This window comes from Haliotis rubra, unplaced genomic scaffold (genome assembly GCF_003918875.1).
Source record: "Haliotis rubra isolate DU_JTF1 unplaced genomic scaffold, ASM391887v1 Scf285, whole genome shotgun sequence".
Taxonomy (NCBI): Eukaryota; Metazoa; Mollusca; class Gastropoda; order Lepetellida; family Haliotidae; genus Haliotis; species Haliotis rubra.
Window position 1 is genome coordinate 112,501 of NW_025766947.1, and position 205,000 is coordinate 317,500.

The following is a 205,000-nucleotide window of genomic DNA, read 5'->3' on the forward strand; positions in this document are numbered from 1 at the left end:
CTGTATCCCTTCGTTATGATCAAACAAGTCGTTATTTTGTTGTTGCAAAAAACATTAACATATACTTGTTTGACTGCTTTGAACAAACATATGCGACAGTGTATTTGGTCAGTTTGTAAGAAGGAAATAGCCCGACAATCTCCTCGCCTATATAGAGCGGCGTCCTGTTCCTATCGTTAATGTGACCCCATAAGCAGCATTCAAGTTCAACTTGTTCCACGTTCTTCAGTCGCAATGAGTGAAATAGAGGAGATAACAGTAATGTTCTTCATGCAGGATCAATTATGATTTTTGGGGTTTTTATTACTGAAATACGTGACGCTTGTTGCCGAAATGATTCAGCGTTCATACGTTAATCTCGTGACACAAATCGTGATGTGTTTATATCTAGATGTCCCACTTAACGCAGACTGGGAGTTCGTTGACCTTGCAGGGACAACTTAACAGCTGGGTATACCTATTTCAATATCTGGCGAATATAAACACACATACGTCCCTGTCACAGCTGACATGCTTATGGTATACTGATTGCTGCGATATGTAATACAGGAGATTCTGGATGATGGCGTGTCAGAGGCTGCGTGGTACATCAAATAACAAGCTGCTTGTTATGAAGTCGCACTGTTTCATGTGTAGTCATATTTGTTACTTAACTGTTAATACCGCGATTAAACTTACACAATACAGTTAAATCCCTGCCCCGTGTTTCGAGGACGTGAACTGTCAACTGTCAACTGTCAACTGTCAAAGCAGAACAGGTAAAACCCCGTCGGTGCGCACCCCTTACATTACGGACATTCCGCACCCCTTACATTGCGGACAGTCCGGAACCTTTACATTGCGGGCAGTCCGGAACCCTTACATTGCGGACAGTGTGCATGCATACACAACTACTAATCAGTGTTCCGAGCCACATGTCCTAGTTTGCCCTACATTACTGCCAGGTTACGCCGACAGGGAATCAAAGGGTTCTCAGTGACAACCGTCCTCCTGGCTTGGTGTCTACAACGTACGTGCTACTACTACAGTATACTACACGGCGAGGGGCCTTCTTGCACCTGAACCAACAACCGTTGCAGGATACCTCCCCCTCCTTGGCCCGTCTCCCAGCATCAGCCAGAGGTTAGCAGCTCCAATACGATTATAGATGAATACTGGAGGCAAATATTTGTAAAGGCAGACTAAGTCATGCAATCAGCATAAGTACCTAGCTTGTGTCAGTATCACCACCCAGAACCTAGCTTGTCAGTATCACCACCCAGAGAGGTAGTAATTCCTTGGGCAGGGGAACACATCACGTGGAATAGGAAATTCTGGGGTGGGTTTGTTCAGATAGCTGCTGCCCCTGCATTACACCATACAGTAATGTCTTCTGACATTATCACATGGTCACGGGTACGTGTTATGACAAGGGACATCAGAGTGTATTTTTCGTGATAGAGATACAAATAATACTTTCTTATATCTGTTTATTATAAACATATCATGCATGCCACGGGAACAGTAAAAAAGGTGGAGAGACGGGGCACAGTGAATGTATGCAGGTAGAGATCTAGAGATGGGGCACAGTGAATGTATGCAGGTAGAGAGATGGGGCACAGTGAATGTATGCAGGTAGAGAGATGGGGCACAGTGAACGTATGCAGGTAGAGATACGGGGCACAGTGAATGTATGCAGGTAGAGAGATGGGGCACAGTGAATGTATGCAGGTAGAGAGATGGGGCACAGTATATATATGCAGGTGGAGAGATGGGGCACAGTGAACGTATGCAGGTAGAGAGACGGGGCACAGTGAATGTATGCAGGTAGAGAGATGGGGCACAGTGAATGTATGCAGGTGGAGAGACGGGGCACAGTGAATGTATGCAGGTGGAGAGATGGGGCACAGTGAATGTATGCAGGTAGAGAGATGGGGAGCAGTGAATGTATGCAGGTAGAGAGACTGGGCACAGTGAATGTATGCAGGTGGCGAGACGGGATGTAGTGAATGTATGCAGGTAGAGAGATGGGGCACAGTGAATGTATGAAGGTGGAGAGACGGGGCGCAGTGAATGTATGCAGGTAGAGAGACGGGGCACAGTGAATGTATGCAGGTGGAGAGACGGGGCACAGTGAATGTATGCAGGTAGAGATGGGGCACAGTGAATGTATGCAGGTGGAGAGATGGGGCACAGTGAATGTATGCAGGTGGAGAGATGGGGCACAGTGAATGTATGCAGGTGGAGAGATGGGGCACAGTGAATGTATGCAGGTGAGCGAGATGGGGCTGCAGTGAATGTATGCAGGTAGAGATGGGGCACAGTGAATGTATGCGAAGGTGGAGAGATGGGGCACAGTGAATGTATGCAGGTAGTGAGATGGGGCACAGTGAATGTATGCAGGTGGAGAGATGGGGCACAATGAATGTATGCAGGTGGAGAGATGGGGCTGATGAAGATGTATGCAGGTGAGAGAGACTGGGCGCAGTGAATGTATGCAGGTAGAGAGATGGGGGCACAGTGAATGTATGCAGGTAGAGATTGGGGCACAGTGAATGTATGCAGGTAGAGAGATGGGGCACAATGAATGTATGCAGGTGGAGAGATGGGGCACAGTGAATGTATGCAGGTGGAGAGATGGGGCACAGTGAATGTATGCAGGTGGAGAGATGGGGCACAGTGAATGTATGCAGGTAGAGATGGGGCACAGTGAATGTATGCAGGTGGAGAGATGGGGCACAGTGAATGTATGCAGGTGGAGAGACAGGGCACAGTGAATGTATGCAGGTGGAGAGACGGGGCGCAGTGAATGTATGCAGGTGGCGAGACGGGGCACAGTGAATGTATGCAGGTAGAGAGATGGGGCACAGTGAATGTATGCAGGTGGAGAGATGGGACACAGTGAATGTATGCAGGTGGAGAGATGGGGCACAGTGAATGTATGCAGGTAGAGAGATGGGGCACAGTGAATGTATGCAGGTGGAGAGACGGGGCACAGTGAATGTATGCAGGTAGAGAGATGGGGCACAGTGAATGTATGCAGGTGGAGAGACGGGGCACAGTGAATGTATGCAGGTAGTGAGATGGGGCGCAGTGAATGTATGCAAGGTGGCGAGACGGGGCACAGTAAATGTATGCAGGTAGAGACAGGGGCACAGTGAATGTATGCAGGTAGAGACGGGGGGGCACAGTGAATGTATGCAGGTAGAGACAGGGCACAGTGAATGTATGCAGGTGGAGAGACAGGCACAGTGAATGTATGCAGGTAGAGACGGGGCGCAGTGAATGTATGCAGGTGGAGACAGGGCACAGTGAATGTCTGGAGGTAGAGACAGGGGCACAGTGAATGTATGCAGGTGGAGAGACAGGGGCACAGTGAATGTATGCAGGTGGAGACAGGGCACAGTGAATGTATGCAGGTGGAGAGACAGGGCGCAGTGAATGTATGCAGTGGCGAGACGGGGCACAGTGAATATATGCAGGTAGAGACAGGGCACAGTGAATGTATGCAGGTGGAGAGACAGGGGCAGTGAATGTGAGTGAATGTATGCAGGTGGGCAGAGATAGGGCACAGTGAATATATGCAGGTGGCAGAGACGGGGGCACAGTGAATGTATGCAGGTAGAGATGGGGCACAGTGAATGTATGCAGGTAGAGAGATGGGGCACACAGTGAATGTATGCAGGTGGCAGAGATGGGGCACAGTGAATGTATGCAGTGGAGAGATGGGGGCACAGTGAATGTAGGCAGGTAGAGAGATGGGACACAATGAATGTATGCAGGTGGAGAGATGGGGCACAGTGAATGTATGCAGGTGGAGAGATGGGGTGCAGTGAATGTATGCAGGTGGAGAGATGGGGCACAGTGAATGTATGCAGGTAGAGAGATGGGGCACAGTGAATGTAGGCAGGTGGTAGAGAGATGGGGCACAATGAATGTATGCAGGTGGAGAGATGAGGCACAGAGAATGTATGCAGGTGGCGAGACAGGGCACAGTGAATGTATGCAGGTAGAGAGACGGGGCGCAGTGAATGTATGTAGGTAGAGAGATGGGGCACATTGAATGTATGCAGGTGGAGAGACGGTGCACAGTGAATGTATGCAGGTGGAGAGACGGTGCGCAGTGAATGTATGCAGGTGGCGAGACGGGGCACAGTGAATGTATGCAGGTGGCGAGACGGGGCGCAGTGAATGTATGCAGGTGGCGAGACGGGACACAGTGAAAGTATGCAGGTGGAGAGATGGGGCACTGTGAATGTATGCAGGTGGCGAGACGGGGCGCAGTGAATGTATGCAGGTGGCGAGACAGGGGCACAGTGAATGTATGCAGGTAGAGATGGGGCACAGTGAATGTATGCAGGTAGAGAGATGGGCACAGTGAATGTATGCAGGTGGAGAGACAGTGCACAGTGAATGTATGCAGGTGGCGAGACAGGGCGCAGTGAATGTATGCAGGGCAGAGAGAGAGGGGCACAGTGAATGTATGCAGGTGGAGAGATGGGGCACAGTGAATGTATGCAGGTGGAGAGACGGGGCACAGTGAATGTATGCAGGTGGCGAGACGGGGCACAGTGAATGTATGCAGGTAGAGATGGGGCACAGTGAATGTATGCAGGTAGAGATGGGGACAGTGAATGTATGCAGGTAGAGATGGGGCGCAGTGAATGTATGCAGGTGGCGAGATGGGGCACAGTGAATGTATGCAGGTGGAGAGATGGGGCACAGTGAATGTAGGCAGGTAGAGAGATGGGACACAATGAATGTATGCAGGTGGAGAGCGGGGAGCCAGTGAATATATGCAGGTGGAGAGATGGGGTGCAGTGAATGTATGCAGGTAGAGAGATGGGGCACAGTGAATGTATGCAGGTAGAGAGATGGGGCACAGTGAATGTGGGCAGGTGGTAGAGATGGGGCACAATGAATGTATGCAGGTGGAGAGATGAGGCACAGAGAATGTATGCAGGTGGCGAGACAGGGCACAGTGAATGTATGCAGGTAGAGAGACGGGGCGCAGTGAATGTATGTAGGTAGAGAGATGGGGCACAGTGAATGTATGCAGGTGGAGAGACGGTGCACAGTGAATGTATGCAGGTGGAGAGACGGGGCACAGTGAATGTATGCAGGTGGCGAGACGGGGCACAGTGAATGTATGCAGGTGGCGAGACGGGGCGCAGTGAATGTATGCAGGTGGCGAGACGGGACACAGTGAAAGTATGCAGGTGGACAGATGGGGCACTGTGAATGTATGCAGGTGGCGAGACGGGGCGCAGTGAATGTATGCAGGTGGCGAGACGGGGCACAATGAATGTATGCAGGTAGAGACGGGGCACAGTGAATGTATGCAGGTAGAGAGACGGGGCACAGTGAATGTATGCAGGTGGAGAGACGGTGCGCAGTGAATGTATGCAGGTGGCGAGACAGTGCACAGTGAATGTATGCAGGTGGCGAGACGGGGCGCAGTGAATGTATGCAGGTAGAGAGACGGGGCACAGTGAAAGTATGCAAGGTGGAGAGATGGGGCACTGTGAATATATGCAGGTGGCGAGGCGGGGCACAGTGAATGTATGCAGGTGGCGAGACGGGGCACAGTGAATGTATGCAGGTAGAGAGACGGGGCACAGTGAATGTATGCAGGTAGAGAGATGGGGCACAGTGAATGTATGCAGGTGGAGAGATGGGGCGCAGTGAATGTATGCAGGTGGCGAGAGATGGGACACAGTGAATGTATGCAGGTGGAGAGATGGGGCACAGTGAATGTAGGCAGGTAGAGATGGGGTGCAGTGAATGTATGCAGGTAGAGATGGGGCACAGTGAATGTATGCAGGTGGAGAGATGAGGCACAGTGAATGTATGCAGGTAGGAGAGGATGGAGCACAGTGAATGTATGCAGGTGGAGAGATGGGGTGCAGTGAATGTATGCAGGTAGAGAGATGGGGCACAATGAATGTATGCAGGTGGAGAGATGAGGCACAGAGAATGTATGCAGGTGGCGAGACAGGGCACAGTGAATGTATGCAGGTAGAGAGACGGGGCGCAGTGAATGTATGCAGGTGGAGAGACGGGGGCACAGTGAATGTATGCAGGTGGAGAGACGGTGCACAGTGAATGTATGCAGGTGGAGAGACGGTGCGCAGTGAATATATGCAGGTGGCGAGACGGGGCGCAGTGAATGTATGCAGGTGGCGAGACGGGGCGCAGTGAATGTATGCAGGTGGAGAGATGGGACACAGTGAATGTATGCAGGTGGAGAGATGGGGCACAGTGAATGTATGCAGGTGGAGAAACGGGTCACAGTGAATGTATGCAGGTAGAGACTGGGCACAGTGAATGTATGCAGGTAAAGAGAGACGGGACACAGTCAATGTATGCAGGTAGAGACGGGGCACAGTGAATGTATGCAGGTGGCGAGATGGGGCGCAGTGAATGTATGCAGGTGGCGAGACGGGGCGCAGTGAATGTATGCAGGTAGAGAGACGGGTCACAGTGAATGTATGCAGGTAGAGAGCCGGGGCACAGTGAATGTATGCAGGTAAAGAGACGGGACACAGTGAATGTATGCAGGTAGAGAGACGGAGCACAGTGAATGTATGCAGGTGGCGAGACGGGACGCAGTGAATGTATGCAGGTGGCGAGACGGTGCGCAGTGAATGTATGCAGGTGGCGAGACGGGGCACAGTGAATGTATGCAGGTAGAGAAATGGGGCACAGTGAATGTAGGCAGGTAGAGAGATGGGGCACAATGAATGTATGCAGGTGGAGAGATGGGGCACAGTGAATGTATGCAGGTGGCGAGATGGGGCACAGTGAATGTATGCAGGTGGCGACATGGGGCACAGTGAATGTATGCAGGTAGAGAGATGGGGCACAGTGAATGTAGGCAGGTAGAGAGTTGGGGCGCAGTGAATGTATGCAGGTAGAGAGATGGGGCGCAGCTAATGTATGCAGGTGGCGAGATGGGGCACAGTGAATGTATGCAGGTGGAGAGACGGGGCACAGTGAATGTAGGCAGGTAGAGAGATGGGACACATTGAATGTATGCAGGTGGAGAGATGGGGCACAGTGAATGTATGCAGGTGGAGAGATGGGGGTGCAGTGAATGTATGCAGGTAGAGATGGGGCACAGTGAATGTATGCAGGTGGAGAGATGGGGCACAGTGAATGTATGCAGGTAGAGATGGGACGGTGCACAGTGAATGTATGCAGGTGGCGAGACGGGGCACAGTGAATGTATGCAGGTAGAGACGGGTCACAGTGAATGTATGCAGGTAGAGAGAGGGGCACAGTGAATGTATGCAGTGCAAAGAGACGGGGAGACAGTCAATGTATGCAGGTAGCGAGACAGGTGCACAGTGAATGTATGCAGGTTGAGAAATGGGCCACAGTGAATGTATGCAGGTAGAGAGATGGGGCACAATGAATGTATGCAGGTGGAGAGATGGGGCACAGTGAATGTATGCAGGTGGAGAGATGGGGCACAGTGAATGTATGCAGGTGGCGAGATGGGGCACAGTGAATGTATGCAGGTGGAGAGATGGGGCACAGTGAATGTATGCAGGTAGAGAGATGGGGCACAGTGAATGTATGCAGGTGGAGAGATGGGGCACAGTGAATGTATGCAGGTGGCGAGATGGGGACAGTGAATGTATGCAGGTGGAGAGATGGGGCACAGTGAATGTAGGCAGGTAGAGAGATGGGACACAATGAATGTATGCAGGTGGAGAGATGGGGCACAGTGAATGTATGCAGGTGGAGAGATGGGGTGCAGTGAATGTATGCAGGTAGAGAGATGGGGCACAGTGAATGTATGCAGGTAGAGAGATGGGGCACAGTGAATGTGGGCAGGTGGTAGAGAGATGGGGCACAATGAATGTATGCAGGTGGAGAGATGAGGCACAGAGAATGTATGCAGGTGGCGAGACAGGGCACAGTGAATGTATGCAGGTAGAGAGCCGGGGCGCAGTGAATGTATGCAGGTAGAGAGATGGGGCACATTGAATGTATGCAGGTGGAGAGACGGTGCGCAGTGAATGTATGCAGGTGGAGAGACGGTGCGCAGTGAATGTATGCAGGTGGCGAGACGGGGCACAGTGAATGTATGCAGGTGGCGAGACGGACGCAGTGAATGTATGCAGGTGGCGAGACGGGACACGGTGAAAGTATGCAGGTGGACAGATGGGGCACTGTGAATGTATGCAGGTGGCGAGACGGGGCGCAGTGAATGTATGCAGGTGGCGAGACGGGGCACAATGAATGTATGCAGGTAGAGAGACGGGGCACAGTGAATGTATGCAGGTAGAGAGACGGGGCACAGTGAATGTATGCAGGTGGAGAGACGGTGCGCAGTGAATGTATGCAGGTGGCGAGACAGGTGCACAGTGAATGTATGCAGGTGGCGAGACGGGGCGCAGTGAATGTATGCAGGTAGAGAGACGGGGCACAGTGAAAGTATGCAGGTGGAGAGATGGGGCACTGTGAATGTATGCAGGTAGAGAGACGGGGCACAGTGAATGTATGCAGGTAGAGAGACGGGGCACAGTGAATGTATGCAGGTAGAGAGACGGGGCACAGTGAATGTATGCAGGTGGAGAGACGGGACACAGTGAATGTATGCAGGTAGAGAGACGGGGCACAGTGAATGTATGCAGGTAGAGAGACGGGGCACAGTGAATGTATGCAGGTAAAGAGACGGGACACAGTGAATGTATGCAGGTAGAGAGATGGGGCACAGTGAATGTATGCAGGTAGAGACGGGGCACAGTGAATGTATGCAGGTGGCGAGACGGGACGCAGTGAATGTATGCAGGTGGCGAGACGGTGCGCAGTGAATGTATGCAGGTAGAGAGTCGGGGCACAGTGAATGTATGCAGGTAGAGAGACGGGGCACAGTGAATGTATGCAGGTAGAGACGGGAGCACAGTGAATGTATGCCGGTGGAGAGACGGGACACATTGAATGTATGCAGGTGGCGAGACGGGGCGCAGTGAGTGTCTGCAGGTAGAGACGGGGCACAGTGAATGTATGCAGATGGAGAGACGGTGCGCAGTGAATGTATGCAGAGTAGAGACGGGGCGCAGTGAATGTATGCAGGTGGAGAATCAGGGTGCGCAGTGAATGTATGCAGGTGGCGAGACAGGGCGCAGTGAATGTATGCAGGTAGAGATGGGGCACACTGAAAGTATGCAGGTAGAGATGGGGCACAGTGAATGTATGCAGGTGGCGAGACGGGACGCAATGAATGTATGCAGGTGGCGATACGGGGGCACAGTGAATGTATGCAGGTAGAGATGGGGCACAGTGAATGTATGCAGGTAGAGAGACGGGGCACAGTGAATGTATGCAGTAGAAAGATTGGGCACAGTGAATGTATGCAGGTAGAGAGATGGGAGCACAGTGAATGTATGCAGGTGGCGAGACGGGGGCGCAGTGAATGTATGCAGGTGGAGACGGTGCGCAGTGAATGTATGCAGGTGGCGAGACGGTGCACAGTGAATGTATGCAGGTAGAGATGGGGGCACAGTGAATGTATGCAGGTAGAAAGACGGGGGCACAGTGAATGTATGCAGGTAGAAAGACGGGGCACAGTGAATGTATGCAGCTGGAGATATGCGACACTGTGAGCGTATGCAGGTGGAGAGACAGGGGCGCAGTGAATGTATGCAGGTAGAGAGATGGGGGCACAGTGAATGTATGCAGGTAGAAAGACGGGGGCACAGTGAATGTATGCAGGTGGAGACGGGACACAGTGAATGTATGCAGGTAGAGATGGGGCACAGTGAATGTATGCAGGTATGGTAGAGACGGGGCACAGTGAATGTATGCAGGTAGAGAGACGGGACACAGTGAATGTATGCAGGTAGAGATGGGGCACACTGAATGTATGCAGGTAGAGACGGAGCACAGTGAATGTATGCAGGTGGCGAGACAGGGCACAGTGAATGTATGCAGGTAGAGACAGGGCACAGTGTGGATGTATGCAGGTAGAGACAGGGCACAGTGAATGTATGCAGGTGGAGAGACAGGGAGCACAGTGAATGTATGCAGGTGGAGACGGTGCGCAGTGAATGTATGCAGGTGGCGAGCATTGCACAGTGGTGAATGTATGCAGGTGGTAGAGACGGGGCACAGTGAATGTATGCAGGTAGAGACGGGGCACAGTGGTATGCAGGTAGAGAGATGGGGCACTATGAATGGTATGCAGGTGCATGATGCGAGGCAGGGGCACAGTGAATGTATGCAGGTGGCAGAGACTGGGCACAGTGAATGTATGCAGGTAGAGAGACAGTGCACAGTGAATGTATGCAGGTAGAGACGGGGCACAGTGAATGTATGCAGGTGTGAGAGACGGTGCACAGTGAATGTATGCAGGTGGCGAGACAGTGCACAGTGAATGTATGCAGGTGGCGAGACGGGGCGCAGTGAATGTATGCAGGTAGAGACGGGGGCACAGTGAAAGTATGCAGGTGGAGAGATGGGGCACTATGAATATATGCAGGTGGCGAGGCCGGGGCACAGTGAATGTATGCAGGTGGCGAGACTGGGGCACAGTGAATGTATGCAGGTAGAGAGACGGTGCACAGTGAATGTATGCAGGTAGAGATACGGGGCACAGTGAATGTATGCAGGTAGAGATGGGGCACAGTGAATGTATGCAGGTAGAAAGACGGGGCACAGTGAATGTATGCAGGTAGAGACGGGGCACGGCTGTGAATGTATGCAGGTGGAGAGATGCGACACAGTGAATGTATGCAGGTGCCGCGAGACGGGGCACAGTGAATGTATGCAGGTAGAGACGGGGCACAGTGAATGTATGCAAGGTAGAGACGGGGCACAGTGAATGTATGCAGGTAGAGACGGGACACAGTGAATGTATGCAGGTAGAGATGGGGGCACAGTGAATGTATGCAGGTAGAGACGGAGCACAGTGAATGTATGCAGGTGGCGAGACAGGGCGCAGTGAATGTATGCAGGTGGCGAGACTGGTGCACAGTGAATGTATGCAGGTGGTGAGACAGGGCGCAGTGAATGTATGCAGGTGGCAGAGACAGGGCACAGTGAATGTATGCAGGTGGAGAGACGGGGCACAGTGAATGTATGCAGGTAGAGAGACGGGGCACAGTGAATGTATGCAGGTAGAGAGACGGGGCACAGTGAATGTATGCAGGTAGAGAGACTGGGCACAGTGAATGTATGCAGGTGGAGAGACGGTCGCGCAGTGAATGTATGCAGGTGGAGAGACGGGGCGCTGGTGAATGTATGCAGGTGGAGAGACGGTGCGCAGTGAATGTATGCAGGTGGCGAGACGGGGCGCAGTGAATGTATGCAGGTAGAGATGGGGGCACAGTGAATGTATGCAGGTAGAGACAGGGCACAGTGAATGTATGCAGGTGGCGAGATGGGGCGCAATGAATGTATGCAGGTGGCGATACGGGGCACAGTGAATGTATGCAGGTAGAGACAGGGCGCGTGAATGTATGCAGGTAGAGACGGGGCACAGTGAATGTATGCAGGTAGAGAGATGGGGCACAGTGAATGTATGCAGGTAGAGAGATGGGGCACAGTGAATGTATGCAGGTGGCGAGACGGGGCGCAGTGAATGTATGCAGGTGGAGAGACGGTGCACAGTGAATGTATGCAGGTGGAGAGACGGGGCGCAGTGAATGTATGCAGGTAGAGAGTCGGGGCACAGTGAATGTATGCAGGTAGAGAGACGGGGCACAGTGAATGTATGCAGGTGGAGAGATGCGACACATTGAATGTATGCAGGTGGCGAGACGGGGCGCAGTGAATGTATGCAGGTAGAGAGACGGGGCACAGTGAATGTATGCAGGTAGAGAGACGGGGCACAGTGAATGTATGCAGGTAGAGAGACGGGACACAGTGAATGTATGTAGGTAGAGAGATGGGGCACAGTGAATGTATGCAGGTGGAGACACAGGCACAGTGAATGTATGGAGGTGGGTGAGACAGGGCGCAGTGAATGTATGCAGGTGGAGAGACGGGGCGCAGTATGAATGTATGCAGGTAGAGATGGGCACAGTGAAGATGTATGCAGGTAGAAAGACGGGGCACAGTGAATGTATGCAGGTAGAGATGGGGCACAGTGACAGTGAATGTATGCAGGTGGAGAGACTGGACGCAGTGAATGTATGCAGGTGGCGAGACGGGGCGCAGTGAATGTATGCAGGTGGCGAGACGGGGCGCAGTGAATGTATGCAGGTAGAGAGACGGGGCACAGTGAATGTATGCAGTTAGAGAGACGGGCCACAGTGAATGTATGTAGGTAGAGAGACGGGGCACAGTGAATGTATGCAGGTGGAGAGATGGGGCACAGTGAATGTATGCAGGTGGAGAGACGGTGCGCAGTGAATGTATGCAGGTAGAGAGACGGGGCGCAGTGAATGTATGCAGGTGGAGAGACGGTGCGCAGTGAATGTATGCAGGTGGCGAGACGGGGCGCAGTGAATGTATGCAGGTAGAGAGATGGGGCACACTGAAAGTATGCAGGTAGAGAGATGGGGCACAGTGAATGTATGCAGGTGGAGAGACGGGGCGCAATGAATGTATGCAGGTGGCGATACGGGGCACAGTGAATGTATGCAGGTAGAGAGACGGGGCACAGTGAATGTATGCAGGTAGAGAGACGGGGCACAGTGAATGTATGCAGGTAGAAAGATTGGGCACAGTGAATGTATGCAGGTAGAGAGACGGAGCACAGTGAATGTATGCAGGTGGCGAGACGGGGCGCAGTGAATGTATGCAGGTGGAGAGACGGTGCGCAGTGAATGTATGCAGGTGGCGAGACGGGGCGCAGTGAATGTATTCAGGTAGAGAGTCGGGGCACAGTGAAAGTATGTAGGTGGAGAGACGAGGCACAATGTATGCAGGTAGAGAGAAAGGGCACAGTGAATGTATGCAGGTGGCGAGACGGGGCGCAGTGAAAGTATGTAGGTGGAGAGACGGGCTACAATGTACGCGGGTGTTCTGGAGATCTCATGAAGTGAAAAATGTTAAAGCTTACTCTAGCTTCCTTTCAATGTCGCAATATAACAATGTGTTAACCAGGTACGACTGGCCTCCAACAGGTACCCTACAGGTTTGAATAATGCATATTTAATGTCTTATCGGGTTGACTGATGTCAAGTGTGTTCAAAATCCTATCGAACAGACACACAATTCTTTTTAAGGGTGTTAACATCCTGCCGGGTGTACTGATGGCAAGGGTGTTCAACACCCTAACGGGTGTACTGATGGCAAGGTTGTTCAACACCCTAACGGGTGTACTGATAAGAGGGTGTCACACAAACGGTGACAGGGGTGTACAGTGGTGTTGAATATCCTAACGGTTGGACTGACAAAATGGGTATTTAACACACTATCGGGTGGACTGATGAGAAGTAAATGTGAATGTGAAACCCTATCGTTTGTACTTTTGATGAGGCTCTATTGTGGACTGATGACATGAGTGTAGTGTGGTCTGTTTCATGCGTTTACCAGAAGCGTCTGATAGTTTCACCCCGTTTACCCAGTCTTGGTCTTCTGACATTATCACATGGCCACGGGTACGTGTTATGACAAGGGACATCAGAGTGTATTGTTCGTGATAGAGATACAAATGATCTGTTTATTGTACAAACATCATGCCACGGGAACAGTAAAATATAGCTTTGAGCAAGTCATATGTATCTATGTCTATGAAGCAGCGTAAAATATCACTCACTCACTCACGTTTAGGCGACTGCGTGATAAATGAATGCTGGTCTGTGCAATACGTATCCATTACCTTAATACGGTATGGCGATATTATCATCCTACATGCTACCTCTTTTGTCTCAGTCCGTTAGAGTAGGCTGAAATACGATACCCGCGGCCTATATAGGTGGATAACTTGGCACTTGATTTTAATCCTTTGACATAATGACCTTGTTTATCGAGGTCAAGAGAGGCCTAGGTCCTGACCTTTGTGTACTTACGCGGAAATGGTTCGTCGTGACGAGGTTGTGGTTTTTAGATTATATACTCGCATGTCGTAAACTCCAGATATGATGAATGCCTGAAGAGAGTTGGATTACACGGGACTGACAATGTGTGTTTGACAATCTTCATATATGCAGCCATCTTAGCAGCACCTCAGTGATCTCACGTCTGCGGAACTCGAGGATTAACCGCCATTGACCGGACGACCGGAAAATACAACGCAACAGTAGAATATTATATAGACACCTATATACCCTATACATTATAGATATCAAAGTGTTTATAATGAACATTAAACATACCACCTGAAACATACACTGAAAAGAACACCTGTAACATAAAGGTGATTGAAATACACCCCCAATCTTCTGAACAGGGATCACGGTAGGTAGGGATACACCACCAATCTTCTGGTCAGAGATCTCGGTAGAGATGTACTCACAAACTTTCTGGTAAGGGATCTCGGTAGAGATGCACTCACAAATCTTCTGGTCAGGGATCTCGGTAGAGATTCACTCACAAAACTTCTGGTCAGGGATCTCGGTAGAGATCCCCTCACAAACCTTCCGGACAGGGATCTCGGTAGAGATCCACTCACAAACATTCTGGACAGGGATCTCGGTAGAGATGCATTCAAAAACCTTCTGGACAGGGATCTCGGTAGATATGCACTCAAAAACCTTCTCGTCAGAGATCACGGTAGATATGCACTAAAAAAACCTTCTGGACAGGGATCTCGGTAGATATGCACTCAAAAACCTTCTGGTCAGAGATCTCGGTAGAGATGCACTCACAAACCTTCTGGACAGGGGTCTTGGTAGATATGCACTCACAAACCTTCTGGTCAGGGATCCCGGTAGCGATCCACTTACAAACCATCAAGTCAGGGATCTCAGTAGAGATCCACTCACAAACCTTCTGGTCAGGGATCTCGGTAGAGATCCATTCACAAACCTTCTGGTCAAGGATCTCGATAGAGATCCACTCACAAACCATCTCGTCAGGGATCTTGGTAGAGATGCACTCACAAACCTTCTGGACAGGGATCTCGGTAGAGATCCACTCACAAACCTTCCGGACAGGGATGTCGGTAGAGATCCACTCACAAACATTCTGGTCAGGGATCTCGGTAGAGATGCACTCAAAAACCTTCTGGAAAGGGATCTCTGTAGCGATGCACTCACAAACCTTCTGGTCAGGGATCTCGGTAGATATGCACTCAAAAACCTTCTGGACAGGGATCTCGGTAGATATGCACTAACGAACCTTCTGGTCAGAGATCTCTGTAGCGATGCACTCACAAACCTTCTGGGCAGGGATCTCGATAGATATGCACTCAAAAACCTTCTGGACAGGGATCTTGGTAGATATGCAATCACAAACCATCTGGTCAGAGATCTCGATAGAGATCCACTCACAAACCTTCTGGACAGGGATCTTGGTAGAGATGCACTCACAAACCTTCTGGTCAAGGATCTAGGTAGAGATCCACTCATAAACTTTCTGGTCAGGGATCATGGTAGAGATCCACTCTCAAATTTTCTGGTCAAGGATCTCAGTAGAGATCCCCTCACAAACCTTCAGGACAGGGATGTCGGTAAAGATCCACTCACAAACTTTCAGGGATCTCGGTAGAGATGCACTCACAAACCCTCTGGTCAGGGATCTCGGTAGAGATCCACTCACAAACCATCTGGTCAGGGATCTCGGTAGAGATGCACTCACAAACCTTCTGGTCAGGGATTTTTGGTAGAGATGCACTCACAAACCTTCTGGTCAAGGATCTCGGTAGAGATCCACTCACAAACTTTCTGGTCAGCGAACTTGGTAGAGATGCACTCACAAACCTTCTGGACAGGGATCTCGGTAGATATGCACTCAAAAACCCTCTGCACAGGGATCCCGGTAGCGATCCACTCACAAACCTTCTGGATAGAGATCTCGATAGAGATCCACTCACAAACCATCTCGTCAGGGATCTCGGTAGAGATGCACTCATAAACCTTCTGGACAGGGATCTCGGTAGAGATCCACTCACAAACCTTCCGGACAGGGATTTTGGTAGAGATCCACTCACAAACTTTCTGGTCAGGGATCTCGGTAGAGATCCTCTCAAGCCATCTGGTCAGGAATCTTGGTAGAGATCCACTCACAAACCTTCTGGTCAGGGATCTCCGTAGCAATGCACTGACAAACCTTCTGGTCAGGGATCTCGGTAGATATGCACTCAAAAACCCTCTGCACAGGGATCCCGGTAGCGATCCACTCACAAACTTTCTGGTCAGAGATCTCGGTAGAGATGCACTCACAAACCTTCTGGTCAGGGATCTCGGTAGAGATGCACTCACAAACCTTCTGGTCAGGGATCTCGGTAGAGATGCACTCACAAACCTTCTGGTCAGGGATCTCGGTAGAGATGCACTCACAAACCTTCTGGTCAGGGATCTCGGTAGAGATCCCCTCACAAACTTTCTGGTCAGGGATCTCGGTAGAGATCCCCTCACAAACAAACAAACTTTTGGTCAGGGATCTTGGTAGAGATGCACTCACAAACCTTCTGATCAGGGATTTTTGGTAGAGATGCCCTCACAAACCTTCTGGTCAGGGATCTCGGTAGAGATCCACTCACAAACCTTCTGGTCAGGGATCTCGGTAGAGATCCCCTCTCATACTTTCTGGTCAGGGATCTCGGTAGAGATGCACTCACAAACCTTCTGGTCAGGGATCTTGGTAGAGATGCACTCACAAACATTCTGGTCAGGGATCTTGGTAGAGATCCCCTCACAAACCATCTGGTCAGGGATCTTGGTAGAGATCCACTCACAAACCTTCTGGTCAGGGATCTTGGTAGAGATCCACTCACAAACCATCTGGTCAGGGATCTCTGTAGAGATGCACTCTCAAACCATCTGGTCAGGGATCTTTGTGGAATATGAGCAATTAACGAACTTAATTAGATTACGAGAAGAGACATAAACAGTTCATTAAATACCAATAAAGAGTTTATACAAGGAGCTTCGCAATTCAGGATACTGTCGTGTTATAATATTCCTTTCGAAGCCAGATATGTGACCGTGACCTTGATTAGTAACCGGAACATATCACGTGATTTTCTTACATGAATAAACCATGCCTCTTGAACGCCTGGAAGTGCTCCTGACATAATCTCTGGTTGCACACACGCATTAATATGATATCCGGTATCGTATTAACTTAAGAAAACAAAGATAAGATCTAAGTGTCACTACTTTCCCTGGGAAGATAGTGTACCTTGAAAATGTGTCTGCATGTAGTTTGCATAGTCTGTGAATGGTGTATGGGTTAGAATCACGTTGAAGAAAGTTGATTGGACTTCGGTTGGATAAGGTTCACGAACAGCTTACACGTGGCACTGTTACCCAATAGCTGAATGAGATGGCGCCAACTACAGGGACAGGTTCGGGCGTTGGCGCAGCTTTCTTTGTCTGGCAGCCACATGGACACTATCGCCTGACACTTTACAGCCACATGGACACTGCCGCCTGACACTGTAAAGCCACATGGACACTGCAGCCTGACACTGTACAGCCATATGGACACTGTCACCTGGCACTGTGCAGCCACATGGACAATGTTGCCGGACACTGTACAGCCACATGGACACTGTTGCCGAACACTGGACAGCCATATGGACACCGGCAACGGACATTGTACAGCCACATGGACACTGTTGCCGGACACTGTACAGCTACGTGAACACTGTCACCTGGCACTGGACAGTCATGTGGACACTGTCACCTGACACTGGACAGCAATATGGACACTGTCGCCTGACACTGGACAGCCATGTGGACACTGTCGCCTGACACTGGACAGCCATATGGACACTGTCGCCAGGCACTGGACAGCCATGTGGACACTGTCGCCGGACACTGGACAGCCATATGGACACTGTCGCCTGGCACTGGACAGCCATATGGACACTGTCGCCAGGCACTGGACAACTTTATGGACACTGTCTCCGGACATTGGACAGCCATATGAACACTGCCGCCTGACACTGTACAGCCATATGGACACTGTCGACTGGCACTGGACAGCAACATGGACACTGTCACCTGACACTGCATGGACAGCCATATGGACACTGTCGCCTGACACTGCATGGACAGCCATATGGACACTGTCGCCTGGCACTGGACAGCCATATGGACTCTGTCGCCGGACACTGGACAGCCATATGAACACTGTCGCCTGACACTGAAGAGACATAATTATGGACACTTTCGCCTGGCACTGAACAGCTATATGGACACTGCCCCCTGCATACTGGACATCCACATGGTCACTGTCGCCTGCAAACTGGTATCAGTGTTCTTGTTTCCCATATTTATTAAGAAATGTTTCCATTTAACCTATTCTTTCTAATTATGCATCTCTATTACAGTTCCTTAAAGTGGGGCAAAGCCCAAGGTAAATTTGAAACTGATTATCCCTAAAACATCAATATATAGATAAAGCACACTCCATCTGCCTACCACCATTCTTCGTCCGCCTATCAGCCTACTACACATGCAGCCTATCAGACTACTGCACACAACTACTACCCTTCTACAACGCCTATCAGCCTACTACACTGGCTTTATCGTAAGGCTGGCTACTACGAAGACCGTACTACTACACCACAGAAAGTAAGCATTGAAAGCATGCTCCTTTTACCAAGTCCCCGCTCGTATATATATACCATGCATGGTATGCAAGCCGGCGAAATTTGGGTCACTCATGTTTGCCATGCAGCCTGGATCCCTGGATCCCAGGATCCCAAATCTTCATTTGTTTGCAGTAATAAATTCATTGTTTGTCCCAAACCTCTTTGGGTCCATCACAATGCTATAAACATTCAGGTGAACCAAGGATATTGGCAATTACCAGTATCCAATTTATCACTAATTGTAGCCCACGGCGAACACTTTCCAAAAACAAAGAATGAAACAAAACCTTGAAATAATCAATTATTTCAATTTGTTCAGAAAAATCCCAGATCTCTTGGGAAAATGATCTCCAATGACACTGATGTATTCCAGTGATAGTAATCTGAGATACCCTTGGTAGGGAGGATTCCTTGTCGTCCAACAGGCTGCAATTACACGCTGTGAAAGACATGAATCGCTGACTGTCTGTCTCGGCCTGGAGGGTCAACCTGGCACGATACATATTTCAGGATATAAGTAATAAATCTTAAGGTAATAAGGTACGGTCATGTGATCTCAACACGATGATACGTGAACACCAGCTTTCAACGTTACCCCATGGGATCTCGTATCAAAGAAACACATGAATTTTACATGTCCTTCCAGTGTGAGAGAGAGAGCTTTATTCAGCATTTTCTCAGGTGTACAAAAATATCAAATCATTAGTCCTTCCAGTATTGCTTTCCATTGTCATATCCTCCCAGTTTTGCTTCACATTTCGATGTCATCCCAGTATTGCTTCAGAACGTCATGTCCCCCCAGTATCGCTTCACATTGTCATGTCCTCCCAGTATTGCTTCACATTTCGATGTCCTCTCAGTATTGCTTCACATTGTCATGTCCCTCCAGTGTTGCTTCACATTTCGATGTTTTCCCATGCAGTATTGCTTCACATTGTCATGTACTCCCAGTATTGCTTCACATTTCGATGTCATCCCAGTAATGCTTCAGAATGTCATGTCCTCCCAGTATTGCTTCAGAATGTCATGTCCCCCCGTATTGCTTCACATTTCGATGTCATCCCAGTATTGCTTCAGAATGTCATGTCCTCCCAGTATTGCTTCACATTGTCATGTCCCCCCAGTATTGCTTCACATTTCGATGTCATCCCAGTAATGCTTCAGATTGTCATGTCCTCCCAGTATTGCTTCAGAATGTCATGTCCCCCCAGTATTGCTTCACATTTCGATGTCATCCCAGTATTGCTTCAGAATGTCATGTCCTCCCAGTATTACTTCAGAATGTCATGTCCCCACGTATTGCTTCACAAATTTGATGTCATCCCAGTATTGCTTCAGAATGTCATGTCCTCCCAGTATTGCTTCACATTGTCATGTCCTCCCAGTATTGCTTCACATTTCGATGTCATCCCAGTAATGCTTCAGAATGTCATGTCCTCCCAGTATTGCTTCAGAATGCCATGTCCCCCCGTATTGCTTCACATTTCGATGTCATCCCAGTATTGCTTCAGAATGTCATGTCCTCCCAGTATTCAGAATGTCATGTCCCCATTATTGCTTCAGAATGTCATGTCCCCAGTATTGCTTCACATTTCGATGTCATCCCAGTATTGCTTCAGAATGTCATGTCCTCCCAGTATTGCTTCAGAATGTCATGTCCCCCCAGTATTGCTTCACATTTCGATGTCATCCCAGTATTGCTTCAGAATGTCATGTCCTCTCAGTATTGCTTCAGAATGTCATGTCCCCCAGTATTGCTTCACATTTCGATGTCATCCCAGTATTGCTTCAGAATGTCATGTCCTCTCAGTATTGCTTCAGAATGTCATGCCCTCCAGTGTTGCTTCACATTTCGATGTTTTCTCATATCAGTATTGCTTCACATTGTCATGTCCTCCCAGTATTGCTTCACATTGTCATGTCCTCCCAGTATTGCTTCACATTTCGATGTCCTCTCAGTATTGCTTCACATTGTCATGTCCCTCCAGTGTTGCTTCACATTTCGATGTTTTCCCATGCAGTATTGCTTCACATTGTCATGTCCTTCCAGTATTGCTTCACATTGTCATGTCCTCCAAGTATTGCTTCACATTTCGATGTCATCCCAGTATTTCTTCAGAATGTCATGTCCTCTCAGTATTGCTTCAGAATGTCATGTCCCTCCAGTGTTGCTTCACATTTCGATGTTTTCCCATGCAGTATTGCTTCACATTGTCATGTCCTCCCAGTATTGCTTCACATTGTCATGTCCTCCAGTATTGCTTCAGAATGTCATGCAGTATCCTTCACATTGTCATGCTTCAGTATTGCTTCAGAATGTCATGTCCCTCCAGTGTTGCTTCACATTTCGATGTTTTCCCATGCAGTATTTCTTCACATTGTCATGTCATCACAGTATTGCTTCAGAATGTCATGTCCTCCCAGTAATGCTTCAGAATATCATGTCCTCCCAGTATTGCTTCAGACTGAAATATTTTTTAAGCAGCATTTCTGACTGCTATGCCGAACAGACTTCAAAATGAGGGGTTATTTCACTGATGATTAAGAAATTTATGTCAACGTTCCAGTTTCCAAACTAAGGTATGATCGCTTCAAGGCGTCAGAACATGTCCTTATTTCGGGCCAAAACTACGGGAACATCCAACAAATGATTGAACATATTCCAGGCACAAAGTGACGCATTATCTCAACAATGCATCTGAAAGTCATATATCGTTCAAGTTTAAAGTAAGATTTCATAGTATTACCAACAATGTATGAGAATTATGTTGTGTCTACCAGCTACAACATGAAGAATGATCCCAACAATGGTTTAGGATCTTTATACCAGATTCAAACGACGTATGATTACCTCAGTGGTTAGGAACTTATCGCCAATACCCAACATGAACTTACGTCCCTCATGTCTTTCAGGCTTATGCGTTGTTCTCGCAGTGATAACCCGTAAAGGTCCGGGTTAGAATGAACCTTCAGTAACCCATGCTTGTCGTAAGAGGCGACTAACGGGATCGGGTGGTCAGGCTCGCTGACTTGGTTGACACATGTCATCGGTTCCCACTTGCGCAGATCGATGATCATGCTGTTGATCGCTGGATTGTGTGGTCCAGACTCGATTATTTACAGACCGCCGCCATATAGCTGGAATATTGCTGACTGCGGCGTAAAACTAAACTCACTCACTCATTCTCGCAGTGATACGGAATGTCAGATGTTTGTAGGTTTAATTAACGCAATATTAACAAGTTCCTTCTCCAGCCATTTAGTTGTCTTGTACCGGAACCTGTCATCCACACACATCGGTACAGTGTGTGTGGTTGCTGTCAAGGTCAGGGAGTATCTCACCAGTTTGGACGTTTGAGTCAGCAAACATAACACCTTCACTTTCCATACATCGAGAAGCAAATGTTGGAGCACCGTGCCTTCACCGCCACCTGAACATTGTGTCCTGCAACATCCAGACCCTAGTCACAGACAGATTTGTGTTCTCCAGTATCATATCCAGAATATGCTTCATGCAACCCACCCGTATACAGAAGTGCTGCAGACACCCGCAATCAGTGAATGTAAACTGTGACAGCGCCTAGCTCCACGCTCAACAACCACAGCCTGTTGCCGGTCTGCAGGTGGCCTTGTGTGTCGGTAGACCTCACGTCTACGTAACTGTTACGCCGTGCTCCAGATATCGATTCATCCACTCAGAGTGGATAATGGCATAGCTGTTAAACTTGACTGAAATTCGAGTTTCCTTTGAAAGAACGCAGTGTAAATATGTTATGTGGTGAAATGTAGGGCAATATCTGAACACATCCGAGACTGGGTATTTGAAAAAATGATAAAAATATTTCGATTTGTACAAATTTGGAAGCAACTAGACTAATGCTTAGTCTCTGAATATATATAATTTTGATAGTAACAAACAAGCCCATTTAAATTGAAAAGGAGCCCTAGGGAGACAAGAGATTCAGAACCCGGGGAAATCTAGACTTGCTTCGTTTAGGGCTTTAGCACTACAGGGAAAGCTAGGCTGTAGGGAAAATAATGTGGTTCAGGGACTGTGAGACAGACTAGGAAGCAACGTGCGGTTACTTTTACGCCATACAAACAACATGAAATGTACTGACTCGACAGAGTATCGAATAGGAAAGAGAACAATCGACTTCCTTGTTGTAGCTTCCCCTACAATATGACTACAACCGGGCCCAGACGGGTCTATTGAATATGTACACAACTCTAGTTGATCACACAAAAAGGGATGACGGGCAGCACAGATAATATGTAACACTATGTACGTTACCCCATTGTTGAGTGCAGACTGGCACACAATCACGTACATACCATGTTCAATCCTTTATTTAAAGTAGAAAACAATAAGACTGTTTATTTGGATTTTGTCATTTAGATCATAAATCATGTTTGTTTGAAGGTTTGTATATATCATAATGTCCCCAATAACATACACCGCGACATGCCGACATGTTCACCTCTCGGTGTGTGCTTCAGCCAAATACATTACGAGATGTCCAACAATATTTCGGGGAGACCAGTGATAGGCGTGACGTCCACTGAATCCGGCATGTTCTCGCCTCTGTCCGCAACTGTTGTGTACATATATACTCCAGAAGGAAGTGTTTCGTATACAGCGGTTTCCCTGGGTCCGCATGTGGTTTGTACACTGTCCGCTCTCAACTGTCAAGGGCTGGGAAAATCAATTCAGATGTATATGCTGGAGACGTCAATCAAACCGACTGCGCGCATACTGTCATTTGATTGGCTGTGAGATGCGTTACGTCGATTCGTGTGTTACTATGTAGCGTATCTTGGCTTAGAGTAATCCCGCAGACCATGTGTAGAAGCGGCCGGTGTTTTCACCGGAGATCTCTGGGAACACTTTGTACGGTGTTTGACTTGTGTGTGTCAGAGGACGGAACTACCATCTAACACTCTTGCTGACCACAGCATACACTGGATAATTTCTATAGAAGCCAATGTAAGAAGCCAGATGGAGGGGTCAGGAATTTTGTCCGAGAGGGCAGGTCCCACTTCCCCACCCTCGGGCTTGGATATGAGCACCCCAGCGACGGATACCAAGGCTGTTTTCGATGGTGAAACTTTACAGATTGCTTCAGGGATGAATAATTCGGATATTTTACAGATGGAAGAAAACACAATCAGCGATAATAACAATAACAGTCAGTCTATAGCAGCAGACGACACATCCTCGGCAGCAGACGGTATCCGGACCAGCGATGGGCGCTCTCTCAGGGCTCGCTCAAGAAGGTAAGCAAATTTGAAGAGCTTTTAAATAACAAACAGCCCGACTGTTTTGTAGTGACATCGCATCAGGAGTGATCCATTAGGTACATGAGTGTCTTTGTTAAGTTCAGGGCGCACTTCAAAGTGTCACAAGCAGACCGATCCACGACAACCAGCTGATCAAATATCAACCTGACGATTGTTTATGGATTACTGTTCTATAACAAAGTAGGACAATTGATACCAATTTATATCATTATCAATAAGATCATGTAATATCTGACTGACCGACGGAGGGGACAGGTATCTTCATACTACCACAAACTAAAGCTGAGATGAAATCAGCTGCTCGTCTCACTCTCGTGAATATGAACATGAACGTACTACGTATATATATATATACATTGAATTACTTTACATCTGTCATGATGAGTTCGTCAATTCCAACAGAGATCATACCGTCCCCCTGTGCGCTGTACCTCAAGTGCCGTCTGAACGTTAACAAAGGAACACTATGACGCGCCGATCAGCTGATCGTCGGCGGGCACCCGCGCTGTGACCACGGCTGTGAGTCGCTTACCGCAGCCCTGTAAATGTAATAAGGCTGGCTATTCCAATATCATTTGCTTATATTTAACGGTGAAGAATATTTTATGCAGAAATAGGTAATACCCTTCAGCGTTCCATTGTGCCTTATCTTTGATTAAAGGTTGTCAGTTGGTTTCTGAGTAGACCTTTGTGTTGTGTGCATGTTTAGATTAAAATTATGCGCATTTTTGAAAGAAAGGACAAAAGTTTGAGGGAGTGACATGATGTTGGTGGTGGGTGTGGTCATCTAACCTGGACTGCTATGTCACATGTGTCATGTAACATCTAAGTCAGCAGTTGACACATACATTCTTGTATATGTCACAGAACCGTTATGGCTTTCATGATAAGCGAGCAAATACAACGCTGTTGTCAGCCTGCTTGTGAATCATTCGACATTGATCGTCGGCAATGTCGCCCTGTTGACGTAAGCTTAAGTCATGATTCTTTCCTGCACAGAACACAGCCGGAACACATCGTGTTCATGTTCTGTAAATATGACAGGAAAGAAATAACAAAATATTTTTTGCTTTGATTTGAACTTGAAACTTGGCAACTTTCCCACAGCAAAATCGTGTCTTTGTGTAGTGGTGGAGAGACCCCAGCTATCTGCCACGACAGTCATCCTACCATATCAAGTTATATGCTGTTTAACAGTGCTCAACAATGCTTCACTTACTACATACTCTGTTAAAAGCATTTCATTTACCTGACCGACAATATGAAGTTGCCAGTATTGCTTGCCCGTGTGCTCACAATTACAACACCAGTTACGAGAGTGTGTGTTGCCTTGTCAACCTATACTGACAATGTCAGCACATATTCAGTGTTGACAGGATTCACATGGTGACGGGCGTGAGAAAACCGTCGCTTGCTACTTCCACTCATATCGTCATGTATGTGCGTTGCCAGCCGTGACATCGTACAACTATGTCGACATTTATGTCTGTTTACAGAGCAATGGAACATGTGCAACAGAATAAAGTCAGGTTGATAAGCTAACAGTTTGCAGGGACGCTGGGAACTACGGACATGTAGTATATGTCCCATGAGCAGTGTGCATGGTTGTATTCGTATTGAAGAAAGTAATCTTCGTATGCGTCAGGTGACAGCTAGGATTCATTAATCAAAATTACTCAAGTAATGAGGCCACAGAAACCTTCGAGTCCGCAGTATTTTGCTCAATCATCAATGACTGCAGGGTGAGTGAACGACCTCCACCTAAACCGTCTTCCTTGTCACTTCCCATCTGGAACTAAACCCTCTCCTGTAACACCTCCCATCCGGAATTAAACCCTCTCCAGTAACACCTCTCATCCGGAATGAAACCCTCTCCAGTAACACCTCCCATCCGGAATGAAACCCTCTCCAGTAACACCTCTCATCCGGAATGAAACCCTCTCCAGTAACACCTCCCATCCGTAATGAAACCCTCTCCAGTAACACCTCTCATCCGGAATTAAACCCTCTCCTGTAACACCTCCCATCCGGAATTAAACCTCTCATCCAGTCTCCAGTAACACCTCCCATCCGGAATGAAACCCTCTCCAGTAACACCTCCCATCCGAATGAAATGAAACCCTCTCTCCAGTAACACCTCTCATCCGGAATGAAACCCTCTCCAGTAACACCTCTCATCCGTAATGAAACCCTCTCCAGTAACACCTCCCATCCGGAATTAAACCCTCTCCAGTAACACCTCTCATCCGGAATTAAACCCTCTCCTGTAACACCTCCCATCCGGAATTAAACCCTCGCCTGTAACACCTCCCATCCGGAATTAAACCCTCGCCTGTAACACCTCCCATCCGGAATTAAACCCTCGCCTGTAACACCTCCCATCCGGAATTAAACCCTTCCGGAATTAAACCCTCGCCTGTAACACCTCCCATCCGGAATTAAACCCTCGCCTGTAACACCTCCATCCGGAATTAAACCCTCGCCTGTAACACCTCCCATCCGGAATTTAACCCTCTTCTTTACATTTGTCCCATCCAGAATTAAACCATCCCCTTTACACACCTCCAATCCGGAATTAAACCCTCTCCTTTGCACACCTCAAATCCAAACTTAAACGCTCTCCTTTATAACCTCCCATCGAGAATTAAACCTTCTCCTTTACACACCTCCATCGATAATTAAACCCTCTCCTTTACACACCTCAATCCAGAATTAAACCCTCTCCTTTATACACCTCCCATCTTGAATCATATATGGTATTCTGTACATGTGTCGTGCATGAAATGAAATGTACTACATATTACAGCGATCCAGCTGCCTGCCCCACTGACTTCTACATCCACCTTGACTGTCCTTCATGAAATGAAACAGTTTGATTGAATAGTTGTTCATGGACAAATGAATGTCCAACCACGAATCAATATTTAAATCATACTGAGGAAACATCCCATCCTTTTTAATCAAGCAAGCAAATGTAATGTCCAACATGATCAATGACTATAACAATGTCAAAAGCAATGAATTACTTCATTATTACCTATTACAATCACGAGATCCATACCGATATTAAATGAGCCGTTTATTCTGGTCCAAGTAGGTTTTGATCTGTTCATGGCCCTTGCTTCATCGATCCGCTCCCTGAGCCGTCAGAGAGATAGACACATTCAGGCAGGAGCATTGTACTGTGAAGCAGATAGTGGAGCTTAATTCACTGTACTCGGAATGTAGTTGTCACAACGTGTCCATTTCTTTGTAGAGACAATGGATCGCTGTATGGCGAAGAATATATACATCGTTTACATCATTTGGAAAATACACCCCACGGCTGAATCAGCGTGGATGATGTGTCGCTGGGTGAGATTGTGTTGTTGTATGATGTATGTATGATGTGGATGTATGGAGTCAAGCTGTAGACCGTATACACAGAAAGTAGTAATTAGTTGTGGCCAGTAGTTAATGTACCAGCCTGCCGTGTCCCCGCACTCGTGCCACAGCTGCCTGGATGTACATGTACAGTGAAGTGGGTCTTCCTCAAGAATCAACTTCAGTTTTATGACAGATGTACTATATACACAACCACGAATGTCACTACAGACTAACACTAACACACTGATGATTCAAGCAGCTGTTTACACAAAGCAGACGGTTCTTGCCTTGTACTATCCCATGGGCTATTTGGGGTTCGATCTCGCTTGCAAGTGCTTCACTCAAAGTGAACCTAAGTAATGATGTTGACGAAGGTGTTCACTAAGTATATGATGTGGCGTTCTCTGATCCATGTGTACCTGGCAATGGTTTTGACTGTGTCTCCAGCTAGAGTGCTGTTCACTGGGTGTAAGTTATGGCGTTCATCTCTAATTCCCTGTGTACCTGGCAATGGTTTTGACTATGTCTCCAGCTAGAGTGTTGTTCACTGGGTGTAAGTTATGGCGTTCATCTCTAATTCCCTGTGTACATGGCAATGGTTTTGACTATGTCTCCAGCTAGAGTGTTGTTCACTGGGTGTAAGTTATGGCGTTCATCTCTAATTCCCTGTGTACCTGGCAATAGTTTTGACTATGTCTCCAGCTAGAGTGTTGTTCATTGGGTGTAAGTTATGGCGTTCATCTCTAATTCCCTGCATACATGGCAATGGTTTTGACTATGTCTCCAGCTAGAGCGTTTTTCACTGGGTGTAAGTTATGGCGTCCATCTCTAATTCCCTGCATACATGGCAATGGTTTTGACTATGTCTCCAGCTAGAGCGTTGTTAACTGGTTTTAAGTGCAGGTGTCGTGGTTAAGTGTAAACTATACTAGGTGTTGTTTAAAGCGATTATTATGGCCGTTGTCATGTTTCGTGTGCTGTTTCCGGTGTTCAGTCGGCGACTATAACGGTAATTTAGATTGCATGTGTCATTTTAGTGTGGTGTTCGCGAGGGTTTAGGTTTTGTGGCCAGTCCTTGACTGCGTTGTAATGAATGATTATGATTGAACCTGTTTAGTACTAGCGATGTCAGATGGTGTTCACCTGTTCAGGATTCAGAAGGTGAGAGCAGCGTGTAGATGTAGTACAGACGAGCGTACGCTGGAAAGGAGACTGTCATGAATGCGCAGTTCTCAGTAATCAGGAGTATGAAAAGGGGTTTGGGGTCGGGAGTGTTCGTCCTATAGTTTAACGATCATTAAGTGCCCTGTTCGGGGCTTGGCCTTGCGAGGGGCAGAAAGGGAGAGCTGGGGTAAGTCATGGTTATCTGAGACGTGTTACGAGGCGACCCTCACTTGAAGGTTCTGTACTTATGCTCATGGTATGACATGAGGATGGTATTCTAATACGGCACCACCTTTCATATATCTCTATAATTAATATCCGATATTGAACGTTACAATGTCGCCCAGACTGGTACAGGGAAGACGAAAAGGGCAGGGGTAAGAAGCCATTCTTGTCAAATGCTGTCAAAGTCTGTGAGAGGCTGCTCGTGTAAAGGTTCGCCGGAAGGGATGTGACTGCAGCATACTTGACGAGGCACCACTCCGAGCTGGCTGGGAGATATGGTACAGGTATAAAAACGTTATATCATGACATTTCAAACTGAACACGCTAATTGGACAAAACGGAGTTTTGCGGATACCTTTGAATTACAAGCAATTTGCTGAAGAGATTTAAATTCCGCCTTGTCAGCAGCACTCATGCAGGGTGGTGCATAGGAGAGAGTGCACGGAGGAGAGTTGCGTAGCACGGCGGTTCATTGGTAGCCTTGCTCCAAGGCTGTACTAAATGCAGAGCCCTTGGATGTATATAATTCTATACTCCAGAGAGGCACCAGTCTGTTTATCTATATTTTCTGGAAATTATCATTTAAACTATTGATTACTACCTTAGAGACTTGTACAAGTCGAGCTCATTGGTGAACATCATAAAATGATAATGTTGATGATGAAGATGTATGTTTGTACGCCGCACCTGGGATCGCCAGTTTCACAGTATACATGTATCAGTGATGGTACAGAAGCATTGTGTATGACTGATAATACACATCAGGTCAACACTTTGTATTACTGTACATGTCAAGGCCACTAGTTTGTATCGGTGATGGTATACGTCCGGTGAATATGGCGTACATATCACTATGTTTGAATGATGGCACATGGATGAAGGAAGATTGTACCACAGGGTGAACGTGGATGCCAGTGGTGTTCCAGCAACAAGCCCGCCACCGTCGCCTATGTTCAAGGCGTACAATGGGCCAGAGGTCATGCAAAGGTCAGCATCACTACACTAATGTCAACCTGTTAAAGGTCTTGGTGGGATTTGTTTAGCACTGACACCTGTAATTGTAAAACAAGATTCCGTGTGCGACTAGCTCGCCAGGAAGTCAACCTCCAGTTTGTCCCTCTCCACACAGCTGAGACAAACACTCGACTTGCACTGTCCCTAGTACAGCCGGAGGGGTTGAATTATCCAGTCTTTGTAGTAACACACAGGACCCTGTATTACTTACACAGGCTCGCTGTATTATATACACAGGCTCCCTGTATTACATACACAGGCTCCGTGTATTGTATTACATACACAGGCTCCCTGTATTACATACACAGGCTCCCTGTATTACATACACAGGCTCCCTGTATTACATACACAGGCTCCCTGTATGACACACACATGCTCCCTGTATTACTTACACAGGCTCCTTGTATGACACACACATGCTCCCTGTATTACATACACAGGCTCCTTGTATGATACACTCAGGCTCCCTGTATTACATACACAGGCTCCTTGTATGACACACACAGGCTCCCTGTATTACTTACACCATCCCCATGCAGGATACAACAAGCTATCTCTTTGTATAGAGCATACACCGTTTAATCTCTGTATATATGATATATTGTTTTTGAATAACTAGTAACGTTTAGTCTATGCATAGTGCCCGCAGTACGTACACACACACACACACACACACACACACACACACACACACACATATATATATATATATGACATAATTACTATTAATGTGCATGTTTACCAAACGGTTGCCTCCAGGACACTTGTGAACCTTGGTCATGCAATGCACGCTGTAAGTGAGATGGTAAGAAACATTTTGTGTGGCCTGTATATCTCCTGGATCTGTCACAGCTGAGTTTACTCAAGGACAATATTCATAAGGTCTGTTTATCTCAGCATCATACAACATCATACATGACACTTGTTGGGGACCATGTACGTACTTTTGATAGTAACAAACAAACCCTTTTAAATTGAAAAGGAGCCCGAGGGAGACCGGAGAAATATACACTTGCTTCATTTAGGGCTTAAGCATTGCAGAGAGGGCTTGGAAGTAGGCAAAATAATGTGGTCGAGGGGCTGTGAGACAGACTAATGGGGGACAAACAAACATATTCTGTGTGCGCACACCACCATCACCACCACAATCAACACCACCGACACAATACGACATTGCTACTGCACCCTAAATTGCCTTTAACCCTAACGTAATGGAGGCCCCGGGGAAATCTATAGCACCAGTGGAGATCCACCCCGATGTATTACCAATGACAACTGGTCATACATACATATATTGCTATCTATAGGTATACATACATATATTGCTATCTACAGGTATACATACAATTATTGCTATCTACAGGCATACATACATTTATTGCTATCTACAGGTATACATACAGTTATTGCTATCTACAGGTATACATACAGTTATTGCTATCTACAGGCATACATACAGTTATTGCTATCTACAGGTATACATACAGTTATTGCTATCTACAGGCATACATACAGTTATTGCTATCTACAGGTATACATATACAGTTATTGCTATCTACAGGCATACATACAGTTATTGCTATCTACAGGTATACATACAGTTATTGCTATCTACAGGCATACATACAGTTATTGCTATCTACAGGTATACATATACAGTTATTGCTATCTACAGGCATACATACAGTTATTGCTATCTACAGGTATACATACAGTTATTGCTATCTACAGGCATACATACAGTTATTGCTATCTACAGGTATACATATACAGTTATTGCTATCTACAGGTATACATACAGTTATTGCTATCTACAGGTATACATACAGTTATTGCTACCTACAGCTGCACATATCACTAGACCTGTGTTTGATACTTACACAACACTAGACCTGTGTTTGATACTAACACAACACTAGACCTGTGTTTGATACTTACACAACACTAGACCTGTGTTTGATACTTACTCAACACTAGACCTGTGTTTGATACTAACACAACACTAGACCTGTGTTTGATACTTACACAACACTAGACCTGTGTTTGATACTTACTCAACACTAGACCTGTGTTTGATACTTACACAACACTAGACCTGTGTTTGAATACTTACACAACACTAGACCTGTGTTTGATACTTACTCAACACTAGACCTGTGTTTGATACTTACACAACACTAGACCTGTGTTTGAATACTTACACAACACTAGACCTGTGTTTGATACTTACACAACACTAGACCTGTGTTTGATACTAACACAACACTAGACCTGTGTTTGATACTTATACAACACTAGACCAGTGTTTGATACTTACTCAACACTAGACCTGTGTTTGATACTTACACAACACTAGACCTGTGTTTGATACTTACACAACACTAGACCTGTGCTTGAATACTTACACAACACTAGACCTGTGCTTGAATACTTACACAACACTAGACCTGTGTTTGATACTTACACAACACTAGACCTGTGTTTGATACTTACTCAACACTAGACCTATGTTTCATACTTACACAACACTAGACCTGTGTTTGAATACTTACACAACACTAGACCTGTGTTTGATACTTACACAACACTAGACCTGTGTTTGATACTTACACAACACTAGACCTGTGTTTGATACTTACTCAACACTAGACCTGTGTTTGATACTAACACAACACTAGACCTGTGTTTGATACTAACACAACACTAGACCTGTGTTTGATACTTACACAACACTAGACCTGTGTTTGATACTTACTCAACACTAGACCTGTGTTTGATACTTACACAACACTAGACCTGTGTTTGATACTTACTCAACACTAGACCTGTGTTTGATACTTACACAACACTAGACCTGTGTTTGAATACTTACACAACACTAGACCTGTGTTTGATACTTACACAACACTAGACCTGTGTTTGATACTTACCCAACACTAGACCTGTGTTTGATACTTACACAACACTAGACCTGTGTTTGATACTTACACAACACTAGACCTGTGTTTGATACTTATACAACACTAGACCTGTGTTTGATACTTACACAACACTAGACCTGTGTTTGATACTTACCCAACACTAGACCTGTGTTTGATACTTACACAACACTAGACCTGTGTTTGATACTTACACAACACTAGACCTGTGTTTGATACTTACACAACACTAGACCTGTGTTTGATACTTACACAACACTAGACCTGTGTTTGATACTTACACAACACTAGACCAGCGTTTGATACTAGCCGTGTTCAGGCAGATCCAACTTACTGATGACTAACTCTCGTTGGTTACTCTCTAGACAGGTGTAATTGTTCGCATCTGCTTATATTAATGTCATTCTAAATTACCTCTCCAGCTATTTTGAGTGTGAATCGTGTATTCAGCATTAGCTGTTGCCACATGTATATGTATATATGCGTCTCTTGCTGAACACTATCAAGACTGTTGGCTGTACAGAATGCACGACAGCGCCGACATTGTCCAAGTTCATCCATACGGATATACACACACATTTTCTCTGTACTTCTAGTGGTGACAATATTGTTTTCTTTTTATGCAAAACACATGTTCTGACAGAAACCTATTGCATGAAATATGCAAACAGTTATTTACGGATACAGATATATCATGGACAGCACTGTGTAATGTATGTAAAAACGGCCAACACAAGAGGGAGAATATCGTATCTCGATTATCTCCCAAGCAGATACCAAACTGCGTTAAAGGAATAGATGACTATAGTAAGAATTACCTTGCTGTCATGTTTATTATACTATCAGTACTAAAACAGCAGCAAAAACTAGAGGTTTGATTTTACAACATTAATGTTGGCCCTGCATGGATATATAACTGGATATATTTCGCGGTCACAATTACTCGGCAGCATACATATGTTTGGCTGCCCATTCCCAATAAGTGTAACTGTACTCCACAATGTTTGGCTGCCCATTCCAAATAAGTGTTACTGTCCTCGACAATGTTTGGCTGCCCATTCCCAATAAGTGTTACTGTACCCGACAATGTTTGGCTGCCAATTCCCAATAAGTGTTACTGTCCTCGACAATGTTTGGCTGCCCATTCCCAATAAGTGTTACTGTACTCGACAATGTTTGGCTGCCCATTCCCAATAAGTGTTACTGTACCCGACAATGTTTGGCTGCCCATTCCCAATAAGTGTTACTGTACTCGACAATGTTTGGCTGCCCATTCCCAATAAGTGTTACTGTACCCGACAATGTTTGGCTGCCAATTCCCAATAAGTGTTACTGTCCTCGACAATGTTTGGCTGCCCATTCCCAATAAGTGTTACTGTACTCGACAATGTTTGGCTGCCCATTCCCAATAAGTGTTACTGTACTGGATGTGACTGTACTGGACAATGTTTGGATGCTTTCAGACGTTAGTGTTGTTTGTGTAGTCTTTGACCTGTCTACAACTCGTTCCCAGAGAACACCCGGTGGCTGGGTACAGGTAACCAAGGAGGAGCATGCAATACATATACACCGATGTTTCACAAGACGACACCGACGTTGTGCACGCCATGGTGTTAGATAAATACTCTCACTGTTTCACAGAGACAACAGTAGACGAAGGAGGCATACTGAAGCTGTAATAGTCTCGGGTAATCCTGTGGCAGTTGACAATAATGAGAAAACCGTGGACTAGCTATTATCTACAGTCGGCAGCAGGAAACAGTTTCCATCAAGCTGCTACTCGTGTTTATCGATTGCAGTGGTTATTTCAATTGACATCAAACGTTTTAATCAAGTTGTATGTGATAGGCGTTGCCTGTTTGTGCGATCTCGTTGCGTCGTAATGCAATAGCCCTGTTTAATTCAGAACCCTACCATAAAGACGTTTAGCGGTCGTTGTATTGTGGAGTTACGCCCCTTTGAAGCCACCTGTTTTACGTTACGCCAACATGGACTGTTTATGTGACATTTTGAGCTATTTGTGCAATCTGGAACTCAGAAAAAATCGTTTTCCTGAATTAACAAACCTGACGGACATGGGGTAAATATTTGACATGTGTTTTCATTGGTACAAAACCAAGTAGGAGGCGAATAGTTGCATGGATGAGTGAATTGGGTTTAATGCCGCTTTGAACAGTAATTTAGTCATTTCAAGGCACTTCAGTTTGCGGTGCATGGAAAGGCTGGATTGTTGTCGGTCTCGCACGTTAACTGTTTGGGTGAAGTTGACGAACTGGGTTGCTGACAAACCCCGATGCATGCGGCCAGCTTTTTGATCACAGGTTTCTCTTGCCAAGCTCTACAACCGTGTAAAATCAGTCGTAAGGCAGCTGAACAGAATATATAAATAATATGTAACCCCTTTGAACTCCTTGATTTCACATGGAACAACACGTAAACCAACCCAGAGCACTCTCTTGTAATCGTCCCGGTGAATTCCCTGATGACTGTAAGATGATACATGTTACAACTTGGAATCAATAACACAGAAGCACTGAGTGATTATACAAACCCATTTTATGTTTTATTCGTTTTATACGTCTTGGGTCCCTGTATACTCCACAGGGTCTTGCGCTCGTTAATTGGAAACTATTCTCTTCAGAACAGAGTTTCAATATTGATGGTTGTGTAAACGCTTGGATGGTGAAAGCAACGGATGTGTAATTAATGTGAGTCAGTAATAGCGGCTGGTCAGCAGTTTACACATGATGTGAGCTACGGGGACATTGTCACACAGGAGTTATAAGGCTGGGGAAATTGTAGTCGGTAATGGAATAGCACAAGGACCACCTCAGAAAAATGAAGGCTGAGGTTGATGATCACTGTGCGTTGGGCAAATGAATAGTCTGACGGTAGGAGAATAAGCAGGAGATAGGTCGTCAAACTAAGATCTGAGGGTGCCCGATGTTCATATAGACTCCATGATATGATCGGAGAGTTGTCGGGCTTCATGATAGATTAAGGGCCGTATTACATGATCTGTAGTTTACGTGGACCAGTTTAGACCATGATGTAGCTGACGTCTACTGTACGTGTCGACTGTAGTGCAAAGTCTGATGAGTCTGATGTGGACGTAAGGCTCCTTTATATGAGCTGGTCTTATTCGCTTCGAATATTGAGCCTATTGCATGAGTGAAGGATTACTTGTGTTGATAATGACAATGCTTTTACCTCCTGGTTACTTGGCGTAGGTGAAAAAAACAGCATAACCGCTGTGCTACGCCACTGGTGAACTCGCTGGACTTACTGTACTCTGATGATTCTCGGCAAGGTTGATTTGTAACCCATTACATTGAGGTTAACCCTAGAGGAGATGAGATGTTCAAGCGACCGCCACGGGGTTAGATCCTGACACTGTACAAACACCGTGGAGAGGCCTGCTGTGTTGCTTCCCACGTCTGATACATAGGTCACGTACTTGTGTCAACATGTGCTTCAGATGTCAACTGCTCATATGATGCTGCAAAACAAAGCAGTTGACAGCAGCATGCAAATACGAAGGTCTTACTGTTATGTATGAGTGGCCGCCTTGTCCAGTTATACGCCCCTCTGTGATGGAAGGACAAGCAGTGTTGTGTGGTCTGCATGTCTGAGAGTGCGAGGAAACTTCCTGCAAGCGGAAAACTGTACGAGATGTGGAAGCAGAGGACACTCCAGAAGCTCTGAATCTAGCTATCGACATTACAGTTCAGTTACCAATAGCAACATAGTAGACGTTAGTGCAGGGAAAGCAGTTACCAATAGCAACATAGTAGACGTTAGTGAAGGGAAAGCAGTTACCAATGGCAACATAGTGGACGTTAGAGCAGGGAAAGCAGTTACCAATAGCAACATAGTGGACGTAAGTGCAGGGAAAGCAGTTACCAATAGCAACATAGAGGATGTTAGAGCAGAGAGGGCAGTAACCAATAGCAACATAGTGGACGTTGAAGCAACGAAAGCAGTTACCAATAGCAACATAGCGGACGTTAGAGCAGGGAAAGCAGTTACCAATAGCAACATAGTGGACGTTAGAGCAGGGAAGGCAGTTACCAATAGAAACATAGTGGACGTAAGTGCAGGGAAGGCAGTTATCAATAGTAACATTGCGGACGTTAGAGCAGGGAAAGCAGTTACCAATAGCAACATAGCGGACGTTAGAGCAGGGAAAGCAGTTACCAATAGCAACATAGCGGACGTTAGAGCAAGGAATGCAGTTATCAATAGCAACATAGTGGATGTTGGAGCAAGGAAGCGTAGTTACCAATAGCAACTTAGTGGATGTTGGAGCGAGGAAGGTAGTTACCAATAGCAACATAGTGGATGTTAGAGCAAGGAAGGTAGTTACCAATAGCAACTTAGTGGATGTTGGAGCAAGGAAGGTAGTTACCAATAGCAACATAGCGGACGTTAAAGCAAGGAATGCAGTTACCAAAAGCAACATAGTGGATGTTGGAGCGAGGAAGGTAGTTACCAATAGCAACATAGTGGATGTTGGAGCAAGGAAGGGTAGTTACCAATAGAGACGAGGTGGATGTTGGAGCGAGGAAGGTAGTTACCAATAGCAACATAGTGGATGTTGGAGCAAGGAAGGTAGTTACCAATAGCAACATAGCGGACGTTAAAGCAAGGAATGCAGTTACCAAAAGCAACATAGTGGATGTTGGAGCGAGGAAGGTAGTTACCAATAGCAACATAGTGGATATTGGAGCGAGGAAGGTAGTTACCAATAGCAACATAGTGGATATTGGAGCAAGGAAGGTAGTTACCAATAGAGACGAGGTGGATGTTACAGAATGATGTTATACAACAGACACCTCCCCTCTCCGCTGCTATGGCATGTCCTCGGTGTTACAGTATAATGTTCACAAAACTACAATCCCCGGGAATGTTTTACATGCATGTTGTTGCACCTTGGTGATGTGTGTCCTATCAGATGGATATCTTCAACAGTGCAACCTTACCCTTAAAACGCGTTTTGACCAGTTGTATGTTGCATGTTGACCAGTTGTATGTTTATCGCTCGTTTTTGCCGTTCCCGAATTTCAGTGAACACAAGTGTATCACGTAGTGGTGCTGATTATCAATTGAGATTTGGCCTATCCTTGGACCGTTTCCGCCGGCGTATCTGCTAGCGAAGTATTTGTCTTCCTCGCTGGCAAGTGGTTGGAGTGGATTCTATTTTTCTTCCAGGCGGTAGCTGGTTACATACGTGGATATGATGTATACAAATAGAATATTTCGTTTGTGAGGTTCTGATGTGTGCGTACTCCGTGTAGACATTTCCATTACCGGGATCAGAAATACTTTTTAGGAAATGGGTTATGACGTAAATGTTTGGAGGAGCTTGGAGTGTTGCGATTGTGTTGATGTTACTGTGCACGATAAGCCTGCATCCTTCTCACACATGTCTAGCCGTCAAATACGTCTGTCACGCTGACACTTTAAGTGGAGCTCAAATTGTCTCTCATACATTTACGTTTTCTCACTCCTATCCATCTGCGTGCTGCGGGCCACTTGAATAGACATCTCCAGACAGTATTAACTGGTGGAGATCACCTCGTGTTCAACAGCTTCATGGTTTTTTTAAAAATAAAAGCGAAATTCAACTGTTACTTTCGGCCCTATGACGAGGGTGTAGAGAGACCAGCGGTTCATCGGTCATTGCGAGCGTCCGGATTCGATCCCCGAATTTGGTACAAATAACAAAAATAACATTTTATATTTGGACGGACTCGGGAGGCAGTTCGCTGTGCCTCCAAGTGGGGCGTCATGCAAACTCCTTTCTTTCTTCTCACACCTAACTGACAAACATGAAATCATCCTCTAAACTCACTCAAGATTTTCTCATGCAGCTACCTATCTCAGTCAATGCAGATGATACTCAACATAGCTCTGACACACTGAGCGGAGATGCTGGCGGAGTTTACATGTTAATAACTCACATCATTATGTACCAACTTCACTCTCTGACAAACCAAAACAGGGATTGGACCAACATCAGACGATTTATGGACAGCGATTGTCATCATATGGCGATCAATTCTGTACCTTTTTAGCCATCGCCGGTCGGGGTCAGTCCAGTCTTTGATGGAGCAGACATTGTAGGATAGCATCTCCCTCAATTAGCCACGTGGAAGGAAGATACATGAGCACTGTCCGTGCTACATAGACGTAGTTAGAAGCGCTGTGGCCATGCGTCATAAACATAGATGACAAGACGTACATAATGATTACCTTTCCCTCTGTCATTCTCCAGCCTACTGCAACAGAGAGGTCCACGTGCTCGTTCCAGTTTCCTTACCCTTTTTGCACCAAGTCCCATTAGCCAAATAACTATAGGGTACTTCTTGGTGAAGGGGCATTCGTCATGCGTGTACATCAAGCTAATAGAAGAGAAGCTTCTCCCATCTATTAGAAAGACGTAGCCAGGACCTTCTTTGATGTTGCCCTCAAGAAGCAACAGTTTCGGTACGCCTCGATACAATTCCAATGTGTTTAATTTGAACCGAGATAGCTGCAGTGCAGATAGAAAATCTGGTGCAGACATGTAAATAAATATATACCACAATCCACACTTGTTGAAGTTACCCATTGGACCAGGTAGTAAGTTATTTCGAAACAATCAATCTCGACCTTGTGAATGTGTTGAATGGTGTATGGGTGGAGGAGGGTGGTTGGTTGACTGTTTGCTGCATGCATTCAGAGATAGGTTCAAACTGTGATCCGGGGCGAGGCGCTGTTGCACAGTACAGTGGAGCATCTTGCAGCAGCTTCACCTCATCAACATATCTGCACCAGCTCTACCGCGTATGCCACATTTCATTGCTTGTTTTATGAGGCTCATGACATGACGCTTATTAGAACACCGGTGGCTTTAAACTTCCAGTGAGGCCAAGATACTGCTGACTCGACAGAATCGTCGTAATCAGTACATGGGGTAACTACTTGTTGAACGCCACTTACACGTGTTGCAGTGCCTGGCCGACATGTTGTTGGAGATAAAGCACGGTCTTACACTGGACTGCCAACCTATTACCGATACACTCTCCTCTGTAACTGTCAATCAGCTGCCATAGGCATTAGCCACTGACACCGTTATCGCCACCTTATCGTCATATCAAGTGACCTCGTGTTGTAAGGTCAAGGACGCGGTAACAAGGAGGTGGCGCTATTTGAGGCAAGGGACGTAAGTCATACCGCGGGTGTTTCGCAACACAGATAAAGGGCACTGACATCGGAAGGACTATGTTTATTGGGGAACGGCTAAATATGTTTTTGTTGTAACCATATATTGCCACTGTTGCAATGAATAAGATGTACATATGAACTGGGCTGTGGACTGGTTTAGCTTTGTCTAGCTTAGTGATGTTTCCTCGAAGACTAGGGTTCGATTACTAAATGGTCACTATTGAAGAAAGTTCACCCACTTACACTGCATCTACCCTATATGACTTATTTAGTTTGTGTATAAACAACTATTTGTTTAATATATACAGAGTCAACGCAATGCTAAATTAACCATTAGCACACATTAACAAACAATAAGATTTCTACATAATCCAATGGAATGACGTGAACAGAAAGAAGCCAGCGTTCAGTGTTGCATAATCAACAATATCAGCGCACAGTAGAAGCCAATTGTTGACAAGGTCTTGCTTCAGCGAACCTGAGTCACAGTTCCTTCCTGCAAGTATGTTTCCCTTGGAAAGATGACGCTACTACGGTCCCTGTCGGTGGCTGAACACGCCAGACCTCCAACATTGTATCCTGTAGATGTTGCCCTCCCACTGGGAATGAGATTAAGTAAAGTCATAAACGGAGGTAATCAAAAGCTAGTTTATAGTGGTTAGATGTTTATGTAAGTGCACATGGAGAGGTTTGATGGACTGTACATGCATGGGTTGTTGATATTTCATAAAAGAATTAATTGCCTTGGGTTTCTTCATAGCATGCACCATTGATCATCCCAATTATGTGAGCAGCTTAATTGCACGTGGTAGATTGATGTGCGGAAGATGTTAGATAAAATAATCATAATAACTCAAGCAAGTTGTTTGTTGAAATTTCAAATGATATTTTACTCAAAAGGTTTATCACAATGACTTCAGAACATCATTTTCTATTTGTTTCAATGATTCTTTTTCTGTGAATTTTCTTTTGTCGTCTGCAGCTTGAAATACACATACCAGACTGTAGATCGGGTGTCCGTCACAACGACCAGGAGTGAGTGTTGTTGCACTGTTACACTAGGCAGTAACAACAACATATATTTACTCCAGGTCTAGCGACAGTTGTATATACCAACTTGAGTTTTATTTGCATGGGTGTCAATATCAGCGGTCAAACAGGAGGTCACGAGATCTGAATAAATAAATCAGGGTCACAGTCCGTTATCTTAGACTGCAGGGCACCTCATGGCGCGTACATCGCCGATTGTCCTGCCGGTTACCGTGGGGTGGTACCTGCCACCTGATGGCTTGTCAATACCTGGGTTAGTTCGTGGTTACCGTGGCGTGGTAGCCGCCACCTGATGGCTTGTCAATACCTGGGTTAGTTCGTGGTTACCGTGGCGTGGTACCTGCCACCTGATGGCTTGTCAATACTTGGGTTAGTTCGTGGTTACCGTGGCGTGGTACCTACCACCTGATGGCTTGTCAATACCTGGGTTAGTTCGTGGTTACCGTGGCGTGGTACCTGCCACCTGATGGCTTGTCAATACCTGGGCTATTTCGTGGTTACGGTGGGGTCGTACCTGCCACCCGATGGCTTGTCAATACCTGGGTTAGTTCGTGGTTACCGTGGCGTGGTACCTGCCACCTGATGGCTTCTCAATACTTGGGTTAGTTCGTGGTTACCGTGGCGTGGTACCTGCCACCTGATGGCTTATCAATACCTAGGTTTTTTGTGGTTACCGTGGCGTGGTACCTGCCACCTGATGACTTTTCAATACCTGGGTTAGTTCGTGGTTACCGTGGCGTGGTACCTGCCACCTGATGGCAATACCGTGGGTTGTCAATACCTGGGTTAGTTCGTGGTTACCGTGGCGTGGTACCTGCCACCTGATGGCTTGTCAATACCTGGGTTAGTTCGTGGTTACCGTGGCGTGGTACCTGCCACCTGATGGCTTATCAATACCTAGGTTTTTGTGGTTACCGTGGCGTGGTACCTGCCACCTGATGCTTTTCATTACCTGGGAGTTTTCAATACCTGGGGTTAGTTCGTGGTTACCGTGGCGTGGTACCTGCCACCTGATGGCTTGTCAATACTTGGGTTAGTTCGTGGTTACCGTGGTGTGGTACCTGCCACCTGATGGCTTATCAATGCATGGGTTAGTTCGTGGTTACCGTGGCGTGGTACCTGCCACCTGATGGCTTCTCAATACCTGGGTTAGTTCGTGGTTACCGTGGCGTGGTACCTGCCACCTGATGGCTTATCAATACCTAGGTTTTTTGTGGTTACCGTGGCGTGGTACCTGCCACCTGATGACTTTTCAATACCTGGGTTAGTTCGTGGTTACCGTGGCGTGGTACCTGCCACCTGATGGCTTGTCAATACCTAGGTTTGTTCGTGGTTACCGTGGCGTGGTACCTGCCACCTGATGGCTTTTCATTACCTGAGTTTGTTCGTGGTTACCGTGGCGTGGTACCTGCCACCTGATGGCTTGTCAATACCTAGGTTTGTTCGTGGATACCGTGGCGTGGTACCTGCCACCTGATGGCTTTTCATTACCTGAGTTAGTTCGTGGTTACCGAGGCGTGGTACCTGCCACCTGATGGCTTGTCAATACCTAGGTTTGTTCGTGGATACCGTGGCGTGGTACCTGCCACCTGATGGCTTTTCATTACCTGAGTTAGTTCGTGGTTACCGTGGCGTGGTACCTGCCACCTGATGGCTTGTCAATACCTGGATTAGTTCGTGGTTACCGTGGCGTGGTACCTGATGGCTTGTCACCTGTTAGTTCGTGGTTACCTTGGTCTGGATGGCTTGTCATACCTGGGTTAGTTCGTGGTTACCGGGATTTGTCGTCGTGGTACCTGCCACCCGATTTGTCAATACCCAGGGTTTGTTCGTGGATACCGTGGCGTGGTACCTGCCACCTGATGGCTTTTCAATACCTGGTTTAGTTCGTGGTTACCGTGGCGTGGTACCTGCCACCTGATGGCTTTTCATTACCCTGAGTTAGTTCGTGGTTACCGAGGCGTGGTAGCCGCCACCTGATGGCTTTTGTTACCTGGGTTGGTTACCGTGGCGTGGTACCTGCCACCTGATGGCTTTTCATTACCCTGGAGTTAGTTCGTGGTTACCGTGGCGTGGTACCTGCCACCTGATGGCTTTCAATACCTGGGTTAGTTCGTGGTTACCGTGGCGTGGTACCTGCCACCTGATGGCTTGTCAATACCTAGGTTTGTTCGTGGTTACCGTGGCGTGGTACCTGCCACCTGATGGCTTTTCATTACCTGAGTTAGTTCGTGGTTACCGTGGCGTGGTAGCCGCCACCTGATGGCTTGTCAATACCTAGGTTTGTTCGTGGTTACCGTGGGGTGGTACCTGCCACCTGATGGCTTGTCAATACCTAGGTTTGTTCGTGGATACCGTGGCGTGGTAGCCGCCACCTGATGGCTTGTCATTACCTGGGTTAGTTCGTGGATACCGTGGCGTGGTACCTGCCACCTGATGGCTTGTCAATACCTAGGTTTGTTCGTGGATACCGTGGCGTGGTACCCGCCACCGTCCACCTGATGGCTTGTCAATACCTGATGGTTAGGTTCGTGGATACCGTGGCGTGGTACCTGCCACCTGATGGCTTGTCATTACCTGGGTTAGTTCGTGGTTACCGTGGCGTGGTACCTGCCACCTGATGGCTTGTCAATACCTGGGCTATTTCGTGGTTACCGTGGGGCTGTACCTGCCACCTGATGGCTTGTCATTACCTGGGTTAGTTCGTGGTTACCGTGGCGTGGTACCTGCCACCTGATGGCTTGTCACCTGATGGCTTGTCATTACCTGGGTTAGTTCGTGGTTACGGTGGCGTGGTACCTGCCACCTGATGGCTTGTCATTACCTGGGTTAGTTCGTGGTTACGGTGGCGTGGTACCTGCCACCTGATGGCTTGTCAATACCTAGGTTAGTTCGTGGTGACAGTGGGGTGGTACCTGTCACCTGATGGTTTGTCAATACCTGGGTTAGTTCGTGGTTACGGCTGGGTTTTGATTTCAACCAGTGGCAACCTTGTATCACACAAGTTAATCTAGAAGTCGAGCCAATCTGTGAAAAAACTACGGACAAAGCATATATGGATTCATGATAGCGGTTAGCTAACTACCCATTACAAGACCGTCAGTCTTCTAAACATGCCACGCTCCACGCTCCACGCTCCACGCTCCACCTGCATCCCGTCTACCCCTCTACCACCTCGACCCCTCTACCACCTCGACCCCTCTACCACCTCGACCCCTCTACCACCTCGACCTCTACTACCACCTCGACCCCTCTACCACCTCGACCCCTCTACCACCTCGACCCCTCTACCACCCGACCTCTACTACCACCTCGACCCCTCTACCACCTCGACCCCTCGACCACCTCGACCCCTCTACCACCCGACCTCTACTACCACCAGACCCCCTCTACCACCCGAACTCCACTACCACCCGACCCCCTCTACTACCACCCGACCCCTCTACCACCTCGACCCCTCTACCACTGGACCTCTGCTACCACCCGACCCCTCTACCACCCGAACTCCACTACCACCGGACCCCTCTACCACCCCAACCCCCACTACCACATCCTCCCCCTCTACCACCCCGACAAATTTGAATACACAACCGAGGCTTACTATACAACAATGGAAGCATGGGAATGTCATTCTGCTAACACTATATATTCCATGTGATGGATGCAGATTATCCATGTTGATAATCAAATCGTAACTGCGAAACGCATAAAGACAATGGACATTAAGCCCGACCAACGGTCAAGTTGATGTCAGAGGAAGCTAGCGCTCGCCCCGGCAAGAACATACCGGACAACGGGGGCAGCGCTAACAGCATTAACCGGACATTGTCCACTCACACTGAGGCCACAGGTGCTGCTGGACTAAATGTGGACATAAATGTCAATTTGGACGACGTATTTAATCAACAAACAGTGCGTTAAATGACATGTAACGTCGTTATGTCTGCCCGTGCTATATACTTGAAGCAGCTTGTTTCAGAACATTCTGTACTTGCTTTGTACTTGATAAACATGGTCTTTGAAACACATTGTCTTGACAATGTGTTATTGTATCGACATATTAAGCCGAGCATGTAAACACATAGTTTCAAACAGAAATGCTTGTCAGTACGTACTGTGTTCTGTGCCAACCGATAAAGATTAGTAAAACATATATGCACTATTATTATTCCCATTTGTTTGAAAGTGGATTGTCACAGTACACTCGCATATCTAGACTGGACTATAATGGCAATGTTACCATACATACATGGACATATCAGTCAGTACAGTCTTGGAGCAAGGTTAAATTAACTAGAGAGGTATCAGTGCCGGTAGCTGCTGTTAGCACATTGAGAGTTATCCGCCCTTGTGGACGTAATCAGGGAACAGACGAAGCGGGGGGTTGAACAAGACGCTGGTGGAAACAAGACGCCAAGACTGAAATGAGACACCCTCGCGGAAATGAAGAACTTAGCGTAATATATGTCGTATTTCCTCCGTCGACGGAACTAGTTGAATCTGTGAGACATACAGCCCTTCAAATAGCTGCTGTAGTACTGCTTCTGCTGCAGTCTGCCAGCCCTCGCCCTCTACAGGACAATAACCTTGCAGACAATCGACTCTCATTGTTTCCAACTGTGAAATATGGCATCTCAATTTCGGATCTCAAACTTGGTTTCTCAATATCAGATTTTGAATCTGACTTCAAACGCCAACCGCTATAGCTGACATTCGGTACCTAGCACATCAAAGCACGCGAACAATAATACCTTAATGCCATCTCTAAACTAGGTATCTCTGTAAAAGGTTCTCAAACGTAATAAATTCATCTCGGATCTCAACCATTGTATCTCAATGGCTGATCATGGTGTCACCATTTAGGGTCCCAGACATGGCGTCTTAACTTTGTCTTAATCCAGCAGCACCATACTAATAAAAGTATAAATTTGAAAAAAAATATTTGTTCAACTTCGAACTGCAAGCTACGTCTCCTACTCTGAACGGCTGTACTTCAGTTGATTCCTCGTCCATGTTGTACATGTTTGTCAGCTCCAGGGTTAGACCAGTCCATCTAGCGTGCGTTAACCAGCCACTCCCCAGTGTGGGCTGGCGTTCACAGCACTCATACATATTGTATTTACAAGATATGAGAGAGATAGAGTGTGTGTGTGTTCGTTATGCATACGTATTTAATAACACGAATGCTAAATGCATTTTCTAGTTATTGAAATGCGCTTGAAAATGCATCTCTGGCATAGCTTTGAAGCGCTGGTGCGTCAAGTCATTGTTCGTCAGTTACTGAGAGAACAGGAGGCAGATTGTATACAGCGAAATATGCCAATATACCACGCATCTGGGTGTGGAAATATATATAACTGGCATCCAGATAACATTGTGACGAGTAGTTGGGGCGAATGAATAATAATGTACAGATGGTCTGTACAAGTTTTCATTCACGTCAATGCATGGTGGTCTGTGCAAGTTGTCATACACGTTAATGCATGGTGGTCTGTACAAGTTGTCATACACGTTAATGCATGATGGTCTGTACAAGTTGTCATACACGTTAATGCATGGTGGTCTGTACAGGATGACATACACGTTAATGCATGATGGTCTGTACAGGTTGTCATACACGTTAATGCATGGTGGTCTGTACAAGTTGTCATACACGTTAATGCATGGTGGTCTGTACAAGTTGTCATACACGTTAATGCATGGTGGTCTGTACAAGTTGTCATACACGTTAATGCATGGTGGTCTGTACAAGTTGTCATACACGTTAATGCATGATGGTCTGTACAAGTTGTCATACACGTTAATGCATGGTGGTCTGTACAGGATGACATACACGTTAATGCATGATGGTCTGTACAGGTTGTCATACACGTTAATGCATGGTGGTCTGTACAAGTTGTCATACACGTTAATGCATGGTGGTCTGTACAAGTTGTCATACACGTTAATGCATGGTGGTCTGTACAAGTTGTCATACACGTTAATGCATGATGGTCTGTACAAGTTGTCATACACGTTAATGCATGGTGGTCTGTACAGGATGACATACACGTTAATGCATGATGGTCTGTACAGGTTGTCATACACGTTAATGCATGGTGGTCTGTACAAGTTGTCATACACGTTAATGCATGGTGGTCTGTACAAGTTGTCATACACGTTAATGCATGGTGGTCTGTACAAGTTGTCATACACGTTAATGCATGATGGTCTGTACAAGTTGTCATACACGTTAATGCATGATGGTCTGTACAAGTTGTCATACACGTTAATGCATGGTGGTCTGTACAAGTTGTCATACACGTTAATGCATACAACATACACGTTAATGCATGATGGTCTGTACAAGTTGACATACACGTTAATGCATGATGGTCTGTACAAATTGACATACACGTTAATGCATGGTGGTCTGTACAGGTTGACATACACGGTAATGCATGGTGGTCTGTACAAGTTGACATACACGTTAATGCATGATGGTCTGTCAAATTGTACAAGTTGTCATACGTTGTCATACACGTTAATGCATGGTGGTCTGTACAAGTTGACATACACGTTAATGCATGGTGGTCTGTACAAGTTGTCATACACGTTAATGCATGGTGGTCTGTGCAAGTTGACATACACGGTAATGCATGATGGTCTGTACAAGTTGTCATACACGTTAATGCATGGTGGTCTGTACAAGTTGTCATACACGTTAATGCATGGTGGTCTGTACAAGTTGTCATACACGTTAATGCATGGTGGTCTGTACAAGTTGTCATACACGTTAATGCATGGTGGTCTGTACAAGTTGTCATACACGTTAATGCATGGTGGTCTGTACAAGTTGACATACACGTTAATGCATGGTGGTCTGTACAAGTTGTCATACACGTTAATGCATGGTGGTCTGTGCAAGTTGACATACACGATAATGCATGATGGTCTGTACACGTTGTCATACACGTTAATGCATGGAGGTCTGTACAAGTTGTCATACACGTTAATGCATGGTGGTCTGTACAAGTTGACATACACGGTAATGCATGGTGGTTTGTACACGTTGCCATACACGTTCATGTATAGTGATTTGAATACGTTGCGATACACGTTAATTAATGATACTTTGTACAATTTGTACATGTATCTTGTGCCTCTCTGAGATCGAGGCTCCACTTTGAACACCATGGAACACAGCAAGGAGTCGTGGTCAAAAGGTCATGTATACGTACGAACATGGATCAAGCTGTCCAGACCAGACTAGCCCCCGGTCCCATCTCTCCATACTTCCTACCGCCGGCAAGGCCGTTCCGTGTATGTGGCCTACCGTGGAGCAGAACATGACACGCCGGGATGTCTAGTTGCTGAACATGGGCGCACAATAGATACGCTCTTCCTGAAGACGGTTGGGAAACAATTGTGAATTGATGCTATTCGAGCGATGTCATGATCGTACCTTATATTTACTACTTTTGGTTTGACAATGTCAATATTCTAGAAGTCAGATACAATCTGCATCTTTCTTTATACCAAGCTGCACAAAATATATAAAGAATATATTTAAGCGTCATCCGTTATTGAAATTAACCTGCTTCAATTTACGTTTTATACATGTTCGATCCTTGTCAGGTATTAATCTCGTGCGTTCTTCTGTTGTTATACGCAAAGCAAACCCAACGCCAAAGTCGCCGGGAGTTTGTGCGCCACTGTTAACATAATGCCATCACATCGACACTTGAAACTGAAAGCCCCACCCATGACCAGGAACGATTTCAAATATGTCTCAACCGGCATGTTAAATGTCACCACTTGGACTGACGCGTTCTAAACTTGACTTCAGTCGGTACTGTTTCACACTCAGTTCCATCAATATGCCATTCTATGGCAAGATTCTTCTCTGTCTTCTCTCCTTCTATCTAGACTTGCCTCTTCAAAGGATAGAATTGCTATACATCCACGGGCTTGGCATTCAGTGCAGCCGTGGAGAAAGGCGACTCTAAAGCTAACAGTCTCGGCTCCTGTTCCTGGAAGGATCAAGCTGATGGACATCGATTGCAACCAGCCTGAGTTGGATAACTCCTGAAGGGATCAAGCTGATGGACATCGATTGCAACCAGCCTGAGTTGGATAACTCCTGAAGGGATCAAGCTGATGGACATCGATTGCAACCAGCCTGAGTTGGATAACTCCTGAAGGGATCAAGCTGATGGACATCGACTGCAACCAGCCTGAGTTGGATAACTCCTGAATGTCGGCAAAGATCAGTTGCCACGTGACCTTGACCGACGTCCAGCGCGAGCCAGTTGTATGAAAGGCTTGAGGCGTCCACGTTATTTAATCCCAGTCAACAAAGTACTAGCTGGAGCGTGTGATTTTAGTCACAGCGGATCGTGTGCTTGTAAGAAGCTTGTCTTCTCGGTGTAGTGGAACTCGGGGTGATACCCGAGCAATTTACTCGACCTTGGAAGAAATTCTTACGCTGCATATTCTATTGGTGACATTAGTGTGTCGTCACGGACAGTTTCAAATAACGCTGTGCATTACAGTATGTAATTGCTGATGTTGGGCACGATGGCTATTATCCCAGTAGTCAAGTACTGCGCCTCGTGTGACAGCGCTGCTATTATCCCAGTAGTACTGCGCCTCGTGTGACAGCGCTGCTATTATCCCAGTAGTCAAGTACTGCGCCTCGTGTGACAGCGCTGCTATTATCCCAGTAGTCAAGTACTCCCTCGTGTTGCGCGCCTCGTGACAGCGCTGCTATTATCCCAGTAGTCAAGTACTGCGCCTCGTGTGACAGCGCTGCTATTATCCCAGTAGTCAAGTACTGCGCCTCGTGTGACAGCGCTGCTATTATCCCAGTAGTCAAGTACTGCGCCTCGTGTGACAGCGCTGCTATTATCCCAGTAGTCAAGTACTGCGCCTCGTGTGACAGCGCTGCTATTATCCCAGTAGTCAAGTACTGCGCCTCGTGTGACAGCGCTGCTATTATCCCAGTAGTCAAGTACTGCGCCTCGTGTGACAGCGCTGCTATTATCCCAGTAGTGACAAGCGCTGCAGTAGTACTGCGCCTCGTGTGACAGCGCTGCTATTATCCCAGTAGTCAAGTACTGCGCCTCGTGTGACAGCGCTGCTATTATCCCAGTAGTCACTGCGCCTCGTGTGAGTACTGCGCGCCTCGTGTGACAGCGCTGCTATTATCCCAGTAGTCAAGTACTGCGCCTCGTGTGACAGCGCTGCTATTATCCCAGTAGTCAAGTACTGCGCCTCGTGTGACAGCGCTGCTATTATCCCAGTAGTCAGCGCTGCTAGTACTGCGCCTCGTGTGACAGCGCTGCTAGTTATCCCAGTAGTCGTGTGACAAATTACTGCGCCTCGTGTGTGACAGCGCTGCTATTATCCCAGTAGTCAAAGTACTGCGCCTCGTGTGACAGCGCTGCTATTATCCCAGTAGTCAAGTACTGCGCCTCGTGTGACAGCGCTGCTATTATCCCAGTAGTCAAGTACTGCGCCTCGTGTGACAGCGCTGCTATTATCCCAGTAGTCAAGTACTGCGCCTCGTGTGACAGCGCTATTATTATCCCAGTAGTCAAGTACTGCGCCTCGTGTGACAGCTGCTATTATCCAGTAGTCAAGTACTGCGCTCGTGTGACAGCGCTGCTATTATCCCAGTAGTCAAGTACTGCGCCTCGTGTGACAGCGCCAGTAGTCAATTACTGCGCCTCGTGTGACAGTAGTGCTATTATCCCAGTAGTACTGCGCCTCGTGTGACAGCGCTGCTATTATCCCAGTAGTCAAGTACTGCGCCTCGTGTGACAGCGCTGCTATTATCCCAGTAGTCAAGTACTGCGCCTCGTGTGACAGCGCTGCTATTATCCCAGTAGTCAAGTACTGCGCCTCGTGTGACAGCGCTGCTATTCATCAAGATAATCCCGATGACTTGCATTTTACTTTCTTCTGTACCCTGGAGGAAAATGTCGACAACAGTAACCTGTTACAGAGAATACTTGAAAAAACTATTTTTCTCGTCACTTACAACTAGCGAAAACATGACCTCACAACCAACCCAGACAACAGGTCTTTCACACAACACTACTGCAGTTCTCCAATATCTGCCGCCACGCAGACAGCTGAGTATAGAGACGGACCGGATTCCTCTTTCCCACCCGCAATACCCCCATGAGCTGTATGGGGACGCCGGCTTATCAACAAGAATGTTAATAATTCTGTCAATGCCGTGATCTTTGAACCCGAAATACACCAAGACCGCTTGTTATGCGTTTCGATCACGTGTTTATCACCCTTGCAAAGAGTGGCGCCGTGTTCTCTATAATGAACCGTCAAGTTGGACACTTTCAGCGTCTCCCAAGAGTCAGCAGCCCACGTTTCAAGCTGATATGTGTCCGAGATATGTTGCTGTTGACGTCGATATGAAAATCCGTCAAACCGGTATAACAAGATATTAAATATTGACATAAACATTCAGCAGATTTTTAAAGGTAATTTAGACAGCTGAGCTGGAATTGTATAATACTCATTGAGCGCTAGACCACTTGTTGTATGGTATGGCGCGGATTCGAGGGTCATGCATTCCCACCCTGCAAATCAAACAGCACATTTTCACCTTTGTATACTCAACACTTGTAATTTGAAATTGACATATATTTAATCATTTCGAAGGCAAGCGTGGAAATTATAATTGAACAATATTCCTGGGTATGTTTCAGTCGTTATGGATATTCTCTAAGGCCAAATCTCATGTCATGCAAGATGTGCAGAGAGAGGTATATTACAGAAGAGTAGCGTTGTGAATGTTGGTACATAAATACCTTTAAGACCATCGTCATCTCGTGGTTTTATCACACGATCAGTCTCGGGTTGGCGCAACACGGATTTGCTATTTTAGTACAACACTACGATTAAATACGCATAAATACAACGCAAATAAATCCCCCAATGACTTTCAAATCCTGGTCTGTAGAACAAGGGCTTGAGTTTTGTGATTAACTACATTTTCATTTTCAAATATCCCTCTACCACCCCCTACCCCGACGTAATTGTATTTGCTGGGCCATTCGTCAGCTGTACGGCGTCAAGTGAGATAGATGGAGCTGCAGTTATCCATAGCGTTGGCCAAGGGGACGTTTTCTCTTCAGGGCTTTTAACGGTAAACGAGGATTCAAATAGAGCCCAAATTGACAGGTTAATCGTAGCTTTCCTTTGGGCGGAGACATGTACTTCGTACGCTGTTCGCGTCACACGGCAACTCTGATTATGCTGAACCTGAGCGGGCGAGGTGTTGGCAGTCACACTGCTCTACCCGCGGAATTTTAATCAGTGAATCTGTTGATAGAGATCTTTTAAATCTCATCCCTTCGTGATTACACATTCTGTATAGTCTGGCGTGGTATCAGTTGTGGTTAGGTCATGGTACCTTCGTGTTTCAGTATCGACTGTGTTGAGTCACACGTGGACAGAAACAAGGCGTGTGAAATGAAGTCAGTCATGTTTCCATCAAAGTTTGAATCTATTACTCCTGTTTTTCTATTTTTGGGTCACTGTATACATCGTCTTATTTCTTTTTATTTCTTCACATCTGTCGTCATTACATATTTCAGTACGAGTTCTGCCACCTACCGTCATAGGGGTTGGACTTCATCCATATTTGTATCACGTAACTTTGGTAACGCGATCCAGCGGTCTAAGATGTCGCAGGTCCTCGTGCAGAATTCCATCGCCACAGCTGGTGATCTTCAAACCCTGGGTTTCACAAACATTCAAACCTTGAGCTTCATTGTTTACATTCCCTAGCTCAGTCACTCACTCACAGTAGGGATTCAGCCAAAGTCTACAGGATTGTTTTGATCAGTAGTTAAACCATCTTCAACTTGACTTGAATATACAGCCCTTCGCACCAACAAGGATACTAGTTAAATGGTCTGCATGTACACGACATGTACGACCACGTCTGTACACCTGGAGTTATACTCAGTTAACGCTGCACGATTATCGCAGTAAAGGTTTGGTTCCAAAACAAAATAGCGTGAAATAACGATGTTTAATATCTATTAAGAAGTCATGTCTCACAAGCAAATGAATATAATGTCCAACAGACTTCTGGACTTATTCTCCTCACACCGGACCCTATTAGAGATATTGAATCAGCAACTCCCAAGTCACGTACGACAACGTAGTTACCATGACTACAGCGAGACCTGAGATTTACGCAAACAAGCTGTCTGTAGTGGCTATTTTGTATCCTCCTGTTCGGGTGACTGTCCAACAATCCCTGAGTCAACGAAGAAGCACAATCAGTCCGGCACTAGACATCCTTAATACCCACTAAGCCTTTAATCGGGCAATGAAACGCCAGTTTGGGCAACCTGGTAAATTTAGAATTTGAATACGGATAATGGGTGTAATTAAGATCTCACAGATTAAGGTTTTAACTTTGCGGCACGTCACCGTGGACGAGCTGCTCAGTTGGACGACCACATCACCTGTGAAGATTCAGTAAAGTACGTGCTCGGTCTTGCTTAAAGGCGATCAAGTTTGTTAATAGATTTCAGACCCGAGATGACGGTTAATTTATGCTGACGACTGTCATATAGGTTTGTTGAATTTTAAGGTTGATATCTTGCCTTATTTATTTCCTACATCGTTTAATACGCACGACGTATAAACGACGCTATTTGATGGACGTTATATGACGTAAAAGGGACGTTATTACTGAGCGATAGTCTGTTTTTGTAGACCCTGTATGTTATAGACAAGTCAAATAATGAAACATAGCGCCATCTTCACGTTAACATTCATATGTACACGGTTTCTTTAAATGTATATTTCTCTTTGATGTTTGTGTATCGCCTTCTCTAGAGAGCCTTTAGTGTACCTGTAGAGGTGCATGTTCCAGCCGCTTGCCGCGGGAGCATGGCAATGTAACGACACTGCAGCAACCCGACGGCTTGCCATATCAACTCGGGGCATAGTCTGGTAGTCTGGGATGTTAGTTTTGGTAATATCTCTAGGATCACATACCACTAAGACAACACAATGCATAGACTCATAGAAGGGGAATATGTGTCTCGCTGTCTCACCACACGCGGATATTATTATCTTGCAGTCGCCGGCATATTGATACTATTTTCTATATGTCATGTTCTTGCAACTTTGTTTAGTGGAGCAATCTCCGAAACTTTTTCAACTAGTTAACAATATCTACCACACCGACCGGCAATACTCGCGGTATAGCTTATCAATACAGCCACAGTCTCCAGTACGTATTGTCAAGCAATATCCGCCATGGTGTCGTGCAGTGTCCCCCTGGGGAACCAGGTTCTGTATTGCACTGCAATTACCCGCATCAGTAGCATCAGAGGGTCTGGCTTGGAGACTTGCTTTCCCTGTACATCATAGTTCACCCAGAGGAGCCCTACGCAAAACATCAACAACTGGTCTGAAGCTGGGTTATTGCTGACCGCGCCATAAAGCAACAAAGAAACAAATCTTACATTTTATGCCAGGTAGTATTTGGATTATTGATCGGTTTGCAGTACCACCGGCCGATATATTGATTATCGACCAGTCTGCAGTATTGCCAGGCGATATATTGATTATCGATCTGTCTGCAGTGGTGTATAATCCTGCGGCTATGTCTAACAGCCTTCTCTCAGATGTACTTCAGCTCCGCGTTCTTGTGCAAGCTGTCCCAGCCAAGTAAAAAATAATGAACATGGGGGCAGGCTTTCAAGAGGAGACTCATTATGAGGCCTCCTGTCTAGTCGCAGTCTATGTATAATCATTGATTTCTCGTTAATCTTACTGCTGAAATCATCTTTGACGGTCTTGAAAGCCACACGTTATCGTTTTCTACGCAGTGCAAGTGCACCTAGCATGCTAGTCTCATAGCTGAAACTACGTCATCAACATCTCTCATTACAGCTCAACAGAGCTCATTGAGACATCAACAGCATCTATTACCGTATCGCATTGGCCACACGGACGCTGATTCAGTGGTACCGACCACATGGTGCTACTGTAGAGGCGTTGCTGCTGCTGTGGGCACAGGCCCTCGTGCCTTTGCGAGGATTAAAGATGTCAAGAAAAATATAAAAACATTTGAGATGACCCCCGACTCGAAATGCATCACAGTACAATACATTATTTTACTGTGTAACATTTCGAGTCGGGGGTCATCTCAAAACTATTTTTTTTATCTTAAATCTTCGCAAAGACACGAGGGCCTGTGGCTGTCGGCGGCGCTATGTGCCCAATCGTTTAGTTGTAAACTTCCAACTTTCTTAGGAAAATTCAGAAAATGCTAGAAAGAAACAATGTTTCGTCTGGTATTACAAAAAATTATAAAAATCGAACCCAGAACCTGCAAGATATCATGGAAATAATGTGTCGCGGGTCACAAATCATGTTGTCCCTCACCTCCCGAACAATTGGGCTGGATAGTTCCATAATTTGAGTATCAGTGGTTTGTGGGCATGCCTGGAAATTTGTGATCTTGGGTTCGAATTCGGAGAGGTTAAGTTTTTAGGTTTATCAGGACCATTCCGAAAGTCACGATTTTGTAGACCGGCATAGTGTTCAAAGCGGCATTAAACAACACTCACTCAATTGCTGTTGTAATGGCGCTTCAACCCGGACACCACAGCCTGAATAAATATAACACGACGTGTACACAGGCCCACTAAACACAGGAAAACATAAATTATAACCCGAGTGAAGTACGCTAGAACAGGTAGTCTAGTTGTAGGGTACTAGCCCTGAAATTTGGCAGCCCTAGCATTTTTGTAAAATCAAGTCCTTCAAACAACAATTGGGGTATCTACTTATTGACGTTTCATGATGTATAATTGTCTAAGAGTGTGTGATTACTGTAAAACCCGTGAGACTGAGCCACTGACTGTAGATGAGCTGCCCATCACGAGGTGGTGGTGCAAGGTGTCATGCGGTGGCGCGGCTCCTGAGAACCATCTTTGAGTCTGGGGAGTGGCAATGGTGTTTCAGTTCTCTGTTTCGATGACACTGAGGACAGACACGTGAAGAACAGATGGACCACCACTTTGTGACGGCCGTGTAGGAAACAACAACCCCGTTAATCTGGACGCCAAGGTTCCCACTGATGCATATATGTACACGTGGAACCCCATTAATAGGCCTTTTCAGTTCTCTGTGACACGGTAGTTATATGACCCTGTGCTTGGGTCAAGGGCTTCGTACACTGTCTCATGTAGGGAGCTGGACATCGCCACTGACCCTGTGGGTTAATGGACACTTGCGGCAGCGAAATGTTACGCACGCACGCACGCACACACACCGGTTTTATATGCTCTTCTTTGTCTACTGGGGGCGGTGGGGTAGCCTAGTGGTTAAAGCGTTGGCTCGTCACGCCGAAGGCCCGGGTTCGATTCCCCACATGGGCACAATGTGTTAAGCCCATTTCTGGTGTCCCCTGCCGTGATGTTGCTGGAATATTGCTAAAAGCGGCGTAAAACTAAACTCAGTCAGTCTTTGTCTACTGTACCAATAGAAAGACAAAGATTTACCACATACAGTTTACGGTTCACATAGAATATCTTTTTTTATCTATGTCCCTGCCTATCAATACTGGAGGCCAAGCTTGAGGGATTTGGAAGTTAGTGGTTTCAGAAATGATTAATGATGTTTTAATACCGAGTCGTCCTTGCCGCGAGTGAAGGTGACACTCCAGCTCAGGCATTCCCAGGGGTGTCTTCGGTCGAACATCTCCCTGGATCTTCCTGTCTATTGTTCAAACAAACATGGGCTGGGTATACTAGAAAGGAACAGACGGGAAACGGACAATTTATACAGGATTTAATACATTTCAGTGGCACATTCTTCAATACTATTACCGAGTTTGGAAAATATGTTTGGGACGTTTAGAAAGTCAATCATTCAAGTAAATGAGCCTATGTGAAACCCTGTATCATTACGTGCACTATACTGGACCACTTGCAGTGAACAGAGAAGTAGTATTGTATATATCAGAGTGATCAGGGCGACGGATCTACATATAAACTATGCCATGTCACTTGCAAGACTTACATGTATAAACTGTGCCATGCCACTTGTAAGACTTACATGTATAAACTATGCCATGTCACTTGTAAGATTTACATATATAAACTATGCCATGTCACTTGTAAGACTTACATATATAAACTGTGCCATGTCACTTGTAAGACTTACATATATAAACTGTGCCATGTCACTTGCAAGACTTACATGTATAAACTATGTCATGTCACTTGTAAGACTTACATATATAAACTGTGCCATGTCACTTGTAAGACCTACATGTATAAACTATGCCATATCACTTGTAAGACTTACATATATAAACTGTGCCATGTCACTTGTAAGACCTACATGTATAAACTATGCCATGTCACTTGTAAGACCTACATGTTTAAACTATGCCATGTCACTTGTAAGACTTACATATATAAACTGTCCCATGTCACTTGTAAGACTTACATGCATAAACTATGCCATGTCACTTGTAAGACCTACATGTATAAACTATGCCATGTCACTTGTAAGACCTACATGTATAAACTGTGCCATGTCACTTGTAAGACCTACATGTATAAACTATGCCATGTCACTTGTAAGACCTACATGTATAAACTATGCCATGTCACTTGTAAGACTTACATATATAAACGCTCCCATGTCACTTGTAAGACTTACATGTATAAACTATGCCATGTCACTTGTAAGACCTACATGTATAAACTATGCCATGTCACTTGTAAGACCTACATGTATAAACTATGCCATGTCACTTGTAAGACTTACATATATAGACTGTGCCATGCCACTTGTAAGACCTACATGTATAAACTATGCCATGTCACTTGTAAGACTTACATATATAAACTGTGCCATGTCACTTGTAAGACTTACATATATAAACTGTGCCATGTCACTTGTAAGACCTACATGTATAAACTATGCCATGTCACTTGTAAGACTTACATATATAAACTTCGCCATGTCACTTGTAAGACTTACATATATAGACTGTGCCATGTCACTTGTAAGACTTACATATATAGACTGTGCCATGTCACTTGTAAGACTTACATATATAAACTGTGCCATGTCACTTGTAAGACTTACATATATAGACTGTGCCATGTCACTTGTAAGACTTACATATATAAACTGTGCCATGTCACTTGTAAGACTTCCATGCAATGTCACTTGTAAGACTTACATGTATAAACTATGCCATGTCACTTGTAAGACTTACATATATAAACTGTGCCATGTCACTTGTAAGACTTACATATATAAACTATGCCATGTCACTTGTAAGACTTTCATTTATTATCCTTATGGTGGAATATAAGTCATGTCATATTTTCAGTATGTGCACATATAATGTTTGTCTAGCAACCATTGTTTCTGTATTTCGTCGTCTGTTACGCCATTAACCAATTGAACGTGACGTCAATGAAGAGGGCCGTCACACTTGTTTACCTTGTTTTACTACACAAATGTACATGTATAAAATGGATAATAAATACATTATTACACTCTGAAGTGTGCCATACGATTTATTCTAAAAAACTCGTACAAAATTTCACGCTCGTTTCGTATAAATCGTATGACACACTTGAGAGTGTAATAATCTCTATACATAAACTATGCCTGATTACTTGTAAGACTTACATGTATAAACTATGTTGTGTCACATATTGCTCTCCGTTACAGCAGTATCATACTTGCACCAGGATTATTCTGCTATGTGTTTGCCTCTTTGTGCTAACAGTTATTATGTATGATATGTCATATTCCCGACTACAGATGGGCGTCAGCTTGTTTTTCGTGTATGCTTTGACATGCTTTCAGTCAGGAACGAAGTCACAGACATGAGTGTACTGTATCAGTTCCTCCAGCTAATTTAGTGATCAGATGTTGCGTGTGTATTTCACATGGAAAAATAGAGGTCAGAGGTTAAAGGTCGGAGCTCTCTCCCCGGAAGAAAAGAGACGCCCAGTTCACGTAGTCTGATGCTACAGTGAATCACGGAGGAAATGTCAGCTGACTAGTTGATGAGATAACTCGGTGCACGGTTCTCTCTGCATAAATATGAGCGTGACGTGCAGATGAGGGGGAGATAGGCACGGGGGTATAAGGGCGTTCGTGGAGGGTGCACAATGTAAGTAGACATCTGTGAGGATTCAGCGTCCATCTGGGCGGTGAACGGAGATTCGGATCATTATTGATTAGACTTCTACCATAAATACACAAAACGAAAGCATGTTTGTGTCCCCTCTGCAATCTTCCCAATAAACAGATGTCCAGATTTATGAATCACGCGGGAAGTGTCTCTGTACACGTGTCAGTATAGTAGGTGTCTTCCCGTTACAACTGCTGCTAAGGACATTGGTACTCAAAGCCAAGATGTCTGGATTAACAGAGACCCGACTAAAGAGGTGTGTTGGAGCAGATATCCTGCCATGTTTCAGGATACGGCACCTTACAGGGTCGTAGTGAGTGTTGAGTTGAGTTGAGTTGAGTTGGGCTTTACGTCACATCGGCATTATTCCAGCCATATAGTGACGAGAACAAGTCTGCATTAATATACATTGTAAGTACAAAGTGGTTTCGTTTCAAAGACATACATTCATTACGTTGTCATTTTAGAACAGAGAATATCATAGCACTAGATTGAAAAGCAGATACATTCGTTATTGACATTACACAGTTACATTTTATGCATCCAGGTAGTTTATATCTGAAGCAGGGTGTTGGTTGGGGACACTCGTGAAGGGGAGCATGCTGCGGGTCTCTCTTACTGAAGCAGGGTGTTGGTTGGGGACCTCGTGAAGGGAGCATGCTATACTATACTGCCATACTAAAAGCAGGTGTGTCGTTACTCTCGTGAAGGGGAGCATGCCATACTGAAGCAGGGTGTTGGTTGGGGGACTCTCGTGAAGGGGGGCTATACTGAAGCAGGGTGTTGGTTGGGGGCATGCTATACTGAAGCAGGGTGTTGGTTGGGGACTCTCGTGAGGGGAGCAGGCTATATGCTATACTGAAGCAGGGTGTTGGTTGGGGGACTCTCGTGAAGGGAGCATGCTATACTAAGCAGGGTGTTGGTTGGGGACTCTCGTGAAGGGGAGCATGCTATACTGAAGCAGGGTGTTGGTTGGGGGACTCTCGTGAAGGGGAGCATGCTATACTGAAGCAGGGTGTTGGTTGGGGACTCTCGTGAAGGGGAGCATGCTATACTGAAGCAGGGTGTTGGTTGGGGACTCTCGTGAAGGGAGCAGCAGCTATACTGAAGCAGGGTGTTGGTTGGGGACTCTCGTGAAGGGGAGCATGCTATACTGAAGCAGGGTGTTGGTTGGGGACTCTCGTGAAGGGAGCAAGCTATACTGAAGCAGGGTGTTGGTTGGGGACTCTCGTGAAGGGGAGCATGCTATACTGAAGCAGGGTGTTGGTTGGGGGACTCTCGTGAAGGGGAGCATGCTATACTGAAGCAGGGTGTTGGTTGGGGGACTCTCGTGAAGGGGAGCATGCTATACTGAAGCAGGGTGTTGGTTGGGGACTCTCGTGAAGGGAGCATGCTATACCGAAGCAGGGTGTTTGGTTGGGGACTCTCGTGAAGGGGAGCATGCTATACTGAAGCAGGGTGTTGGTTGGGGGACTCTCGTGAAGGGGAGCATGCTATACTGAAGCAGGGTGTTGGTTGGGGGACTCTCGTGAAGGGGAGCATGCTATACTGAAGCAGGGTGTTGGTTGGGGGACTCTCGTGAAGGGGAGCAAGCTATACTGAAGCAGGGTGTTGGTTGGGGGACTCTCGTGAAGGGGAGGGAGCATGCTGAATACTGAAGCACTGGGTGTTGGTGGGGGACTCTCGTGAAGGGAGCATGCTATACTGAAGCAGGGTGTTGGTTGGGGACTCTCGTGAAGGGGAGCATGCTATACTGAAGCAGGGTGTTGGTTGGGGGACTCTCGTGAAGGGGAGCAAGCTATACTGAAGCAGGGTGTTGGTTGGGGGACTCTCGTGAAGGGGAGCATGCTATACTGAAGCAGGGTGTTGGTTGGGGATGCTATACTGAAGCTCTCTCGTGAAGGAGCATGCTATACTGAAGCAGGGTGTTGGTTGGGGACTCTCGTGAAGGGGAGCATGCTATACTGAAGCAGGGTGTTGGTTGGGGACTCTCGTGAAGGGGAGCAAGCTATACTGAAGCAGGGTGGTTGGGGACTCTCGTGAAGGGGACTCTCGTGAAGGGAGCATGCTATACTGAAGCAGGGTGCAGGTTGGGGGGGACTCTCGTGAAGGGGAGCATGCTATACTGAAGCAGGGTGTTGGTTGGGGACTCTCGTGAAGGGGAGCATGCTATACTGAAGCAGGGTGTTGGTTGGGGGACTCTCGTGAAGGGGAGCATGCTATACTGAAGCAGGGTGTTGGTTGGGGACTCTCGTGAAGGGGAGCATGCTATACTGAAGCAGGGTGTTGGTTGGGGGACTCTCGTGAAGGGGAACATACGTATTATGTGCCTGTTTGAATCACGCAATGGTGGTGTCATGGATTTTATGAACTGGCTTTCCAATGATGCCAGTTGGAACCAAGGTCCTAGGAAATGTTGCTGGATTTTAACGGTGCCTGCTGGAGTTATGATATATGGTGGTTCCCGGGATCTCCTGGAGCCTGCATGGGCGGTGCCTATACGACGTTGTGGGCAACCCTGTTACCAACGGGTTCTCATCAATCAAAATGTGTTCCCCATAGTTGTCTGCTTCATAGTTCTTCGTGACTTGAGGTTGATGAAGTTATATATTCCAGAGCCAACAAGTAGATAATATTCACACATCCAACTGGCATTGCTGGGTTATTGCAGCAGGATCAACTGAATGAGTTTCGTGCGAATACTACGACATCGTCTGTTTGATCTTCATGCCAGAACCCGCTTTGATCCTGCCCTCAGCATGACCCTCCTGGAACCTCCACCCCAGACCTCTCCCTTGATCTCATCACTCCAAACCTCTCCACGCTTCGTGACGTCACACTTCCATGATTGAGTTGTCACATTATTTGATCACATACGACAGGAGCAGTGGGCCGCACTCGAGAGATTCTTCAGAGTAAGCTTTGTGTGAGATCAAAGTGAAAACGACTTGTCAATACAATCAGCTGTGTCCTTGTTAACTGCGAAGTGCGAGAGTGGCTGAACAACCGCCTCTTGGGTTTTTCGCAGATATGCGCTCTATGGAGTGGCGACTGGAGTGGTGGTTGTCACGGGTCTACACTTGTGCTATCACACAGCCAGTTGTCACCTACCTACAATATTCTGACGCTGAGTACCTCGGTAAGACGACGAATGGTTAGACGAATGAGACCTAACCTATGTTAGTCTTACTAGGGTGGGTAATCGGATTGCTTTTACCTTTGTTTTGTTGTCAAACGCCGCACTCAGCAATGTTCTAGCTATTTGACGCGGTCTATAACGTGGTCGAGTCTGAACCAGACTATCCAGACATTGACGTCATGCCGATGTACGGAACTGGGATTCGATGACATACATCAACCTGGTCAGCTCGTCCGGTCACCTAGACTGGTCAACTCGCCCGGTCACCTAGCCCGGTCACTTAAGCCCAGTCAACTAGCCTGGTCACCTAGCCCGGTCACCTAGCCTGGTCACCTAGACCGGTCACCTAGCCCAGTCACCTAGCCCGGTCACCCAGCCCGGTCACCTAGCGCAATCACTCAGCTCCGGTCACCCAGCCCGGTCACCCAGCCTGGTCACCTAGCCTGTCACCTAGCCTGGTCACCTAGATTGGTCACCCAGTCACCCAGCCCGGTCACCTAGATCGGTCACCCAGCCTCGGTCACTAGCCCGTCCTCTAGCCTGGTCACCCAGCCCGGTCACTTAAGCCTAGTCAACAAGCCTGGACCTTACCTGGTCAGTGGTCACCTAGCCTGGTCACCTAGCCTGGTCACCTAGCCTGGTCACCCAGATGGTCCAAGTTTCTAAAGTGTCTTCGAAAGCCCGGTGACTAGTGACATGTGGTACAGTGGAGTGGTCCAAGTTTGAGTTTGCAGTGGTCAGTGGTCCATCTAGTGACTTCTGGTGGTGTTGAGTGGTCCAAGTTTGACTTCTGGGTGGTGGTGAGTGGTCCTGGCTCTGGGCAGTGTGGTTTCTGGGTGGTGATCGAATGGTCCAAGTTTGGCCTCTGGGTGGTGGTTAGTGGCCCTAGTGTGTGGGTGGTGATCAAGTCCAAGTGACTCTGGGTGGTGGTGATCGAATGGTCCAAGTTTGTGTAATCTGGGTGTCTGTCTCAGTGGGTCTAGTGAGTGTCTGACTTCTGGGTGGTGGTGTGGGTTAGTGAGGTCTGCAGACATCCAGTGGTTCTAGTGAGGTGTCTGTAGACATCAGTCTGGCCCCAGGAGGTGTGTGACACTCAGTGGGTCCAGTGTAAGGGGTCTGTAGCATCCATCAGTGGTGTCCAGTGAGGTGTCTGTAGACATCAGTGGGTCTAGTGAGGTGTCTGTAGACATCAGTGGGTCTAGTGAGGTGTGTAGACATCAGTGGGTCCAGTGAGGTGTAGACATCAGTGGCTCTAGTGAGGTGTCTGTAGACATCAGTGGGTCTAGTGAGGTGTCTGTAGGCATCAGTGGGTCTAGTGAGGTGTCTGTAGGCATCAGTGGGTCTAGTGAGGTGTCTGTAGACATCAGTGGGTCTAGTGAGGTGTCTGTAGGCATCAGTGGGTCCAGTGAGGTGTCTGTAGGCATCAGTGGCTGTAGGCACTCAGTGGGTCTAGTGAGTGAGGTGTCTGTAGCATCAGTGGGTCGCAGTGAAGAGGTGTCTGTAGCATCAGTGGCTCAGCGGAGTGAGGTGTCTGTGAGGCATCAGTGGGTCTAGTGAGGTGTCTCCAGTGGATCCCGGAGTGCCAGTGAGGTGTCCAGCATGAGGTGAGTGTCTGTCAGTGAGGTGGCACCCTCAGTGAGGTGTCTGTAAAGCTCAACAAGGGTGAGGTGTCTGTAGGCATCAGTGGGTCTAGTGAGGTGTCTGTAGGCATCAGTGGGTCTAGTGAGGTGTCTGTAGGCATCAGTGGGTCTAGTGAGGTGTCTGTAGGCATCAGTGGGTCTAGTGAGGTGTCTGTAGGCATCAGTGGGTCTAGTGAGGTGTCTGTGCTCTAGTGAGGTGTCTGTAGGCATCAGTGGGTCTAGTGAGGTGTCTGTAGGCATCAGTGGGTCTAGTGAGGTGTCTGTAGGCATCAGTGGGTCTAGTGAGGTGTCTCTGAGGTGTCTCTGTAGACATCAGTGGGTCCAGTGGTCTGTAGGCATCAGTGGGTCTAGTGAGGTGTCTGTAGGCATCAGTGGGTCTAGTGAGGTGTCTGTAGACATCAGTGGGTCTAGTGAGGTGTCTGTAGACATCAGTGGGCTCTAGTGAGGTGTCTGTAGGCATCAGTGGGTCTAGTGAGGTGTCTGTAGGCATCAGTGGGTCTAGTGAGGTGTCTGTAGGCATCAGTGGGTCTAGTGAGGTGTCTGTAGGCATCAGTGGTCTAGTGAGGTGTCTGTAGGCATCAGTGGGTCTAGTGAGGTGTCTGTAGACATCAGTGGGTCTAGTGAGGTGTCTGTAGGCATCAGTTGCTCTAGTGAGGTGTCTGTAGGCATCAGTTGCTCTAGTGAGGTGTCTGTAGGCATCAGGATGAAATGTCTGTAGTGATCGGTGGATCTTGCAAGGTGTCTGCATTGGCATCAGAAGGCATTAATCAGTAGGACCAAGTGAAATGTCTGTGTACGCAGCATTAGACACGATTAGGGGGTCCGTGTGGGCATCTGTAGGCCCTAGTGAGGTGTCCGTGGAGGCATCAGTAGTCCTAAGGAGGTGCCTGTGTTGTCCTCGGTGGTCCGAGTAAGGTGCCCGGGTGTCAGTAATTGGTCCAAGAATGCTCAGTTTGCTTCTAGTCGCTGCCTCATCGCTGTCAGTACGTCGTTGTTGAGGAAGTCACTACGGGAGTCTTTGTAGGGTATCGATCTACGCTTGATTCAACAAGATCACGTTAGCTGCTGTGATTGTTTCATTACTGCGGGCACCGCTCAATTACTATGTCAGCCAACTGTATGCTTATCTGATAACCATCGTGGACGTACAGACAGTGGATTGTTAGTTCCATACAGTACCCATCACTGCACGTAGGACGACACATATGTACGACTGATACATGTTGGACGACACATCTGTACGACTGATACATGTTGGACGACACATCTGTACGACTGATACACGTTGGACGATACATCTGTACGAGTGAAGCATGTTGGACGACACATCTGTACGATTGATGCACGTTGGACGACACATCTGTGCGACTGATACATGTTGGGCGACATATCTGTACGAGTGATGCACGTTGGACGACACACCTGTACGAGTGATGCACGTTGGACGACACATCGGTACGACTGATACACGTTGGATGACACATCTGTACGATTGATACATGTTGGACGACACATCTGTACGACTGATGCATGTTGGACGACACGTCTGTATGACTGATACACGTTGGATGACACATCTGTACGATTGATACATGTTGGACGACACATCTGTACGACTGATACATATTGGACGACACATCTGTACGACTGATACATGTTGGACGACACATCTGTATGACTGATTCATGTTGGACGACACATCTGTACGACTGATACATGTTGGACGACATATCTGTACGACTGATACATGTTGGACGACACATCTGTACGACTGATACATGTTGGACGACACATCTGTACGACTGATACATGTTGGACGACACAACTGTGCGACTGATACATGCTGGACGACACATCTGTATGACTGATACACTTATAGGACGACACATCTGTACGACTGATACACTTATAGGACGACACATCTGTACGACTGATACACGTTGGACGACACATCTGTACGACTGATACACGTTGGACGACACATCTATACGACTGATACACTCATGTGAGGACACACACGTACAACACAACTGTCAGCGAATGGCTCTACTTTGACGTGGGCCGAATTGTATGCTTTCGTTCATTTTGTAGGGGAAATGGAATGTGATAGAATGTATTATACGTGAAACACGAGGGGCGTAAACAAACCCGTTCCTTAGAACTCCTTGGACAGCTAAACATATCGAGATATGGACCCTCTGCGACGAAGGGTGCGACACAGTAGCCATAACGATTTAAAATCAAAAATAGGAAAAACAGAGCAGTTTAGCGATTCTCCTGCCAGATCACAGGTAAATCGGGTAACCGCGTGATTTGAAGTGTATGGTTGTCGTGATATATGTACAACATATTCATGTTTCTATTGTATCTTCCAGGCGGCTCATCCCAGAGAAAATTCGCCACAAACGACAGACGCTGCAAGACATGGCACGGCCTCTCAAGCAGTGGTTGTACCAGCACAGGGATAATCCCTACCCCTCAAAATCAGAGAAGGTCGCGTTGGCTGCCGGCAGTCACATGACCTTAATTCAGGTTTCTAATTGGTTCGCTAATGCGAGGCGGCGACTGAAGAACACCGTCCGAGCCCCGAACCTGACGTGGTCAGCCCGGATAAAGCTGTACAACACGTACGTTGTGGGCAATGCTGAGCTCTTCAGCGTCTCCTCAGACGACTCAATATGGGACTCCGATGACGAAGGTAAGTCATTGTGCTGAGTGTTGAAAACAAACTATATTTTCCTATCGGGTACCCGAACATAGTTGCTGGGATGGTGTTTCTGGCGGCCGCCATACAGTATGAATCGGCATTGTATTCTTATCAGGAATCCATACAGTAGGGGGTTTGGTTCTAGCGGGCCGCCATAGTATATGATCACATAGTTTTCCTCAGCGGTTCTGACACAGTATATATTGACAATGTATCCGTAACGGGGTTCCATACAGTATATATTGAAGTATCCGTAACGGGGTTCACATAGTATTCTAACGGGGTTCCTCAGTATCCCTAACGGGGGTCCATACAGTATATATTGACACTAAACGGGGTTCCATATATATTGACAATGTATCCCTAACGGGGTTCCATACAGTATATGACATTGACAGTATATATTGACAGTGTATCTTAACGTTCCATACAGTATATATTGACAGGGTTCCATACAGTATATATTGACAATGTATCCAAGCGGGGTTCCATAAAGTATATATTGACATATCCCTAACGGGGTTCCATACCATACAGTGTATATATATTGACAGTATGTCTTCACCTAACGGGGTTCCATACATATATATATATTGACAGTATATATTGACAATGTATCCGTAACGGGGTTCCATACAGTATGTATTGACAGTATATATTGACAATGTATCCTAACGGGGTTCCATACAGTATATATTGACAGTGTATCCTAAACGGGGTTCCAACGGGGTTCAATACAGTACAGTATATATTGTATCCTAAACGGGGTTCCATACAGTAGTATTGTATCCTAAACGGGTTCCATACAGTATATATTGACAATGTACCTAACGGGGTTCCATACAGTATATATTCCATACACATATATTGACGATGTACTAAACGGGGTTCCATACAGTATATATTGACAATGTATCCTAAACGGGGGTTCCATACAGTATATATTGACCTCCTAACGGGGTTCCATACAGTATAGTATATATTGACATACAGTGTATCCCTAACGGGGTTCCCAGTATATATACAGTATATATTGACCTAAATGGTGTATCCTAACAATGTATTTCTAACGGGTTCCATACAGTATATATTGACAGTGTATCCCTAACGGGGTTCCATACAGTATATATTGACAGTGTATCCTAACGGGGACCATACAGTATATATTGACAATGTATCCCTAACGGGGTTCCATACAGTATATATTGACAATGTATCCCTAACGGGGTTCCATACAGTATATATTGACAATGTATCCCTAACGGGGTTCCATACAGTATATATTGACAATGTATCCCTAACGGGGTTCCATACAGTATATCCTAACGGGGTTCCATACAGTATATATTGACAATGTATCCCTAACGGGGTTCCATACAGTATATATTGACAATGTATCCCTAACGGGGTTCCATACAGTATATATTGACGATGTTATGATCACTTTACCAACTTGTATATTGCTCGTCACGTCTTGATCACTTGCTGGACTCGTTTGCTATATAAATATCAGAGATCAGGGGTTACAGAGTCATCTTCGGTGAGTGTTGGACTAGATGTCATCCACTGATTATGCCAAAGGCCAGGTGGTGTCAGGTTGTTTTAACTCACCTGACAGAAAGTCAAGTCCTCTGGCCATCTGCGCCCGTTGCTAAAATAATTTGTTCGACATCTTTTCTAAAACTATCAGCCCCAAGAAACTGAACCTTAGCTATGGTCCTCATAGAATCGGATCTGGTTTATTAACATCGTCGCCATTTCAGCCATGTTGAAAATGTCATTTTTACGCATTATACAGCATTTTTTTCATATCCATAAGAAGGTTCTGCTACAGGTGTGGAATATGTAGAATAACCTATTCATCACACTTTTGGCATATTTTGATTTAGTGTTTGACCTTCACCTTCCCCGTTTACACGTGTTCCTGCATGTGTGACATCTGACACTACAGCGCCTATGCAGCTGAACCTATCGTGAAAGATCAAAGAAGTCTTTTTTTCTGAAACTAACGCACTAAATTTAAATCTATAGACAGGTCGCCATTTGTGTTGATAACTCAGGTGAGATGCAGAGCCTAGTGGCTGTACCTTTTAGGCTATTGGGTCAATATGCTGTTCCCAAACTCGGATGACTCCATGTTGAGCCGCCGCTCTTCCCCACCAGCCACAGTGTCAGCCGGTCTATCGGGTGTACGTCGCTGTGATGCCCTTGTTGTCTACACTGGAAGGACGTGGTACATTTGGTCTTCAGCAACATCATGGTTGTCGTACACGACGACTCCTGTGATCGATTGATCAGGCCTGCAGGCTTGATTGATTCAGGTCACCGTATTTCATAGTGTTAAACACAGGACTGTCTAGTCCAGACCCCGTTGTGTACAGTCCTCACCGCAGGACTCGCTGAGTGGGGCCCTACACAAGAAAACATGGCTTCATATTATCGCTTAAGTCAAGCATATGTTTACAATTACGTGCATACGATGTTTTATCATAAATCCAACATTCTTCACGTGTTTAGCATGTTTTGGAATTTCATGATCTCATAACGAAGGTAAATACCACCAAAGAACCCCCTAGATCTTCTCCTTTGTACTCATGGCATACCGTGGCTGAAGGAAATATACCAATTTGACAACCCTGCCCCCTAAACCAGTCCGTCGCCGGCGTCTAATGGATATAGACTACCCTTTCCCTACTGTGATATTTTATTATGATATACCGCCGAGTCACCGTACAATTAACCCGGGTACTTCAAGAGTGAACGTCTCAGGTTGAATCAAAACATTTGTGATCCGAGAACAATAAATCCGGTGTGAGAGTGCACCTGAGTAAGCAACTGCTTGGTGACAGGTCGATGGGCTGTTCTGTTCAATGCCCCATGTTTACATGCCGGTGCTGTCCGACATGGTTTTCGATCAGCTAAGTCAGCTTGGTAACGGGTTCTTTTCAATCTCAGTACAATGGGTAGGATACTGTCGCAGTGGTTTAATGTTTAAAACCTTTTTTTAAGAAAGACAGTTTGCGGTTAAAATGGTCGTTGATAAAACTTGGTCTCACAGCGGGGCCAACTGATATTTCGCGTAACACGTCCTCGACTGATTGTGGTATTCTGCCACCGACATGGGCACCTGTGTGCTCTCATCTAGTCAGTGAGCGAGTTCAGTATCTCACGGACAAACCATGGATCATTATCAGGGCTTGTCCGGCTTTCGAAATGTCAACAATAGACCTGGTCACACCTAATGTCTGTAGTGAGATGTAAGTATTTCAAATCTAAGATGTATATACTTTCCTCCGCGTATGTATGTATATTCGGGCATCTTTCAGATTAGCCATGTGTAAATAAATATACATATATTCAAGACCTTCATGCAGCTTGTATTTCATGCAGTGAAATTTAGAAACGATAACATAAGTACTATCATAAACATTTCAAGATGACTTCTGTGTATGTTTTATTCTCAATGATTTACGTACGTTGTATGAGTTATGTGTACACGATTTAAAACATACATTAACGATAATACTAACTGCATGCTATTCTTGTGCCCCTTGTTAAATGATGGGCGTGGGGAAGTTGCAATATGCCATTATGGGTGTGTTTGTGAAGCTGTTATACGTTATGATATGCGTTTGCATGTGAGTGAGTTGGGTTTTACGCCGCTTTTAGCAATATTCCAACAATATCACGGCGGGGGACACCAGAAATGGGCTCCACACATTGTACCCATGTAGGGAATCGAACCCGGGTCTTCAGCGTGACGAGCGGACGCTTTAACCAGCAGGCTACACCGACGCCCTTGTTTGTATGTGAAGGTGTTATATGCTATTATGGGCGTGGTGAAGGTGTCATATGTTATTATGGGCGTGGTGAAGGTGTTAAATGTTATGATGGGCGTGGTGAAGGTGTTATATGCTATGATGGGTGTGGTGAAGGTGTTATATGTTATGATGGGCGTGGTGAAGGTGTTAAATGTTATGATGGGCGTGGTGAAGGTCTTATATGCTATGATGGGCGTGGCGAAGGTGTTATATGTTATTATGGGCGTGGTGAAGGTGTTATATGTTATGATGGGCGTGGTGAAGGTGTTATATGTTATGATGGGCGTGGTGAAGGTGTTATCTGCTATGATGGGCGTGGTGAAGGTGTTATATGTTATGATGGGCGTGGTGAAGGTGTTAAATGTTATGATGGGCGTGGTGAAGGTGTTATATGTTATGATAAGCGTGGTGAAGGTGTTATATGTTATGATAAGCGTGGTGAAGGTGTTATATGTTATGATAAGCGTGGTGAAGGTGTTATATGTTATGATAAGCGTGGTGAAGGTGTTATATGTTATGATAAACGTGGTGAAGGTGTTATATGTAATGATAAGCGTGGTGAAGGTGTTATATGTTATGATAAGCGTGGTGAAGGTGTTATATGTTATGATGGGTGTGTGTGTATGAAGGCGGGTCATGGATCGATCAACATACTTCAATATCAGCCTAATGGGTTTCTGCAGTTATTATGCTGGGGAAACACGGGACATGCTCTGGTAGTCAATAATGAGATTACAGGACATCAGAACGCCGTGTAATCGGATGCAGGGACGTTTTCTCATCACCTCAAGCCCTTCTTTACAATGGATATGCCGCCTGTCACACGCTAATTGCCCCTATAACACGAGCAGCTGAAGCTGTTCATTGAAGCGTTTTTGTGATAGTCGAGGTGCACGATATTCAAGGATGTGTGTATACACTGTTCCAGCGTGCATGGTTCGCACAGTTGGAGCAGTGTCATATTCTGAGTGTTCTCAAGGTTGATCACAACTCAGGGCGGAGAACCGAAACCATGTTGGCCAAGTGGACTGACTCCAGCTATCGCAGACATGACAGGGTTTGACTCCCCGCGTTAAAAATGGGTGTTGTTGGTATTAAGGTGCTGATACAGCTGTAATATTGCTGTGGTGAATATCCTGCACTAATTTCCCCCTCGGCCCCTCGGCTCCCCCCTCTCCTCACCACCACCACCACCACAACAACCTCTTGAGCTCCCCGCCCCCGCCCTGCCCCTCCCTCACCACACCTACCCCCTCACCACCACCACCACCACAACAACCCTCTTGAGGCTCCCCTCACCCCCTACCCCTTACACCACCTACCCCGTCACCACCACCACCACAACAACCCTCTTGAGGCTCCCCGCCCCTCCCTCACCACACCTACCCCGTCAACACCACCACCACCACCACCACAACCCTCTTGAGCTCCCGCCCTCCCTCACCACACCTACCCCTCACCACCACCACCACAACAACCCTCTTGGGCTCCCGCCCCTCCCCTCACCACAACAACCCTCACCTACCCCCTCACCACCACCACCACAACAACCCTCTTGAGCTCCCCTGCCCCTCCCTCACCACACCTACCCCGTCCCTCACCACACCACCACCACCACCACAACCCTCTTGAGCTCCCCGCCCCTCCCCTCACCACACCTGCAGCTCCCCACTCCCCTCACCAACACCACCACCACAACAACCCTCTTGAGCTCCCCGCCCCTCCCTCACCACACCTACCCCCTCACCACCACCACCACAACAACAACCCCTCTTGAGCTCCCCCGCCCCCTCCCTCACCACACCTACCCCGTCAACACCACCACCACCACAACAACCCTCTTGAGCTCCCCGCCCCTCCCCTCACCACACCTACCCCCTCACCACCACCACCACAACAACCCTCTTGAGCTCCCCCTGCCCCCTACCCTCACCACACCTACCCGTCAACACCACCACCACAACAACCCTCTTGAGCCCCCCCGCCCCTCCCTCACCACACCTACCCCCTCACCACCACCACCACAACAACCCTCTTGAGCTCCCGCCCCTCCCCTCACCACACCTACCCCGTCAACACCACCACCACAACAACAACCCTCTTGAGCTCCCCGCCCCTCCCTCACCACACCCCTGTCAACACCACCACCACAACACCCAACCCTCCTGAGCTCCCCGCCCCTCCCCTCCTCACCACACCTACCCCGTCAACACCACCACCACAACAACCCTCTTGAGCTCCCCCGCCACCCCCCTCACCACACACACCTGCCCTCCCTCACCTCCACCACCACCACCACAACAACCCTCTTGAGCTCCCCGCCCCCCCCTCACCACACCTCCCCCCTCACCACCACAACCACCACAACAACCCTCTTCACTTTCTGCAACGCTGCACCCGTCACGAGACATGTCATGAATATTATCGTTCATCCACCTGCACGGAGTACAAGCAATCTGCACATTCAGCTATGTTTGTGACAATGCATAATGCCATATCGCGATAACCCTTCTCTTCTCTACTGTGCGGAAACCACTACTATTTGATGCTTTGTGCTTGCATCATACTGCTATGAAACCAGTGGCTTGTGGAGGGCATCTAAGGAAGATATTTACAGCATTGTATGGGGAAGCATTGTCTGCGGGACAAACGTCCTGTTTGTTTGTATGGTTACTGACCCTGATGTGAAGGGACAGAAACTCAGCCATTTAAATTTTACGATTATTACTTTGTCAATAGCGTTTATACCAGGTCGTTGACACCAAACAAGCCCTTTAACACATTAGGAACAAACTTATTTCTTTGAAGGTTTATTTTGTAGCTCTCGCGGTGTCTGGAACAGCTGGCAATAAACTTGAATTACGTCAGTCCACCATTCGCGCGGATGAGTCATGCTGGTTAATTGTTGCAGCGTTTCAGTACGTAATGACATTAACAAGACCAGCATACACGTACAACACAACAAGAACTGTAAGCGATAATACAACAGGCACGTCAACTCAGCGGGGGCATGGGACTATAACATCAACTCAACGGGGGCATGGGACTATAACATCAACTCAGCGGGGGCATGGGACTATAACATCAACTCAACGGGGGGGCATGGGACTATAACATCAATCATGGAACTCAACGGGGGGGCATGGAACTATAACATCAACTCAACGGGGGCATGGGACTATAACATCAACTAACATCAACTCAACGGGGACAATGGACTATAACATCAACTCAACGGGGCATGGAACTATAACATCAATCAAACTATAACATCAACTCAACGGGGGCATGGAACTATAACATCAACTCAACGGGGACAAGGGACTATAACATCAACTCAACGGGGACAATGGACTATAACATCAACTATAACATCAACAACGGGGGGACTATAACATCAACTCAACATGGAACTATAACATCAACTCAACGGGGCCAAGGGACTATAACATCAAACTCAACTGGGGCATGGAACTATAACATCAACTCAACGGGGGGACAACGGGGACTATAACATCAACTCAACGGGGACAAGGGACATATCAACTCAACGGGGACATGGACTATAACTCAACTCAACGGGGGCATGGAACTATAACATCAACTCAACGGGGACTATAACACAATGGACATGGAACTATAACATCAACTCAACGGGGACAATGGACTATAACATCAACTCAACGGGGGCATGGGACTATAACATCAACTCAACGGGGACAATGGACTATTACATCAACTCAACGGGGACAAGGGACTATAACATCAACTCAACGGGGGCATGGAACTCTAACATCAACTCAACGGAGACAAGGGACTATAACATCAACTCAACGGGGGCATTGGACTATAACATCAACTCAACGGGGGCATGAAACTATAACATCAACTCAACGGGGACAATGGACTATAACATCAACTCAACCGGGGGCATGGGACTATAACATCAACTCAACGGGGACATGGAACTATAACATCAACTCAACGGGGGCATGGAACTATAACATCAACTCAACGGGGGCATGGGACTATAACATCAACTCAACGGGGGCATGGAACTATAACATCAACTCAACGGGGGCATGGGACTATAACATCAACTCAACGGGGCCTGGAACTATAACATCAACTCAACGGGGACAAGGGACTATAACATCAAACTCAACTGGGGCATGGAACTATAACATCAACTCAACGGGGACAATGGACTATAACATCAACTCAACGGGGACATGGGACTATAACATCAACTCAACGGGGCATGGAACTATAACATCAACTCAACGGGGCATGGGACTATAACATCAACTCAACGGGGGCATGGAACTATAACATCAACTCAACGGGGACAATGGACTATAACATCAACTCAACGGGGGCATGGGACTATAACATCAACTCAACGGGGGCATGGGACTATAACATCAATTCAACGGGGCATGGAACTATAACATCAACTCAACGGGGGCATGCGACTATAACATCAACTCAACGGGGACATGGATCTATAACATCAACTCAACGGGGGCATGGAACTATAACATCAACTCAACGGGGGCATGGGACTATAACATCAACTCAACGGGGGCATGGAACTATAACATCAACTCAACGGGGACAAGGGACTATAACAACACAGCAGGGGCGTGCAACTATAAACGTAGACCTATAATCAATATGTCAGGAAATGCAACTGTAAATCGAAAACAACAGACACGTGTAGTTCTACTGTATAACGGTAATACAAATCTACCGGAACATCACAGAAAAATTCAATGAAAGTAGTTCATTGTATAACAGCGTACATTTACAGTCGTAATATCGTGTGTACAGTCTTCTATACCAGCAGTATCACGGTCATCTGGAACACCACAGTCACCGCTATACCAGCAGTATCAAGATGGTCTGGAACACCACAGTCACCGCTATACCAGCAGTATCAAGATGGTCTGGAACACCTCAGTCACCGCTATATCAGCAGTATCAAGATGGTCTGGAACACCACAGTCACCGCTATACCAGCAGTATCAAGATGGTCTGGAACACCACAGTCACCGCTATACCAGCAGTATCAAGATGGTCTGGAACTGGAACCCAGTCACCGCTATACCAGCAGTATCAAGATGGTCTGGAACACCACAGTCACCGCTATACCAGCAGTATCAAGATGGTCTGGAACACCTCAGTCACCGCTATACCAGCAGTATCAAGATGGTCTGGAACACCACAGTCACCGCTATACCAGCAGTATCAAGATGGTCTGGAACACCTCAGTCACCGCTATACCAGCAGTATCAAGATGGTCTGGAACACCACAGTCACCGCTATACCAGCAGTATCAAGATGGTCCGGAACACCACAGTCACCGCTATGCCAGGAATAGCATGGTTATCTGGAACACCACAGTCACCGCTATACAAGCAGCATCACGGTGATCTGGATCTGAAGTTATATGTTGTAGTTACTTTTTACTTCATGTATCAATACAATAAAATAATAGTGAACATAGGTTTGATCCTGTACTAGTTTTACTGGTCCAACACTAAAATAATTTATATATTTTTCGATATTATGTGTAGTTCTGTTGCTTTGTTATTAATCAAAGAGCTGTTCAACAATCGGCGATAATTTTAACGATTGTGGCAGTACGTCGGGGAAACCGTCTGATATCTAAGGTTGCTATTTCAGGGACTGTCCCAAGTAATCCTCTGTATGCATTGGTGAACTCGGATTGAATCTAGTTGCCAGAAATATGGTAACCCTCAGATGACTCAGTTCAGTCAAATTTAATAATCACACGCGTGTTTTAACTATTTCTTCTACCGAATAACCGTGGCGCGTACACGTGTTCCCGATATCGCTGCCATCAGTGTCGGGTGACACAAAACTGTTGACGTCATAGTTCTTCTTGTTCCACCCACGGTCGTTTACCTTTCCTAAATATGTCGTCTGCTACCATTGTTAGGATTCACGTCTGCTGACATTCCTCCACATTTTTGCTGAAATTTTAACGCCAGCCAAAGCTGACCTTATGAAACTACGTCTGAATGTATATTTTCTCTACTGTTTGGCTGGCCCGGATCCCAGTGCGGTAAACCTTGGGCGCGATACGGGCTTTCAAACCGTGATGCGCCAATAGGTTGTTCAAATTGGGAGGGATTAAATCACGCGACGGTAACAATGCACTATAATTTCTTTTGGTTACCTTCCCTTGCCTTGCGTGTGATTGCAAGATATTCATCACCTTTTTGTCCGAAATGTGTTTAGAGGGGTTTTCTTGAATGCTTTAATTGAATCTTGGATTCTGCTGACTCAGCTCAGCTGTTTTAATTACGGTCGACCCTTCCTGCCTCACGGGGTGTCATTATAACAACCCTTTTGTTGACTGATTGGAATTGCGTAAAAAAGGACCTGGAAGTGCTGTGGGTTTGGCTTGCAATTAATATTTGAATATTTAGAGCCACTTGGATATTCCAAGACATCAGCTAAACTTTTGATTCGACGTTTATCAACACTTGACTGCAATCATGTTGTTATTTAGTCTTTATTTATTAAGACGTTCATCGAAAACTCACGTAAAGGGCTGCATAGTGTGCAGCAGCACCGCCCTTGAAGCACGATGTCCCTCAGCTTTATGATCACCTGCGGGGCGGTGGGGTAGCCTAGTGGTTAAAGCGTTGGCTCGTCACGCAGAAGACCCGGGTTCGAATCCCCACATGGGTACAATGTGTGAAGCCCATTTTCTGGTGTTCCCCCGACGTGATGTAGCTGGAATATTGCTAAAAGCGGCGTAAAACCAAACTCCAGTCAGTCAGTCAGTCAGTATGATCACCTGCTGGCGGAGTGATGTGCAGCGGAATATTGCTGCATAGCTGGCGCAGCACCAAACGCATAGTGTGCAGCAGCAAGCAGTCTCAGTCACCTCTGGCGGAGTACTTATGATCACCTGCTGGCGGAGTACTTCACGTAAAGGGCTGCATAGTGTGCAGCAGCACCGCCCTTGAAGCATGTCGATGTTCATGATCACCCTCAGTACTTCATGATCACCTGCTGGCGGAGTACTTCACGTAAAGGGCTGCATAGTGTGCAGCAGCACCGCCCTTGAAGCACGATGTCTCTCAGCTTCACCTGCTGGCGGAGTACTTCACGTAAAGGGCTGCATAGTGTGCAGCAGCACCGCCCTTGAAGCACGATGTTCCTCAGCTTCATCCTGCTGGCGGTACCTCACGTAGGGCTGCTGTCACGTGAAGCACGATGTCTCTCAGGGCTGGCATACCTCGTACGTAAAGGGCAGCAGCAGCACCGCCCTTGAAGCACGATGTCCCTCAGCTTCATGATCACCTGCTGGCGGAGTACCTCACGTAAAGGGCTGCATAGTGTGTTAAAGCCCTTGAAGCACGATGTTCCTCAGCTTCATTCACCTGCTGGCGAAGTACCCGTAAAGGGCTGCATAGTTCAGCAGCACCCACACGATGTCCCTCAGCTTTATGATGCACCTGCTGGCGGAGTAGTGTGTGCAGCAGCACCGCCTTGAAGCACGATGTTCTCAGCTTCAGCTGCTGGCGGAGTACCTCACGTAAAGGGCTGCTAATAGTGTGCAGCAGCACCGTATGAAGCACGATGTTCCTCAAGCATGATCACCTGCTGGCGGAGTACCTCACGTAAAGGGCTGCATAGTGTGTCAGCCCTCAGCACGATGTTCCTCAGCTTCACCTGCTGCTGGGAGTTACCTCACGTAAAGGGCTGCATTGTGTGCAGCAGCACCGAAGCACGATGTTCCCTTGAAGCACGATGTCAGCCTCAGCTTCACCTGCTGGCGGAGTACTTCACGTAAAGGGCTGCATTGTTGTGAAGCGATGCAGCACCGCCCTACCTGAAGCACGATGTCCCTCAGCTTCACCTGCTGGCAAAGTACTTCACGTAAAGGGCTGCATAGTGTGCAGCAGCACCGCCCTTGAAGTGATCACCTGCTGGCGGAGTACTTCACGTAAAGGGCTGCATTGTGTGCAGCAGCACCGCCCTTGAAGCACGATGTTCTCAGCTTCATGATCACCTGCTGGCGGAGTACTTCACGTAAAGGGCTGCATTGCACGATGTCTCCTCAGCTTCACCTGCTGGCGGAGTACTTCACGTGCAGCAGCACCTGCCCTTGAAGCACGATGAAGCACGATGTCCTCAGCTTCACCTGCTGGCGGAGTACTTCACGTAAAGGGCTGCATAGTGTGCAGCAGCACCGCCCTTGAAGCACGATGTCCCTCAGCTTCACCTGCTGGCGGAGTACTTCACGTAAAGGGCTGCATTGTGTGCAGCAGCACCGCCCTTGAAGCACGATGTCCCTCAGCTTCACCTGCTGGCGGAGTACTTCACGTAAAGGGCTGCATAGTGTGCAGCAGCACCGCCCTTGAAGCACGATGTCTCTCAGCTTCACCTGCTGGCGGAGTACTTCACGTAAAGGGCTGCATTGTGTAGCACCTGCTTGAAGCACGATGTCCAGCAGCTTCGATGTCTCTCAGCTTCACCTGCTGGCGGAGTACTTCACGTAAAGGGCTGCATAGTGTGCAGCAGCACCGCCCTTGAAGCACGATGTCTCTCAGCTTCACCACCTGCTGGCGGAGTAGGGGCACGTAAGCACCGCCAGGGATGCACTCAGTGTGCTGGCAGCACGTGGGGAAACGCACGTATACGTGAAGCACGATGTCTCTCAGCTTCACCTGCTGGCGGAGTACCTCACGTAAAGGGCTGCATAGTGCAGCAGCACCGCCCTTGAAGCACGATGTCTCTCAGTTTCACCTGCTGGCGGAGTAACAGGGATTCACTCAGATCTCTCATACGGACCACGTGAATAGATTTCCGGATAAATACCGTACACCATTGTGGAGATGTATGTCGTTTGGGTTCTCAAATATTGTAATGCGAAGATTTATGGTTAATACTAAAGGTGCACTGAAATGTTTAGTCTTCACTGGTTCAGAGTTTCAACCACTGGTATTATGCATACTTGAATGTATTGGCATTTATCATACGAACATATCAAGTGTGATGTCATTTGAGTTCTTACTCCGATACTGTTAGATCTTGTCGTGGAGTTTTGTGGGAGAAGCTATGCATTTGCGATCATATCTCCTGGGAAATCTCCCCGGGGAGTTGAGTGCTCGTCCTATTATTACATGTGATAAAGTCAACTAACAATAGCCAGACCCGTGCCAGGCACGAAGCAATAACGCCACGAGTTACAGCGCGCTCTCACAGACTGCGAGAGAGAAAGAATGTTACCTGTCCGTACAATAAGATGCATCTGTCATCAACTGAAGTTACATAATTCCCACCTCAAGAGACACCATAAATGACGTCTATTGGTCGCGCCACACTGTAACATGTAACACATCGTGTCTCCTTAAGCAAATTCATCGTTTGAAATATCTCTCAGTGCACAAAGCAGTGAATGGGTACCCGGTAGGAGGAGATAGTAATGCGTAGTAATTAGTGAAGAAAGATTGTGTAAGCTTATTGTACATTTAGTTTGGATCACTCGCACCTTGCAATTGAGCATGAAATGAGATGTTTGTTATGATGCAGCATGATTGTGTTCGGTGCAGTATGGTTGGATTGAGTATCATTCTTGGTTTTGGTCACTGCATACGTCTTTAGACTGTTAAAACATAACAAATATATGTGTCTCGGGAAGATACCAGAGGTGGGGACCACCCACTTGAGTGTTTACATCACGGTTACTACACAGCTCCCGGCTATATTGTTTAAACCATGCAGGCTGTTACAAGCTTATCGATATTACTAATCATAGTTCCGGTCTCAATTTGCGCATTGTATATGAATAATTCATGTGGAGATTCAAATACTCCAGCTTATCGTCCTAATGCATAATAAATACACGTCTTCATAAACTTCATGCACTAATCTATACTAAAAAACTTGCACTGCGTTGCAACTGCGAAGTGTCACGTTAAGTGGGAGGGCAAAGTGTCACGTTAAGTGGGAGGAGTGATAACCTGTGTTACCAGGGCTAAGCTTTCACGTTAACTGGGAGGAGTGATAACCTTTGTTGCCATGGCTAAGTGTCACATTAAGTGGGAGGAGTGATAGCCTGTGTTGCCAGGGCTAAGTGTCACGTTAAGTGGGAGGGGTGATAACCTGTGTTGCCAGGGCTAAGTGTCACGTTAAGCTGGTGTAGTGATGTCTTGTGTTGCGAGGGCTAAGTGTGCGCACGTTAAGTGTGAGTAGTGATTACCTATGTTGCCAGGGCTAAGTGTCACGTTAAGTGGAAGGAGTGATAACCTGTGTTGCAAGGACTAAGTGTCATGTTATGTGGAAGGAGTGATAACCTGTGTTGCAAGGGCTAAGTGTCACGTTAAGTGGAAGGAGTGATAACCTGTGTTGCCAGGGCTAAGTGTCACGTTAACTGGAAGGATTGAGAACCTGGTGCCGGGCATCCCTCCGTCATGATTGTTGTTTTCAAACGAGCATGCACAATAATGTTCCACGATGCTTTTGTATGACGGCCTCATCAATGTTATTCTTCTTTTTCAGGAGGGCAGCCCACTACATTCCCCATTGACCAATCCGCAGTGATCTCAGATGACCATTCGCTCGCCATGGACACTATCGTGCCTTCTCGGGCTGCCTCGCCTACGTACAATTCCGCACTGGATTTCAGGCAAGAGCCCTTGTCTGTTCCGGAGGACATAGGGTGTCATCTCAAGTACAAAAACACTATTCTTCAAAGGTATCTGAATGACCACTACAGCCATCCTGTGACCTTGGAGGATGGCGACCTTCCCAGAACACGTGACCGACGGCAGTCAGGATCCATGGGGTCACGTGACTACGAGGAGATGTCCACATCCTCTGCGTCGTCACCTTTTAACGATAACCACCATAATGTGTTTGATGGTACGTTACAGTTGTCTCCCTTTAACGATAAATTCAACCTACGTTGTAGTGATATCTCTTGAACAATAACCAGCACACTATGTTCACAACGAATTCATTTCAGTGCTCTTGCTGGCCGAGGTATATTAAAGCGTTATAGGCGGTACTGAATCGATTGCTATCATTCGTTCTTTGGTTGACTGTCCGGGAGAGTTATCTCCTCACAATAAAAGGAAGAGGTATGATCATGGCTCATGTGTTGATGGCTCATGTGTTGATGGCTCGTCAGACTGGTCGTCCTGTTGTTTCTCATTCTTGATGACCAACACACTCTTGAAAGGAAGCGATAATATCAAACGGCGATATTCATCATAGTCAATGAACCGATCATCAGTCGGGACGTGGGTTTAGTTGGTGTTACATCTGTTCGAATGTTTCAGTCACTGTTTCGGGATTTTTTAATAATCGGCCCTTTAGAAGTTACATATTAAAAAGATGTTATTTGTTGTTGCCTTACCAGCTCTAACAAGTGACGTATGTCATGCATAGTCCTCGGTGTGTTCCAGATTTATCTCTTCAGAGAATCACCGATATATCTGAACACATCAATCGCAACCTACTGCCACACAACGTAAGTAAGGGAAGCCATGTTGTGTGTTCCCGAGCAGTCGAGGTGTTGTGACTGTCGGGCAACCCCTTCTATCAGACATAGGGTCCACTACACAACGCCAGCCTCATCCTTTCCTATGAAGTAGTGCATTAACGCTACAATATCCACTTCCCACTCGAGTGTCCCCGATCAACCACGCAGATAGCTACTGATTACCAGCTTAACTGATTACCGCAGAGGAAACCAAATCGACATCCTACGTCAATTTATCACCAAGGTCGTGTTTTTCCAAGATTTTTTAGACACATTGTGATTGGTGGAATCCCTTCCTTCTGGAGATGGGGCCATTAGCGCACGGGTTCTGTTGTATTACCTACCTGTGAACTGGCGCTTGATTAGCCTGTGCAGGGATATGTTGAGTCACATCGTGATGTGTTATGTTAAACCAGTGTATATGTGTTGTATGTTACCCACAGGAGGACCAGCGTGGGTGGGGTTTTGTGACGCTGTTCACCGATTGACAGCCTGGTTTTAACTGCATCATAGAATGGTGTATGTCCAGTATCAGTGCGTATCAATACTAGTACTCACTTCCCTGGAACGATTGATGTGTACAGGCTATACAGAGCAGGCCTGTACGGAGCAGATATATGCCAGACTGATGTAGTGCTAGTGTTATTGATTGTGTAAGTGTTGCTACCTACCAGTGTATGGCAGTGTACGGAGCTGTAAACATGCCCGCGTGCTGTTCCTGCTGCATTCCATCGTAGTAATTACTTCACACCTCGTGCCCTTAGCAATAAATAACTTATACCATGCCTAGATGACATACATCACAATGACCTATAAAAGTCAGATGGCGCAGTACCCATACATGTGGACAACTCCCAAAGTGCTGAATAATGCAATAAATTCTGCTGATAAAAATTGATTTGGGAGGTATGAGTCATGCTGCATGTTATCTCGTGGTGTGACCATTGCAGTGGGGTCACTTAGTGCATTGTATGACGCATGTTCCGTTTCTGGCCGGGACAGGCTCTGATCTCGAATTTGTACTCAACTGAACCTTCCTCTTATATGAAAATTCCTTCCGGTAAAATCTATTGATGTAGAATGTACGTCAGAACGGGACTTAAAATCTGCTGAAGCGGTGCAAAAACATAGCGGTCATCGCTTCCCACAAAGGGATTCACACTCACTGCGCCAAGCAGCAACATTTTGATTGATTGTGTGACTTATTGCGTCTTGCATATATCGTAGAAATAGAAACAGTATGTTAAAACAAGAGTATCTAGCGAAAACACACCCAAGGGAACGGGCTTGGGCTCCTCGGCGGGGAAAGAAGACCCTGTTGAGCTTGACTTCGTTTGAATTATGGCCGACATTTTGTTAATCGTAACCAATGTTTCCTCTCCCACCACAAGCCGCAATGTAACTGAAATACTGTTCTAAACGGCGTCTCAAATATGGGTACCAAATTCAATGAATTACCAAGGAGTTATTCAGTCATTTATACTATTTTTCTGAAAATATAATCTACCCTTTGTTGGTTGGGTAGCCTAGTGGTTCGCTTCGCTTATGACATATGATGCCGTTAAATTAAAAATGTTGAAAACCTAGATTTATCTGTTTGCTAATTGAAAACATTAAGATGGCTCTGAAAAGGAAACAGTAATGGATTGGAAAATGCCAGTGGTGAAACCGAAGATCAGAACTTCTTTATGGCTTGAAAGACAATTGTGCGTGTAATTTGCTCATAATGGAATTCTCAAATTATGCACAAGTAATGGGCAAACCCTGGCATCAGGTTCCACAGCTCGGGGGTGTCTTGTTTCTGACATTTCTCATCGCTAGTCGGGTAGTAAATGTGAATCAGTGATCCAAAGATTGCTATGAACCCATCAACAGGTATGCTTTTTTCCCTCAGTGCCGCGATGCAGGCCTAGCGTTCGTCCCTCCTTTCCGTCATGTAGGTCTAACGTCGTCCTTTCTTGACGTCATGTAGGTCTAACGTCGTCCCTCCTTGACTCCATGTAGGTCTGACGCCAGCTCTTCTAGACGTCATGTAGGGTTAACGTCGTCCCTTCTTACGTCATGTAGGTATAACGTCGTCACTTCTTACGTCATGTAGGTATAACGTCGACCTTCCTTGACGTCATGTGGGTATATCGTCGTCCCTTCTTGACGTCATGTAGGTCTAACGTTCTCCTTCCTTGACGTCATGTAGGTCTAACGTTGTCCCTCCTTGACGTCATGTGGGTATAACGTCGTCCCTTCTTACACCATGTAGGTCTAACGTCGACTTTCCTTGACGTAATGTAGGTATAACGTCGTCCCTTCTTGTCGTCATGTAGGTCTAACGTCGACTTTCCTTGACGTCATGTAGGTCTAACGTCGTCCCTTCTTGTCGTCATGTAGGTCTAACGTCGTCCCTTCTGGGCGTCATGTAGGTCTAACGTCGTCCCTTCTGGGCGTCATGTAGGTCTAACGTCGTCACTGCTTGACGTTATTTAGGTCCAGTGTCATCCCTTCGGTGGTTTTCGTCATGTTCTAGCTCTGTAACTTAATGTTACAGATTTCCCAGAGGATGGCGAGCTTCCTGCCAAGAAACGACGCACAACAGGCGACAACAGGTGAGTGAGTTCAGCCTTTATGTATGTGTTACACTGTAGAAAAACACGGTACAATATAGTAAACTATGCAGATGCGTGTTGCAGTTAATAAATCTGGTTTCGGTTTACAAACAAGAAGATTGTGTAATTTTGTTGTTATTAAAAAAACATGCAGTTATCTTGACTGTAATATGTAAACGGGGCCTCTGCATTCAGTGAACCCTTATGTAACCACCGCTACAACGGTAAAGCCATATCAGTCACCGCCTGTGTAGTATTGATGGACATATGGACTTGTCCTGGGTTCGTTCTTCAGTAAAGGTGTTTAACCGTAAGACTTCACAAACAAGGATACTGTCTGGATTTACAAGCTTTCCCTAGCTGATTCAAGAGTCGTGGGACAAACCATTGTTTCCCTCCAACATTGTACCAACAGACTGCGATGTAATTGAAAAACGCACTGTCTCACTTACACGTAGTGCGACACTTGAGGTAATATTCCAGTACTAAGAGGCCACGATATAACTGTTCACTCTCTTACTCACTTATTGCCACATATAACCGAAGTTCTGACTCTCTTTCCCCGTTTCAGAGAGGACAAGGACATGTACTGGAAGACGATAGATGCTGCCCTGGCTCTCACCAACCTGGCCCGCGCGAGTCAGCGGCCATAGATGCCGCCGAGGTGGACAAATGTTGATGAGTCCTTGGTGTCCTTTCATTGTTAAGTCTCTCTCCATGTATAGCGTTAGTTTTCACAGTCTCACCACAAACACGTTCATATTATCGTACAAATGGTCAACTGCATGTATATTTTGTGCATCGTTCATTCTTATATCTATTTGTTGACACAGTTGAGAACTCCCGAGATTTCATGTGAATTTTTAAAACAAAACTATCTTGCCTCAGGGGAGAGAACTTGTGATGGTGCAAAGGGAGCGAACTCATATTGTCAGTTGTACGCGCCATGATCTGACCGAGTATATATCTTGTTATGATGTATGTATGTTGCTCTTGTTTCAAGTGAAACGGTGTGGCCTTGTCTATGGCCAAACTAGGATAAGTACTGTCCTTTATTTTTGCGAAGCAATAAACAATTACCTCTAGTTCTGTATGTGTGTTTTGTTTTATTGGGGCCATTGACGTTGGTTATTGAAACGTTTGCGTCTCACAAGCCCGTGTTTGAGTACAGTATGTTACGTTTGCACGGTTGTTCGGTGAACTACCGACGAGAGACGACCAACAGACAAGATCACTGACAGTCAACTGACGTCAACTTTACTTACAGAACTGACTTGTACATCGATAGGCCAGTGCGCATGTCACACGGCGATGGCGCAAGCCAATAACTAATTATACAATCATTTGCACAATATACAAAGCGAGTCCCTTTTGTCCCGTTTCGGGGAATGGGAATAGGCGCACGAGGGTAAGCCTAGTGGTAATATAGCCCGTGGTCCTGGAGGATGTGTCGGTCCTGTTCAGCAGACAGTGACAATGTAGCCCGTGGTCATTGATCTGAGTGACAAAGGCAGGGTGGCGAGCTTACATTGTCATCGAGCTAAGTGACAAAGGCAGTGCAGAGAGCTTACATTGTCACAAAGCTACGTGACAGAGGCAGCTGTGGCGAGTTTACATTGTCACCGAACAAAGTGACAGAGGCTGTGTAGCGAGTTTACATTGTCACCGAGCAAAGTGACAGAGGCAGTGTAGCGAGTTTACATTGTCACCGAGCAAAGTGACAGAGGCAGTGTAGCGAGTTTACATTGTCACCGAGCAAAGTGACACAATCAGTGTAACGAGGTGATTTCATACAGTGCATATTTTGAGACTTGCCATCTCTCCATCTTTTGGTGCGAATCATTGCGTTCAAATGAAGGTTGACCTTTTTTAACAGGAGAAATGATCTCGCAAAGAGGTTTCTTGTGTTGTTCGACAAAAGTACGAATAGTCTCCCAGTTTGCAACGTACATCGAAGCTTATTTGTACCCTGACACGGTGATAGAGACAGCGTCATAACTCCCAGGGCCTTTCATGTCCCTGGGTCGATTAGACTCGTACCATGGGCACAGACTGTACGCCAGAACTTTACCCTCCTTCAGATAACCACACAGGGTAATTGTCACTCGTCCAACATACCCGTGTTTACCGCTCGGTTAGGTAATGACACAGCTCCGTGCAGGGTGTAACTATGTCAAAATCCGTCAACTCAACAACTTTACACATATTCAAAATTGAAAACAACATAATTTGAAATCTGACTAAGTAACACACTTAACAATAAAGAGTTGAAGTTGATAACAGATACTACTTGTGTTCCATTAGAGCGACTAGATGTTCTTTGTCAGGATTTGGAGTTGAAAGAAAGCTCGGAAAGCTCGAACTCATTTTAGTGACGGTGCATATATTGTAAAGTGAAACACTATACTCCCCGGTCAGCAATGCTGTCTTAAGACATGTTCCATAATTCAACATAGAACTTAGGACAGTCGTGCCGCTAAAACGATCGGAACGTCAGTGCTTACATAGCACTTTAAAAACGACTGTCCCAGCTTTGAAACGATCGTGAGTTTCATACATGGATGGTCCTCTATGTGGTAATACTGATTTTCATGACTTGCATCAATCTCATTCTTAAAAGCTATCCCGCTAGCTCGAGATATCCCTACACCATATGCCCGTACTGCCATGGCAATTAGCAATATAAGTATGGAACAGACTCAGATTGTGGATCTAAATTTCTTCACAGTACCTGGTTTTGTGGTAACCACCAGGCCTGCATCACGTCAACATGGTTCCGTGGTAACCTCCAGGCCTGCATCACATCAACATGGTTCCGTGGTAACCTCCAGGCCTACATCACGTCAACCTGGTTCCGTGGTAACCTCCAGGCCCGCACCACGTCAACCTGGTTCCGTGGTAACCTCCAGGCCTGCATCACGTCAACATGGTTCCGTGGTAACCTCCAGGCCTGCATCACGTCAACCTGGTTCCGTGGTAACCTCCAGGCCTGCATCACGTCAACCTGGTTCCGTGGTAACCTCCGCATGGTCAACCGTCCAGGCCTGCATCACGTCAACCTGGTTTCGTGGTAACCACCAAGCCTGCATCACGTCAACCTGGTTCCGTGGTAACCTCCAGGCCTGCATCACGTCAACCTGGTTCCGTGGTGGTCGCAGGCCTGCATCATGGCAACCTGGTTTCGTGGTAACCACCAAGTCTGCATCACGTCAACCTGGTTCCGTGGTAACCTCCAGGCCTGCACCACGTCAACCTGGTTCCGTGGTGGTCGTCAGACCTGCATCAAGTCAACCTGGTTCCGTGGTAACCTCCAGGCCTGCATCACGTCAACCTGATTCCGTGGTGGTCGCCAGGCCTGCATCATGGCAACCTGGTTTCATGGTAACCTCCAGGCCTGCATCACGTCAACCTGGTTCCGTGGTAACCTCCAGGCCTGCATCACGTCAACATGGTTCTCCGTAGTGATCGCCAGGCCTGCATCACGTCAACCTGGTTCCGTGGTAACCACCAAGCCTACATCACGTCAACCTTGATCCGTGGTGGTCGCCAGGCCTGCATCATGGCAACCTGGTTCCGTGGTGGTCGCCAGCCCTGCATCACGTCAACCTGGTTCTGTGGTAACCTCCAGGCCTGCATCATGGCAACCTGGTTTCGTGGTAACCTCCAGGCCTGCATCATGTCAACCTGGTTCTGTGGTAACCTCCAGGCCTGCATCACGTCAACCTGGTTCCGTGGTGGTCGCCAGCCCTGCATCACGTCAACCTTGATCCGTGGTGGTCGCCAGGCCTGCATCACGTCAACCTGGTTCCGTGGTGGTCGCCAGCCCTGCATCACGTCAGCCTTGATCCGTGGTGGTCGCCAGGCCTGCATCATGGCAAGCTGGTTCCGTGGTGGTCGCCAGGCCTGCATCACGTCAACCTGGTTCCGTGGTAACCTCCAGGCCTGCATCACGTCAACCTGGTTCCGTGGTGGTCGCCAGGCCTGCATCACGTCAACCTGGTTCCGTGGTGGTCGCCAGCCCTGCATCACGTCAGCCTTGATCCGTGGTGGTCGCCAGGCCTGCATTATGGCAAGCTGGTTCCGTGGTGGTCGCCAGGCCTGCATCACGTCAACCTGGTTCTGTGGTAACCTCCAGGCCTGCATCACGTCAACCTGGTTCCGTGGTGGTCGCCAGGCCTGCATCACGTCAACCTGGTTCTGTGGTAACCAGCAGGTCTGCATCATGGCAACCTGGTTTCGTGGTAACCTCCAGGCCTTCAAGCCTTGTTCCAACATTGAGAGGACTATTTTAACTGAATTGCTGTTATTCTAACTCACTCTGACAAGTCATTGTGTTTGTTCTGATCGCAGTGTTACGGGCATCATGTACAGTGATATTTCTCACTTCCTGTTTGCAGTGTATCGGCGACTGATTTAAGCCAACTACCGTTACTTTGTGTAACCTTCCAGTGAAAACCAATTTTCAATTGTATGCTTATAATTATGAATATAGTTTGAATGTTTGGGAAATTGGTTGGATGAAAGAAATAAAAATTCGTCCTGTCCACCCATTTGTTCAAACAGGTGTGGTGACACACAAACATTTGACTTTATGGCAAACGACGATGTACATTCATAAGTAATGCTGTCGTAGATAACCTTTACTTTGCCGGATGAGTCAGTGATTGTAAAAGATACCAAGAAATTCTTCTGTCTCGTATTGTAGGCCTGATCAATAAAACAGATCATTGCAAACTTTAGCGGATTGCGGAAGAGACACGGTATAAATAGTGTCATGCATCACACTAGAGCAGAACATGTATGTAGCACACGTATTTCGTGGTATTCATTTAACAATAAGGATTCGGAAATGTTCCACAAGACAACGACGATATGTTTTATTCCATGTGGCGTATGAGTCTGTTTTGTGGGGTGGGGGTGGGGGGTTCTGGATTCTAGATGTCGTTTCTCATACAACATTTAAGAATCGGTTTGTAGTTGGGAACGTTTAGAGCGTATACGTCATATAGCTCGGCAACCGTGTCATATTTCGGTTAGGTTTATCTTAGCAGCTGCCTACAATACAGACCGAAACGCCATCTGACGATTGGCCAACCAATCAGATCAGATGGCGTTGATTGTTTGTCGTGCCATCGAGCACTGGTTTGCGTCACCCAGAACCTACTATTCACAGATCGCCGTGAAATGGTAGTACTATAGCTGACACTGTAGAGGTACATTGCGATTCATACTTTAGTATCTGTCTCATATAATTCCTTTCGTAGATGCTGATATTTTCTTCGTAATAAAACCTATCTGATATAATATTATAGCTAAGCAAGCATTTTGCGACCGTGAGACTAACAAATGCAAAGCTAATCTCAAGCTATTGTCGCAAAACGGTTTCCGGCAGGTCGCGACCTATTTCCGGCATATCATGTAACCAAAGGCACTTTGTAAGATTTGTTTCCTCTCCTCTCTCATTGTGAGCCATGTGAAAGCCCAATTCAGGACATGAAATTCTTATTTTCGAATTCCACGGGATGTCACCTCTTTAGGATACAAAACATAACAAAAGTATGGCTTATTTTAAACATAAGGTCAGTCAGTGAGTGATTGACATCCGTTGATTGTGAGCAATTTGTTGACCGTAGCCTTCGTAGTTCTAGTTGAAGACAACATGCATGGCTTCATCAACGCTCGCAGACAGCACTCTCAAGACTGTACGCAGATACAAGATGTTGTAGAGAGTAGAAAGGAGGAGAGTACGTATGTATGTATACAAGTAACATTTTAGACATCGACCAAAACAGTTGAGAATATGCAAGTTACAGTTAAGAGCTAGGATGTACGGAAATACTAGATAGAGTTTCGACCTACACTGTATGCATGTACTTGTTAGAGTTTAGATCTAGGCAGTACGTGGATACATAAGGCAGTTCAGGTCTAGCCTGTACGTAAATACTAGAGAGGGTTTAGATCTACACAGTACACAGAGACAAAAGTCCAGGTTATAGCTAGGGTGTACCTACAAGAGAGACAGTTCGTACATAGAATGAACCGTGTATAGCCAGACAATGCGCAGATACAAAATAGTTTAGACCTAGACAGTACATGGGTACAAAAAGCAGTTTAGACCCACGCAAAACGCATATAACCTAGCCTGTACGTAGATACAATAGAGGGTTTAGGCCACACTAGTATGTAGATACAACAATAGTTTACACCTAGCCAGTACGTAGATAAAAGAGAGGGTTTAGACCTAGTCTGTACGGCCCTAACCACTCATCAGTACTACCAATGTTTGCCTCCCCTTGAGGATTCGGGGTCAGTACTCTCTCTTACATGCAGCCTATCGCTCTTGCAGCCTATATTTGTCTCCTAGTGGGAATTCCGGGTCAGTACTCTCCCTTATATGCAGCCTATCGCCCTAGCAGCCTTTGTTTGTCTCCTAGTGGGAATTCCGGGTCAGTACTCTCCCTTATATGCAGCCTATCGCTCTTGCAGCCTTTGTTTGTCTCCTAGTGGGAATTCCGGGTCAGTACTCTCCCTTATATGCAGCCTATCGCCCTAGCAGCCTTTGTTCGTCTCCTAGTGGGAATTCCGGGTCAGTACACTCCCTTGTATGCAGCCTATCGCCCTTGCAGCCTTTATTTGTCTCCTAGTGGGAATTCCGGGTCAGTACTCTCCCTTATATGCAGCCTATCGCCCTAGCAGCCTTTGTTTGTCTCCTTGTAGGAATTCTCGGCCAGTACTCTCCCTTATATGCAGCCTATCGCCCTAGCAGCCTTTGTTTGTCTCCTAGTGGAAATTTCGGGTCAGTACTCTCCCTTATATGCAGCCTATCGCCCTAGCATCCTTTGTTTGTCCGGGTCAGTACTCTCCCTTATATGCAGCCTATCGCCCTAGCAGCCTTTGTTTGTCTCCTAGTGGGAATTTCGGGTCAGTACTCTCCTTATATGCAGCCTATCGCCCTAGCAGCCTTTGTTTGTCCGGGTCAGTACTCTCCCTTATATGCAGCCTATCGCCCTAGCAGCCTTTGTTTGTCTCCTAGTGGGAATTTCGGGTCAGTACTCTCCCTTATATGCAGCCTATCGCCCTAGCAACCATTGTTTGTCTCCTCTTGGGATTCCGGCATAAAATTTGTACTAAATAGCATACGAGATTGTCTGGCGATTGCGGGTAAGCATCCTAGTAAGCTCAATCACTGCTTTGACTAAAGTGAATCACTGGTGCAATCCAGAGTATTTCAAGACCATCTAACACAGCTTGAGTATTGCTGTATGCGACGAAGCACAAGGAACACCTGACAGACACGGGCTGTCCCAGGGCAGTGTACATATCAAACTGATCACCTGTCAGTTGATTGACTGAATTTGAATTAAGTCTAAGGTCAACAAACAGGGACGAAGTGGAATCACACCCTGCCTTCAGGTGAAGGAATACAATGACCACGTTTATGATCGCAATCGTGCTCTGGGTTGTTGTTGCCTTTTACCTAACTCTTCTAAAACGCAACCATTTCTATTTTGTTATAACGACAAAGTCCTGGAAGCCGTATACCATACAATGACAGCACTCTTGTGTTTATGATGGAAACATATATGTGTAGTTGTGACTGACACTAAACCCTCTTTCCGCCCGTTACATCAGAAGAAGGAATTTATTGCTGATCTTTCACTGGCTGAACTTTAGTTTCTCCACACCTTTCAACACAGTAACTGGATTGATATCTTTGTCTGGTCCTCATGTTAAGGATTCATTCAATGCAGGTGTGCCTGACAAAACTAATAAATAAAACGTGCGACGGTTTTGTCGACCACAAACAAAACCTTGGGGCTAAAAGTTCTGCCGTGTGCGTGGATGGAAGAATTAAACCTGATGTCATCCACTACTTACAGAAAAACATTCATATGAAGCTCAGGAGATGTTAGAGCTCACAGAGTTTTCTCCTGCATGCTTTTAGAAAAATCCTGACGACATGTTGGAAACCAAAGTCACTAAGTTTCAAGGTTGATTTTGTGCCTGGTTTTACCTCAAGTTACCAACTTCAGTGACATCTTTTTCATCTGTACGAAAACATATGCTCGTGTAAGTGCAACGTCAATTCAGGAGATTCCAGGAGCGACACACAGCGACAAACTGCCCATTGTGGGGAAGTACAAGGGAAGGCCTCTGATGAAGCAGCCCTGATATATCGTGACAAACTGCCCAGTGTGGGGAACTACAAAGGCAGGCCTCTGATGAAGCAGCCCTGACACACTGAGACAAACAGCCCAGTGTGGGGAACTACAAGGGAAGTCCTCTGATGAAGCAGCCCTGACACACTGAGACAAACAGCCCAGTGTGGGGAACTACAAGGGAAGTCCTCTGATGAAGCAGCCCTGACACACCGTGACAAACAGCCCAGCGTGGGGAACTACAAGGGAAGTCCTCTGATGAAGCAGCCCTGACACACCGTGACAAACAGCCCAGTGTGGGGAACTACAAGGGAAGTCCTCTGATGAAGCAGCCCTGACACACCGCGACAAACAGTTGTAATATTCAAGTATTTCATGTCGTCCACTTTAGATCGGTTAGTAACAAACTTTGTGAGTTCGTTGTTTTACTTCGCGCTCAGTAATATTCCAGCTGTTCGTCAGGGGTCTGAAAATATTCGAGTCAGACAAGTGGTTGAAGTAAGGAGCATCGATCTGTGCAACTGGGATGAACCAACTCAGCAATTCTGAACATCCGACCTCGTTAATCTCCAAGCAACCGAAAACCATGAAATGAACTGTCTGGAATCCGCGACCAAGAAAGAGCCCCTATCAACTATATACTTTTGGATTTGGGGGGTTTAGGATTTAATTTTCTGGGAAAACAATGATCTTTTCTTCTATTACACCGTCCTTACAAACCCATTTCCATAAGCGACGAAGAGGCCATTGTTTTCCCCTCCGCACTACAGCTATTTAGGTGAGTCAGTCGGTCCTTGGTGGAAATTGTCTCGAATACGAGAAAACTACTCAATAGGGTCTTGTGTGGTAATCAAAGTTGTGCTGACAGAGTTTGACGTATTGGCGTAGTAATGTACAATAAAGATTGTATATTTCAACTTGAGCACATGTTAGACTCAATCAAAATACGGGCTCTGGTTATAGTTCACTCTCATTCTAAAAACGGAAAGTTGCTGGTGTGCTGACGTGGAAACTGTAGTGGAACGGTGTGGAGATTTTTTAGGTCAGACAAGTTTTTAACCCTTACAGCCGAACAACGTATGTATTCTGTCCACCACGTCCAGTCCCCGCCACGTCAACCCCAACCCACCCCCACCCTCCCAGGACATACCACAAATATCAAACGTCAGTGTGACACAGTATGGAAGTATGTGCGGTGGTCCGGTATATATCCATATCCCCCTCATTACAGGAGTTAGCGTCACTGAGCGAAACCACTTGAACGCGTTACAGGTGATCTCAATGCTAGCAGTGACGGCTTGCTGTCCTACGGACACTCGCGTGATCATATTTCTACCACATACTGGTAATATTTGATATAGCAGGAATATACATGAAAGGGCGATTGTTTTGAATAGAAATAAATACACACGGAGAAGACACTATACTTTTAAATAGGAATAGAGACTAAACGTTAAAATAGGATTATACATGAAAAAGAGACTATATGTCAAAATAGGAACATGCAATACAAGAAAACGTCTATATGCTAATATAGGAATATGCATGAATAAGAGACTTGACGTTATAATAGGAATATACATGAAGAAATAGATTGTATGTTAAAACAGGAATACACATGAAAAAAGACTATACGTTAAAATAGGAATATACATAAAGAAGAAGACTATATGTTAAGCGATTTTCTCAAGACAATACCTGATTCGACGAGGCATACCCCTTACCAAAAAGGTCCATGTCAACTTGATTCATGCAATCCCATTCTTCCTGCAGGACAGTGCCAAGTTCGTTCAGAGTGATCGGAAGCATGGTTAGATGGTTATGTTCTCTTGTTGGAGGTGCTGTATGCCCTTGTGATTTCATCCCTAAACACAAACGACGTTCATATCGACCTGCAAATGGCATAACGTTTGCCTCCCGGAGTGAGTGAGTTTAGTTTTACGCCACTTTTGGCAATGTTCCAGCAATATCACGGCGAGGAACACCATAAATGGGCTTCACACATTGTACCCATGTGGGGACTCGAACCCTGGTCTTCACCTGGTAAAGCTTTTACCACCGCCCCTTTGCCTCCAGGGTGTTGTCACTCTAGTACTACTGCACAGTGGCACGTCCGTGAATAGCATGTAAAGGTGTTCTGCCAGTTACAGTGATCACATCATGCATCATAGTAGAGCCACACCCAAAACGACCGTTCAGTCTAAACGTAAAAGCATAAAATACACATCCCGTCTACGCCAACCTTTGTTGCACCTGTTAAGTAAGTTCAAAGTAAACCTTAATTCATCCAAAACATAACGTTGGCCCAACCACACTTAGTCGAGCACTGCCGCTCATGATACCAACGGCATCCGGCAGTACTTTAAAATTGGTTGTGTGAAAACACGATAAGAGCCACTTTTTAATATGTACATTTCATCCTATACCCATTACCATCCTATACCCAGGTTACCTGTCATATCTTCCTACGAACCTCTGTTCTAATACGGCCCTTTCATGGTGCAAGTGTTCAGGATTCGTGATTGGTTGCAATCAGATTTAGTTGTGCAATCAGCGACGTTGTTTCGAAAGTGATCATTCGCAAGGCCTCGGTAATTTCCGTATGCTTCAGGAAAACTAGAACCTCTTCCCCTGGCGATGCGCAAACGTTTCTTCTAAACAGAACTCTGTCATGTAATGCCGGATCAATGGCGTCTCCATCGCCCTCGTTGACAACGGACAAGCTTGCCAGTACATGTAGTGTGTGTCACATCAACACAAGTCCCCGGCAGAGAAGAGGGTTATTTGTGGGCCCATTTTTACTTGCATTAGTCAAGTTGGATCTAAGTCGATGTAACACGTGTTCTGATTGGATAGAAAGAAGGGAGATAATTCGTGTTGCGATTTTTGCCGCTAGGGGATTTTACGAGAACCACGAAATATGGCCGTATTAGAACAGAGGTTCGAAGGAAGATATGACAAGTAACCTCTGTGGGAAGAGAATGTCCTATACCTAGCCATTTCTGGATGTAAAATGTGCAGGAAACACAGGTATTGTCAAAGACACTACGTTTAGTGGTATATAATATATCCAGCCGTGATCTTTCACCTGGATATATTCGTTTAAAATCTGTTGCCAGACTTTCAAACCCGGGTCTCGGCAACCTCATTTTAATTGAAGACACTCTTAATACATCATAATGTAGCCTTGCTCCAATGATGTACTGACTGCTAAACCCATGAATGTATGGTCATTCTATTCTATACTGGCCACATAAAGAAACTGTGCACACAGAATATAGAAATATAGGCACACAGCGTATTTATACATAAATACATTTGTGAACATAGCAAGTATTGGAGACAATCAAACGTTCATGCACGTGCCAGGCGACGTGACGTCATTGACGGTGGCCTATGGCCTTGCAATGTGTTACTGCACGTGCAGCCCGTACAGCTGCACACAACATGTGAAACTCTGAAATTGCTGTCACTGTCGAAGCTTGATCTTTGATCATTCAAACGTTCACTAATCCACATGAGAAGTCACATGCACATCATGCCAAGATTAACATCTACTCAACGTCATGAAGCCATTGGAATGGTTCGAGCAGGAATGAGCCAACAACAAGTGGTAGCACATTTCCAATGCCATCGTAACACGATATTTGCATGGGTCAGGCGTTATCGAAACAGGAACGACGTCGCCGACCACCCACCTTTTGGGCGTTCCCGACGTAACGACACCAAGACAGGACAGGTGGATTCGGGTGACTCATCTCAGATACAGGTTCCAGACAGCAGTGACCACGCCCCAGACCATTCCCCAGGCCTTCAATGCTCATTTGGTAGCCTCTATGCGTCTTCGATGCACTGCTCTGCTTCACGCACACGGTGGTCATACCCGTTATTGACTTTGTGACTTCGTCGTGTAACCCCCTACTCGATTTTGAACTTCTGACGTCATCGTTACGGATATTGTTCATGTTTTTTTGACATTTTCTTGTGGTCCGATACTACAGCTTATAAAGTGTCTAAATCATTTCGTCTTTGCTGTGTTGTATTCCAGTTATGAAGGCATTTTCTGTGTGCACAGTTTCTTTATGTGGCTAGTATATAAAGAAGCAAGTCTTGATAGGCGGATAGTACATGGACGCCAGTCTCATGTAGGCACAATGTGTTAATTTTATTTATATTTTCTTGAAATTATCATTTAAACCATCAAAGATTACCTTTGAGACTTGTGCAAGTCTAATCACGATGTTACGTTATCTCATTTGTTAACATCCGTGTATCATATTTAATAGAAGTCCACCTTCCCAGGACTCGCTTTTACCGTGAATCTGTTAGCCCTGTATATGTTACAGAAAATATGTATAATCAGTAAATACGTATAATTACTGAAAATTTCAGTAATTATGTATAATGTCTGATTCACTGAGGAATTATGTATATTTACTGACATTTTCAGAAATTATACATAATTCCTGAAATTTAAGAAACAAAATTATACATATTTACTGATATCATTTGAATTACTGAAATATTGTCCCCACTGATGCAGGGGTTTGCTGTCTTCACAACAACGGGTCTTTGACAAATTGTGCGCGTTACCACATGTTTTCTTTATTGACGAACACGAGGTCATATTTATCAACACCTAATGCGTGCAACACCAGGTCTTCTTTAATGAGAATATATACGTGCAACAATGGGTCTTCTTTAATGAGAAAATATACGTGCAACAATGGGTCTTCTTTAATGAGAAAATATACGTGCAACAATGGGTCTTCTTTAATGAGAAAATATACGTGCAACAATGGGTCTTCATTAATGAGGAAATATGCGTGCAACAATGGATCTTCTTTAACGAAAAAATATGCGTGCAACAATGGGTCTTCTTTAATGAGAAAATATACGTGCAACAATGGGTCTTCTTTAATGAGAAAATATACGTGCAAAAATGGGTCTTCCTTAGTGAGAAAATATGCGTGCAACAATGGGTCTTCTTTAATGAGAAAATATACGTGCAACAATGGGTCTTCTTTAATGAGAAAATATACGTGCAACAATGGGTCTTCCTTAGTGAGAAAATATACGTGCAACAATGGGTCTTCTTTAATGAGAAAATATACGTGCAACAATGGGTCTTCTTTAATGAGAAAATATACGTGCAACAATGGGTCTTCTTTAATTAGATAATATGCGTGCAACAATGGGTCTTCATTAATGAGGAAATATACGTGCAACAATGGGTCTTCTTTAATGAGAAAATATACGTGCAACAATGGGTCTTCTTTAATGAGAAAATGTACGTGCAACAATGGGTCTTCTTTAATGAGAAAATATACGTGCAACAATGGGTCTTCTTTAATGAGAAAATGTACGTGCAACAATGGGTCTTCTTTAATGAGAAAATATACGTGCAACAATGGGTCTTCCTTAGTGAGAAAATATGCGTGCAACAACAGGTCTTCTTTAATGAGAAAATATACGTGCAACAATGGGTCTTCTTTAATGAGAAAATATACGTGCAACAATGGGTCTTCCTTAGTGAGAAAATATACGTGCAACAATGGGTCTTCTTTAATGAGAAAATATACGTGCAACAATGGGTCTTCTTTAATGAGAAAATAATACGTGCAACAATGGGTCTTCTTTAATGAGATAATATGCGTGCAACAATGGGTCTTCTTTAATGAGGAAAATATGCGTGCAACAATGGGTCTTCTTTAATGAGAAAATATACGTGCAACAATGGGTCTTCTTTAATGAGAAAATATGCGTGCAACAATGGGTCTTCTTTAATGAGAAAATATACGTGCAACAATGGGTCTTCTTTAATGAGAAAATGTACGTGCAACAATGGGTCTTCTTTAATGAGAAAATATACGTGCAACAATGGGTCTTCCTTAGTGAGAAAATATGCGTGCAACAACAGGTCTTCTTTAATGAGAAAATATACGTGCAACAATGGGTCTTCTTTAATTAGATATATATACAATGGGTCTTCTTTGCAACAATGGGTCTTCATTAATGAGTAAATATGCGTGCAACAATGGGTCTTCTTTATTGAGAAAATTTACGTGCAACAATGGGTCTTCTTTAATTGGAAAATATGCGTGCAACAATGGGTCTTCATTAATGAGGAAATATGCGTGCAACAATGGGTCTTCTTTAATGAGGAAATATGCATGCAACAGTGGGTCTTCTTTAATGAGAAAATATGCATGCATCAATGGATCTTCTTTAATGAGAAAATATTTGTGCAACAATATGGATCTTATTTATTGACAGCATATGTTTGTCACAATGACTTTACTTTACTGACAAGAAATGGTTGCAGAAAAGGTTTATTTTATTAACTTTAAGGCTTTTTTAAACAAGGCGTGTATTTGTCAACAATCTGTGTTAGGCAACAGGCCGGTGGTGTTATGTTGTGTATCCATTCTTGTATGATATCTTGTGCTGTCATGTTGCCCATATTGGTACCGGCCAGGACACTGATATTCATTGCCATTGATGTGATTCCCCATCGTTATTAACTGACTGCCATTGATGTGATTCCCCATCGTTATAAACTGACTGCCATTGATGTGATTCCCATCATCGATTCCCCATCGTTATAAACTGACTGCCATTGATGTGATTCCCCATCGTTATTAACTGACTGCCATTGATGTGATTCCCCATCGTTATAAACTGACTGCCATTGATGTGATTCCCCATCGTTATTAACTGACTGCCATTGATGTGATTCCCCATCGTTATAAACTGACTGCCATTGATGTGATTCCCCATCGTTATAAACTGACTACCATTGATGTGATTCCCCATCGTTATTAACTGACTGCCATTGATGTGATTCCCCATCGTTATAAACTGACTGTTATTAACTGACTACCATTGATGTGATTCCCCATCGTTATAAATTGATTTATTAACTGACTACCATTGATTGATTCTGACTACCATCGTTATTAACTGACTGCCATTGATGTGATTCCCCATTACATCGACTGCCTACTGCCATTGATTGATGTGATTCCCCATCGTTATTAACTGACTGCCATTGATGTGATTCCCCATCGTTATTAACTGATGATTCCCCATCGTTATATTAACTGACTGCCATTGATGTGATTCCCCATCCATTGATGTGATTCCCCATCGTTATAAACTGACTGCCATTGATGTGATTCCCCATCATCGTTATAAACTGACTGCCATTGATGTGATTCCCCATCGTTATAAACTGACTACCATTGATGTGATTCCCCATCGTTATAAACTGACTACCATTGATGTGATTCCCCATCGTTATTAACTGACTGCCATTGATGTGATTCCCCATCGTTATGCCATTGATGTGATTCCATCGTTATAAACTGACTGCCATTGATGTGATTCCCCATCGTTATCGTTATAAACTGACTGCCATTGATGTGATTCCCCATCGTTATAAACTGACTGCCATTGATGTGATTCCCCATCGTTATTAACTGACTGCCATTGATGTGATTCCCCATCGTTATAAACTTACCTGATAAACTGACTGCCATTGATGTGATTCCCCATCGTTATAAACTGACTGCCATTGATGTGATTCCCCATCGTTATAAACTGACTGCCATTGATGTGATTCCCCATCGTTATTAACTGACTGCCATTGATGTGATTCCCCATCGTTATTAACTGACTGCCATTGATGTGATTCCCCATCGTTATTAACTGACTGCCATTGATGTGATTCCCCATCGTTATTAACTGACTACCATTGATGTGATTCCCCATCGTTATAAACTGACTGACTGCCATTGATGTGATTCCCCATCGTTATTAACTGACTGCCATTGATGTGATTCCCCATCGTTATTAACTGACTACCATTGATGTGATTCCCCATCGTTATTAAACTGACTGCCATTGATGTGTGATGACTGCCATTGATGTGATTCCCCATCGTTATTAACTGACTGCCATTGATGTGATTCCCCATCGTTATTAACTGACTGCCATTGATGTGATTCCCCATCGTTATTAACTGACTACCATTGATGTGATTCCCCATCGTTATAAACTGACTACCATTGATGCCCATCGATTCCCCATCGTTATTAACTGACTGCCATTGATGTGATTCCCCATCGTTATTAACTGACTGCCATTGATGTGATTCCCCATCGTTATAAACTGACTGCCATTGATGTGATTCCCCATCGTTATTAACTGACTACCATTGATGTGATTCCCCATCGTTATAAACTGACTGCCATTGATGTGATTCCCCATCGTTATTAACTGACTGCCATTGATGTGATTCCCCATCGTTATTAACTGACTACCATTGATGTGATTCCCCATCGTTATTAACTGACTACCATTGATGTGATTCCCCATCGTTATTAACTGACTGCCATTGATGTGATTCCCCATCGTTATTAACTGACTGCCATTGATGTGATTCCCCATCGTTATTAACTGACTACCATTGATGTGATTCCCCATCGTTATAAACTGACTGCCATTGATGTGATTCCCCATCGTTATAAACTGACTACCATTGATGTGATTCCCCATCGTTATTAACTGACTGCCATTGATGTGATTCCCATCGTTATTAAACTGACTCCATTGATGTGATTTATATAACTGACTGCCATTGATGTGATTCCCCATCGTTATTAACTGACTACCATTGATGTGATTCCCCATCGTTATTAACTGACTACCATTGATGTGATTCCCCATCGTTATTAACTGACTGCCATTGATGTGATTCCCCATCGTTATAAACTGACTGCCATTGATGTGATTCCCCATCGTTATAAACTGACTGCCATTGATGTGATTCCCCATCGTTATTAACTGACTGCCATTGATGTGATTCCCCATCGTTATAAACTGACTGCCATTCACTGCTTGTTTGTATCAATATTGTTTTCAACAGAATATAACATTTAGATTTTTCTTCCTTTCTTAAATATGGAGTTCATATGTCACTGTTTATAAAGAGTAAGCATGTTGGTACAATTATGGGAGGCGGGAAAGCCTAGTGGTTAAAGCGTTCGCTCTTCACGCCGAAGAGCCGGGTTCGTGTGAAGCCTATTTCTGGTGTCCCCGTGATAGTGCTGGAATGTTGCTAAAAGCGGCGTAAAACCATACTCACTCACTCACTGGTACAATTACATTTCATTTCGAAAAATAAGGTAATTTGTACACATCAAACAGAATTGTAAGGCACCACTGGTCTTTGATACTGTGTAAACTAAAACAAATTTAAGTATCTAAAACTTACTCTCGCAAAAACGATACGCAGGTGATATTGATTTTTGAAATTTCAAACATTTTTCAAATGATTGTTTGCTTGCTATAATTTTGCCATTATAATGCTGGTAGTGTTCATGGAACGAATGCGAACAGCGCAGGATAGCATGTTCGGAAACGTTAATGCACGTTTATGTTCTTGCACGAAAATGTCATAGAGAAAGAGTGGTTCGCTATATATGCACGTACAGTTGTGAGGGCTCGTCAGCAGGGACATTGCCTATATAAAACCGTTTTGGTTTTAGACATTGACTTTCATTTTTTAGCTAAATGAAAAAAAATCGTTGTCACTGCAGTAAATAGAAAAAAATGCCATTGGACGTCTGGAGGCTGGGGAGTCTCCATCTGCCGTTGCACGTCACTTCTATGGTCACCAGAATACTATCAGTCGTTTATGGGACCTATATCAACCAACCAATTGTACGCACGATCGGCATCGGAGAGGTAGACGATTACATCGACGTCGAGGGGTCCAGTGGTGCATTAATGCTCGATTCTGGCATCTACAAAACTGTCGACGTGTATGGTTCAGTGACGAATCACACTTTCTGCTTCAGTCCCGTGGCGGAAGTGTACGTGTTTATCGACGTGGAAATGAACGCCCAGAATTGTGCCCGATATGGAGGTGAAATGTCAGGATGTGGGGGGAAATATCCTACACACAGAAATGTAACTTTGTGCGCCTCCGGGACAATCTTAAGGATTCACGTGGTTCCGAACATTGACTGCCAGAGGGAGTTAGTTGTTCCAGCAAGATGATGCCAGGACTCACGCAGCACATGCCACTATTCAGTATCTTCATCACGAGAACATTACGGTGCTTCGATGGCCTTCCGAATCGAGCATTTCGAGCGTTTGTGGGATGACCACAGCCGACGCGTACCTGAGCGTCCACCGGCACCCCAGACGTCAGATCAATTTTAACTGTCGCAGGCATTGCAAGGGGAATGGGCTAGAATTCCATCAGGTCGAATCCAAACTCAGTCCATGCCGAGACGGTGCAGAGAAGTTTTGGGGGCTCTGTGTGGCCACAGCAGATATTGAAAACAACGCCCACCTGGGAACGGAGGCCTTCATTTATTGAACTTTTTATGTGCTATACATGTTAACAGGTATTTTATCTTTTATACTGTGAACTTTGGCTGCAACCCATCCAGAATTGAAATCCCAGTGTATCCATAATTTAAATCATAGAGTTTCCCATTAGCTTCCCTCCCCTGAAACAGGTTGTTGTATTTTGTAACGGCCTCTGATAACATGGTATAGAGTTTTGTTGCATAAATGTTTCTGGATGGGCTGTTGATTTACATCTTACTGTTTGAAATTCTTTACCCATTAAGTTATTATTTGAGCTAACAAAGAAGTTCGCTTCAGCGATGATTGTTAATTTGGTAAAACGTGATAAATTGTATGTTCCTGTCTATCATATAGATATATGCAGCGCAGCTTGTCTTCCCTCTGTAACATTTGACTGTGGGTTACATGAATACTGATGCACGTCGGCAGGTGCAGGGTCGCGGTGAAGACAGCGCTCCGTCTTCGCTTTAGTCATACAAATACACGTACATTGCAACCTTCTTCACGATATCGCGTGATTTTAATGGCAAAACATCATCTCCATGTTCAAAGTGACAAAAAATAATTGCGTGTGTTTACTCAGCTGTGGGGCTGAAAGTAGGACAGGCAACCCCACCCATACGCCGGGTCGCGGAGGGACACGCCCCTCGAGCCCGCTCACGCACCGGGCCACTAACAGTGTAGATTACACTGTTTGAACAGGCGTGATTGACAGGACGAATTTTTGTATACGTGTAAGTTGATGCAAACAGTTAAAATAGGAACTATTTGTCCTTGCGAAATGTCATTTAACCACATCGTGGCTTAACCCTTTTTCATCCAACCCTTTCACAGATTTACAGTACACCAACGATGGTTATTGTGGAGTCCTGTAATCTAATGTTGTAATGCTCTGCTGGGTCGTGTTTGTTTAGGAGTTATCGTCTCTCCAAGTTCGGATATAGTTTCACCATTGCGTGCTAATTGAATCCCGGACAAAGACAGACCGCATACCTCCATGCTGCATATTGCACGTCGTGTCCGGGCGTCACAGAAACCGGGATGTACTCCCACTATGTCCCATAATATACATTACCTGATACCTGAATATATCAACCACCCTCAGTAGATGTATCTCACGCCTTGCCACACCCACCTCACCACACACAAGACCCTCCCACACAACAAGACCCTCCCACACAACAAGACCCTCCCACGCAGGCCTGTTTATATACGTATGTATATTAAAAAGAATGTTGTGAAGACCAGCCTCCAACCCTATATCCAGCTGAGCTAGGCCTACCTGTCATCAATACACATATAACCTACACTTTCTTCCTGAAACAAACAACATTTAAAATAAAGTCCGTCCATGTTAAGATCACATTTATCCTGCCAAAGTTCCTGGCCCCACAAGTTGATATTCTGAGTGGAAGAAAGGATGGTGATTGTGAGAATGGGGACGTAGATCCTGCGGTGTGACATGCAGATTGTCAACGGTTAGTGGAGCTGCTGACATGCAACCTGTTGTACACAATATACGGTATATAATATGTTGTACACAATATACAGTATATACCATGTTGTACACAATATACGGTATATACCATGCTGTACACAATATACAGTATATAATATGTTGTACACAATATACAGTATACACCATGTTGTACACAATATACGGTATATACAATGCTGTACGCAATATACAGTATATAATATGTTGTACACAATATACATTATATACCATGCTGTACACAATATATAGTATATACCATGATGTACACAATATACGGTATATACCATGCTGTACGCAATATACAGTATATAATATGTTGTACACAATATACAGTATACACCATGGTGTACAGAATATACGGTATATACCATTGTGTACAGAATATACGGTATATACCATTGTGTACATAATATACGGTATATACCATGGTGTACATAATATACGGTATATACCATATACGGTGTATACAATATACACGGTATATACCATGGTGTACATAATATACGGTATATACCATGGTGTACATAATATACGGTATATACCATGGTGTACATAATATACGGTATATACCATGGTGTACATAATATACGGTATATACCATGATGTACATAATATACGGTATATACCATGGTGTACATAATATACGGTACATACCATAATATACGGTATATACCAATGGTGTACATAATATACGGAATACCATTGTACATAATATACGGTATATACCATGGTGTACATAATATACGGTATATACCATATATTGTGCATGGTACATATATACGGTATATACGGTATGTGCATAATACCACGGTGTGTACATAATATACGGTATATACCATTGTGTACATAATAATATACACGGTAATATATCCATATATACCATATCATAATATACGGTATATACCATTGTGTACATAATATACGGTATATACCATGGTGTACATAATATACGGTATATACCATTGTGCACATAATATACGGTATATACCATGGTGTACATAATATACGGTAAATACCATGGTGTACATAATATACGGTATATACCATTGTGTACATAATATACGGTATATACCATGGTGTACATAATATACGGTATATACCATGGTGTACATAATATACGGTATATACCATTGTGTACATAATATACGGTATATACCATTGTGTACATAATATACGGTATATACCATTGTGTATACGGTATATACCATAATATACGGTATATACCATTGTGTACATAATATACGGTATATACCTTTGTGTACATAATATACGATATATACCATGGTGTACATAATATACGGTATATACCATTGTGTACATAATATACGGTATATACCATGGTGTACATAATATACCGTATATACCATTGTGTACATGATACATGTATACGGTATATACCATGGTGTACATAATATACGGTATATACCATGGTGTACATTATATACGGTATATACCATGGTGTACATAATATACGGTATATACCATTGTGTACATAATATACGGTATATACCATGGTGTACATAATATACGGTATATACCATTGTGTACATAATATACGGTATATACCATGGTGTACATAATAAACGGTATATACCATTGTGTACATAATATACGGTATATACCATGGTGTACATAATATACGGTATACAACATGTACACAACGAGCGGTACACAGCATGTTGTACACAATGTAATTAAGTACACAACATGTGGTACATGATAGAACTATCTTACAAAAGTCGATATACGCTCTTTTCCTGTACAAATATCATCGTTTTTCAACAGTCCAACAACAGTGATTCCTGCAAGTATGATTCACCGTGTGGTACACTGCGCTGATATCACATTAAGTCTGTCAGATCCAATTCCAAAGTTCAACAGTCCCCACTGAGCACACAAGCACAATTACGTTCGCCCTTGTGAATTTAAAGTTCCTGGAACTGTCCAATATCAGGTTCACAGTACTTTTCAACAGCAAATAAAGATGGGAGAAGTGTTCCTGTATACAGGGTACGTATTTAATCTGCTTGACGTTTATCACACGGTGTTGTTGTTTATCAAATGTCGGTACATTGTTTGTGAGCGACTATCTAGACAGGGTTGTATGTCCCCTCAACACACAACACCACATTCACATTCAATACAACTTGCAAATACATGGCGCCTTCAACCCCAAGTAGCGCAGTAACTCAAACTGTATCGAATTTTCTCCGAAGCGGACCAACTTTTTAAATTTGTTCTTATACTTAGTGTGTCCTCCTCTGGCACGTGCAAGGATAGAAATATCTCGCGAGATATTGATCCAAGTCGAGGCTATGACGTCACGAGCTACTTGCGCCTAATACTACATGGTACGGGTCCATGGTGCCTGAATATTTGTCAGACTGTAGAATCTTACAACATTTCCGAAGTGGGATCGTGTCAATTTAGTCTCGAGGCGTGGTTGTACATCAAGGTCGAAGCTGGTTTAAATACACAATGCGTTTATGGTGGAAATGTTTGCAAGATTGCAGTGAATACTGAACGTTACGGCTGAAGCCGAGGGCCTGGCTCTCAGATGACAAGAGCTCTTCCATGGGCACGTTATTGATGTCACGCATATTAACTTACACCATACACCAAGCCTGGATCTGCGCTGTCGCAGGTGCTCCTAGATGAAATTGACGTGATTTACGCAAGTTGTCAAATTAGGCAGTGTGTGTATAATTCCCCTGTATTCAAGTGGCGCGTTTGTGTCGATTCCCCGTGTGACACAGATTCGGGGTCGAGTGCTAGAGATTATATATGTCGGGCATTTTTTGATGATTTCAGGCACGGAACGAATTTTAGACAACAATTTCAGGCTGTAATGTTTCTGTCAAGACATGCCTGGCGCCTAATTTCACAGGTATCTCAGTTAACATACATTGCCTTGTGCACGTTCCACTGGCGCCTAGTTTCACAGGTATCTCAGTTAACATACATTGCCTTGTGCACGTTCCACTGGCGCCTAGTTTCACAGGTATCTCAGTTAACATACATCGCCTTGTGCACGTTCCACTGGCGCCCTGGTATCTCAGTTAACATACATCGCCTTGTGCACGTTCCATGGCGCCAAGTTTCGGGTATCTCAGTTAACATACATCGCCTTGTGCACGTTCCACTGGCGCCAAGTTTCACAGGTATCTCAGTTAACATACATCGCCTTGTGCACGTTCCACTGGCGCCTAGTTTCACAGGTATCTCAGTTAACATACATCGCCTTGTGCACGTTCCACTGGCGCCTAGTTTCACAGGTATCTCAGTTAACATACATCGCCTTGTGCACGTTCCACTGGCGCCTAGTTTCACAGGTATCTCAGTTAACATATACATCGCCTTGTGCACGTTCCACTGGCGCCTAGTTTCACAGGTATCTCTCAGTTAACATACATCGCCTTGTGCACGTTCCACTGGCGCCTAGTTTCTGGGTATCTCAGTTAACATACATCGCCTTGTGCACGTTCCACTGGCGCCTAGTTTCACGGGTATCTCAGTTAACATACATCGCCTTGTGCACGTTCCACTGGCGCCTAGTTTCACGGGTATCTCAGTTAACATACATCGCCTTGTGCACGTTCCACTGGCGCCTAGTTTCACAGGTATCTCAGTTAACATACATCGCCTTGTGCACGTTCCACTGGCGCCAAGTTTCACAGGTATCTCAGTTAACATACATCGCCTTGTGCACGTTCCACTGGCGCCTAGTTTCACGGGTATCTCAGTTAACATACATCGCCTTGTGCACGTTCCACTGGCGCCAAGTTTCACAGGTATCTCAGTTAACATACATCGCCTTGTGCACGTTCCACTGGCGCCTAGTTTCACGGGTATCTCAGTTAACATACATCGCCTTGTGCACGTTCCACTGGCGCCTAGTTTCACGGGTATCTCAGTTAACATACATCGCCTTGTGCACGTTCCACTGGCGCCTAGCGCAGTTAACATACAGTGCACGTTCCACTGGCGCCTAGTTTCACAGGTATCTCAGTTAACATACATCGCCTTGTGCACGTTCCACTGGCGCCTAGTTTCACAGGTATCTCAGTTAACATACATCGCCTTGTGCACGTTCCACTGGCGCCTAGTTTCACAGGTATCTCAGTTAACATACATCGCCTTGTGCACGTTCCACTGGCGCCTAGTTTCACAGGTATCTCAGTTAACATACATCGCCTTGTGCACGTTCCACTGGCGCCTAGTTTCACAGGTATCTCAGTTAACATACATCGCCTTGTGCACGTTCCACTGGCGCCTAGTTTCACAGGTATCTCAGTTAACATACATCGCCTTGTGCACGTTCCACTGGCGCCTAGTTTCACAGGTATCTCAGTTAACATACATCGCCTTGTGCACGTTCCACTGGCGCCTAGTTTCACAGGTATCTCAGTTAACATACATCGCCTTGTGCACGTTCCACTGGCGCCTAGTTTCAAAGGTATCTCAGTTAACATACATCGCCTTGTGCACGTTCCACTGGCGCCTAGTTTCTCAGTTAACATACACATGCGTTCCACTGGCGCCTAGTTTCACAGGTATGTCAGTTAACATACATCGCCTTGTGCACGTTCCACTGGCGCCTAGTTTCACAGGTATCTCAGTTAACATACATCGCCTTGTGCACGTTCCACTGGCGCCAAGTTTCACAAGTATCTCAGTTAACATACATCGCCTTGTGCACGTTCCACTGGCGCCTAGTTTCACAAGTATCTCAGTTAACATACATCGCCTTGTGCACGTTCCACTGGCGCCTAGTTTCACAAGTATCTCAGTTAACATACATCGCCTTGTGCACGTTCCACTGGCGCCTAGTTTCACAGGTATCTCAGTTAACATACATCGCCTTGTGCACGTTCCACTGGCGCCTAGTTTCACAGGTATCTCAGTTAACATACATCGCCTTGTGCACGTTCCACTGGCGCCTAGTTTCACAAGTATCTCAGTTAACATACATCGCCTTGTGCACGTTCCACTGGCGCCTAGTTTCACGGGTATCTCAGTTAACATACATCGCCTTTTAGAGCTGTCAAAACTACATTTGTCAATTCATTCTAGACTTGAGTTGGAGTATGTAATCTGTCATCTGGTGTCTGTCATCTGGTGTCTGTCATCTGGTGTCTGGTGTCTGGTGTCTGGGTGACAGACTGGTTCCAGTATTAAGGTGAGTTTGTTTGTTGCCAATGACTGAAACGTTCATAAAATACCAAGCGCTGTGGTGGCAAGATTATATACGGAAGTGCGATTTAGAGTTACCTTCCTTAGTTGTTAACGAACACAACGCACCTTGTTTGCTCCATTGTTTTCTTTTGATATGGCAGTTTCTAGGCGGCTATAAACTGTCTCCAGATTATCCCCAAGATATCTATTGGAAAACCTTAGAGATGTTAGTTATGAAGATGTATCCTGATACAGTAACCAGCTTCGCCTACGTTATACACTTTGTAGCATATGTTATATTTGGGATTACACTTTAGTAAAGTACAGATTCTAGTACTTTTTGTTGGGTTGAGTTTCCTGTCCGGGATGGGAACCCACACCCTCAGAGTCAGGCACCTAATCGCCAGCACTGACTGACTCTGAGGCTGTGGGTTCGAACCCAACCCAACAAAAAGTACTAGAATCTGTACTTTACTAAATAAGTGTAATCCAAATATATAACATATGTTGCATTTGACAACGTTTTAAATGACATTGTGTAATCGCTATATTCTTTGCCGGACATTCTTATCTGTATATTCTTTATGCTGGTTGATGCTCATCGGATACGTGGCTATATAGCAAACATACATACCTACACGCCAGTACTTGTCTTCTGCGGTGTGTGTGATGTGTAACCGAGTTACATACATTTATACAGGTAAAACAAGCTGTAACATTCTGTTGCAAATACACGCGCACTCACGCGTCCTTTGTATCTTAACATGACACACGCATGAATAACGAACCTGACATGTAGCAGGCTGTCAAAACAATGTATGGCGGACAGAGTGGAATTCGAGGCTTTTCTTCACCCGGGCCAATTGTGGGCAGGATACCTTTACTGAAAACACCCGGCTTGCTTCCAATGCTATATCAGATTTAGGAACGGAAAACCCCTGCCCTGAGTATCCAAGACTGGGAGCTTCACTGAGACATTTGTTCAGGCTTCAAGAAAGGAAAAAATGAGGAGTTTGAGGGAATCAGAATTGTAAAATGTTATATGCATAATAAATACAATTGGTTTGATGTGATTGTCAATGTCACATTCGTCTCCACTTTCAAGCAAGACAAGTTGACAATTTGTTCTTGTAGTTTGAAAAGGGGGCAACACATACGAATGTCCAGATGAACAGTGGGAGACTCAAGAGTCTCTGCAGCATTGTTAGTGCATGCTAGATCAGATTTGGATGCGGTGAAAAAGGAAATGTTGGTTAGAAGTACGGTAGTCCTGCATGTTGGTTAGAAGTACGGTAGTCCTGCATGTTGGTTAGAAGTACGGTAGTCCGGCATGTTGGTTAGAAGTACTGTAGTCCGGCATGTTGGTTAGAAGTACGGTAGTCCTGCATGTTGGTTAGAAGTACTGTAGTCCTGCATGTTGGTTATAAGTACTGTAGTCCTGCATGTTGGTTAGAAGTACGGTAGTCCTGCATGTTGGTTAGAAGTACTGTAGTCCGGCATGTTGGTTAGAAGTACGGTAGTCCTGCATGTTGGTTAGAAGTACTGTAGTCCGGCATGTTGGTTATAAGTACGGTAGTCCTGCATGTTGGTTAGAAGTACTGTAGTCCGCCATGTTGGTTAGAAGTACGGTAGTCCGCCATGTTGGTTAGAAGTACGGTAGTCCTGCATGTTGGTTAGAAGTACTGTAGTCCGCCATGTTGGTTAGAAGTACGGTAGTCCTGCATGTTGGTTAGAAGTACTGTAGTCCTGCATGTTGGTTAGAAGTACGGTAGTCCGCCATGTTGGTTAGAAGTACGGTAGTCCTGCATGTTGGTTAGAAGTACTGTAGTCCGCCATGTTGGTTAGAAGTACGGTAGTCCGCCATGTTGGTTAGAAGTACGGTAGTCCGGCATGTTGGTTAGAAGTACGGTAGTCCGCCATGTTGGTTAGAAGTACGGTAGTCCGCCATGTTGGTTAGAAGTACGGTAGTCCGGCATGTTGGTTAGAAGTACTGTAGTCCGGCATGTTGGTTAGAAGTACGGTAGTCCTGCATGTTGGTTAGAAGTACTGTAGTCCTGCATGTTGGTTATAAGTACTGTAGTCCTGCATGTTGGTTAGAAGTACGGTAGTCCTGCATGTTGGTTAGAAGTACTGTAGTCCGGCATGTTGGTTAGAAGTACGGTAGTCCTGCATGTTGGTTAGAAGTACTGTAGTCCGGCATGTTGGTTATAAGTACGGTAGTCCTGCATGTTGGTTAGAAGTACTGTAGTCCGCCATGTTGGTTAGAAGTACGGTAGTCCGCCATGTTGGTTAGAAGTACGGTAGTCCTGCATGTTGGTTAGAAGTACGGTAGTCCGCCATGTTGGTTAGAAGTACGGTAGTCCTGCATGTTGGTTAGAAGTACTGTAGTCCTGCATGTTGGTTAGAAGTACGGTAGTCCGCCATGTTGGTTAGAAGTACGGTAGTCCTGCATGTTGGTTAGAAGTACTGTAGTCCGCCATGTTGGTTAGAAGTACGGTAGTCCGCCATGTTGGTTAGAAGTACGGTAGTCCGGCATGTTGGTTAGAAGTACTGTAGTCCTGCATGTTGGTTAGAAGTACGGTAGTCCGCCATGTTGGTTAGAAGTACGGTAGTCCGGCATGTTGGTTAGAAGTACTGTAGTCCGGCATGTTGGTTAGAAGTACGGTAGTCCTGCATGTTGGTTAGAAGTACTGTAGTCCTGCATGTTGGTTATAAGTACTGTAGTACTGCATGTTGGTTAGAAGTACTGTAGTCCTGCATGTTGGTTAGAAGTACTGTAGTCCGCCATGTTGGTTAGAAGTACGGTAGTCCGCCATGTTGGTTAGAAGTACGGTAGTCCTGCATGTTGGTTAGAAGTACGGTAGTCCGCCATGTTGGTTAGAAGTACGGTAGTCCTGCATGTTGGTTAGAAGTACTGTAGTCCTGCATGTTGGTTAGAAGTACGGTAGTCCGCCATGTTGGTTAGAAGTACGGTAGTCCTGCATGTTGGTTAGAAGTACTGTAGTCCGCCATGTTGGTTAGAAGTACGGTAGTCCGCCATGTTGGTTAGAAGTACGGTAGTCCGGCATGTTGGTTAGAAGTACTGTAGTCCTGCATGTTGGTTAGAAGTACGGTAGTCCGGCATGTTGGTTAGAATTACGGTAGTCCTGCATGTTGGTTAGAAGTACGGTAGTCCTGCATGTTGGTTAGAAGTACGGTAGTCCTGCATGTTGGTTACAAGTACTGTAGTCCGCCATGTTGGTTACAAGTACGGTAGTCCGCCATGTTGGTTAGAAGTACTGTAGTCCTGCATGTTGGTTAGAAGTACGGTAGTCCTGCATGTTGGTTAGAAGTACGGTAGTCCTGCATGTTGGTTAGAAGTACGGTAGTCCTGCATGTTGGTTAGAAGTACTGTAGTCCGCCATGTTGGTTAGAAGTACGGTAGTCCTGCATGTTGGTTAGAAGTACGGTAGTCCTGCATGTTGGTTGGAAGTACGGTAGTCCTGCATGTTGGTTAGAAGTACTGTAGTCCGCCATGTTGGTTACAAGTACGCTAGTCCGCCATGTTGGTTACAAGTACTGTAGTCCTGCATGTTGGTTAGAAGTACGGTAGTCCTGCATGTTGGTTAGAAGTACGGTAGTCCTGCATGTTGGTTAGAAGTACTGTAGTCCGCCATGTTGGTTAGAAGTACTGTAGTCCGCCATGTTGGTTAGAAGTACGGTAGTCCGCCATGTTGGTTAGAAGTACGGTAGTCCGGCATGTTGGTTAGAAGAAGGGTAGTCCGGCATGTAGGTTAGAAGTACGGTAGTCCTGCATGTTGGTTAGAAGTACGGTAGTCCTGCATGTTGGTTAGAAGTACTGTAGTCCTGCATGTTGGTTAGAAGTACGGTAGTCCGGCATGTTGGTTAGAATTACGGTAGTCCTGCATGTTGGTTAGAAGTACGGTAGTCCTGCATGTTGGTTACAAGTACTGTAGTCCGCCATGTTGGTTACAAGTACGGTAGTCCGCCATGTTGGTTAGAAGTACTGTAGTCCTGCATGTTGGTTAGAAGTACGGTAGTCCTGCATGTTGGTTAGAAGTACGGTAGTCCTGCATGTTGGTTAGAAGTACGGTAGTCCTGCATGTTGGTTAGAAGTACTGTAGTCCGCCATGTTGGTTAGAAGTACGGTAGTCCTGCATGTTGGTTAGAAGTACGGTAGTCCTGCATGTTGGTTGGAAGTACGGTAGTCCTGCATGTTGGTTAGAAGTACTGTAGTCCGCCATGTTGGTTACAAGTACGCTAGTCCGCCATGTTGGTTACAAGTACTGTAGTCCTGCATGTTGGTTAGAAGTACGGTAGTCCTGCATGTTGGTTAGAAGTACGGTAGTCCTGCATGTTGGTTAGAAGTACTGTAGTCCTGCATGTTGGTTAGAAGTACTGTAGTCCGCCATGTTGGTTAGAAGTACGGTAGTCCGCCATGTTGGTTAGAATACGGTAGTCCTGCATGTTGGTTAGAAGTACGGTAGTCCTGCATGTTGGTTAGAAGTACGGTAGTCCTGCATGTTGGTTAGAAGTACGGTAGTCCTGCATGTTGGTTAGAAGTACTGTAGTCCGCCATGTTGGTTAGAAGTACTGTAGTCCTGCATGTTGGTTAGAAGTACGGTAGTCCGCCATGTTGGTTAGAATACGGTAGTCCTGCATGTTGGTTAGAATACGGTAGTCCGCCATGTTGGTTAGAAGTTCGACCAGTTAGAACATTCCTAGAAGGAAGATGACTGTTCCGGTTATCGTTAGCGAGTGACCCTGGATCTGTAACATTGCTACACTGCACACAGTAGTCCCGTCTCATCAAGGGTTCACTTCATGTCAGAGGTGTTCCAGCAGACTTTGATTGAGTGGGAATTTGCCAGGTCAGATATCTTGATATATGACCATGATCTACTTTGAAACTGAGAAGGAGTTGAAAGAAGTCATGAATATGTGGCTGATATTAGACAGGAAGCCAGTTCAGAATCATTAGGGTTCAGACTCTGTGAGTTATACTATAATTTTCGAGAGAATTATAATTGTTGCCGCTATTTCTCTTGGAGCTGTAGCATATGAACCCCAATTTCTGCCAGCTTCGAACTCTATTTATGATACATTTTATGTACCTTTTTATAGTTACTGGAATGTGACGTAACTGGGACTGTACATTGTAGCTATTCAGCAATCTTATGTAGTCATTTACTGATTTCAGAATTTGTACGGTTTCTAAATGAACAGTGTTTTTAAAGTTTGAAATCACCCAGTTATATTAAGAAACAATGGCATATACATGCACATACAGTGTGTTTGAAATCACCCAGTTATATTAAGAAACAATGGCATATACATGCACATACAGTGTGTTTGAAATCACCCAGTTATATTAAGAAACAATGACCTATACATGCACATACAGTGTGTTTGAAATCACCCAGTTATATTAAGAAACAATGGCATATACATGCACATACAGTGTGTTTATGGGACCTTTCCAGACAATAAATTATGAACATCATTACTGGTTGTACGTTACTTCAATGTGTGCTCTTTATAATGGAGCGTGTTGGTAGACAAGCCGAGCATGAAATGATTCCGCCAGTACGAGGCGTGCGTCGGTGATGGGAAAGAAGAAAATTCTACGATTCTGTGTAATTTTATTGCAGCCATGCTCTGAGTGGGTGGCGGTGGATAGTCAGTGGTCACGTGTTCTTAATGTTATAGTAGGAAGGGGCACAACTACCTCTGGTAGAAGAGTTACAGCAAGGGAGCGGATGGTAGAAGAGTTACAGCAAGGGAGCGGATGGTAGAAGAGTTACAGCGAGGGAGTGAAGAGTTACAGCGAGGGAGCGGATGGTAGAAGAGTTACAGCGAGGGAGTGGATGGTAGAAGAGTTACAGCGAGGGAGTGGATGGTAGAAGAGTTACAGCGAGGGAGCGGATGGTAGAAAGAGTTACAGCGAGGGAACGGATGGTAGAAGAGTTACAGCGAGGGAGCGGATGGTAGAAGAGTTACAGCGAGGGAGTGAAGATGTTACAGCGAGGAGGGAGTGGATGGTAGAAGAGTTACAGCGAGGGAGTGGATGGGGGAAGAGTTACAGCGAGGAGCGAATGGTAGAAGAGTTACAGCGAGGGAGTGGATGGTAGAAGAGTTACAGCGAGGGAGCGGATGGTAGAAGAGTTACAGCAAGGGAGCGGATGGTAGAAGAGTTACAGCGAGGGAGTGGATGGTAGAAGAGTTACAGCGAGGGAGCGGATGGTAGAAGAGTTACAGCGAGGGAGCGGATGGTAGAAGAGTTACAGCGAGGGAGCGGATGGTAGAAGAGTTACAGCAAGGAAGCGGATGGTAGAAGAGTTACAGCGAGGGAGCGGATGCAGGTAGAAGAGTTACAGCAAGGAGCGGATGGTAGAAGAGTTACAGCGAGGGAGTGAATGGTAGAAGAGTTACAGCAAGGGAGCGGATGGTAGAAGAGTTACAGCGAGGGAGCGGATGGTAGAAGAGTTACAGCGAGGGAGCGGATGGTAGGGAGCGGATGGTAGAAGAGTTACAGCGAGGGAGCGGATGGTAGAAGAGTTACAGCGAGGGAGCGGATGGTAGAAGAGTTACAGCGAGGGAGCGGATGGTAGAAGAGTTACAGCGAGGGAGCGGATGGTAGAAGAGTTACAGCGAGGGGGCGGATGGTAGAAGAGTACACAGGGCAGCGAGTTACAGGGAGCGGATGGTAGAAGAGTTACAGCGAGGGAGCGGATGGTAGAAGAGTTACAGCGAGGGAGTGGATGGTAGAAGAGTTACAGCGAGGGAGTGGATGGTAGAAGAGTTACAGCGAGGGAGCGGATGGTAGAAGAGTTACAGCGAGGGAGCGGATGGTAGAAGAGTTACAGCAAGGGGGTGGATGGTAGAAGAGTTACAGCGAGGGAGTGGAGCGGTTGAGATTTTTGGAAATATTAAAACACACCTTCTTTGTGACGAAGGCTTCTTTGGGAGACTTGTCACCTCTGGGTCGTGGAACATTGGGACAAAGGAAGTACATGACTTCACTATCAACCTCAAGACTCCATACGTCCAGTCTACAAACAGCAAGAGAACTCAGTATCGACAAGAGCTGTTCTTTCGCAAAAGCTGAAACCAAACTCTATTAAATTAACCACCACATGTTGCGGAATTTGAAAACAAGGGAACTGACGAAGGAAACATAAATACATGAGACAAAACCCCTACCATAGCCACAGGAGGCTACACGTTACATTCTCCTATACAAAAACCTTTCATTGTTGATGGGGACTCGGTAGATACCAAACCTGGTGAACTAATCACCTTATGCATATGACATGTAATTTCTCCTCGGGTATGCAAAGTCAAAACTATGGAATTTGAAAAATTCTTTCAATTTAGACTTTGGGTATGGATGATCCTATATATATATGTCCTTAACTGACGGTGAAATAGCCAATGTCCTGCCAAAGATCTACTGAACAAGTATATGGGAGGAGAGTGTTTAAAAACTGTCCACACGCATGTATGACAAGAGACTTTCCCTCTGTGTTGAGAAATATTCCAGCAGTTCCGTTCTTTGGTTTCACAGCTTTTGAGGTACACTGGAGCATGCTCTTTCTACTTAGATTCCAATACTGAACCATACGTTCCCGTTCTTTTGTTTTGTCTTTTTTTCCTTTCTTTTCCAGGTGCACAATTGACTTGCCTTTGCCTTGTGTTGTAACGGATGTCAATGGCGGGACAGGATATGCTCAATCAAACAACCGATATCACAGCCGATATCACGATGTGCAAACAACCGATATCACAACTATTTCATACTGACGTATAGACACGTGATCATGACATAATCACAATGGAATCTACTTCCAGCAGAGATTGATTCTGAATATGGACATGGTTATGCCCTGTTTCTAATTATTTTATCAAAACAATGTTCTTCGACGCGTAAATCTAAATATGTAGTGTGCGTATTTGATTCGCTGGGAGAGAAACTTTAAATAACGTATGTGAGTACATTGCAGCCTGTAACAGACGTCTGTTACTGTTTCGAAAAGCAAAACAGGCAGAAATCCTAAAATGAAAGTATTGTCTTCTGTTTCTCGAGGCATCCATAGTTTCCGACAACAGAGGGCCAATGGTGCCTGCCAAAGCAGACGAGGAGCCAAAGTTACGCCACTTAAGATGTTCTGTCGAGATTATCTAAGATATTTCTATGCGTGAATTAAGAATGTATCATGTATTCATGCCAACCTTTAACCTCTCCATCACACTTCCCAACAAGCTCTCCGCCCCTACCCCTACATACCGCAGGTCCACTATTACCACGCACTATGAAGGCCACATGCTGGTCAGCATGTTGTATTTCATCACTCACGTCTAATTCTGTCTATTGAAGGACTTCACTGTAGCAGAAGTAGTACAACAGATATATGCAATTAGATGATTTCCATTTCATAAACAAACCAGCGACAAGTAGGAGCACATTCGCCGGTTGCCAAGTCCCTCGCAAGTTAATCACCTTCATATTTCATACTTGCCACTTTCATTCAATCAAATCGCAGCCCCACAAATTTACAAAAACTGGATGAAGGGCTTGTCAATCTTGTTACCGCAGCTATTCATCAACTTGGGCTGATAGCGGCCGCCCGTCCCCTGCCCTCGTGCTCGCTGGCTGGGCAATCTCGGCAGTAACTCAAAGCTCCCGAATCTGGTAGATTATCGTGCTTCCCTTTGGTGCCTTCGTTGCTCTTAGGGGGTGATTGGGGCGTATTGTATAGAGACACGTTGGTTTTCTATAGTTGTTGTCGCTGTGTTCACATAGGGACCAAACTGAGTTGGGTGGGAAGCACCAGACCAAACGCTGCACCCGGACCGATACGTATATACCAACTGTGTAGAAGTGAAGCTTCTCAGGAACAAACAGTCCCTTGGTAGTATTAAATTAATAAACACTGACGCATATATAGTGCATGTGTATCTAATCCATGAAAACAGATGCATGCGCAGAATATGTGCCACTAACCCGTGGAGACAGATGCACGTGTAGGGTATGTGCCACTAACCGGTAAAGACAGATGCACGTGTAGGGTATGTGCCACTAACCGGTAAAGACAGATGGACGTGTAGGGTATGTACCACTAACCCGTGGAGACAGATGCACGTGTAGGGTATGTGCCACTAACCGGTAAAGACAGATGGACGTGTGGGGTATGTACCACTAACCGGTAAAGACAGATGGACGTGTGGGGTATGTGCCACTAACCGGTAAAGACAGATGCACGTGTAGGGTATGTGCCACTAACCGGTAAAGACAGATGGACGTGTGGGGTATGTGCCACTAACCGGTAAAGACAGATGCACGTGTAGGATATGTGCCACTAACCGGTAAAGACAGATGCACGTGTAGGGTATGTGCCACTAACCGGTAAAGACAGATGCACGTGTAGGGTATGTGCCACTAACCGGTAAAGACAGATGGACGTGTGGGGTATGTGCCACTAACCGGTAAAGACAGATGCACGTGTAGGATATGTGCCACTAACCGGTAAAGACAGATGCACGTGTAGGGTATGTGCCACTAACCGGTAAAGACAGATGGACGTGTGGGGTATGTGCCACTAACCGGTAAAGACAGATGCACGTGTAGGATATGTGCCACTAACCGGTAAAGACAGATGCACGTGTAGGGTATGTGCCACTAACCGGTAAAGACAGATGCACGTGTAGGGTATGTGCCACTAACCGGTAAAGACAGATGCACGTGTAGGATATGTGCCACTAACCGGTAAAGACAGATGCATGTGTAGGATATGTGCCACTAACCCGTTAAGACAGATGCATGTGTAAGGTATGTGCTACTAATCCATGAGGACAGACGCACACACCGTGTAAGATGTGTAAATATGTAGAATTGTTAAATACACATACAGCCGTTTGAGACAAAATGATACCGATGAATTGCAATCTAACACACACAAAAATAAACATAAAATAATCAAACCAACGCGGACTACAATAAAAACAACAGACCAACTCTATGAAAAAATTGCATAATTTGTGTCACAAAAATGAAAAAATTGTTTAAGAAACTGTCATCATTTATTTGTGCGTTTTCCCAGTTTGTTACAAGGGCGCATTGGCAACTAAAGGAACAACGCGAAAAGGCGAGGACTTATCCCGCTCAACACGTGGTCCCGGGGGTTCTCGGACCGACGCATGTCAAGGGAAGTCTATCACCTATAGATTGATTATGCAGGGACTGTCGTCATTTACAAAATCTTGTCAATCTGCTTAGCCAGCACCGGAAAATTCCCAGAGCCCCACGCGACATTTTTCTCTCGACTCTAAGCCCGCTGTTTGTCAATACGCGTTCTGGCAGACGGGAACTACTGTGACAGATCATGCAACACCTGTCGGTGACATCACGAGATTGCGTCATCAGCGTACTCACTGAGTAGTTTTTCAAGGTTATTCTTACATTTGAAATGACAGGAATATTGACACAGCATATATCATGGTATAAGTATCATTGATCCTGATGGCTTGTGGCATGAATCACAGGTCTCAACCACATCAACTTCTGAACGACGGTGTAAAGCAATAAGACCTGTTGATTATCATGCTTAACTAAGTAGAGAGTGGAACCCTCATGTAGCAAAGAGTGGAAGCCCCGGTGTAGTACAGAGCGGAAGCCCTGCAGTAGTACAGAGTGGAAGCCCTGCTGTAGTAGAGAGTGGAACCCTCCTGCAGTAAAGAGTGGAAGCCCCGCTGTAGTACAGAGTGGAAGCCCTACAGTAGTACAGAGTGGAAGCCCTGCTGTAGTACAGAGTGGAAACCCTGCTGTAGTACAGAGTGGAAATCCCGCTGTAGTACAGAGTGGAAGCCCCGCTGTAGTACAGAGTGGAAGCCCTGTTGTAGTATAGAGCGGATTCCCTACTGTGGTACAGAGTGGAAGCCCTGCTGTAGTACAGAGTGGAAGCCCCGCTGTAGTACAGAGTGGAAGCCCCGCTGTAGTACAGAGCGGATTCCCTGCTGTAGTACAGAGTGGAAGCCCTGCTATAGTAGAGAGCGGAACCCTCCTGCAGTAAAGAGTGGAATCCCCGCTGTAGTACAGAGTGGAAGCCCCGCTGTAGTACAGAGTGGATTCCCTGCTGTGGTAGAGAGTGGAAGCCCCGCTATAGTAGAGAGTGAAACCCTCCTACAGTAAAGAGTGGAAGCCCCGCTGTAGTAGAGAGCGGAAGCCCCGCTGTAGTACAGAGTGGATTCCCTGCTGTGGTAGAGAGTGGAAGCCCCGCTGTAGTACAGAGTGGATTCCCTGCTGTGGTAGAGAGTGGAAGCCCCGCTGTAGTGCAGAGTGGATTCCCTGCTGTAGTAGAGAGTGGAAGCCCCGCTGTAGTAGAGAGTGGAAGCCCCGCTGTAGTAGAGAGTGGATTACCTGCTGCAGTACAGAGTGGAAGCCCCGCTGTAGTAGAGAGTGGATTCCCTGCTGTGGTAGAGAGTGGAAGCCCTGCTATAGTAGAGAGTGGAACACTCCTGCAGTAAAGAGTGGAAGCCCCGCTGTAGTACAGAGTGGAAGCCCTACTGTAGTAGAGAGTGGAAGCCCCGCTGTAGTACAAAGTGGAAGCCCTGCTGTAGTAGAGAGTGGAAGCCCTGCTGTAGTAGAGAGTGGAAGCCCTGCTGTATTACAGAGTGGATTCTCTGCTGTGGTAGAGAGTGGAAGCCCTGCTATAGTAGAGATTGGAAGCCCTGCTGTAGTACAGAGTGGATTCCCTGATGTTGTAGGGAATGAAAGCCCCGCTGAAGCCCTTCACTACTCCATCGCTCTATACGTCCAGGTATACTTCTATAACCCTTGATCATGCTCAATCCCAACTGTAAATGACAAACAAATGTCAACGTGCAATCTGTAATAGTTCAGCTTCGTTAAACATATGCTGAGTGCTCAGCAAATAGTACTTTTTAGAAAAGGATTCATAGATACGCTTTGTTTGGATTTGACAAAATATATGTGTATTTCCTTGTCCGCCACGCAGGTGAGAGGGAAATGTTTGACAGCGGAATTCAAACAGAGCTACGATAATGCACATGAGTGAGATTTATAGACAAAAACTTTGCATTTCGGAGCGAACACGGGCTTTGTGTGGTGTGAGTGAAGAATCCCAGCAATGTATCTCGTACGACATAGTACCTTCCTGGACAGGACAGGTGACAACCCGGCAGAATGTTCTTGTCCAATGGCATGTCCCCGTCAGAACACCTGTCGTAACATCAAGTTAATGTCCTACAGATCAGGTGAACCCAGGGAGACGGGTATGGGAGAGTGCACGGGGAGAAGGCGCACTAAGTCTAACCACTTGAAGCTGCATATATTGTACGTCCCTTTCCTAAGGCCACGCCAGACTCTTCCATTCACGTAACATTTTTTCAATTGTTTGGAAGGTTGTGTTGAATTTGTTGTACGTAAATACACATAGGCATATACAAAATACCACCTGCATCCAAGGGTAATGTGGCCTAAACAGGCGATCATACCTAATCATACAAATATATAAGCAAGTGCTTCACACAACATCTTTAAAAACTATGGGTCTCATATTGCTGACTACAGGTCCCCATGATATAACTGTCATATTACAGTTGGGGCGGTGGGGTGGCCTAGTGGTTAAAGCGTTGGCTCGTCACGCCGAAGCACCGGGTTCGATTCTCCTCACATTGGTACAATGTATGAAGCCCATTTTTGGTGTCCCCACCGTTATATTGCTGGAATATTGCTAAACGCGGCGTTAAACCATGCTCACTCACTCACTCACTGATTACAGATCCACATGATTTAGCTGTCATATTGGTGAATACAGGTCCCCATGATACAACTGTCATATTGCTGGCTACAGGTCACCATGATATAACTGTCATATTGCTGGCTACAGGTCACCCTAACATAACTTATATTGGTGACTACAGGTCACCATGATATAACACTCATATTACTGACTAATGGTCACCATGATATGAATGTCATATTGCTGACTGCATGGTCCCATGATATAACTGTAATATTGATGACTACAGGGTCACCATGATATACCTCTCATATTGCTGACTACATGGTCCCATGATTTACCTCTCATATTGCTCACTACAGGTCACCATGATATAGCTGTCATATTGCTGACTACAGGTCACCATGATACAACACTCATATTGCTGACTAGAGTGTCCCATGGTATAGCTGACATATTGCTGAAAACAAGTTTCCATGATATACCTCTCATATTGATGACTACAAGGTCCCATCATATAACTATCATATTGCACTACAGGTCACCATGATATAACTCTCATATTGCTCACTACAGGTCACCATGATATAAATGTCATATTGCTCACTACAGGTCACCATGATATAGCTCTCATATTGATGACTACAGGGTCACCATGATATAACTGTCATATTAAATGACTACAGGCCACCACGATATAACTGTAATATTGCTGACTACAAGATCCCATGATATAAGTGCCATATTGATGACTACAGGGTCCAATGATATAATTTCATATTGCTGACTACAAGATCCCATGCTATAACTGCATGGTCACATGATATAAATGTCATATTGATGACTACAGGTCACCATGATATAACTGTCATATTGCGGACTAAAAGGTCTCATGATGTAACTGTCATATTGCTGACTGCATGGTCCCATGATATAACTGACATATTAATGACTACAGGGTCCCATGATATAACTGTCATATTGCTGACTGCTTGGTCCCATGATATAACTCTCATATTGCTGGCTACAGGTCATCCTGACATAACTCATATTGCTGACTACAGGTCACCATGATACAACACTCATATTGCTGACTAGAGTGTCCCATAGTATATCTGTCATATTGCTCACTACAGTGTCCCATGATATAACTGTCATATTGCAGACTACAGGGTCCAATGATATAACTGACATATTAATGACCACAGGGTCCCATGATATAACTGTCATATTGCTGACTGCTTGGTCCCATAATATAGCTCTCATATTGCTGGCTACAGGTCATCCTGACATAACTCATATTGCTGACTACAGGTCACCATGATACAACACTCATATTGCTGACTAGAGTGTCCCATGGTATAGCTGACATATTGCTGACAAGTTTCCATGATATACCTCTCATATTGATGACTACAAGGTCCCATCATATAACTATCATATTGCACTACAGGTCACCATGATATAAATGTCATATTGCTCACTACAGGTCACCATGATATAACTGTCATATTGATGACTACAGGGTCACCATGATATAACACTCATATTGCTGACTGCATGGTCCCATGATATAACTGTCATATTAAATGACTACAGGCCACCACGATATAACTGTAATATTGCTGACTACAAGATCCCATGATATAAGTGCCATATTGATGACTACAGGGTCCCATGATATAATTTCATATTGCTGACTACAAGGTCCCATGATAAAACTGTCAAATTCCTGACTGCATGGTCACATGATATAAATGTCATATTGATGACTACAGGTCACCATGATATAACTGTCATATTGCGAACTAAAAGGTCTCATGATATAACTGTCATATTGCAGACTACAGGGTCCCACGATATAACTGTCATATTGATGACTACAGGGTCCCATGATATAAATGTCATATTAATGACTACAGTGTCCCATGATATAACTGTCATATTGCTGACTGCATGGTCCCATGATTGAACTGTCATATTGATGACTAGAAGGTCCCATGATATATCTGTCATATTGCTCACTACAGTGTCCCATGATATAACTGTCATATTGCAGACTACAGGGTCCAATGATATAACTGTCATATTACTGACTACTGGGTCCCATGATATAACTGTCATATTGCAGACTACAGGGTCCCATGATATAACTCTCATACTGATGACTACAGGGTCCCATGATATAACTGTCATATTGATGACTACAGGGTCCCATGATATAAATGTCATATTGATGACTACAGGGTCCCATGATATAACTGTCATATTGCTGACTACAGGGTCCCACGATATAACTGTCATATTGATGACTACAGGGTCCCATGATATAAATGTCATATTAATGACTACAGTGTCCCATGATATAACTGTCATATTACTGACTACTGGGTCCCATGATATAACTGTCATATTAATGACTACAGGGTCCCATGATATAACTGTCATATTGCTGACTACAGGGTCCCACGATATAACTGTCATATTGATGACTACAGGGTCCCATGATATAAATGTCATATTAATGACTACAGGGTCCCATGATATAACTGTCATATTGCTGACTACAGAGTCCCATGATATAACTGTCATATTGCTGACCGCATGGTCCCATGATATAACTGTCATATTAATGACTACAGGGTCCCATGATATAACTGTCATATTACTGACTACTGGGTCCCATGATATAACTGTCATATTGCTGACTACAGGGTCCCATGATATAACTCTCATACTGATGACTACAGGGTCCCATGATATAACTGTCATATTGCTGACTACAGAGTCCCATGATATAACTGTCATATTGCTGACCGCATGGTCCCATGATATAACTGTCATATTACTGACTACAGGGTCCCATGATATAACTGTCATATTACTGACTACTGGGTCCCATGATATAACTGTCATATTGCTGACTACAGGGTCCCATGATATAACTGTCATATTGCTGACTACAGAGTCCCATGATATAACTGTCATATTGCTGACCGCATGGTCCCATGATATAACTGTCATATTAATGACTACAGGGTCCCATGATATAACTGTCATATTACTGACTACAGGGTCCCATGATATAACTGTCATATTAATGACTACAGGGTCCCATGATATAACTGTCATATTACTGACTACAGGGTCCCATGATATAAGTGTCATATTGCTGACTACAGGGTCCCATGATATAACTGTCATATTGCTGACTGCTTGGTCCCATGATATAACTGTCACGTTGATGACTGCTTGGTCCCATGATATAACTGTCATATTGCAGACTACAGGGTCCCATGATATAACTGTCATATTACTGACTACAGGGTCCCATGATATAAGTGTCATATTAATGACTACAGGGTCCCATGATATAACTGTCATATTGCTGACTGCTTGGTCACATGATATAACTGTCACGTTGATGACTGCTTGGTCCCATGATATAACTGTCATATTGCAGACTACTGGGTCCCATGATATAACTGTCATATTGCTGACTACAGGGTCCCATGATATAACTGTCATATTGCTGACCGCATGGTCCCATGATATAACTGTCATATTGCTGACCGCATGGTCCCATGATATAACTGTCTTATTGCTGACTACAGATCACAATGTTATAGCTGTCATATCGCTGACCGCATGGTCCCATGATGTAACTGTCATATTGCTGACTACAGGGTCTCATGATATAACTGTCATATTGCTGACTACAGGTCACCATGATATAACTGTCATATTGCTGACTGCATGGCCCCATGATATAGCTGTCATATTGCTGACTGCATGATCCTATGATATAACTGTCATATTGCTCACTACAGATCACCATGATATAGCTGTCATATTGCTGACTGCATGATCCTATGATATAACTGTCATATTGCTCACTACTGGTCACCATGATATAACTGTCATATTGCTGACTGCAGCCATCATATAACTCTCATATTGCTCCCTACAGGTCAGCATGGTATAACTCTCATATTGCTTCGTACGGGTCACCATGATATAACTGTCATATTGCTGAGCCCCATGATATAACTCTCATATTGCTGACTACAGGTCCCCGTCATATAGCTGTAAGCTTGCTGACCACAAGTCGCCGGGGTGAAGGTATGACACAGCTAACAGCTTACAATGAAATGGGTCCGCTTCCTACAGGCACGCACAGTGCATAGCAACCCCTTCTGTGTATCTGTCTGTCCAGAAATTGTCTCATCATTCCAGAAACCTGCAATGTTTATATGGATGGAACCAAACACTACATTTACTGTCCATACACTCCTAAACTGAAAAACAAACATGGGCTATAGGTGGAGGAGTTGAACTTTGCCCCCTCTCAAACAAGCTTCGTCATCCAGATCTATCGCGGAAACTGCCCTGCCCCACAGAGGTGGCGTTACGTCAGAGAAGGGCGCGTCCCAGCCCCCTGAAACCCCCTGTCACGTGACTACAGACCGTCCAGCGTGCTTCAATATCTACAATATTGTATTAAGGAGATGATATACAGTGAGTATGTACAATGGAAAAAGGTAAAGAGCTCTAACGGGGGATTACTGGCCTTAGCGTGTTTACCGTCGCCTGTGGCCTACTCCGACAAACGGCGGAATGTATTTGAGCAGGTATTACAGTGAAGGCTTAGATACACTCGCTAACAATACCGCCACTTGAAATGTCACGTTTGCCTTTAACTCCTAGCATTATGTTACCATGGTAACTGGACACCTGACAACGCTAGTTATGGGGGTAAAACTGGAGATGTAACTGGTTTACATTGACATTATGCGGCATCGTCCAGGAATTAAATTCCTTGCACCAGGAAAGGCAAGACATTTAAGCCATGCTGTATAAAGCAGACATATCAAAATATTAAATGGGCTCATACGAGATTTATTTTAGTCCTGTTTTATCCGGGCTTTCACCAACTTCAATTTCATTATGGCTGTTGTATTACATTGAAGCGTTACACAGATAACCTTTGGCTGGATCGGGATCAGTGTCCACGTCAAATGTCATTATGAAACTCGCGGTAGTTAGGTGTGAGGAGGCCTACATTCGTCACACCCTAGCAACTGAGTACAGTTTGAAATATATGAAATTATTCGTGAGCTTTAGAATCCAGTCACTGTGGCTCATAAAAATAATCCCTAAAATGGTGAGGTTTCCGCCAGTATTTAACACTGAAAACATCGAGTTAATGTGACCCCAGTGAACCTTTGTTCCCGATGTGTTATCATGTGTGTCGGTGTTTCACAGGGAACCAACTCAATAGTAGTCGATGCCTTACTAAGTGCTGACGTAGCCGTGTTCCTGGACGTTCCGTGTCTGCATCTGAACCTGGACACACTTCCACAATGGAGAAACAAGCGGCAGTCTTAACGTGACAAGTTAAACATATCACCTTTACTTCTAGCCGCCATGTGCAATAACCACATTTCACACTGTCTCAGTCTCCATCTTCCTATGACAGAGTCTCGACAAGGCTTAACACGGGTGCAAACAGTGCTGCAATAAATCTTAATTAGCGCAAATTGATAACCGGACGGAAGAGTAGCATCATAGCGGTGACCACAACAGACCACCTGGTTATATCGACCCCCTTCATCACACCCCTACTCCCCGTCCAGATCAGCGGTATACCGGTGACCACAACAGACAACCTGGTAATACCGAGACCTCATCACACCCCTACTCCCGTCCAGATCAGAGGTATAACTGTGACCACAACAGACAACCTGGTAATACCGACCCCCTTCATCACACCCCTACTCCCCGTCCAGATCAGCGGTATACCGGAGACCACAACAGACAACCTGGTAATGCCGACCCCCTCATCACACCCTTACTCCCCGTCCAGATCAGCGGTATAGCGGTGACCACAACAGACCACCTGGTTATACCGAACCCTCCTCACACCCCTACTCCCGTCCAGACCAACGGTATAGCGATGACCTCAACAGACCACGTGATTATACCGAGCCCTCATCAAACACCTACTCCGTCCAGATCAGCGGTATACCGGAGACCACAACAGACAACCTGGTAATACCGAGACCTCATCACACCCCTACTCCCGTCCAGATCAGCGGTATAACTGTGATCACAACAGACAACCTGGAAATGCCGACCCCCTCCTCACACCCTTACTCCCCGTCCAGATCAGCGGTATAGCGGTGACCACAACAGACCACCTGGTTATACCGAACCCTCCTCACACCCCTACTCCCGACCAGATCAGCGGTATAGCGGTGACCTCAACAGACCACCTGGTTATATATACCCCCTCATCACACCCCTCCTTCCCATCCAGATCAGCGGTATAGCAGTGATAGTAACAGACCACCTGGTTATATATACCCCCTCATCACACCCCTACTCCCCATCCAGATCAGCGGTATAGCAGTGATAGCAACAGACCACCTGGTTATATATACCCCATCATCACATCCCTACTCCCCGTCCAGATCAGCGGTATAGCGGTGACCACAACAGACCACCTGGTTATATATATCCCCTCATCACACCCCTACTCCCGTCCAGATCAGCGGTATAGCGGTGACCACAACAGACCACCTGGTTATATATACCCCATCATCACATCCCTACTCCCCGTCCAGATCAGCGGTATAGCGGTGACCACAACAGACCACCTGGTTATATATATCCCCTCATCACACCCCTACTCCCGTCCAGATCAGCGGTATAGCGGTGACCACAACAGACCACCTGGTTATATATACCCCCTCACCACACCCCTACTCCCGACCAGATCAGCGGCATAGCGATGACCTCAACAGACCACCTGGTTATATATACCCCCTCATCACACCCCTACTCCTCATCCAGATCAGCGGTATAGCGGTGACCACAACAGACCACCTGGTTATACCGACCCCCTCATCACACCCCTACTCCCCATCCAGATCAGCGGTATAGCGGTGACCACAACAGACCACATGGTTATACCGACCCCCTCATCACACCCCTACTCCCGTCCAGATAAGTGGTTTAGCGGTGACCACAACAGACCACCCAGTTATACAGACCCCCTCATCACACCCTTACTCCCCATCCAGATCAGCGGTATAGCAGTCATAGCAACAGACCACATGGTTATACCGACCCCCTCATCACACCCCTACTCCCGTCCAGATCAGCGGTATAGCAGTTATAGCAACAGACCACCTGGTTATATATACCCCCTCATCACACCCCTACTCCCCGTCCAGATCAGCGGTATAGCAGTGATAACAACAGACCACCTGGTTATATGTACCCCCTCATCACACCCCTACTCCCCGTCCAGATCAGCGGTATAGCAGTTATAGCAACAGACCACCTGGTTATATATACCCCCTCATCACACCCCTACTCCCCATCCAGATCAGCGGTATAGCAGTGATAGCAACAGACCACCTGGTTATACATAACCCCTCATCACACCCGTACTGCCCGTCCAGACCAGTGGTATAGCAGTGATAACAACAGACCACCTGGTTATACATAACCCCTCATCACACCCGTACTCCCCGTCCAGACCAGTGGTATATCAGGTAGTTCAGATTAAAGTACACGTCACCAGATAGAGGTGAAACAAGAGTTCTCTCGTTACCAGCTCCTGGGGTTTATTATGACAGTCCAACATGAGCGTCAGGGGGCCAGGCAGAAAGTGTAACTGCATTTAATCCATGATAATGATTGTTCCTGACTGATCTATGTGACTTAAGCGATTTTTCATTCATGCGCTTCAGTAATGCGAATACGCATCTGTAAAGTGTAACATAAAGTTAAAACTTGGTACAGTGTTTGAGCAGCAATAGGATGATACAGTGATCAGTGATCCAGAAAATCTGGGTTCGTTCTTCGTAAAGGGTAAACATTTTTAAACCCATCAGGGTAAATCCCTTTTTTTTATTGTTTTGAATTGTCAAAATCAGATACCCAGGTGGTGCAGTATATCCGATAGAGGCAGATAACTAGGTGGTACATCATTGCGGATACAGGCAGATAACTAGGTGGTACATCATTGCGGATACAGGCAGATAACCAGGTGGTACATCATTGCGGATACAGGCAGATAACTAGGTGGTACATCATTGCGGATACAGGTAGATAACCAGGTGGTACATCATTGCGGATACAGGCAGATAACCAGGTGGTGCATCATTGCGGATACAGGCAGATAACCAGGTGGTACATCATTGCGGATACAGGCAGATAACTAGGTGGTGCATCATTGCGGATACAGGCAGATAACCAGGTGGTGCATCATTGCGGATACAGGTAGATAACCAGGTGGTACATCATTGCGGATACAGGTAGATAACCAGGTGGTACATCATTGCGGATACAGGTAGATAACCAGGTGGTACATCATTGCGGATACAGGTAGATAACCAGGTGGTACATCATTGCGGATACAGGTAGATAACCAGGTGGTACATCATATCGGATACAGGTAGATAACCAGGTGGTGCAGTATATCGGATACAGGCAGATAACCAGATTGGTGCAAAATTACAGGTAGATAACCGGATACAGGCAGATAACAGGTGGTGCAGTAGGTGGATTCAGGTAGATAACCAGATTGGTGTAGTATATCGGATACAGGCAGATAACCAGGTGGTGCAGTATATCGGATACAGGCAGATAACCAGTGGTGGTGCAGGTATATCGATACAGGCAGATAACCAGGTGGGCAGTATATCGGATACAGGCAGATAAGCAGGTGGTGCAGTATATCGGATACAGGCAGATAACCAGGTGGTGCAGTATATCGGATACAGGCAGATAACCCAGTGGTGCAGTATATCGGATACAGGCAGATAACCAGGTGGTGCAGTATATCGGATACAGGCAGATAACCCAGTGGTGCAGTATATCGGATACAGGCAGATAACCAGGTGGTGCAGTATATCGGATACAGGCAGATAACCAGGTGGTGCAGTATATCGGATACAGGTAGATAACCAGGTGGTGCAGTATATCGGATACAGGCAGATAACCAGGTGGTGCAGTATATCAGATACAGGCAGATAACCAGGTGGTGCAGTATATCGGATACAGGCAGATAACCAGGTGGTGCAGTATATCGGATACAGGCAGATAACCAGGTGGTGCAGTATATCAGATACAGGCAGATAACCAGGTGGTGCAGTATATCGGATACAGGCAGATAACCAGGTGGGCAGTATATCAGATATCGGATACACAGGTGCAGTATATCGGATACAGGCAGATAACCAGGTGGTGCAGTATATTGGAGATACAGGCAGATAACCAGGTGGTGCAGTATATCGGATACAGGCAGATAACCAGGTGGTGCAGTATATCGGATACAGGCAGATAACCAGGTGGTGCAGTATATCGGATACAGGCAGATAACCAGGTGGTGCAGTATATCAGATACAGGCAGATCACTAGGTGGTGCAGTATATTGGATACAGGCAGATAACCAGGATGGTGCAGTATATCAGATACACAGATCACTAGGTGGTGCAGTATATCGGATACAGGCAGGTGGTGCAGCATAACCAGGTGGTGCGGTATCTCGGATACAGGCAGATAACCCAGTGGTGCTGTATATCGGATACAGGTATATGACCAGGTGGTGCAGTATATCGGATACAGGCGCAGTATATATACAGCCAGATCATAGGTGCAGTATATCGGATACAGGCAGATATGACCAGGTGGTGCAGTATATCGGATACAGGCAGATAACCAGGTGGTGCAGTATATCGGATACCAGATGGTGCGGATACAGGCAGATAACCAGGTGGTGCAGTATATATCAGATACAGGCAGATAACCAGGTGGTGCAGTATATCAGGATACAGGCAGATAACCAGGTGGTGCAGTATATCGGATACAGGCAGATAACCAGGTGGTGCAGTATATCGGATACAGGCAGATAACTAGGTGGTGCAGTATATCAGATACAGGCAGATAACTAGGTGGTGCAATATATCGGATACAGGCAGATAACTAGGTCGTGCAGTATATCAGATACAGGTATCATCCTGTTTTCAGTTCTATTCACTTGTCTTCCTGACGGGGATACACAGGTCGACACAGCCCGGCGGCCGTAGCGAGGCTTCAGGGGGCAGAGTACAAAGCCTCTCATGAAACCGACGAAGATAATTATAGAGAATAAGGCGGCTTGGGAAGGACCGAAAGCGATCATTGGAAGGGGAAGATTTGATTGTAATATTAATGTGGGTGCCCGGAATTCGGCTTCAGCTGGTTACACTCCCCTAGTGTCCTGCTTGTCAATTAACAAGGCATTGCCGAACAGTATACACAAACTGTAATCAGTCACCTGTCAGATCAAAGCCTAAACTAATTAAAGTTTGATGGCTGATTCCGTTTTGATCACCGACGGAATGTAAACAACCTAGTATTTACTGGACTGTGTTGTTATGGAGCTTTGCTTACACAGTATTAGGTTTTTGTTAAAACTTGATTGTGTGGGTGTTTTTTCTGTTTTGGTAACTAGTCACTTCACCGTTACTCTACTACTGCGAACACCAAGGCCCGGCTGCCAGACATAGTGTATCAAACAAAGGACAATACTGGTGGGTGAAGTTGTATAGTTTACGGAAGTACTAAATAATGATGAAGAAGTATCCCAAGACTATGAGAGTGAGTGATTGAGTGAGTGAGTTTAGTTTTACGCCGCACCCAGCAATATTCCTGCTATATAGCTGCGGCGTGTAAATAATAGGGTATGGACCAGACAATCCAGTGATCTACAGCATGACCATCGATCTACGCAATTGGGATACTATGACATATGTCAACCAAGTCAGCGAGCCTGACCACGCAAACCCGTTAGTCGCGTCTTACGACAACCATGAGTCATACCAATGCTTCTATCAACTCGTCGAACATCCTCTGTTAATTACGTCTTTATCATATGTCTGTATCGGTTAGTGAGTTGATCGATTATGTTGCATCGTGCCTCGACAGTGTCAGCGGTGCCCATGTTATCAACCACCGCTTTGTCTGCTCCACGGCGGAGAGTATTTGGGATAGTTCTGACACAACCTTCCCCCACTGATGCGGAACTTGTTTTCAATATTTCAGTCACATCCCGACGGGGTGGTCTTACCAGAAATGGGCTTCACATGTAATGCCACCTATAGATGGAACCCAGATTTCAGAGTACCGAGTGAACGTTTCTACCACTAGGCTACCCACCGAAAGTCGACGTATTGCTAGGTGTAGGCCATGTCAATCAGTCGTCAGTTCACAAGAATCCCCCCCCCCCCCCAGACTTAACGTCGTGACTCGCTGATTACCTTTATATTACCGAAGCCGTTTACTGTCTGATCAATGTTCTGTTAATGTTTCAAGCCCTTGCGAAAGTGGACAGTCTCTCAACGCTCGTAATGCCATATTAATCCAATACGTAATTGCACGATGAAGATGTTTCCAATGGAGTATTACAATCAGAGCGGAGTTAAAATGGTAGTAATACCTCTAATTTAACCGGTCTTCTCCAGGCGTAGATATTCTTGCGCAAGTTTAAGCACAAACTGGTTATAATAAGGGAGGAACTATATTACATGCCCCCAGCAGCTCATCAGTTGCTGCGGATGGACTTCCCCATAAAGTAAAACTAATATCAAACTGAGGCGAAGCTCCTGCACACAATCACCCCTCCGTACTGCCAGGCTGGAAACTCTCCCAGGATAATTTCCCATGGTCTCTTGTGAATAATTTGAGAAGCTAATACACATCTTTCCTTAAGGCGACTGAGCACACTTGAATATTTCATGCTTCCAATTAAAACACATCGCCATGTGGACAATTCTCATATTGATGACGATGTAACGCACAGATAGTATTATTAAACACATTTCCCCCGCTGTGAGGCGCTGTGCCGGAAACACTATCACGCGAGTCAATGCATGGCCCATGATTGCCGTCAGCACATTACCTCAGGAACTCTGTATGGTGGAGACTGCAGTGGTGTGATATGATTCACATTCGCTTGATACAGACAATAAACCTGTATACATGTACACTGAAGATCGACCTTGATACAGACAATCAAAAACCTGTATACATGTACACTGAAGATCGACCCGTGATACAGACAATAAACCTGTATACATGTACATTGAAGATCGACCTTGATACAGACAATAAACCTGTATACATGTACACTGAAGATCGACCCTGATACAGACAATAAACCTGTATACATGTACACTGAAGATCGACCCTGACAAAGACAATAAACCTCTATACATGTACACTGAAGATCGATCCTGATACAGACAATAAACCTGTATACATGTACACTGAAGATCGACCTTGATACAGACAATAAACCTGTATACATGTACACTGAAGATCGACCTTGATACAGACAATAAACCTGTATACATGTACACTGAAGATCGACCTTGATACAGACAATAAACCTGTATACATGTACATAAACCTGAAGATCGACCCTGATACAGACAATAAACCTGTATACATGTACACTGAAGATCGACCTTGATACAGACAATAAACCTGTATACATGTACACTGAAGATCGACCCTGATACAGACAATAAACCTGTATACATGTACACTGAAGATCGACCTTGATACAGACAATAAACCTGTATACATGTACACTGAAGATCGACCTTGATACAGACAATAAACCATGTGTATACAGACAATACACCTGAAGATCGATTGAAGATTGATACAGACAATAAACCTGTATACATGTACACTGAAGATCGACCCTGATACAGACAATAAACCTGTATACATGTACACTGAAGATCGACCTTGATACAGACAATAAACCTGTATACATGTACACTGAAGATCGACCTTGATACAGACAATAAACCTGTATACATGTACACTGAAGATCGACCCTGATACAGACAATAAACCTGTATACATGTACACTGAAGATCGACCTTGATACAGACAATAAACCTGTATATAAACCTGTATACATGTACACTGAAGATCGACCTTGATACAGACAATAAACCTGTATACATGTACACTGAAGATCGACCTTGATACAGACAATAAACCTGTATACATGTACACTGAAGATCGACCTTGATACAGACAATAAACCTGTATACATGTACACTGAAGATCGACCTTGATACAGACAATAAACCTGTATACATGTACACTGAAGATCGACCTTGATACAGACAATAAACCTGTATACATGTACACTGAAGATCGACCAATTGATACAGACAATAAACCTGTATACATGTACACTGAAGATCGACCTTGATACAGACAATAAACCTGTATACATGTACACTGAAGATCGACCTTGATACAGACAATAAACCTGTATACATGTACACTGAAGATCGACCTTGATACAGACAATAAACCTGTATACATGTACACTGAAGATCGACCTTGATACAGACAATAAACCTGTATACATGTACATTGAAGATCGACCTTGATACAGACAATAAACCTGTATACATGTACACTGAAGATCGACCTGATACAGATACAGACAATAAACCTGTATACATGTACATCGACCTTGAAGATCGTATGTACACCTTGATACAGACAATAAACCTGTATACATGTACACTGAAGATCGACCTTGATACAGACAATAAACCTGTATACATGTACACTGAAGATCGACCTTGATACAGACAATAAACCTGTATACATGTACACTGAAGATCGACCTTGATACAGACAATAAACCTGTATACATGTACACTGAAGATCGACCCTGATACAGACAATAAACCTGTATACATGTACACTGAAGATCGACCTTGATACAGACAATAAACCTGTATACATGTACACTGAAGATCGACCTTGATACAGACAATAAACCTGTATACAATGTACACTGAAGATCGACCTTGATACAGACAATAAACCTGTATACATGTACACTGAAGATCGACCTTGATACAGACAATAAACCTGTATACATGTACACTGAAGATCGACCTTGATACAGACAATAAACCTTGATACAGTATATACACTGAAGATCGACCTTGATACAGACAATAAACCTGTATACATGTACACTGAAGATCGACCTTGATACAGACAATAAACCTGTATACATGTACACTGAAGATCGACCTTGATACAGACAATAAACCTGTATACATGTACACTGAAGATCAGACAATAAACCTGACCTTGATATACATGTACACTGAAGATCGACCTTGATACAGACAATAAACCTGTATACATGTACACTGAAGATCGACCCTGATACAGACAATAAACCTGTATACATGTACACTGAAGATCGACCTTGATACAGACAATAAACCTGTATACATGTACACTGAAGATCGACCTTGATACAGACAATAAACCTGTATACATGTACACTGAAGATCGACCTTGATACAGACAATAAACCTGTATACATGTACATTGAAGATCGACCTTGATACAGACAATAAACCTGTATACATGTACACTGAAGATCGACCCTGATACAGACGAATACAGACAAAAACCTGTATACATGTACACTGAAGATCGACCCTGATACAGACAATAAACCTGTATACATGTACACTGAAGATCGACCTTGATACAGACAATAAACCTCTATACATGTACACTGAAGATCGACCTTGATACAGACAATAAACCTGTATACATGTACATTGAAGATCGACCTGATACAGACAATAAACCTGTATACATGTACACTGAAGATCGACCCTGATACAGACAATAAACCTGTATACATGTACATTGAAGATCGACCTTGATACAGACAATAAACCTGTATACATGTACACTGAAGATCGACCTTGATACAGACAATAAACCTGTATACATGTACACTGAAGATCGACCTTGATACAGACAATAAACCTGTATACATGTACACTGAAGATCGACCTTGATACAGACAATAAACCTGTATACATGTACACTGAAGATCGACCCTGATACAGACAATAAACCTGAAGTATACAGACAATAAATGTACACTGAAGATCGACCTTGATACAGACAATAAACCTGTATACATGTACACTGAAGATCGGCCCTGATACAGACAATAAACCTGTATACATGTACACTGAAGATCGACCTTCATACAGACAATAAACCTGTATACATGTACATGCTTACTCCACGCACTGAGTGAATACCACATAGTGTTAGTACTTTGTAGTACACGAAGCCACAGATCGATGACTGTCACATGACACCCATGTCAAGATTAGATCCGTGTCGTGTATAATTGCTGAAGGACACCCATGTCAAGATTAGATTCGTGTCGTGTATAATTGCTGAAGGACACCCATGTCAAGGTTAGGTCTGTGTCGTTTATAACTGCCGTAGGACACCCATGTAAAAGGTTAGATTCGTGTTGTGTATAATTGCTGAAGGACACCCATGTCAAGGTTAGATCCGTGTCGTGTATAATTGCTGAAGGACACCCATGTCAAGGTTAGATTCGTGTTGTGTATAATTGCTGAAGGACACCCATGTCAAGGTTAGATTCGTGTTGTGTATAATTGCTGAAGGACACCCATGTCAAGGTTAGATTCGTGTCATGTATAACTGCTGAATGACACCCATGTCATGGTTAGGTCTGTGTCGTGCATGATTGTTCAAGCAAACCCATGTCAAAGTTTGTTTTATTGTTTGTGATGAGAGCCACTGGCATCTATGTTTATCCCTGTAATCCTCTGTTATCCCTTTTTTCGTTATCATCACATTGTTATTCCGCCTTGTTAATTGGTCTTGTTGTATATATATCACCTGTTCTCTCCCTGTATCATTCTCACTTGAAAACGATACAAGAACCTGTATCGAAACGTCGTGCTCTAGAATAAAAGAAGTTGTCATCCATATATACTTGTTCTAACATATGGTAATTCTGGCAATCACATGACATTCGTTGATTGATTTTTCGAGAAAAAAATATTGGTTTTTTTTAATCTGCTAGAAAATTTGCAATCAACATGTGGCATTCAGCCACTGTAGGAATTGCTTTTCTGTGGCTCTGAACCATAACCGGGTAGTATAGAGATTGTCTGAGTTTAGGCTAGTCAAAACCTCTACATGAGACATGGAGAAGGGAATGATGGCACTGGTAGCGTTGAAAATAGAGGCATGTTTGTTGAAGTGGTAGGGGATCAGAATAGAGGTGGTGTATGTTTGTTGAAGTGGTAGGGGATCAGAATAGAGGTGGTGTATGTTTGTTGAAGTGGTAGGGGATCAGAATAGAGGTGGTGTATGTTTGTTGAAGTGGTAGGGGATCAGAATAGAGGTGGTGTATGTTTGTTGAAGTGGTAGGGGATCAGAATAGAGGTGGTGTATGTTTGTTGAAGTGGTAGGGGATCAGAATAGAGGTGGTGTATGTTTGTTGAAGTGGTAGGGGATCAGATAGTTGAAGTGGTGGTGTATGTTTGTTGAAGTGGTAGGGGATCAGAATAGAGGTGGTGTATGTTTGTTGAAGTGGTAGGGGATCAGAATAGAGGTGGTGTATGTTTGTTGAAGTGGTAGTGGGGGATCAGAATAGAGGTGGTGTATGTTTGTAGAAGTGGTAGGGGATCAGAATAGAGTTGAAGTGGTAGTGGTGTAGGTGGTGCTGTGTAGAAGTGGTAAGGGGATCAGAATAGAGGTGGTGTATGTTTGTTGAAGTGGTAGGGGATCAGAATAGAGGTGGTGTATGTTTGTTGAAGTGGTAGGGGATCAGAATAGAGGTGGTGTATGTTTGTAGAAGTGGTAGGGGATCAGAATAGAGGTGGTGTATGTTTGTAGAAGTGGTAGGGGATCAGAATACAGGTTGTGTATGTTACTCAATGTGATAAATAGCAAAATAGGGGTAGCGTATGCTTGTAGAAGTGGTCGATACCAAAATATGGTAGTGTATTCTTGTAGAAGTGATCGATACCAAAATATGGTAGTGTATTCTTGTAGAAGTGATAGATATCAAAATAGAGGTAGTGTATGTATGTTGAAGCCAGTGGCAAGTGTAATGTGTGTGACAGTGCATTAGCTCCATCAAACACATGGCTTACATATGTCCTGCAGCTAGGAGCACAAGTATAAAACACACCTACTTCATAAACCACACACTAGCTACATTCGAAAGTAACTATATTTGCAAACAGAAAAGTGAATAAGTGTATGTATAACCAGCCATGCTTAGTCCACTCTCATTAAGGTACAGTTCAACTGCTATGCAAACGGACAGGGCAGTTGGTGAAATGTTACTGAAGAACCAGTTTCACCGTGTGTCCAATTCACCACCAATGGTTTCCACAGCATCTTTTTGAAGTGCTAATTCCCTAACAACGCGAGATTTGCCCCAGTCAGTCATAACGTCCGGTGACGGTATGTTGTGGCACAGGCACACTTCCTGTACAATAACACCCCATTTCCCTGTAAACATCGCACAGACATACGAGGGAAATGATATGACCTCTGCCATGGTATCATTGACCCCTGACCTTAAGGTCGCCACTTGACATGCAGCGTGTCCTTCACGTTCAGACTGGGAGGATATACATCTGACCGTTGATACAGGGCAAGCACAAGGTTGGATGGTACACAACTCCGGTCGCTGTTGTTACACCTGGTGATTAGACACCCACGTGGCTGGTGGTCAGTGTAGGTGACCATTATGTAGTACTAACGTGCCCACATGTCTGGTGGTCAGTGTAAGTGACCATTATGTAGTACTGACGTGTACACATGTCTGGAGGTCAATGTAAGTGACCAGTATGTAGTACTGACGTGTCCACATGTCTGGAGGTCAGTGTAAGTGACCATCATGTAGTACTGACGTGTCATCATGTCTGGGGGTCGATGTAGGTGACCATTATGTAGTACTGACGTGTCCACATGTCTTGAGGTCAGTGTAAGTGACCATTATGTAGTACTGACGTGTCCACATGTCTGGAGGTCAGTGTAAGTGACCATTATGTAGTACTGACGTGTCCACATGTCTGGTGGTCAGTGTAGGTGTCGATTATGTAGTACTGACGTATCCACGTGGCTGGTGGTCAGCGTAAGTGACCATTATGTAGTACTGACGTGTCCACATGTCTGGTGGTCAGTGTAGGTGTCGATTATGTAGTACTGACGTATCCACGTGGCTGGTGGTCAGCGTAAGTGACCATTATGTAGTACTGACGTGTCCACATGTCTGGTGGTCAGTGTAGGTGATCATTATGTAGTACTGACGTGTCCACATGTCTGGTGGTCAGTGTAGGTGATCATTATGTAGTACTGACGTATCCACGTGGCTGGTGGTCAGCGTAAGTGACCATTATGTAGTACTGACGTGTCCCGAGTCTGGTGGTCAGTGTAGGTGATCATTATGTAGTACTGACGTATCCACATGACTGGTGGTCAGCGTAAGTGACCAATATGTAGTACTGACGTGTACACATGTCTGGTGGTCAGTGTAGGTGTCGATTATGTAGTACTGACGTGTATACATGTCTGGTGGTCAGTGTAAGTGACCATTATGTAGTACTGACGTGTCCACGTGTCTGGAGGTCAGTGTAAGTGACCATTATGTAGTACTGACGTGTCCACATGTCTGGAGGTCAGTGTAAGTGACCATTATGTAGTACTGACGTGTCCACGTGTCTGGAGGTCAGTGTAAGTGACCATTATGTAGTACTGACGTGTCATCATGTCTGGGGGTCGATGTAGGTGACCATTATGTAGTACTGACGTGTCCACATGTCTGGAGGTCAGTGTAAGTGACCATTATGTAGTCCTGACGTGTCCACATGTCTGGTGGTCAGTGTAGGTGATCATCATGTAGTACTGACGTATCCACGTGGCTGGTGGTCAGCGTAAGTGACCAATATGTAGTACTGACGTGTCCACATGTCTGGTGGTCAGTGTAGGTGTCGATTATGTAGTACTGACGTGTCCACATGTCTGGTGGTCAGTGTGGGTGTCGATTATGTAGTACTGACGTGTCCACGGGGCTGGTGGTCAGTGTCAATACCTACTAACAACACCCAAACATTAAATTCGTAAATTAGTTTCATATAAGACCCGCAGGTGATCAAGAAACCGACGGGGACGTAACTCTGCGGATAAAGGTCAAGATAGGCTACATTTAACCTCGGACAAAAAGTTAATTCCTGAATCGTATACATTGTGCGTTGACAACATGTACACCATTCTGTAATCTTGTCGCTGTTGGGTGATTGTCTGACACTGGAATATGATCCTCAAGTAATAGTGTCAGTTGGTGCAGGTTGACATACTGTCACGTGATGTCCTTGTGAAACATCATGGCCTTGGTAGGGGTGAACAACTTGCACAACTTCCTCTGAACGCTTTGATCCGTACTTGTGTGGCTCCACATAACTTCCTACTTCCTATATGTACTCCTCAGGCTCCATACAATACCTTTTGACTCCAAGAACGCTTTTATCCGTCCTGGTGACAGCTATGAAGGCGCTTTAGGATCAAACTTCTAATATTTCATGCAACACTGAAATTAAAATCAGTGTGTCACTTTCTATCATTTTGAAAGGGTTGTATTATATAACAATATACTGCTTCATACTGGCAGTCAAGTTATCCGAACAGGTGCCCCTAAACAGGTGACATACAGATGCGTGTACCGCCAACTCCATAATCTGGCATTTTCAGCTATTTGTTATTGACTTTTATTCAACAAAAACATAAACTCTGGAATCTCAGAACCAAAACAATCACTCTTCTCGTGCAACAATTCATCTGTAGTCGTGACTGCTCGCCCTGGCAAACATGTGAAAAGTGACATCCAATTACCATCTTGTAACGTATTACAGCCTCGGCCCTATGTGACTGTTCATACCTCAAGGCTTCGATGTCTGGAGGCTGGTGTTTGCCGGTGGGGCTGTGTTTGCCCACACAGACACAGTCCCCTGTTAAACTAGGTGAGAACAAGCTGTGGCAAAGACGGACACTTGACTGTAGGGTGACCCGTCGACGATGTGGTGTTTATACATCAAGTGACAGCGCTTCACAGTTTAGTCTTAGTTTGGGTGTTTGAACGCTGGACCTACACATAAAGTTACCGTCTTAAATTGAGTGTTGAAGGTCAGAAGGTGCTAGTGGACGCCGGGTTGTTTCTGGAGGTGTTGCAACATGTGGGTTGTGTGATCGGGCTGAATAACATGAAGCTGTTGTGACACATGCCTTGATTGATACCAGGGCTTAACTAGTAAATCACCCCTGCCTAGTAATACTGAAGTAAATGTGTACAATGGAAATATCATATGGTGTAAATGAAAGCAATGAAAAACCATTGCTGTAACACATATAATGCACTGTCTATGTCCATGTATGTAGGGATCCTTATCAAACAATTGCGGCACCAGGTGAAGCGTATCCTACTCAACCGGCGGCGTCTGTCACTAATTTCGACTACGACATATTTACCTTAACATTAGGGAAACCTATGGTACATATCAAAGCCAGGATGTAAATTGGATATCGTTTTGTCAGTGAAGTGTCCTTCATATTGTAGTTTATAGAATATTGCCACTGTACCTTCATGGAATGCTGTGCAAAAAATATCTTATCTTATCTATCTTATGTCTACGTAAATCTATTTTAGAGCATTCTGAGCCTTTAGCGTTATAACCCTGGATCAAACACATTTTGAGCAAGGGTCGGATGAAGCTGTTTGCAATCTTCGTATAAACAGCATGGTCGATTCTACCTCTAGCTGAAGCTACTTCAGGATTAAGAATGATGACAATTTGTATGGATATACAACTTCTTTTATTCTGTGAAGGGCGACGTTCCGGCATAGCTTCTAATGTCGTTGTCAAGCAATCACATAGAAATTGTCATCATTCTTCATCAACTCAACTTCTAAAATGCCCATCAAAGAGTATTTGAGGATTGCTCGACATCAGGGAAAAACTCGACTATTTCTAAGTAGCATTCGACCCTATATATAAGACAGATGAGTGGGTTCACTGGCTTCACAAATACGTTTCAGACATATGCCCTTTACACCAACATTTAAGGCTGAGTATAGGAAAGTGTAATCCCACATATACCATCTGTAATATTCGCTGTGGAAAGTCGGCATTATACCGGGAAATACAGCGTCTAGGACGATATTGCCCTCATGAATCCCTCACAATGTCTTCATATTGACGGACAATCTGACACAATAACGTAATTCCACCCCTCCCCACAAGCCCAGCACGTTCATATCTGAGTTGCGCTGGTAGTAACAAGTCATCGATGAGAGATTATTTGCTATGTAGCTAACATCCCATCAAGCTGGCGATGTACATAGCGGCTTCGTCAGTGACTGACAGAAACTGATTATGATTGGCAGGCCCAATCCGCTGTAACTAAGTAAATTGAATGAGCTTTGAGGTTCATCACATGATGGGTCTGGCGCATCCGGGGTCAACACGGAGTTTAGCTTGATTAGCGCGCTGTCACTCACTAACAGAGTCGTTCAGGAAATCAGCCTAACTCAACAGAATTGTGCGAGTCTCCTTGCACACGTCCTTGTGTTTGTAATGATGCACATAACCAGCTCGTTAGATGCATGCGCGCACGTGAGGTTGCCGGGACGTGCAGCTCTCGATGGCTGTCATCTTTGCTTTCATTCCGGATTTTTATCATTATTAATTCATTTTCGGATACCTCAAATCGAACCTATGACACCAAGAGGCATTTTGATACCAATTAATACTTAGTATTGGGTATGTTGAAGTTTAATAAGAGAACTAAGACATCGGTTAGTGGAATAGTATAAGCTGATGATGAGGACCAAATGAATGTATTAATGACATTATATGTCGTGTATTCAGTTATGTTATAAATCATGTTTATTATTCATAGATAAAAGTTTCCACCCCACAAACGAATGATCCTAACATCAAAGCATCCACAGTGACGACATACTTTAGTATTGATGGTTCAGAGGCTTTGTTTCATCCTCAGATGTTGCTAGTCCTTGCCTGTGTCGTGACGGTTGAGTTGACGGGTGTAAATAGTCACATCGTTGCGAGTCAGCTAAAAAGAAGCTGACGGGCTAAAGAAATGCTACCATAGATTTGTAAAAGCCCTAACCACAAAAGATAGATCTCTACGACGGCGGTAAACACGCACTCTTCCGTCAGCTCTGAACAGGGAGAAGCGGCTTTCATCCGAGAATAGCACCCTCTGCCACTCACGTCGCTGCCAACATCGAACAGTCCCGGCCCATCTTTCCAGGTCGACGATGTTTGGCTGTCAGCTGCTGTCCCCGGAAAGGTCCCCGGATTCCATAGGACCTCAGTCGTCTGGCAACACAGTGACCCAAGCCATGCACAGCTGATGACGTCACTGTCAGGTTTCTGAAATGCAGCGTGTGCAGATACTTGTCCTCCTGGGGCGTTATGACATGAGTTCTGCCTGATCGTGGCCTGTTTGAGGTCAGTTCTGTCTGACGATATCGCTGGTGTTATAAAAAGAATGAATGTCTGACAATCCGTTTGCATTGGTTTTATACTCATTTGGCACTTATGTTTTTCGCTTTGCGTAAAAAGCATTCAAGCCATATCTGGGCAAAATGGTGAAAAAGCATGTATTGCATGCCTTATTTCCAAGTGGTAAAAACACAGTGTTGCGTTTGGGCGATGTGTTTCATGTGATGGTGATTGCAGCTGAATTTGTAATTTTGGGTAATTTCAATTTCAAAGTGGTAACGTTACTTTAGCCCCGTCAGTTTAGGAGAACGCCCGATGAGAGACTGATGCATGACAGTGTAGCACTTGGAGGGATCACACTGGCGCGGACATGTTAAACAACATGTCACCACATGGACCATTCATATCCCGACTGACATGTTAAACAACATGACACCACATGGACCATTCACATCCCGACTGCATGTTAAACAACATGACACCACATGGACCATTCACATCCCGACAGACATGTTAAACAACATGACACCACATGGACCATTCACATCCCGACTGACACGTTAAACAACAGACATGTTAAACAACATGACACCACATGGACCATTCACATCCCGACTGACACGTTAAACAACATCACACCACATGGGCCATTCATATCCCGACTGACATGTTAAACAACATCACACCACATGGACCATTCACATCCCGACAGACATGTTAAACAACATGACACCACATGGACCATTCACATCCCGACTGACATGTTAAACAACATCACACCACATGGACCATTCACATCCCAACTGACATGTTAAACAACACTGACATGTTAAACAACATCACACCACATGGACCATTCACATCCCGACTGACATGTTAAACAACATGACACCACATGGGCCATTCACATCCCGACTGACATGTTAAACAACATGAGACCACATGGACTATTCACTTCCCGCCTGACATGTTAAACAACATGTCACCACATGGGCCATTCACATCCCGACTGACATGATAAACAACCTCACACCACATTGACCATTCATATCCCGACAGACATGTTAAACAACATCACACCACATGGACCATCCATATCCCGACTGACACGTTAAACAACATCACACCACATGGACCATTCACATCCCGACTGACATGTTAAACAACATCACACCACATGGACCATTCACATCCCGACTGACATGTTAAACAACATGTCACCACATGGACCATTCACATCCCGACTTGGTGATCCCGACACATGTTGCCAAGGGACGCAACTCTGTGACACATCGTGGTGATGTGTCTGGAGTCGTCAAACATTGACTTGACACCGACCACTGTTCTTGAAGCTTTTGGTTCTAACATTGTAACGCCAAGCTGTGAGCATTCTCACCACGACCTACAGGCCGGCTGGGACAATGAACCAGACAATCCAATTGTCATCGACTTATATCTCTCAAGTCAGCTCGAGCCCAGAAAAACTGTACCGGAAGTACAAGACGCACATAAGTTCACTTGTATCCTGAGTATGGGGAGGAGCATGCACGACAGTGACGGCATCGGACAGATCAGCATCTTAAACAGCAACAACACTGAGCATGGAGCAGGGCTTTGTTCGGGATACTCAGAGAGTGTGTGAATGAGTTCACCCAAGTAAGCTGAGACAGGTTTCCATACAAACACTAGGTTACGCACACGCACACGCACACGCACACGGAAGGTTCAGGCAGAATTTCACATATACACAGAAGTGTGAAGTACTTCACGCAGTGTGATGTTCGTTTGTCAGTAGAAGTACGGTTACATCGCAGCTGAGGTTGAGTTTTTGAGGCACATAGCGACGACTGGACTCGGAAGACTGAGACTGAAGTACATGCATCTACAGCACAGAACCATGTTGAATGCCACCACACTTCTCCTGTGTTATAAAATACGCAAGCGCAGATTTGTGTGACTATCGACTGTATTCTGCCTCAGACCACCAAGCCTATTTCCCCGTTAAGCGTCAGCGTAATCAAACCCGAGTGAATGTTTTATGAACACTACATCTCGAGGAATCAAATTTGACTGAACACCGTTCTATCTTATTTTATTCCCTGTGGTAATCGATCCGGCAGATTAGCCTTGTCAGAGCACTCTGCGATCGTCCCTCGAGAGGTGGACCCGAGATTTTCCCCGATCAGTGACTGACACAGTATCAGATACTTTAACGAAAGGTCAACCGGAGACGATGACACCAAATTCAGCTTTATTTTGTTGCCTTCTTTGAAGCCACAGCGCGTCTTTATAAAACGGATAACTACAAAAACATACATTAGTCTACAAACATACATTAGTCTACAAACATACATTAGTCTACAAACATACATTAGTCTACATTAGTCTACATTAGTCTACATTAGTCTACAGACGGACAGGTCGCGTGTTTTCCTGGGCGGTTCATCAGTATCTTGTCGAAAGTAGCCAGACACGGATGCTATATTGATGACACGATCAAAGTGTACACTGGGCATCTAGATTAACCACTCCTTGTGATACCCACCCCCACCCCACCCCACCCCCACACACACGCTCCCTATTATGAGCCTTGATCTACCTGCTTGTGCTTAAGGGTTACACGAAGTAGTTGTATACTTTGTCATAGAACGTTGCAGCATCATGTAACGTGAAAACTTGGGTTCAAACCAGTGAAAAAAAAACCTCACTCACCCACAGGGTATAATAGTTACAATATACCAGTTACAGAGAAATAAGACTCCCATATGAAAGGCTGGTGTCACATTCCCATCTCCAGTAATCTGGTGTCACATTCCCATCTCCAGTAATCTGGTGTCACATTCCCATCTCCAGTAATCTGGTGTCAGATCCCATCACAGTGTGTGACCAGTGATATCAACACCCCGTCTTTACACAACTGGTGTCACACCAATTGGTATCACGACCCTTCCTAAAGATCACTGTTGACGCAGTTCCTTCTCTAAACAATAGGCCCGGACACAGCATATCCCACCCTGCTGGTAACACGGACACAACCCGGACACAGCATCTCCCACCCCTGCTGGTAACCCGGACACAACATATCCCACCCTTGCTGGTAACCCGGACACAACATATCCCACCCTTGCTGGTAACCCGGACACAACATCTCCCACCCTTGCTGGTAACACGGACACAACATCTCCCACCCTTGCTGGTAACCCGGACACAACATATCCCACCCTTGCTGGTAGCCCGGACACAACATATCCCACCCTTGCTGGTAACCCAGACACAACATATCCCACCCTTGCTGGTAGCCCGGACACAACATATCCCACCCTTGCTGGTAACCCGGACACAACATATCCCACCCTTCCTGGTAGCCCGGACACAACATATCCCACCCTTGCTGGTAACCCGGACACAGCATATCCCACCCTTGCTGGTAACCCGGACACAACATATCCCACCCTTGCTGGTAACCCGGACACAACCCGGACAGCATCTCCCACCCTTGCTGGTAACCCGGACACAACATCTCCCACCCTTGCTGGTAACCCGGACACAACATATCCCACCCTTGCTGGTAACCCAGACACAACCCGGACAGCATCTCCCACCCTTGCTGGTAACCCGGACGGACAACATATCCAACCCTTGCTGGTAACCCGGACACAACATATCCCACCCTTGCTGGTAACCCGGACACAACATATCCCACCCTTGCTGGTAACCCGGACACAACCCGGACAGCATCTCCCACCCCTTGCTGGTAACCCGGACACAACATATCCCACCCTTGCTGGTAACCCGGACATAACATATCCCACCCTTGCTGGTAACCCAGACACAACCCGGACAGCATCTCCCACCCTTGCTGGTAACCCGGACACAACATATCCCACCCTTGCTGGTAACCCGGACACAACATATCCCACCCTTGCTGGTAGCCCGGACACAACATATCCCACCCTTGCTGGTAACCCGGACACAACATATCCCACCCTTGCTGGTAGCCCGGACACAACATATCCCACCCTTGCTGGTAACCCGGACACAGCATATCCCACCCTTGCTGGTAACCCAGACACAACATCTCCCACCCTTGCTGGTAACCCGGACACAACATCTCCCACCCTTGCTGGTAACCCGGACACAACATATCCCACCCTTGCTGGTAACCCAGACACAACCCGGACAGCATCTCCCACCCTTGCTGGTAACCCGGACACAACATATCCCACCCTTGCTGGTAACCCGGACACAGCATATCCCACCCCTGCTGGTAACCCGGACACAACATATCCCACCCTTGCTGGTAACCCGGACACAACCCGGACAGCATCTCCCACCCTTGCTGGTAACCCGGACACAACATATCCCACCCTTGCTGGTAACCCGGACACAACATATCCCACCCTTGCTGGTAACCCAGACACAACCCGGACAGCATCTCCCACCATTGCTGGTAACCCGGACACAACATATCCCACCCTTGCTGGTAACCCGGACACAACATATCCCACCCTTGCTGGTAACCCGGACACAACATATCCCACCCTTGCTGGTAACCCGGACACAACATATCCCACCCTTGCTGGTTACCCGGACATAACATATCCCACCCTTGCTGGTAACCCGGACCTATCATATTCCACCCTTGCTGGTAACCCGGACACAGCATCTCCCACCCTTGCTGGTAACCCGGACACAACATATCCCACCCTTGCTTGTAACCCGGACCTATCATATCCTACCCTTGCTGGTAACCCGGGCCTATCATATCCCACCCTTGCTGGTTACCCGGACACAACATATCCCACCCTTGCTGGTAACCCGGACACAGCATCTCCCACCCTTGCTGGTAACCCGGACACAACATATCCCACCCTTGCTTTTAACCCGGACACAGCATATCCTACCCTTGCTGGTAACCCGGACCTATCATATCCCACCCTTGCTGGTTACCCGGACACAACATATCCCACCCTGCTGATTACAAAGTCAGAGGTAAGAAAGTTATTATGTGTTCTTATGTACGTGCGTTCGTGTGTGCGTGTGTGCGTGTGTGTGTGTTTGCGTGGTGACGATGAATGTTCTATACCATTCCATAGGATCTTTTTCTTCGGGTCTTTTGTTCACAGACATCATGACAGGACTGCCCTGAGACCGTAACGTTTCATAGCTATTCCCTGGAGAGAGAGTCATCTGCATACACAGCGCACAAATATTTGCTATTTGCTGTATCACTGCTTTTAATTTCAGTTACATAAACTAGACAGCGACGTACAGTCGACCAGTACACCAGATGTAGCAATCGACTGGCATGTATGGTGGACTCAGATCTGTTCTCATTCCCATGAAGACTCCATGTTATATTGCACTTTACCAGAAGCCGACACATGTTTCGGAACACTGTGAGTCAGAATTCTCCAACATTGTGTTTTACATGGTGATTAGAGAATATAGCTCTGACAGATTTCTCCAGATAAGTTGATCAAGTCCCACCCAATGAGATAATCGATTGAATGGTACGGCTGACACGTGCAGTTAATGACCTAAGTGACCACCTACAGCTCTCATCAAGCCCTCTGCGAGTTAGCGTGCGATCATTACTCTGCTCTAAGTGATTCTTCAAAGCAGCTCCGTGACACTTCATGCCTTCTCTCTCTCTGTTGTAAGAACGTTCCAAATGTTCCCAGCAGTTCAAACAATCCTGCATCCTTTTTATTAGTACAAGAAAGAAGTTTAGCAGACATTATTACCATACGTTACTATTAATGGTAACTCCAGAAGACATTATTACGACACGGTCAGCTGTATCGGCTGTGTCGGTAAACAGTATGGCTTTACTTTACTCAAACCGAGGAATATACATGACGTTATGACAGCTCTTTCCAGGGCAGCATCACGAGACATCACGACACCGCTGATCTGTCTTCAGATAGTGTTACAGGACTGTACTGTACTGATCTGTCTTCAGATAGCGTTACAGGGCTGTACTCTACTGATCTGTCTTCAGATAGTGTTACAGGACTGTACTCTACTGATCTGTCTTCAGATAGCGTTACAGGACTGTACTCTACTGATCTGTCTTCAGATAGCGTTACAGGGCTGTACTCTACTGATCTGTCTTCAGATAGCGTTACAGGACTGTACGTTCAGGACTGTACTGATCTGTCTTCAGATAGCGTTACAGGACTGTACTCTACTGATCTGTCTTCAGATAGCGTTACAGGACTGTACTCTACTGATCTGTCTTCAGATAGCGTTACAGGACTGTACTCTACTGATCTGTCTTCAGATAGCGTTACAGGACTGTACTCTACTGATCTGTCTTCAGATAGCGTTACAGGACTGTACTCTACTGATCTTTCTTCATATAGTGTTATAGTACTGTACTCTACCGACCTTTCCATAGTAATTTTTGCCATGCGTTAAAACTGTTTCAGTCGACATTATTACAGCCCGTCCCATTTAGGGTTTATTAGCAGACAGTAATACAGGTCACCGCATTACCCGCTTTATCAACCCTGTAACTTACTAGATGAGCTTCCTTATTACAGTATCATGTTACAGTGCACGGAAGCGGCAGCACTTAATACCGATCCTCTGTCAGCTTGCGTCGTACACCACAACATCATCGAAACCACCAGCCAGTAGATGGTATTTAAGATTTTCAACTAATACCTGACTCGAGAATCTCAAGCAAGACCGGATGCCACGATACACAGTCATAATGACTTCACAAACAGAAATCAATTTCCTTTGACCCTCAAAGGCTTCCATAGATCTGTTGTCCCTCCAGTGACAGAGCACATGAAATATCAGCCAGGATTAATCCCGCGAAGAAAGCATTTCAAAGGGAGACACATGATTAAAACTATCACCCTTGCAGTTAATGATTTTGGAGGGAACACACTCCATTACAATCAGTTTGAAGCCATACACCTCAGACAAAATACGAATATGAATTAGCAAATTATCCAGCCCTAGGCGTCAACGATTCATGTCACCTTAATCAGAGTCTGCCATAATGCAACAAAGAGGAAGATTAACTCTGAAAGGAAGATGTAGCTAGCGGGCGTTTAGTACTGGACAAGGAGGGAGGATGTCCATGAAATGAAGAAGGCAGAGGATTTACTTTGAAGATAGGACGCACCAAATACTGTTAAAACTAATATGTGAAACCCAGGGTCATTCGCAGACTATATATTGAAGATATCTATGACACTGAGATTATTCATTTTGCTGGTCCATACATTTCATCTCTTTGCTGTTTCATGTAAAAACAGTATTTCCCTATCATAAATTGTGCTGAACATTTCAAATTTCAATAAATACGTTCTGTTCTATTTCAGGGTAATGAGTTCGTCAAGGACATATTGTAAAATGAGATAGTCCTTTTCGGAGAAAAATGTTCATGTGCTTTCAGCATTGCGGGTTCGATGAAGTATCCCATGCTCGGAAATTGCTTTGAGACCAACGCGGTCATAATATTCTGAATAAATACCGCAAATCTGCAAACAGATTACTGAACATCGACATTAGAAAAATACTCTCTCTCTCTCTCTCTCTCTCTCTCTCCTCTCTCACCTCTCTCTCCTCTCTCTCTCTCTCTCTCTCTCTCTCTGCCTCTCTCTCTCTCTCTCTCTCTCTCTCTCTCTCTCCTCTCTCTCCCCTCTCTCTCTCTCTCTCTCTCTCTCTCTCTCTCTCTCTCTCTCTCTACCTCTCTCTCTCTCTCTCTCTCTCTCTCTCTCTCTCTCTCTCTCTCTCTCTCTCTCTCTCTCTCTCTCTCTCTCTCAAGTGTATGTGTTGGTGTGAGTGAGTGAGTGAGTGAGGGAACGTTAACAACAACACATAACAACTAGAGTGTGGTAGATTCTGGTTTAAAGCCGCCTTTACCAGACCCCCATCACACATTGTACCCATGTGGGGAATCAAATCCGGGTCTTCGGCCTGACACGCTACAGCCACGCTGCCACATCACCGCTCCTGGACAGCTGACGGACCTTCTCTGTGGAGATCTTTTCGATGTAGTTATCAATGCCATAAACAAACTGGACTATTTTCAGTGTATACTATATTTAACATGATAAAGGTTGCTCATGTATTGCTATTGGTATGTCATAACTGTTTCAGTACCAACAGGGGAAGAGTGAGTGAGTAAGTTACGTTTTATCCCGCTTTTAGCAATATTCCAGCAATATCACGGTAGGGTACAGCAGAACTGGGCTTCACACATTTTTTCCCATGTTGGGAACCGAACCCGGGTTTCGGCGTGACGAGCAAGCGCTTTAACCACTAGGCTGCCCCACCGCCCCCTAACAGTGGAAGAGGATCGTAAAACATGAAACCACTCTGACAGAATATTGCCTCATCTGCATTCACGTGTACATTTACACAGGCGTGTCATCTAGAGAATACACGCACTCATCAGGTCATGAATTAACTTCATCAAACGCTTCCAGCTGATAGATACCGACGACGGGCTATGTAAACACACTGAATTGATACATCTTTGCCATATGATGAGGCCATGTCTCTTCATATCGTTAACTGACAGTGAAACCAACCTTTCTGTTGTTTCTTTGATGTCGCATATGAAACGCCACTATCTCACGACAAACCATATTTCTTCATTATGTTCGCTTTAGCCGAGAAGGACTGCAATGTGCAAAGATGAATAGGACCTTTTATGTACGCTTCTATTTATTACGCTTCATTGCGGGAGATTTATTTCAACAAATGTCAGATATTTGCACATCAAAGTCCAAAACATGAATCATGTATTCCACAGATAAATAGATAGCACCGAGGTCTTCAGGATGCCACACTCATAACACATGCTGAACATTTGCCTCGTTCAGTGGGAGTGGTTATTGTACTCCAGTCTCCAGTCCCCACTCTCCAATCTGCAGTCTCCAGTCTGCAAGTCTCCCGTCTCCCGTCACCCGTCTCCCGCCTCCCGTCTCCCGTCTCCAGTCTCGTCTCCAGTCTCGTCACCAGTCTCCAGTCTCCCGGTCTCCCAGTCTCTAGTTTCCCAGTCTCCCAGTCTCCAGTCTCCCTGTCTCTAGTTTCCAGTCTCCAGTCTCCAGTTTCCTGTCCCCAGTCTCTAGTCTCCAGTCTCCCTGCCTCTAGTTTCCAGTCTCCAGTCTCCACAATCAGCTGTATCTACACAACAGTAAAACGTGTTCTTCCGGTGACGTCGGGTGGTAACTGTGAGAATGTCCCAACTGTGGGTAGGGCGAGGGATCACCACTGCGCTCCAACAACCTGTCATCCCTGTCCGAATCCGGCTGTCATGATTTCTAGGTTTATCAGCAAAGTCTAAACCCCTTACAACCAACAAACAGGTGGGTCTAAACCCCTCGCAACCAACACACAAGTGGGTCTAAACCCCTTACAACCAACACACAGGTGGGTCTAAACCCCTCGCAACCAACACACAAGTGGGTCTAAACCCCTTACAACCAACACACATGTGGGTCTAGACCCCTCGCAACCAACACACAGGTGGGTCTCGACCTCTAACAACCAACACACAGGTGGGTCTAAACCCCTCGCAACCAACACACAAGTGGGTCTAAACCCCTTGCAACCAACACACAGGTGGGTCCAAACCCCTTACAACCAACACACAGGTGGGTTTAAACCAATCACAACCAACACACAAGTGGGTCTAAACCCCTGACAACCAACACACAGGTGGGTTTAAACCAATCACAACCAACACACAAGTGGGTCTAAACCCCTGAGAACCAACACACAAATGGGGTTAAACCCCTTTACAAGCAACACACAGGTGGGTCTCAAGCCCTCTCAACCAACACACAAGTGCGTCGAAACCCTTTAGAACCAACACAGGTGGGTGTCAACCCCTTACAACCAACACACAGGTGGATCTCCACCCCTTACAACCAACACACAGGTGGGTCCAAAACTCTTACAACCAACACACAGGTGGGTCTAAACCTCTTACAACCAACACACAGGTGGGTCCGAACCCTTACAACCAACACACAGGTGGGTTTAAACCAATCACAACCAACACACAGGTGGGTCTAAACCTCCTCAATCCAACACACAAGTGAGTCTAAACCCCTGACAACCAACACACAGGTGGGTTTAAACCCCTCACAACCAACACACAGGTGGGTTTAAACCCCTCACAACCAACACACAGGTGGGTCTCAGCCCCTTACAACCAACAAACAGGTGGGTCTCAACCCCTTACAACCAACCCACAGATGGGTTTCAACCCCTTATAACCAACAGGCTGATTTTAAACCTTCCCAACCAACACACAGGTTGGTCCAAACCCCTTACAAGCAACATACAGGTGTGTCCAAACCCCTTACAACCAACACGCAAGTGGATCTAAACCCCTTGCAATCAACACTCAATTGGCAAGTGGATCTAAACCCCTTGCAACCAACACGCAAGTGGATCTAAACCCCTTGCAACCAACACGCAAGTGGATCTAAACCCCTCACAACCAACACACAAGTGGATCGAAACCCCTCACAACCAACACGCAAGTGGATCTAAACCCATTCCAACCAACACGCAAGTGGATCTAAACCCCTCACAACCAACACGCAAGTGGATCTAAACTCCTTACAACAAACACGCAAGTGGATCTAAACCCCTTGCAACCAACACGCAAGTGGATCTAAACCCCTTGCAATCAACACGCAATTGGCAAGTGGATCTAAACCCCTTGCATCCAACACGCAAGTGGATCTAAACCCCTTGCAATCAACACGCAAGTTGATCTAAACCCCTTGCAATCAACACGCAAGTGGATCTAAACCCCTTGCAATCAACACGCAAGTGGATCTAAACCCCTTGCAACCAACACACAGGTGGGTCTCAGCCCCTTACAACCAACCCACAGGTGGGTTTCAACCCCTTATAACCAACAGGCTGGTTTTAAACCTTCCCAACCAACACACAGGTTGGTCCAAACCCCTTACAAGCAACATACAGGTGTGTCCAAACCCCTTACAACCAACATACAAGTGGATCTAAACCCCTTGCAATCAACACGCAAGTTGATCTCAACCCCTTGCAATCAACACGCAATTGGCAAGTGGATCTAAACCCCTTGCAACCAACACGCAAGTGGATCTAAACCCCTTGCAACCAACACGCAAGTGGATCTAAACACTTCACAACCAACACACAAGTGGATCGAAACCCCTTGCAACCAACACGCAAGTGGATCTTTACCCCTTGCAACCAACACGCAAGTGGATCTAAACCCCTTGCAACCAACACGCAAGTGGATCTAAACCCCTTTACAACCAACACGCAAGTGGATCTAAACCCCTTGCAATCAACACGCAAGTGGATCTAAACCCCTTGCAACCAACACGCAAGTAGATCTAAACCCCTTGCAACCAACACGCAAGTGGATCTAAACCCCTCACAACCAACACGCAAGTGGATCTAAACCCCTTGCAACCAACACGCAAGTGGATCTTAACCCCTTGCAACCAACACGCAAGTGGATCTAAACCCCTTGCAACCAACACGCTAGTGGATCTTAACCCCTTGCAACCAACACGCAAGTGGATCTAAAGCCCTTGCAATCCACTTGCAAGTGGATCTAAACCCCTTATAACCAACACGCTAGTGGATCTAAACCCCTTCAAGCCCCTTTCTTTCTGGCGGAGACTTGACGGTCGACAGAAAGCCGTCTTACAGCTGTAATGTTGGTTAGCGCAGCTTAAGTCTACAACAAAAACAGAAGACAACATGGCTTGGAACCCCTTCACAAAATGTTCACAGCTCTTAAAGCTTCGTTTAAAAGGATCGCATTTGAGACTGACACTTTAAATGGTAAAAACATGTTCTTGGGGTAAAACGAAAACTGAAGAGAAGAGAAACCAATATTCAATGTTCGCTTCGCCGAATTACATCGCCCCTATCTCATTCCCAGAGGCAGTCGTTGAGGAGATGAGGGCCGAGCATTTCCTTCAGCGGCGCCTACTGATTTAGTGGATATTGCTTCATCAGCAATTTTTCAACGATCCCAAAATGGCAGAGAAGGCATGTTGTCCTGTAATGAAATTCGCGGATAACTTATTCTAATTAACAGACATTATACTTGTACCCGTGGAGCTGATAAAGAAGGTCAATGATCTCAATGTGGAAAGAAAACATTGGTGCAGTCCCCGTTTGAAGGGGGTAAGAGGAGTGGATAATGTCACTAGTGACAATATTGTAGTCGTATCCAACACAGGGAGCAACACACTTCTATTAAACCTACATACGAGTTGGAGATCAACCATCTGCACTCGTTGGGCCTCGCGAAGAAATCCGCCCGGATGCAAGATATGATGTGTGAATATCAAAATCAAAGATCAGAGAGACTCGGTTTATGATTATCAACTAGTTGACAAGCACTTACTTCTAAGAGAGAATGGCCGTCACCAGTTACATAGCTATGCGACATGTGAGTTGAGATCAGATCAAAGCCCTCTCTTACAGTGGGTTTCCACGGAGTGTTATGGTGGTTCAGCGAGGGAAATTAACTAAACACTGAATCTGTTTCTTGGGGGCTTCAGATTCGTCATTACTGCTGGTCATCACATTTCCCGCTTGAGAATAAATGCCGCGAAACAGAGATTTAATCATCGATATAAAAACACACGTGAAGATTAAGTCGATACACTGATAGCAAGGACACCATCTATGTCGTCGATTCCATTCTTGGAAACTGACTATTGAAAGGTTTTAAGTGCGAATTAGATGCGTGTTTCATATAAAGAAACAATTAATGTCGGAGTACCCTGGGTCAGGTGACCTTGACATTCACACGAAATTAGAGAGCGTGGGTTGGGACATCCTGTGTGAGAACTGTCCGTGAAACATCGCCATGATGTCTAGGTATTGGGGGCGCGTGGGACAGCCAATTACAGAGAGCCGCACATGACCCTGAAGTGTACAGAATTTGAGTCAGGATTAACCTACACGATCACGTGAAGCATTTGGTGTGAAATGTCACCCTGGCACTGGGTATGACTACAGCTGGCTGTGAGTGATATATACAATATGGTATTAGGAAAAGCACAAATTACCTTACGAAACGTTTATTATTTGGGGAGAAACTCTCCCGAAAGTTTTATTCTATGCGTTAATAATCGGTGAAATAATTAGCATCAACAGCTGTCACCTCTGGATATAGATACACTATACGGGGATTATCTACTACTCTCATCCCACAGCTGCAAACTATCAGATACATCTACTACTCTCACACACAGCTGCAAACTATCAGATACATCTACTACTCTCACCACACAGCTGCAAACTATCAGATACATCTACTACTCTCAACACACAGCTGCAAACTATCAGATACATCTACTACTCTCAACACACAGCTGCAAACTATCAGATACATCTACTACTCTCAACACACAGCTGCAAACTATCAGATACATCTACTACTCTCATCACACAGCTGCAAACTATCAGATACATCTACTACTCTCATCTTACAGCTGCAAACTATCAGATACATCTACTACTAACTCATCAACACACAGCTGCAAACTATCAGATACATCTACTACTCTCAACACACAGCTGCAAACTATCAGATACATCTACTACTCTCAACACACAGCTGCAAACTATCAGATACATCTACTACTCTCACCCCACAGCTGCAAACTATCAGATACATCTACTACTCTCACTCTCCCCACAGCTGCAAACTATCAGATACATCTACTACACTCTCACACACACAGCTGCAAACTATCAGATACATCTACTACTCTCAACACACAGCTGCAAACTATCAGATACATCTACTACTCTCACCACACAGCTGCAAACTATCAGATACATCTACTACTCTCAACACACAGCTGCAAACTATCAGATACATCTACTACTCTCACCCCAACAGCTGCAAACTATCAGATACATCTACTACTCTCAACACACAGCTGCAAACTATCAGATACATCTACTACTCTCAACACACAGCTGCAAACTATCAGATACATCTACTACTCTCAACACACAGCTGCAAACTATCAGATACATCTACTACTCTCAACACACAGCTGCAAACTATCAGATACATCTACTACTCTCACCACACAGCTGCAAACTATCAGATACATCTACTACTCTCACCACACAGCTGCAAACTATCAGATACATCTACACTCTACCTAGCTCAAACTATCAGATACATCTACTACACAGCTGCAAACTATCAAACTATCAGATACATCTACTACTCTCAACACACAGCTGCAAACTATCAGATACATCTACATCTAGCTGCTGTAAACTACTCTCTACTACTCACACAGCTGCAAACTATCAGATACATCTACTACTCTCATCCCCACAGCTGCAAACTATCAGATACATCTACTACTCAGATCATCTACACACAGCTGCAAACTATCAGATACATCTACTACTCTCAACACACAGCTGCAAACTATCAGATACATCTACTACTCTCAACACACAGCTGCAAACTATCAGATACATGCTACTACTCTCAAGCTGCAAACTATCAGATACATCTACTACTCTCAACACACAGCTGCAAACTATCAGATACATCTACTACTCTCAACACACAGCTGCAAACTATCAGATACATCTACTACTCTCAACACACAGCTGTAAACTATCAGATACATCTACTACTCTCAACACACAGCTGTAAACTATCAGATAATCTACTATCACACACAGCTGATACATCAGATACATCTACTACTCTCAACACACAGCTGCAAACTATCAGATACATCTACTACTCTCAACACACAGCTGTAAACTATCAGATACATCTACTACTCTCAACACACAGCTGTAAACTATCAGATACATCTACTACTCTCAACACACAGCTGCAAACTATCAGATACATCTACTACTCTCAACACACAGCTGTAAACTATCAGATACATCTACTACTCTCAACACACAGCTGTAAACTATCAGATACATCTACTACTCAACACACAGCTGCAAACTATCAGATACATCTACTACTCTCAACACACAGCTGTAAACTATCAGATACATCTACTATCAGATATCAGATCTACTACTCTCAACACACAGCTGTAAACTATCAGATACATCTAAACTACTACTCTCAACACACAGCTGTAAACTATCAGATACATCTACTACTCTCAACTGTAAACTATCAGATACATCTACTACTCTCAACACATCTATCAGATACATCTACTACTCTCAACACACAGCTGTAAACTATCAGATACATCAGATCAACACACAGCTAAACTATCAGGATACATCTACTACACAGCTGTAAACTATCAGATACATCTACTACTCTCAACACACAGCTGTAAACTATCAGATACCTCTACTACTCTCAACACACAGCTGTAAACTATCAGATACCTCTACTACTCTCACCACACAGCTGTAAACTATCAGATACATCTACTACTCTCACCACACAGCTGTAAACTATCAGATACCTCTAGCACTGTCCAGCCCTGGTCGAGATTTCTTGCAGATAATAGTTTTCTTTTGCTCCAGCTGACAATTGTGATGAGTTGTCTGAAACGAGAACCGGATCAAAACAATTTTCACTGCAATTTCAAGGAAGGTGATCTTTGAAACCAATTTGTCATCGGCTTTAGAAGTAAAATCTTGACAGTTCCTGCAATGATTCACTATTGTGAAGCTGAGCGTCCATGTGGAGAATGCCGATGTTACGGCTTATCAAGGTGTCTGCAACTGGATAGCCTTAAGAGTTGCTAGGCTTGCAAGCCAGATGACGAGTACTGGCTTATTAAGATATTCTATCTTTACAGAACCTTTCATACTTTTTTCTGTTGTTATCTTTGAAGTTAATGACGCATTGCCTGTGATAGATTTAAGATTCCTTCCAAGAGACAGAGAGATAGGGTGACAAAGTGAGGCATTCGATTTCTCGTTTTTCAAATTGTGCATTATTACCTGTATGTGTCTTGAATTGTCAGCCACCAGCAACAAAATGTAATAACTAAAAGAAAACATTGTAAACAACGTGTATCACGAAACTGTCGGGACCATATGGGTGCACTGACACCAGCTGTGTGGACGTTAGCGGGGTATATCAGGGCATCAATTCTAGATCACTTGTACCGGGGACTTTCAACAATAATCTAGCCCGTCTACACAGAGGAATCACGCACTTCAGAACAATGTATTGAACGATAATTGTGGACCCTCACACCAACCTCCATGTTTATGTATTATGTATTTGTTTTAACATGGAAGAGGTAGTAGTGTGATTATGCAATGTCATTCAATGTATGTAGTAAATGTCAAATACATGAAGCAGTTTATCCACGCCCTTGTGTTTGGGCTCGAGAGCTCTGATCCCGTATTGCGTTCATCTCACAGTAATCCGTAATTGGACAACGAACACTCATCCATGTCCCGTTATGCTGGTCAACATTTACCTGTATTGTCCCTGTGATGTATTCCCCTGGCACACGTCAACATTTACCTGTATTGTCCCTGTGATGTATTCCCCTGGCACACGTCAACATTTACCTGTATTGTCCCTGTGATGTATTCCCCTGGCACACGTCAACATTTACCCGTCTTCTCCTAGTGATGTATTCCCCTGGCCCAGGTCAACATTTACCTGTATTGTCCCAGTGATGTATTCCCCTGGCACACGTCAACATTTACCCGTCTTCTCCTAGTGATGTATTCCCCTGGCCCAGGTCAACATTTACCTGTATTGTCCCAGTGATGTATTCCCCTGGCCCAGGTCAACATTTACCTGTATTGTCCCAGTGATGTATTCCCCTGGCCCAGGTCAACAATTACCTGTATTGTCCCAGTGATGTATTCCCCTGGCCCAGGTCAACATTTACCTGTATTGTCCCAGTGATGTATTCCCCTGGCCTAGGTCAACAATTACCTGTATTGTCCCTGTGATGTATTCCCCTGGCACACGTCAACATTTACCTGTATTGTCCCTGTGATGTATTCCCCTGGCACACGTCAACATTTACCCGTCTTCTCCTAGTGATGTATTCCCCTGGCCCAGGTCAACATTTACCTGTATTGTCCCCGTGATGTATTCCCCTGGCACACGTCAACATTTACCCGTCTTCTCCTAGTGATGTATTCCCCTGGCCCAGGTCAACATTTACCTGTATTGTCCCAGTGATGTATTCCCCTGGCCCAGGTCAACATTTACCTGTATTGTCCCAGTGATGTATTCCCTGGCCCAGGTCAACAATTACCTGTATTGTCCCAGTGATGTATTCCCCTGGCCCAGGTCAACATTTACCTGTATTGTCCCAGTGATGTATTCCCCTGGCCCAGGTCAACAATTACCTGTATTGTCCCAGTGATGTATTCCCCTGGCATAGGTCAACATTTACCTGTATTGTCCCAGTGATGTATTCCCCTGGCACACGTCAACATTTACCCGTCTTCTCCTAGTGATGTATTCCCCTGGCCCAGGTCAACATTTACCTGTATTGTCCCAGTGATGTATTCCCCTGGCCCAGGTCAACATTTACCTGTATTGTCCCAGTGATGTATTCCCCTGGCCCAGGTCAACATTTACCTGTATTGTCCCAGTGATGTATTCCCCTGGCCCAGGTCAACATTTACCTGTATTGTCCCAGTGATGTATTCCCCTGGCCCAGGTCAACATTTACCTGTATTGTCCCAGTGATGTATTCCCCTGGCCCAGGTCAACATTTACCTGTATTGCCCCTGTGATATATTCATGTTGCGGGTCCATACAGGCAATGTAATGATGTTGTTTTTTGTATTAATCGACTCAAAATCGATAAATTTGTGTTGTGTATTTCGAATTATTTCAACGATATATTTCCTTCATCTCTCGTATATACACGACCATGTTCCCGCGGCAGTTAATGTAACCAGTCAGTCAGTGTGGTGGATGCCGGATTGAAGGTCTCCCACAACCTCTCCCTGAGAACCGTCCACGAACTGAACTGAATCAGATGTAGTGAAGAGAAATAGGTTAATATTGTCATTAAATTATCAGACCGTCACTGAAATGTGATCCTGCCTACAACAACCACTGTCTTGTCTCAGCAACCCACCACACTTTACCATCGACGACGTAATTACGATGACATTCGTATAATTCAAGAGAAATATCTTTGCAGTTTTTCTTCTCAATATCAGTCCCTACAATCCAGTTCAACATCTTTGCTTAATATAAGGCAACTGTTTCGCAGTTAAGGAGCTTGACGATATCAGCCTCTCTATCTCACCGCTGGATGTGTGATGTGAATTTAAAAACCACTCTTTTCAATTGTTCTCCCATTTAGCAGACACTTCCAGACTTTCGTCATCAATCAGTGTCTGTGGCAGGCACTTGCACGGACACAGCTACTCACACCGAGGTGCAATACACTTGGAGGCCTTGACGCTTCTGTCGTTACCCCTCAATCTCATTCCACGCCAAGAAGTATTTAATAGGGTTATCATCAAATCCCCATCACTCCAACTATCAGTGCCGAGCATGCACAGGTCGTTTAATGATTTCATGAGAAATAAGTTGATTGTCCAACACTCATATAGCCTGTAACAGTCAGGCAGGAACCATGATAACCACGCTACAATCACTGCATGACGTGACTTATCTTCATCGATGGAAAACACTGGGTTAATCAAATCTAGTTTTCAGTTAAGTTAAATCCTTACACCTCAACTTTGAGGTGATCAGTGGAATAAACAGGAGTTACGGTTTTAATGCCACCCAGCACTGTTCAATGACATGATGTTCAAAAGCGGGGTGTCACTGACACTGCATGCATGGACCATCCATGACACTGACCGACACTACATGCATGGACCTTCATTGACGCTCACTGACACTACATGCAAGGACCTTCCATGACACTCACTGACACTACATGCATGGACCTTCTACGACACTCACTGACACTACATGCATGGACCTTCATTGACACTCACTCAAACTACAAGCATGGACCTTCCATGACACTCACTGACACTACATGCATGGACCTTCCATGACACTCACTGACACTACATGCATGGACCTTCATTGACACTCACTGACACTACATGCATGGACCTTCAATGACATTCACTGACACTACATGCATGGACCTTCCATGACACTCACTGACACTACATGCATGGACCTTCGATGACACTCACTGACACTACATGCATGGACTCATGACACTCACTGACACTACATGCATGGACCTTCCATGACACTCACTGACACTACATGCATGGACCTTCCATGACACTCACTGACACTACATGCATGGACCTTCCATGACACTCACTGACACTACATGCATGGACCTTCCATGACACTCACTGACACTACATGCATGGACCTTCATTGACACTCACTGACACTACATGCATGGACCTTCCATGACACTCACTGACACTACAAGCATGGACCTTCCATGACACTCACTGACACTACATGCATGGACCTTCCATGACACTCACTGACACTACATGCATGGACCTTCCATGACACTCACTGACACTACATGCATGGACCTTCCATGACGCTCACTGACACTACTATGCATGGACTTTCATTGACACTCACTGACACTACATGTATACACCTTCCATGACATTCACTGACACTACAAGCATGGACCTTCCATGACACTCACTGACTCTACATGTATGGACCTTCCATGACACTCACTGACACTACATGCATGGACCTTCATTGACACTAACTGACACTACATGCATGAACCTTCCATGTCACTCACTGACACTACAAGCCTGGACCTTCATTGACACACACTGACGCTACATGCATGGACCTCACATGACACTCACTGACACTACACGCATGGACCTTCCATGACACTCACTGACACTACATGCATGGACCTTCATTGACACTCACTGACTCTACACGCATGGACCTTCCATGACACTCACTGACACTACATGCATGGACCTTCCATGACATTCAATGACACTACATGCATGGACCTTCATTGACACTCACTGTCACTACATGCATGGACCTTCCATGAACTTCATTGACACTCACTGTCACTACATGCATGAACCTTCCACGACTCTCACTGACACTACATGCATGGACCTTCATTGACACTCACTGACACTACATGCATAGACTTTTCATGACGCTCACTGACACTACATGCATGGACCTTCATTGACACTCACTGACACTACATGTATGGACCTTCCATGACACTCACTGACACTACATGCATAGACCTTTCATGACACTGGCTGACACGACATGTATACACTTTCCATGACACTCACTGACACTACATCCATGGACCTTCTTCCATGACACTCACTGACACTACATACATGGACCTTCCATGACACTCACTGCTACTACATGCATGGACCTTCCATGACACTCACTGACGCTACATGCATGGACCTTCTATGACACTCACTGACACTACATGCATGGGCCTTTCACGACACTCACTGACACTACATGCATGGACCTTTCATGACACTCATTGACACTACATGCATGGACCTTCCATGACTCTCAATGACAATACAAGCATGGACCTTTCATGACACTCACTGACACTGCAAGCATGGACCTTCCATGACACTGACTAACACTACTTGGATGGACCTTCCATGACGCTCACTGACACTCTAAGCATGGACTTTCATTGACACTCACTGACACTACATGTATACACCTTCCATGACATTCACTGACACTACAAGCATGGACCTTCCATGACACTCACTGACTCTACATGTATGGACCTTCCATGACACACACTGACACTACATGCATGGACCTTCATTGACACTCACTCAAACTACAAGCATGGACCTTCCATGACACTCACTGACACTACATGCATGGACCTTCTATGACACTCACTGCTACTACATGCATGGACCTTCCATGACACTCACTGACACTACTTGGATGGACCTTCCATGACACTCACTGATACTCCCATGCAAGGCACTTCCTTGTTGACGTGATCTGCGTTGCAGTATATGTGCCGATTCTCTATAAACATGCATTTAATCTCTCGACGTTCTGAATATACGTCATCAGATCTGCTCAATATGAGATTGCTGATCCCTGATCTGTGTTTGGTAGGCACGAAAACCTTCCCTTCCTATGTTCCCATGCAGCAACAACTGGTCTTGACATTTAGTTGGAATTATCAGTTCCCTGTAAATGTTACCCGTCCTCCAAGACGTCATGGCTTTGCCGGGTTCATAACAATGGATTGTTTTCCTTATATGAGATTACCGGAATGCATCGCAGTTCCTTTGAAAAGTACGATAGTAACGCTTAAGTGGCATGGACGTGTAAAATTGCTAAAAGCTCAAGCTTGGCGGGTTATGTGATACTTCGATTTCCTACCAGTCATCACAGACTTCATTCATGAGAGCTTCAACTCCGTGCAGTCTGTACATTCCCCGAGGTCATCATACATCACACTGATGGTTACATCACCCACGGCTTGCAAGGTCTTTCATAAGCAGTATGTCATCAATATCTGTGCCCAACGCCCCCTAGCGGGCATCATGTTTCATATTGTCGCACAACTCAATATTGAACTTGTAATATCTCACTGAATTGCATATTGAATATACTCCTCGTATTCCTGCATTTGAAGCACTGAGGGGGATCATAACCGAGGGAATATATGTGCCTGTGCGGATATAATGGCAGATCTGTGCAGGTATCAACTGACACTGTGACATGAGTACATTGAGTCACCCCCGGCAGTACACCTGTGTAACGCCACCTGGGGCTGGGAAAATGTCTGACGTGAGGTTATCTTCAGGGTCTTGGGAAATGTCTGACGTGAGGTTATCTTCAGTGTCATGGGAAATGTCTGACATGAGATTATCTTCAGGGTCGTTGGAGATGTCTGACATGAGATTATCTTCAGTGTCATGGGAAATGTCTGACATGAGGTTATCTTATGGGTCGTGGGAAATGTCTGACATGAGGTTATCTTTAGTGTCATGGGAAATGTCTGACATGAGATTATCTTCAGTGTCATGGGAGATGTCTGACATGAGGTTATCTTTAGTGTCATGGGATGAATGTCATGGGAGATGTCTGACATGAGGTTATCTTTAGTTTGGGTGTCATGAGGTTAATGTCATGGGAAATGTGTGACGTGAGGTTATCTTCAGGGTCGTGGGAGATGTCTGACGTGAGGTTATCTTCAGTGTCATGGGAAATGTCTGACATGAGGTTATCTTCAGGGTCGTGGGAGATGTCTGACATGAGATTATCTTCAGTGTCATGGGAAATGTCTGACATGAGGTTATCTTATGGGTCGTGGGAAATGTCTGACGTGAGGTTATCTTCAGTGTCATGGGAAATGTGTGACATGAGGTTATCTTCAGTGTCATGGGAAATGTGTGACATGAGGTTAGCTTCAGTGTCATGGGAAATGTGTGACATGAGGTTAGCTTCGGGGTCATGGGAATTGTCTGACGTGAGGTTATCTTCAGTGTCATGGAAAATGTGTGACATGAGGTTATCTTCAGTGTCATGGGAAATGTCTGACATGAGGTTATCTTCAGTGTCATGGGAAATGTGTGACATGAGGTCATATCTGTGACATCAGGTCTTTAGTGTCATGGGAAATGTCTGACATGAGGTTAGTGTCATGGGAAATGTGTGACGTGAGGTTATCTTCAGTGTCATGGGAAATGTGTGACATGAGGTTATCTTCAGGGTCGTGGGAGATGTCTGACGTGAGGTTATCTTCAGGGTCGTGGGAGATGTCTGACGTGAGGTTATCTTCACGGTCGTGGGAGATGTCTGACGTGAGGTTATCTTTAGGGTCGTGGGAGTTGTCTGACGTGAGGTTGTCTTCTGTGTCATGGGAAATGTCTGACATGAGGCTATCTTCAGGGTCGTGAGACATGTGTGAGATGGGGTTACCAGGAATCTACAAAAGGGGGCAATAATGTGGTACTAAAAGTACGACACTCAACCTACAAGAGGAGTCAATAATGTGGTACTATAAGTACGACACTCAACCTACAAGAGGAGTCAATAATGTGGTACTAAAAGTACGACACTCAACCTACAAGAGGAGTCAATAATGTGGTACTAAAAGTACGACACTCAACCTACAAGAGGAGTCAATAATGTGGTTCTTAAAGTACGACACTCAACCTACAAGAGCAACAAAACTGAGAACCTGTATTTCTTGTTTCATTGACGCTGTAAATTGATTGATAGAACATACAGTATGAATCCTTAAGGTTGTACGACACGGGTCAAGTAAAACCTGGTAGGAAAAATGTACAAATCAGATATTTCAAGATATCACTTGACAGATGATATTTTGAAACATCCATCAAACTCGATGAAAGCTTGGAATGTAATTTAAGTTTATAAAAATTCCTATGAAAAAGCATGAGCCTGATCCCATTGATGAAGACAGAGCGATAGACGTCTAAAACGACACAGCGTTTGGCTCGACAATAAGTGAATCTCTAAAATTGTCTGTTTAGATGAGGCCAAGTTGCTGGAACGTCAACAGATGCGTGCATGTGTCAGCATACTCGCGTCTCCTGCCACATCCACCGTCCGCGATCACTCCTGCTGCGACTGGTTAAATAGATCAAAGGGCGATAACTCAATAACGCCCCTATTAACGTCATTATAGACTTTTGCTGGTGTCAATGTCTTTTTTACTTCACTCCAATTCGACAACCCAGTGGTGTAATATTCTGAAGACTCTTCTCACGGGTTGTCAGGATGAAGAAATTAACGGAAAGCCGTTTCTGCAGCTACACATAACTCTATTATCATAAAAAAGCTGCGCAACTTTGGAAGTGTGGTAACAAATGAATGCAAATATGCGCAAGATGATGTATAGCAGCTGACGTGCGTGGTTCTAGTAAAACAAGGGTTAAACACACACGGATAATTGAATTCAGTATAGTGTACCATCTTGTAGGTACGGCATGCAACGCGTTTGACGTCATATTGTAAAAACTGCTGACCTCGAGTCATGGCCTTGTCCAGAGAAGCACCTCTACACCTGCTTTGTTCGTCAACAAATGTTCCTGGTGGTGTGATTACTTCTGAGTAAGTCCACAAGAAAGCGTCATGGATTTACAACTACAAACAAGTTCGCTAGGCTCTACTGATTCGGTGGTGTTGGTAAGCGGTAAGTTGATACCGAATCGTATCTGTACGCCTGTACATAGCGAACGGCGTTCGCAAGGAAAGGTACGACACGGTATCTGTACGTCTCTATACAAGGTATGACGACCACGAGGAGGGTGTACAGCCGTATCTGTACGTCTCTATACACCGTATGACGACCACGAGGAGGGTGTACAGCCGTATCTGGACGTCTCTATACACCGTATGACGACCATGAAGAGGGTGTACAGCCGTATCTATACGTCTCTATACACCGTATGACGACCACCAGGAGGGTGTAAAGGCGTATCTGTACGTCTCTATACACTGTATGACGACCACGAGGAGGGTATAAAGCCGTATCTGTACGTCTCTATACACCCTATGACGACCACCAGGAGGGTGTAAAGGCGTATCTGTACGTCTCTATACAAGGGATGACGACCACGAGGAGGGTGTAAAGCCGTATCTGTACGTCTCTATACACTGTATGACGACCACGAGGAGGGTGTACAGCCGTATCTGTACGTCTCTATACACCGTATGACGACCACGAGGATGGTGTAAAGCCGTATCTGTACGTCTCTATACACCGTATGACGACCACACGAGGATCTGGACCAACATACACCGTATGAGGAAGGTGTACAGCCGTATCTGTACGTCTCTATACACCGTATGACGACCACGAGGAGGGTGTACAGCCGTATCTGGACGTCTCTATACACCGTATGACGACCATGAGGAGGGTGTACAGCCGTATCTGTACGTCTCTATACACCGTATGACGACCACGAGGATGGTCTAAAGCCGTATCTGGACGTCTCTATACACCGTATGACGACCATGAGGAGGGTGTACAGCCGTATCTGGACGTCTCTATACACCGTATGACGACCACGAGGAGGGTGTACAGCCGTATCTGGACGTCTCTATACACCGTATGACGACCATGAGGAGGGTGTACAGCCGTATCTGTACGTCTCTATACACCGTATGACGACCACGAGGAGGGTGTACAACCGTATCTGTACGTCTCTATACAAGGTATGACGACTACGAGGAGGGTGTACAGCCGTATCTGGACGTCTCTATACACCGTATGACGACCATGAGGAGGGTGTACAGCCGTATCTGTACGTCTCTATACAAGGTATGACGACCACGAGGAGGGTGTACAGCCGTATCCGTTCGTCTCTATACAAGGTATGACGACCACGAGGAGGGTGTACAGCCGTATCTGTACGTCTCTATACACCGTATGACGACCATGAGGAGGGTGTACAGCCGTATCTGGACGTCTCTATACACCGTATGACGACCATGAGGAGGGTGTACAGCCGTATCTGTACGTCTCCATACACCAGAATAGACCATCCAATTAGGTGATATCATTTTTTTATAAAGCTGCTTTGTTTTGGGGGTTTTTATGTTTCGTTTCTAACTGATAGCAATTTATATTGTGACTGTCTGTGTTGGATCTGCTGGATGTTTGGCTGCTGTCATTGACTAAACCCATCTGCAGCGACATTTCCCCAAGGGAGGTTACTCACGTACTTTCAGAAACCATTCGTAACTACTCGTCCCTTTCCGTAACCTGCAAGAAGACTCGTACCCCTCTCGTAGCCATGTCCGAGAGAAATATTCCACCAGCCAATCAGAATGCACGTATGTAGAGAAGAAATTGGGTCAAAATAGTTAGTTGAAATAAGTTTCATTTCGGCTTGTATTCGGCTTGTATTTCGGCTTGACACATCAAGTATATTTTAATTATTGCATAGTCCTCCTGGGTTTCGTGAATTTTTATAACCAGGACATATTAACATTATGGCGTTGGAAAGTATTTAAGCATGTTAAACATACCCTTTGAGGTAATTTCCTTGGTGTGGATGCCATCTTTGTTTTCCAAATAAACTAGTCTTACATGCCCTTGAAAATAGTTCTAGACTATTTCTTTCTCTCTGCGCTTTTGCGCTCAGACAGAGTCAACTTCAGTAAAATGGCTACGAGAGGGGTACGAGTCTTCTTTTCAGGTTACGGAAAGGGACGAGTAGTTACGAATGTTTCAGAAACTTCCGTTTCCTATTGGTGACGTAATGTATAAGTCTGTAGTTGTTTATCTAAATCTTCACAATAGTAGATCGTTACGACTTCAGTCAGTTGTGCTGGAAAGAGGGATTTACAGCAGTAACAGTTAAATGTTATACAACAAACACGCCTAATTTCCGATTTCCTCCGAGGGGATGGGTGGGTGTTAAATAATGAAAGGCTTGTGGCGAAAGAAGAGATTACTTCGCTACCTTTCCTCCCTCTATACAAATGACATGCTATCTCAGACGTTGCTGCGAGGTGATTGCTGATTCTCTTAAATATTTACATTATCCTCTGCAATCTTGTACTGTATGATACTAGAGTGAAGCACGCTGCTAATACAGTGTTGTATTCTGTATGCAGTGTTGTCCCGGTATGTCTGTCCCGAATATACCATCTCGTGCATAAGACACAGCGTAATCAGAGCTAATGTTGGATTGAAAAGCGAACTTTAGATCCTGTCAGGACTTGGGGACACAACTCTGTATAGCAAGTTGTGCGACACGTAGTGTTTGCACGTTAGGAGCCTCACAGCGAATCCGATATTATGGAAAGCCACGGAAAATGACTGGTTCCTCGTTGATGACCCTGCATGCGACCCTGCGTGCTGGGATGCGATCGTAATTAGTCATGGGTGCCCCCTTCTCAACTGAACTGCGCCCTCGTGTGCGTGTGCCTCATCCAAGTTATAAACTGATCAATTCTCCTCACGTTTTCACAGCATTGTTTTTCCCCTCCACACATCACATCAGCGATTATTACATGTGCTAAAATATTTCTAAATTGACACTCGCCATCTCTTTTACTCGTATCTCACAATAGCATTTTTTATCTTGCCGAAGTATAATCTAATAGACGAAACGAGTTTCTGCGGGAGTGTTACGCCTCTATTTGCTCCCCTTAAGCTAGAATTGATTTTAAAATACGGAATTCACAGTCCACTGTTCCTTAATTTATCATTTCACTAGTGGAAATACGACTTTTTGTACGCTGTGGTATGCTTGCGTTGAGTTTAAAACATTACACATACGTTGCTAGAGTTGTCCATACTTTCTGTATTGCTGCAGGGCCCCGTTTCACAAAGCTATCGTAGCGCTACGACTGTCGTAAGTCTATGCTACAGTATAGGAGGTACGATTGCTACGAGAAGGGTAACGAGATCTTAGGCTTACGAGAGCTTTGTGAAACGGGGCCCCTGGATGTCAGCAATCACTGCCTCCACTGTTCACTAAGGAGGATGTGTATGTCATAATCGCCAGTATAGGGAACAAGTTAACTTAATAAGTAAGCCAGCACATAAAGGAGTCACTATACCTACATCATCCTAGAGGTGGCTGCGGACATAAGAGTTGACATTTCCTCATCATTGGTGTGAATGTAGGTCATAAGAGTTGATACTTCCTCATTATTGGTGTGAATGTAGGTCATAAGAGTTGATACTTCCTCATTATTGGTGTGAATGTAGGTCATAAGAGTTGATACTTCCTCATTATTGGTGTGAATGTAGGTCATAAGAGTTGATACTTCCTCATTATTGGTGTGAATGTAGGTCATAAGAGTTGATACTTCCTCATTATTGATGTGAATGTAGGTCATAAGAGTTGATACTTCCTCATTATTGATGTGAATGTAGGTCATAAGAGTTGATACTTCCTCATTATTGATGTGAATGTAGGTCATAAGAGTTGATACTTCCTCATTATTTGGTGTGAATGTAGATCATAAGAGTTGATACTTCCTCATTATTGGTGTGAATGTAGATCATAAGAGTTCATACCTGGCCAGAATTGGCGTGAATGTCGGTCATTAGAGTTGATACTTGGCCATCATTTGTGTGAATGTCGGTCATAAGAGTTGATACTTGGCCATCATTTGTGTGGATGTAGATCATAAGAGTTGATACTTGGCCATCATTTGTGTGGATGTAGATCATAAGAGTTGATACTTGGCCATCATTGAAGTGAATGTAGGTCATAAGAGTTGATACTTGGCCATCATTGAAGTGAATGAAGGTCATAAGAGTTGATACTTTGCCATCATTGATGTAAATTTAGGTCGTAAGAGTTGATACGTGGCCATCATTGGTGTGAATGTAGATCATAAGAGTTAATACTTGGCCATCATTGATGTGAATGAAGGTCATAAGGGTTGATACTTGGCCATCATTGACGTGAATGAAGGTCATAAGAGTTTATACTTGGCCATCATTTGTGTGGATGTAGATCATAAGAGTTGATACTTGGCCATCATTGGTGTGAATGTAGGTCATAAGAGTTGATACTTGGCCATCATTGAAGTGAATGAAGGTCATAAGAGTTGATACTTGGCCATCATTGAAGTGAATGGAGGTCATGAGAGTTGATACTTGGCCATCATTGGTGTGAATGGAGGTCATGAGAGTTGATACTTGGCCATCATTGGTGTGAATGTAGGTCATGAGAGTTGATACTTGGCCATCATTGGTGTGAATGTAGAAGGACATGTATATCGTTAACATTATTCCCTTATTGTTTCTGACATATTGGAAAGATTGTCATGGAATCAGTGACTTGTTGCCGATGGCTTCCCTCAGCGTTCTCACTGTAAACTGATATCGGTTAGTTTTTATCGAACCTTGCGGAAATGTTTCCAGTGTTTAATCAAATTTTCAAAAGAAGTTTTAAAAGAAGCATTTCCTCCTAAAGGCCGCGGGCCAACTGTGCGCAGCTTCTGCTATTCTGGAGATATTTAATGATATATCCTTTCCGTACTCTGGTCACGTGATGTGTGCATGACGTCATTTCACATGACCCGGTGCGACTTGTGTCGTGGGTAGAGGCCCTACAGTGCTCCAGTCCATAACATGCCTTTTGTATTGTCATAAAAACCACTGAAGTAATCAAGTGACAGGAAATGCGCGCACAAGGATTGTTTCCCATGCACGAATTGATTACTTAAACAGTATGGTTTTCTACTGACAATCATATACAGCTATATATATACAGCTATATACACAGAAACACGACTACTTGTTCCGCGGTGTAGGATACTTCCCAGCTGTATACGTCAACATGTAACAGTATATACAGCTATATACACAGACACACGACTACACGTTCCGCGGTGTAGGATACTTCCCAGCTGTATACGTCAACATGTAACGGTATATACAGCTATATACACAGAAACACGACTACTTGTTCCGCGGTGTAGGATACTTCCCAGCTGTATACGTCAACATGTAACGGTATATACAGCTATATACACAGAAACACGACTACTTGTTCCGCGGTGTAGGATACTTCCCAGCTGTATACGTCAACATGTAACGGTACATACAGCTATATACACAGAAACACGACTACTTGTTCCGCGGTGTAGGATACTTCCCAGCTGTATACGTCAACATGTAACGGTATATACAGCTATATACACAGAAACACGACTACTTGTTCCGCGGTGTAGGATACTTCCCAGCTGTATACGTCAACATGTAACGGTACATACAGCTATATACACTGAAACACGACTACTTGTTCCGCGGTGTAGGAAATGTAACGGTATATACAGCTATATACACTGAAACACGACTACTTGTTCCGCGGTGTAGGATACTTCCCAGCTGTATACGTCAACATGTAACGGTATATACAGCTATATACACAGAAACACGACTACTTGTTCCGCGGTGTAGGATACTTCCCAGCTGTATACGTCAACATGTAACGGTACATACAGCTATATACACTGAAACACGACTACTTGTTCCGCGGTGTAGGAAATGTAACGGTATATACAGCTATATACACTGAAACACAACTACTTGTTCCGCGGTGTAGGATACTTCCCAGCTGTATACGTCAACATGTAACGGTATATACAGCTATATACACAGAAACACGACTACTCGTTCCGCGCTGTAGGATACTTCCCAGCTGTATACGTCAACATGTAACGGTATAATAATACATAACTGTAGTTAAATGCTCGTCATAGACTATGGAATGTCCAGTATAGTGTAATGTGTCAAGTTCACTATTGCATCGCCTTGATAATTCAGGAGCGTACACCCCCTCACTAACTCACTCACCCTCTTGTGTAACGTGTGTCTGTGCCAACCGAAGTGCGAGAATCAGATCTATACAAACCCGTCTTCCAACACACACAGACGGAAACACTTACGGCTTCATTATGATAACATCGAGGTTACATACTAGAACCTGCATTCTAAGAGACCCTTCCTTCAGCTAGATACAAGTGCAGATTTTACTTAAATGCCTCAGCTAAGGTTTTTCCATCTCAATTTATTCAGCTTCCCTGGTTCGGCTGCGATAAACTAAATACTATAAAGTTTATTGTTATTTTCCTGTCAGGGCAGGTACTTCCATACCAACATTGAACGGGTTTTGTGTGTATGTCGCTGTCAAAAATAACGGACTGATACTCGGAGACTGTAAGGAGTCTTTTACAGGCGCTTTATGTGAATGTGACGAAGGAAACAGGGTGTTGAGTGAGATTACTCCCTCCCTCTCTCTCTCTCTCTCTCTCTCTCTCTCTCTCTCTCTCTCTCTCTCTCTCTCTCTCTCTCTCTCTCTCTCTCTCTCTCTCTCTCTCTCTCTCTCTCTCTCTCTCTCTCTCTCTCTCTCTCTCTCTCTCTCTCTCTCTCTCTCTCTCTCTCTCTCTTTTGTAATGCAAGTGTATGTGTTGGTGTGAGTGAGTGAGTGAGTGAGTGAGTGAGGGGGAACGCCAACATCAACGCATAACAACTAGAGTGTGGGTGATTCTGGTTTAATGCCGCCTTTACCAGACCCCCATCACACATTGTACCCATCCGGGGAATCAAATCCGGGTCTTCGGCCTGACACGCTACAGCCACGCTGCCACATCACCCCTCCTGGACAGTTAACAAATATGTGTCAGTATTGACAAGAACAATTTAGACAACATAAAAGCAAGACAGAAAAATATATACTTGGAATAACTGAATACCTAGGGTTGTGTTGACGATAAAGGAATCATATTGCTACAGGTATATTGGATAATGTTGTGTTGATTGTGTTATATTACACACGTACGTGACTGACCTCGTTTTATTCATTTTGGTACCCGTGACTTTGCTGGAGTCACACGTGACACGTTAACTTGACTTCCTACTTTCATAAACATGAGAGTCCATCGCAGTAAACACGTTTTAAACCAAAATCACTTTATAGAAAGACTTCAGACAGAAGTGTATCCGGTAGAGTCTATAGTCGTGATTACTACACATTCAATTTGGTTTAATGAAAGCTGTCAAAACGAAGCCAGTTATGATATTGGAAGGATATCGATCTAGATCTACTTCAGGTGTGACCAACTTCAGACTGACCATCCTCTACAACCGCGGGGTACAACGTATTCCTCACCTTGGGAAAGGCGCCATGTATTCATATATTTTTCCCCTCGGTATATGACTGTCTGGCGATCACACACGTTTCTCGGTGACCGCAACCTACACATTGGCATGACGTATGCAGGAACCGGGAAAATGGTGCGAGTTGCTGACTCTAGGCCCGAGATTCAAAGAGCGGCGTGGTTGGATTTTTTTCAGTGGCCTTACATATGTTCTGCCAACTAAGAATGTGAGCTTGAAATATCATCTATTTGAAGAATTTCATTGATAAAGATGTCGAGTATTTCTGTTGTCGTGACTGTACACACAGTGGCAAGCACTGCTGATTCATGTGTAGGGTAGTGATAACAGTGCGAATGTGTCAGTATATGTCAATGTTATGTTCAACTACATTTGGTCTGTTGATCGAAGAAAAAGTATCAGCAATTAATTTTCATTACAATTATTGGAGTTCTCGAGAAATTCGCTGTTAGCAGCATGACTGCTGGTGTCGTCACAATCAACACTCTTGTCAAAATCCATATTATGAGAAACAATTAACTATTCACCCTTTTCGTAAAACATGGAACGTGAAGGTGACATGTGTGTGGTTTCCCTATGTATCGCAGGAGTAGAACGGCACGCCAGTACATTGGTTGATTATAAGGAAAACCTACAGCTAAGCTCACAACCTTTGGATCAGTAAGGCTATACTGAACAGCTCGACACACATTCGACATTGTGCAATATTACCGCGAGCATGGTATGCTCATTATGACAAAACAAATTACAGATTATAACTCTACTTATATTTCCGAGTGACGTCATACAACGTGCACAAATCCACTGTTGGTTCCCAGTTTGAGGATATTGTATCTATTGGTCAGTATATTCAGCGTCCTGTAGTCAGTCGCCCGTGTATGTTGGCATGTCAACTAACATTTCACAGCGTCATCGTAACTCTGAATCCTTCTATTGGACGGTAGAACCCGGGAACAGCGTACAGCTACAGCTTCGCCGACAGCTAACATCCGGGATACCTTACAGCGGAGTTGACCAACGTTACAACAAGCGTTCCTCGGTTATCCTAATGACATACACATGGACACATGGACATACTTAATGCCTTCAGCCTTACAACAAGTTTCATATCTAACTCATATTGTCAAAACGGAAGAAACGTACACACGATATGGTGGCGTCAGCGTTCTGATTAGTTTCCAGACCATTGGTACAATGTTCACCGATTCTCCCAATATCTGCCTTTTTGTTGCTGCATCAGCGAAATAACTGGTACAGTCCCCCCTGTTGCGTTGTTCATTACTCGGCGATGTCTATATACCTGGTACCTTTCTGCACTTTATTTTTAAACAAAGTTGGGTCTTTTCCACCGAGTAATCTAACATTACAATAACATTCATTTACAGCCCGTAGCTTAATAGTGAGGCCCATTACGTCTGTTCAAAATACAATCTGTATCTGGCGATTCATCTCCACTTCAAAGCAGGCTATTTTCTCCAGCTGAGAGAAGTTATCCAATACTGTACGACTGTAATACCTTCAGGCCTTTCAATGACATAAAACTCAAAATATGCTCTCAGCTAGCATGCTAGAAAGTGAAATATCAATTTGACGGAATTATCATAGAAATCATTTTTGTTTGAGATATTGAATTGAGCTTCTGTTTCCAGCAGGAGTCAGTGTCCTGTGGATGCGATGGCTCAAGGCAAGGTATGAGCTTCTTTCTTCTATTTTCTCCTTGGTTGAACCCTCAAATTGGAGGAACGGATGGCTGTTGATTATTGAGTATGCCTCGATGGAAGTTTTTATTAAAGTAAAATAACATCCACTTTGTTCTGTTGTCATTGCCTGTGTGGAGGGTTGACTTGGCTGTGTGCCAGCTGTATGCAGCACGTGTTCACACAGTGAAGATATAGAATTGTATACACTGTTATCGGCCACACACGTCAGTCAGTACACACTACTCTCGGTGTGTGAGAACGTGCCCTCGGGTGTACATAACTTGGTAGATATAGGTAGGCCTGTTAAGTGTACATGCACTCAGCATTGAGGGTTCCCCCAAAGTTCAACAACCGTGTACAATCTGCATCACCCCGCTCTTGCCTACGACCTAGCTGACACACTACTGTTCAAAGGGATGTTAAACCTGGGCGGTTGGTTATCGGTGTGCTGTGCTCATGCACAAGTATTGTTTCTTTGCACATATAGCAAATACATCCGGACAACAGTCTCAAAAAGTACATTTCGAAACAACAGAAAACTTGTCCACACGTCTGACACACCTGTACTTCAGAGGCAGTCTGACACACCTGTACCTCAGAGGCAGTCTGATACACCTGTACTTCAGAGGCAGTCTGATACACCTGTACCTCAGAGGCAGTCTGATACACCTGTACCTCAGAGGCAGCCTGATACACCTGTACTTCAGAGGCAGTCTGATACACCTGTACTTCAGAGGCAGTCTGATACACCTGTACCTCAGAGGCAGCCTGACACACCTGTACTTCAGAGGCAGTCTGATACACCTTTACCTCAGAGGCAGTCTGACACACCTGTACTTCAGAGGCAGCCTGATACACCTGTACTTCAGAGGCAGTCTGATACACCTGTACTTCAGAGGCAGTCTGATACACCTGTACTTCAGAGGCAGTCTGATACACCTGTACCTCAGAGGCAGTCTGACACACCTGTACTTCAGAGGCAGTCTGATACACCTGTACCTCAGAGGCAGTCTGACACACCTGTACTTCAGAGGCAGTCTGACACACCTGTACCTCAGAGGCAGTCTGATACACCTGTACTTCAGAGGCAGTCTGACACACCTGTGCATCAGAGGCAGCCTGACACACCTGTACTTCAGAGGCAGCCTGACACACCTGTACCTCAGAGGCAGTCTGATACACCTGTACTTCAGAGGCAGTCTGACACACCTGTACTTCAGAGGCAGGCAGTCTGACACACCTGTACCTCAGAGGCAGTCTGATACACCTGTACTTCAGAGGCAGTCTGACACACCTGTACCTCAGAGGCAGTCTGACACACCTGTACTTCAGAGGCAGTCTGATACACCTGTACCTCAGAGGCAGCCTGACACACCTGTACTTCAGAGGCAGTCTGATACACCTGTACCTCAGAGGCAGTCTGATACACCTGTACCTCAGAGGCAGTCTGATACACCTGTACTTCAGAGGCAGTCTGATACACCTGTACCTCAGAGGCAGCCTGATACACCTGTACCTCAGAGGCAGTCTGATACACCTGTACCTCAGAGGCAGTCTGACACACCTGTACCTCAGAGGCAGTCTGACACACCTGTACCTCAGAGGCAGTCTGATACACCTGTACCTCAGAGGCAGCCTGACACACCTGTACCTCAGAGGCAGCCTGATACACCCGTGTACCTCAGAGGCAGTCTGATACACCACCTGTACTTCAGAGGCAGCCTGATACACCTGTACCTCAGAGGCAGTCTGATACACCTGTACCTCAGAGGCAGCCTGACACACCTGTACCTCAGAGGCAGTCTGATACACCTGTACCTCAGAGGCAGCCTGACACACCTGTACATCAGAGGCAGCCTGACACACCTGTACATCAGAGGCAGCCTGACACACCTGTACTTCAGAGGCAGTCTGATACACCTGTACTTCAGAGGCAGTCTGATACACCTGTACATCAGAGGCAGTCTGACACACCTGTACATCAGAGGCAGTCTGACACACCTGTACATCAGAGGCAGCCTGACACACCTGTACTTCAGAGGCAGTCTGATACACCTGTACCTCAGAGGCAGTCTGACACACCTAAGCTTCTTTATGGCTGAAATGTGTACATCACACGATCCAGTAGTTTCCAGAACATTATGTTTCTTCGAGTTTTTACACAGTGAACAAAACAGTTGGCGATCACCTGTTTCGGTTACGACGATTTTGAGCTAAGGGTAGGATGTTTTTTTCCGTTGCACTTCGTAAGTTTGAACCGCCTGTGTGACTACGGTGAACGAATTAAACTAGTAAGCAGTTCGTTCATTATTTGTACAGCTATTTGATTACTTTACTGGTTACAAGTCGTTGAAGCACATGTTTACATGCACGGGTGCAGTTTTGACCAATCACATTTAACCGAGATTATTCGCTGCGGTACGCGGTTTCCTAAGCAACCGGGATTCCCAAAACACGACAAGGGAAACCCAAATGTGTCGACACTGCTTGAAATAGGATTGATATGTATTAGATAAATACGTCTGTAAACAATTCTAAGATCGTCCACCATTGCTGTGGTGCGTATCTGCTACGTTTTCTAAATTATTTCCTACCGTATCGTGCATATTTCTTTTTACGTACATACGCCGGTACGGCCCTTATCTGAACCCTGCGCCGACTTAAAGCTTCATAAGAATTTGTTTCTTCTTAAAAGATTTTCCTGAAGAATAGCATTAAAAGTGAGGATGTGGTCAACTGTGGAGTAACCCCTTCTTAAGCCACCTTGGGTCTCAATTTTATATCTTAAATGTCTCAAATTCGAACATATAATATGCTGGCGTAGATCTTAACATTGTAACACAATAACAACCATTAAACAGATCCCTCTGTAGTTGCCCGGACTATTCATCTCTCTCTTCTTATGTATGGAGACAACACAGGCCTGTGTATCGGGAAACAAACCACAGTGAAATTGCTTGTTGAACAAAGTAAAGAAAAAAGACATAATGGCTGCTTCTGAATGTTTCAACATTTCAACAAGAATACTGTCAATCCCAGCTGCTTCTGAATGTTTCAACATTTCAACAAGAATACTGTCAATCCCAGCTGCTTCTGAATGTTTCAACATTTCAACAAGAATACTGTCAATCCCAGCTGCTTCTGAATGTTTCAACATTTCAACAAGAATACTGTCAATCCCAGCTGCTTCTGAATGTTTCAACATTTCAACAAGAATACTGTCAATCCCAGCTGCTTCTGAATGTTTCAACATTTCAACAAGAATACTCTCAATCCCAGCTGCTTCTGAATGTTTCAACATTTCAACAAGAATACTGTCAATCCCAGCTGCTTCTGAATGTTTCAACATTTCAACAAGAATACTGTCAATCCCAGCTGCTTCTGAATGTTTCAACATTTCAACAAGAATACTGTCAATCCCAGCTGCTTCTGAATGTTTCAACATTTCAACAAGAATACTGTCAATCCCAGCTGCTTCTGAATGTTTCAACATTTCAACAAGAATACTGTCAATCCCAGCTGCTTCTGAATGTTTCAACATTTCAACAAGAATACTGTCAATCCCAGCTGCTTCTGTTGATTATTCATGGCAGCTTATTTCATATGTAGTCATTTCCGACTCAAGATTGCATGTGTATGTTTCATTCACCATCTGTTCATCTAGACAAGGAATGCTATCGGCATTACACTCGTTAACAGTATGAAAGACATTCTGGAAATCATTAAACCAACTAATACCGCTAATATCAGCTCGAGCATGATGGCCACCACTCATATTGCATTGTTTCTCCCAGAAGCCTTATGGATTAAAGGTCTGCTTAAAGGTTTTTACATATTCATATTTATTAACACTCTCATTGTCCGTTGTTACAGAACAATAGTTTGAATCATCGTTTGTTATAACAGAAATGTCAGTTTGATTTCTTGTGCGTTTATGACATAAGTGTTTTGTTTTTTTATTGTTTTATTTTTCAAGAAACCAAAGTCTTCCATCATAAACGGCAGTCATTACATAATGACATATACAAATACATGAACATAATCAGATATCCAACACACCAGGATGTAACATAGTTAGACCAGTGAAATATCAGCCTGTATAGGGTGTTGTATGTGGTGCCATACCCAACATATCATGCTTTATATAGCGCAACATGCAGCATACAGTGTTGCATATAGCGTCATATCAGACACAACATATTGTATATGGGGTCACATCCAACATATGCTGTATATTGTTCAACATCCAACATAAGTTGTATAAAGTGTCATATCCGAAATATCGTATTGTATATAACATATCAAACGACCTATCATGTGTGTATATAGCACCATATCCGACATATCATATTGTATATAGGGCTACATCTGATCTTTCCTGTTGTATATTGCGTCACATCCAACATATCGTATTGTATATTGCGGCACCTCCGACATATCATGCTGTATATAACACAGCACCAAGAATGCAATGTTGTATATAGCACCATATCAGACATATCGTATTGTATATGGGGTCACATCCGACATATGTTGTACATAGCACAACATCCGAGATATCATGCTATATATTGCGTCATATCCGACATATTATAAAGTATATAGCATTACATCCGACATGCCATGTTGTATATAAGCATCATATATGACATGTCATGTTGTTTAAAGCACCACATCTGACATATCATGCTGTATATTGCATCACATCCCTTGTATCTCATTGTCTATTGCATCACATATGATCTATCATATTGTATAATGCACCAAAACCAACATATCATGTTGTATATTGCATACACCTCAGACATATTATGTTGTATATAGTGCCACATCCAACATACCATGTAGTACATAGAGCCACAGAATGTTAACCAATAATTCAAGGCAACAAATCTAATGAATGTAGTGCACGGTAACACAAAGCCAGGTATATGTATGCCTCATGTTAACCAAGTATGTCTACTCTCAATAGTGCACGGGGGTATGTATGCCCCCATGTAAGTATGTGCCTCAATCATGTAGTGCACCAGGTATGTATGCCTCATGTTATCTAATGAATGCAGTGCACGGTAAGGTATGTATGCCTCATGTTAACCAAGTATGTCTAATGAATGTAGTGCACGGTAAGGTATGTATGCCTCATGTTAACCAAGTATGTCTAATGAATGTAGTGCACGGTAAGGTATGTATGCCTCATGTTAACCAAGTATGTCTAATGAATGCAGTGCACGGGTAGGTATGTATGCCTCATGTTAACCAAGTATGTCTAATGAATGTAGTGCACGGTAAGGTATGTATGCCTCATGTTAACCAAGTATGTCTAATGAATGTAGTGCACGGTAAGGTATGTATGCCTCATGTTAACCAAGTATGTCTAATGAATGTAGTGCACGGTAAGTATGTAGTTAATGTATGTCTCATGTGCACCAAGTATGTCTACCAAATGTCTAATGAATGTAGTGCACGGTAGGTATGTATGCCTCATGTTAACCAAGTATGTCTAATGAATGTAGTGCACGGTAAGGTATGTATGCCTCATGTTAACCAAGTATGTCTAATGAATGTAGTGCACGGGTAAGGTATGTATGCCTCATGTTAACCAAGTATGTCTAATGAATGTAGTGCACGGGGTATGTATGCCTCATGTTAACCAAGTATGTCTAATGAATGTAGTGCACGGTAAGGTATGTATGCCTCATGTACCAAGTATGTATGTCTAATGAATGTAGTGCACGGTAAGGTATGTATGCCTCATGTTAACCAAGTATGTCTAATGAATGCAGTGCACGGGTAGGTATGTATGCCTCATGTTAACCAAGTATGTCTAATGAATGTAGTGCACGGTAAGGTATGTATGCCTCATGTTAACCAAGTATGTCTAATGAATGTAGTGCACGGGTAGGTATGTATGCCTCATGTTAACCAAGTATGTCTAATGAATGTAGTGCACGGTAAGGTATGTATGCCTCATGTTAACCAAGTATGTCTAATGAATGCAGTGCACGGTAAGGTATGTATGCCTCATGTTAACCAAGTATGTCTAATGAATGTAGTGCACGGTAAGGTATGTATGCCTCATGTTAACCAAGTATGTCTAATGAATGTAGTGCACGGTAAGGTATGTATGCCTCATGTTAACCAAGTATGTCTAATGAATGTAGTGCACGGTAAGGTATGTATGCCTCATGTTAACCAAGTATGTCTAATGAATGTAGTGCACGGTAAGGTATGTATGCCTCATGTTAACCAAGTATGTCTAATGAATGTAGTGCACGGTAAGGTATGTATGCCTCATGTTAACCAAGTATGTCTAATGAATGTAGTGCACGGTAAGGTATGTATGCCTCATGTTAACCAAGTATGTCTAATGAATGCAGTGCACGGGTAGGTATGTATGCCTCATGTTAACCAAGTATGTCTAATGAATGTAGTGCACGGTAAGGTATGTATGCCTCATGTTAACCAAGTATGTCTAATGAATGTAGTGCACGGTAAGGTATGTATGCCTCATGTTAACCAAGTATGTCTAATGAATGTAGTGCACGGTAAGGTATGTATGCCTCATGTTAACCAAGTATGTCTAATGAATGTAGTGCACGGTAAGGTATGTATGCCTCATGTTAACCAAGTATGTCTAATGAATGTAGTGCACGGTAAGGTATGTATGCCTCATGTTAACCAAGTATGTCTAATGAATGTAGTGCACGGTAAGGTATGTATGCCTCATGTTAACCAAGTATGTCTAATGAATGCAGTGCACGGTAAGGTATGTATGCCTCATGTTAACCAAGTATGTCTAATGAATGTAGTGCACGGTAAGGTATGTATGCCTCATGTTAACCAAGTATGTCTAATGAATGTAGTGCACGGTAAGGTATGTATGCCTCATGTTAACCAAGTATGTCTAATGAATGCAGTGCACGGGTAGGTATGTATGCCTCATGTTAACCAAGTATGTCTAATGAATGTAGTGCACGGTAAGGTATGTATGCCTCATGTTAACCAAGTATGTCTAATGAATGTAGTGCACGGTAAGGTATGTATGCCTCATGTTAACCAAGTATGTCTAATGAATGTAGTGCACGGTAAGGTATGTATGCCTCATGTTAACCAAGTATGTCTAATGAATGTAGTGCACGGTAAGGTATGTATGCCTCATGTTAACCAAGTATGTCTAATGAATGCAGTGCACGGGTAGGTATGTATGCCTCATGTTAACCAAGTATGTCTAATGAATGTAGTGCACGGTAAGGTATGTATGCCTCATGTTAACCAAGTATGTCTAATGAATGCAGTGCACGGTAAGGTATGTATGCCTCATGTTAACCAAGTATGTCTAATGAATGTAGTGCACGGTAAGGTATGTATAAGGTATGTATGTATGCCTCATGTTAACCAAGTATGTCTAATGAATGCAGTGCACGGTAAGGTATGTATGCCTCATGTTAACCAAGTATGTCTAATGAATGTAGTGCACGGGTAGGTATGTATGCCTCATGTTAACCAAGTATGTCTAATGAATGTAGTGCACGGTAAGGTATGTATGCCTCATGTTAACCAAGTATGTCTAATGAATGTAGTGCACGGTAAGGTATGTATGCCTCATGTTAACCAAGTATGTCTAATGAATGTAGTGCACGGTAAGGTATGTATGCCCCATGTTAACCAAGTATGTCTAATGAATGTAGTGCACGGTAAGGTATGTATGCCTCATGTTAACCAAGTATGTCTAATGAATGTAGTGCACGGTAAGGTATGTATGCCTCATGTTAACCAAGTATGTCTAATGAATGTAGTGCACGGTAAGGTATGTATATGCCTCATGTTAACCAAGTATGTCTAATGAATGTAGTGCACGGTAAGGTATGTATGCCTCATGTTAACCAAGTATGTCTAATGAATGTAGTGCACGGTAAGGTATGTATGCCTCATGTTAACCAAGTATGTCTAATGAATGTAGTGCACGGTAGGTATGTATGCCTCATGTTAACCAAGTATGTCTAATGAATGTAGTGCACGGTAAGGTATGTATGCCTCATGTTAACCAAGTATGTCTAATGAATGTAGTGCACGGTAAGGTATGTATGCCTCATGTTAACCAAGTATGTCTAATGAATGTAGTGCACGGTAAGGTATGTATGCCTCATGTTAACCAAGTATGTCTAATGAATGTAGTGCACGGTAGGTATGTATGCCCTCATGTTAACCAAGTATGTCTAATGAATGTAGTGCACGGTAAGGTATGTATGCCTCATGTTAACCAAGTATGTCTAATGAATGTAGTGCACGGTAAGGTATGTATGCCTCATGTTAACCAAGTATGTCTAATGAATGTAGTGCACGGTAAGGTATGTATGCCTCATGTTAACCAAGTATGTCTAATGAATGTAGTGCACGGTAAGGTATGTATGCCTCATGTTAACCAAGTATGTCTAATGAATGCAGTGCACGGTAAGGTATGTATGCCTCATGTTAACCAAGTATGTCTAATGAATGTAGTGCACGGGTAGGTATGTATGCCCATGTTAACCAAGTATGTCTAATGAACCAAGTATGTTCTAATGAATGCAGTGCACGGTGCACGGTAAGGTATGTATGCCTCATGTTAACCAAGTATGTCTAATGAATGTAGTGCACGGTAAGGTATGTATGCCTCATGTTAACCAAGTATGTCTAATGAATGTAGTGCACGGTAAGGTATGTATGCCTCATGTTAACCAAGTATGTCTAATGAATGCAGTGCACGGTAGGTATGTATGCCTCATGTTAACCAAGTATGTCTAATGAATGTAGTGCACGGGTAAGGTATGTATGCCTCATGTTAACCAAGTATGTCTAATGAATGTAGTGCACGGTAAGGTATGTATGCCTCATGTTAACCAAGTATGTCTAATGAATGCAGTGCACGGGTAGGTACCAAGTATGTCTAATCATGTTAACCAAGTATGTCTAATGAATGTAGTGCACGGTAAGGTATGTATGCCTCATGTTAACCAAGTATGTCTAATGAATGTAGTGCACGGTAAGGTATGTATGCCTCATGTTAACCAAGTATGTCTAATGAATGTAGTGCACGGTAGGTATGTATGCCTCATGTCATGTTAATGTCTAATGAATGTAGTGCATAAAGGTATTTATGCAAGTATGTCTAATGATGATGTAGTGCACGGTAAGGTATGTTATGCCTCATGTTAACCAAGTATGTCTAATGAATGTAGTGCACGGTAAGGTATGTATGCCTCATGTTAACCAAGTATGTCTAATGAATGTAGTGCACGGTAAGGTATGTATGCCTCATGTTAACCAAGTATGTCTAATGAATGTAGTGCACGGTAGGTATGTATGCCTCATGTTAACCAAGTATGTCTAATGAATGTAGTGCACGGTAGGTATGTATGCCTCATGTTAACCAAGTATGTCTAATGAATGTAGTGCACGGGTAAGGTATGTATGCCTCATGTTAACCAAGTATGTCTAATGAATGTAGTGCACGGTAGGTATGTATGTCATGTTAACCAAGTATGTCTAATGAATGTAGTGCACGGTAAGGTATGTATGCCTCATGTTAACCAAGTATGTCTAATGAATGTAGTGCACGGGTAGGTATGTATGCCTCATGTTAACCAAGTATGTCTAATGAATGTAGTGCACGGTAAGGTATGTATGCCTCATGTTAACCAAGTATGTCTAATGAATGTAGTGCACGGTAAGGTATGTATGCCTCATGTTAACCAAGTATGTCTAATGAATGTAGTGCACGGTAAGGTATGTATGCCTCATGTTAACCAAGCATGTCTAATGAATGTAGTGCACGGGTAGGCAATGAATAACCAAGTATGTCTAATGAATGTAGTGCACGGTAAGGTATGTATGCCTCATGTTAACCAAGTATGTCTAATGAATGCAGTGCACGGGTAGGTATGTATGCCTCATGTTAACCAAGTATGTCTAATGAATGTAGTGCACGGTAAGGTATGTATGCCTCATGTTAACCAAGTATGTCTAATGAATGTAGTGCATGAATGGTGCACGGGTAGGTATGTATGCCTCATGTTAACCAAGTATGTCTAATGAATGTAGTGCACGGGTAGGTATGTATGCCTCATGTTAACCAAGTATGTCTAATGAATGTAGTGCACGGTAAGGTATGTATGCCTCATGTTAACCAAGTATGTCTAATGAATGTAGTGCACGGTAAGGTATGTATGCCTCATGTTAACCAAGTATGTCTAATGAATGTAGTGCACGGTAAGGTATGTATGCCTCATGTTAACCAAGTATGTCTAATGAATGTAGTGCACGGTAAGGTATGTATGCCTCATGTTAACCAAGTATGTCTAATGAATGTGCAGTGCACGGTATGTCTAATGAAGGTATGTATGCCTCATGTTAACCAAGTATGTCTAATGAATGCAGTGCACGGGTAGGTATGTATGCCTCATGTTAACCAAGTATGTCTAATGAATGTAGTGCACGGTAAGGTATGTATGCCTCATGTTAACCAAGTATGTCTAATGAATGTAGTGCACGGTAAGGTATGTATGCCTCATGTTAACCAAGTATGTCTAATGAATGTAGTGCACGGTAAGGTATGTATGCCTCATGTTAACCAAGTATGTCTAATGAATGCAGTGCACGGGTAGGTATGTATGCCTCATGTTAACCAAGTATGTCTAATGAATGTAGTGCACGGGTAGGTATGTATGCCTCATGTTAACCAAGTATGTCTAATGAATGTAGTGCACGGTAAGGTATGTATGCCTCATGTTAACCAAGTATGTCTAATGAATGCAGTGCACGGTAAGGTATGTATGCCTCATGTTAACCAAGTATGTCTAATGAATGTAGTGCACGGGTAGGTATGTATGCCTCATGTTAACCAAGTATGTCTAATGAATGCAGTGCACGGTAAGGTATGTATGCCTCATGTTAACCAAGTATGTCTAATGAATGTAGTGCACGGTAAGGTATGTATGCCTCATGTTAACCAAGTATGTCTAATGAATGCATTGCCGCCTAAGGTAAAGACCGCATTAACCAAGTATGTCTAATGAATAAGTGCACGGTAAGGTATGTATGCCTCATGTTAACCAAGTATGTCTAATGAATGTAGTGCACGGTAAGGTATGTATGCCCCATGTTAACCAAGTATGTCTAATGAATCTCAGTGCACGGTAAGGTATGTATGCCTCATGTTAACCAAGTATGTCCAATAAGTGACATGACGGTAGGTATGTATGCCTCATGTTAACCAAGTATCATCTTAATGGCGTTATGCAGTTGACAGTGCACTGACAAATGTAGGCGTATGCCTGATATGTTAACCATTGTTACATATGTCTAATGAATGCAGTGCACGGGTAGGTATTTATGCCTCATGTTAACCAAGTATGTCTAATGAATGTAGTGCACGGTAAGGTATGTATGCCTCATGTTAACCAAGTATGTCTAATGAATGTAGTGCACGGGTAGGTATTTATGCCTCATGTTAACCAAGTATGTCTAATGAATGTAGTGCACGGTAAGGTATGTATGCCTCATGTTAACCAAGTATGTCTAATGAATGTAGTGCACGGTAAGGTATGTATGCCTCATGTTAACCAAGTATGTCTAATGAATGTAGTGCACGGTAAGGTATGTATGCCTCATGTTAACCAAGTATGTCTAATGAATGCAGTGCACGGTAAGGTATGTATGCCTCATATTGGGATATGATGACATGTGCCAACCTTGTTGTACGATGTGATACACATTGTTGCGATGTGTTGTTCTAGGATGTCTCTCTATACAACGGTCATTAAGGTAATCTACGTTTTAATAAAAAATAACCCCCTCAGCTTGGCCTTGTCATGATTGGCCTTTTAATAGTAGTTAATGTGTAAAATGAATTATCTGGAATAAAGGGCCAATGTATACAAAATATTCACATGGGAGTTAATATAAAAATATGGATTGCTGGTTCATACATTTTGCGCTGTCTCAATAGCTTGTTTTCAGATGACACTTTATACATCATATAAATAAAAAATTGGTTGACAGGTATTTTTAAAAAAAAGAAGAAGTTTTTCTGTTAATACTTTATCTTCGTGTCTACAGATGCATGAAGTACGTGTCAACACGGAATCCTCAAACACTGACAGATGTCATCTACGGGTGGTGTCTTGTTTCTGTTTCGCTGTCACACAAGTTCACTGTGAGTTGCCTGTAGTTTCAGCTGGCTTGTAATTAATACATGGCTGATTAGAAGCTGTTTGTGTGGAGGTCTGTACTCAATATGTGCCTAAATGTTAGAAGTTTCTTTTCCTTTTCTCTCAATGTTCCTTGCTGTTAATCGTCCTAACGTCATGCCGCACCAACGTCTGACCATTCCTCCCATCAAACCCTTAGTGCTTTGTGTCACAATAATCTTTCAGAGCAGCTTTAAAGGTTCTGTTATAGAAATAATCATCTTACAACACAACCCTTCACTACTTCATCACTCACTCACTCGCTCACTCACTTTAAAGTATTGTCTTTATTCCTATTGTGATCTCAGAACTGGCTGTTTTCCACCATCGGTTCGTGAAGGACATACTGGTTCACAGAAGATCCTTTATCTTCCCATAATCTTGATATAAAACTCTGTAACCTAATAACAAATACACATTACAGCTTTAATCATCTCTGGACAAACGTTGACATTAATTCATTTCCAATTAAACAGAAAGGATAAGGAGAACATTAATATCATATGTCGTACCATCTTCTGTAATTCAAATACTGAGATGTCGTTTGTTTTCAAGAAAACAGTCTTCTCAAATCAAATACAGAACTTCTAGTCTAGAGTATTAGTTATTATGTGCAATACGTACGCATCAGAATGAGAGCAGTTACATTGCATTACAAGAAACCAAGTTATCTAAGTGTCACATAATTCTTGATTTACGAGTTTCAAATGATTTACGAGTTTCCAAGTGGATGTTTTCCTCATAGTTGTATCGTTGGTAATATGATAATGTTTGGAGTGGATGCTCTCATGTCTTTACCTGAAGGTTATGCTGCCATTTGTCATGAATAATGTTATTCTTATTTTTTCTCAAATGTAGTGAATCTCTGGTGAATGGTGTTTTTGTTCTCGGGCAGCCATAACAGTGAACCGTTGTTTTATACAGTTGAAACCCAGCTCCTTCGCTGCTGCTCTCCACAGGCAAAGGTTGTAGCGCACTTGACATTATCAATGTTATTCCTAGATCTTTTCCATAAAGACGAGCATTGAGGAACATTTATGTAAAATTCTCCGTTTGATCAACGAATCAAAGGTTTGGATTTTGTTTTTATCTCGAAAAACTGTCAATGAAAGGGCTATAAATGTATGCATCTTCTCTTCAGAAACCGCTCGACTGGTTTTACAACGAAGATTAACTGCGCGTTACATTAAATCCGCCGTCTACGATTATCCGACTGACGTTGTACAGCTATCACTGACGTCGCCGTATTTCGCGTTTTCTCTGCATCAGTTTGTTTCAATATCTGTCTATGTATACTCTGCAGAAACAAAAAAAGCAGCAAAGGAGTTTTTAAGAAGTATACATATGTATTATAACAGTAGTTAACAGTTACTTTTAAAAAAATCAGTGTACAGTCCACTATTTCCAGACATTTCCTGGAATTTTGATATTGATCTTCCAAATGTACAGATATTAAAGTAAACTAAATAGACAACACCTTAACTAAATAGCATAATGCATGAAGACCAAAATTGTAGAAAAGATGGTACATTGCAATTTATCTTCGAGTTGTAATTATCTAAATTATATGCAATTTCGACCTCTTTTTTAATATGTGAAATATTTGGATGTCCATTCGCTAGTCTTGATTTGAAATTATTGTATTTTGTGATAATTATGATGCGGTTGAGCACATGATTTCTTAACTCAGGGTATCTCCAAATAATACCTTTCTTATCTAAGTGAAGAAGAGTGCCCGTTTTATGTTGAATCCACCCAATAACATTATTCTAAATCTCTTTGACAATATGACATTTATAGAATATGTGTATTATGGTTTCGACACTTGTTTTACAGAGAGTACACGCATTGGTTTCGATCAATTTCATTTTTGATAGCATTTCGTTTGTTGATATACACCTGTGAATAATACTGTATTCTTAAAAGTTGGTGCGCTTGTCACTGACTGAGGTTCATCATGGCACACATGAAACAATCGAATGTGAAGGTGAAGGTCATGTGTACTCAAGGCCCCCATGAGAGTCCAGAACTAATTGTTATCGACGCCCCACGGAACCAATCACATTATGTGGCCTGGGGAATGTTCAGACGCTCTTCCTGCAGTGTCTGGGCCAACTGTGGGAGACTGTGGCAGTTGCTGACGTGATCGTAGACGTCGAACAAGACCATAAATGTTCGATGGGGAATAAATGTACATCAGAGGACCTTGAGGGTCATGACACCACGTGGATGGTGGGGTTCCTCAAACAGGCCGTTGAAAGTCTTGTCGTGTGAGGTCGGGCGTTGTCGTGTTGAAATAGACTTTTGCCGGTTACATGGGAAGAACGTGTGGCCGAAGAACTTCGTCTGTGTAACGTTGTGCCATTAAATTGCCTTAAACGTGTACCAAGTCTGTTCTACCGGTGTGTGAGATGGCAGCTCACATCATTACACTACTATTACAAACCTATGTAGCTTCGAGCATAAGTTTCCCCATGACGTCTGCAAACACGGTGTCTTCCGTTTGTACGGAGAAGCAAACAACATGACTCGTCACTAACCCAAGCACGTCTTCAACGCTGCTGGCCATTCTCACAGCCATACTGCTGTAGCGGCCGAAGATGCTGATTGTCAGAATGACGCCTCAAACAGTGCGTGCCTGTTTTGTTTTGTTTTTACAGTTACGTTACTGCAGATGATCCCAGGTATAGAAAAATAGAGGAAAACCTTTGGGCGAGTCGTGAGTGTGACCACTCAGAAAAGTAAACCTGTTACATCAGGTATGGCAGCTGTAAGTTTGGGGAGAGCCAACACGAAGTCGAGTCATGAATTGTCAGCAGTTTGGTGAAGCCAGGAACACGGGCTGGTGCTGACGCCACGCCTACATCCGACCTCGCGGCGCCCTGTTTCAGATGGCTGAGATAACACCAGGAGCTGCAAGAAGACGAATGGACGGAACAAGGCGACAAGGAAAGAATAATTGTTTGTCTCATCTCAACGATCTTGTTTAACGCCGCACTCAGTAGTATCCAAAAAATATGACAGTGGTTGAATGGAGCCGACCAGACAATTCATTACATAGTATCATTACAGTTCGGATACGACAACATATAATAAAGTAAGTGCACGAGCCAGATTAAACGGTACATTTAATCGCAAAATGTGGGTTTTTGAAGACACCTTGTAACCCGGTATCCTCAAGGATGAAATCTTGGGGTTCGGAAACCCCACAATATATACAACTTGTAAACAAGTCCCCCATCTCGACAGGGTAGTGCAGTAGCTAGTGCGTTCGCTTGAAGTGAAGTCTCAGCGAAGTCTATATGCCATGATATAGACATGTATGTAAAAATAAAACTGGTTGTAGTGAACGGATCCCGGAGTGTTAGTAAGCAAAGAAAAATATAACACAGACCAACTTTATTAAAGAAATGTAACATGTCAGTTTACAGATAGCGATCACATATCAAATTTAAACGTATGGACAAGCTAAACAGTTTTACACAGTAGGCACTCACTCGAAAACAGCAAAAACATAGTTCAGTAAACACCAGCTCGCATTTTTCATGGCTGATGGTCGAGTTTGTGTTTGGAAACACTGCATATGCACAACGGAATACCTTGGAGCAATTAACGTTAGGCAGTTGGTGTGGGGTGATTTTTTTAATTTGGCTGCAAACCTGACCATGAGAAAAACCTGAATGGACAGCGGTCCATCACTGACATCCTAGACAGGGTTGTTGTACCACATTTTGATGGCCATCCTCTGAACAAAAAGTCGTTATGGACGACAATGCTCGACCACATCGTTCACGTGCCGTTGCTGATTTCTTACTTTAAGATGCGGTAGCAACGCTACCCTGGCCTAGGAGTCCAGATCTCAGTCGCATGATATGTTTGGGACATCATTGGTCCCAGGAAATGCCTGAGAGATTCACTAGTACAAATCTTGATGTGTTGGAACAAGCCCTCCACCAAGAATGAAACGCAATACCTCAACGCCAAATTCTATGTCTTATAGAGTCGAAGAGGAGGGCCAGAGATGGCATTGCAGTTGATGGAAGTTATATACCAGATATATATTGACAGTGTGCTCGGATAGTGATACACTTATGCCATTCCTTGAGCATTATATGCCAGAATCTTGACAATGGCCCCATTTGTTAACGTAGTACGACTATAGCTATCAGCCCTACAAGATGAGTACATTGACAATGGCCCCATTTGTTAACGTAGTACGACTACAGCTATCAGCGCTACAAGATGAGTACATTGACAATGGCCCCATTTGTTAACGTAGTACGACTACAGCTATCAGCCCTACAAGATGAGTACATTGACAATGGCCCCATTTGTTAACGTAGTACGACTACAGCTATCAGCCCTACAAGATGAGTACATTGACAATGGCCCCATTTGTTAACGTAGTACGACTACAGCTATCAGCACTACAAGATGAGTACATTGACAATGGCCCCATTTGTTAACGTAGTACGACTATAGCTATCAGCCCTACAAGATGAGTACATTGACAATGGCCCCATTTGTTAACGTAGTACGACTACAGCTATCAGCGCTACAAGATGAGTACATTGACAATGGCTCCATTTGTTAACGTAGTACGACTACAGCTATCAGCACTACAAGATGAGTACATTGACAATGGCCCCATTTGTTAACGTAGTACGACTACAGCTATCAGCCCTACAAGATGAGTACATTGACAATGGCCCCATTTGTTAACGTAGTACGACTACAGCTATCAGCACTACAAGATGAGTACATTGACAATGGCCCCATTTGTTAACGTAGTACGACTATAGCTATCAGCCCTACAAGATGAGTACATTGACAATGGCCCCATTTGTTAACGTAGTACGACTACAGCTATCAGCACTACAAGATGAGTACATTGACAATGGCCCCATTTGTTAACGTAGTACGACTATAGCTATCAGCGCTACAAGATGAGTACATTGACAATGGCCCCATTTGTTAACGTAGTACGACTACAGCTATCAGCCCTACAAGATGAGTACATTGACAATGGCCCCATTTGTTAACGTAGTACGACTACAGCTATCAGCACTACAAGATGAGTACATTGACAATGGCCCCATTTGTAAACGTAGTACGACTATAGCTATCAGCCCTACAAGATGAGCACATTGACAATGGCCCCATTTGTTAACGTAGTACGACTACAGCTATCAGCCCTACAAGATGAGTACATTGACAATGGCTCCATTTGTTAACGTAGTACGACTACAGCTATCAGCACTACAAGATGAGTACATTGACAATGGCCCCATTTGTTAACGTAGTACGACTATAGCTATCAGCCCTACAAGATGAGTACATTGACAATGGCCCCATTTGTTAACGTAGTACGACTATAGCTATCAGCCCTACAAGATGAGTACATTGACAATGGCTCCATTTGTTAACGTAGTACGACTACAGCTATCAGCACTACAAGATGAGTACATTGACAATGGCCCCATGTGTTAACGTAGTACGACTACAGCTATCAACACTACAAGATGAGTACATTGACAATGGCTCCATTTGTTAACGTAGTACGACTACAGCTATCAGCACTACAAGATGAGTACATTGACAATGGCCCCATGTGTTAACGTAGTACGACTACAGCTATCAGCACTACAAGATGAGTACATTGACAATGGCTCCATTTGTTAACGTAGTACGACTACAGCTATCAACACGACAAAATGAGTACATTGACAATGGCCCCATGTGTTAACGTAGTACGACTACAGCTATCAGCCCTACAAGATGAGTACACATTCGGCCATGTTAACGTAGTACGACTACAGCTATCAGCACTACAAGATGAGTACACATTCGGCCATGTTAACGTAGTACGACTACAGCTATCAGCCCTACAAGATGAGTACACATTCGGCCATGTTAACGTAGTACGACTACAGCTATCAGCCCCACAAGATGAGTACATTGACAATGGCCCCATTTGTTAACGTAGTACGACTACAGCTATCAGCACTACAAGATGAGTACATTGACAATGGCCCCATTTGTTAACGTAGTACGACTACAGCTATCAGCGCTACAAGATGAGTACATTGACAATGGCCCCATTTGTTAACGTAGTACGACTACAGCTATCAGCACTACAAGATGAGTACATTGACAATGGCCCCATTTGTTAACGTAGTACGACTACAGCTATCAGCGCTACAAGATGAGTACATTGACAATGGCCCCATTTGTTAACGTAGTACGACTACAGCTATCAGCACTACAAGATGAGTACATTGACAATGGCCCCATTTGTTAACGTAGTACGACTATAGCTATCAGCACTACAAGATGAGTACATTTGGCCATGTATGCTGTTGTGAATACACTAGTTGTTCGTTCTGCTGTGTAGCAGGAACAGTCAGTCCTTCAATGACCCAGCTGGATGACTTCCAGCAAAGCGATTTACATTTACGGAGGATGATTTACAGCCAAGAAGAAGGATCTACACATCAAAACCTGCTTACGTAAAACAAACATGATTACCCACAAACAAGAACTACCTACTAATACAAGTGATCTACAAACAAGAAGGACTACCTACTAACAAGAGTGATCTACAAACAAGAAGGACTACCTACTAACAGGAAGGGCTATCTACTAACAGGAAGGGCTATCTACTAACAAGAGTGATCTACAAACAAGAAGGACTACCTACTAACAAGAGTGATCTACAAACAAGAAAGACTACCTACTAACAGGAAGGGCTATCTACTAACAGGAAGGGCTATCTACTAACAAGAAGGACTACCTACAAACAAGGCGGGCTATCCTAATACGGATAATCAACGGCCAAGAACTATATTCTACATAAATAATCTTCACAAATAACTGATTCCAATTCTCACACATTAACGATACATAATAAAGTGGAATATCTCTGATCTGGTAGTATCTGCGTTTTCTATCTGTCTGTAGTGCCTGCGAAGACAGTCACCTCAATAAGATCTTGCAGTAACTCCGTTCACAATCACAGTAGGCAACACTAGAGACAAATCATAACCTGAGATTGCCGTGGAACAGACAATCAAAAACTGGGAGTACATCCCCATGCGTCGAAAGCCGTCGCTGACCAGGATGGGGGTCGGTAGTCGTCAGCCACGAAGGAGATGTAATTCTCTGGAAAACACTCGGAACAGGCTGCATGACACGTGCCCTCCACCACCCGACCGTCATCTGACCATACCACCTTCGCTTCACCGTCAATCGACGTCCATCGTACGTTTGGGTCAACCAAGAGGCCAGTTCCTCTTGTGTCAATGCGGAATGATCCCACCGAGAGGGCGCTGCAGCCGGACCTCAGAGAACAGCCCGCGGCCATTCCGTACGTCAGTACTGGACAAGAAGCTGAGGCAGTGGCGTACTTTGTAACGTGAATATTCCAATCCACATGCAGGTCTCGGGGCGTTGAAGCAAGCTTTACTTTCGAGAAGGTTGTTGTACCACAAGCAGAATACCCTAAGGAACAGTCGGCGTCGATGATGAAGTCGGTGTAGTTAGAATAGTTTATACCGTTCAAGGTGATGTATTCATTAGGAGATCCAGAATTCATACCGGCACAGTAGACGCGAATCCTGGTCTGGAGATAGTAGGAGTAGAGCCAGTACTCCCCATCCTCCGCGCCGGAGTTGCAGGATTGTATTGAAGAACAGGAACTGTGGAGGCGGACGCAGGTTCCATTGCCGACCCAGGTACCGTTTTCGGAGCAGACACTTTTCCCGCTCTTGAAAAACATGGGCCCGCACGTCAGTTCAGTTCCGATAGGGATCAACGTTGTTCTCGTCCCGTCACTGCTGTTGTCAAAGCAGTACTTATAGGAGACAACACACGTTGCGGTGTTGTTCATATCAGTGCAGACTGAGTTCTCCGAGCAGGTGTGACGCGCGCAAACACCAGCCAGGTGCTCTGGCCAGTCGGCGATGTTGCTGAATACTGTATTCGTGGTACTGATGATCTGTGCAGTCGTGGGCGTGGTGCTGTCCTCAGCATTAAGTTGACACATGCCGTTACTGACGTTGAAGTTAAAAGACTGGCATTTGTTCCGAAGAAGGCATTCTTTCACACAGACCATCAAGCTGCTTGATAGAAAATGTTCAAAACTGGAATTTTGTAACCAGACATTGTATGTGAGTTTGTCGAAATTCTCCAAAGCGCTGCACGTACCCTTGCTGTTGCCAACAGCTGAACCGTTTTGTAACAGCAACAGCAGCAGTGGTGTCAACAACATCGGTGTTTGCAACGCCGTCATCGTGGATGTACTGGGTCTGGACTTGAGGGAATGGACTACAAGTTGACCACGTGAGACTGCTGCAGATTGATCTGATCACAGTGTTAACGATCTCCGATAATATCGGGATATGTTTCGTGCATGTAGTGAATAGAAGTGTATATTCCTTTTATAATATTCATGAAATCGATTACCTATGTTCATAGTACACGGTTGTTTGGGGTTTTTTGTCATGGAGATAAAGAATGCAAAGTATGATGTTTCTGGTGTTAATTGGTATCGTTTTGCCCTGTTTGAGATGGCGGAGATAACACTATGAGCTTTAAGAAGACCAATCGAAAGAGCAATATTCCAGCAAAAGGGTGTCGGACAGTCCAGTAATTTATATCATGGACACCGACAAAACGTATTTGTGAAAAAAATGCAAATGTACAGAGAATCAACATAAATATTTTGAAACGTGTTTTGATTGTAACTTACAAGTCACAAACACTGTGTACATTTTGCCAAAATACCGCCAAAGTGCGACTTAAAGCGCGTCATTATACTCGGCCAGCGAAGACGATTCAGTCCTTGTTGACGGGTCCCGGAATGGTCGACAGCACGCAGTTGTCTCATCACTGTTGCTGCTCCTGAAGTAACCCATCGCTGTTGTTGACGTCACTGTGAGCATCCGGTTGCGTGGATGGAGAATGCGCTGGTGATGGTCATCTTGGAGGATGGTCACTCCCTGTCTTCCAGTGCTGAGACTGTCAGATGTCTGACCACTGGTTGACTAACAATCCCAATCGTGCGATACAACAAAATCATGATTTTCGTTATATCCTATGCACCACCCTGTAAAGGATTTATGTGGTGTCTTGGCAGCACGAACACAATGTTACAATCAGAACACTTTTCAAAAATTTGATGTAACATTTTTAACCAAATAATCCAAACTTTCCAGGCGTGTATTGCCGAAGTGACGTTAAATTTTAACTCACTCACTCAATTTCAGGCGTGTACTTTCATTTGTAGGTCAGTTTATTTGTATGTTACCATGCATACTCCGGACCTAACAGAGAAACAACACGTTTTTCTTATGATTTTACTAATCGAAATGTTGACCATGCTGAGAACCGCATCAATACAGCATCACTATAAATACCTTCCATAATCAGTATAATCGATTGTTAGTCAACACTACGCATTCTCGTCCATGTCTGGTATATTTGGTGTCGGATTAACTCCGTGGTAAGAACATGTACCTCAACAAAACACATCCACCCTATCTATCTCTACACAACACATCCCCCCAGTCTATACACAACACATCCACCCCTATCTATACAAAGCCCACCAACCCCCCAGTCTATACGCAACACATCCACCCAGTCTATACGCAACACATCCACCCAGTCTATACACAACACATCCACCCCTATCTATACACAACACAACCACCCCTATCTATACGAAGCCAATCCACCCAGTCTATACACAACACATCCACCCAGTCTATACACAACACATCCACCCAGTCTATACACAACACATCCACCCAGTCTATACACAACACATCCACCCAGTCTATACACAACACATCCACCCCAGTCTAAATGCAACACATCCACCCCTATGTAAACGAAGCCAATCCACCCAGTCTATACACAACACATCCACCCAGTCTATGCACAACACATCCACCCCTATCTATACACAACACATCAACCCCTATCTATACAAAGCCCACCTACCCTTCAGTCTATACACAACACATCCACCCAGTCTATACACAGCACATCCACCCTAGTCTATACTGCACATCCACCCCTATCTATACACAACACAACCACCCCTATGTAAACGAAGCCAATCCACCCAGTCTATACACAACACATCCACCCAGTCTATGCACAACACATCCACCCAGTCTATACACAACACAACCACCCAGTCTATACACAACACATCCACCCAGTCTATACACAACACATCCACCCCAGTCTATGCACAACACATCCACCCCTATCTATACATAACACATCCACCCCTATCTATACACAACACATCCACCCCTATCTATACAAAGCCCACCTACCCTTCAGTCTATACGCAACACATCCACCCAGTCTATCCACCCAGTCTATACACAACACATCCACCCAGTCTATATACACAACACATCCACCCTAGTCTATACGCAACACATATCTATACACAACACATCCACCCCTATCTATACACAACACAACCACCCCTATCTATACGAAGCCAATCCACCCAGTCTATACACAACACATCCACCCAGTCTATACACAACACATCCACCCAGTCTATACACAACACATCCACCCAGTCTATACACAACACATCCACCCAGTCTATACACAACACATCCACCCAGTCTATACACAACACATCCACCACTATCTATACACAACACATCCACCCCTATCTATACAAAGCCCACCTACCCCTCAGTCTATACGCAACACATCCACCCAGTCTATACGCAACACATCCACCCAGTCTATACACAACACATCCACCCCTATCTATACACAACACATCCACCCCTATCTATACACAACACAACCACCCCTATCTATACGAAGCCAATCCACCCAGTCTATACACAACACATCCACCTATACACAACACATCTATACACAACACATCCACCCTATCTATACAGTCTATACACAACACATCCACCCAGTCTATACACAACACATCCACCCCTATCTATACACAACACATCCACCCCTATCTATACAAAGCCCACCTACCCCTCAGTCTATACGCAACACATCCACCCAGTCTATACACAACACATCCACCCAGTCTATACACAACACATCCACCCCTATCTATACACAACACATCCACCCCTATCAATACACAACACAACCACCCCTATCTATACGAAGCCAATCCACCCAGTCTCTAGAGAGCCGTGGCCAGCAATGGTCTCGGACTGTTTCTCCACTAAGCGGCCACCACAGAGTGACATGTGAGTCAACGCCATAGCTAACTTAGAGGAGCAGACGCCTTTAGATCGCCACTGGTTCCATTCCCCCACATGGGTACAATGTGTGAAGCCCATTTCTGCATGGTGTCCCTCGCCGTGTTATTGCTGGAATATTGCTAAAAGCTCACCATACCATACTCACTCACTCACCTTACATTACATTACATTGCATTACATTACATTACAATACAATACATTACATTACATTACATTACATTACATTACATTACATTACATTACATTACATTACATTACATTACATTACATTACATTACGGCAGTTAGAATCAGACATTTTCTGGAGCCGATTCAAAAATGAAGCCCTTAGCTTAGAGTTTCTCAACGATCTCCGCTACAATCATTGTTGTCATCATCTACTGTGGCGTTACCAGACTATTGTCATGAGAACTGAAACAATATGTTCCCGGAGATACGCCCCAGCTCCCCCTTCCTGTGGACCACTTACGAACACGCAGAGCTCTGTGTGAACACACCGCTGAGAACGTCAGGGCGAAATTAACGTTATTCAAATGTGACGGTACCTTTGAACGAACAGTAGAGATTCCAGTATTCCAGATAAGTGGGAAGTCTGATGTGTCGTGTGGGTTGTCAATACAGCTTATTGTTTACAGTTTGAAAGCTCAACATAATTATTATTTTATTAAAATATGTTCATAGAATGCAGAAATTTAAGATTTCTGTTTTAAATACAGATGACGCTCTTCTATAATATTTTGACCAATGAATTTCAATATTTAAAATCGTATACCGAAGATGAAGATTGGAGTATGTTAAGTTGTAATGACACTTTAAACTCCAACAAGAATTGGATCCGTTTTGTGTTTCATTTTCATCTCCATTCTTGAAAATGCTAGAGAATTCTGACAACATTTATCTGTACATAGGGTATGTCCTTGTGTTCGGCGCTCATCATTTTAATAAATTGTGCTATTTTATTGATTTATTGATATTTGCCTTTTAAAGTATGCATTTGTTCAACAGACTATAATTAATCTGCATACGCATATCTGTTAATAATGTCGACACACACTTTATCTAAAGATACTATACTCAATATTATATGCATCTTCTTGTTAAATCAATAACAAAAAAAAGAACTTTATGGTTGAAAGCGATCGTACACCCGGATTCCAAATGTAAAAACTGAAGAGAAACACTGATGTTTTGGGACTTTGTCATACTATGTATATTGATTTGCTTTTTGAAATGCAAAATAATTAGACTACAGCACTGATGCGATACAGAGGATGTTACGGGGTAACTGTGTGCATCAGGAAACTGTAACCTAGCATTATGCTCGTCTAGCCATGGCTAATATACAAAGACAAACCACCGACTTCTATCCATCCCAAATTATCGAAATTTTGTGTTGTTTCACACTACTTTCAAAATAGTCTGGGTACTGGGTAGATATTAAATTTTAGGCTATCGACTCCGTCGTTATGGGAATCGCTATCACAGTTAATAATATTTCTATGAGGTGAAATCTTTGATGCGTTCTTCGTGTGCCCGAAAGGTCGATTATATCTTAGTTTTGCGATAATTGTGCTCAATGTCAGGGCTAGGATAGGTTTGGAAATATGCTGCGACAGTTATGGATATATCTTAGATTGGCTAGGATAGGTTTGGAAATATGCTGCGACAGTTATGGATATATCTTAGATTTGGCTAGGATAGGTTTGGAAATATGCTGCGACAGTTATGGATATATCTTAGATTTGGCTAGGATTGGTTTGGAAATATGCTGCGACAGTTATGGATATATCTAAAGATTTGGCTAGGATAGGTTTGGAAATATGCTGCGACAGTTATGCTGCGACAGTTATGGATATATCTTAGATTTGGCTAGGATAGGTTTGGAAATATGCTGCGACAGTTATGGATATATCTTAGATTTGGCTAGGATAGGTTTGGAAATATGCTGCGACAGTTATGGATATATCTTAGATTTGGCTAGGATAGGTTTGGAATATGCTGCGACAGTTATGGATATATCTTCGATTTGGCTAGGATAGGTTTGGAATATGCTGCGACAGTTATGGATATATCTTAGATTTGGCTAGGATAGGTTTGGAATATGTCATGACAGCTATGGATATATCCTTAGATCTTGGCTAGGATAGGCTTGGAACATGCGATGACAGTTATGGATATATCTTTAGATTTGGCTAGGAAGGTTTGGAATATGCTGCGACAGTTATGGATATATCTTAGATTTGGCTAGGATAGGTTTGGAAATATGCTGCGACAGTTATGGATATATCTTAGATTTGGCTAGGATAGGTTTGGAAATATGCTGCGACAGTTATGGATATATCTTAGATTTGGCTAGGATAGGTTTGGAAATATGCTGCGACAGTTATGGATATATCTTAGATTTGGCTTAGGATAGGTTTGGAAATATGCTGCGACAGTTATGGATATATCTTAGATTTGGCTAGGATAGGCTTGGAATATGCTGCGACAGTTATGGATATATCTTAGATTTGGCTAGGATAGGGTTTGGAAATATGCTGCGACAGTTATGGATATATCTTAGATTTGGCTAGGATAGGTTTGGAAATATGCTGCGACAGTTATGGATATATCTTAGATTTGGCTAGGATAGGTTTGGAAATATGCTGCGACAGTTATGGATATATCTTAGATTTGGCTAGGATAGGCTTGGAATATGCTGCGACAGTTATGGATATATCTTAGATTTGGCTAGGATAGGTTTGGAAATATGCTGCGACAGTTATGGATATATCTTAGATTTGGCTAGGATAGGTTTGGAAATATGCTGCGACAGTTATGGATATATCTTAGATTTGGCTAGCTGCGACAGTTATGGATATATCTTAGATTTGGCTAGGATAGGTTTGGAAATATGCTGCGACAGTTATGGATATATCTTAGATTTGGCTAGGATGGGCTTGGAATATGCTGCGACAGTTATGGATATATCTTAGGTTTTGGCTAGGATAGGTTTGGAAATATGCTGCGACAGTTATGGATATATCTTAGATTTGGCTAGGATAGGTTTGGAAATATGCTGCGACAGTTATGGATATATCTTAGATTTGGCTAGGATAGGTTTGGAAATATGCTGCGACAGTTATGGATATATCTTAGATTTGGCTAGGATAGGCTTGGAATATGCTGC

At 44.7% G+C, this 205,000-nt stretch overlaps 4 protein-coding genes across 4 annotated transcripts; all 4 read left to right on the forward strand.

Moving 5' to 3' along the window:
- Positions 1 to 23,459: 23,459 nt before the first annotated feature.
- LOC124281575 (homeobox protein Mohawk-like) lies at positions 23,460 to 85,644 on the forward strand. The gene is made up of 5 exons (XM_046717519.1): positions 23,460 to 23,920; positions 66,277 to 66,599; positions 80,975 to 81,337; positions 84,502 to 84,559; positions 85,131 to 85,644. Exons 1-5 carry the CDS (start codon positions 23,643 to 23,645, stop codon positions 85,210 to 85,212), a joined length of 1,104 nt encoding a protein of 367 aa, XP_046573475.1. The 5' UTR covers positions 23,460 to 23,642; the 3' UTR covers positions 85,213 to 85,644.
- A 303-nt stretch (positions 85,645 to 85,947) lies between these two features.
- LOC124281562 lies at positions 85,948 to 87,894 on the forward strand. The gene is made up of 3 exons (XM_046717505.1): positions 85,948 to 85,967; positions 87,288 to 87,574; positions 87,680 to 87,894. The coding sequence occupies exons 1-3, from the start codon at positions 85,948 to 85,950 to the stop codon at positions 87,892 to 87,894; spliced, it is 522 nt and encodes a 173-aa protein (XP_046573461.1).
- A 2,324-nt stretch (positions 87,895 to 90,218) lies between these two features.
- Positions 90,219 to 121,297, forward strand: LOC124281563 (skin secretory protein xP2-like). The gene is made up of 2 exons (XM_046717506.1): positions 90,219 to 90,303; positions 120,960 to 121,297. The coding sequence occupies exons 1-2, from the start codon at positions 90,219 to 90,221 to the stop codon at positions 121,295 to 121,297; spliced, it is 423 nt and encodes a 140-aa protein (XP_046573462.1).
- Positions 121,298 to 127,066: 5,769 nt separating this feature from the next.
- LOC124281564 (mucin-17-like) lies at positions 127,067 to 154,030 on the forward strand. Its single transcript, XM_046717508.1, has 6 exons — positions 127,067 to 127,076; positions 128,172 to 128,483; positions 128,626 to 128,784; positions 129,391 to 129,780; positions 148,018 to 149,963; positions 153,824 to 154,030. Exons 1-6 carry the CDS (start codon positions 127,067 to 127,069, stop codon positions 154,028 to 154,030), a joined length of 3,024 nt encoding a protein of 1,007 aa, XP_046573464.1.
- Positions 154,031 to 205,000: the final 50,970 nt, after the last annotated feature.

Bases quoted from the DNA above. Each gene is read 5' to 3' on its own strand.
- LOC124281562 (XM_046717505.1), top strand. From the start codon at position 85,948: ATGGGAATAGGCGCACGAGG. The intron at 85,968-87,287 runs GTAAGCCTAGTG...ATTTCTTCACAG, and splicing joins ATGGGAATAGGCGCACGAGG to TACCTGGTTTTGTGGTAACC. The intron at 87,575-87,679 runs GTAACCTCCGCA...GGTAACCTCCAG, and splicing joins CACGTCAACCTGGTTCCGTG to GCCTGCATCACGTCAACCTG.
- LOC124281563 (XM_046717506.1), top strand. From the start codon at position 90,219: ATGCATGGCTTCATCAACGCTCGCAGACAGCACTCTCAAGACTGTACG. The intron at 90,304-120,959 runs GTACGTATGTAT...ACCCTCCTACAG, and splicing joins AGAGAGTAGAAAGGAGGAGA to TAAAGAGTGGAAGCCCCGCT.
- LOC124281564 (XM_046717508.1), top strand. The intron at 128,484-128,625 runs GTATAGCGATGA...ACTCCCGTCCAG, and splicing joins TACTCCCGTCCAGACCAACG to ATCAGCGGTATAACTGTGAT. The intron at 128,785-129,390 runs GTATAGCGGTGA...CTCCTCATCCAG, and splicing joins TACTCCCGACCAGATCAGCG to ATCAGCGGTATAGCGGTGAC.
- LOC124281575 (XM_046717519.1), top strand. From the start codon at position 23,643: ATGGAGGGGTCAGGAATTTTGTCCGAGAGGGCAGGTCCCACTTCCCCA. The intron at 23,921-66,276 runs GTAAGCAAATTT...TGTATCTTCCAG, and splicing joins CTCAGGGCTCGCTCAAGAAG to GCGGCTCATCCCAGAGAAAA. The intron at 66,600-80,974 runs GTAAGTCATTGT...CTTCTTTTTCAG, and splicing joins ATGGGACTCCGATGACGAAG to GAGGGCAGCCCACTACATTC.